Source organism: Struthio camelus, chromosome W, assembly GCF_040807025.1.
Source record: "Struthio camelus isolate bStrCam1 chromosome W, bStrCam1.hap1, whole genome shotgun sequence".
Classification (NCBI taxonomy): Eukaryota; Metazoa; Chordata; class Aves; order Struthioniformes; family Struthionidae; genus Struthio; species Struthio camelus.
In genome coordinates this window covers 56303932-56580458 of record NC_090981.1, presented here as the reverse complement: position 1 = coordinate 56580458, position 276527 = coordinate 56303932, and the positions used below count along the sequence as shown (strand labels likewise).

The window sequence follows — 276527 nt, the reverse complement described above, 5'->3', positions numbered from 1 at the left end:
AGTTTAAACTGCTCATGCTTAATAAGTAGTTAACGAATGTATGTGCTGATTTTCTTTTTAGTATAATAAATTCAAGTGTCGGATCCTGAATGAGAAAGTCAATACTCCAACTACAACAGTGTACAGGTAATAATACATGCATAATAATACTACTAGATGTAACTTTCTAGGATGAAGTATACTAAATTAGTGTTTCCTTTTCTTAGGTGTGGCCCTTTGATAGATCTGTGCAGAGGGCCTCACGTCAGACATACTGGCAAGATAAAGACCATAAAAATTCATAAGGTAAGTGCTGAAACTGTGTGAGACAAACGTGTCACTGAAAACACGTTGCTGTTTTGGAGCAGTACGTTTGTGGGATATCCAGGAGCGTTATGCAAGGTGGATAACCTGGCCATAAACTCATTTTAACCAGCTGAGAGGGGGTTGTGTGCTCTGAAAACTATCTTAAGTGGTATGAAGCCTGATTAGGTGGCCAGGACCTGCACTGTCAGCAGCGGATAGGTAAGTGAGCAGGGCATTAGGGAAGGGCCTGGCTTAAACTGTATCAGTTGGAGCTTGTAATTTTTGCTCATCTGATTGGGTATAGGTGAGTGTGAATAAGAACAGTTGGAAGAGGATGGCTACAGAGAGAGTAAGTGGGGATTTAAAAAAAAGACAAAGGAGAGTTTGAAACCCTTCTTACAGAACCTGTTCACCTGTCCTTTGTACATTTTTTCTCTACAGGCAGTTTGGTTCTTTTTAATGTTTTGACATACATTTAGTTTCATCAGTGTTTCAAATCTGAAATTAAAGCTCTCCTTGTGCCCTAGTGTGCTACATTAAATATAGTGATTGTTAATAATTTCATGCCTTTTAATAGGAGGCAGTAATAGTAAAATATGGAGTCTCCTCTTTGTCCTTATTGTATCATCTCATTTTTGCACACAGAATTCCTCTACCTATTGGGAAGGCAAGGCTGACATGGAATCCCTTCAGCGGATATATGGAATTTCATTCCCAGATGCAAAAATGCTGAAGGAATGGGAGAAATTCCAGGAGGAGGCTAAAAACAGAGATCACAGAAAGATTGGGCGGGTGAGACAGCTTTTCTGGTAGTGTATTTCACAAATACCATGTGGATTTAACCTCGTAACTAGAAGCATCTCAAAGAGTGCATATACTTGCTGGAACAACTAAAATGGACACAGTTGTATTTTCAGTAGTCTTGCGAAGCCAGGCACTTTTCTCTTAACAACTGAGCATCAAAACTCTTAAAGCAAACAGAAGTCCTGTTTAGAGCTTTTGCTGTTTAACATACTACTGTATCCTTGTTCCACAGATGAAACGTAACAAAACATGAACACTTCAATCTGCAGGAAAAGTTCATTCCTATATGAGTTGCAGCAGCTTGTTCACTCACAGTTCTTTCCTCTGTGTGCTATTAGAATCAATAATACGTTTCTACGTTTTTCTCCTTGCCTACTCCTGACATGCATTTAGTGCTGACAGTTCTTGCTAGCTTTTTCTCTTCCAATACTTTCTGCTTATTTTGTTGGGGTTTTTTTTAGATGGAAACCCCAGTCAGATAATTGATAGTCCTGACACATTTGTGCAAAGTCTGCTGCTTGGGCATTAGGAAAATATACAGCAGAATTTCACTATATGCTATCCTGAAGTATGTGCCCAGTTTGTCACAAAACTAGCTGAACACAGTTCACACTTCTAATACATATGCAAACTACTAATATGCTGCAGCATCAGACCTATTACTTGTTAATGGACCAAGGGAATTTTGAAGGCAACAGTTGGTAGTTATGCCTAAACACAGGAATAAGGGAAAATTTGGAGCATCAGTAATGAAACAGGAAACTGGACAATCTTCTTTGACAGTCAAATAGAAGATATAAATACCAATGGAAAAGTATCTGTCTATTGCTATTGATTTTTTTCTTTTTTCTTTTTTTTTGCTTTTGTATTTTTTTTTTTTTTTTACTTTGAGTAGCGATGCTCAGTCAGTAGTAGCTCACCTATGAATGTCAGTGAAAGAACTGGCTGTACAAATAATTTTTTTCAAATATTATTTTTCTGCAGGACCAAGAACTGTTTTTCTTTCATGAGCTCAGCCCTGGTAGCTGTTTTTTCTTGCCAAAAGGAGCTTATATTTATAACACGTTAATTGAATTCATCCGGGTAAGTAATGTCTTTCAGAAATCTTGTTACAGAAGAAATTTCTCCATTTTAGAAGAACTGTAACAGTATAAATGGGATTGATTTAAAGTGAAGGGCTGTTTTAAAATCTACTAATTCTGTAAGCAATGAATTAAAAAAAATTGGTTTTTGAATTGGTCATGTCAAATTCTCTGCTAAGTTAAGTTGTTTTTATCAGCGCTTTACCAGCGCATTTATGTATGATGCTCTGTGTTATGGATTCTTTGAGGTTTAACAGTACAGTTGAGCTTACACTACAGCTGTTCCCCTGATGCATATTTATTTGATTTATTTGGCCTCGTAGAGCTATCTGTTATAAAATGATGCGTAAGAAAAAATATCCTGACCTTCCTGTTGTGATAGTTAAAACGTCTGTGTCTTATTGTCATATATTTCGGCTGCAGGGTAATACCAAGTTTCATTGAATAATTAGAGACTGCTGCTTTGTTCACAAGAAGGAAACTTGTTCTTCTTGCTTAGCACAGATGAAAAGTTTGGAGGGAGGGCGGTGCTAGTAGAATGGAAGTAGCCTAGCATGTCCAGCTTGAATCTTTACTGCCTTACAGATAAAAGGGAATAGAAAGGCCAGATTTTCTTGGGGTTTTTCATTGTTTTTATTTTTACTGAGTCATAGACTTTTGGAGGACAGCATTTGCATATTCTGTGGCTGCAGATGTATTTGTTTTTTTATAAACTATTTTATGTACCTGATCTATTGTTACAGAGTGAGTATCGAAAACGTGGATTCCAGGAGGTTGTCACTCCAAATATTTTCAACAGCAAATTATGGATGACATCAGGACACTGGCAGCATTACAGTGACAACATGTTCTCCTTTGAAGTGGAGAAAGAAATCTTTGCTCTGAAACCTATGAACTGTCCAGGACACTGGTAAGTACATAGCAAATTCATTTTTATCAGAAATGCTGCTGCTTCAAAAAACGCTCAGTTTGTTTTCCCTGCTTCATTGTAAAGATACCTATCTGTAGGCACCCTGATTTGATGTGCTGTCAGGAGTGATGTAATTCTGAGTGTATGAGCTCTCTGTTCATTGAGACACTGAAGAATGCCATTTATTCCATTGTTACAGTGGCTGTGTTTTCAGAACTAACAGCTTATCTTGGTACTACAAAACTTGGATATCCAAAATTGATACCTGAGCATTGTTCATTTTATGGCAATTTAGCCCTCCGGGTCTTAGTGTTCGGTTTTAGGAGCTATTGTACCCTCTCTGTGTGTGGTGGGGGAAGCCTATCAGCTGTAAACAGTATCTGAATTTTTTTTCCCCAAAGAAAATAGATATGAGTGCTCACTGTATTCAGATCTCAAGGCTGGAGTTAGGGACGTCTGCTTAGGTACCGGCTGGTCTTTGCAGAACTTTGATTCTGGATGAATTTCAAGTAATAAACTTTTCCCTCAGCCTTATGTTTGATCATCGTCCGAGATCGTGGCGTGAGCTGCCGTTACGGTTGGCTGATTTTGGCGTTCTGCATCGTAATGAACTGTCCGGAGCTCTTACAGGACTCACTCGAGTACGCCGGTTCCAACAGGATGATGCTCACATATTCTGTGCTATGGAGCAGGTATGGGCTGCTGTTAAATGAAATCGCCTGTTAAAATCCAAGTCAGTCAGTTTCCCATAGCTGACACTTTATTTCCATTCTCATAAAGATTGAAGAGGAGATAAAGAGTTGTCTGCAGTTCTTGCGTACTGTGTATGATGTTTTTGGATTTTCCTTCAAACTGAATCTCTCCACTCGTCCTGAAAAGTATCTTGGAGATATTGAAGTATGGAATCAAGCTGAGAAGGTAAACAGTAACTTTAATGACTTTTTATATGAAAACTAGGCTGCAGCTGGAACACCTGAAAGAACAAATCCTCTTCTGGGGGGAAGAGAGACAGCTGGGCATGAGAAATATAACTCAATAAGTCTTTAATTATGTCTGGCTGCTAGAAATGGCTTTTATTGTATGTTGTCCTTCTATATGGAGATTACACTCTCCATGCAGTCTGCATGTCAGAAACAATTTACTTATCTTTTTTTTTGTTATTGGCCAAAAAATATACTACGAGGAGAAAGAAAACCAGTCTTACCAGCCACTGTAATAAGTCATAGAGCCATCTTCCAAAAGCCAGATTGCTTTCATGACTAAAGGGACAAGATTAGCCCTTGCAGCTGCAAGGCTGACCTGATGCTGCAACATGGAAACACAGTAAACGAAAACGATGGGGAAAAATGCTGAGTGTGGGTGTCCTTTATCTCTAGCAACTTGAAAACAGCCTCAATGAATTTGGTGAGAAGTGGGAATTAAACCCTGGCGACGGAGCTTTCTACGGACCTAAGGTTAGTATGTTAGAATCAGCCTCTAGTTGGGTTAAGCTTTTAATTTTGTTTGGATGAGGTAGAAAAAAAAGCTATACAGTTCCTTGTTTTCTGTTGTTACTGCCCTAATCTTGACAATAGGGATAGCGTGCAAGTGCAGTTTTCCACAGTATAGTGGATGAGCAGGAAAAAAAAAACACAGCAGTCCTCACGTGTAGCTTAGACGTTACATTGGTTTTAGTCTCTATAAAGTCTTGTAATGTATGGATTCCCCAGAAGGACAACTATTAGGCATCTTTCTGTGCAGATTGTTTACCAGATGTCTTCAAATACATACCTGAGCAAGACAAAGGCTGCATCTAGTACATGTTCTGCTTTAAGTTAATTAAACCAGTACAAATGGACACTAAATGCTGTTAATACATAAATAACACTTTTCATATATTATTGTGAGAAAAGGGGGAGTAAATGTGGTGATGCTCTTATTTGTTTGTTTATTTTTAATTCCTGATCTGGGGTAAAGACAACTCCTCTTTTCACTCATCATCCTGCAAATTCCCTTGCAATGTAACGTTATAAATGACTTTTTTCAGTGTGAGTACACGATTCATTAAAGCATTGGTGCTTTTTATTTTTGGGTGGAGGGTGCAGAACAAAACTAATTCCTAAACTGACAGGTTGGTCCATGTTGAGATTGTTAAAGGCTGAGATTAAGAAGGAAGGGTTTTGGTTTTTTTTAATAGTCATCTGACTCAAGATGCTGTCAGACTGAAATCATGTATTTTACCAGCTACATAAGCTTTTACTTTCATGGGCGAGAGAAAAATATTCTGTGTTCCTGGTTTCCACATAGCTCTAACATTCTTTTCATTAATTAAACCCAATTTATATGTACAAACTGATCAGCTCTGTTTAAGCAGCAGCCAAATAATTTAGTGAGCTATATGAACAGAAGGTGGCGCTGTCAGATTTGTATTACCAGAGCAATAGCTACATTAGAAATACTATTTTTTCCAGTGAACAGTGAAGCCTAACCTATATAAATAAACTCGTACTGCTATATAAAACAAGCAATGAGAAATCCTAACTCTATGTTCCTATATAAAACAAGCAATGAGGGGAAAAAAAAAACCCCTTCATTTTATTGATTAAACAAATTTTTGAAAAATTCCTTTTACTGGCACAGTTTTATAGCTAAGGTGAGTTGCTAGTGGGTTTTGGTATTTAAAAAAAAAAAAAAACCTTCCATTGATTTTATATTTTTAAAAGACGTCTCCTCAGTCTGCACAGATTAAGTAAGGGTCTGTAGAAATGTACTTGCATCTCTGTACATAAGGACACAGAGCATTACAAAATTACTTTTCAATCTTTCTCTAATAAACCTAGCCTACATTTATGTCTACATTAATTCGTTTAGTAAACTGATTCTGAATTCTTTGTATGTTAATTGACTCAATTTCATTTTATAGGTTGTACATGGAATGTATTATAGCAGCTAATCATTCACAAGATGAAATGCAAACAGGATTTAGCAATTTCCTCAGCTGATTTGAAAGGAGGCAAATATCTGCAGGAACATTTAACTTTGTTAACCTCAGTTAACCTTGTACTTAGTTCTAGTACACTCCAGCTAAAGTGAAGTGAGCAGACACGTAGCCTGTTGCACTTGGCTTTGGTTAAAGTTACATGTTAAGTGAAGCTCCACATCTAGGGTACCTTTAAACTAACTTAGACTTTTTTTTCTACTCTTTACCAAGATGATTTGAAATTAATAGAGGGTTATAAATAGTGTATTTTGATAGGTCAGTTACTCATCAGAAAAAGCTTCTATGATAAACTCTGGCTTCTGAATGAAATTTTTTTTAACAGTTCATATTTAGCACAATTTCTTTTGAAATACATTTAGAACTTAAGTGACTGAAACACTGATCTGTTTATTTGATATATAAAGTAAAATAAGGAACACAGCCCCAACATATAGCCATACTGGTAAAATCGAGAGTAAGAAAGCAATTTGCTAAATAAGTAAGGTCCAGATAGTATAACTTCTCACGTTGGCTAGCTGTGGGCTTGTGCAACTTTTTATCACAAGTATGCTCAGCTTTAAAGCTTATAAGATACAACAGAAAGAATAGGCTTGATGGTAGATAGTCACATAGACAAAATGAGTGTCACTAATTAATACAATGCCTATTAGAAGGGGGTTTATTTAACACAAGGCTTCTCATCCCTGTGCCTGTACTCTGAATTTGTAATATAAGCTATCAAATATTCCAATGTTGCATAACAATCAAGCACAAATTTTCCAGTTTCAGGTTGAAGAAGTCTTATTTTCAGTGACAAGTGTTCAGTTCTGATCCAGTGTACGTGCACTCTTCCCTTGATGTGCTGCTGAATTTACTCAGTAAAAAGGCCCATGAAAGTCACAAGTCCCAAGAAAAGCAAAGCAGATTGAAACTCACACAAACAGTGTGATGTATTAAATGCGGTTCCCTCCAAAGTAATGCCACTCTACTGGCTCGCCTCGTTTTTCATTCTGACAGGTATCTGCATCAGAGCCTGCACATCATTTAAATCCTAAAGTAGGCCAAAGTGAAAGAATGTTCTGTAAAATCATATATAGTTCCTGGGTACTGCCCTGAGTGAAAGCCTCTATCTGAAAATGCATTTGCTTACAGAGGGAAATGCTTTTTTTTCTTAAACTCCAGTAAAAGTTTCTCTTTTGTTTCTAAGATTGATATTCAGATTAAAGATGCCATTGGTCGCTACCACCAGTGTGCTACAATCCAGCTGGATTTCCAGCTGCCAGTCAGATTTAACCTTACCTTTGTCAGGTGAGTAGAGCAGCTGATGTTTTTTAATTGCTGTAGAATGTAGCTTGCCTGTCACTTACAGGCATAAGTTTATAAAAAGAAACAGCCTTATTAAAAAAAAAAAAAAAACAACCTTATTCACAGCCATGATGGTAATGACAAGACAAGACCAGTTATCATTCACCGGGCCATCCTGGGATCTGTGGAAAGAATGATCGCCATTCTAACTGAAAACTATGGAGGCAAATGGTAATGTTGAAAAGTAGATTTATTATTCCCATTTGAGCAAACATTTTATGTAGTGGAAGATAAATTGGCCCCCAAGTATACAAGAGTTAGCAGGATTCATTCTACTTGCTTGCTACAGAGTTGTGCTGTAGATATATACCACAAGGTAATTCCTGCTGAATCACATTCCCTAGATGTTAAGTAATCCTAGATATACTAGCCAGTACATGATATCACTCTTGCAGGTGCAGCATACAGCTTAGCTATATAAGCCATGCATCTCTCATCTTGTTCTGGCAGCTGGGCTGCTTTGGAGAGTCATTTATGTAGGTAACATCCTTAACCTGCTGCCATTTGATACCTGACAGGGATGATCTCTCTGACTGCTAGGGAGGCTCAAAAGTAAACATTTTTCCATGATTAGTTAATAACGAGTGTAACAGCTCAGTTGTGAGTGTTTCTGTCGTAAAACACGACTTGACACTTCAGCTAAGTACTTTTGCCCATGCTGCAATTTTCCTTTAGACGGTCAGGTTTGTGCGGAGATAAACTGTTACTCGAGGGCTGTCATCCCCTCTGAAACCAACCTAAGCAAGTGGTTTAATGAACCTGTAGTGTAGATTTTAGTCCCATCTATTCATAGGCTGTTTCATAGTGAAAAATACTAAAAGCTGTACAACTTGTTTTTTGTTTTCTGAAGGCCGCTCTGGCTCTCCCCGCAGCAGGTAATGGTGGTACCAGTGGGACCAACGTGTGATGAATATGCTCAAAAGGTGAAGTAGCATGGGTTTTAGGTGATTTTTGTTTAAGTCCAAGAAATACTGTATTTAAGAAGTGGGATACTCTGTTATTAATGATTAATACTACTTATCTGAAATAAATAGGATAGGTGTTTGCATATTATGTTGTATCCTTTATATATTACAAGGATGACAAATTAAGCTGCTGAAATTGTAGATGGAGTTTAAAGAGGACCTGAAACAGATTTTTGGGTATCCATGCAACAAATGCTGATTGTGGTGATGCTTTTATTATTGGAAAGGTTAGCTTTTCAACTAGAGGGGGAAAAACTCTTTGCCCTTCAGGTTCCAGTCTCCCATGGCCGTGCGCATCTTGCAGAGTAATAAGAAAGATGAAGCAGGGTCTTTGCATCTTTGGCATCCAGTTGGTGGTCTTCTGTATTTCTTTCAAGCACGTAATACATTTAAAAAAAAAAAAAAAAAAAAAGCCTGCAGAATAAAATCTTCTAATCAGAAAGCTCCATCATTCTGCTGCCTTTCTCAATACCAAATTCAAGTCACTATTCGGCCCAAAGGTATTCATAGCACTGCTTAGTGATTTAGTGTGTATGAGCTTATGATAGCTGACATGTTTTTAAATTCTTGAACTGTGCTCATCTCCAAGGCCTGAGCCAACAATGGTGTGTTTGGCTTGGGGCGGGGGCAGGGGTTAGACAAGTTTGACTGGCTTGCTAAGCCTACAAGTCACATAGTTCATCATCATGAAATACTGTATCCGTCTTCAACGACAGTTTAAATACTTTTTCTTCTAGGTCAGACAGCAGTTCCATGATGCTGGATTAATGGCAGATGTTGATGTAGATCCTGGGTGCACACTGAACAAGAAGATTAGAAACGCTCAGCTTGCACAGTATAACTTCATTCTGGGTAATGCATAGGGCATGTCTTATTTTATGTTGGCTGACTTTCTTGACTAGGACTAGGATTTGATTTAGCTCTTCTGTGAGCAAGGCAGAGACTGGTAGTCAGTGTTTTAGTCAGTGTTTTCTGCGTGATGGGCATTCCTTGCTTGTGCAGCTGTTAGTGGAAGGAGATCACTGTTGAGTGGCCTAAGGCATTACTACTGCTTTAGTAAAAGTACGTTACGCTCTTCTTGTCAGTAGTATGGAGACACGTGTGGACGTTCTCTTAATTTGTCAGGCAGATTAAGTGATTTTTTTTTTTCAGTATTTTGCTCTTCTATTGCTCTTCTTTTGCGTGGCAAAAGAAGTGCCATATTTTCACTGCATTCACCTGTCATGCAGTTCTGAACTATGTGTGCATGTCTAAGATCAGAGTCTAGCAAGAGAAGGTGATGCAGGAACAATTAGAAACTGACCCTCAAGTATGTGATGTGTCTTAGTCATACGGACTACTTCCATAGCTACCTCCGAGTATATCCTATAAAATTTATATTTGTAATGAGACAGGTATTATCTTGGTGTCTATATTTTATTTGTTTAAAATCAACAAATAATTTATTGGAAAAGCTTAGAGTTACCCTGCTGGCTCTATAAAGTTTAAAAAAAAAAAAAAAAAGAACTTTTGGTTATTTATGATAAAATTGTCTTTCTAACCTTTGTCCATGGGGCTCTCCTAGACTAGGTTTCCTCTCTTTAATAGGAAATAAGCCAAGCTGAGAACTTACTCAGTTTACTTTTCCCCTTGTTCGTATTTTACTAAGCTGCTATTTATAATATACTAAAACCTTTTTAAAAAGATGTGATTAAGAAAGAAGACTAGTGGCTGCTACGGTTCTAAGTTTGGCTGGGTTGGAGGAGGACAAAGGACTTGATTTGTTGGTTGTTAAGACTTTTAGAATTTCTGTTTAATATATTTGTGTTCTATGGGAATGAAAAAAATGCTCAAGGAATATTAAGTTAACCTCTTTGCATCTTGGTTATTTTTAGTTGTTGGTGAAAAGGAGAAGGCAAGTGGAACAGTTAATATTCGCACTAGAGATAACAAGGTGCATGGCGAGCGTACAATTGCTGACACGGTGGAGAGACTGCTGGAACTGAAACGAACCCGTTGCAAACAAGCCGAAGAAGAATTTTAACACCGTCTAATCTACCTGGCATTAAGAAGATTCTGGCTTTTCTTACTCAGTTAACCATAGAGCTGTTTGTGCTGAACCAGATTTGACATATATTTCACATTGGACTTCTCACTTATTTTAGCAGAGATCTTTCTTAGTCAAACATATCTCTTTGTAAAATCAATTTTTCACAAACCATGAAGTAAAATTTCTTGGCTGCTGATCAATAATAGATGAAGCTAGGTAAAATGACCCCTTCTGCAACTGCAAGAAAAAATGGAAATGTTCATCAGGGATACCTACAACATTCTAACTACCCAATTAAGAATAAAATTCACTTTGATAACAAATGTTTTTCATGAAAGTTAAACAAGAGACTTTGTGCTTAAGAAACCACACAGGAACCATGCCCTGCAGCAGCTTTTGGAGAATCTCCTGTAGCAGGTTAAGTGATACTTTGCAGTCTGAGCTGCAGAGTATCCCTACCCTAATTAAATGTATCGATTCTGAACAGTTCCTCTTCACATAAGCAAGGAAAGGAGCAGAGGTCTCCTGCTTCAGTAGGTGTTGGTGCCTCTGGGAATGGTCCAGCTCTCTACACATGGCATTCCTGAAGTGAGACTGTCTGCTACCTAGCACTGAGCTGCTAAACAGGGGCAAACCATACTGTTTCTCAAAGGCAGCATCTGAAATATATTCACCCTGAGGAGATGTTCATTGTAGCTTGGGATAGGGATAAGACTGTCTTGAAGAGGAGGGAATAATAGGGCTAAACAAGCAGATAGGGAAGTTAGGATCCTTGGGAACAGGTAGAATGTTTCTGTTCTTTGACCTGTCCTTTCAGTAAGGCTTAATGTGTCATGGGAAAAACTAGGGTGTACTGAACTAGCTAGGACAAATGATTTTTTTTTTTCTTTAGACAATGCAATTTTTCAATTTAATATGGTACAGTACATGTCAATGGGACATCTCTGTGCCAAGCTACAAACCCAGGGCATGAGGTATCAAATTAGAAGCCTTCCTGGCTGACATTTGAAGGACCTCATCAACTGTTTGTGCCCCCCCCCCCCAATCTACTGGCTGAGAAGAAGGAAATGCCAAATGCCTGTCATTGACAAAAAAAAATAAAACCAGAGTTTCTTTTTGTTGATTTTTAACTGATCTGAACAACTTCCAAAGGCTGTTGGTTACTGTTCTTTGGGAAGGGGCAGGGGAAGGAGCTGTTACTGCTACAGCCCTAGCAAAGATCACAGTTCTCACACAACTCAGACGACAGGTTTGAATCAGCCTGTCTTTTAAAAGCCTCCGTTCCGCTAACATCTGAGCAGAAACATTTCATCTACCTTTTTCTCACCTACCTTTCTCAGCTGTGGGGATAACATTACATCAGGAGTTGAACCCATCTTAGATTCAGTCTTACCCTGTCCCCCAGCAGATTTTTAGCAAAAAAGCTATTTCCTGCCTCTTTAGCTCATCCGGGCTAATGACATTCCATCTAAGTGCTGTGATAAAAGAGGAAATTTATTTTCCACGGCCTTGCTGCTTTTAAAATTATTTCAGTGGGGGCAGGGGGCGAATTAGGTTTCAAATGCCTCAACCTGATTTTTTTTTTTTAATTAGTATTTTTGCACCTGCTTTATTTTACTCTGATGTAACCATTGCTAGTGCAAAACAGAGTAGAAGCATATGTCAGCTGTCCCTGGGGCAGGAGGACTTAAATGTAGATGCTGAAGCAAAAATGGGGCAGATACCAGTCCCAGACCAAAAAAGGGGCCGCTAGTTCCATTTTGCTTTCTGTGAAACATGCTTTAGACCACCTTCTAACTAAGTTGGCATGTTTGCTGAGTTTTACAGTGCTCTGCCTTTCGTGTTTGTTGTAGGGATCTGTATGTGCACTTCATGTTAGAAGTACTAACTTGTCATATTCCTGTAAAGAGATACTCTCAAACAGTGCTGTAAAATGCTAGCCACTACTGTGTATAAATCACTAGATGTCAGTCTTGTACAGTTTACCCTGCTATAGAGCCCTTATTTAACTAGATTATGCTTTCAAAACTAATAATGATATAAATGCCTCTATTATTAGAAACAACACCTAAGGGTACAATCCAGTAAAATACATAAAATACATGGGCATCTTGAGCAGGATATGAACAGAACTGAGGTGTCTACACCTAAATCATGATTGAACCCACTCAAGTGCCATCTAAACTCATTGCTCTCTGCTTCTCTGACTGTAGAAGTTCTCTGGCTACCTAGTGTTATGGCCATATGCAGAAGCAGAATTTGGCCTGTCCTGAGTAGCATGTCGTCTCTCTCTCTCTCTCTCAGTTCAAGCAGAAGTCCCTTGAAGAGTAGGCTTAGGGCACTGCTGATCATCTCTGTCAGGACCGAGCTCCTGACAAAACACCATGGCCATCTCTTAGGGCAGGAGGACACCATGCAGCTGTTGTATAATAGTTTAGTGGCTTGAGCACTTGCCAAGAAATGTCATTGAATAAGTCTTTCCAAGGTCTGAAAGCCACCAATTCCACTTTTCCAGAGCATGCTTTGATACCTTAAAGCAAATTTAAATGCAAACTGCTGAAAGATGAAGACAGATACCTAACCTGATAGCTCATCCAAGTACGTAACTGGACAATAGGGTCTAGCAGGAACGTCCACATGGATAGGTCACTACATGGGCCTTCAGTTTTCTGTGCACTCTTCAGTTGTGCAACCTTCCCTGAAGGAGTTTCATGTGGACGCTGCCATGACCGAGGGTAATTCCACGAAGAGTCTTGAGATTCCCACACGGTGGCCAATATTACTTCATGTCTTAGATCATTGGAATAAACTGATAAAAGTTTCAATATTCAGTCAGCCTCAGTAACTCAGCCAACTCCCTCCACAACCAATGAATTGCCTTTAGGGAGAATCCATCTGTAGGATAAATTGTTGATTATTATTTTAAGCACCTTTACAAAGTCAGTCCTGACCTGACTATATTTTTCCATTACATCCAGACCCAGTCCACTCCAGTTCCCCCAGAAAAGCAAACAAATCCCTGTGGTAAAATAAATACTAATTTGCCAAGTCTGTCTTCTCCCCAGTTAGAGTAGACCAAAATTAAGACCTTCAGCTTATGCCCTATGTAGTTACAAGATTGCCTTAGCTTTCACTACAATTTCTTACCTGCACAGTAAGTTTTTGGCAAAGATATAAGCAATTGGCAGTGGAATCAAATAACGGTAAACTGATAACATGAAAATTATGTATCGCTAGAGGCTATATTTATAAAAACAAAGACAGCATATGATGCTTGGTACTTACGAGAATTTCCAAAACACTTCTCCTTTCTACACACCAGGGTTTTCCAGCTGCTTTGGACAGGAACATTCCTTCATACTTGCCTGGTTATGCTGGATGCCTTGCTAGCCACTGTGATAGAGTATGCTACATTTGGACTTTCTATCAATCAAAGTTAATTTTTGCATAGACAGGAGTAGGAGAACCTCTGGAGCAAAATATGCATTAATAGTCTTATGAGACAGTGCCCAGATGAACAGGGGCAATCAAAGTCCTTTCATAATGTTTTCAAATTTCAAGGTAAATCATCTGGGCTACATAATTAGCATCAATAAATAAGATTTCTGCATCCCACTCAAAAGAATTCCCTTCAACTGCATCACAGAGTTCTCCTGAAACCATGAAAGTCTTCCATGATGCCGAGTGCATGCATGAAAATTAAAAAAAAAAAAAAAAAAGCCAAAGGGTTGAGTATCTGGAAAGAGGAGACTATTCATGCCAATTAAACATGACAGAGCTTCCACAAGTCAGCTGTGTATATCTAGCTGTAATAAAAGATAAAGGAGTACAGACCACAGAAATGGAGAGCACAACGTATCACCAGACAGCCTTTGCTTTCCTAAACCCTCTGGAACTACCTCTTTTTGGGATCCTCATTACAATGACAACCCCTATGGCCAGCACAGACTGCCATGGGGTAGTGAGGAGCTGGCTGTGCCCCAGGCAAGACCCTCTCATGTTAAACCTTCCAGAAGCACCGAGAACCTGCTGCTGGACTGGCTCAGTGGTGAGCCAGCAAGCAGCCCAGATGATGCCCGCTCTGCTGCAGTAAAGCTCTCTGACTTACAGTGGGCACTAGGTAGGGGAGTGGGCACAGTAGGGAAGAACATGAAGAGAAAGATTTAAGGTTAGATGACCATCCTGGCCTGGTGCAAAGCCAACACCTTCTTCAGGTAGTTAGAGTAGGTCTCAAGGAAAGAGAAGCAGAAACAGGGACAAGAGGGCTGGCAGATGGGCAGCAGTGATTAGGCAGGAAAGCCTGGAACAAAGACATTAAGTGCTGTCTTGGGCTATGTCCACGTGCAAAGTACAATTAAGCTCCTTCAAGTTTCAAGCATCCTGTCCTATGACAGGTTTATCTCACTAGATTGAAAGAAAATATATTCATTCCATGCCAATGTGGGACTGGCATTTAAAGTATCTTTTGCTATACATCACAGGAATCAGCAGGCTTACAAAACAGGCATTCATCAATTTGTTACCCTCCTGAAACATCATTCTTCATTTTGGGAATACTCACAACTAACCTTTGTACATGGATGTGTATGCCAACATCACGACAAGTTAACTTAATAATCTGCAAGAGTTTAAATGCACAATGGCATTAATCTAATCATGTCTGATATGTGATTTCTCAATTGCACACTTAAGGCACAAACTGTAACCTGTCTACAGTACATCTATAGCAACAGAGGGAGAATTTATCTTTATTTTTGTGTAATGGAATGAAGTCCCAGAAGGATGTGAAATTTCTACACTTCCATATCTGCAGGCATGTCAGGCTGCACACTGGAACAGCTCTGAATAAACTGAATAAACATAAACATGCATATGTGTGTGTGTATATATATATATATGTGTATATGTATGTATGCCAATGGAAGACACCTTTTATTGGTGCAACCACTGAATTGTCAAAATTACAAAGCAAACCTTTCCAATAAGCCATTACCAGATGAGAGCTAATAACCATACAATGACATTGACTCATAAATACTCCACCAAGATACAGAAAATTAAATCATATTGTATTGTATGAGAGTCCTGGCTTCCACATCAAGTTAGATGGTGTCCACAGAGGGATCAGGTGGAGTCCAGATACCCTTAGATCATACCAAGACGACAAAGGGAAGCTGCATACACATGATCAAATGGAGACTGTCTTTAGGAGCAGGTTGTTTGGGGATTTTTAAACCACTATAACACAACCTTGAGCAGGGTGTTCCTGGACAGACTACAAATCCAAACGAGGAAATTTCTAATGTGGCCAGCTGGAACTTTACTACCTAGCTTCCCCCTTCTCACATTAAAAAGGTAGACGTTCCTACACTCCTTCGCATCTGATAGCTGAGATGTTATTATCTTTTATTGCCAGAGATGTTTTTTAGATTATGATTAACAATTAACAATTTCAAAATGTTTAGCTTTAGCTTCCAATGATAAGTTTTATTTTTTAATAAGAGACTTTATGCACAGATGGAGGCTGCCAAGCTCTGACCAGAAATGACCAAACAACCAAACTTAATTTCCTCATATGATAAATGCTCATTTTTCATCCTCGGTTTGTAGATGGGGAACTCAGACTTCAGGAGAAACAAGGAGCAATTTTTGTTAGAAATTCAGAGCTGGTTTTTTTTCAGGGTTCAGATCCATCCCTCAAATCAGAGCTCAATAATTCCTTTTGGTTTCATGTACAGACTTGTACATGACATGTACAGAGGAATCCAGTATTTAGCTTGGCTGATCTGGATATGCCAACCACTCAGTGACCTGGAAAGCAGCCAAAATGAGCTGTTTAAAAAAACTAGCTCTTGGAGCTGAACTCAAGAAAGGTCTTAGCATCGGGAGTGGGACTCAAGCAGAAACTAGAGCCCAGTCTCAGTCCATAACTGATTCTGCATCCAGCCGCTGCCTGGCCCTGAAGTATCCAAATCACAGAGGCAATTTCGTATTTATGTTGAAGTCCCCCACATGTCTAGTGCTGGTGCAGTGTTGTGGTATACGACTGTGTCCTCAGCAAAAGAATACTCTGCAAGGCAGTGCTTTGTTTACAAGATAGTCTGTATCTTCCAAATTACAACCTCACCAAAAGAGGCATCATAAACTGTTGGTAGGGTCATTTCCATCATACCTATGTATAGAAGACAGCATGGGGTGATTATGGTAAGCTGTCACTCTCTTTCTAGCAGTGCTTCCAAATGAATGGAAGAGAGTGATATCTATAGAGACATCAATCTTCATATCGATTAAGATACACTAAATGATGCAATTTGCCTTGTGCTTCAATGAAGAAAAACATTGCATTGCTTATAAACATTTAACCCAGCACAACCCATTAAAAATTAAGATGGAGAGAGGTATCAGCATTTATCCCATACACACTGCTAGTCTCATCACATTGCAAGTGTAAATGAAGAACTTGCTGAAGGTCCTAACATTGATGCTCGGTGTTCTTATTCCATCCCACTTTAACTGTGGGATAAAGTGCTGCCACTGTGGGGATATTGTAACAAAGAGCCTTTGAGCTGTATTTTCCAGAACAATAAACAAGAGGCAAACATGGCATTTAAGTCATGGCTTGAGCTGAGATCATGAGAAGAGGAAAGGGACGCATGAAATGTGTAAGAGAAGGCAGACAAATGGAGGAGACAACAGGATGGAGAAAAGGGCAAAGTGTCTTTACTCAGAACTTGAAAGGGGAAAGGACAGATGTTACCTGCCTGTTTACATTGACATGCCGTTTTGCTGTCAGCCCAACCAAAGATGCCATGTCCAAACTGCCTTTTAATAGCAGTGTCTTCCAGGTGCCTTATCCTGAACCATGCCCAGCCACTATCTGAGAAGGCCCAAAGAATATGCCAACCTTTAAACATTGGAGCCAGTCATGAACCAGTGCCCGAGCCCATGTCCTGAGCATGTTTCAATCACAATACATCCACAGCTAATCATGCTTGTTCAGACAGGTTTTGGGGGGTTTGCTATATTAGGGGGTCGCTAGGAAAGCACAGGTGTCTGCATGAGGGCTCATGCGGTGGATATTTGCTGTCCCCATTCTTTTAACACTGATGATGTTATCTCAGCTGACAAAGGAAATGACCGTCGGAAGTTCAGCTGCACATGTCAGCCCACAGTAGAGGTAGTGAAATCTCTGTTCTCATATCTGCAAAGAGCTGCCAAGGGATCCTCACTGGAACTCACTTGCCTTCCTTAGGCTGGCCAGCCCGACTCCATATTCACAGATTCAAACCTCTGGAAGAATACCATTTGCTAAGAATAATAATTTTATTGGCTTTGTTAGGTAGCCTCTTTTCGAATATTATAACATGACCTTAAATGGATTATCTGTGTCACAACCAGACATAAGTGAAATAACAAGAGCAATGGAGTGATCTAAAGAGAATTTCTACAAAACTTACTCCACTAGGAGTCCTGATGGGTCACCTGGCAAGCCAGGGTTTTATGCCAGTTGAAAGAATATATGATCAGCTCCAAATTATAACAGAAATATGGGACTAGAATTTTTAACTTCTCATCCTCAGCTCTGTGCCTTCATTATAGGATCATTCTTCTTTAAAACTATCTTTGTGATGTGCCAGTAAATCATATAATATGATTAATATAATGGTATTAATGCAGTGCCGAGGGACCTCAAACGAGATCAAAACCTCATTGTTCAAAGCTGTACACAGGCAGCCTCCGTGTTGATGAGCCTACGATTCAATTAGGGAGGGCACCAGGAGTGCAGAGCACCGAGATGACTTACCCAGTGCTCTCTGCAAACTACGGGAAGAGCAAGGAATGGGACCTTCAGGCTTACAAAACCAGTGCTCTCTGCTCACTGAACCACGCTGCCTCCTGTGTTGGCTTTGCCACGTAGCGATTTCAATTAGAACGCATTCGTTAGAAGAAAGAGAGACTGTGCACGTGTGTACACATTTAGGTGCCTAATCTTTCCGCACCACTGCAAACAAGCAGGACAAAAAGGGATTCTGTTTCTTGCACCACTGATTTTTACCAGCTGTCAATATTCAACGACACGTCTTTCACATCAGAGCAATGAGTGAACCACATCATCAGTCACAGAAAAGGAAAAAGAAACGTGGTCAAAAGTTTAAGATTTTTACCTTGAGAAGGACAGAGCCTTCCTGCTGTTTAAACTGCCCCTGTGAAAAGCCCTGCTCTGAGTCGCTGTATCAAAGCTCTGTGCTAGCATTTGGTCAGAAGACTGAGATACTGACTCTCCATCCTCAGTGTGACCACCTTCATCTCAAATTTTTAATGCCGTTTTCCTGAGTCTGGCCCAGCAGCTGCACAGTATTCACAGATACTCACAGGATCCCTTCGTTCTTTGTGGCCCGATTCAGCAAAGCGCTGGGCCCCTGCAGAAGGGTAGAGGTACCTCTGCTATTGCTGCTTGCAGGACCAGGGTCTTTGCCTCTTGCGGAGCAAGGTCGACACTTGCTAAATAGGCCTTTGCTGTTAGGTCTCGCATGTGTCAGGCCGTGGTACAGCCCTGCACGACTGACAGGTATCATGAAGGCGACTGTCACCCACACCAGGTCCTGCTGTTTGTAATGGTTCTCTCTCAGAGTCTGCAGGACAGAGCAATCTCTGGCAACGGCAGCACTGCCCAAATGGCAAGAGGAGTCCCTGGGAGCCCAAACAGATGCTGCTTCAAAACTGGCTGAAAAAAAAAAAAAGCAATTAATCCTTCTCTTCTGCCAATCTTGGCCCATGCAGCATACGGTATTTCAGGCTCACTATTTATTCAGTGCTCAAAATATCACCAGTGCTTTGAAACTGTTATTACCTATGAAGAATCTTCAGCTCCTCAGAAGACAATATTCTTTATAAACTGTCACAGCCAACAATGTTCAGAAAAACACAGACAAAAAAATCTTAGCCTGTTTACTTTTGCCCCACCATTCATCAGGAGGGGTCTGCAGAGCTGGTAGACCCAGCAGACAGGTCGTTTTCCTTGCATATCACGACCAAACTTAATCCTAGAGTCTGATGAATGTGGCTGAGGCTTTGCAGTCTGATTTGGAAGCCTGGGGCCATTAGCGTAGATAATTCTGTGCTGTGTTTAGCATACCAACCTGGGAGCTGGGAAGATACCTCTGAGCCACTGATGGTTTTTTCATTCTCCCCAGTAATTTATCAGCACCTCTTTTCCTCCTTTCTCTGCCCGGTTCCATAAGAACAGCTTCAGACCTTGGGTGAGCAACAAATACGCCCCTGCACAGCTTTAGAGTGCACAGGAAGACCTGTATTATCCACTTGAAAAGGCAAAAACATCAAAATCCTGATTGCTTGCAATTTACTTTTTCCCTCCACAGAAGTCTGAGAAATCACCTCAAATAGTTTTCAGTCTTCACAGCCAAGGTGGAGAGATTTTTCTCTCCATAGCACTTTACTATTTTTGGATTTCTGTAGCATCATAAGAATTACATTTATAGTTGACAAGAAACTGCAGTGCTCAAGAAACAGCAATTGCTGGTGGCCAGGGTGCCCTGGACAGGAAGGGCAGCAGCATCAAGGACTACCTGGTGTAATAGCAGCACACAAGAGCTTCGTAAAATCAAATCTCATTAAAGGACTGCAACCCAATAGTTTTCATCCACAGATACAAGGCACGGCAAGGCAGGCCTGTTTTTTTTCTCCATCTCAGCTGCAAACCACATTTGTCTCTCAGTTACACTTTTGTAAATCTGGGGTGAGAAAACTGAGGAGGGAATTTCCTCAAGAAAGACAAGAAAGTGCTTGTTTCAGTTACCTACACATGTTCTCTCTGTAAATGGCTGAGTTTGCTTAAAAAGTTTCTAGTTTGTACTGTTTGTGACAGCCCTTTTTGCTTCAGGTTGCAAACTTAGGCACTGCCAGCCGAGAGAGGTGAGCACACCTTAAACTGCCGCAGGCAATGTCTGCGGATTTAGCCTTAGTCAAAAAAATCAGTGTTTTGAATTAACCTACCTCAATTTTCCAGATGATGAATAGGGAGAGCTCACACACATTGTTTTAGACGTGGCGGAAATCAGCAGCAGGTGGCTACATGAGTTTCAGCTGGTTGAGCTGGAGACTGAAAAGGATATTGTAAAAGGATGAGTACACAGATGTTTGTCAGATGAAAGAGCTGCATTGTCATCAGAGCGCTTTCCAGGTCAGGAACTTAGAGTCATGCAAATCTCATCCAAGGGGCACTCAGGTGAACACCTGAAGCTTCCGTCATGTTCATCCAAAGCTTTGCAAAACTTTTTTGTGAACACAGATTGAATGTCAAGAAAAAACAAGTTGAGAAGAAATTATGTTTTTGCTTCTGATTTCAAAAATGGGAGAAAGGTAAACTTCTGTAAATGACAATCCTTAGGAACTGCTGTTCAGTTTTAGCAGCCCTGCCTTCAAAATAGCTGGACTTGCTATTTGAGGAAGAAATCATGTTCAGCTTATCATTTTAGGGCTCTCTCTAGATCTCAGTGACAGCAATCTCATATGAATCATGATTAGAAGTTGTATATGTTAATAAATAACAATCAGTGCTATGAACATATAGCATATAAAGGCTATTTAAAAATGAACAATAACGAATGACAGCATAGCTCATCAGTGACCATGCAGTATTCCTCCAGTCTTTATGGGGGGAAACGCAGTCACAGAAAGGAAATTAGACAGAACACCAGAGCTAACACTGTCCTTTCAGAATAATGTTAAGTATTATTTCTCTCCAGTTGCTAGGACCAGACATAAAGGGTCAAACAAATCCACACAGGTCAAGTTTTTTGATTCCTTGTCAGCTTTCCACTAAAAAACACAGCTTCATCAAGACTTCAGCTTTAAAGGAAAACGTTAGCTATGATAGTATTTCTTTTTTTTCCATGGGAAAAAAATGACTTTGTATAATGTCACTTATCCCAAAATATAACGTCATTTTTAAATGAATTCGGAGCTTCCCACAGGAGCTAAACCAAACATCTTCAATGAAGTCTTTTTTCTATCTGTTCAAAATCTCCCGACCAGCTCCAGTCCTGAACTGTCTAGAGATGTCACAGTCCAGGCCATTATTTTATAAGCTAGAAACCATTGACATTTGAAATAATATCTGATATTATTTCATACAGAAGGCGGCATTTTCTGTCATAAAATGGCTAAGCAGAGAGTGAGCTCAGATCATCAAGATAAGTAATCCCAAACTGTGAATTCAGAGGCAAATACTTCCACAAGTTTATACAGTGGTTGGCACAAGAGGGAAAGTGGTAAGCCCTTCATTGAATCAGTCAAATTCCTCCTCTAATGTACATCACACAGTTTGACTTCATTTTCAGAAACCAATAGCTATCACTGTTTTGAGGTCCCCTGGAGCCATTTTGCCTGGCTACGGCCTGTGGCTACACTTTTGTGATCGGGACAGATCTCAGCACTGCCCCACACCAAGCGTGTCCAAAGAGCATCTGGATTTGTAACAAGGTCACTGCTACCTGCCTCCTCTCAAAAATTCCCAGTACTCTAGGTTGACCTCTTCTTTCACCCCTAAACTAGCAGTAGTTGGATCCGCTTGTAAAATAATATACTTTCCCTTTTAAGCTGTTACTGAAGCTAGAGTAGTCTCCCACGATCACAAGTAGCTCTGTTCTTGGTTTCAGCCATAACGGTCTTCAGGACTGAAGGTGCGTGAGGCTCTGATTGGGACAGCCAGCACCCTTGCAGCCTCCCTTCCTCAACCTGGTCTTATTCTGTAGGAGCCACAGCCAACTAACGGTCCCTGGGGAAGCCTGGGAAGGCTCTGGCTTAAACCATGCATGCCTCAAGGTAGGAGCCTGAAGTTGGGGGGTACCTTCCTTTTCAAACATGAGACTGAAGCAAGCATCTCCCACTGCATGCTCACCTGCTGATCGGATCTTCAGGTTCATCAAACTACTGGCGCAGGAGGACTTTCAAAACCAGGTTCTTCCACATCGTAACGCCCTCGGATGTGCTGAGACTGCTCAGCCTGAGCTCTGCAAGGGAACAGTGCTCCTGCCTATCTCCAGAAGACCTGCAGGCAAAGACAACTCTCTAGCCTGGTTCTGTGAGGCTTTATCTAGCTGCAAATGCTGGGCCTGCAGGTTGCTGGCAGACAGCTTCAGGGGTGCCCCAGGAACATCTAAGAGTTGAAGATTTACAGTCAGCCTATCAGTCATTAGTGTGGAGAGAAGCCAGATGAAATTTTTCCTCTATTGTAACGAATTACAGGAGTCTCACTGTTCCCATGCAGCAATTTGTAGCTGTTCGGAACAGCAGCTGCATAGTTTTCAAGATTGATTTCTGTGATTTCAGATGCATGATTAGGAGTCTCAAAAGGCAATACAGAAGCATGTCATGCAAAAGATCTCAGAGTGCTGGAGTGGGAAGTCACAGATGTTTCAACTGGTCAATAACAAAGACGCTACGACTCTCATTTTGCTTTCTTCTAATCTTGAATGTTTAAGAGGGCAATTAGCCAGCTGACCCAAAGATGTCTCACTGGTTACGCTAATAGGAAGCCTTGACCAAAGAGATTTCAAAGCTGTTGGGCATGTTTTGAATGCGCTTTGAAGTTAGGACTACAACAAGACAGAGGTTAGAGCTGTGTTTTCTACTAGGTTGGTCCTTGTCAAATCAACTTGACATAGTTTCCCCCCATGAGACAACAACCTTGATTGGACTGGACACAAGATATCTGTGAAATGTTTCATCTAGTCCCATGCAATATTTTGACTGCAAAAACTACCACTGTTACAAATAAACACATTCAGAACTGACAATAAAAATAACAATAAAAGGGGAACATCAGCCAAACACTTTCATTCCTTTAGAGATATATTCTTGCCATTAAATATCTTTATCAGTGATCTGGAAGAAAAGAGAAAATCAGCACTGAGAAAATTGGCAGATGACACAAAACTTGGTGGGACAGTAGATGAGAGAGATTGGTTTGACAGGGTGAAGTGGGTCACTTACTAAAGTCAGTGGAATTTAAAGATCTGTTTTCATAAAGCAAGAGGAACTAAAAGGAAAGATGACAGCTCATATATAATACGGGGGCTGTATGCTGGAAGCCCATGACATTGGAAAATGGCAGCACAGTCACAGCAAACTAACAACTAAGCTTACGATCTAATGCTACCACTGTAATAAGTAAAACTTGATCCTGAAAAATAGGAGTAGAAGTAATACCAATGCTGCATGCAGTGACAAGACACTGTAGCAAGTTTAGGTGCCCATACTTCAAAGTGGAAATTTTGAGGGTTCAAAAACAAAACAGGAAAAAACGAATCCCATGACATATGCCTTGGAAAAACAGAAGAAACTCAGTATATTTACCTCATTCAAGAGAAGGCAGAGAGGTGATCTGAGCAGTTTGCAAGCACCTAGGTTCTATGTGAAACAGATTTCTAATGGAGGCTTCCTAGTACAGAGAGATCAGCACAGGCCCAGAGTTTGGAAGCAGAAGGTAGAAAAATTTCAGCTGGCAAAAGGCTTGAACAGGAGCGACAGTGAACCTCGTGGTCCATCGGGAGTTTCAGGAGCCTAGCAGCCCACTTCATAAGAAAACAGGACACCTTGATTTCACTGGGATACAACCTCAGCATAGTTCAAATTAAGCACATACTTTTCCACTGACTGGAACAGGTACTGTTAAAGATGCAGTAGTCCTCTAATTAGCGACCGTAGCTCATTAATCTAGGGGGCAGATATATACATATTTTCCACCAAACATAAAGGGACCCAATGAATAAAGATGATGAAAGACAAGAAGGAAACCAGTCGTCCCTGCAGCTCTTGTCTACAGCAGATTTTGTGCTCCAAACACGGCATGTTTTCATCTCAGAAGACAACTCCCTTTCTGCGAGGGAGAGGTGGTATGGGCTGCTACACGGGATACACAACGTTCTTTCCTCAGAGATTTATCTTACCGTTTCCCCTATAAAAGCTCCTGAGACTTAATCCCATGATTACTCTGTGCATGTGGAGCAACGGGAGGCACTGAGACATACTCTATAAATCTGTTTGCGGACTGCTGGCAATTGCTTACTCCTCAAATTCAGCTCTAACTTGCCTTGGCTGTCAGCAAGTAAAACGCACCCTTTCAGGGCCCTTTGAAATCAACAACTTTCAGCTTTGCGCTCAGCAGATTTCCTACATAAAATCAGCACAACTCATTCTGACAACCAGAAAAGAAAAGGCTTCTCTGAGTAACTCTTTCTTCCTCAGGTGACTGATTGTTTATTAAAAAATAGAGATCATCTTGGGTCAGCACAAAACTGAGATGTTCCCCTGGTTCACTGGAGGGGGGACCGCTCCTTTCTCAGCTGAGAGCCTTAAAGATCACATTATACTATATCTCTCTTATTGCATAATTGTCACTACATAGTGGAAAAACTCTTTCAACAGGAAAGATTGGAAAGGGACCACGCTGGCATCCCACACAGACCTACACTTAAGGCATTCATACCAAGTCGCAGCTATGAACCATATGGGTACATGATCTAAATGCAAACTCCACGCAAGCAGCTGTTGGGAGAAATACCCAATGCACTTTCGGTCTTGTGAATGGTATCTACCTACAATCCCCAACCAAAAGATTTCATTTCAGAAATACCAAAATTAACAGTTTTGACATTCATGATTTTTCCAGTCAGTTATTCACTGAATCTAACTTAATGGGCAAAAGGTTTCAAACGCTCCACTACTCCACTTTTCAGCAAATAAACTTGCCGTCATAGCTCATCTCCGTTGCTGTTTAACACAAACTTCACATTTACACAGATGAACCCATTCTGCACCAACCGCAATGCCTACTGACTGGAGCTGATGGAAAATTTTTAACATCAATCTTTCTCATCTCTCTACAGCTTCACACCAGCGCTGCCTGCAGGGTGCTGGAGCTGCCCCCGCAACGCCGGCTCACCTGCATTGCGAAGCACCGGCTTCCAGGGAGCGCTGGGGAGCACGGCACCAGTATGTCGGCTTCCAGCAGCCCATCTTTAAACTCCCACCTGCACCAGTGGGCAAAATCCTGCTGCTTTATCAGTGCATTAGTTATTCCAGTAACCTGCTTTTACTGGCAGGCCCAGGGCTGCTTCCCATAAAGTCCAGGAGGACTAGGGCCAGGGATGCATGGTAATGAATTTGCAGTTTTCCTTTGGAGAAGAACGGCATTCAATTAGTGTTCAGATCGTAGAATTTGCAGCAAAGGACAGTAATCTTGGAAGTCAGCAATCTCGTAAGCCAGTATTGTCCATTATGAGTCTAATTCAGGCTCCCCCTATATTATAACATGACAATAAATTTCTAGTTCCAGAGCCACGCAACCAAATAATACAGTTCCAAGTGAACACAGTGGATAAGCGGTAATTTAATCTCAAGCTTCATTAGTTCAGCTATTGCATGAAACAGCAGATGCCAGAAAACATAGTCCCTCCATGCCTGCCACCTGGTTAAATAACTCTATGGGGAGTCTGAAAATTCATGGTGGTCCAGTTTACAGAGAGTCATCATGAGTTTGCAATAAAGCATTCTCTCTATGCTAGTTGATTAGAATAATCAACTTCCATCACTCTGGACTTTTCCTTCTGGTAGGTTTTCCTTCCCTCCTATTAATGCCACTTTTGCCATCATTCTAGCATGCCCTGTGGGAATTTGCCCTAATACCAAGACTGCAGGAAACAGCACTGCCCTTTGCCAAAGTGGCCTGCTAAGCAGAAGCACAGATGTGGCATGATGAGAAGGCAGCCCCAGGCAACTGTTCATATCTCAAGGATTATTGCTGAAGGAAACCTGGATTCCATGAGCTGCCTTGAAATACTCATACATCCAGTGCCTTGGTCGGCCTGGGACTCCTCTCTCATTCGCAGTGAAAGCCTTTTCTTGCTTTCAGCTTCCCTCAGCCTCCACACACAGACCCTCTTCTCCTTTTGCTACCTGAGAGTATTTAGTCAAATCCAAGACAACCCCTAAGGGTTTAAAATCCAAGGTTCACCCCCTCTTTCATTTATTGAGCCTTCAAGGACTGCTACCTTGATGTTGGCTCTCGTTGGCAAGCTAAACAAGAGGGAAGTTGGGATTTGTTTCACCTTTACTGCATGGTAAGAGCTGACTCTTGCTAACACTTGAGCGTAATTCACATGCACTCAGTGCTCTGTGTACTCCTGAGCTCGAGCACAGGAGGACGGGGCTGGATGGTGCTGCAGCCCCTCCTGCTCCAGGCTCCACACCCAGCAGTGCCGCAAAGCAGCCTGAAACTCCCCCAGAAGCTTGCACAACCGGGGCTCAACAAACTAGGGAACAGCACATCCAGCACTGCGTTTGCACATTAACATGTCTTAGTCCTTAGGAAAGGCTTAAGTGGGCTTCCTGCATTTATTTAACATTAACCATGCCCTATCTGCATCACCCTGCTACATGACCTGTTGATGCACTGGAATTGCTTCCAGGCTCCATGGCTCACTGGTTGCCCCGGAGAGTTGTCCTTTCAGGGAGCATGCGATTGTCACATCCTTCCTAAAGGCCATAAAGTCATATGGGAAAGCCTCGTATTGTGACCATATATGGTTATCTCCCTATTTCCTGGGGTGAGCTATGTAATAGCATTTTGTTGCCAAAATCCTTGTGGTAGGCTCTCCCATTAATTCATTTTAGGACTGCGGTCACTCCTTAAGACTTTCTGCACTGTTCATCAGAATTCAGCCTGTCACTTGTCTGGTCACCCTGACATTAATTTTATACTGCTTGAGTGGGATTTTCAGAAGCACTTCAGTGCTCAGGTTCACTTTTAAGGGTAGGGTCAGGGGGTGAAGTGGAGGGATAATGGGCTTTTAAGCCCTGCCCATCACCATCAGCAGCTGCGGGATGGGTGTTTGTGTACCACATGCCCTTCTACAAAGCACTCCAAACTACAGTCCGTATGTGATATTACGCATCAACGCTAATGTGCCGTATAACAAGGCAACAAAAGAGTAAGAAATAAAAAGGTTATTTCTTAGAGGCAAGGAGTACGTTTGTTTTTGAAGAGCGTGCAACGGCCCTGAAAGGAAGAAAATTACATCCCATTCACAGCTGTCACATTTCCAGCAAAGCCCAGAGTGATTTTCAAAGAGGTACATCAGCAATTTTATTGTGATTAAGTCCAAAGGCTAAATTAGCAAATACTACAGTTCTACAGTTTTAGGTATACCTTCCAGTACAAGCATCAACTTCCAAAGAGGACATTATTAGACTTTGCATGCTACTGCTACTCTATTTTAGCATAGTTATCAGGCTGAATTAATAGCTTGTTTAGACACCGGTATCTCTCCTCACTGTTCAGTTTTGCTTTGTGAGCCAGAAGATGCCAACAATTCACTGTCACTGACCAGCTTAGATTTATCTTTCATGTTTTAGTTTTACAGCCCCTAACTCTTAGTGATTGCTGGTGAACGCTGAGTCGCTCTTCTGCTCCAGCTAAGGATTTATTACAGGCATCAAACATCCCTACCCTTTTGTCAGTACTTTTCCTTGCTTTTATAATCTATTGTGTTACAGGCCATCAAACACAGAGCGCAAGAACAGAGCAGCAACACAGATGTTTACTTTAAAAAAACATCGTTATCAAACGCCATACTTCTAAACCTTGTCCTAGCTTTGGATTGAATAGCAGTTTCTTACCTGCAGCCAAAGCTTCTCCAAGCAGTTTTTCTTCTGTGCTCCCTTTTAATGCAGGATTTTCCAGAAAGGCAGTTTCTTTGCAGCTTCAGGGCTCAGCTCCCTCTTGCCCTGTGCCTGGCGGATCAGGAACACCCCTGCAATGGCAGATGCTGGCAGAGGAGCCTGGGCAGCCTGGGTTTTCCCTAGGAGACCGCTGGATCCCCTGAGCCGGGCAGCACCAGGAGAGGTTGCCACTGCTGCACAGCTCCTTTTCCCCCAAAAGAGGAGGTTCCTTTCTGGGCTATGTCCACTTGCTGCTTCACTTACCTGAGAAGCCTCTGATCTCTCCACAGGCCAAGTTAAAGCAGTAGAACAACAAAAAAACTAACAAAGCCACAAAAAAACAGTTCTTTTTCTGCTGGATTAGTGAACCGAATCAGCTCAAAAATGACACCAGAGGGAGGGGTGGGATGGTCCATGTGGGCATGGGGTGAGGGCAGAGAGGTCTTTTCATGACGGAGAGCTCCTTCCATGTTGGAGAGATGTTGGAGAGATGTTAGAGAGGTACAGCTGCCTGTGGAACTGGACCTAGCATTTCTACCATGTTTCTGAAACACCTAGGACTGAGATTGCTTGTACTTGAGCTTACGTAGAAGCCTTTCCATCTTGACATCCACAAGCAGTTTGACGATGCTATTTACAACGTACTGCGTTTCTGTGTCTACAAAATTTATCCACCAAAGCTGCTACTTTAAGCTCTTCTGTCTGGAACGTCAGTCCTCAAATCCTTGCTTCTCTCTCACTTCATCCTATCATCATGGAGGTATGCTCCTGCCGGCAGAGACCTTGCACACTAGAAATCTCTTTTCAAATAGGTCTCGTTGTGCTTATGCCTTGATAACCCAAGGTAACTATTTTCACATTTAGGGACTAATAAGATTTACAGCTACATGTTCCCCTTTCTGGTCCGCTAGCATTACAATACTCTAGATCAGATCCTATGTGAAACGTAACTGAAAAAAATTATTCTTTTCCCCACAGTTTGATGGTAAGGACGCTCATCTGGCCCTTGGCTTACCCAGAGTTAGGTGAAAGCAAGGCTGCTGGACTGGTAGGTGTAAAGAGTCGCTAGGTGCTGCAAACCACAGTCACCCTTGCAGTCAGCAGCCTTAGAAAAGGCTTAGAGAAGGAAGAGGCCCCACAGCCTGCTGCCAGTGTGTGGTGAGTCAGATACCTGACATTTCAAGGCACGTATGATGTAGAGTTGTGTCACTATGTGTGAGAGTTAGGGTCTTCCTGAGCTGTGCCCTCAAATCTCAGAGAGTCCTAAAACAGCTGATCCAATGGACAGATGGAGACTGCATATGTAACAATTAGCAGATGATCGGTCGGCAATTACTTATGAAATGCAAATAAATTCCTGCTGTAGCTATCCTTTCATGCCTACCTCTCTTGCTGGGTACACCTAATTCTAGTTTAGTCCAGGCAATACCAAGCACTTCGGATGTATTTTCAGAAAACACCAGTTACCAGTACAGCACCTACTGACAACTACTTTTCTACAGAGGTCATGGGGAAAAATGGGTAACTGATTGCCCAAATCTACTCACGCTCCTGGGACCTTATTGCTATTAATATCATAGAGGGATTCACCAGAGCCATAAACACAATGTTCTTCCTGCATGCTGGTTTCATTACAGGCTAGGCAGCCAAAAGGCAGCTCCTTTGCTGGGTGCTGCATGCTTGGCCAGACCAAGGAGCGCAGTGAGCCAAACTACCTCTTCTCCCCACGCACTGAAACAGACAGCGGAAGCCGCTTGTAAGGTTGTGTGTTATGCAGCATGTCAGCCCGCAAACGCTGAATGAACTCATGCGAAATGGAAGAGCTTCAACTCATTCCTCATTTCATTCAGTTCAATCCTCTCCCTGGACCAGGATGCCGCACCTGTGGGCTGGACATCCCTACGTCATTTGTGACCACACGAAGGAGCAAATTCCTGGTGTGCACAGGGTGTTAGGAGGCTGAATCCATGGATGTGTGCGTGGAGTTCAGTAACTGAGTATAAACCGATCACGCTCTCCACCTCTCCACCCAAGCAGATCAGCCTAGCAGCGATGCTTGTGTCCCTAGGCTGCATGTCAAGGAACCGAGTTAGCTGATTAAACTGCTAGGCAGCGCAGCATGAGCAGGGAAGAGTATCTGTAAAACCTGAATATTGAAAACAGTTTTTTTTTTAGCAGGGGAGGGAGGGAGGGAATATTTTATATAGCTGTTTGGGAAAACAAATACTCTCCATAATAAGCACACATACCCCTGGTGCCAAAGAGCTAAGGCACATCTAGTTGGACTGGAAGTGGTAAGACAGCATCTGTTTCATATGAAATAACTAAGCTTAGCAATGCTTTGCATTTTTACTCAGCACCAAGTTTTATTGCACTACATTTTCCCACTCCCTTTTTAATATCCCTTTTGTGTTGGAATATCAAGCATTAAAATACCTCAATGATAAGGTTTCTCCTTGAACAATTAGACAAAAATACAGAAGGATACTTCCTGAGCTTTTTTTCCTCATTAATCCATCTTACGAATCTTCTTGCACCATAAACATAAAATACCAGAGACCATCAGACATAAGCAATGCCATTTATTGAAGCTTTAACAAAGAAGTCGTCATAGTTTCATTTTAAAATTTGAAATGCTAGAAGAAGCGGTGAATGTGCCAAATAAACATTTTCCCTGAGACACCTGAAGAAGCTGATATGTCTCAGGCTAATACGATAATACAATGAAATTATGCTGCTGGACTTAAATCTCTACTCACTTCTGAGAACAGTGACCATCTCGGTTAGGATCATACATCCACCTTTACTTGAGAAGAGTAATGTCAAGGAAGGGAATCTTGCTAAATGGACGGGAGACATGACTGCAATTAATATTGGCACAGAGGAGATAATTAGGCTGATGAGTGTAATGTAAAAACCTATGTAAAATACTGCAGTGACATCGCTTTGTTAAAACAGTTCCTGCTATTGCCACAGTCTTTTCCCTAAAGTTTTAAACTGAGCAACAGTGATGACTGTACTTCCCTGGGTAGAAAGATCATTTTGATTAATGTTCATGATATCACTTATTCACTTTTCTCAATTTCAAATGAAATCGCAGCTCCCTGAAGAAAACAATGAAGCCAGAAATGGTTTTACTCCACACTAGCTATAAGGAGCACTGGAAGGAACCCCCCCCCTGCCCCTCCAAGGCACTTTTCCTTCCACCTGCACTAAATTCACTCAGTCAACTCCTTCCTCATTAACCTACATGCCTGATGGCCCACTTTTATTGTTCTCTGTGGATAAATGTTGCAGGGCCCTCTGAGCACAGAAGATGCTCACTCCAAAGTGAATCTAACACTGTCCTGCCCAAATCCTAAGAGACACCTCTGGGCACATCAGCTGCATTTGCACTGTCCACCAGCTTAGGTCATTTGGCCACCAGAGAACAGCTTCAGTCTTAGCTGTTCAGGCTCTGCTCAACACATTGGAGCCTGAAGCCAAACCATGGCCAGATGCTTCCTGAATCGCAGATGGGACGCCTCCACCCCACAACTAATTCAATATTGCTACGGCCAGCAGAGTAAGAACTGGCCTGGTTTCTATTGCTCAGAGGGTTACTAACCATTCAGGGCTTCAGAAGGACAAAAACATACTGTAATACTTAAGAAGTAGTATGTCTGGCATTGGCCAGCAACACCATAGATATGTATTATGTTCTATGTGCATATAGGCTATGTACGCACACATGCATGCACACGCACCACTGTAAGTCACCCTCCATGTCTATTATACTAGCACCATATTTTTAGCAGTGGATTTTAAGTTTTATCAGCACCTATAACTGAGGTTACATTGCCATTCCAGAGGTTAATAAGTCTAACCTTACCATATTGCATATCCCCAACTCCCAGAGACTTCAAGTGAAGAAGTGAACCCTTAGCCAAAGGTCTCAAACCTGTCTTATGAAAAAGGACAGTTAGACTTGTGGCCTCCACTAGATTAATACATTATAGCCAGACCTAAACATTTCTATTAACTTTCATAAAGGTCTGTTTAGAAATAGAACTATTGCTAATCATAGCTCTGTATCCATAGCGACACTTACATTCATGGCTATGTGCTTCATTCTACATTGCATAAAATGTGTCATTTCCCTGTATTACAACCTCAAATTGCCAGGCAGCTAGGGAGTAAATCAGAGATTTTCAAAAGAGCACAAAGGACTGATGTGTCCAACTCCTATTGAATTTCAATGGAATCTAAATGTCAGACTCAGTCCAGCTCTTTTGAAATGCCCAGCTACACTTCAGAAGGTCCAGTCTGGTCTCCCTAAAGGTTATTCTGCTATTTTCTTCAATAGCAAAACAGATCTACTCTCTGGCTAATATTCTCCTAATGATTGAGGCCCAGAGCTATAGAGATGCTCCAGGTCTCAAAATCCTATCCGAGGTGCCCTCACCCTCACTGAGGTCAAACATTTGCACTGGGGGAAAAGTTTGCTGGGAGTGAAGCAGTTGAGTAAGGCTGTAGATGTGACCTTATGCTCTACTAGCAGATACTGGATTAAATAATAGCGCCATCATGGAATATCAGTGTGAATTACAACCCATGCGGTAATGGGGTAGATGCAAACAGCTTTGCTTTTATGGTACCATGACATGCTGCTTCACGACCACTTAAAATGTATTTGGAACTTAACGTTCCAGATTTGGTGGGGCTTTTAAACTGGAGTAAGACATTTACAGCAGGAGAAAACTGGTCAGGACAGGATATTTCTGAGGTATCCTTTAGAGGTTCAGTCAAGCATTAAGGGAAAAATTTTCCTTTTAAGAAACGCAATGTTTAAATTTGGCCTACATATTCACGATCAGTCATAAAATTCCACTTGTAAATTCAGATTATGAGGATGGAAGTGAGCAAACAGTTTAGAGAAGAAACACTGCCACTTCACCTTGATTCCTTTTAAAAAAAAAAAAAAAAAAGTGAGCGAGCCCATAGGAACCCGGCCCAGAGTGCAGAACACACTGGGCAGCCCTGGGCCCGCTCAGCCGGCCACCTTCGCTGAGTGCTCTTCGGTACACAATGCTGCCGTTTCAAGGAGGTTTCAGATAAGAGATGGAAGAAAGCACAAATTACACATTCATTTAGAAACAACAATTCTTGCAAGCTTGTCTCTAGCCTCTATGCATGCCTAAGAAGTACTAACTGCTGGTACATTGCAAATTATGTTACAAATTCTGGAGCATTAAAGGAAAAATTTGGAGGAGTAAATTAGGATTGATAACCCTAAGGGATGTGTTTGGATCACAGGCATTGGATGGTTCGAAAGAAAAAGAAACCTAAAACTTGTAAACAGAAGCCCCGTTTAAATTAACTAGATAAAAAACAGCTAGTGCTGGACAGGTTGGTTGTTAGTTTCTTGGCTTTGAGGCGATTTTCTTCTAGATTTAGAGTAATTCTGTTGTTTGAGGCCTCGCTGACTCCAGCGTCTTGCTTTGTTATGAATTCGGGGATGGCTACATGTAGAGCAGCACTGAGTCTGTATTGACGGCACCAAACATTTGCCAATGCTTTTCAGCCTCTGGCAGAAATGAACCGACAGCTGGTCTTTGCTGCAGGATAGGCCTATGGCGGAGAAGATGAGAAGAATTAGCTGTATTTTGCAGAAAAGTGCATTTCTAGTGTATTTCTAGAATCTTCAACTGCTTTATTCTGGACAGTCACGTCTGCTAAGGCTCATCTTTGTGATGGCTTTCCCTTCCTTTGCATTAGTTTTCAGCTTGAGCCTCCTGAAGTTTTGGCACTCCTAAGTGAAAAGATCCTATTAAACTTCACATGACCTTCTGCCTTGGAAAATACAGCACTTTTTATTATTGTTCAGCGAGGGTTTACTTTTGCAGCAGATGTAGCTGATCTGCCTTTTTCACTTTAATGTTTCTGCTTTTAAGAACTGCCAGAAGGATTCCAGTAACAATGATCTGTGTGTCTGGTACTCTGCCATTCTCGTACCCGTGCACTGGAGATAAGCCCACGGGGGCTGCCTGTGGGCTGCAGAGCACCGCAGGGCAAGCAGAGAGGGCATAAACGGCATGAGCAACTACGTGTTGAGCTTGACTCCACTTCACTGCAGCACCAGAACAGGCCAGGGACCAGTAATGTCTGTATTATGGTGCTGATAGGTCTGTAGTAGCTTTATGAAAGTGAGGTGCATCAGATTTAGTCAGGCATAAAAATATCAGGGGTCCTCAGCTGGCAGAAGAGGTAGCCGAGAAGGGACATGATCGAGGTTTGCAAAAGCAGGAAGGTGACGGGTGAGCTGAATGCAGGGCCGTTGTTCAGCAAATCCCTCCACAATAGAAATACGGAAATTTAATGAAACTAGGAGAAAGGTGGTTTAAAATAGATAAAAACACTTCACACAGCAGGCTGTGAACTTCTGGAACTTGCAGCCAGAGGAGGTAATGGAAGCAGAAGAATTGCAGGGTCAAAAAGAGTCACATGCAACAAATTCACATAAAAAGTTCCATAAATGTAAACTGAAAGAACTGGGCTGGGGTGCCTCTAACAGCCCTATTCCGACAGTTGGGGATGCTGGAGGAACACAAGGGAAATCAATCACAGAAAGTGACTAGGCTCCTGCGTCCTCCCTAAGCAGCATCTCCTAACGCCATTGCTAGAGACAGAATACTGGGCTGCATGGACCACTGGTCTGCCCAGTGGACGTTTCTTATGTTTTACTAGCCTCTTGAGCTTTTTATTCACAGAAGCAGCTATTAACAAATCCGTGTAGGTGCTATTTATCTGAGTGTGTGTTGTCCTGAGCATGAGATGGACAGGAGATAAACACAGCAATTCAACTGTAGGGCAAAACATGTGCTAAAGATCTTTGAACAGCAGGACAGGTGACTCATAGCACTCTCAAGCGTATGCCAGATCTGCGCTGCTCTCAGGAGTCAACCTCCCGTCTTATCACCCTACTGCACCCACACTGCTGACCTGCTAGGAGGGAAGAATCCTCCTCCAAAAGGCCTTTGAAGGCTCTTCCAGAAAGTCTCTGAGCTGGTGTTGTGCTTACCATAGGTACCTGGGTTGGATACTGCACTACACGGATAGCAGAGCTTCAGGTTTTACTCTACTTTATAGCCATCATGAACAGGGATAAAGATATTCATGTACAAACTTTTTCTCCTTCTCTGGAAAATTACCATCTATACAACTGCACCCCTCGTTCCTTAAAGGAAAGAGTAGCAGGACACCCAGGGTCGTAAGAGGAGCTTTCTTTACTCCACCTCTTCATTTTGGGGACAGTCTCACTCTGTAGGACACTTGAATTCATAGTGCCGTGACACAGACTGTATCTGGGTTCACTGCTAGCCACATTTTTTCTTACAGTGTATTTCCCACTTTGCTTGCTTGTGCTCTCAGTTCAGAATACGTAGTTACTAGAGGGGGATCTGTCTTAAGAAACAGCATCTGTTTGGACTTAGCCTCCATCACTGCACAGTCCTATTCCATGGTTACTGGGTTTCTGCTTCCAAACAGTTGCCTCCCCTCTTCCAAGGGAAAAACAGCCTCTGAGATAACTTGCCACTGCCTTCTAACAGCAATATTTGCAGACACACTTTGGGCCCTCCATTGCCTCTGCCAAATCAAGCAGTCTGCTGACTTGAGCACTTATAGCTTCAAGGACACAGCTGCATACAAGCATAGCCACTCTGCCCTGCCAATAAATGAGTTTCCAAGCTTACAGCATGCCGTTTTGCCACCCTTTCTTTACAGCTTAAAGCAGCCTGTGAGTTACCTAATATGTCTACCAAATATGTTACCTAACATGTTCTAACAAATAGAAACATCCATTTAGTTGCAGCATCAGAAATTTAGGTTCAGAGAACTGTATTCTCCATCATGACAACGCAACGCTGATGGGGAGGGAGAACATGGCAACATGACCCTGCCAATAGCAGAGCTGAGCTGCAGCGGGTTAGGCTAACCTGTAATTTCTGAGCCTGTAGCATTCCCAGTAAGCTGACAGACTAGGTCAGCACCAGTGCAGGCCCTCAGCGCAAACAACGAGCTCTTTGGAAACTGCCTGCCCCAGGTGGATCATCATACCTGTACTTTTCCCACAGTCCTGTGGATTGCATTTCTGATACTCCACTGGCTTGGGCTTATCCGCGCACATACTGTGATCCTCAGTTTCATTGCTTTCCGTATTCACACACTTCACTGTTCTTTGCTGAACGCCTCCTCCACAAGAAACACTGCACTGAAAGAGAGTCATTTTAACATATATAAAAACCATTTCAACTGGAATTGTTTAATACGCCAACTTTTGAGCTGTAAAGCAATGCCACATGACGCACAACCAAAGACACGAAACTACTGTGTGCGCTGCTTTCTCGGCCAGACACCTCCACGGCGTATCGTGGCCAGGCTTGGGCAAATAAAGCGGAGAGGTAAACGGTATAAACACAGCATCTTGGCATGTGTAGCCAGGGTGGGAGAACTGCTTTCTCCAGAGGAGAAGGCGGATCTGAAATGCAAACCCTACCAAGTAAGAGAGCAATTCTCCAGATCAGTATTCCAAGCAGGCATTTTTTGTTCCCTGCATTTTTTCACTGTCTGTATTAAACATATTTTAAAAAGGCTCAGTGAGATGATGTTTTTTCTTTGGTGATATTTACACTGCAGTTATCCTTTCCTTATGACAGAGAAACAACTGCCAGCTGCTTGTTCTGGCTACACACAGATGGCCACAAAGAGAATATTTTCACAACAAGATTCTTTACTGTTTTGAAAATTTACTTAATTCCTCATACATCACAGAGTTTAGGAGAATTCCAGTGAATTTCACATTCTCGTTTTCTTCAAATACATAGTAGTAGCCAGCGAGAGAAACAAACAAACATAGAATATCAGCTAATGAAGTGCAAGGAAAGACAGGATTGGTACCTCTTTATTTTTTCCTCATATCATCCTTTCTCTAGTGTGTGCCTCTGTGCATTAGGCATAATGTTATTGGCATGAAGTATGTATAGCTAAGATCTTAGGTTTTATTGCTGCAACTTCAGATTAATGTTTAAATATGTTTTTTATAAAATAAATGAGACTAATCAATCAGTAAAATAGTAGCTATACATTTGGGTATTCAGTTGCTTATTTTATCCATTTCCCAACATTTTCGCTTTCATAGTCAAATATTAGAGTTTAATCCTTTACACTATACTGATATTCCACCTAATGTCTTTCTGTCAAAAACAACTCAAATTTTCCAGGCTAAACGACTCTATGCTATTTACTTCTTTGTGAAGTAAATATTTATTAGATACACCATTTTCTTTACAGTTGAAGATGTATTGCAGATACTAGAAGGTTTCCCACACGCACTTCCCATATTTTTCAGTTAGATTTCCAGAAGCCAAGGTAGAGGGCTGCTGGTCAAAACTCAGGATGTCTGGTTGTGTGGACAACTCCACAAAGTTTCTTTTGGAGTTACTGAAAAAAAAAAAGTCTGGAAGAGTAAAATGTTCGACTGTTTGGAGATGCTCTGAAAGCACACAGAAATCAAAAAGCCTGATTGTACTTGGAGCGACTCAGCCAGGTTTGCCCTTAAAAATTTAGGCATTTTCCCTCTCTCTCTAAAGATGCTTTGTCCTGTTATCCTCTTGAAACGTTACCTGGCTCCATATCTAACAGCACATGGCTGAATTTACTATCCAGGTAGCCTGCTTCAGTGGAAAATTTCAAACGAATAAGGAAAGAATGTCAACGGCAATTTCTCCTTTTGCATTAAAAGAGTAAAATAACCCAACTCTCCCTCCAGTACTATACTATATAATACTATATAATGCAGCAACTAAAAAGCTATAATGTCTACCACCTGAAGGAACTGAGACGGGCTGTCTCTGAAATGTTTGGCTAATATTTTTAAAGCATATCCCAGCACAGCTCCAGTTGTGCACTAGAAACTAAACTTACCAGAGGCACTGAAGCTCACAAACAAATGGGTAATTAACTGTCTGACTGATCCCTCCTCACTTTGACTTGTCCTTTACTCTTTAAATAACAGCAACAATTTAAATATGATCAAATACGGCCAATTCATGATGTAATATAACAACGGATTTAGCTCTCTACAGCTTTTGAGACCTGCAGATATGCTAGCTGAACGCCAACGGGTGGTTATTCCGATCAGTGCTGGTTTGTTTTCAGCTCATTAAAAAAAAAACAAAAAAACTCCAAAACACCCCAAAAAACTGGATCCTACAGAGCCCCACACCTGGTTAATCCACTGTGTACAAGGTTGTGTGCTGCACGACGCAGTGGCATTAGGTCTTCTGTCCAGTCACAGCAGCCACCTTCTGGGCAGTCGATGTGTCACTTTTGCTGGCCACCACCCCAAGTTCTCGAACACTAACAAAGGAGGAGCACAAACCCAAGGGAGGCAGGTTGGAATGAGCGACACAACCCAGAAGCAGACAGTAAAGACGGCAGGAAATGCTCTTCATTTAGAAATGTGGAACCACAGGTCAAAAGAAGCATGCCACTCATTCATGTGATTTAGAAGCTGTACAGGCTAGCTTGCACACCAGGTCTAACAGCCCAGATGTGAGGATAAGCCCTGCACTGACACATTTTTCCATCGTTTGCTTGGATAAAGACAAGAAAGAGGCTGTCTTAAGTACAAAATACTATGGAGAAAACTGTTCCTGACTTCTGTTAATGAAAATAATATGGGACAGCACAGAATTGGCAACGGCAGCCGATGCAACACCACTGGCAGCAATGACTTCTCCAACAAAAATGAGTATGCAGGTCACATGTCTGCAAGTTCAATCTGCAATATTTATGGAAGACAGTACAAGTTCATGAGATGCAACATCTCATTCTTTATGAGACAGTTGGGGACATTAATATTCACTCAATGCATCCAATACATTATCCACAGTATGGCAAAAAAGCATCACACAAAGACAGTGACCTAGATTCTTTTTAAGCATTCTTTTGTCCCTATTTTATTATTATTGCTCAACTGAATACTATTATTCACTAGGTCTGCAGAACAGCCTGCTTGAAATACACAAAAGGTTTGGTACACTCGTATGCAGTAAGGGCCAGATATACTCTGGGTAACGCACTGCTCCTGTCCTACACGGAATTGCAACCCTATGGACAGACACAGGATCAGAGCTGCTGTCTGATAAACACTCCTTTTCGATCCAATTGTATCCAATATCCTCAACACGAGGACAACTGCCAAGGACGGCCAGGAGCTTTTAGAAGATATTTTAAGTGGCAAAAGACCAAATAGTGGAATCATTTGGCCAGTCTTTTATTATTCAACTTTCACTGACTGATCTGGCAGCAAACTTGCATCCCGCGCTCAGGATGAGGTCTCCTGTTTCTTAAGTGTGATTTGTCAGGGGCCTGTAAGGAAGCAATGCCATCACCTTCCATTGAAATCTATAAGCATCAGGTCCACAATGCAGCAAGTGGCGTGGCACCTTTTCCAGACCTCCTCTTAGTGTGATCAAACATTAAAAGGTAATCATCATACCACGTACTCTAGCTGAAACAAATATGGGCCTGGATGCCGATGAAAGTTTGCCGGTCCAGATTTGTATCCAAAGTGACCCACAAATCAGGTTTATCTTATGTCTGATCTCATTCTCTGGCCCCATGAAATTCCAGCCAAAAAATGTAGAGGAAAATTCTAAACGGGTCATAAGAAGAAAGTAATGTAAAAACTGGCAGCAAAAGGGTACGGTCTGAACAAATCTCATTTACTGAGCCAGTAGGATAACTCGGACAAATTCACTTAATACTCGAGGCCTTTTGCTACTCTGTTTCAGGGTATGGTCATTTACAGCCCTGGCTGTATATCACATGCAATCCTAGGAATAATCCTGGCAGGTCTTTATCTATAGTAAATTTTGCTCTAACCACACAGACGGATTGCAGAGCCTACGATTAGTAATAGCTGTGCGTCTTCCTTTGAGGGACAGTAAAAGACATAACAGTCACTGCTATTCGACAGCTAATAGCTCATTCCAAAAGCTTCTTTTAAAGGACAATACCTCTTTCCAGGGCTCCACTTGCCACTGCAAGCAAGGCTCCACATTACAGATAGTGCTGAGCTGTGGTTTATATCCAAGTAACTGGCAATGAAAAGGCCTGAGAACTCGCTTCTCACGAACATCCACGCAGTGAACATCTCTGGTCTTGAAACCGCCACTGCAGTTAGCAGAGCACTGTACATGAAACAAAAAGGGGCACATATTTAGCAGTAGTCCTCTGACAGACTGTCCCTTCCCCAGTCTCAGGGGAGGACGATGGGCATGAGATTTTAGCATCGTGATTCACAGGTGTAACTTCCAGTTTGCCATAACAGCAATTTGTTATTAGGCTTAAAAATTTGGTTTTCGTCACAGCAAATCAGAACACACCGTATAAATATTTCTCTTTCTTCACTGGAACATCCACTAATAATACAAATGCAGATTTAATTAGGAAACCTTGCCAGCTATTTCCAAATATGTCATAGTAGAAAAAAGTCATAATGCAATAAATATTAAAAAAAACAAATCCCACGTATGTGAACAAAGAGTCAGTTCTTCAGCTGTTCCTGCTGCAAGCTCGAAGCAAAGAAAGAGGCACAGCTATGCGAGTAACTGACTTCCAGCTCAGCCGTGGAAGAGGCAAACCACGGCAGGAGACTGCTCAGGCTGGCAAAACTGCTTCTCTTTGCGTATGAAGCAGAGTTAGAGGGTGCACTCACACGCAGCAGCAGTTGCCACCCTCATCTTCCTCGTACCTCCACAGCAGCGGGAGCAGCAAGTTTGGCTCTTCATCCCTGTCTTGCCTCCTTTTTCACCTGCTTGACCTTCCACTCCCTATCTCTCGGCACAGCAGGAGCCACAAGGATCTGACACCCAGCAGCTGTCTAGGGTCCAGGGGCTGCAGGAAGACATGTCTCTTGTCTTTGTGCAGAAAGGAGCAGAAGCAACCCCAGGAGGGTACCAGGAGGGTACGGGGAGCTGGGATGCAGCACGGTGATGGGGGTCGCAGTCCTCTACCTCAGGAGTGGAAGCAGGGTGGGTAAAAGGGATCCACACCTTGAGAGCAGGCTGGGGTGAGAGAACAGTGGAGGAGAGATGGGGAGAGACCCTGAACCTCACTCGCAGCCTGAGACATCATTTCTCCGCTTGGAGCACTGCTGGCTCCATTTCCTACCCGGCTCCCGCCTACGCAAGTGAGACTTTCCAGGCTCCCGCCTCTTCCTAGAGTTTGCTCCAGTGCCTCATCCAGCAGTACTATCTTCTGTCCCTAAATACCAGGTCCATAGGACCTATCCTGCTGTTGAAGATCTGAATTTGCTACCCAAGGACAAGGATAAACATACTTTGAATTAATTATTTTGTCTTCATCCAGAATTAAGTCCAGTTCTGCCTACATCACCGATTAACCTCAACCAACTCTGCTCTTTATGGTCATGTTGCAGGACAACAACTGCTCCTGCTCTCCTCTACATAAATAATCATTCTTCAGTTGAGCAAGGAAACTGAATACATTACTTGTTCTGGGCACTGAAGGATGGACAAAAGAGGAATCGGTGTTCTTGCACACAGAAGTTTCTATCCCAATATTCAGAAACAACGGACAGAATTGACTGTGCAAGAAACAGTACACATAACCCCAAAACGACTGCAAATTATATTTGGCATTAAACTCAGATTGTAAGGTCCAGTCTAAAAGCAATGAAGAATCTTTCTTTGCAGGAGAAGATTTTGACTAGAGTAAAGGAACATCGAAAGAAATCTTCACTATGCTGGCAGTGGCTTATAACAATATTGCTGTGACAAAGGTGCATGACAAACATTTGAAACAAGCAATGAGAATAACAATTGCCACTTGTAAAAAGCAACAAAAAATAGCCATTTTTATATATGTGATTGTAATTAGGTTTGTATAGCTAAATTGCTGGAAAACAAGGGCGGCTAACACAAGAGAAATCTGTTACAGAAGGACTTTTGCCACAAATTGGCCTCCAAATTGGACTGACACTCTAAAATACCCGCTTCCTATAGCATTTTATCATTAAATTTGACATCTCGTTACTTTCTGCGACACAACTACCATTCACTAGTTGCAAGAGCGGTAACATTTATGAAGAAAAAGTAAAGGTGAAATGCACCCCAGTGCAAAGGGACTGCAGAACGTCTATGCACCATTTAAAATGAATTTTGAAAGCTTAAATGTGGTTATGTGATGCCTTGGCCTTGCCTGGACTTTCTACATGGGCATGTATTTCATGTACAAATCTTTTCTGTGACAAAGGGCTCAGTAACATAATGGGGGTTTTGTAACTATAACCTTTTCTGCAGAGTCTTTTGTGCATGAATCTATGCTCTAGTCCAATGGCAACAACACTGTCCACAAAAAAACAACATGTTTAGAAAGAGTTTCAGAGATCTTCCTTTCTCTTTATTAAATCTACATTATTTCAATTGGAATTTTGTATTTTTTTTTTTCCTTCTGAGTATTGAAAAATAGCCCAGTGAAAAAAAGCCCCAATTCTGGATAGCCTGAAGACAAAACATAACAAGATTCAAAAAGTTTCACCAAAGTCCTTCCAGGTGTTCATCCTACATCTTACAGTACCAAAAAAGAACTGAAATCCAATTCCTCAGGTTACACTTACCGTCTTGGACACTCTTACTTCTCTTGACCGGCCTGCGTACGTAACTGGGACAAAAAAAGACCCTAGCAACAGTAGGCATTCTCCCCACCACATTTTTCTTCACTTTCTGCAAAGTGAAATTTGTAAGTTGCAAGACAAATTCTCACTTGTTTATTAAAATTAGGATATGCCTCTAGAGGCAGAGGTTAAGAAGATACACATGCAAATATGTACAGTTTCGCCTTAGGATCTTCATAAAACACGGACAGCGAGCTCTGCTTCAGCTCTAGGGGCAAGGTTTAATGAGCATGACCCCCTCACAGGAAGAATGGAATTTAGAGCAGATGCATTTCCATAAATAACTTAGCCAGGAAATTAGTAAATTAGAGCTGAATGGTCAACTGGGAATTATGTATGCTTTCAGTGCAGTGAATGAATAATTATTTTAAATATGAAGTATTTACAGCTCCCTAGTCTTTGAAGCCACTGAGCTTACTGCTCACGCACAGCTCTGAATGAGATTACCTTGCTCCAATTTCCTGTTTTCCAGCTCGCGCAAGGGCGGAGATAACATCTTCTTGCAGGATCAGGCTTCTTGGTGTGCTGGCAGTCAGATGCATCCCTGCTGCTACACTCCACATGTCTCCAGAACGCCCCCAGCCCACAGGTGGTAGAACACTGCACAGCGGGAGACGAAAGTCCGGTAGCAAATCTTAGTCAGTCTTTCCGGAAACAAGTTAGGTGCCTAAACATAAATATCTAGAGCCTTTTTAGATGTCCTAGGCTATCCAAGATGCTTGCGCAGACTCTCCGAAGAAGATTTCACATTTACCCTTGATCGTCTTAGTTAAGATTATGAAGGAGAATTTTTGTTGCTTAGTTAGGAAAATACCAGTTCTGATTTACACCACGCACTGCTCTTCATTGGCAAACTTCTATTTATTGAGACATTCTAAGTCTGTATCAGCTGCCCTGTTGCTTCCTTTGGTGATCTTTGATGCTTTAATTTTCATTTGTTAGGGCAAAATGTCAGTGCATCTAACCTTCATCAGTTTTCCTCCTCCATTCCTAATACTGCTAATGACATAATCAGTGAAAGGAGTGCATGATATTGAAAACCTCAAATACACTGTGCGAGACTCTAGGCAAAATTGGGCAGAAAAAGAAATTTTAAAAAAGATGAATTCAGAGCACAGCTAAGTGCTTCCAAGAGTTGGGAAGCTTTTAACGTCTAACGTGAGAGGAGATTGATTATCTCGGTGCAGTTCCCAGAAGTGCACACTATTCACCAAAAATGTCATTGTCATTATATTCTGAAGCAGGAAGATGTGAAGAGTAGCAGTGGCTGGAGACTCCCTTTTCAAGGGGACAGTGTACTATTTGCAAAGTGTGAAATCCAACACATTCCAAGCAGCCTGCAGCTGGCATGAGAAACAGCATAAGTAATCGAGGATTAAACCAACAAAATAATGGAGAGTAATTGCTACTGTGCGGTTTGGACTCCCTATGCAAAGAGGGAGAGTTAATCAGGGAGAGTTAAGCCAAGTGTCCTCGGAAAGATAAGGAAAGTTAAGTTGAAGCTCGGGCAGGAAAAGAAACCACTGAAGACAGCGGGCATGACACCAGATTCAAGCAGAGAAGTGGAAAAATTGTAAAGGGTCACAATAAAGAATTTGTGAAAAATTGCAACTTGTGAACAGCTGGAATCTGCAAGGACCGCTGCAGCATGCCATCTCCAGGTTTCCAAGGCTCCTGGGACATCTGGCCAAGAGGAGAGAAAGATCTTGTTAATGGGGAGGGTGTATCACAGTTCAGTTCCGCAGAGTCACAGATCTATCCAGGACAACTTGCCTGCAAGAGAGGATGGATTGTCTTTGTCTGGGTTGCTGACAATTCAAAGACTTCCACCAGCTCTGTTCTATCAGACCAAGACCCTACTGAAGGGTTGCTGATGCTCAGCTCAGTTTTTGAGCAAAGCCACTTCCTCCTTATTCACAAGGACAGCACTGATACTGCCAGGGACGATGCCGAGCAGACCAGACAAGAAAATAAGGCTCTGTGAGTATGAGAGCGCTGGGACACAGCAGGAGTCTTTCAGAAAATTGCTGCTTGTGGGTACAGCCAGGAGATAAATGTATGATGCTGTAAATAAATATTGGTAGAAAGTTTTGGCTTCCTTGACCATGGTTTCGTGTTCTGCAAAGGAAGACCACTGGAGGACATATACTTGCTCTGAGTTTCAGGAAGAGCCAAGAGTCTGGTTTGTTGCTTTTCCCTTTTGTCATTCAGGAACCAAAACTTCCTCATGTCTCAGCAGATGTCTGTTACAGACCAAGGAGGCGGAGGAGACTTTTCATAAGCAGCAACAGGAGTACAGAATGAACAGATCCAGTAGTAATGGGGTTATCTTCGGTACTCAGAAAGCTCTTAGAAAAGGAAAATGACAGCCCAGAACGTCCTGGGAATGTGACAGGAAAGAAGTTAGAAATAACAGAGAGAGGCACTGGTGTCAACGTGAAAGCTAAAAATAAGTCAGGTTGAAGCGATCACAGAACAATATAGCTGTTTAAAGAAAAAAAAAATGTGAGCACCAGAAAAGCGATAATACCTGGTTTTCAAACCCTCAGGAGTGAAGATTAGCTCTCTTGGGAAGATATGTTTTCCTTTTTCTACACTAGTAAGTTGAGCTGTGCCCCAAAATGTTCTCAGACACTGGAACATGATGGTCTATATAATTAAACCATTCCATTGGCAAATTGCATGCTTTTGCCCTATGTTAAATAGTGTTCTCCCTTTGGGGGATAAGTGTCAACAGTGGTATCAGGGCATGTGACAGCATTTCAAACAAATAGATTTTTACAATTGGAAGGACATTAAATAAAACTTTCTAAAATTTAAAAAGGCTCTTGCTGACTATATTCTCTTATTATCATTGTTAGGAGGAGATGGCTGCCCCCAGTCAGCTCTGACCCCAGAGTAATTACCATCCCTGAACGCAGCAAGACGGCTACACAGAAACCTACTTGTCAAAAAGCATGATTCCTGGGGATCAAAAAAGAAGAATCAATAGCAATATACAAAATGCTGCAACCATATTTCAGAGGCCATAGAAAATTTGGCAATCTGTACTGCTCCTGCACAGAAAGCAGAAGTTATCCAAGCATTATGATCATTCAGTAACGGTCAGGGAACGGAGATATCCGGTCAGGGAAGCACGCTTCTCCACCTGCTCTGTTTAGCATGCGGCGTCTTGCAAGGTAACAGTTATGTTCAACAAAGCCATTCTTTTCAAAGCCTCTGTTGTGTGACAAGCTGGGAAATTGGGACAAATCATCACTTTTCAGACCAGGTATCTTCCAAACGCTGCTTGTTCACTCTTTAGCACATTTCAAAAGAGTTTCTAAATTCCCTGTGAGCTGTAACTTGTTTCATGCAATCTCTTGCCATTTTTATGAATCACAGAAGACTCAAACAAGACAGGGCTTTCATAAGAAATAAGAGAATACCGCAGGATAGTAACACCTCTTTTGATTCACTTTCATTAATGTGAGAGATAAAAATGTTCATTTTGGCACAACCATTAGTGCAGATAAGATAACTGCTCACTCTCAAATAGCAAGAAAGTAATCTTAACGCTGTAACTATCAGCTGCTGTATCCAAAGATATTGTCATAGCCACAGCCATTGGCCTGACAATTTTTACTTCTATTCCAGCCAGGTAAAATGCTTTTGGTTTACTACTACTATCCAGTTCCAGTACCTGATCCCCTAAAACCCTCCAGTGGCACAAAACTCTCATCTCTCTCTCTTTCTCTTACGATATCTCTCCACAGACATATTGGACAAATTAAGTTCGCCAAGTGCACCAGTTAAACTTTGGACTAATATCCTTGTCTTGACTTTATAGATTCAAACTGGTTTTACCAGGTTGGATGCTGCTCTGAGACAGGAGCAATTTGCTTAATGGTGGATACAAACGTTCGTGGTAGTATGAGGTAGAAAAGCACCACAAAAATCTGTTAATAGCCAAATGAAAAATACGTTTAAGTAACCAAAGTATTACTGCGCTCTATCCAGTTAAAAATAACTTACCTCACTCCAGTTCCCTACTATCCAGTAGGCCTTAGCATGCAAATTGTTGGATGTTATTAGGTGGCCGTTTTCTGTGACATTTGGCAGAACCCCCTCAGATGTTGCAGCCTGGTTCCTGGGAGCACGCTCGAGAGGTGGAGATTGCGTGCTGTTAGTTACATCATCAGGTCGCTTTATTTCTGCTCTATTGTCAATCTGGTCTCTCAGTGGATTACCAAACACTGTGGGCATTACTGTAACAGATGATTCTTGGGTGATTACTTCCACGACAGGCACATCAACTTGCAGACTGAAAGAGTTTGCTGTTGTTGGAAATGCCAGTCCTCGTGGTGTTTCGCTAACAGGAAGGAGCGTAGAAGTTTCTTGGTGATGAGGGGCTGGGGAGAGCCGAGAAGTCACACCGTCACGCTCAAGGACATGAGACCTGGTATTTAGCATCATGCTCCTGGTTCTGATTTCAAGATCAAGTTCGGTGCTGTAAAGGAGCTCAGTCGGTTTCTCACTGCTTCCTACTGACACATCGATGTCATCAGATTCTTCAGTTAAGTAATCATAGCTGGGAGTTACTTCCGGACTTTTGGTAAATGAGGATACACGACTGTCCTCACTTTTTGTTGCTTCACTCTTTACAGTGAAAACTGGCTCACTCTCAGAAACACTCTCAGCACGCCTTGTATGTTCAGTACTTGAGCTATTAGGAAAAGGCCACGAAGCAGTATTTTGTTGTGAACTAGTTTCAGTAAAAGCACCAGAATAATTGTAAACATTACTTGATCCAGCAGAATTGTTATGTAATGTTTTGTTGGCTGCTCCTTCTTCTTTTAAAACATTACCCACACCAGAGGACGTAGGCAAAAAGGGAGTTACGTTTTCAGACTTGGGTATTTTTGTAGTTGTACGGAACCTCGGGCTTGGTATGGGTATAGGTATTCTGCTAGGAGAAGCCCGTTTGGGATTAACGGCTGTTTTTCTGATTACGATCTTTCCTCTTCTGGGTGCCAGCGGTGGTGTCAGAAACCTTCCAGCAGAAGGACATTGCTGCAGACCACACAGGGCCTTAGAGTTTGGTTTTTTGGAACTATCACATGGCTCATCATTATTTTTGGCACAAGTGACATTACGAGTCCTTATTCCACCACCACAAGTAACTGTGCACTGCAAGAGAAACAAAATTAATACATCTCCCCTCTTCGTTCTGCCCTGCATATTAATAAGTATCAAATGGTATCTGTTTACAGATACAATAACAAAAGCATCCTTATAAACCATCAATAACAAAACTTTTCCTGAGGACTAGGCCTTTATTTTTTTTGTCGTTTTCTGCTAGCATGGAGCTTTTAGACGAGTAAATGTCTCATTGAATATACAGCACTGATAAAAGACTGCACGAGAAAGACAAAACATGGAAGAATATGCTAGAATTTGATTTCTGCAATGACACAATCCCAGTCATTTCAGCCAGTACCTCTCCCATTAGAGTAATAAAAAACAGACTAAAAAGCTGCCATCAAAAACATATCTGACTGGCTCTGTTCTAGCTACTCACGATGCCCCAAACCTGCTGAGATGCTTTGTGCAGCTCACAGATTCTTACTAAATTTGGCTATAAATGGCTATACTACTGCATCCTCGTTATCTGCCTAATTCAGTACGTTCATTTCACAAGATACAGGATGATTTTCTAAGGGCCAGGTAAGTTCAGAGCAGAGGGAAGTTTGCCTGTAAAAAATCTTTCACCTTCACCAGCAAAGACTGTTCTGCAGACACAAGTCTATTGACAACACTGTCATTTGTGCAGGAGAAGTAGTCTACCTTATGCTCCTTCCCCAATTTCTGCGGAAATTTCTGGTGGAAATTTATTTTTGCCAGCAATACGCAAATATAACTCATCAACACACAAGCACTTGCTCTACTTAGTATCAGCATGCCACTTCTGTATAATTATTCTGCTGGCCACGAACTCACGGGCTACTTTTTCACAGGCAGTTAAAACATGCTGGCTTCCCAATTTACAAAACAATGAACATTCAGTGATGATGGCTTGTGAGCAGCATAAGCTGAATTAAAACTGTCACAAAATTCAATTAGCTCGTTATCAAACTGGCTAAGCCCATTAGTGAATAATCGAGTGCAGAAATTCTGAGAGAGAAGAGAGAAGAGGCATGAAAAAGGAAAGTTTTGTAAGTTTTGAAAAACTCAGTAAACTTCATTTCCACTCAGGATGGCACCTGAAAATGAAAATGAAGATGGACTTTGTTGTGCATTTGCTGTCATGATTATTAGAATTACATTTTTCTTCTCTCAAGATATATAACAAAACTACCTGTTTGTGAGCTGAACCGTGAGCAAGCCCTACTTTGGCAAAATCATAATAAAATAGTTTTAAAATTGCACATCACGTGAGACCTCTTTCTCTCCCCTAAAAGAACAAATATTTTAGCGCATCTTTAGATTTCATGGAGAAGTGGGCTGTTTAAAGTGTGGGGAACCTGAACTCTCTTTGGCCTCAATGGAAAGCAAAGTTGTGAAGCATCTGCTGATATCAGGCCCATAATCTAAAGAAAGCTAAGTAGTATGAGGTCCTGCCACATCAAAGCACATCAGATGAGTACTCCCTATTAGCACTACCATACACAGCAGAATATGTTGCACTCTATTTAAACACATTTAGTATACTGCAGTCACCATTTTGATGGCCTTACATTCTGCGGTTTATCAGCTGCCAGGGAAATAACTGCATAATATTTATTTAACACTTTCAGGAGGCACAGATATCCCAATGTTTGTTAGGGGTTCAGACCAATACTAGAAGTAAAGAGCTTGCACGCTACTGTAAAACCAGCAGAGATATGAATGAAAAAGAGATATGAATGTAAAAAATGTGAATGTAAAAATGTTTCTTTGCATGCCTATATACACAATACACAGCCTCTCCCATCCAGTTGACAGCAGTAATAATGTCCGAGAATTGCATGGAAGTTTTGAGCGTGCAAACAGGCTCTCTTCTACAGTACAAAAAGCCCAGCAACCCAAACTTAGAAACTCAGGAACTTTTAACAATCAACACATGTTGAGGTATTTAACATGCAGTGTGTTTTTTTTCCCTCTGCACAAAGGGCTCAGGAACACACGTTAAAGAAAAAAGAGAATGGGGGAAAAAATGCAGGTCATCGGTCCTTTTGATTGACTATAATGGACCATTCTGAAAAAAATACTTAATTCTACAGCTGACCTGAATTTACCTCTGTCCAGTTGCTCACTGTCCAGTCAGAAGGGCACAAGACATCCCTATTGCATGAAAGATGGGTCTTCGGCTTAAGCAGATGCTGGCATTCTGTGACAGCCAACGCCTGCTCATCAGATCCCACCGTTTGGATGCAAAGTACGGTTCGCTTCTTCTGTCCTGTTGGGCCACATGTAGTTGAGCATTTTTGCCATTCTCCTGCCCACCATCTGAAACCCACAGGGGGAAGAAATATTAGAGGAAAATAATTCATCACAAACACATTAAAGAAAGGGTCAGACAACCCAACCCAGAACTTTATTACTGGTGCTTTTTTCTTGTAGTATAGTACTTAAAGTTCTGGGTTCAGACACCTGCTCCGTGCTCAGGTACTGGCCAGGCACTGATTTCCAAACAGCAGTAGGCGCTGAGGATTATGTTTCGAGAATAAATAAGAACCCACTGAGTGACAGTCTTTCAAACCTAAATTTGATGAACAGCTAGGAAGCTTAGTAATCAATTTACTCTATCCTATTGTTTATCTGCTTATTGTTTCCCGAGTACAGAAAGAGCTAACAAATGAGAATCACAAGATGGTCTGTAATCAGAGCATGGAAGCAGAAAATCATTTCACACGTGTCCGTACAACTTATACAGCACAAGTGCTCCAACTGGCAGAATCCCATGTTACCTCCATAACGGGAAGGAACCAGGCGAATAACCTCCAGAAGACCAGCCTACAAGCAGAGCTATGCTCTGTTTGCACCCAGGCAGGATCTCTGCACAGCAGCCTTATTTTCTTTGGACCTAGCTAGGTGGTCAGTACTAGGCTGGGTGTTTTCGTAACACTTTTTCTCCGTGAAGTCCCTTATGTTTCTCTCTGTTGATTAAAAATAGCCCTCTGCAGCATACTATGCACTGGTTCACTGAACTGAAGATAGCTTTACTCCAGTGCAGTATCTTCCAAGGTAGTACAGCTTACCAGCATGACCTGTCCCCTTTATATTCAGTTTACCTTAGCCTTTCCCCAGCCTCATCCACCTGTTTCTTGTCATACTGAATAGAGGGGACCAAATGCCTGCGTGCCTGTTGTCTGTGATGAGAAAGGAGGGCAAAGATTTCTGAGTTTCTACTGTTTGAGACAAACTGACATGAACTGCGAATTGTGCCACTCGCCTAAAGATGTATCTCTGTATTTTTGAGCCAAAAAAACCTTCCCGTTTACAGTGTCCCCAGCAAAAACACAGCCCCAAGTTGCTGAAGGAGAATTCTGGCTCAGTTGTGAACTCTAAGCCACAAAAGCTCCTAGACAATATTACTTGTCCCTTGGTTTTAAGGCAGATCATGACAGAGCCTTATGTTGGAAAAAAAAGGAGGGATAAATTCAGAAAACGCCTTTCTAGACAGAAAAACACAAGAATTTGTTTCTGGCTTATAACAAACACTATTCTATCCCGATTTTCCTTTATAGGCCAATGACCCTAGAGCAAGGTAATCGTATTCTGATAAATACATGAAAATTCAGTGTAAGGTTTTATTCCTGTTTCTGGCACACATCCTACTCTGTCACAATCTCCTGCTTGGCCCCACCACCTTACTGCAGTTCTGGCTTCTTCAATTTGCTCACTGTTCCTCTGCCCCAAATAATTTAATCTTAAATTGCAAATGAGCTGTCACTGATGTGCAGGACACTAATTTCTATTCATAATTATTAAAAAGAAAGGCTTCGGAGCTATCAAGCTATGCACACAGCTCATCTGTGCAACCCCCTGGTCTCCCCCTGAGGTACACACCTTCCCTCATTCGCTTTAGATATGTATATTTATAACATTTCTTTTTAAATTACCCTATAAGCCCTTTGGGGCACAGGCTGTTTGCTACGCACTGTAGAAGGCTAGCACATTGCCACCCCAACCCTGCATCAGGCCTCTGGATAGTGCTGTAATAAAAGAACAACTATTTCTCTCCTGCCTCTCTTTGGATGGTCTCTTGCTCTTTCACGCTTCTGCAAAACTAACACGTGGTTGAAAAGCCAGCTCGCCCCTGTGGAAACTGGCAATAAAGAAGCAACAAATAAATTCTGGCAACCTGAAACAAGCCATTTCAGGGTTGTTTTCATATCTTGCATCTGCTTTCCAATTCTCTTTACTGTCTCTAGTACCTTGTAAATTGCTGACACTTCGTCACAAAAGTAACTTCAAGAATGTGAATTGCTCTATTAATTTTAATGGCACCAGACCACATATTTCAAGTCACAGACACGGTAGGCTGACACCCTCTCTGCCACCATTTTTGAATTACTCGGAGCAAGGGTTCAGGAGTTTGCAGGTTTAAGTTCTGAACTGTTAGCACTAAATCATCTGAGTTTACTGAACGACTTACCTTGACCAGCTGAAACGGTGCATGATTAATAAGTTATTGCATGCAGAACATTTTTAAAATGTCTTGAAGGAAAGTTAAGTACTCCAAAGTTAGGAAATTCTTGAATTAAGATTTTTTTTTTTGGTCCGGTCCATTATGAAGGCCCCAAAGAAGGTCCTAGACTGCACAGAAAGGAGCAACACCTGAGGGACTGCTTTGCAAAACACTATTTATCTACGAGCTTCTGTAGAGGCATGACTCCCACTGTGGTGGCATGGCTGGAACTGGAGGGGACTGCTGAGCAGACACCCAGCTGCGACACAGCAGTCTGAGATCCAAACATGCAACTGCAGAGTTGACGTGGCCTAGCATTTGGACCTCCCAGGTGTCTGGCAAAGAGGGGGGGCACTGTCAGACAGACTTAGCTTTGTGCAGGTTACAAACAGGGCTTTCATCAGATCACACACAGAGGTGCTTAGCAAAGAAAGGGATTTGGGGAAAACTAGTAGGTAGCTGTGCCGATTGTGATGAGAGACTGTGACGATTTGGCAGAAACTGAACCCGATGGGAGTCCAGTAGGGCAGGGAGCCACAAAGTGACAGTGCATGGGGTAGCACGAAATGAGGTGCACTGAACACTGGTAGCAGAGCAGGTGTCTGAGTACCCAGGATAAAACACTGTCAGGGAGCTGGGTTTATATTTGCTGGGACTCATGAAGAGATGCCTCCCAAGCAATTTAGCACTAAGTGCTAAAGAACGAGAGACTCCCTGGAACTGGGCATTGGAGCTACAGCTGTAGCACACAGCTCCTCTGAGCCTCCAAGATGTGAGGCTTACAAAACGATGAAAGGCAAACACCAGCTCTCTGAAACCTCGGACGAGGACCTGTTTCGGAAAAAGCAGTCAACACCAGACTCCTCTGTCGTCATGGCATGGATGGACTCCTCAGAATCCTTCCTGGAGCTCTGTGAGGGTTTGCACCCAGTTTTGGTATTTTAGACAACATCTGCTCAGAGCAGAACACAAGGAATCTCTTCAGGAGAACTGCTTGTTCCCACCTCCGGTTTCCCATGGCATTTACAACTAAAGCAATCGTTCTTGAATATTTCTTAATATTTAAATAGTTATTAAATATTAATGCATCACTATGTCCCTGTGAAGCTACAGGACTGTCTTATCTCCACAGACAGGCATGGCATGGAGAGACTGTGGTAACAAATAAACAAAAAAAGTGCCCGACTTGTGTAAATAATTTGCTTGAGCACTGGTCTTCCTAAGCCTATCGAACTGGAGAGCAGTCTGTAGGGTGAAAGCATCACTTCAGTTGATTCCAGCAGGACTATAGAGTAACAGCAGATAAATTTGGAAATGGCAGATCTCAAGTACTTTTAAAATAATCTATTTATGGTTTTTCTGTTCAAGTGGATAGTCAGGTTGAAAAGGCTCCAAGCAATCTTCTTTTGAGGGGAGAGTAAGAGTTCTATTCACAACAGTACAAGCAGTTAAAATTCATCTCTCTGTCTTCAAACAGTATTTGTTGATTTTTATTATGAACACCTATGGAGCTAAATACCTGCTCACCAAAGAAACATATAATTAGAAACAGCATTCCATAACTAGAGTCTGATTGCTAGAGTCTGACTGCACTCCTGCATAGCAACATTATTCTAGCTTCATATAAGCAGTAGTATCACATTCTAACTTTCAACTGCGTTAAGGTAAACAGTCCAGCCACTGTTAGTTTGTTCTAAGCCAAGATGTGGCACACGTGTATTCACAGAATCACAGAACGGTTGAGGATGGAAGGACCTCTGGAGATCACCTAGTCCTCTAGTCTCCTGCTCAAACAGGGTCATCTAGAGCACGTTGCCCAGGATTATGTCCAGGTGGCTTTTGAATATCTTCACGGAGACTCCGCAACCTCTCTTGGCAACCCGTTCCAGCGCTCACCAACCCTCACAGTTTTTCCTCATGTATTGCAACATTAAAAACGTTTCATTTGTCTTGCTCCAGATTCTTTTAGTAGAAAGTGTGGGAAAAATAAACTTCGTCCAAATCAGCTAACAAACAAGACTGTTAAGACTTGGTACTTCTCAGGACCCTACTCATTAACCCGTTTATAATTAACTCCTTGAAATGGATTAGCAAGATAAGATCTGGTTTGTGTGTTATAATCATTTTAGTAATGTTATTTTTGGCCTATAGCTACTGTCCGATATGTTATCTCATTTTGACTTAGTACTCACTCCAGTAGCTAGACTACTAGACTTCTGTGGTAGTTTGTTTTCCATCAATGGGATCTAGCAGATCATATGAGGTTTATGCAAGAGATCATTCTTGTTCTTTTAAATAGCATGTTCCCACATAGCAACTAGTTCACTGTTGGGAAGCATGAGGCCACCCAGCAATTCCAGGCCTGTTGCTAAAGCAGCACTGACTCAAGGTCCCGACCAGTGCTGTGTTTGATGGCACCGTCCTCACCTCTAGCACCGAGCTTAGTCACCTCTCTCTGAGCTTCACATGAATTCTCAGCTATGCCAGACTATTCAGACACTCATACCTTTCTCTAACAGTCAGATCTTCTCTAGAACCAACAAACCACCAAATCTCACCATCCGTACGCTTTAAGCACCTTCTTGCTTTTCAGACAGAGATGTGCAATTGTCTGTCTGGTTAATATTCAAGTATCACTTCCTCCAGACTCAAGATCGGTGCATCCCTCTGAGTAAGAAGCCCAACAAAGCGGGCAGGAGACCCGCATGGATGAGCAAGGAACTCCTGACAAAACTCCAGCAGAAGAAGGAAGTCTACAGAATGTGGAAAAGGGGACAGGACACTTGGGAGGAATATAGGGATATTGTCAGGGTATGCAGGGATGCGACAAGGAAGGCTAAGGCCCATTTGGAATTAAATCTGGCCAGAGTTGTCAAGGCCAACAAGAAGGGCTTCTTCAAATACATCAATAGCAAAAGGAAGACTAGGGAAAACGTGGGCCCGCTGCTGAATGGGGTGGGCGCCCTAGTGACGAAGGATACAGAGAAGGCAGAGTTGCTGAACGCCTTCTTTGCTGCTTCTTAACAGTCTTTACTGCTAAGGCCAGTCCTGAGGAATTCCAGACCCTGGAGATAAGATAGAAAGCCTGGAGAAAGGAAGACTCTCCCTTGGTGAAGGAGGATTGGGTTAGAGATCATTTGTCCAAACTTGACATCCACAAATCCATGGGCCCTGATGGGATGCACCCACGAGTGCTGAGGGAGCTGGCGGATGTTATTGCTAGGCCACTCTCCATCATCTTGGAAAGGTCCTGGAGAACAGGAGAGGTGTCTGAGGACTGGAAGAAAGTCAATACCACTCCAGTCTTCAAAGAGGGCAAGAAGGAGGACTCGGGAAACTACAGGCCTGTCAGCCCCACCTCCATCCCTGGAAAGGTGATGGAACAGCTGCACATGGGTCCTGCACCTGGGAAAGAATAACCCCATGCAGCAGGACAGGCTGAGGGTTAACCTGCTGGAAAGCAACTCTGCAGAGAAGGATCTGGGAGTCCTGGTGGACAACAAGGTGACCATGAGGCAGCAGTGTGCCCTTGTGGCCAAGAAGGCCAATGGTCTCCTGGGGTGCATTAGGCAGAGTGTTGCCAGCAGGTGGAGGGAGGTGATCCTGCCCCTCTACTACTCAGCCCTGGGGAGGCCTCACCTGGAGTACTGGGTCCAGTTCTGGGCTCCCCAGGACAAGAGAGACATGGCACTCCTGGAGAGAGTCCAGCGGAGGGCTACAAAAGATGATTAAAGGACTGGAGCATCTCTCCTATGAGGAAAGGCTGAGAGAGCTGGGCCTGTTCAGCCTGGAGAAGAGAAGACTGAGAGGGGATCTCATCAACGTGTACAAGTATCTGACGGGAGGGTGTCAAGAGGATGGGGCCAGCCTCTTCTCCGTGGTGCCCAGCGACAGGACAAGAGGCAACGGGCAGAAACTAAAACACAGGAAGTTCCATCTGAACATGAGGGAATTCTTTCCTGTGCGGGGGTGACAGAGCACTGGCACAGGTTGCGCAGAGAGGTAGTGGAGTCTCCTTCCCTGGAGATATTCAAAACTCGTCTGGATGCGATCCTGGGTAATGCGCTCTAGATGACCCTGCTTGAGCAGGGGGGTTGGACTAGATGATCTCCAGAGGTCCCTTCCAATCTCAACCATTCTGTGATTCTGTGTGGATTAGAGACGACACATGCCACAAAAAAAGTAGATATCAACTAAATCCCATGCTAAGATAACAGCCTGAAAGAGAGACCAAATCTACAAAATGAAGAGCAGGGGAAGGGCTGCGTGGGAATCCACTCTTCATCATCTCTTCCGAAAGAAGAACTAAGGGCCACCAACTGAAGCTAGTGAAAGCAAGGTTCAAAATAAATGAAATGAGATGTTTTTTCACCTATTAGGCAATAAGCCTGTGGAACTTCTTGCGTAGGAATTTGTACATGAAAGAAGTCTTACATCGCTGCAGGGGGAAGCTGGACAAGTACGGAAAGAGCCATTGGCGGCTGCTGATTAGACAAGCCATAAAAGGCTCTGGAAATGCCTTGAGCTGAAAACAGTTGGAACTTGTAAGAGTATTAGAAAGAGGCATGATTTATGTTTGCCTTGTCCTTATTCTTCCTAGGCATGCATTTATGGCCCTGTTGGAAGCAGAATACTGGTTTAGGTAGACTCTACCTTGATCAAACTCCATGGTCAGTGTTCTTTCAATAATAAGAAGAAAATAAATACACAACTTCACTCCTGAAGTATATAATTATGTGTTCTCTGTATTCCATTTTGTCAATATTTTGCTACTCTCATTTACCTCAGAAGGATAACTAGTCCTTTCCTCTGCAATGAAAAATGATCTTGAGAAAGATCTATGTTATAAATATTGCTATTGCTATAAATACAAAGCACTCCCATGCGCGTGGATATCTTCAGCTCTTAAAAAGTCAACTAGTTAGTAAGTTTGATTTACTCTCTGTTGATTTCCTGGGAATCTATACAGAATTATGAAAAGCTGATGGTTTATTCCTTTAACAGCTATTTATATATGCTGCAACAGCAAAGACATAACTCCCAAAGGAGGTATCATATACTGTTGTGAACACACTTGGAAAGAATTAAAACCAACAGCTGTGCAGTATTCCTTACATTAAAACTTCATGAAATTCACTGCTGGCAAATGTAACAAGATATACTTAAATAAAATAATTATAATGAGTAAGATTTGATTCCAAACTAACTAGAATTACTAAGGGAAGACCAGTGTACCCCTGTGTTACACAGCATGTCAGAACAGCATGACAAAAGGTTTCCAAAGAAAATGAAAGACAAAAGTAAGACGTTCCAGTATCTAACGCGTGAAATAAAAAAACAATACTGTACTGTAGCAACAAATACAGGGGCTGTCATGTCACTTCGCCTGCACCTCTGATCCCCTCCAACAAATCACTGCCTGTCTTACAAGCCCACGAGCTCCTCTCAGCTGGAATGCTTGCAGTGGTTAGACTTCCTTACCTTACTCCCTAAAATAGTAGAACAGAAAAAAAAAAAAGTGATGAACAGGAATTAAAATAATGTTATGGAAAAAAAGAACAGGGAAAGAAAAAAGCTGCACTTCATGGAAGGGAACAAACACTAAAGGACATGATAAAAAGATGTCAAATAATAAGAGTTATGAAAAAGGTGTAATAATTAGTTATAAAGATTCCACCCATCCTCTCTTACAAAAAGACAGAGGCGTATCCAAAAATAGAAATAAAATGAAAAACAGCATGAAAAGTTTAAGAAAGACCTCTCAGTAAATAAGCTTTTGGAACACAAAGTAATATCGTATCACTTATGCTAAGAGGGGAATAGGATTTTTTCAATGATTATGAACTTTGTATGGCTTGCATGCACATCTGCAGCTAATCGTGACAGGACAGAGTATCTATACAAATGAGACATGACAACAACCTCTGCTGTTCACAGCACAGACCATTCAGTAACTCATATCGGAAACTTCTTAGGGCAGCTCGCTCCTTTGTCCATTACTGGGTTTCTGACACCTTCCTCTGAAATATTTGGGAGTCGTCACTGTAGCTGGCCACAGACTGCACGCTGGTCTGGTATCAGAACCAACATGCTCTTTCAAATAAGGCCTGTTACCTGGGCGGACAGTCCTTTTCATAGCAGTTCTTTTGTCGTCCATTTGGCTGTGTTGCTGGGTCGCAGAAAGAGTTTTTGATTGCTCCACTTCCCTTCCGCATGCAGTGGGAAACCTGGCGCTGCACCCCTGGAAGAGAGACAAAAAAGCAAAGAGTCTCCCTCAGAGGTAGCGGACGAACCGCAGAAACCCTCCAGCGTGGGGAGCGCACATAGATTCTGCTCCACATCCGAGAACGCAATAACAGCTGTGGGACAAAAAGATGCACCGATATGATAATACATAAATTGCAGCACGCACGCAGGGCAAACACAGATGCACATACTTCATCAGGAGCAAAAGTCAGCTCTGCTGAACGCCTGAGCTAAGACAGGCGTGAGTATCCTTTAATCAAGCTGAAACGGATGCTTCTTGGGTTACTCAGGGATAAGAGGCAACACAGAGCAGCATGAGGCTATTCACAGCAAGGATGTTTTTGTTGATCTTCATGTTGTACTTATAGGAAGATCAATTAAGCAGAAAAAGAAAAAAAAGGAGCGTTTCACTAAAAAGCTAACTCTGTGACCATTAATGCTGCACTGCACTTTTAAAAAGTGTTGGTCCAGAACTTCACCGGAAATGACGCTATAACACGAGGAAGAAAATTTTCTGTTTTCTATATGACCGATACGTAGCACTGATTATTTGAGACAAACGACACTAATGCAGAGAGACAAAGACACATCCCAGACATACAGTTTGGGTTATTTACTAACAGTTCCACCCTCAAAAACTCCCACTCATCAAACAGAAAGAAACGTGAACCAGAATACTGCATCACTCGAACGAGTATCAGAAGAAAGCCAGTCTCCAGGGGCCTGCCTTCCCCAGGCAGTTTTGCAATAATTTGAGGTAGGTTCTCTGCTGCAAATCTAGTGTAAAAATCATCGCAGTACTACAGTTTACAAGGTTGTAGCTGATACAACTGCAGTGCTGGCATTAAACTCAAACAAATCCCAAGGACTCTAAAAAGACAGAAGAATTCTTGTTTATTAACTCCCATTAAATCAACTGTGCTGCTAACTCACAGCAATTAATATGCAGAGTTTAGGTCACCGTATCTCTGTGACTTTTATCCTTCTCCAGGGAAGAAATGGCCCCAATAGCAACTACTAGTATGGTGTCAGGGATAAGCGCTATCATATTTTGCCGCATGTTTAGGAATGAAGCTTTTCTTTTAATGACTAGAATGGGAAACTACCTGAAAAACAAGAGTAGCAATCCCCAGATAATAGTACTTGGGAAAGACGAAAACTCTCCTCTGTATGACATACACGTATGTTTCTCTATATGACAATATGCCCATATATAGCAATTAAAACATATTTCCTAAAATTTCGTGCTCTTGTACTTGGAACCGTGATGCCTCTCTTGGCTCCCCTGCACAGTCATGCAAAGAACTCCACAGTCTGGCTTGAAACGTGTCATTTGTACGGATATAAAGAACAAGCCCATGAGCACAAGACATGCTGATTAAGAGACCAAAGATGGTAAATGGAGGAAGTCATTTATTAAATAAAAATTGAAAAATAAAATATATCCAGCAGCCTTCTATATAAGTAATCCAGGCGGCAGTTAGAAATCAAAGCCAAGTCACAGTTCTTTAGCCAGAAGGTAGTATACAGAACTGTAATTTTCTTAGTGAGAAACACTTTTAGGAAAAGTGCAGCTAACGTCAAAGAAAACAAAATAAGCAGTCTAATAACACTTTTTTTCTCTTTTTGTTGTCATGCCCGTCGTTAAATTAAACATTATCTACCACAAGGTAACAGGGCTAAACTTATAATGTACCATTAAGCAAAAGACTTGTTTTGGTAATGTACTTAAAGATGGATTTTTTTCTGCTAACCAGGAAGCATACAGCACTTTGTGCTGAAATTTTTCTTCAGAAAATACATATATATTTATATACATACACACACACATACATATATATATTCACACACACACGTATGTTTAATTTAGGAATATGTAATTGGGGTGGGGTAATTTACTCCGTTCTTCTAAAATTATTATTTTAATCTTTTAAAGTTAAGACCATACAATGCCCTTTGATCAAACCACTGAAAATACATTCTTACAGTGTCTTCCCTGATAGGAAGGCTTTAAAATTGTTACTTATGTAACCATTACTACTACAATATTCTAGAGTTCCCTCTCAACTTGGTTTGTCACAATCTGGAAAGCAGATTTTCTTTCCTTCTGGAAAGCAGTTAAAGAAAGTAATAATTATCAAAAAAACACTTATAAAACCCAAGCATTAGAAAGAAAAAAGTCCTATTTCATGTCATTTGTCCCCTGGCTGTAACACAGATACTCTACTGCTCTGCATAACTTGCACATACATGTCTCAACGAACAAGGTTCCCATCTCATCTCCAGGTCTTTTCTCTTGTCCAGTCAAACTCAGTAACCAACTCAGACCACAAACAACATCAGGATCCAATCCAATAAATCACAGAAGGCTGCAGTTTCCTGCCCCCCCACGCAGACTTCCTTCCACACACAACATTTTTCTTTTCTTTAAAAAAAACATTCCTACAAAGGATAGTTTTAAAATCTTTGCTTATGCAAAAAAAGCCTTCAGGCCTTTTCTCATTAGCATGTTGGCTTACTGCTAGCATTAAGTTAATCTCATTGATCTGTTATGTTAAAAAGTTGCCCCGTTAATGTTTTTGGTGTGTGTTACCAAAGGCAAACTTCCAAAAACTAACCAAACTTCTAAAAAAGTCCTGGTTTTGGATCTCTTCCAAGTTGTCATTCTACTTGTCTGGTTTAACATGCTGCATGGAACTATGATACAAGTAAAAGTGTTCGCAAGCCATTGTGTTGAGGGTGGAAAGATGTACAAACACTCGAGATTGATTTAAATCATCTATTGATTGAGAAATGCACAAAAGGCACTGTGGCTTATTAAGGTGATACAGAAATGAAGATTATTTTTGGTAGTTAACATGTTGGAAAGACTAAGTAGAGAAAAAAAAGCAGGTTGTAAATTAAGTGTTCCTGGGAAGAGGATTAGTGCAAACAATACTAGCAACAAATTATAAAGAAAAGAAAACCAGTTTTTCATTTTGGTTCATCGAAGTTTTTAATTTCGCAGCAAACGTTACAGAAATGTATTTGCCTTAAACCATTAAAATAACGTATTTGGACTTAAAAAAAAAAAAAAAAGTTATTATAACCACCTGATCTGCTTTCCCACAGAACGCAGATTAAAAAACCTCACCTCTTTGAGAAACAGAATGCTGCCAGGATAATTGAAAGCAAAGATGAAACTTGCCAGTAACGAAGACAAACAGTAACAGAAAAAAAGAAGTGAGGAATTACCTCTTCCACATGTAACACTGCAGGGTGTCCAGTCTCCATACTGCCAAAAATACTCTGGCTCTCCAATCTCATTCTCATGATTTTCTTCTTTACGTACAGTATATTCATACATTATCCCAGGATTAGTCTCTTGAAAAAGCAGCTGGAAAAAAGTATGGTTTTTTTAATTACTTATAATAATTTCCTAGTCCAAAGCTCTTAAAGCGTGAAAGCAGAAGAATTAGCAACCTCTAAGGCAGCTCTCCCATTTTGGAGCCTGCTACCAGTTCAGGAATGAAGACTGGCAAACCTTTCGTTTGTGCGCTGGCAGTGGCGCAAATGCCTCTCTCTCTAAGGCACAGTTGTTTGCCAAGCAATTCTGCAAGCGCAGCTGGGAAGAAGTGGGTCAGCATAATTGGTATCCTACTGACTGTAAGAAAAGATAATGCAAAGTCCATACAAGACTGCCAGAAGTGCCCTTGATTAAGGGCTATTGCCTATCCTCACTGCAAATGTGATTTCCCTACCCACATGAAATAGCTGCTATAAAATATCCAGCAGGTCAGCAAATAACAGACTTTATTCAGATACTGCTTCAGTATTATTTTTTCAGTGTGTCTGTCATTCAGAAGGAAAACTCTAATTGAGGAGAGCCACTCAAGAAATTTATCACTGGCCGACGCGAGAGAGGAAAGGAGAACATCTTCAAGGGATAAAACAGTGAAGCAATGAACTTCTACTGTTCCTTCTATTTCCTTTACCTTTTTCCTGACAGTGAAGGAGAAGCACACCCTTCTCTCCAGACATTCAAGGTGCAAGAGCGGCCTCCTCCTTCACACCTTTAATTATGATTTTATGTGCTCACTGGCTACCCAGGGACACAAACCAGGAAAAATTCATTCAGGGAACAAAAGGGCAATTTAAAAACATCTTTGCAAAATTTACAGAAGCTAGTTACATTTAAGTTAAAACTGATAAAGCAACGTTAAAAAAAAAAGGGGACGAGTAATGTTACTCGGTAGATGTTAAGTGGATCCATTTCACTTACCATAAGCTATCTGCTGTATTTCATGCTCAGCATAAGCTGACGCTATTACCACCCTTCCCTAGCTGCCACTGCTGGTTGACATCGGCTCCTTCTGCGTGATAAAGGGTTACTTTTCACCTGGGTGCGGTGCACATCACAGCCACGCGTGCTGGTCTAGGCTGGCACATGGGACAGGGAAGCTTGGGCAAAGGACTGACCAACCAGAGGCATAAACTCACTACTCCATGGGACTGCAGTCGATTATACTAGTTTTTAATAATCATGAAACCATGACACCTAACAGTGATTTTGAGGTAGGGTGAACTGCCCTCTCAAGCAAGAGATCTCCTTCTCCCAAAAATATATCAACTGATTTTTGCGAGACTGCTAATAGCATGGCTTATAACAAAATACATGTATTTTTCCAGCCTCATTCGCATTCTGCTACCACCTAAACTCAGCAAGTTCTGCTAGTGGTCTCCTATTTACCTGTATCCATACTGATTCATTGGTGGGTCCAGGAGCAGTCAGATTTTCCAGATCACCTGTTCTGTCATACTGGAATACCGTTCCTGCCACTTTGTATTCACCATTCCACTGGATGATAAAACCTCCATTCAGGTAATATTTTTCTGGGTCTTCACTCCGCACAGCAAGGAAGTTTCCTGCTTCTGCCACTTCGGTGACTCTGATACCCCTTGCGCCTTTTGGAATTAGCCCAATGTCAACGTATCCTATGAGATAATAAAAGTTCATGGAAATGAACAAAAAAAAAGGCATTGCAGGTTACTTACTTACTTGTAACTTCATATCCCTTCTCTTAAGTCATTTAACTTCTCCCTGCCTGTTTCCCATCTATAGACTTGCTACTGCAAACTCAAAGCCATTCAAATGCCTCATTTTACTAAGAATAGTTGAACAGATTATATAAACTACTGAGTTTCATACGGAAGTTCAGCAGCTCTTCATTTACAAAGCTGTCTCTAAAAGGAGATGAGATTATTGGTATGTGTGTCAAGAACGAAACCAGAGCATTTATCACAGTTTTGTTTGTGTCACAGACAACGTGACGTGAAGCTCAGTGTTTCTCACCTTACAGGGAACTGCTATTGCTACTGAATGAAAACTGTAAAAACAGGACGTTTACATACAAATTTTACGAGGAACTAAAATAGCTTTCTTGCTATTGCTCCTGGCTGGGCTTTAGATCCATTGGATGGATGACAGCTCTATGAGCAGGAGCTCTGGAGCGCAAGCTGAAGTTCACAGTGGTTTATTTCAAGACTGGCTACTGAGTGTGAACATGGTTCCTTACCATACATGGCTGAGGTTACAAATTAAATCCTAAGAACTACATCCTGTTCACCTTCTTAGTCTAAATCGGCTTATCACCTTTGACTACTCACTCATGTGAGTCAGACAAACCGCGCTGGGCATATTAACTCATCTTCACTATCTTCAGGAGCCTATGAGAAATATCTATAAGCAGTACAGTAATTCACTGCAGTAAACAGCAGTATCTCCGTAGCCTTTTACATCCAAATTTTTCTTGCAGCTCCTTTGTGAAGCGATAAATACTGTTTCCGATGTCATATATTGCTTATGTTACAAAAAAGGATCTACCTCCACCCCTCATAATGAAATTCCATATATTTTTCCTGTGAATAACGTTCAATAGAGAGAGTTTTCTGGATGCCATCTTTTGCAAGCTTCCTACTTTGACCGTGGAGATTCAAACTTTTAAGTCTTTCGTAAGTAAGGGGCCTAACAAAATCTGTAAGATTACTGAATAACTTCTATTGTAAGAAACCAGAGACAAGGTCCAATGACTCTCCCAAAAATTATACTCTTTCAGTGCAGTGGAGATCTATCAAACACAGTGCGTGATAATGTAAGTAAAGATTTGATTAGAAGGCATGCTCACAAATGGGTCAAATTAAGACAGCATAGAAAATTTCAATAGTGTCTCTTCCCGAGAGCTTGGCTTTGTAACATTGGTGCCCTCTTCCAGTAGTTTTTTGGATGTAATTAGAATAACATTTTGTTCAAATCACAAGTATAGCAACAATGAAATATAATTTTCTTTCTGTTAGAACATAAAAGTCTGTGTCCTCTCAAGTTTTTGCATAATTATTTTTGTCTGAATCACTTCCTGTTGCTCATAAAGCTGATTTTAAATGCATTTCAAATGCCTGGTGGTAAGATTTTTCCATGTGGTCTGTGCATCATATTCCCCCCTTTTTTTTGACTAACTAGATTATCTCCTGGTTTCCCAGAATCTCACACTAATTCCTATACGCTCCTAATCACCAATGAGAATGCAATATGAAGAATAAATGCAAGCAACTCCTGTTTAGTTACAATTCCATTGGGATTGAAGGACTTGCTTCTCTTTTCCCACTGCTGGGAGACAGGAGTAATCCCACAGAGGTGGTTAGCACACTATTGCAGATCAGATGATAATTAGATCCAGCTGTTTCTCCTTATCACATCAGCTCCTACACTACTCTCCAGTTTGCCTTATCTGTGAGCTTCTAGGTGTTACGAAATACAACTTCTCTGAGGCTTGATTTCCCCCTGTATTTCACACGGCTTGATCAGCAGGCTGTAGGTACTACCGCGTGAATACTGGCACGGAAAACAGCACAGGCTCCCAGTGGGATATTGGGTTTGCAAGTCAAGGCATGGTTGCATTCAGCCTTTCCATCAAATACTGCAGGGAATACTGCAGTGTGTGATGGTAATGGGAAAAAACTACAGCCCAGAGACACTCTCTAAAGTGAGGATCCAAGAGAGCTTCCAGATTCTGGGATCCGTATTTGCATCATGGCTATGTCCAGGCTCCATTTCAGGGCTAGTCTCAGGCACAAAGAACACCTCTGCCTGCACTTTGGTTTACATGAAGCGGAAAACGTGGGTAAGTGTACCATCTTACCAGCAACCAGTCCTGATCAGGTTGCTCAGGAGGTTAGGGTTGCAGGATAAACCTCCAGGTTAGCCTGAGTGCAGCCACCGTTCCTCATTTCTCCATCGCTTTACTAAAATTCAGCTTCTCAAAGGAGTGACAGCCACCTAATTTTGCTTTCTGACTTGCAGTTATTACACCTGCACTCCTATGTTCAATCCCTCGTTTCCAGAGCTGTAAATGTGTTGTTGCCCTGCTACCTAAAGCTGAGAAATTCATTTCCCCTTCCATATATAGAAGAGTGATGTAGCACCCTCTCAGTTTCCTGCCCTCCTGACCACCATCCTTCTTATCCTAGTCACTCCTCTTCCACCTTCCAGGCAGTCTCTTTTGTCTGAGCCCCGCAGTCTTGTTCCCCTTTCATGTTATCAACTTACTCCACACCTTGTTCACTTGCCATGGTGTCAAACCACCTGTCCCTTCCACCTCAGTCCCTCTTCTACCCCAGTGCTTCTCCCCACCCAGCAGGACACTTTACTATCCTGCCAGCATAGTTGGCATGCCTTGTGACTGCTCAGCTGCACTCAGATAATACTCCCCTGTAGTCATCACAACAATGCAAATACAAATAGGGATTTCCCTCTCTTTTAAATATTCTACCTTAAAATAAAAGCAGACTTCTTCTACATTAATCACAGGAGAGCCCATGACTTCTTTGCCCAGGCCTACACCCTGCTTTTCACTGTCCCGCCCACATTGCAATCTTGATGGCCATAAGCAGCTGAAGTGACTTAAATGATTTTCAAATGAAGCTCCTGAGAAGGAAGGGCGGACTGGGTACTCGGCTAGCGTTAGTGTCAATAGTTGAGACCATCTGTGCAAATCTGATTTCATTTCCACCATAAAATACTAACAGAATCCATTGCACAGATGAAATATTCTCTCCTACAGCTGTGTTGGGAGCCCCTGGACCATTGCTCCCATTCTGCATCCACAGGAAAGCCAAAGCATTTTTAAGGAAACTCTAGTAACCACACAGATTTTAAAGCTTTTCTTTTTGAACATGAGCAGGTAAAGCCTTAAGTAAAACTGATTTGCCTGCCCTGCTGTGAAAAGCTGAATTCTTAAAGCTTAATATTTTATTAGTCTGATCTGATAACTGGTTGATTTACAGACAGCATAGAGGCTGCTACAGCACCAGAACCAAGAAAGGCCCTGCTGGGCGCTTAGGTTGTGAAGATAGCTTTAGATCATAGTATACTAGCTTTGCTTTTGTCTTTCTCTGTGCCAATAAACACAGGAAAAACCTCTCCAAAATTTTTTCCCAGCGAGTGGCAGCATGTACCTTGTCCAGCTCTGGTCCAGTTTTGTTAACTGTGCCAAGTTCACGAGCCTGAAGTCTTTCTGTTTACATAAACCATTTACTAGCCATTCTGCCATAAATTTGTATTGCAAGACAGAACTTCACAGTACTTGTCAGTCAGAGACAAAAAGGAGCCGGACAGTTTGAACAAAAAACCATTTTCCTATTCCCAATTTACTGCCTATGGAACATGAGCGCAGACCACACATACTCTCAAAAGCTTAACAGCCCGCAGGCCCCCGCCTTTCCTGACACTTTTCCTACTTTCTTCTGCAACGGAGTCAATTTTTGCAGGAGTAAGAGGATCTGCAGAAGCAGTCCATTTTTTATTGAATCTAAATGCAGCGATGAAATAATTTCACTTAATGCTCCAAGTCCCTCAGAGGTTTCTGTCAGCGAGGCTTATGGAACCCTGAGGCAAGGCAAAACTAAGCAAACATACAATACAGTATAAACTTAAATAAAATAAGAGATGTCATTTTATCCTCCCATGTATAACTGATTCAGTTAGCCTGGACCCTTTTAGAAATACTGTTCTTTGAGAATAAACTTCAGATCGTCTACACCCTTGGAAAACCTAAACACAACCATAGGCAGAGTGAGTTTTAGGCTAGCAGGAGTAAAAGATCAGGGGGTAGGGGATTACTGGGGGAGAGGGAGCTCCAAGGTAGGTTTTTCTTTGTAAGGCCCACATACATCTACAGCCTGCACTACTGCATGGTTGTAGGTGTCCTCAGAGTTCACCTGTGAGATACAGGTACAATAAAAATAAAACAAAAAGAAAAAAAGCAAACTCATGTTTGCAGTACAGAAGAAAGAAGAACTATTAAAAGTGTTTTCCCTCCAAACTTTGGAAAATCCGATTATCAAACCAGTTCTAATTTATTATTACATACCATATTTGCGCAAATCAGAATTCTTTCATTAAAAAAAAAAAAAAAAACGAAACCCAAAAGCCATATCCTCACAGCAATCCTCCCACCTCACTAACATGGTACCAGTCACTGCACTTGAGGCTTCTCATCTGCCTGCCAGTCTCTGCCTCCAGCCAGACCTCGCTCCGAGCAGGCTCTCCGGAGCCCCGAGCCTCACCTCTCACCTTCTGCCCAGGCTCCCCACTCAGAGCCGCTCATCCCAGCTGTCTCTTCCATCTCCAACTCCCTGTCATGCTCTCATCCAGTTTTAGTTTCCAGTGAGTGCACCGTTCTAGTCTCTGTACTCGGCTACATCCCATACTAGGCACCTTAAAGCCTAAGTGGCTTGCTGCCGTCAGCAGGGAAAGACTCAGATCTCTTAGTGCTGATACAGATCACATTAACCCTGCAGGGAGTTCACTTTTCTCCTCTTCTACCCACCCCAGAGAAATGGAATGGGGAAGTGACCCTGTAGTAAATAGTCACTGGAGCCACTGGTATCAGACAGGTATGACACCTAGAAATGAATCCCCAAGCCACTCACTCCCAGCATCTTGAAGCTTACACTGCCTACAGATTTGGTCCAGTTCTTTCCTCGGTGCTTAATTACATTAATTTTGTAAATGCACTTGCTATTTTGAGTTTTATTATCTGCATAACTTGAGTAGGGACCTGTTGGACTCTAACAACATTTTTATTAGACAAGGTGAGCTAATCTTTTCTGGCTCAAGCACGATTCTCTGTGAAGCATCCATACTTGCTACACGGACCGTACAGTCACTCAGTTTGCAATGAGAGTGCTTCTCGAGCCTTTTTATGTAGAGAAATGATTTCAGCAATGGAAGAATTTTAAAAAAGAACTCTTTTTTTTTTTTTTTTTTTTTTTTTTTTTTTTTTACCAAATCCTTCACTTTGATTAAACATCCTCTTCACTGTATGACAAGCAGAGCCATCTCCCAGGCAAACTCCACACTGGTCTTCAGTTGCATTGGAATTTATCTCATAATCACAGCCAACAGCCTAGAAGGAAAAACAGTCTCAGAATAAACGTGGCCTCCACAATGACATACTCCAAAACTCACATCTCACTGCCTTCAGCATACTCTGCTCTTCCAAGAAGGGAGAGAATCAGTTTCGTGGAATAGCACATAATCTATATACAGAAACTAAGAGTAGAGGTCATATCTAGCTCAAATTCACATATAATATATGAAGGTAAAGAAAATCACACCATTTCATGAAACTTACAATAGTGACCAGACACTGTTACCTGAGATGAAAACGTGCCTCACACATGGCTTGAACTGGCCAATATATCTGGGATTTGTCCCTGCTTTCCTATGATGCAGAAGCCACCACGGCTTCCCAGGAATACAGTGCACTTACAGAACTGAGAAACAGCAGCTCTCACCAGTGCCTCAGGAAAACCCCGCAGACCCTTGCAAATACTTCCCATCTCCAGGCCATCTTCCAACACGTCTAAAACACAAGCTCTGCACGGGAATGGATGTTTTAGACTTGGATTAGCACGGATACCTAGGGCAGGGAGCACGTGCCAGGGATTCAGTCACTGAACATGCTCCGTTTATACAACTGTACCCAGCTAAGGCCACAGAAAACTCAAGAAACGATGGATCGCTGTCTGATCTCCACGTCAGCTTTTTGTGCCAACCAGCCAGCGCAGGAGCACAACTGCAGATATTCGGTTCACGTAAAATGATTTTTTAAAGCCTTACTTGGAAACTTAGAAAAGGTTAAAGTACAAAACAAAAGCTAAAGCGCACTGTACTGTTCAACTTAGCGCTTCTATTTTTATAGACAATTGCTTCACAAATAGAGGGAGTACTGCCACCTAAACTACATAATAGCGTACTTGAGCTCCTTGATATCATAAAGTTATTTAAATGATATGTGTTTTAACTACTTTCGTCACAAGCAAATATTAAGAAAGTTTAAAATATATTAATAGTGGTTTGTGCCAGAGCCCAGCATCATTACAGAGGAGCTGGTCTCCCCGGTTCTGTCTTGATTCTTCTGGAACTCAATTTTCTGGTCTTCTCTTCATACAAAAAAACCCAGAAAATATTGATTTTTTTTCTTTCTATTTGAAGAACTGAAGTCAGGATTTAACCAAATTATGCTGTCTGCTTCCCTCCTCCTCGAATGCTGCATTTTTAACCTTTTAAAATTGTTTTCCCCCAAAATTCAGAATACATTTTTAGAGGAAATGTCAAAATGCTTTATTTTCAAAACCGCACAATAAAACATGTCAAGTTTTCTGACACTCTCCCTTCTCTGCCCCCTCCTTTCCATAATCTTTTTTTTTTTTTTTTTGGACTGAAACTACTTTCTGAATCTTTTTTTTTTTTTTTTTTTTGGACTGAAACTACTTTCTGATTTTGACATGAATTACTGAATAGTTTCAATCCCATTCATGTTACATTTCTTGGCTAACTGAGTATTTACTAAGAACCTAAAATCATGTTTAGGCCAGAGAGGAGAGCAGCAGTATCTAGGCATAACGCATCCTTCATATTCTAATATTTTTCTGACCATAAAAGCGCAAGAAACACCTGAATTTTTCCTCTGGGTACCAGTGATATAAAGAACAGGTAGAGAGGCTGCAAAAACGGAAGCAAGAGAAGGTCCCATGTTAATAACTGGGTTAAACCGTGTCACTTGCGTTTTGCAGATTATTCCCAAAAGACTCACATTATCACTTAATGCCAACACCCAGCCAACACCTTTCATATCTGCTATGGAAAACAAAACCTGCGTCAAAAAGTTCTGCACCGTTCTCAGTTTCTTTCTTTCTTTACAGAAGCCCACTTTCAAAAAAGGGAAAACAAATTTTGCACTGTTATTTGTAATGTCTTTCACACAGGCATAGCTCAGTACCAAAGGACTCCGTATACGAGCAGTGCAGAACGTTACAGAGACAAGCGCAGGCTAAGTAGGTTCACGACTACATTTCTGCCTCCAGGCATGTAGCTATTCTATTCAGGATGCATTTAATGAAAGATTCAAAGTACTTGGATACCACTGTGATAAGAGCAGGATGATCCCTTATCCTGCCAGGATTTCAGACTTGACTCTTCACCTGTTAGTCAAGGATGCACTGTAGTTCACACTTAGCACTGCCTGAGAATGTAAATAGGGGGGTATGCAGCCATTTTCTTTAAAAAAAAAAAAATGAATTCTGCATTATATTTACTGTACTATCAGTGCATTTGCTAACTGTCTACAAATGGTTAGCAAAGTCAGTGTTATCAGGCTTATTATTAGACCAGAGCAAGAACCAGGCTCTTGGTGTTTTGGGGAGTGCTGCATGTTAAAGTTTATTTTTTATCCTATGCATACATTCACTGCAAAACAGAAATTTGTCATTGTGTTTTCATTTTTCAGTTTGTATATTGTAATGCAGGCATTAAAAAAAAAAACTATGAAAAGGAAAACCTGGAAATGGAACCTTTCCACTTCATGCTTTTCTATTATATAATTTTACTGAGTGTTTTTGAACTTCTCTTTTGAATTTCTGAAAACATTACATGTCTTCAAATTGTATCACTTCAGGCAAATTAGCATTTTCTGGTAGAAAACACACCTTCCTGAAAAGGTTTCTGTTCAGCTGTATTTACTGTTCTTGTTTGTTTGAGCAGCTACACCCAGAAATAACTCGTCCAGCTCAGGCTGTCCATCAGATGTCTTGGGACAAACATCACTGAGCGGGTTTTCCTTGAGCAGCACTGCGTAGCGTGAAAATCCCCAGGTGCTGAACAACGCGGCCCTCGAACCGCTCTGCTGGCACCAGCAAACGAGCCCAGCAGCGACGCCCCAGTACCACAACTCCCCTGCCTCCGCGGGGTCAGGCAGTGTCTCCGCGCGGGGGGCTGCGCTGCCTATCAGTTCATCCAGAGTTGACTTGCAACTTTCTCACGTGGTTCTGTATTTCCCTTGGCAGCACACCCGCAGCATCAAAACATGAGATCACTGTGACCTGAAAGGAATCCCTCTGTCCCGTCCGGTTACAACCATAGACGCTCGTATTTCGGTTTTCCTCCAACTTCTAAACACTGCTTACATCTGATCAGATATCACCAGTCTTCTCTGTACGCGCACCAGAGCGTGCTGTGGGATCCCCACGCGTGAGGCACTCTGGGCAAGTGTCGCAGAGCGGGTATTTACTGCATTGCAGTAAATAAAGCCTTCCTTTTATTCCCTAGCCCTGGGGCCGCTGCTGCTGGTGCAGCGACATTTGTATCTGGCAACAGGTCTTCATGTTATAATGCCATTAATGACCATCACAAACGGTAGGACATATTTTCATGCGTCAGAGTAAACAGCTCCAGCAGTCATTCATTATAAATACATTTACATGAACTTTAATTTCCAGGCCCTGCTTTACCTCACCGCTCCAGTGAATATCACATTATTTTTGTCATTCATCAGACTTATTTCTAGATGCTTCCTCCTCCCTTTTAGTTGCTTTCGTCATTCTTCTACCCCAGACATGAAGCAGCTATGTTTTCTGTAACTGCTTTTAGTAGCGTGCCTAAAATTTCTGGCACACTATTGCCTCGTTCACCAAGAGCCTTTTTTACACACCGGAGACTAGTTTTTATTATTGGTCCCATCACACGGCAGACCTGAACTGCCTGACTGCATTTCTACAGGAAGGAGAAATGATTTATTTCCTGCTGCTTGGTGACTAAAAGAAAACTACCCTTTTGCCACTTCCAGAGGGAGACTTTTGTGTCAGATCGGCTGCCGGGCAGCAGATACAAAAAGTCCTTGCTGTCACAGAAGGGTATTGCCTGGACGCGCTGCCTGAATATCGCAGTTACAACAATGATACATCATGCTTTTAAGGTCTTCCTGCCATGTCCCACTGGTCTCCAAATAAAGAAATCATGATCTTGTCGTGCTGGCTATGACACTGCCTTGAATGGGGAGAGACATGTCCTGATGTGCCTGTTTCTCCTATAATTTGTCTAGAAAGGGCTGAAGCAGTGTCCTGTTGGGCCAGCAGTGGGAGGAGGAAATTGAAGCAATATTAAGAGATAGCTTAATAAACGTGCAGTCTGCTTTTCAGCAAGAGAAAAAAAACCCGCTTTCCTCCCTAGTACCCCACACAGTAGTGCAATTTCCAATACAACATTAATGATCTCTTAACAATTACGAATAACAATTGCGAATTACCACAGAGAACAGCTCACGGACTTGCATGACTGAAGGTCATTTGAGCCCTCAAACTCTGTATGGAGATATGGAGGCCTGTTACAAACAGAGGAGATGCCAGGCCCGTGACTGTCAGTGTCCACATACCCCCAGAGCATACACCACACTAGCTTTCACTTTTAGACAATGCTATAGTTCATATTTAACCAAACCCCTCAACCTGGAAAACTCATATCTGCACCACGGCTCAATATACATGCTACCACTGCAAGACCCTTGCTTATCAACACTGTGGGAACAACCAAAGCCTCCAGTAAGAATCAGAATCCACTTGTGATATGTAACTTAAAACACAGGAAGAGAGATTATATGCTTTAAAGATCATATAAACAAAGGGGAAAAAAGTGACACCCAAAGGATGAGTACATGATTAAATAGCAAACTATTCATGATATCTCTTGATGATTTTAGATGAAGTTACTGACACATCTTCCCGGTTCCCTCCAAACAAAGCTGTTTAAGTTGGGTGCCACGGCAAGAGCGGATCTGAGAAGATATCCGAAGGAAGATGTCCAGTTAGGTGCAAACATATAAAAGGGTAAGAGCACCTCTCATCCCTGGGGCAGCACCACATGGTTATAACTGGAGGCACAAGGATTTGCAGCTCCTCTGTGCAGCCACCGGTTCCAGCCTTGTGAGGGATAACGGCATTACTGGTGTTTAGGAACAGCACGCTCTGTGTGACGGACAGAGCCAAAGGCTCAGCTGCATTATATGACAGGCTCTTAAATGAGTTAACAATTTGAGTTTATCTTTGAATCGACAAGGTAAGCTCTAAAAGGCACATCATACTGACATCTAATAGAGAACGCCTTCCTTGCACTGTGATGCACTGACTGGTCTTCTGAAAAATTAGGCCCCATATATTGAACAAATTGCAAGAACCAAGAGAACCAGCAGTGGTCTCTGCCTCTACTTACTTCCCACTTGAAGATGCACATTTTCGCCTCGCCAAGGTGGCTAGGAAAGCACTCAGTACACATCATATAGCTAAAATGAAGCATCTCAATCCACATTTAGACCTATAGATAAGAACAATTTCCCGGGTTGCTCTATGCAAAACCATGCCAATCTGCAAAATCAGATTAAAATCAGCTAAATTTAGGAGAATAAATTCTTGACTGAACCTGGGTCTTCATGACTTGTTTTGACATACCTGCACAGAAAAGTCTGAACTACACTGTTAAACAAGAGCTACTCTGCATGCCAAACACATGTGAGCAATATGGACAGTGGGTCTAACATACAACATCTTACCGTTTGTTTTTTTTTTAATTCAATTTCAGGCTAAAGTGAGGTATTATTTTAGTACTTGGAACAAACGCGAAACACTTTTGTGAGATACAGTCCTGAAATCTTGAGAACCTGAAGAGGGCTTTATTAGTCACTACCATTATTTTTTTCTAAACTCCTTTTTCACGTTATTAGTGCATGTTGCTGTTAAGAGTACAAGAATGATGTACCAGACTAATTGCAGCAAACGCATTGCCAGGTTTTTTCACCATGATCCATAATCTACGTATCGTGTTTAACTAACTGGACAAAAATATTTGTAAATTATATTGAGAGAGACAAAGCTTCTCACTCATAGCTTCTCATAGCTTCTACTCAAGTGTTGTGCTGTGTACATATTTCAGATAAAAGCATGGTGTCTTTCAGAAATGTAAGCTATTTGGTTTACTTATTCATCACTTGGTCTAGGCAGTGGCAGTTGCTTGGTTTTGTTGTTCACTCCGTGACTCTGACTCCAATTAAACCTGGTTGTCAGATGGGAAGCAGTATTCCACATGTGAAATTGCTTACAAAACTGTATTTATGACAGCACCTGTGCTTCAGGGGAAATTTTTTTAAAAGGTTTTGAGTACCCAGAACTATTTATGATAAAGCATATCTAATATCTACAGACTGCATCTAAAACTGTTTCTGCTTTCAACTCTGATCTATCACTTCAGCTAAATTAAGTTTTGCTCTTGCTGAAATAGGTATAAATTTGAATTGTCACAAGCAGGGCTTACTACAGAAAGCATAAGAAAGCTAAAACGTAGTCACAGTGAGCCCAATCCATATGGGTTGGAAATCAAAAAAATAAAGCAAAACATCATGAAAAGAGCCTTCTGAGATCAGCACTTGGCCTCTTCTGAGTGAAGGTCAAAAGCAAAAGTATATAACATTTACCTCATACATGCTAGATATTTGTTTCCGGCTGGCTTGAACTGCTGATGTTCAGGTCAGCTCTTTCCCCATGACAATTAAAAGACTCATCCTAGCTCTCACCAAAGTCAAGTGGAATCTCTTCCATTGTGAATTTGAACAGGATCTCATTAACTCTCTATCACAAATGCATGTTGTGCAAGGAAAACTTAAATCTTTTACTGCTGCTCTCTGAGTCACTGGCATTCCAGTAGAATAGGAGGTCTCCAAAGAGGGCGTTCTAATTACCTAAGAAAACTGTAGGGTTTCCACCACTGGAAGTCTTTAAGTAAAGCAAGTATCTGTGAAGAATAACAAAAGTATACATGATTCTATGGAGAGATGAAATGGCTGATCTGAAGTCCATTCTGGCTGCATTTTTCTATTATTCATTGGCTCAGGGCATAGGATTATGAAGCTCCCTACAGTAAGCTAATATAATTTCGACAAAACGCCAAGTCCTGCTTTTATTTCCAAAGATGTTAAAAGCCAAACAACCATCAGGCTTCAAAGGGGTACAGGACTGAAATTCCCAATTTCAAGAAAGCAACCTGTAGTTGTAAATACATCCACTGCAAATAAATCATTTGATTTATTAGTCATAAATCATTTGATTTTTTTAGTATTTCAATAAAAGCAACACCATGCCTCTGGGTATTACAGTTACTTATAGAATACATCTTCAAACGTCACAGTCCGGTACGTTATTCTGGAAAACTGCTATTGACATGGAGAAAACCTTGTATTTATTCCTCACTAAACAGAACATCATTGAAACGTATACCATGTGATTGCCAGTTTTCCCATCGCATAGCATTATTCAGTTTACTGTAGTAAACTGTAAGAACTTTTATTGTCTTCCAGTGCAAGTGTCTGATCTTATCACAAGGCTCCAGTTCACAACTACTACATAACATGTAAAATCAGAGTGGTAACACCCAAAGCTATAACCTTTGGTGAAAACACTCAGCAGAAATAAACAGATTTTCTGAACTTCATGTTTTAAAATAAAGGAAGAAGAAAGAGGAGTTTGACGCTACCAAAATAATCAGTACTCAGGCTGATGGATTCATTAAAAAGAACGTAGGGGGGCTCTTATGTTTGCTTAGAAAAGCTGTTCCTGTGAATTTGTTCTGTGATCATTAAAAAGACCATAAAATGGAGTTAGGAGTGCCTTTTGCTGGCATCCCTTTTGCACGGAGGATCGCAGGATCCTCCCAAGACATGTGTTAAATATTTTCCTATAAATTTATGAAGTAAATTGTAGAGAAAGAAACATGCAAACATACCCAATACCTTACACATGCCATTAATACAGATATCTCGGCTGTGGCTTCCGTCAAAGCAAGGAGTACCATCGGTGACCGCATCAAGCATCTTCTCTGAAAAATGGCCGTCTATCGGGCGACAGTGGAGCTCACAGGGGTTAGCTGAAGGGAAACAAAGATACCTTCTTAGAAGATACTTCAGCAGGGTCATCAAACTGCAACAGGCAGGGAATAACAGTATACCTTTACTGCACCACCCGCTCACTTTCCCTGGCATTTTCTGTCAGAAACGGTCTAATCCGAAGCACAAAACAAAGCCACGGTAGTATTGCTAACAGAATGGCCCAGGCCTGATAAACGTCACTAGACTACTTCTAGGAAGCAGCCGGTGTTTGGCACCCTTGTACCTCCTTGCTTGCCCATCATCGATATGCGAACATCCAGCCGGGTGAGCTGAAACAGCAGCGGCTCTGCAGTCTGCTGGGATGGCAGAGGGGACGGGAAACTAGCAAAAATACTTGCCCTCCATGAGCGGAAAGGAAGAGTTTCAGGATGAGATTACCAGGGACACTGATAAGCAAAAGTCAGCTGTGACTGACTGGGTTTTGAGATAATTTGTAACTCCTGATTAGTGCTGCCAGCCTCTCTTGGTGAGCAGTGAAGCAGTTGCTTCTGATCTCCTGTCTGTCAGTAGAGAGTCACATAACTGCTAATTTTCAGCTACTTGCTGGCACTTAACAATTTATTTCAAACACTTCAGGCATGGTAGTTTTTTTTTTTTTTCCCCTGCTTGGCAATTTATGAAATGGGAGATGATGTTAGTGTGTCTGAGAGATCTAAGCTGTTCTTGGGTAACAGCATGGAAGCACGAGGGAAGGGAAAAGTGCTGCACAAGCACTGGCAAAGTTCTCTACAATGGACCACTCTTAGTCTAGCCCATGCATGACAAGGCAGGTGATGCACAAACCTGCCCTGCCCCACAAATGCTGGCCTTAGGGAACAGGAAGCTTCAAAATTCAGGCTTAGGAGGGTCAAAGGGCCCAAGTTTGAAAAATAAGTTGTATAAATTGAAGGCAGCGTTAGAACTGAAACCAGGCTCAAAGCAAACAAAAACATAATCTATGACCTTATGCCATTCCTCTAGAGGCTCTCCAGCAAAGCCAGAGCTATCTAATTGAAAGAAAAATCAGTCAGTGTCATAGACACGACTGATGATAGCTGAGGAGCTGTCTTAGCTTTCTGGTCTGTTCCAAGATATCAGTTTAGCCAGTTGCTGGAGCAATTAATTTATGCTCAGCCAGCTGAAATGCTTTGCTGAAGCAGGGCTTAAATCTGCTCCAGATTTGACCACAAGGAGCCAGTCAGGAGGTCTTCAAGGCACTCTCATTAAGCTATTTTAACAAAATCTTCCAGTGTGCTGCAGAGGTGCCTCTGCTGAGTGATAATTTCACCCTGTGCCTGACTGAGCCAACAAACGCCCCTCCGTTGGTCTCAGCAGGATGGAGAACTACTGTAAATCTTCTGTGTCCCGACTAATGAATTTCTCTCTCTTTCTTCCTCCCTTTTCTCCTTTGTTTCTCTTCTGTCATAAGAAGAACTGCATTTAAAATTGGAGGCATTTCTAGTAATGAGAAACTCATTTTTTTAACTCTTTTTTTTTTTCCTCTGCATTAGCATAAAAGGGCTTCTGCCTTTGAAGGAGGAAATTCAGTTTTGTTGCTTTGGTTTGTAGAGCGCCATCAGATGTACAGCAGCATACAGTGCACTAAAGTCACAGCAGCTCCTGCCCCAAATGCTTGCAACTCAATGACTGAATCCTACACAGCCTAAGTTTTAATATTAATAACCTCCTTCACACAAGCACTATTTTTGCAGGATTGGAATCTAAAAGAACATTAAAAAAAGGGACGCTCCAGGAAATCCTAAACCTTAAGAGGGGCAAGGGGGTTATGTTTTCCCTCTTGTGGGCAGAGGTAATGAGAAACTGAAAATAATGAAGCACTTGTGGCTTCTCAAATAAAGGCAGAGGAGCGCTTTCCACCTTTGCAAAGGGCAGTAGAAGCGTTAGAGGCTGAGGACGTGTATGGATTGAAGTTATGAAACCAGTGGAATTCAAGGTGATGTCGGTCATGTTCAAGAATAGTGACAAAGGTGGAGTTACAAAAGACTTCGAAGCAAGAACATAAAATTGGCAATCCTTATCAGTCCTGAGCTACTCTGTGAAGACTGCCAGGCATTACATCCATCAGTTGTTTTGGTAAGAACTGTCATGATAAGAGATAAAATTTATTTCACTTTTATCTGGAGAAATGTTTTCTGGCCATGTGGCTAATTTCACGACTTTAGCGCTCTCTATTTTGTTCCGCCTTGTTTACCCTCTCACTGCACTGTTTTTCAACACAAAGCACAACGGAAAGGAGAAACCCAGAACTGCTGCTAGCCTGTTTCCTGCTCTGCCTGACACAGACTTTGCACAACGCCATTTCAGCTTTCACGTAGTTCATAATGAAATACGTCCAGCAGCAGTTTGATATCGGCACCTTCTTCCCTACCTGTGTGTTGACATAAAAAAAGCAAGATGAAATCCAATTTCATTTGAGAAATCACTGAGCAAGAAAAAACAGGCAGTGCTGTCTGCTGACACATTCCTGTCATGACAATGATGGTCGACACATATAACTCAGCAAAAGTTTGCAGGGAAAGATAATCTCCCACACTACGCCAACTGATAAGATAAAAATAAATAACAAGCAAACTTTCAGACCAGTAAGGCCTCATGATTCAAAGAAGGGCTTTCTAGACCTTAAAGCTTTCCCGTTTTTCCTAATTGTAGAAACTGGCCTAAATAGAGATCCTAACCTCTCACCAGGGATCTTCTTTTAGTTTTCTTCCTATCAGTTTTCTGCTGAACCCAACTGAAAATGAGAGCATTTCTGCTCCCTCCCCAGAGACTCAATCATATCCAGTATTTTATACTCTTGTCATCATTCCTAAAGCTATTTTGGTATTTCATCTGCACAGAAAACTGATTAAGGCACCACTGAGGAAATTATCCAAGCGTATTAGCCACTCATTTTCTAAAATTGTTTATTTATCTATTACTATTTCTGACAGAAGAATCCAGGGACCTGACCAAAGATCAGGGCTCCATTACTCTTGGACTATAAATAAAAATTGGTCACTGTCCTCCAAAAGTTTAACATTTTTAAACATGAGACATATACAGATGTAGAAAGTTCTTTTATCCCCTTTTTTCAGAGAGAGAACTGACATATGAGGAGAATAAGTACACTGCCTGAAACGACGGGAAAACTCCAAGGCAAAGACTGGCACTGAATTCAGATTTTCGCAATCTTATTTCACTTCTGAAAAACCAAAAAGACTAAATTGGGATCAGTATGAACATTAGCGTTTCTGTTTTAGTTTTTGTTGCTTCAGCAAATTCAATTAATTCACGATGAGACTTTATTAAAGACGTTGCCATCTTAGTTATTTTTAGATCAAAATTTACAGAAATTCTTGCAACTCAGCATACACATGAAATACTAGGTCCAATCCGTAAGCACTCAGTAAGGGCCAGATTCCCACAATCCTTGCTCAGAGAGAGGAAAAAAAAAAAAAAAAAAAGCCCTTTGAATTCTAGTTTAAACAGAGCTTGATTTCAGCCTGGGTAAAGCCTACAGAGTTTTAGTTCATCCCTCCACAAAAGAGTAGCATCAAGTACACTTAGTCTATCCCTACCTAGCTTGTCTTTAAATCAACAACGATAACTCAAACTCCCTAGATTACCTGCTCTACTGTTTAACTATGGATACATCAATAAAGAATTCCTAATTTGTAACCTAAAGGCCCCCTGTACCATTTTGCCTATAACTTACTAACCTGCACCTCTACCAGCTTAGGGATATGCATGCAATATACCCTTAGAAATGCACTTACAGTATCTGGCCTTTAACTCACTTAATCTTCTCTTTTCTAGGACAAAACCTGCTTTTTTCAGCCTTTCTTATAACATATGTTTTTTAAATCATTTATCTTTTATGTCATTCTTCTTCAAACTTCCTCCTATTTGTCTTCATCCTTCTTGCAGTGCATTGCCCATAGCTGGACATAAGACTTTAGCTGAAGTGCCACCAACATTCAGCGTACCAGAAAAGTTACATCCTCCATTTATGTATCCTGCCTTCATCCTGCACCAAGATTACACTGCTGATCTGAACAGGGACCAGATCAATCCTTTGATACACAGGAGAAAAAAAAACAAAAAAAAACCCCATACAGATGTAATGGGATACCCAGCAACAGAGCGCCCATAAACACCCAATGATTTACGTGGGATCAGAATGGGATCAAGAAAACAAGCAAGCAAAGTTGAGTAAAGTGCCTAATGTTAAAAGGTATGTGATTTTTTTTTCCTGAGTATATTACGACAGACTTCCGATTCAGCAAGTGCAAACAGAACAACATGTCCCAGAAAGGGACACACTCCCTTCCCAGAGCAGAAATACAGACTTTAAATTTCTTCCTTCACAGCTGAATCCCATGAGTTTGCACGCAGGAAGGATCCACCTTAACCTGACTGAGAAGGATGTGACTAATGTGTATGCCTGGAGGAGATAAGGCCTTGGTATTTTTTCCTCTATTACACAAGGAATAAAAGAGGTGAGCCTATTTTCTTGAAGCCCTCACCTCTGCGCATTTGGGAGAACTCCGAATTGAAGAAATTCGGAACAAAGAAAATCAGAAGAGACAACTACCAAACACAGACAAAAAGGAAAAAAAAAAAGAAGCTGAGAGAAAGCTACTTTATCACATTAACCAAACTTGGAACTTTAACATAAAGTTTAATTTCAAAGTAGTGGTAGCAGAAACGTTACCTTGTGCTTTTAGCTCAGACCTTGCAGCTGTATCATTATAGATCTTACTTGATACACAGATACATTTCAGAAGAAATACGAAAGCTACAACATTTCAGTTACACAACCCCTATCCCCAAGTATATGAGATGAATGCATAGGTAATCCTGGCAGTGACTGAGGGAAAAAAAGGTATTTATATGATTACTGCCCTTTGCTTGGAAGTAAGGCTCACGCTGACTACATGGACATTAAGTTCTGAGAAGGTATCAGATTCAGACAAACGTTACCTGCCACAAGGCATGAAATAAATTAAGTAGGTGTGGGGTCTGCCTGATGACAAAGCAGTAGATCAGCACCAGTGTCCAACCAAAGCGTCAAAGTAGGGGATTAAGTTTAAAAGAAAAAAAAAAAGAAAAAAGAAAAAAGAAAAAAGAAAAAAAAAAAGCACTCAGAAAATGCACTCACCAGAATGGCTGGCTGCTTTAAACTACCCTTAAACCTGAAAGTCTCCTTTCTGCTGAGACTCCCAGGGATACTCAGAAGACTCCAGCTCGAGTCCAGCGGTTTCTATGCTCTAGAGCAATTCCACGGCAGGTAAGGAGGCATCAGCAGGCTGTGCAAGTTCCTCAAGAACGGGGAACAGGAGGGAAACAAGGATTTGAAATAGGAAGGAAATAACTCAACAGATTTGGAACCTGAAAGGTAGTTAGCCTAGGTAACAGTGAGATATCATTCACTGCTCTCCTTCTTGGTTGGTTGTTAGAGCTACTTCTTGCATTTCACCTTATATTAGATCATAAACTCTTTAAAGGAGAGTCTTTGTCCTCCTATGAACGTACAATTTACACAGCAGAAAAGGACATTATGACAGTCTTTAATTATGTGTCAATCATTAGAACTGGCTTATGGAAGCTATGAAATTAAAGCCAGGAGAGAGAATTGTGATCATCTAGGTTTCTTTTACCATTTACTATTTTTCCAGAAGGATGAAGGAACACTGAAAAGATTAGCAGCACCTGGAAAGCTTCTAGCTCAGAGTTTCAACTCCTTGACTAAGGACTTCCACACAAAACTATTATGTGCAGTCAGGGTTTGGGAAAGCCTCAGGATATTTTCTTTTCACCTATATCACATGCGCAGTAGGGGAGGTTTGAAGATGCCTGCTAATAAAACATAAGCCAAAACCCATCTTGGCAGCTAGTTAACATAGTAACAGAGTACTCTGAAAAGTCTTTGAAATTGGATGGCATTAGTTACGCGAGGTGAAGCAAGGCAAGCTGATATACACTGACGAAGGTTGGTGGACATACGGTGGACGTGCTGACTCAGTCTCCAGAGCCCTGTAGTGTCAGCTTTTTTCCATGTGGGATTTACAAGCGGCTGTTGCTTTGCTTTTGTTTAACATCTTGGTTTGCTCAAGACAAACAAGAAAGACTCAACTGCTTTATCGCACAGCGAGAGCACTGTCCTGTGAGCCTGCTTGAAGTTATTCTGCCCAGAGGTAACACAGAGGTGGAAACACAGACTCGTTGCTGCAGAACATTGGAGGGTTGAGGAAGCTCCTTCTCTCTCACATAAAACGCGTGGTGTTTCTTGAATACTCCTGCTATTCCTGGCTTATAGCTGTAGCTTTCTCCAAGTTTTACTTTCCTAGCTACCTTTAAGTACTTCTGCTCTCTGTCACGTTGTTCCATCAGAACTCCCTGCGCCATTTGTAAGCAGAAAAAGAGAAGACAGAATTTCATTTCCCTCAGATCTCTTTAGCAACTGACTGGAAGGTGAAAGAAAACCGGAATCTGAGATGGCTGGAAAACTGCCAGTTGTAGCTCAGTGCAGTAGCTAATGCCACGTCTGGACAAAGCTGGAAGCCGGAGCCCACGATAGCCACCCACCCTCATAAACACCCATACAGTGATGCCGGCAGAGGGAGGATTAAGCACAGGACCTCGTCAAGCCTCTGCCCAGATGACTGCTCCCAGGAGAGCCTGCCTGTCTGCGCCAGGCTTCTAAGTTAGAGTTTCGCAGCAAGAAAACACTTCAGATATTCTTAATGGAACATAAGAATAAAGTTGCAAATGCTACAGACCTCACAGATCCTGAGGGAGCAAGGTAACTCCGGACTGAAATCCTGGCTGCTAAGAAAACAGGTAAGAAGAGATGAAAAGTTTTTTTTTAAGTCACAGAAGAAATAACTGTGTGGTATTTGAAGGATTTGGCAAAAGGTCACCAAACCCAGGATGTTCCAAGTGAAATATTTCAAGCTCAACAAATGAGCATTTTTAATGCAACTGTTTTGGTCAGTAAAGCTATAACCAGGTCTGCTGGAAATATGGTAAAGACATCATCACAGGCCTGTCTTTCAGTCTGCTGGAAGCATTTGATTCATGAGCTATAGCGCTTTTTAAAAGCGGACCTTCAATAACAAATGCACACACCAGCTCTGTTAGCACTGCCCTGGAGAGGACACTAACTGAATCAAGCCTGTACCCAGCAGAAGTACTCATACGAGTAACAGAAAGGAGTGGAAGCCCCATTTCAGTGACAGGGGACTGCAGAAAATAATCTATGAGTTTGGCTTTGGATTAAGCCGTAGGCTTTTTTTTTTTTTTTTTAAAAGCATTTACCATGGTTTGTTTTACTGAATGGCCTTCTGAAAGAGTCTTTGATCAGATTTTCTTTGATCAGAAATTCTCCTGGAATGCTGTATGCTCCAGGGCTATCTTCAATGGTGTGTTTATTATAAGGCACTGAGGCAGTAGCAGGAATTTAGGAGACCTATTTAGTGAGGTCAATAACTATGAAAATGCAATAAATATGCTGAAAAATACTACTGGCAAATGAAATTGAAAGCGGAATCTTGAGCTTCACTTCCCTAACTGGTTTATATTTTCTTAAAAAAATTATATCTATAGCTTCTACTGGACAATCCACTCCTCACATTTATGCATTCACCATGAATTAAGCTTCATGGTAATAACTATTACCCCTGTATTTAGTAACTAGATGTTACAAGTCAAGTTATAAGGCAGACATATCAGTCCTGTCTCTACAATAAAAGGGGAGTACTTTACAGAGCCTGGTGAGGTATTATTTACCCAGCATCGTGCTAGGCACGCTTACCGGGCGGGTCTGAGTTCGGAAGTAGTAAAGCCACATTTGTGCAGCTGAAGAGCCCCGCTTATTAGGTGTAGCGATGCCTTCAGGCGCAGGTGCACAGCTCCGCACCACAATACTGCACTTCTCGTTCTGGGGGTGATACCGGGAATGGCAGTTCAGGTCTATCCAGACCAATTAGCATAGATGGGCCGTCACTAGCTTTTACTAGCATAATATCCTGGCAGGTGATGGACCAGTTAAACTCATAGCAACTATTACTAGAGCTTTCTGAAAACATCAATGTGTAACGCAAAGCCAGTGTCTTCACGTATACGCATCAGGCACATGAGAGTACGATCCCATCTGATTTTCTCTCTAGTTAATTAAAGACTTGTAACTCAGTGACTTGTCTTCCTCATAGAGCTTTCCCATAGGTCTGTAAATCTGACTTCTAAGACAAGATACTCAAGAATTCATAGCTTTGTACCTGTGTTATAAACTGGAATCCAGTGGTAGAATTCATTCTGGTACGGAACCGTATCAAACTCACTGCACTGCATCTGACGAAAGGTTGGCATGTTCTTGTGACAGGGGCTAATGTTACACACGCGATAGCGTTTCCTTTCTCCAGTGCAGTAGTCTCCTCCGAACTGGGGTCTAGAAAGGAAACATTGAGATCGCGGATGTGAGATTCTCAGTAAAATATAGTTTTAACTTTTGCATTTTCCATTAGTATCAATTAGACAACGTCTTTCCAACGGCTTAATAAGGTGAATCTGAATCCTTGACAAGGTAGAGACACTCTTCACATGTCCAGGTATCCAAACATGGTGCTCCAGGTATGGAGCACCTCGCATCTCACAGAGCTGCTTGGCACATTGCCTGGCAATGACAAACTACCTTACCGAAGAACTCCAAAAAAACAAAACAAAACAAAAAACAAAAAACAGAACATTTGACAGTCCTGACAGAGGAGTCAAATAATTTCAACTGTTAAGCATCCACGTAGTGATTTTTGAAAATGTGATATATAGACCTTTTGTGCTCAGGTATATATCAGACAATTCTGCCCTTTTTTGTACCTATCGACCCCTGTATCTGAAGCTCCAAACAAAACTGATGTTTCGAATAAACTATGAAAGATGGTTCCTTGATTCCCCTCAGGAACATACCACTAGCCATTATTTCCACCCAGCATTCAAGGACACTGTATTATTTCAAGATAGTATTATTAAAGCAACATTTCTAGTATTTACACAAATCTTGCTGGCCAAATATCAGGATTTTTCCACTGTACGTAGAAATAAGCTCCATGGAAGATAATGAAGACGACGAAGATTATAAAAATTGAGCCATGTGAATTTCACACAGATGCGTTTAACTAGGGAGAAGAGGTGTTCAATAACTGTCTTGCTCTAGCACCTGCTGATAAAGCTGTATCATAAAAAAGTCCCTCCAGTCTCTTCAGTATCTCAAAGATCTTGAATAAAAGGCATGGAAAGATTGTACACTCAACTTACTCCGGGTTATTGCACGGTCGCTCTGCACTCTGAACTCCTGCCCCACACGTCCTTGTGCAATGGGACCAGGACGACCAAACACCCCATCCACCATGAACTGCCTCTGGAGTCTTGCCCACTGTAATGCACTCACCAGAGAAGCACCACTTAGAGAGAAGAGAAAGGGCAAACAGCTCAAGATTAGCATCACACGAAACTGTTACTGCAAATTTTAACCTTCAGGGGAGTTCATTGAAGTGGAGCTTTAAATGCAGATGTCACAGGACGCTCCCTCTTTTATCCTTAACAACCGCAGAACTATTCACGGTTCTCCCGCTGCCCCTTCATAGCATGGAAGCTCACAGTCACCTTGTTTTCTCCACATCGAGTGCCATCCGCGGCAGCATCCAGTTTGGAGCGGCAGGAGCCTTTCACTGAGCACCAGAGCGTTTGGCAAAGATTCTGGAAAAGAAAAAACTGCAGCAATCCCAAGCAGAGCTGAATGCCTAAGGCCAACATTTTCAGAAGTCACCCATGGTTTTGTACATCTATTTACAAAGATTTATAAGGGCTATATTTCCAGAGATGGATGTTTAGAGTTTTCCACAAGTTAGGACCCTTCAAGGGTTCAAATTCAGGTACTGCTCATTAGTGTACAACTAGGGACTATTTAATAAATACAAAACGGTAAGTACTTTGAATCAAGTGGATTAACTGAACCATACTTGCAAGTTTAAATGTTCCCCTCATTGGCTGCTCAGCTCCCAGCTACACACAGGAAAAATGACTTTACAAAGTCTGGGCACTACTGTTTATAGTGAAGGCAGATGGAGTCTGTATTATTTTCATTTGATGACTACTAATGAGCACAATGCTCAATTTTGCATTGTTACGAGCTGGTAAGCAAAACCAATGCCATGTCTCCAAGTATGACAACCAGGTTAATGCCCTTCAACTCCCAAAATCGGATGATGAGAAAGAGATCAAAACACAGCTCTCTCAAAAAATCAGCCCAGCAGACACAGGAGGGAATGATCTAAAAAGAAGCTGTCCAGAATAGCTGGTAGAAGAAAAAAAGCCTAGTAGCCTAAGAAGAGCAGTGGCTCTGGGTGATGAAGGCTGGCATAGCCTACACAAACTTGGCACTTGTGAAAATCCAGCCCCAATAAGCTAGCAGCAACATTCGGCCGAGTTTGAAATCCAAAATTTGGCTGCTGGTTTCTGGCCTACTTCTATTTAAAACAGCTAGGCTCTGGCACAGAGTGTGCCACCTCAGGTACCCTGCGCTTCAAGTCGGAACACGGTGTCTGGAGCTTTGCATCTCCGCTCGTTTAGCTGCTTTCTGGTGACGTATACATGTCAGAGGTTGTTTTGCAGGTCCCTATTTATAGTTCAAGAGCAGCACTACTTAGCGACTCTCTGTGGAGCCACCATTGTCAGGATGTAAAGGCAGAGCTACCCAAACGTTCTTACTGATGAATTTGCTTTCATGGGGAACTTCATGCTTATTTTTAGCTATTGTGTACAACATACGCTTGTGCTTTTTAGGGCATGAATTGCGTCCTCCACTGTGTTTCAAATGCCCAGAGAAAGGCACAGTTGAGCACCACAATGTGGATTTAAACTGAATGCAGCTTTCCACTGGCAGTTACATGTTTACGCTGTGGAAACACTTGGATTCCAAAACCAACTGTTTATGGAGTAAACTCATTAGCTTTAAACTCATTAGCTTTTTTTCCCATTCTAATCCCCATGCACCAGGGCTTTTCTTCATATTTAAGAATACTGGAATAACAGTAGTGCAAGAAAAAGCTTTATTTACTGCATACTTTCTGGAAGTAATAATCAGGAATTCATGACTAACATGGAGTCACTGCAAGGCAAGTGATTTTATCATCACCAATACAGTATACACCCAACCTGTGAGATCAGGATCTGTGCCTTAGAAAGAGACCACTGTAAATAATCCCAGTCCTACTGAACCGAGTGAACCTTTTGGAGATAAGGAAAGGGCAACTGAGATGAGGATTCTGAAATCCTATAGCTGGTAGGGAGCTACGGATCCATCCACCATTTGGAATATTTATCCTCCAAATTTTGCTTTGCTCCTTATTAGGAGGACAGTATTTATGTGCATGGTGCTTAGAGGACTAACTACCTAAATGGTTTGTGAAAATCACCATACGAATTCGAAATCTCTATCTTTGTTCAATGTAATCACTGAACCCTTGGGCATCTTCAGCTAAATGCAGATTCCTCTCTCAAAAAGAACCTGTGGGTAAAATTCAACCATACATGCAACATTAAAACACGTATGTAATTAAAACATTAAAAGTTATACAACAAATGTAGCTTAGTCAGTCAGAGAGCGTTAGGTAAATAGTGACGAGGCAAAGAACAGTCAGACTTCTTAGACAAAATGACTATACTAATTGTCCAATACGCCAGGCAGACTAAGCACAATTCACTGCCAGTGCAGTTACCTGCAAAACACAGGCCTCGCAGTAAAAGACTAAAATAAAATGATACCAATTAATTTACTGACGTTTATCCAGCTGTAAAGTTGGTTAATCAGGAGATGCTGAATGTAAAGGCCTACTAGGTTCACGCTCAAGGAGAGATGGAACAAACCAATATTGCAAAATTACACTTTAATTTTCTATCTGTACCAACAGACAAATTACAGCATCTGAGAAAAATGGAACAGCAGGTAATGAAAGCAATCTTTCAATACATGCTTCAGATTCAGTAGGTGCAGTTCAACATTGCTAACCCTTACAGCTGAGGAGATTAGTCATAAATAATTCCTCTAATAAGAGGGTAGATAAGGATACACATAACTATCACAACGGAATAAACAATCAAGATCTGCAGTCCCCAGTCCACAGCTGTACCCAATACCTTGCCTAAAACACGCTCCAGCATCGCAGATAACCACAAGGCACTACTACTGCCACGGTCCTATCTAACAGGGAGAACAAATAGGGATGCTGCCTTGCAGCATTTGCTGAATAGTGTTGCCCAAGAGTCAGTAAAACTTAGTGATCTCTTATTTAGATCAGCGTTTGAAAGCACAGTTTCTGAAGTGTTCTTCCACGTAGAATAACGCTGCAGAGCTAAATAGCTCTAAACAAGGTAGGTACAGCTACAATAGCATAGCACTACACCTTAGCTAATTTAACTTTTTACTCTACAGCGCTTCCTGGGTCTTGTAGGGAGCTGTGCTGATGGTGACTGATGTGCTGATGTGACTATACTGTTCCCATGCATCTCTGCACAGCACTGTCTTGCTGTGCTGCGAAGATGAACCCTAGGGAACCAATATTAGACTAGATTATCTACATTACCCACTGCCACATAAAAATCTTATGTTATCTGAGGTTGGATATAAAGATATCTATATAAATCTATATTTAGATATATTTAATCTATATAAAGATTCTTACGATTATTTATCTATATTCAATTCACATAAAGATTCTTTGAGGTACAAAGACTGAAATTTCTTTTCATTAGTTAGACCATCGAAAGTGCGAAAAATCAGGTTGCATAGGAAAAGAGCAAAGCCCTGGGTTTTTTTTCCAGACAACTCTTCCTGGAACTGAAGATTTGTTCCTAATGAAATCATTGGTCAGTTGAGAGCTATAATATTAAAGTGTGTCTCATTTTGGAAGATGGGACTTAATCTCTGTTGATAACATACTTAAGATAACACCAAAATTACTTCACTACTGAAGGGCAAGGATCTAACAACGGGTATGAGGCCAAATCCCCTAAAGGACAAGGAATATATGAGGCAAATAGTGCAACATCTCGCTTCCAGGATCTCCCGACTGAAATCAAAACACGCTGTTAGGATATGTTCGCACTGCACGTCTAGTCTATTAGACTCTGGACATGGTGCATTTGTACTTAGCAGCTGAGGTTCACAACTGCACTTCCACACTGTTCAAGAGGCTTAAGCTCTCATTAGCGCAATGAAGAAAAACATACAGCACTTACATCCACATCTTCACAGAAAGTAGCATTGGAACCATACTGAAGCTGGCACTGGTGATGTACATCATAAATCACTCCAGGAGCAATGACTGGAGACCTCAGAACTTTTTTTTGAGGTACATCATCCAAACAGAATCCCCACCCTCGGCTAAAAGATGAAAATTGCAAATTAAAAAAAAACACAACCACACCTTTTTGACACCTTTTTTATACTGACTTTCCATAATTGATAGTAATAACTTTCAATAATCGATCAATTGTTGGTGATAATTTTTGATATGGCCTTTGGTAATAATGCTTCCAGATTCCAGCTAAGCTATGCTGAAGTGCCGCTAACAAACAGTACTCATTTCTCATAGTTCATGGAACCTTAGAGAATAGCAAAATACTTGAAAATCCACAACAAACTGCCTGCTCAGGAGTAGCCCAGGTATCAGTAACAATTAGACCAGTGTCCAAATTCCACACTTTGAAGAGGGACCACTGAAGTCTGCAAAAGCAAAGGAACATATGTGGCTCTTGTAAGTGCTGATGGCCCTGATGCTGAGCAGCTCTCAGCTGCTATCCCCTCCTCCTATACCCGATGGATGAAGTTCTTCTAACAGCTCTCCACCTGGCAGGCAGTTTTTATGGAGGCAAAATCTATCCTGCCAAATTGGAAATATCATGAAGTCATTATGGTTTGCAGAGCGACTTCAAAGCGTCCTGCAGCCTCTGGCCAAAGTTATATCATAGCACTGCTTTTGATAAGAACATGAATTCGGACAAGTCACTGAAATCAAGTACGTATTATTGTGGCCAACAAAGGGAATGTCTTTGACGCCCCATCCAAGTCCTTGACAGAAAGGTTTCTTTCTTCCTGGTAACTACAAGAAGCTGCAGGTTGCACCAAACCTAAGCTAACATGACAAGACTGCAGTTCACTTTTAGAAACTTAAGATATAATGGAGCTTTTCCCAGTTACTAAGAGAGCAATAAGCTTGGGGCATGCCCTGCGTGGGAATTAACTCAAGTACTCTACAAAAAAAGCAAATCTAGTAAACTCCACTTAGATGTCTCATATACAGTTGTACTCATTCAAGGGAGGTGCTACACACTGATCACTCACTCCAGGAAACGTGTGATGTATTCCTTGCTGCACTGAGACCAGGTGAGGGGAGTGGGATCATACTGCAACTGCCGGGACATAATATACGGACGCTTTCCAATAGGCTCACAATCGTTCTCTTTTCCATCGTGCTGGATGCCAAAACTGGAGATAGAAAACAAGAGTTAATAATTCCAACTGGCTGGTTATATCACAACACTCATCTGTGAGTTCAACAACGTGTGTAAACAGATACTAGGGTTGTTTCCTCTTGTGGTTAGCTGTAGATACATTTTTGCCAAAAAGTGCACAGAAGACCTGATCCAAGACCCATAAAAAATTCTAGACTCCAACAGGCTGTCAAACAGATTTGTTATGCAAAGCAATGTTATCAGGCAGAAGACAAAGAACACTGTCAGAGACCATCTCTGCGGTATTTTTTTTAAGGGAGTCAGAACACTATTGCATGATTTAGCTGCATTTAAGGAGGTAGTTTAAACCTCAAAGTTATGTCAAAGCTGTTAGCACTAAGAGCACTTCCTAGCTCTTCAGTCCAAGAGCCAGGAAGTGCTCTTAGTTCTAGTAGGTGCTTAGTTCTATCTAGGAGATAGGCATCTCACGCCACCTGCTCTTCTTTCCCTTCTTTGCATCCCTTCATAGAGGAGGAATCTCAGCTTCAGTGCCTTTTAGGTCTCTGATCCCTTTCTTCGCCTGCTCTACAGGTCGTACGTAGCTGTAATCTGGCAATCAGATTTTTAACCACCAGATAGTCATGCTTTATATCTAAGGCAACATCTTTTAATAACCTGCTGCAATGTAAATTTGGTAACTAATCAAAGGGAAAGGTCACCATTAGTTATTAAGCCTCAGTTCCTCCAGCACTCTAACCTACCCCCGGCTGGGTTAAAAGCAGCTTAGCATGGGATATCTGATGAAATCGTTGTATAGACAGGGGACGCTGGTAGTGAGATACTAGCAGAGGTCAGATAAGATGCTGAGGCAAAAATCAAAAGCGAAACCTGTTCCTAAAATTCCCAGCTAAATTTTATTCTTTGTTCCTTTGGCTAAGGACAAAGCGATTGTATTGACTAGCATAGTTATCTCAGACTCCTACTACTTATAGCTAAGATCAGGCTTTCTTACACTCTCTCTTATACTGTCTTACAATCATGCCTCCAATGCTTGTTTCTTTTCTAATCTCTTTTGCTGGATTTAGACAGAGACACTGTTTTCCACACTGCTGAATGCAGTGAATTAGCTGCCAGCCTCCACTCCTCCTTACTATTTAACTTCCTCCTTACAGACAAGGAGATAGTCCTCCACAGCAGGTCTTCCCAACACGGTGTTCTCTGACTTCTGTGACTTATTGAAGAGATTTCCTTATTCAACAGCTTGTAGAAGTCAGAAACATAACAAATCCTGAGCGGGATTCACCCAACTAAACGTAGATGTCTCCAGCTCATCTCATCCTAAATTAGATCATGTGAATTAAGTCAGGAAAACCGCATCCTAAAAGCACCTGCTTCTCACCACCTACTGTAAAGGCAACAGATCTACAAAGAAGTTGACATCTGTACTTTTCACATCTGGAGTTTCACCTCATGACTTAATTGAGGATCACACAAAGACCTTCTAGTGAGTTCAAACCACTAAGACTTTGTTTCTGGAAAACATAATTGTATGTATTTGGATCCTAATGATCCAAAAGCAGGGCACGGCTTCAGCATGGCCCAGCTGAAAAACGCAGGCATGGCACCCAAACTGGAGTACCCATGAGACAATATGCTACTCGGGAAAAACAGTTCAGTGTCAAAATAGATTTGAAATCATAGTGTTTCAGGTGAGTTTAATAAGCCCACTAGCCAACCAAAACACCTCCATCAGTTTCAAAATACTGAGGAATCAAGCTTCCAGCAAAAAAAAAAATCCAAGCCTCCAAAACAAGTTTAGCCATGTCTAAAACTAAATGCATAGGAACTTTAGTTGACTTGACATAAAGTGAATCCACTGTGGGAATATTAATACATAGAAGCTGTCCAGTTATTAAGAAAAACCCAAAGCGACTTAGTTAGAAAGGAGATAAAAGACTTGATGCCTCTGCAAACTTTTAGTGCTCGGAGTCAGAAACGAATAGGTGAGAAAAGTTAAGGCATGGAAAGCATGCTTAAGTGATGGCTTTTTGTAGCTTGATTATTTCATCCTGAGGTACTGCCTGGACGGAGAACCCTGTAAAGGGGTGAAAAGGGGCAAACTAAATAGCTGTAATTATAAACAAACGTCAAAGGCTGAAGAATGTCTCTCTCACTCCTCTGCTTAGAAACAATAGACACAGTTCTGATTTTAATAATAAAGAGACAGCAACTTACCCCTTGCTTTGCTTCTGTTTGGCAGAAAGGCAATTTTGTGGTGAGAATTACAGAGTAGCTGCTCATTTGGGCAGCATTTGTAAAGTAGCAAATATTCAATTGGTTTCTAACTAATCTCAGTCTAATGTACCAGCCAATAGTTATTATTACAAAAAATACCTCTCCAAGGATAAGTGAGATGTAAAAATTCTCTTCATTAAGAGGCTAAAATAAAACTCACAAGCTGTTGTTTTTCTCAGGCATGCAGACTGACTAATGGCATAAATCTTAGAAAAAAATAAACTGAATATTAATATACAATGAACAAATTAAACCCAGCTGAGTTCCTCCTCACTTTCAACTATACCTGTGTCCAAGTTCATGAGCGATAGTGAACGCCAACGGAAGGCCAGAATCTTCATTAATGTTACAGCTTCTGTGAGGTTGACACATGCCCGACAGATGAGACAAACCTAAGGTTTCACACGGACGATTCATGCCAGCACAAATGTCCTTCCTAGGAGTGCAACAAAGACTCGCCATTAAAAGAACTTAAAAGTAATTGTAGAACGTCCCTTAAGCTGGACGGTTAGTCTCTGTCTCATAAGGTATCGGTACGCTTCGCGTTATAAGCGAAATATAGGTTTCTTTAACGTTTTTACAAACTTACCTGTAACAATATGCACTGGTACTGCTATCACAGTACTACGCAGCTGTCGTTTAATGGACAATATTTATGTTGTGATAGTGCTTCAATATAAATGTTTATTCTCAACTCACCCAAGAAAACGCTTTAAAACCTCCACCTCTGACAGCTTTTTGATTATAGCACATTTGAAGTTTGCTAGTACGTGCCTGATGGTGAATGACATGAAGAATTTCCTTTCTTCTAATTGTACACAAGGATTTATGGGAATCGGGAGGCTAGTTTTACCTCTAACAATCCTTTCTCAGCCTCTTTCATTTGCCATTAACTCTCCGAGCAGAATTTCCCCAAGCCTCCTGTTGCCTGTCTTCAGAAAACGCTTTTAAGAAAACTCTGCCTTCGTTTTCTCAGTCTGAGCAAGCCTCGCTTTGGGCATGGGACCCACAGGCAACTGATGTGCTGCTGCAGACACAGCCCCGGGCTACTGTAGCGCCAAAATCCCTGTAAGCTGTTTACACCAACAGCTTCCTTCCTCCAGCAGCGGCCGTCTCCCTGAGGAAACCGGCGAATTCTGCTGCCTCGTTGCCAGGATTAAGCGACTGAGCTCAGGCAGAAACTAGGCCCTCTAGTCCAAAAAGATGTAGCTGCATGCCTTCTCGTCTGCTGCAGAGAAATGAAAGGAGCAGTACGCGTTTCGCCCCCCCCAGCAGGAAAAACCCTAACATCAACCCCAACATCCATAAGCTACCAAGGAGGAAACGAGGCCCTGTGAGGGTTAGGTCGGTTTTCCTCCTCCCAGTTCAGCTGGAGCAGGCCCAGGGGAGCAGAGCCTAATCCCAGGCGCTTCAGCTGGGGAACAGCCTACCGTGACAGAGTTTTCTCTTAGGGTAAATGGCTGATTTATTAAGCAAAGCAAGGATTTATAGCCTGCATACGAGCACTGCCAGGTGCAATGCATGTGCAGCCACTCAGGGGATGATGGACTGGCTATGTAATCTATCCGGGACCACTTAGCCAACCACACCTCACCTTTGCTCAAATTAATCGTTTGAAATTATTTATTTGGAGAGATAAACCACTCATCATTTTGAGATTTCTTTTTCTCATTCTCATTTTAATACTTGCTGACTCTCTTCTCTACTGTACCACTTTGGATTTTTTTTTTTTTGGCCTGGTAGACTTTTTTAGCTGAAGACTTTTTTTGTGTGTGTTTGTTTAAAGGCCACAGACCTAGTCTTTTCTACTAGTTGGACTGGATCAATTTTTATGAACTCGTAAAACTTCTGTTTCATGCTCTGCCATAAACTCCTTGTGTAACCTCAGCCAACACCTTTAAGTTTTCTGTGCCTCAGGTCCTTACGCTAATTAAAAAGTATTTTGCCTCAGTTTAAATATAAGATCATGCAATATCTTCAAGTACCATTCATATCTAAAAATCATACAATTTAAAGCTTAAAAATAAACTGCAGTGTCTTCACAAAGTATACTTCCACTTTGAAGTGCACCTCAATATTATTGCAGGGTTTGTCATTATGGAACTAGTCACGTACATGCTAGATTGCTTTGGTATATTACCTCTATGATGAAGAAAGAAGTGACTAAACACTAAATGAGACAGGATCAAATGGGAAAAATGAGCTGAGGTCCTCAAATTGCTACTCCCTGGGGACATACAGATCTCAACTTCCTGACTAAGACACATCGCCAATAAAACACCCACATCCATACATAAAGCATGACATGTACTCTGAAACCAAATGAAAACCAGCCTTTTTAGAAGGTATAGCAGATCTAACCTTAACTACTTGCTTTTATATTGTAGCTCATGTACTCTGCCTGTTTTGAGTGCCATGCACACTAACAGTAGGTTATTTTTGTATTAACACTGCATTTCAGAAACAGCACGTCTTCATCAGGTAGGTCTCTTTACAGGGTTCAGTGCAGGATGAACTAAAAGATGATATGAGCCTATAAACAAAAAACATCAGCAAAAGGAACGCAATTGAACAAGAGTCAGCTACTCATCTGCCGAACTGCTATCACACCTGGTTAGGAGGACGGCCACGTCATGGTGTGCAGGGTTGACATCACTCTTGGGGTTGACGCTCTTTTGCCATTTGCAGAAGCTGGCTAACGTCTTATCAGCATGGTGAACTATCTTCAAGCCTCGCTAATGGGAAATGAAGGAAAATATTATTGTAAATACCACGCTGCATTGCAATAACATGTCAGTGACGTTAGCTGTGAAGCTGGGTAAAGTCACTGAAATGCAATTGATTACAGTTCTGCCTGAAGCTAGAGCCATCACTAGGAGCAATGACATCTATTTATCTAATATCTTTAATAATAAATTAAAAATTTGTTATCTTTGTAACTGGTGTTGCTAAAGAAAAAAAAAAGGCAGAAATTCGTATTTTTTTGGTAAGCGAGCTTCATAAAACCCAAAACTGAACTGAAAATGTCCAACAAAAATATTTTCTCTTTAAAGCAAGTTTTCCTCTTGGTGTAAAGAAGGTAAAAATGAATTAGCGTTTGACTTCATGTTCACGTTTGTCACTCAGTGCTGAACAAAATCTCAGAGGGAACAATTTACACGTTTAAGGGTGTACTTCTTCCACATTATTTCTCAAATGCAAAAAGAAACAATGCAGTCACAGATGTTTCTTCCCCATCTTACGATTATATAGTATACATTCAAGTTACAGAAATGTCTTCTGCAATACAAAGTATGCAAAATAAATTCATCCAAAAGCATATTTTCTTACTTCTGGCTCTGACATCCATTACATCTTCCCTCGGTTTATTTAAGTAAAGTAAAATTTTAACAAAGCATCTAAATAACATAGATACCAGATATTCATTTTCAGAAGCATCTTAAAACCAGATTTTTAAAGACGCCACCACTGTTGCTTCCAACACTGCCACGCTCAGCTCCTCAGGAATCCATTGTTCATTTTCAAGACTGCTACAGAAACTTAGCAACTACATTTTATTAAAGGACGCCGTGAACTTAAGATCCTAATTGTCCTGTTAGAAAACAAACTACATTTTTTTGCCTGCATATCCTTACATAGAGGGCTAAGTCTGTAAATTAGGCTCTGTTCTAATAATTATTCCACAAGGCATAGCTTGCCTCCATAGCTTGGTTCACTGCCTTCAATAGCTTTGGGTCCATTTGGCTTGTGATCTTAAACCATGAGCCACTGAGAACAATCCCCTTTTTGTGCTTCTGCAGTTAAAGGAGGCTACGTAAGGCACAGTATTTTTAAAATTACTAGTAAAACGACAACAATCTGTACGTATTTAAGCATGAAGCACAATATTTGAGAGTGAAAGACATAGCAAATCACTAATACGTGGTTAGTTTAGAGCAATTAGCGTCCACTTAGTCCTTGTTTCGGAGTTCTGAAAAAGATCTGCAGAGGAAAACGCGTGCTGCAGCTGCACAATAATAGATTTACTTCTTCAGAGACCTGTGCACACCCTAGCATTATACTTTATAAACACAATTCAGGTAGTGCTGGGTGATTAAACTGTGAGTGACGACACATTAACTTCTGTTTCTCATCTAGTCTTCCTCATCAGCCCATGTTCTTTTGACACTGGGGAGATTCCATTTCCCCATTCCTAATCATCGTATTTTAATTGCATTTTCCTTGGGGATTTTATGTAGAAATATCTAAAGTCATGAGCTAAATGTTATGCTATCCAAGGTAGCATTTATCCTAAAAACAGACATGCTAAAGTCAACAGATTAATAGAAGAGTCAAATGAACAAATTATTTCAAGCAAATAAACCCTCCTCACCCTAATTATACCTCAATGCACTGAAATCCCAAGTTTCTTCACTGACATTTTGAGGAAAACAAAAACCTTACCTCTTCCTCCTCAAAGAGGATGAGCCGGACCAGCACAATGTGAATTGCATTGCCAATGCTTGGATCATGGAACAGCCCTGTGACCTGTGCCAGAGCCAGGAGGTATGAGATTAACTGAATCCTCTAGAGTAGAACAGAACTTCAGAGAGAAAATATGAGATTTACTTGAAGCTCACTGTCCACCTTTGAGTGTCGGGGTTTTCTTTGTTTGGTTTTATCCTCAACACACTTCACTGAACGTTTACTGAAATGCAACAAATGTTACAAGCTATTGCAATAGGCAGCTCTGCCAAATGAGTGAAGATACAGGATTTGGCAGAAGTTGCTAATTTAAGGAGCAAAAGCAGAGACTTCCACATCCAAGATTATTTTACGTCCACTTCTCTGGTAGAAGAACTCAATACCTTTGGGTCTGCATTCCTGACTGTCACTTCAGAGTTCTTGACTAATATCAGCAGAAAAGAAAGCAACATCTACCATCACTCAACACTAACGGAGAGGTCCACTCAGGGTGCAAAAGAGCAGCATATCAAATCTTCATGTTTTGACTTGATAAGCAGCAGCTTCTGCCACAGCAAAGCAAAAGGAAGTCAGTATTAGGCAAAAGGTTATCAGTTAAATGATGGATACAGTCGTGTTCTCACAGCACAGAAGAGGATGCAAAGAGGAAAAGGAAAGATAATGAATCCACACAAAAAAAGAGCAAAACATTAAGACAAGAATTGAACTCAACAAAAGCTTATCTCAAATGAAATACAGTAATATTGTAGCGATGTCAAACTAGGCAGGAAAAAGGGAAACCAGAAAAGGAGATAGCCAGAATCTCGCTGTATGAAATAGCTCACACATCACAAGAAATACGAACAGATAAAATAGACTGTGTTTGTGTTTTGGAGAAGACCATTAAAGGAAGCATTACCGAGACAAAGTGGAAATTCTGCTTTTGAGTCCCACGGTCTGACTTAGATATGAGCCTTTTTCACTTAGATATGGGTTTTTTCATGGTATTAGACTGGAAATTGAATCACTGTGGGTAACCTTAACATCTCGGGTACAGATTGCAGAGAAAATGGTAATACCTGTTCCTGACTCTGAGAATGATAAGGTTTTATTCCACGTACTGTCCCGGCATGGACAAAACCTTACGCAGTCAAATCAGCCTGGTGTTTGTTTGCTAAGGCTCATTGCCTCACTAGCTAGCCAGATGACTCAGCACATAGCCAGGCATATATTGTATAAACACGAGGGACAGATCAAATATCATGGCTAGAATTTACATTGTCATTTATTTCATAGATATAACATATGAGTAAGATGAGAAGGACATAGGAGAAGATATCCTCAGCAGACTCTGCAAGGCTAATGCCTACTATGATATAAATAATAACATAAAACATGAGCTGTAGACAGCACCATGAAACGCTATTATTTTTCTTGGGTCAATATATTTTGGGACTTGCCACACAAGGACACATTAAAAATTAAACTTTTTTCTTTTAATGTGGACTTTATTAGAGGCAGGATACTGTACTGCTTGTCTGGGAAAAAAAGTAATTTTTCAAGTCTGCAATGGAAGTGACAGAAAGAAAATAATCATTTGAAAAAACCTGAGTATCAGTTATACAAGTAATCAAATCATTTTTGTTAGGTACCAAACTACATACTAATTGTCCTGGCTGAACTGTAATAAAAGCATATCTCTCTAAACTGAACTACCTTCATAATGCTAGAACAGAACTCAAAATTACTACAATTTCCAGGGGGCTCTGGGGTGCCTCTCATTTGCAGACAGGCAAAAGAATTCCTATGCTTAAAATCATAGCACTTCTCTACTATTACAACTGCTAAACCTAAATCATCAACGAGAGCAGGCTGCAAGGGAGGCAGGAGATTCAAAAACAGTAATTTCAGTGGAATGAAAATTAGCGCTGGAATTTATAGCTATGTAATACAGTCCTCATGACTAAGAATTGTAAAAGCTACTCTCACACTTAAAATCCACAGAGGAAAATCATATTCATGCAAAATAAAAAGAAAAATAAAGAGGCTTAAAAGATAGTTTTAATGAAAATATATGAAAGATATTCTATTTCTTTCAGTGAACCAGCGTCACAGAACCAATGTCACAGATGTTTCAGGGTGATTAGTAACATAAATTAAAGTTAGCTTCACTCATCTAACAAAAAAAAAAGAAAACACTGTATATACCATATTCATTATGGTGAGGATATACGATTCCACATGGTCACTTCCATGATATTCAACCATCTTACTGTCTGCAACTACAAGCGTCTCCACCCATCGTTCCTTGCTGACAGAGCGCCGAGAAACCTTTCTGACAGCCATGTGATTTCGTTCCCATCTCTCCCTCTGACGCTCTTGGTTTTGGAAAAAGCTGAAGGTATCTGGAAAGGTAACAAGCAACATAGATTTCAAAACATTTTCAAGCCTGATTTATGTTCTAAGTTTATGGCTGTACTAATTGTAGATAGAATGGCAGCATTGCAAAATCATGGGACAGTTGAGTTCGCTGGACCACGAGCTGGAAGGGACTTCTGGCTGACACCTACCTGATCTGCTCAAAGCAGGACCAACTACAAAGTGCTATCAGCAGGCGGAGGGCTCTCCCCAGTAAAGTGCTGAGCATCTCCAAGGATGGACTAAACAGGGCTCTAAAATATGTATCCAAGAGCTACCCTCACTCAAAAGACCAGAGATTAAGATGCTAGACACAGAACTAAGCTAAACAAAAACAACAACAAAAACAAACAACGATAACAAATTGAGGATGCCTTTTTCAAGGAATTTCTGCTCTGCTTTGGTTCAGAACTTTCTAACGAAACTAGTTCATAGTTTCAGATAAGGGATACACTTTTTCCACATGCCACTCTTATTCTCAATGGTACAGTAAATTAAGCTAAGTACATGCCATTTGTTCTGTGCATGGAAAATATCACCACAGAATCCCCGAAGAGCAACAACGCTTCACCAGCAGATGTCATCTAAATACCAAGGAGGCATACGGCTACAGGTTCCTCAGCCATGTGTGTCATGTTGTCTGACTGACAGGTGAGAAACTTCCTGCTTCCACTGTAGTTTTGGGATCTATGCATCTAAATCCTTTCAGAAAGTGCTCTTTGCTCCCTAAAATTGCTAGCAACCGTGTACTACGCTCAGTGGGGCTAATTACTCTCCCTTCACTCTAGCTTTGAGTGCCTGCTGGCTGTGTTAATAGGAAAATACTGGGAATGTAAATACACCTAGGCCTGAAAAGGAGGTGAGAGATGCTGTTCAACAGCAACTAGTTGCATTTTTCCAGCCAGGAAGCCAGAGAAATACTTATGTGGGTACCGGGATTCCCCGAGTCTTAGGAAGGAACGGGAATGCTTGCTATTTTGACAGATATTGCAGAAGTCCTTTGGCATCTCCTTTGCTGAATAGGATGTCTTTACTGTAGACTGCACATCTGTTGGCTGGGAGGTTGGCTCCTGCCTCAAAGTGCTCACAGCCTGTTCAGCATCACCTGCACCTCCCAACACTACAGAGCAGCAGGGTACAGTTATCCAGCATCACCTCCATCTTCCAGCACCAGTGAGCGCTGAGGGACCGTTACCCAGACCACTCTTCCCTTGATGGATGGATGACTTGGCAGCTAGATTTCAAACTCCTGGGTTCACACCAGCAGATGATGTTACACTTGTGTCATGAATGCACTGTTTGCACTTTAGAAGACCTAACTACGTTCAGCCAGAAGGTATCACGAGGGATTAAGCATCTACAACATGTGGCACCATTTGACTATTAATGATGTGTACAACACATCTGTTAGCATAAAAGGTGCTTGGTATCTTGGCTTATAGTACACATCCAGCAGGGGATGCACAGGTCTTTAGAAATGGGCTTTCTGAGGTCATTCTGAAAGTTGCCTAGAAAAATAAATGCTGGTACTGATAATACATCATAAAATTGGAATATGCCATTTTAATAATCAAAACTGCAGCAGCTACATCACTCCCATTTAGAACTGAGCTGCAATACACAAGTGTGCATTACACAACCGCTCCATTAGTTAACACACATTATTACCAGTTAGCATTGCCCTGCAGCACCATTTAAAGACTTCAGATAGCACCAGGCACCTAGCACTGAGAAGCACACAAACATACAGTTACCCCAACCTGGTTCATTCTAGTAAACGGAAATCTCTACCTCCTTAGATAGCCTTTCAAAGTATACTGTACCAAGCTGAATTAATATACTATGCAGGATGTCAGTGTTCCATATTGTGGATCCAGAATATAATAAATTAATAAATAATAGCTGTAAGTAAATTTCCTTTTTTTGTGTAAACCGGTGTTTGCATTTTAAAAGATGATTAATGTTCTACTTGGACAAAAACAGTAAGATTTTTGACCTTCTTGAGAAGGCAAACAGTATAAAAATTGACTGAATGTAAGAGAAGTCTGAATAACATAAACATTCAAATAAACCCGTAAGCTTCTATTTTTACTATCTATACACTGTAACAATAAAAGCATAACTATATTGATTTCCCTTGTGATTACCAACCCAAATCATTTGTCATTGTCAACCGATGCACTAACACAGACTGTATCTGTAGATACGTCAACTAGTAAAGAAGTTAGTCGATGAAGAAAGTTCCCTTCCCACCAAGCCAAGGAACACAACGAGAGGCTTGCATCTTTGTATCTTAATCCTGAAGAATGAGCTGCATGGAAAACTAGCTCCTTTTACATATAGGACATATTTTGCTGTATAAGAAAAAAAATTCTTTTTTTTTTCATTTTTGTTTTTTCAAGGGTAGAAGAATGGTCTACCACTGCTATAACTCCCAAGGCAACCCCACAAAGCCAGGCTGCAGCAACACTCCTGCTGTCACCCCCAAGCTTCTCCAGTTATCTTAATAGTTGCCTCTATCAGGCATTCATTGCTGCATTCATTGCTCCGTTTTGTATGTTCGTGTGGCTTTCAACCTTTTTTTTTTTTTTTTAAATGAAGTGCAGTTTTCAGTATCTAAGTATAAAACACCTTGAAAAAACCAAAGAAAAACCTTCTATACAGCTACCTGAACAGAAGATTTCGGTCAGGCTGCTAGCTAAGTGATTTGTTTCCAGCCAAAGGAAACATCACATCGGCTGTCGAGCTTGTATTTGCATCTAACAAGGAGTTTTGCTTATTGTTGGGACAGGTGATAGCTCTGTACCCACCCAAGGGAGATAAAAATATTTAAAGCCAGTCAGACTGCAGCAGTGAACAACCCTCAGGGAAAAGCGTGGAGAAGTAACATCCCAGTTAAGTATGAGGCTATGAATTGCTGCAAAACCTCAGAAGCTCTAGACCTGAGTTGTGAAAATGAACGCCAGGGAACAAGAGGGTGCCTCAGACAAAACTCTCTCCTCAGTGATGATCCCTTCCAGTGCAGGCACTACCCACAACAAGGGACTCACCTAAGGACTGAATTGCAGCCATTATAAAGTGTGGTTCTATTTCTGCTGTTACTCCTCCACAAATGATAGGTGCTTTATTAAGCTTTTCATTCTGAAGCAAAATAAACTCACTTTCTTTTAACCTTAAATTAGTGAAGCGTTGCAAATGATTTCTGCTTAGCTGATAAGTTACAGGCTCTCTGTTCTCCAGGAACGGAAACCCTGACCTGAAGCCTGGACCTGAAGTCCAGGACTAGCCAAGAGAGAAAGACTTCTTCCCCACATCCTTCCATGATAAATGCTGACCAGAGAATATTCCACAAGAAGAAGAGAGAAAATACCTGAACCCTGAGGGTTTCTGTGAATGTCTGAAAAAGAGATAAACTATAGGTATAGTTTTGGAATCAGTAGCAACAGAAACAAAGGTGGTGCTGAAAGGATACACAGGATAGTCCAAGACCAAGTAAAAAGTAGGTTGGTAAGGGACTCAGCTAATAAACTGCATGAAATTCAAGCAGAAGTATTCCATCTATTGTCAAAAAAAATTTTGCAGATATCAGGCTTTTTATTAAAAAATCTGATCCAGGCAAATAGGTCACATACAGTGTTACACAGGTCATATGTGATATCCAGCCATATCACTGAGTATCCAGCAGAAGTTGGAGTAGATGAAAAGATTTCATCAACTTCCAGTTAGAATTGGTTGAAAAATTTCAGCCAACAGTTTTGTTTTCTTAATAACCCAAAGTCCAAATTTTTTTTTTTTTTTTTACTGAAAAATAAAGAATGTCCCTGACACTATTCATAAAAATGCCATCTCTCTAACTCAACATACAGTACCCTTAACTCTTGGTTACAAAGAAGGATTTTTGTTATCTGTAAGCCAAAACTGTGTGTGAAAAATAGTAGCATAACAACTTCTACAGCACAGGTTAATGATGCATAGCTTTTATGTAGGAAAGTTACATCCTCTCTTTTAGTAAATCAACTTAATTTGTCATTAGATGACAACAGAATTATATCATTATTTTATTAGCTCCTCTAAAGAAAGAGCTTTCTAATCTTTAAACAGCAACATTGATAGCCTCACTATAAAAAACACTTAAATTCTTCCATTTGAACACTACATCTGCTCAGAATTTTGCTTGATTGGAGGTTTTTTGTACAATTGGAGTATTTTTTTTTTTCCCCCTCCAAAGCCCCTTAAAGAACAGGTATGTCTAACCTCACTTAAAGGCACTCTATAGAATCTCCCTTTCAAAGCTCTTTTTCACCTCTATTTCCTGCAGGTATTGCTCATAGAATAATGCAAGCAGCATACAGTGCAAGGCAAGGAGACCTCAAGGTGATAACTTCACAGAGCCACTTTCAATACCTTTGAAGAAACAGAGGGCACTTTAAAGAGGCAAGGTAAAAATGTCTGTAAATTCCCAGGAGGAGAGAGTGAAGCCTATGTCTGAAGACTGTCAGACATAATACAATAGCATGGATTTATATCTTCGCTTTCTATCCCCATCTCCTTTCTCCTTGTGCAAGAGCTCTTTCATTTTTACCACTCCATATTATTCACAGTCAAAATGCTAGCTCTCCAGATGCGAGTTATGAAAAATGCTAGGGATACTAGAATAATAAATCCCACACTGTTCAGGAGCTTTTGCATCATGGTTATTCTCATAACCCTCACTCCTTGGATTTTTTCCTAAAAATCCATAAACATGCAGATCATAGTTTTGGAGAAGTAGCGAGTTATTCAAAGAGTCAGTAAGCATTGCAACCCAGTCACTGTATAATGGGACAGGAATAAACATGAAATCATCACTAATAACAGAGATTAACCTAGCGCTAAAAGGAATACAGAAGACAGTCCAGCTGTAGACTAAATAAAGGAAAGGCTGAGGAGTGACTCAGCTAATAAAAATTATGACAAAAGAAATCAGCACAGTTTTATGAAAAGTGAACATTATCCAATAACCTTTGAGTTAGATCTAATAAAGGTCTTGGGAACGTCCAAGGAAAGTGCTCTAGCCACCACGCTTCTGGACAAAGAAGGCAGCTGTTGTTCTCCTCCTTCACTCATGTTTTGTGAAAGACAGCACGTTTGGCTCTAGGGTCTGCATCTCCATTTCTGACAGGGGTGATCCAAGGCAAGGTGCCTGTATCTTTGAAAGAGGTACAGGGTGAGACGGTAGAGGGTGAGACATACACCTGGTCAGCATTTTTCAGTGGCTAACTGAGGTAGCTCCCCAAATGGCACACTGTTTTTTTGTGGTTTTAACCCATAAACAGTAACCTTCCCCATCTCTACAGGGAGAAGAGGTGCCTACGTCAGCACAGGCTTCTGCCCAGCCCTTCCAGTCTGGTAAGCCCTGTACCAAAATGCCACTAAGGCCAGGAGCCACGTACCCTGAAAGCACAGGGCTGCAGGAGCTGGTGGCAGACAGATGACACCAGGTCCCCCTCAGTGCTCCAACAGCCAGGGCTGGGAAGACCACGCATCTCGTTCCTGACAGGGCTAGTAAGGAGAGCCTCTATGGCCACGGCTGCCTCTCCTCGTCCCATGGCCAACAACAATTCAGATTGCTGCTGGTCTATGCAGCCAGCAGCCTGCACAGACTCTTGCCCACGCTGAGCCAGCAGGCACAGCATGGGATTTGGGTTGAACTGTCCAAGACTCCGTGCAGCTCCAACATCAGAGGTCTGTCTCCTGCCTTCTAGGCAGGAAGGCAGCAATATTTATAAAAACCTACCCTTTCCTATGACCATCTGCAATACTGGTGAGCTGGTATATTTGGTCAACAAATTCCTAGCTTGCTCTGTTCTAAAATGCAGCAGACTGGTAGCTAGCAACGTATGTTGTCTTGAGCTGCACCGTATCACTGCTCTAACATCTGAGTTACTGTAAGAACTTCCTACTAATCTACAAACTCAGAAAAGCAAGTAAAATAAGTGAACTCTTTCGCCTTTTCTAGCTCTCTGCTGAAAAAAATAAGGCAGAATAAAGGCAAGTTTGAATGCTAATAGTATAAGAGTAAGGACTCATACAGTACACAGAAAAGCTGTTGTAAAACAAGGAAGAAAGAATGTAAATTTAAAAACAGAACAGGTATCCAAATCAGCTCCTTTTGAACATTTCTGAACGGACTAAGCTAAATCACACAAATGCTTTCTGAACATCAAACAACAGTGTTCACACAGGGAACTATTACAGCTATTTAATCACATATTTCCCCATGTTGACAAGCCCCAAGACCAACAAAGACCACTCCATGAAGACTCAACAAAACCCCATGAAGACTCAACAGAAATAAACACAGAGAAAGAAAACTTGCATCTCTGCAAGCTTTGTTTAACATCAACATTCCTGCTGTCAAAAATATGAAGTATCAAGCAGTGGAGTCACTCTATGTAGAATGAAGCTAAAATTGGATCTTTGATGACTGATGCACTGAATCAGATGCTGCTGACAAGCATCTGCTGCTCATTACGACATAGGCTGGAAGGACAGAACTATAAATGTCCTGAGCCACTGGCATCAGGAGGTGTACAGAGAACAACGTAGTGGGAAACATCTATATCTAGAGCTGCCTGCGTATGTTTTACAACTAAGATTTTCCTTCTGTCTGAATCTTCTACTTTTTTTTTTCCCCCCCTCGGTGGTGAACTCAAGGCAAAACAATTCCAAATTCAAATTTTCTTGATGGAAAAAGCTTTCTCCCTCCTTCTTAACTCTAGCATTTTTTCTTGCCATAGTACCACACTATATATATATATATATATATATATATATTTATATATATTTATATATATACTGCCCACATGAATACAAGACAGCCAGGATAGTTAAAAATGAAAAAGAATAGAAGCTGCAGGGTAAAATAATCTTACCTTTTCCTATCAGGAAAAGTAATGCTTTAAAAAAAAAAACAAACTTCTAACTAGTAAAAAGTAGTTGCTAATTAACAGGACATATGCAGCAGCTATAAAACCCAAAGACTTTGAAACTCCCTCCAAGCTGCAGTAGAGTATTACTGTAATAATTATGTGATAAGTATAGCTAGAAATAATCTGTGAATAAAAACAGCATGAAACATCAGATTGCCATCTTTCAGTTCAACAGAACTTCACTAATCCTGATGGAACTGGTCGTATTTATGCACATACTTAAGTCTCCGTAAGATTAGAGTTTCTCCACTAAGCATCTGGAGGACAAGAAGGTGATCAGGAGTAGTCAGCATGGATTCACCAAAGGGAAATCATGCTTGACCAATCTGATAGCCTTCTATGACGGAATGACTGGCTGGGTAGATGAGGGCAGAGCAGTGGATGTTGTCTTTCTGGACTTCAGCAAGGCTTTTGACACTGTCTCCCATCACATCCTCCTAGGTAAGCTCAGGAAGTGTGGGCTAGATGAGTGGACGGTGAGGTGGCTTGAGAACTGGCTGGATGGCCGAGCTCAGAGGGTTGTGGTGAATGGCGCAGAGTCGAGTTGGAGGCCTGTGGCTAGTGGTGTCCCCCAGGGGTCAGTCCTGGGCCCAGTCTTGTTCAATATATTCATCAATGACCTGGAGGAAGGGACAGAGTGCACCCTCAGCAAGTTTGCTGATGATACTAAACTGGGGGGAGAGGCTAACACACCAGAAGGCTGTGCTGCCATTCAGAAGGACCTGGACAGGCTGGAGAGGTGGGCGGAGAGGAACCTCCTGAAGTTCAACAAAGGCAAGTGCAAGGTCCTGCACCTAGGCAGGAATAATCCCATGCACCAGGACAGGCTGGGGACTGACCTGTTGGAAAGTAGCTCTGCCGAGAAGGACCTGGGAGTCCTGGTGGACAACAAGTTAAACATGAGCCAGCAGTGTGCCTTTGTGGCCAAGAAGGCCAATGGGATCCTAGGGTGCATTAGGCAGAGTGTTGCCAGCAGGTCGAGGGAGGTGATCCTGCCCCTCTATTCAGCCCTGGTGAGGCCTCACCTGGAGTACTGTGTCCAGTTCTGGGCTCCCCAGTACAAGAGAGACATGGCACTCCTGGAGAGAGTCCAGCGGAGGGCTACCAAGATGATTAGAGGGCTGGAGCATCTCTCCTAGGAAGAAAGACTGCAAGAGCTGGGCCTGTTCAGCCTGGAGAAGAGAAGATTGAGAGGCGATCTCATCAACGTGTACAAGTATCTGAAGGGGGAGTGTCAAGAGGATGAGGCCAGCCTCTTCTCCGTGGTGCCCAGCAACAGGACAAGAGGCAATGGGCAGAAACTGAAGCACAGGAAGTTCCATCTGAACCTGAGGAAAAACTTCTTCACTGTGAGGGTGACAGAGCATTGGAACAGGTTGCCCAGAGAGGTAGTGGAGTCTCCTTCGCTGGAGATATTCAAAAGCCGTCTGGATGTGATCCTGGGCAATATGCTCTAGGTGACCCTGCTTGAGCAGGGAGGTTGGACTAGATGATCTCCAGAGGTCCCTTCCAACCTAAACGATTCTGTGATTCTGTGATCCATAACGTTAGCGTTTAATGTTTATTTTAGTGAACTCCTAAACTGCCTGTTTTGTGTCTGACTTCCCCTAGATATTAACATTTACAAGATGGTGAAGTATCTAGAAGCGGTGGATTAATTATTCCCTTCACATTTAGCGACCACACTTTGGTCAAGGCTGCACATAAGAGCAAAACACTTCAGGGACAACAAAAAACTATAGCTGCATAAGATGCGGCTTTATGACCACGTTATTCAATGTGGCTTGAACTTTCCATGTTCACTCACTTAGTAACTTTAGTGGCTGGCCCCTCTTGTTTTGCTGATAATATTAATGTGATGGATTAGAAAAACAAGGCGACTTTTTCATGAATTCAATCCAGTACTTAGTAAATCAGCATTTGGAAATAATTTAATGTGCAGTACAACTCAGTTTTCACTTGATGGGAGAAGACAAGTATCTTCTAGAAAAGTATATTTCAATGCAAAGCAATCTTGTAAATTAAAAACTCCCAATAAATTATGTCAATGCCTTAATGTCTGTAACTATATAATTAAAGAATCATTGAAAGAAAAATTTAGATTGGGAGCTAATAGGATACAAATGAGAATTTAATCATATGGCCTTTATTAATATTTTGCTTCTTTTTATGCATCTGTAGGAAAATTCACTTGCATGAAATGAAGGCAAAAACTAAAAGCGACATCTTCATGTAGATGGCTCCACGTTGTCAGGGCTGATCTGCTTTCCAATGGAAGTTAACCGAACAGCATCCACAAGTTCTTGAATCAGACCCCAAAAATTTCTACTAACGTTCCTTACGTTTCAGTTGCGTTATAATGAATAAAAACAAACTGCTTATATGTGGTTGATTAGGCATCATTATGCTTGCTTAAGTCAGGAATAAGACTAACACTAAAAGGCTACAAGAAGAATCTTATTCTTGCAGCGTTCCTTAGGCTGGTACGCCGCAGCTAAGTATGTGTAGACGTTGCAGCATTCAGTGGTGGAAGAAAAGGTTGAAACTCTGGAAGGATGCATATTTTGCGGAATATCTTAGAGGCATAAACGGGAGGACAGTAATGAACTAGCTGTATCCAGAAATTGGGAGCATAGGTCTCTATTGTGCTCATTAGCTCTCTGAAGATACCCGAGTAGCAACCCAGGCATTTGCTACAGGGGTGCAAGAGGCATTTCAGAGGGGACTCTGCTTCCTGGGCTGCGATGAGCTTGTGTACTTAGAGGGGGGCTGGATGCTGTGCCACAGGGATAGAGGAGAGTTGCTCCTCTTGGAGAAAAGCCATTCGTCAGCTTATGCACATACGCTTACATTATATATAATTAAATTAACAACATTAACTAAATCTAAAACTCTGATGCACATTTGCAATCCTCTCTTTAAAAGAGTCACTGAACATAATCACAGCTGATTCAGGGATTTTAAGTAAACTGGTGCATTTCCCTCTGTAAACATTTTATTTCAGAAGCATTATGCGACTCCTCTTCCTCAGACACTGAATTCTGCATGAGACAGATATCTATCAAACTCCCAACAAGCATTTTGCTCTGCTCCCCAGCCAAAACATGAGCCGAGAGAGAAGAGAGGTGTCATAGTAGCATATCGCTGCCCTGAGGGCTTAAGCACGTGCTTCCCTCTGTACTGGTCCGTGCTCTAGCCAAGGTGCAAGCTTGCTGGGGTCTGACAAGGGACACAGCTGCAGAGCAGAACAGGAGGGTTTGGGATTCCCCTGGAGGGAAACCAGGAGACCTCCCTCCCACTTCTACTCTTGCTCAACTCTCTGCAAACAGCTTCAGCTTTCCCTGCCTGCCTTGGAGGACTGCCTGCTTCTCCATACATCCAGCGTTCCCACACTGTTTTCTTCAAACTTGCAACCACTGAGTAAGGACTTCCTCCACACCAAAACACCCTCCCTGCACACACAGATTCTTCACAAAATCCTGCACAAAATCCTGGTTTTATGGCACAAAATTGCCATAAAACCAACATGCCCAGCACTGACGTTTTTGCTTATTTATATTCCCCTGTACAGGAGAATCGGAACAAACATGGGGGGATTTGAAAGCCTCCCTTTTTTGCTCCTCTAGGATGCCAAGATTCAACCCACACTTCACACAGGAACTCCTATCTGACTCATTATCATTTCCCTTCAGTAAATATAGCAAAAATAGCCACTTGCTTCCCTCTGCACTTAGAAACGGTACAGAAGCAGCTGGGATCAGCTGCTCCTGCCTCCTCTGGCAGAGGGATGGGAAGTGAGAGGCAAGCACAGACCGGCAGCACGGCAGCAGGGAAGCGCCACTGCTGCTGCAGTTACCCAGCCTGCCGGGTGGTCCCAAAAGAGGACGCAGCCTCCCTGTGGGCTGCGACCTTGCTCCAGCTCATACTTTCAGCCTCATAAAGAAACCTCCAAGATAGCAACTAATGAATCTCAGCAGTTTGGTTTGCAACTGTTCGTGAAAAGCCTGGCTGTCGAACTAAAGCTATTTCACATCACCCACCTTTGCCTGCCTGCTTGGCCAAATCTCTGCATTCCTCTTCCCCAGCTTCCCCTCCTGAAGACCCGAACCGCACCCTTCACTGAGTGTGACTCAGCTGCAGCTCCCGTGAGAGACCTGATGAGTCCCTAACCTCTCACACCATTTTTATGGCCTACTCTTGCTCTCAGCTGTTGGCACGTGCCCTCTTGACTCCCTCCATCCTGCTTTGCTCTGGGTCAAAGACAGCTCACAAAGTGCTCCTCAGCTAATCTCCCAGGAAGCTCCACATCTTCAAAGCATTCAAAAACCAGAAAACAGACAGTTGTGCCTTTCAGACCTTCTTTGACCTTGCAAATTAATAAGCTACTTAGCTAGAAAGTTAAATCATGCAGAGATTTTTTTCAGCTGTGAGCCAGCATTTGCATTGCTTTATAGGTGGTAAATTTTGTCAGTTTTATTTGTGACATGAACATTACAAAACACAAGACTCAAGGTTATGACTCTGGGTTAAAAGCTTGAGCCGGTATCTACCAGGTCTTCGGGGAACCATGCAATGAATCACTTCAGTGCACATAATGGAACAGGATACACTTCCATATACATGGACAGGCTGAGGACAGAACAGACTCCAGGAATATTTAGTGACCCAAACATGTTCTCTAAGTTGCATCAAAACTGCTTAGGTCACCAATGAGTACATGAGCTCTATCTCCCTCAACTGTCCCAAATGCATGGGGGACATCCCAGTGGGTACTCTGTATGAATGCATCTCTATATATTGAGTCTCTATAGGAAAACTAACAGCTACTGAGTCATTGCTTTGAGGAAGCCTCTCATAGTTAACTAAGCAGTTTCATTTCTCAGTATAAATTTTGCTGTCATGAGGAGGCCTCCCAGTCTATACAGGCTCTGTAAAGAAACAGAAATTTAAATAGTATTCTGTATTAACTGACTCTCACTAGCTTCTCCATCACCTTATCTGTTTAAAAGACTGAGCAAATTTGTTCTTCCCTTTTCATTATTTCCCTTGACTTCTGGAAGTTGAAGTCAAGTCTTCCCTTCTCCGCTGTAATTACTAGGAAGAGTAATTTTGCACAGTTCTTTGCACTTGGGTAATATTACCAGAGCACTGGACATCCGTTTTATGACTGCTTATCCCATTGCTTTGTATACATGCCGATTATTTTCAAGAGCACCTTAAAAGACATTACTTTTGACTTCTCTTTATAATTCCAGTACTTGCTTCATTCACTCAGACAAAAGAGAACAAACACTGACGGCATTTGTGTGTTAGCAGAACGCAAACAACGTGGCAAGAGGTTAAACTCAGCAGTGACGTCCACTATGGTCTTAACTACTCATGTTGATCCCCTTCAGTTCAAGCATTTCTGAAGTCTTCTACAGTATTTTTTTTTTTTAAACCACTGATGATCCATGAGGTAGCTACAAAACAGTCCAAAAAACCTAACATTTCTACACGTGAGCAAGCCAATAACATAAGAACATGATCACTCGAAGCTTAGCCTACTTTTTATATGGATATCATTTATTTGATATGTACAAAACAGTCAACATTTTCTTACCCAAACCAATTGATCCTGCAACTAAAAAAAGGCTCAAAAACACTATTAGCAGTTAGTAACGGCTAGCACTCTTGATTTGCTATGTATTAGCATGGAGAGTTTTTGTCAAAATATTATTACAGTGTTCATTTCTGATATTACTACAATGTTTAATTGGTTGTCTTTCCTGTTGTAGAGCCAAATGACAAAGAAAATGCTACTCTTGCTTATGGATAACATCCAGAATTGCATGACATTTTTCAGTTTGCTACTTTTGTCACCAACAATAAAGATCCAGGTCAATGAAAACTATTCACAAATTAGTGGTGATTCCATAAAACTGATTCAAAGACGCACCATAAAAACCAAATGTTTCACTTCAACATTTTCAAAATGAGACTTTTTGATTTTTCTTAAATTATGTAACCATCTTCAGACTGAATACAGTTCATAAAGAACATAAAATACGTTTTATGTTCATATAGAACATAAAAACTATGTTTCATTTAAGCCTAAGAATTGAAAATGGTTCATTTGAGCCTGAACAAAACACTTTTAAACCTGAAACAATTTTCCAATTGTGCTTGTGTTTTTCGCCACAAAATATCATGTTTCAGAGTGCCTCCCAACATACCTGTCATTTCCCCCTTATACTCAAATCCCTCTTGGTTTCCAGTTTGACCAATGAGCCGAACTTTTTTTTTTTTTTTTAAATAAAAACAACCCCCTGGTCAAACCTCAGTAGCTGCAAGCAAAAATCACTGCAGAAAGCTTGCTTCTGCATTTCAATCACGGAGAGACAGTCCTTATTCACTCCGACCTTTTATATTTTGGAATAGCGAAGAACTCCGCCACTCCGACAGAGTGGCCCTATTCCCACCTGAACCTCAGCTAGGAAACACCAACACCTTTGGCTTTCTGTGAATGGTATCTTTACCCTTCTAAGCCATCTCTGTCAGCAGATCTCAGCAGCCTCACTGCCCCAGGTGAGATGCTCCTGCCAGGGCACAGAACATGTACCACTGACTTGGTTCCTCTCCGGATGACCTGCTCTTTCTGTATCAAGGATATATAAAGCCGCTCCTGCAGCTTCATGGCACAAAACAGCACTCCATACTCTTAAGCCTACTCCTTCTCACCGAAAAAAGGATAAAATGAGAGCTTGCCCTATCAGGCTGTAAACTGTACAGCTCTGCCTACCTCCAGCAAATTAAGCAGGGCAGGGAACGCGCCCAGGCGCTGGAAGTTGTTTGCCCACCCTATTAACAGGGACAGTCCCTGCCACGGCTTCAGCTGGGGCCGACAAGCACGCTCTCAAACAGTTCCCAAGCATGGTACAGGAGGGGACACAGGCCAGGAATCCTTCTCTGTAGTCGGGATGTGGCCACTCTGTTTTGGAGGCTTTAGGAGCGAATTTAACACATGGACACAGACTGTTCTGTGCCACTTGGCTGCAAAGCCAAAGAACGCAGACATACTTCATTTATTAGCACAACTGTGGTCTCACTGTGTAACAACAGCAGTTGGCACAATTATCTGCAGAGCTGCAGTACAAGAGTAAAAGCCAGCTCAGCGCTTACCTGACGGATAAAGAGAGATACCATAAAACACACTACCAAGTATTTGGAATCCCACTGGCATCTCTTAAAAAAAAAAAAAAAAAAAAAAAAAAAAGCTTGCCTTTGTGGCTCTCCTATATATTTGAAATGTAAGGTTTTAGCAACACATTTTGGCACTGCGTAACATTTCTAGCGTAATTTTATCGTTCAGGTACTCAAGTTTGTTTACATTTCTAAGAAATAACAGTTTATTTCAGCTTTCAAAATGTCTTGCTTTAACCGGGCCACGCTTCAACTTTTCTTCTTCAAGATGTTCAACGGAGAGGTTACTAGATACCTCACATGCATGGGAATTAGGGAACTTAACTGAAATCAACCCAACCGGCACCTCTGTGCTCTGCCAGTGCCACCACGTAAGCCTTTGCTGGACTGCAACAGGACAGATCCACCTACCTTAACTTTTCCAGATGTGAAAGTCATCCAAGCGTTAGGCTAAAAATATCTTTTCAAGACTGGATTTCAGAGACTTCTCCAGCTGTAACATGACAGTCACTTTATAAAACATTAGACAGGAACCGAATTCCTGTCCAAGGATGAAACAGGTCAGAATTTTAAAACAACAACAAACAAAAATCGGCTCTAGACAGATGTTTGGCTCAGTATTGGAGAACTGACTGATTCAGGAAATAATTTGACCCCTGTGTTCCAAGTAACTAAGTAAAAATGTATGAGAATGCATTTATTTATATAAATTAATGAAGTATCTGCTAAAATACACATGAGATCGTTCCACTGAGCACTGACAACAAGGATTTCCTGGTTTTATAACTAATAGTTTTTAAACTGAGCCTTAGCTGCCTTGAAATCCTGATTTTTAGTATGACAGAACAGGAGAATACTAACAAAATATTCTGTACTACATTTCCCTTTTTTCTACATCTTAGCTTAACTCCCTGCTAAAGAAGAAGAGAGAATCACATTTTTTCAAAAATTCCCAGAAAATATCCCCAAATTTTAAATCAGCAGTAGAATTACTGCAAGCAGTACTCACAAAGACAATGCACCATTCAAAATGTTAGCAAAACACCCAGGGAGGAAAAAGAAAAAATTCAAAAATACTCTAAAACCCAACATCAAGTGTTTGGATTATCACTGCTAACTTTTAAAGACAACTTTTTCAATCACCCAATGAATTCAATAGAAGGTCTGTAAGCCTTCCGTACCTCAATTGCCAGGCTTTGTTGTAAGGTTTGAGCGCTACATTTTGACATTGCATTTAGCCCATGCAGGTAAATGCATTCCTTTTCTCCCCCCACCCCCCTCCCAGAAACAATTTCTCACAGTTAAGAGACAGCATGCGCTAACAGGACTGGAAAAGACTTTCAGATCTTAAAAAGCAAGGCAGCATAGCAGTCCTTTCCAAATGCTCCACAACCCTGTTAGCAAACAGCAGGTCTCCACAGCTAGCAATGTTCCAGTCTTTGGGCGAGGGACTGACTAGGGCCCTTGGCTGTTAGCAAAACAGAGGTGAAACTCCAATCCAGTATTTACATTAGCTGTTTTACGTGTTATCTCCGTTACTGGGAACTCTTCAGTGCTCCCATTCTACAAACTTTTTTTTTTTTTTTCTTCTAATTCAGCTACAGGTAGGTTTACACTGAACAGAACAGAAATTACTGCAACATGCTATAGATGTGAATTGCTTGTAGCAGACTGGTTGAGACACCACAAAATTCAAATCATGCTGCCAATCCTGCTTGAGAGTCAAGGGAAAACTAGACTACGCTCAGAGACTACAGCTCAGCAGGGCCCCCAAAGCCATTCATTCACCGTAGCTTATGCATCCCCAGGCAGCCACTTCCACATCAGGGAAACTCAGCTCTGCCTCTGTCTTCTGGCATCAAGCAGGGAGCTAAAAACTACTTTAAGTCCTGCAGCCCCAGCAGGAACTACTGCCTCAGTTCCTCTCCTCCTCCCAGGGGGTATAAAACCTACAGTAACAGATCACATGGCATGATTAGAGAGTAAATAAAGCCGACTTGCGCTTCCAAAATGAAGTGTATCCTAACACCCTCCCAGCAAATAACGTCTCAGCTGACACGGATGGCTTCACTTCTTCTCTGCCACTGCTCTTCCTTTCCCATTCTCCTCTCTGACAGGCTCAGATCGCCTAGAAATATGGCAGTAATGAAGTTGTTTCTCTAGCAAAAACCAACCCTTCGAGAAAATTTAGAAGCATCTCTAACACAGTGGTACCATTTCCCTTACTACAGTTCAGTTTTACTCTATAAAAATGTAGAAATGACAGATCAGCCTGAAGATGCCAATAGAGAATCACAGTCAGAAAGCACTTATCTGGACTAACAGAACAATAGGTAACTTTATTAACTTTATAATAGAACTAATTAGCCATTGTAACGGACCGCACAAATCCTGCTGTTTGTCTTCTAATGTTACTTTCGGGGGATTTAATTTTCAATCACTTTTTCCTTCCTTTCTCCAGTTTCACAAATTATGGGTAAACAGTGTTTTTTTCCAGACATCACTCAAAGCCACGATGACTGATTTCGATCATGAAGGGACAGTGAGGAGCAGGATGAGCAGTGAGCTATTATGGGGAAGCAAGGGTCAAAGCAGGAGAGAATGAGTAGATCCTATTCCTTTGCTCACTGGCCATTCTAGAAATATCCCAAATAGACAGATTCTTCCCTAAAATAATATAGCCTTTTGAATCTTTTTGGCACCATTGTAGGATGTGAGATTTGGAGGCAGAACAGAGGAGCGGACAGCCTTCGGTGACAGTTATCAAGTCAGTTAATTTCTGCACCTCATTTTTCCCATCTCTCAGTCTTCACGGACCTGTTTAAAGACCCTCATGCTGCAGACCTGCCACAGACACATAAACCCAGTTCTCATGAATTTGCCATCCGTCAGTAAGTGAACATTTCTGGCACAGCAATGTGCTACGCATTCAAAATAGCCCCAACAGTACATAAATAATTCCAGAAACTTGAATGGTTAAAAAAACAACAAAAAAACACCCCTCAGTTTTAAATGTTTCCAAGATGCTCTGAGAAATGTAAACTACCACAACTACATTGATGTATGATGTCTTTCTTTTGAAAGAGAAATGGCTACTCACGGAATAGATCTTTGAAGTGGTAATTAGACTATCCCTTTTAATTAGTTTGGTTTAAGTTCAAATTCCAAAGGAGAACAAGAGAAAGAACATCTGAAATTAATCTTGAAATGAACAGTTATTATTTCAAAGCTTGATAGGATACCTTTTAGAAATGCTGCATATGCTGTAACTTCCCTGTCTCCGGGTTTTATACAAATGAGGTAATTTGGCCTCCTTCTGGACCAGCTGTTGTTTTTTCTCATTCCAGTTCTCAGTGAGGCTGCACTTCTGAGAAAACTCTACGTAACATTTAGCAGTCCCACCAGCGTGCTCAGAGGAAAAAACACAAGCCAGCACTTTCGAGAGGCCTCCTTGCTCTTGGCTGAGGCACAAGAACTTGTATTTCAGATAATGCTACTAGAGTAATAGAGCCTTCAAAACCTCAGCCCCAACCCTGCTATGCCAACAGCATGAGACCAGCTGTCCCAGGTGAGGACTCTCCTCTAAGCCTAGGCCTAATAAGGAGCTGCTAATGCAACGTTTTGCAAATCTCTGGCACATGCTGCTTTTAATATTTTCTCATCTTAAAAGCAGGTACCGATATCAAAAGTTTTCAATTTCATAACCTTTCCAAAAAAGACCATGGAGGCTTTCCTGCTCCGGTGCAGCACGCAAACTTTTCATTTTGCCTGATGAAGCCCCCAGGAGCAGAGGCACCCATGCACAGACACAAACGAACGCTCCCAACAACAGAGCGGGGACAGCCCGTCACCCAGAAACTCAGTTCTGCTAATGGGAAGCACTTAAAGGCCTTTGTGAACTGTAAGAAGGACCGAGCTGGGGAAAAACGGGTATGAAACTGAGGGGGCCAGGGCAGGTGGCTGACAGGGTCCTGACACCCCGCACAAACGACCCTATTACAATATAACGGTCACGCGGGTGACTGCTGCCATTCTGAACCCTTCTTGAGTACCACCACACTCGCAAAGGATGTTTTTGGTTTTAGCCAGAGTTTTGAAAGTGACTTTTCCTTTTGAGCCCTGTTTCCTATCACTTGGGTTGTCAGAGGCATTATAACCTGTTTGATGTCATAATCAGGTTAATTTGCTTCCATTTTTCTCATGGATGGGATGGAGGTTCATCAGTGACAACAGAACAGGGCTATAATTAACTGGACTCCCTGGGGTTTGCTGCCTATAGAAAACTAGTCCAGAATCCTTCAGAGATGGGAGTCGGGGCTTCAACAGTAGAACGTCAGGGCATTTTAAAGAGTTTGCTTAGAAATGGATTCGAGCTGCGAAATCTGCACTCCGGTGCAAAGAAAATAAAGTCAAGTCATGTTAACAGACTCAGCCTTTGTTATCTTGTAAATGACAATCTCAGCTCTCATCTGCAGAAAGTCCCTGGTTCTTCTTCTTTCCCAATAGCCTTGAAATTACAAAGGTATATAATGAATGGGACCAGACAGAGAAAAAAACAGGTGGGTTTCCATGAAAGAAACATCCAGTTCAAACACATCATAAAGCAGTAAGAGTAATTCTAGTTTAAAGAGAGAAAAATATCCCAAAAAAATCATTTCACTAGGAGTATCTGAGAGTGGAGATACCTCACTGCAGAGATAATGACGGATAGAAACGGGCTCTATTTATCAGTTGGGGACAGAGGAGAAGAGGCTGCTCAGTAATCACCTCCTTAGCATTAAAGCTCTCTCTGCTTGGGAAACTTTCAGGTGCCTGTCGATGCTACTGGTGCTGGGTTTGCAGGAAACTCTTGTACTTCTCTTCCCCATTGCCTCCCAGCAGGTGAAATTTCATTCCTCTCATGCCAGGTATCTCCTCCAAGGAATACTTGACTGACAGAGTTACCTCACAACGGACAGGAGAAGCAGCTGGGGAAACTGAAAAGAAAATATCATATTGCAGACAGAGGTTCAGTGAGTATTTCACCTAGTGAATGTCAGGTAAATAATACAGAAAATGCCAGGAATGATCCCCTGTTAAAACTTCTCCAGCATCTGACAGAAGACTTTGATCCAAATCCAAATCTCCACAGGCTGGAGAGGCATCTAGACTTGTGCCTCAACTGACAAGAGCGAAGCTCAGAGGAGAAAGAACTTGATCCAGCTTGTTCTAGAGATCAGGCAGACAAGAAACATGCTTCTAATTCTAACTTTGGCAGAGTGGTAAGAATCAGACCAAGGCTATATTTTAATTGCCTTAAAAATGATTTAAAATGCAGAAATCATTTTATCTGCAGCTTCAACCCAAACATAATGTTTTGCAGCTGAACAAAATATTAGACAGTACGTTTCCAAAAACAAGTACAAAACAAACAGCAAAATATTAGAGGTTTTTTGAAGAAATGAATAAAGGACATCAAAGTTTTTGACTTTCCATTTTGTACTAGATTCATTTTTCTGGCAGAACATTCCCCAAGACAGACAAGAGCTGTTGAGAAGAAACTTTCTCTAATTCAACAGTCTAATTTATGCACACAGAGACTTCATCTCTAGTTCTTTAAAAAGGGTAGAAATATGTATTTGATTCAGCTCAGCACAAGCACTTGATCACGTACTGTTTGCTGAAGTAAATTTAAGTTGAACATTTGCATAAGAAAGCAAGCAGAAATTAAGTACAGAAGAGGTTACGGCAAAAATCAATATTCTCTTTTATGTTCTTGCATACAGAAGCCTTTACTGGACATGCAACAAATGGTTCCACCGAGCCTTCCAGCAATATTCAAGGGCAATGCCTAACAATATTTGCTGTACCTTCTAGCACAGCAGTCTTCCAGCCACTTTTCTTTGCATTCCTTTGGATCCTTACCTCTGTTGGACAATTCCTTTTTCTGTTCAACACAGTGGTTCCAGCTACTCATATACTGCCAGAGCCATGATGGGAACGGTCCCCCACAAGTCACCAACACTGTGGAGCTGGAAACTCCACCCTACACTCATCAGATAACCAGGAGTGGAGAATAGGATCTGTGCACTCAGGAACATGCTCCCAAGTAATTAGGTGAGGAGTAGGGTAAGTCTGGATGTGACCCTACTTCTCCCTAAAAGAGGCAGAAATTACAGATCGCTCTACGAGAAGACTGTAGTAGTGGTGGATGAAGAAAAATTGTGTAGCTTCCTAAGCTATGCAGTGCCCCTTCTTCCCAGTAAATCATAAAGTTATAACCTATCCTGGGAAGAGTATTACGATCTCCTTCTAACTACAAGCCATCCTGAGAACTCCCTTCAATTACACAGAAGGCATCCAAATGCAAGTAGATGATGGGAGCATGGAGTGAAGAACAGCAGACCAAAGCAGGGAGTGGACAAGTTGCAAGGACATCATGTTTCAGGCAGAATAAACAGGTGTCTGAATACTGCAAGTCTTTCACAGTTTAAGTGGGTCACAGATGATAGGAGGCTGCCAGAGGCTCATTAGGGATATGCAGACTTGGGAGAAACTAATTGTGAACACCGAGCCCATATCAGTGCGTTAGCCCCATAACACAGGTCCAGCACTTCTCAGATGAATTAGAAATCTATGTGATCTGCTCAGGAATAATAAGGTCATTGTAGTTTCTTTTTATAAAGTTCACAGAGAGTTCAGTATGACTGAGAAATTTGGCATTGCCCAAATTGAAGCCTGAATGGCTCTGCCAATACGACTCTGTTAACAGGACAAACGAACAGAAAAAATACAGAGTAGTTGAGATTGGAAGCGACCTCTGGGGATCGTCTAATCCAACTTCCCAGCTCAGACCAGGGTTGACTACAGCAGGTTGCCCAGGACCCTATCCAGATGGCTTTTGAATATCTCCAAGAATAGAGGCTCCGCAACCTCTCTGGGCAACCTGTTCCAATGTTCAGCTACCCTCACAGTAAAAAAGTGGTTTTTTATACGTTCAGATGAAATTTCCTGCGTTTCAAGTGGTGCCCATTGCCTCCCATCAGTGGTGTCACTAGGCACCACTGAGAAGAGTCTGGCTCTGTCTTCTTTACTCCTTCCCATCAGGTATTTATAGACATTGATGAGGTTCCCCCCAAGCCTTCTCCTCTCCAGGCTGAACAGCCCCAGATCTTTCAGCCTCACCTTGTTTGTCAGATGCTCCAGTCCCTTAATCATAATTGTGGTCCTTTGCTGGACTTGTTCTAGTAGGTCTCTGTCTCTCTTGCACTAGAAAGCCCAGCACTGGATGTGCCCAGCACTCCAGATGTGGCCTCACCAGGGCTGAGTAGCGGGGGGAGAATCACCTCCATCAGCCTGCTGGCAATGCTCTTCCTTAACACTCCCCAGGATACCATTGGCCTTCCTTGCCAAAAGGGCACACTACTGGCTCATGGTCAGTTTGTCTACCTGGACCCTCAGGTCCTTTTCTGCAAAGCTGCTTTCCAGCCAGTTGGCCCCCAGCCTGTACTGGTGCAAGGGGTTACTCCTCCTCGGGTGCAGGGAAGGTGTTCTGAGCAAATTTTCAAACTCCTGTTACAAATGTATCTCCCAAATGCAGATATGTGGATTTTTTTTTAAGCCTTATTTCTACTACTGGAGTAAAATTGTTCAAGGCTTCTTTCTTCTACAAAAGAGAAATGGCAGGTGACATGTTAAAGCTTAATTTTGAAGCACACTATTGCTTTCAAAATAAATACTGCAGCAATTTAACATTTACACTAACAAAGCACTTGCTCAACAAATGACTTTCAATACTAAAAAAGCAAAATGGCATTTCACACAGCTTGGCAAGGGAAGCTGCAGGCATAAAGCAAGAGCAGAATATATTCCTGTACCACAGAACATGGTTAAAAATATCAAATATAAGTTCAGTTTGGACCCAGACTGAGACTCCTCAGTCTGGTGAACGTTAAGCAAACGGCTTCATTGAAGACATGGGAAGAGAGCGCAATCTATCCTTTAAAGCACATGAAAGCAAGCACCATGTAGCAAATGCTATTTCTTTTCAGGAGCACAGGACTGAACAGAAGGAATCTACTGAAAGTCTGTGAAGGTGATTTTTTTCCCCTTATGGCTTTGACTTGCATTATTTGGAAAATGGTCTGTCGTAGAACCTCAAAATTTGCTCAGTCTTGAGGGAGGAAACGTATCATGTGTCTGATGCCTTCCGGTAGCAACATGTGACTATCACCAAGTTATAACAGTGATCTGATGGTTCTATTTTTCTTCTCCTTACTCCCAACACAATACATGTACTTAGAGAAAGCAGCTTGTTACGGTTGGTAGAAACTGATCAAATACTGGAGATCAGTTCCAGAGGAAAAGGGAAGATGAGAAAACAATCAAGGACTGGGAAACCAAGAAAATTCTGCCAGCATTGAAGCCTTCTCTGGCCACTGTTCAGCGCAGATCTTGGGATCCATTCGAAGAAGGTTCTAGTTCCAGTTCTACGCTTGTTCAACTGGAGAAGAGGAAACCTGTAAAATACTCTATTTTATTCCTTTCTCCTCTCTACCAGTATTTCTACTACCTCTAACTACAGCCGAGGCACTTCCCAAGGACAAATAATCTCAGAGAGGACATCTTTGGACAGGATGAACCACCTTTTGACGATGACCATCTTTCTCCGAGAAGTGTGAAAGGAGCTCGCTTGTAACACCACTAGCTTAAACTCAGCGTTTAACTTCCAGGCTACTGAAGTTAAGGGATATCAATTTATCCTGTGTCTTTAATCCCTGAAGTCCAAGTAATATTTTAAACAGATCCATGAACTACGCTACATAGGAACACGGAAGTATGGTAATGAAACCCTGAATCCTTTTTATTGCTTAGCAAGAAGACTAAGTATTTGTGCCTGTTTGTTTTTCAGAAGGTGCACTTCTAGCAATAGAATTTCTGATAGCAAAGTGAAGAGAACATCGAAGTCTTCCTAAATTCATGTCAGACATGTCAAAAACTCTAAGTTGAAGGATTCTTAGCCCCCTTGCACAGGATCCAGAAGTTCTACAAACAGAGAAAGACTCTTCCTCTTTCTAGGGAAGGAAAGTAAAAGACACTGGAAAAAAAAGTCCATCTTATTTCTGATGAGCTTCTAACAATCTCCAAAGAGCAACTTAAAAAAAAACCACCCCTTCCTGAAACCTGAAAGAATATTAGAATCTTCTACCTTAATCTTATAAGCTCTTTGGGAAATTTTTTCTGTTGATATTAAACAGTTAGGAGCAACTGTTTCATACACTATTACAAACAAATCAGCTATGATGTCTCTGTTTCCCAGGTACCGCAGCCTTGAACTTGCCCTGGGCATAAGCAGGCGCTCTCAAGGTCTCCAGTTCAGTGCAAACTGTTGTAGAAATGAGAGGTACTCTACGTGCTTCTGGAGGCTGTTTGTTTTGTTGTTCCTACTTTAATATAAAGGTCACTCTGACTGAATGTATCCATTTGCGCTTTTTTCATGATTTAGAGATGAGATTAACAGATCCTATAAACGGAAAGCTGAGGGATGCTGGGAGAAAGCTACTCTTTCCTCTACGTTTTAATTCATTTCAGTTACTACAATTCGTGAACTTATAATACTGAGAAAAATAGTCCTTGTGTTTTGGAGAAACTAAGCAAATAAAGATGAATAGCAATTGATGTGGTTTAACATAGAACAAACAAATAGTGGGAAGACGTCAGCATCATACCTTTAGAAGATATGCAAGCTACATAGCCTGCATCAGGGGTTCTGCCAGCCAGCAAGACTGCTTACACTGGCCACAAGGTTCTTCCAACACAAGACAGGCCGTCCTTTGAGAGTAAAATAGTGTTCTGAGCCTTCCCCCCCACTCACCTCCCCTTCCAAGTAGTCAAACAAAGGACTTCACTGTCAAAAGCCAAGACAAATAGTTTATGCTCAGCACTCAAAAACAGAAAATGTGAAGAGAATCCTCTGGCAGTAGCAAGTTAATCATCAGAAAGCAAGACCATTATTCAATAAAATCCTGCACTCAGGCATACCCCTTTAGGAAGGGCAACAGATAACTATTGTCTGAAACAGCTTACTGGCATTCTGGTCGCCCATTAAATGAATGACGCTACAAAGCCATTGTTCAAAAAGACTTTTAAAACTGTTTTTGCACAGACGGTGTTGCTCCGCTCCTTTAATTCCCCCCACCCCTCCACTCGCTTCACACAGCACCAGGCCCCTAGAGCCAGCTGTATTCTAGCAGGTCTCCTCCCTCCTACCCCAGACTTACTCCATCACAGCTCCCGGGAACTGACAAAAACCTTCAACATCATGGAGAATTTTGTGTTTATAAGACTCATAATGCCACTGCAGACAAGGAGCTGGAAGTCCATGGACAACCATGCAAACTAACCCTAAATTCTGATATGCATGAAACCCACTTATCAACTGCTTTCAATGACAAAATGAGGGCAACAGATACGGCAGCCATGTACAACCTAAAGCTCCAATGAAAACTATTCTCAGACCTCTAGTTCAATACTCTAAATCGCTTGCCTTAGTTATGTTACTGCCTATTGCAGCAATCACCGAGTTACAGTCTGAATAAAACCCAAATATCCTACTTCCAAACCACAGCAATTTGACCACCTAACCAGTTGCAGTGCTGTAATCTCCTATTACTGCAGAGCCAGAAAGGGGCCTATTGTATCACACCACAATGTTTCATCCACAAACTTCACAAAGCTTCTCTGTTTTGCAGTTCATAAACATACCATTACCTCATGGCAGAGTGCATTGAAACAAAACAGGAAAAAAAAGAGGAGGATGCCTTTCTATAATCCTGTAAAAGGGAGGATAATTTCTCATCTATTACATTATATTTTCGACTACTGGAAAGTTTTAAAGATAACTTATTTAAGGACACAAAACAAACGCTCAAACCCTCTGCTTTCCTCTCCTATAAGCACAAATGAGTAAAATCATTGTAATTTGTAAAGGTCAGGGCCACTTTTCATTTACGATTTTTGCCACTTCTCACACAGATTTCCAATTACATTGTAAGCTAGCAGCTTGCAATGTACAATATCATAATACTATTTTCAAGATTAGCACTCGGTTTTGCATGCAACTAATGAGTGAGTCATCTGGCAATTGCCTAAGCAGCAGTGGAAGTGTACAGCACATACCAAAGTTTTAATTTATATCATTTATCACATCCTTGATTTCTAGCAGCATAATGATTTTTCTCCAAATATATAAATCTGTTGAGGATACCACAAATCATAAACTAATTAACACAATCATTGCAAGAGCACAGGAATGTAACTGATGCCAATGTATTACTGTAGGTAGATTAGAGACAAGGAAATCTTTCAGTCCCCCTTCTCTCTACATACATCGTGCAAGTGCTACAGACTTTTGCTCTACAGGAAGTATCTATATCACAGAATGCGGAGAGCTTAGGAGAAACAGCAATTATGCTGTGAAAATGAACACATTTCAAAAATTGTCCAGTGCTAAATGCTATGGAAATGCGGATGATGATATGCAACTGCCTAAAATGATTCTGAAACAGACCCTTTTGTCCTGGGCTTCTACTGCATACAGGAGACCAAAGAGCATCCCATTTTGGGGGCTCTGGACAGAAAATGGCTGTTGTAGGTAAAAAGCCTTAAAAGCAAAGAGGCCACTAACCAGAAGAACAAACTAAGAGGACCAAAAGACCATACATGACAATTTGGAGGAGGGTAGGTTCTGTAAGAAGAGGGAAGAGGAAGGAAGATAGAGGAGATAGAGGTGACTGCAAGAATAAATAGATGCAGAAGTCACATAAGCTTCATGTTGAACTTATCACTTAGTACTAGAATTGCATTAGAGGCAAACAGGACAGGAGGAACAGGTAAAAGGCAGATATACAAACTCAGGCACTGGATGGCAGAAAGCACAGCAACAACAAAACTGCCAGATGTGACAGTTCATGCATTACACCTTGAAGAAGGAATTATAAGAAACAGTCAAAGGCTTTGTAGCCATATAAAACAAAGTCAAGAAAGACGACCGTGATGTAGGGCAGAGGGGCTGAGACAATCAAGTCAGGGCTGAAACTCAGCCGAATATTTCAATTGCATTTTCAATAAGAAAAATGATCCTGAGGGGGAGACGAGCCAAAAAATGGCTGCAGAACACAAGCAGGTCAGTGTGCCATGCTCGGATGGTCTCACTAACCTCAAACCAGGAGACAAAAGAACCAGTACACAAAATCACAACGCTCAGAGCAAGGATTTTCAAAAAATTAGATTCTTCTGAATGACCTTATGTTTTGATGTACCCTCTCAAAATGATATTTAGTGACCTGCAGTTCAACCCAAAGAGGAAGAAATATTTTCATTCTCGATGAAAACTCTAATTTTCCATTTCAGCCAGATAGATGAAATTTTATTCATGCAATTCTCACATACCACTTCATTTTTCTGAACAGCTCCCTTTCAGAAGAGTTGCTCTTGTAAGCGTCCAACGCTTCTTCAGACATCAAGCTGAGAGTCTTAAGCTGGAAGTCCAGAAAAGGCGGCAAAATCAATTAGTAGGCACTGGAAGAAGCTTGGTTTGAATAACTTGACCAGCCTCAACACAGTGTGCCTGAAGCAATGATAGAAGCCAGCACGATTCAAGTGAGTATCTAAAAGTCTTAGCAACAAGATCTTCTTTAGTCCTCTTCCATTTTTCTCCCTTGCTCGCTGCTTAGCATATGAGGAAGGGTCTATGAACATGTTCTCCACTGCACAATCCCAGAAAGTCCTGGGTACCAAAGGACGCAAAGGTCCTGTGCAAAATGAGTATGCAATCATTTAGTTTAAAACTATATTATACTGTATTCACAAAAAGCAGCGAGATTAAGCTTATGTGACATTTATTAGTTGTTAGCTTTACAGTCTTCGAGTGATTGCATGACAGTGTGTGACTTCCTGAGGTCTTGATAAAGCAAACTAAAAAATGGCTAGCAAAGGCATCATGTTAACATACTCGTGAACGATGAGTAGGGTTGGAACTTCAAAAGCCACCACCAAGCTATTGGCTGGCAGCGGCAAAAGATTAGGGAATGTTTGGGGCGGGTCTGCTCTGATTAAATGGGTGTCTCTATAGTTGGTCAAGGCTTCTGTAAAGTCACCAGAGATCTGGTCAATATAGTTAATGGAGTTTAGGGCAAGATTCATCCAATTCAAAACAGATAATTAATTTCTTCAGATGAACTGAACCCTAAACTCCAAGGGGAGATTGCACAGCTGACTTAGATGTAGATCTCCACAGGGCACACAATTCTGTGTAGCTGAGATGAATCCTACCCTTGGTTCTGGAGGAGAACGTGGAAGAGAACATACTTCTCACTCTGCAGTCCATGGACATCTAAAGCTATCAGGAGATACTCTATGAATTGAAATACTTGTTTTTTTCCCTTTTAAAACATGTACAAACCCACTTCCAAGTCAGCATACAGATAGACAAAACTTGTGGAAATATAAAAGACTAAATAAGGATCAAAAAGTTTAGCTGAATTTTGTATCTGGTTGTTGCCAAAGTAAAAAGCACTATCACACTGCATAGAGCTTCTTCCGAAAGGTGACATGACTCTTGGATTAAAAAAGTCTTGAGAAGGACTGCAGAGAAGGTCACAGTCCCTTACCTCCTCCCTCCCACACTCAACTCTGTCTGCTGATTCTGCTCATACAACTATTTTTATAATTAGGTTACTTCTGACTGAAAGATCACTATTTTCACCACTCAGTTTTGTGGGCTGACTTCAAAGCACCCAGGTAGCTCAGCTTTTCCAAGCAAAAATCATCACTACATTTTAACCTCATTACAAAGTGTTTCCCTAGTATAATTCCTGGAAATGGCTCAATTGTCTTGGTTTAAGCGTAAAAAACAAACACAATTAGAGCTCATATAAACAAAAGCAGACACTCCATATGATAAATCTCAGCCTACAAGGTTAAAATATTTGATTCCAAAAAACAGGTCCCATAAGAGATATAGACAGCAGTTCTTCAGCCTTATTGCCCAACCAAATGGAAGCAAGCTGGGTCGTGTGAATATATAAGAATGACCATGATATTAAAAGCTATTAGACAGAATTTGTTTCTAAAATTCAATGCAAATTTTAAATTAAAATTGTTTTGCTTTAAAGTGATCTCAAAAGGCGTTAATCTGGGCCACGTGTGATACCCGTGGGCATATCAGATTTTTGACATCAAACTGAATAGCAAGAAATGCTTGTGATTTTAAAAAGGAGGAAGAGACAACTTACCACCTTTAAAAACAATTTATGCACAAAAGAGTCCCCAAAAGCCTGTGCAGCAATGATATTTACCACAGAACACAAGAATTAACTCACTTTCTTTTTTTTGTTCTGTATTCCACCTTTAACAAGAGCAACTGCTCTTTTAACGACAAATAACGTAAACAGAAAATGATGCTGACTTATTTCTTACATTTTCTACACTTTTTGAGTCGGCTACAATAGAAGCGAAGCAACAAAACATACAAGAGCTAAGGCCGTTACAGAAATCCATGACTGTTGCATCCTATCACACAAAGGGCAAGAAACCTGCGAGATAGCAGACAAGGGCATTTCCTCATTCATCTCATGCAAATCTAGACTGATTCCTCTTATTTATCCCAGCAATCAGCAGGGGAAAAAAAAAATAATTAATAAATTATTAATAATAAAAAACAGAGAGCTATTTTAGATTTAAGATGAAATAGGATGCCAATGGTAGATGCTGATGGTTTGTCAATTTTAGGCTTCGTTGTCAAGCAAGTAGACATATTTTGTAGTTGATAAAAGATAACAGAGAACATTCATTCATTCTTACGGCATCCTCTTACCCTGGCCTAGCCAACATCACTGAAGATTTAATAGCTCCCCCCTACCCATCAACTTTTTAGCTTCACCCAACTATCAGTTCACACTACTTTTTGCCAGCAAGCCGTAAGCGCACCAGGTCTATGACTAGAATGTAGTGGGAGTTGAACAGTTGCTTGCTTCTTTTACTCATCAGTTAGCATTTATGCAGCAGTAAAAGTTCAGCAGCAACCACGACTGAGCATTAAAATTTCCTATATAGCCTCCTTTTTTAACCCCTGGAAAAGGACCAACTTTTTTTAACCATTAACTTGTGAAACAGACACACACCCCTTAACATTCTGCAGCTCCTTTTGTACATAACTTCAGCTCTTATGTTATTTATTCATTTTCCCTACCAATACAGTACCTTTACTAATGTTTTGTGCAAACGCAGTTTGAAGGCTCAAGTATCAGAGAACCAAAGTAGTATTTGTAAGTTTTTGTTATGAAATCAAATACATGATTTAACTAATGAATTAAAGGAATTTTCTAATTAGGAGATGCTAACTACCCTCCAGACACGTTCCTCATTCTAGGATGGTCTAATAGTTTGTTTGCTCAAACGACATATTGGTGCAGTAACACTCAGCATCATGTAAATCATTTTTACTTACGCTTCTACAAAAAACACTTTGCTATTTGTGTCTTTGGTATGACAGCGTACCCCACTTTCAGAACAACCAGCTAAAAGTCTTCAAATATTCTGGTAACAATCACAGAGAAAGTTGAAACCCTAAAACTAAACCATAGATTAGAGTTGGGCAATTTTATGTTGAGGAGTGCATTTGTACAGAGTGAGAATACTTTATTAAAAATAATGACGACTGCAGTTCTTGTCATCCCAGAGTTATTCAAGAATTCAAGTCAAAAATCACTGAATAGTTTTGGCCGGAAGAAAAAAAAAACGAGGAGTAGAAAGCATCAGTGGTGTCAAGGCCACGGAAGACCATATTCCAGTGACGATAAGGGAGACTCAGGTTCATGTTCTCAGAAAGGAACACAGGTGGCCACAGAGGTGTTTTAACCAAGATACTCCTGTTTTCCATAATTTCTATTCCCAGAATTTAAACAAGTCTAGCAGAAGGAAAAGCACAGACAACTGGAAAATTAAAAGCTGCTTGAAAAGATGCAGAAAGCAAATAGGCAAAAATTCAGAAATATTTATACCATTCAATCCACATGCTTGTTCTTTCTCCATGGGGATCGCTCGTCTTCTCCTTAAAGCATTTCGAAGGATATTCGCCCCATAGATAACATGGGGATGAGGTGTTCCCTCTTTCTGTGGATGCTTTTTAATGGGCTCGATGAAGTAATCCCCATGGGGCAGACGGAAATATCCAGTCTGAAAAGAAGCATAAAATAGTTAATCTCTACTGTTCAGTACTGGAAGTCAAAAAGAACAGAGACTCTGAGCTTTTCTCTTAAGGCAGTCATTACACTGCAGCATCAAAATATGAAAACAACATGTTTTCAGCATTTATTTTGCTGCACACATCGAGGTTGCTTTGTACCTCACAAAAGCATAACAGGCTAAAGGGGAATGTAAAAAATGTCTTTTCTCTAATAACCTGAAATTCTGTTTATTGAGGCAAAGGTTCTGTATTTGCACAAAGCTGCTGAAAGGTCAAAAGTTAATTAGTCAGACTTTATGAACTGCGTGGTCCACTCTCGTCTCAAGAGGGCAAAAACATTCAGGCCCCAGACTTCCACAGGAACAAGTAAGCAGCTGTTCACACATTTTAACAAGCTCTTGTGATCATACAATAGACCTGCAAAACAAGGCTGTAAAATTTCTCATGCTCCAAGTTCGGTACCAAACTCCTGACTTTAACTGAGCAACAGGGCCTTTGATGTCCGTCTGGACTACACAAGACTCATTTATATCTCCCTTTCCTGTTACCTAAGGGATGGTCTGGGCAGCTAGACAATCGTCTTGGTCCCTTGTATCCTTGTTAGCATTTTGTACAGGGATTACTAGCATTGCAAGAGCACTGTACAAGCTTCCACTTTGACATGCACAATATATACAGAACAGTACTAAATCTAAAGCAAAGGCTCTACTAAAAACCCTGCCTAACCCACACTGGGGAGCTGATGGGAGATCTAGGCATCTCCCTCTTAAGGCTTTCTTTCCCCTCTTCAGCTTCTCTCTTGTCAGTACAACCTTCCTGACTTGCTCTGGGGCAGGAAAAGAGAGCAGCAACGCTGCTCCTGCAGCTGCTATATTCTAACTTAGGATAGAAACAAGGATAGAAACAAGAAACCCCTTTTGAAACCCTGCAAGCTTTACAGTTTCCCTAGATAGCTGGGAGAGCCGGTAGGTGAGTGAGGGGAACAGGGAGATCATGGGAATGGAGGAAAAGCAATGCTTAAAGAATAAGCAACCATGGGCTATGTATTATCAGCCCATAGGTAGCTCAGCAAGAACTCCACATAACCTGCTTCAAAGTCCCCTCCAACAGATGCCTTTTACCTCCCACTGGTTGCCACAGGCCCATTATGTCCCATAACAAATTTGTCCAAATATGCAATTTTGACTGTCTTCTCACAGAGTCTCTATCAGTTCCTAAAAGCAGAAAGTCTTTCCTGCCAGGTTTCCCTTGCAAGTGAAAGTTTAAAAGTCAGAGGTTGTCCTTGGTTTGAAGCCTTGGTTAAATCCATGCTGTTTCACCGGTTCAGGACTCAAAGTCATAAAGGTTTGCTCATCTGGGATTGCTGTTACTGCTTTTATGTTTTCTTCCTTTTCTTCTTCTTCTTTTTTTTTTTTTTTTTTTTTTTTTTAAGAAAAAGGAATCAAGCCTTCTAAATCTTAAACACGAAACCAAAAATATTCATGTTTCTTTTTAAATTATAAAGCAAGGCTTCTTGAGTCTGAGGTGCACTACAAAAGCAATAGATCCCCTGTTCAGAATGGATAAAAATGTCAAGCAAGCACGAAATCTATAGCGTGAGAATGCCTACAAGGAGGCTAGAGCAGGAGTTCAGTAGATGTGGCTTTCCTCCTGCTGCTCAAGGAATCAAAGTATTGGCACAAATCCTTGGTCAATTCTTTTCATTCCACAGGAACTCAATCTTTCTTTGATACTCTGAAAGTCTGGGTCACTCTGACCTTCTTTTTCTGTTGTATTTTTCTGTGTTTTTCTGTTTTAACTCAGATTCTGGAGGAACTAGCTATCTTTACTGCAGACCCTGACTTTGTAAGGCAGGTTGATGAGTCACTGGGCTACTGTGTCAAAGTTGCATCTGTAAGAAGAAAGGCAATCATATAAAAAAGGTTTATACGAGTAGTGACTTCATTTCCACAACTTCTCCCTGCCAATGCTTGCACGTAAAAATTCAGCTCTCCATCCACACTTTATGGGGCAAGACAAACATACATTTATCGTATTTCACGTTGTGCACACATACAGAAAAACAGCAATAAAGGTTGTTCAGTAAGCCACCAAACAGTTAATACAGAACCTGACCTCAGACATCCCCATTATTTTTTTTTTTAAACAGTACTGTTTTTCAGCATAGAACATGTTTTCTCAGTCTTACAGCTTTTTGCCCTAGCAACTCTATCCCATGTTATCTCTGTTCCAATACAACAAAGACACCCCAAACCAGCCGAGATTTTGCGGACATCATTTGTTAAGTTCAGCAGCATGACCTTACTGGCATTTATTTTCTCATTGCCTAGCTGTTTAAAGTAAAATTTAAAAACACAAAGACTACCTGCTACTAAAACCTCTCCACAAACAGACCATAAAGTCTTGAAGGATGCGCCGGGTCATCTTTCTTTTTCATTAGCCAGACACATCAATCTGGTAAGAATACCCAAGAAGCTTGGAGCATGCTGACGCCACAAGTCCTGAGAGCTACTGGAGACGCAACATGCTGCCTGGCATCTGTGCACTGCCAGAGATCTCTACAGATGCATGACAAGTCATTATAATAATTGATAGGAAAGAAGGTAGCATTTCATATCCATGCACTTAAAACATCTTAAGCCCAAATACCTTGAAGCGGCTTAGGAAAGCTGTAGAAATTTCTTTCTTTTTTTGTACAACACTGACTGCCTGGGCTGGCTATATTTTGTCAGTATTTGTCAGCTAAATAAAAAATTGTTTTTGGCTTAACATTGCCAGCCATGTAGAAACACGGGCAATAAGAAATATCATATAGGTACAAATTTAGCACGCTTCAAGACGGAAAGCAAGCTCAGGAGTTGTAAATCTTTCTGCATAGACATATCCATTGGTAGTATGCCTGTGACTGCAGAGGTAACTTAAGAGCAATTCTAAAAATGTGTATTACTCCTTATCTTCTAAAAAACCTGTAAAAAATTTTCACGCGTTCCACTTTCATCATCTACAGATGGCTGCATGGCATGCAGGAGCCCATTAGGAAGAGGAAAAGATGCAATGTTTAGCTCATGTAAAGGAGCATTGGATAAATCAGTTCGGTAACCTCAAAACTTTCCCTTATTTCTAGTATAATGTAATGCTTAAATGTATAAAAATGTTTGCCAGTTCCACTTTCAAGCTGCAACAAGAATAGGAGAAGATACCCTCCAGGAGAACAGCTCTTCTCAGGACTGCTCCTAGAAGTGATGGGAGAGAAGTACGGGAAATCTTGCAAGAGAGGTCACTTATATTTCTTGCCTAATAGTGCAGATTTAAAGTCTGCTTATTGCAATTAACAAACGAACTTTATCCAACTCTAACTCAGCTGTCACACATGACTGGGCATCATTTTATAATTTACAAGTTGTGGGAGAAGATTTCCTCTGTCTTCAAGTCAGAAGTTCACTGATCTGAACGACTACAAGAGCAGTTCGATCACACGGCTTCTTAAATTGTTCATCTTCCATAAAGGCTTTCTGTAGCAAGAAATGCTTTGCCCATGCCAAAGAGGCATCTGTAGGTCTTCTAAAACAAGACCTTCAATCTTTGTTTTGCATATCCTGGAAATTACTTTATTCTTGACAGATTGAGCGTCATGTAGAAACAATGATTTTCGTTCCTGCCCAGAAGTATAAAGAACAGCATATGCAGGCTACACACTTAGTCATACATAAGTAGTTTATCAATTACGTAATATACCAGCTGGAAATATAAAGACCCTATACATCAGCAATAATGAATAACATTATCACAGCTTTAACTGTGAGAAACGTGGATGGGTTAGAAATAGCCTATTATTGTAAAAAAGATGAATACTTTGTATTTCAAATGCTAATCTTCCCAGGGAAATATTTTTTATGATTTTAATTTCCTGCTCCATCTTAAATTTACACAAGTATCGTATTTCTAATTATGGGCAAACCAAATAAGGAAATCACAGTGGTAAACACTGCACTTATCAATGCTGCTCGGGAGGAAGCAATTGTAAAAGTCTGCTTTCAGCATGCAGATGTGCTTTCAAATCGCTTCCATAACACTTCCGTTACTTACTGAACTAGCACTTTGCACTTGCCCTTGGGTTCCTCATAGGCTAGACGCTCTGAAAGGAAATAACGAGACCAAATGGAAGAAAATACCAACAATCTCTGCATTAAATCTACTTCATAGACTCAGAACTGGCATAATTCCCTTTGCTGTTTAAGTACTTCCTTAAATTTGCTCTTTATATTTGTTCTTTCCCAAGCTGCAAATACAACAGCAAACATTTTTCATTTTGAAGTCCATCAGATTTCAAGCTCTGCATACACATAACATATGCATTTTTTAGGACATCCATGTTTGATGATGATACTGCTTCTGAGTGCATTCACGCCACCTCATCAAAATAAATGAGCCTCATTATGAAAGCCTCATCATAAATAAACAACCTTTATTTATGCTCATTGCAAAATCCAGATTGTAATATTTAGTTTTTACCATAAAAAAAAAATGCTTGCAGCCAAGTTTCCATCATTTAAACTTCTTAACGAAAAACTACTGTATAAAATGGTAATAAAAATGGCCAGAAAATGGGGTTTTCCTCAATGCCTACAAGTAAAAGTCTACTACAGAAATTTCTTTTCTTTTTTTTCCCCCTTCAGAAAACCTCCTACAAATGCTGACATATTTTTGCCAAAAGTGTCTCCCAGAGTGTATTTGGAAGAGCTGCCTCATTGTTTCATAAATTTTTAGTCCAAGCGTCTCTTCCCCCCACCCCGGCTGCCTGGACAGATTGCACCTCCCACAAAGCATGGCTCTCATCACAAGGCAGTACTAACACATTGCTGACTCAAGATTTTCAGCCAACTTTTTTGATTTTCAGCAGAAATTTGAGTTTTCCAGTAGAGAGCAGATATTTTTCACAAAAATATTTATTTTCCTCAATGAAAAGGGTTTTGTTTTTGTTTTTTTTTTTAATCAAAAATATATTTTCTGGCAGAATTTCCTCAAGCCACCCCACACAGGAAACTGAAGTAGAGTCTTGTGGGAAGGGAAAAAGCAGCTTTAAACCTTGGCTAAGTTTTGCAGTGCTATCCCAGAAAGGAGGGGCTGGAATTAGTGAGAGTATGGGGCGGAAGGGGGAAGGTTCCCAAGCCACTATGTGCAAGACTCAAACTTCCAATCTAAATCCCTATGACTGAGTACATTGACAATAATACCAAAAAAAAAAAAGCCAAAAAAACAAACAAAACCCCCCACATCTGTTGCAAGAACAGTGCATTTCCCACCCAAACAGACTGCAGTATTTCTGACAACAGGACAGCCGCAGACTTTGAAAACATGAAGAGCTTTCAGAAATAAAGTGAAACGAAAAGAAAAAGAAAAGAAAAAGGAAGAGATGCTGGGCTTACCTTTAATACTTTGCTCCAGTTGCTTATCACAACTGTAAGGCATGCTAACAGAATTTCAGTTTGAGTAAAAGAACTTTCTCATCAAAGGAAAATTTGTGCTGTAGGAAACAGACGTGTTCCCACTGTCTTTACTAGAGAGTTTCAGCCTTAAATAATCAAAATCAAACTGGTGAAATAAATTATCTGTAAACATTACAACACTATACATGTTGAGTTTATTTTCCTTTTTCAGCCTCTGATTTAATTGCTTTCTATGTGTGGTTATTTTTTTTTCCTAGGGATATTTCTGCTTTTGTCATCACCTGATGCTTCCTCAGCCAGAACCCAAACCCCGTAACACAAGGATGCAGGCTAAGTTTTCCACCAACTTCCTCATGTTCAGCTAGAGCCACAAAGAAACAGTTCTGCCACTCTGCTGCTCAGGCAGAAGTGAGGACGTTGAAATGTTGATTATCTTTTAGATGTCAAGAAATTTGTCAAGAGTCTTTTGTGCACATCGTCCACAGAGAAGGCCAACATCCTAGCTCTTAGAGTCTTACAGAAAGAAATGAGGCTTTCAGCAGGCTTTGGTGAAAAAGGTGCTAAGGGCACATAGCCTTATAATTTTAGGCCAAACCTATATTAAACTAAAACAGCTTATTTTTAAAATGACATGTGAGTGGAAGACGAGGATCCTATCTCAGCAAAACATTTTATGCTCTTTTGTCATGCTTGTTGGCTTGTACATTTTAGAGCAAAGCAGAAATTAGGCAGAAATATGCAGCCCTACACAATGTGGGCTCAGAGAGTTCAATCAGAAAAGGAGGAAAACAAACAAACAAAAAAATCAGTGCAAACCCAACTTTAGAGCACATTTGCAAGATGGACTTTTCTAACAGAAAATAAGGTATTAGAGTTCTCCAGTTCTTAGGTTCTTAAGAGTCAGACCTCAGTCCTAGATACGTCAGAGACGAGTCTTCCTGGCCGGTGACACCACCTGAGCAAAAGAGAAGTCAGCATGGGTGTTTATACAGCCATATCTGTCAGCTACCATACAACCATTTACAAGACGCAAACCGCCCAGCTGAGAGACCTCACGGAGAATAATTTCAAGAGCACTTCACTCCACTGTGAGAAATCCAAAGAAGTGAGGGCGATGAGGAGGCCCTTATCTTCACCAAGTCCCCTACCCTCATTAGGCGTCTCCTCCAGCATGTTCTCAACAGGACTCACAGGAGGAGACAGGAGTACTTGGGGTTACAGCATCAGCTTGCTGGAGACCACACTCAACCTCATCTCTTCTTTTCACTGGATTTGAGCAGAACAGGTTCTCTTCTCTTCCCACACTTGAGGGGAGATAAGAACTTGAACAAAAGTTATCTAGGAGACAATTAATGTGGTGCCATCTCGGCTCCTTTAAAATTCCACCATTTATATAAACAAGTAAGAAAGGCAGACAGCCCAAATCCTGTTTTCATCCGTTCTTTTGCAGTGTCCCAGGAACAGCTCACCAAGGAATACTGATAGCCAAGAATGATTTTGATAGCAGATCTCTAATTCACTGTGAGCTTTGTATTTCTTATAGAATCTAAAGTACCCAGAAATATTACGGGAAATTCCTTGTAAAACTGCAGTGTTCTTTGGGAAGCCGAGCGCGCACACACGAAAATGTAGAACTCAGAACATACAATTTTAAAAGATATCTTTGTTCACAGTTCAAGTCATCACTTCTTCTATTATCAGTTTTCATTGTCTATCCTACCGTCCTCATTTGTATTGACTCTATGCTGGTTGCATTTAGAAGAGTCAGTCTGTAATCTCATTTATGCATGCACTTGTTAATACTCTGTTGGCCACTGCTGCATTTGCATCGCAGAAATATTTTGTCTTCTCTCTCATGATAGAAGATCCATAAATGAGAGATGACAATTATTATCTGGCTGTGAAATTGCTTAGAACCTCATTAGTTTCTGTACAGGCTTCTGCTTAGACATCTCCAGTATTTCATGGGGAATATGAAAAATAGGTGTTTTCACAGCTTCTACATCTCTATCAGTATCACAGAGCCCCAGTAGCTGTCACTTCATGTTGTGCAGTTCCCAGAGCTCCCATCTGCTTCCTTTCACATTCTCATCCTCTGCTTTTTGAAATATAACCCATTTGATCTGCTTAAGCCAGAACTGTTCTTCTTTGCTCCATCTTTGCTCAGACACACCATTAAACTCCAACAGGGAAAAAGTTTACTGTCCTTTAGCAGAGATATAATAACCGTCCATTTTTATGGTCTTAAACTACAGCAAAGATGACATTTAATAAATCTTACACAACTTTGAGTGCTGCCTGAATTGAAACAAGCCTGTGTTCGCCACAGGCTAAGAGCACCCAGCAGAGAGATGGTGTGGCAGAGCTGGCTTGTAATCCATTAACTCGATGACAGTTTGAACCCTTTTTCTATTTGCCATTGTGAATTCCACGCTGCAGCTGACAGTTCGGCTCCCAAGGGCTCTCTGAAGCCCCGAGCACTCCTGAGAGCTGGGACACCTTTTGTCAGCGTTTCCCTTGTTGTTCGATTACTGACAAGTCCACTCTACCTTTGGAGAGGGCAACGTTGCAGCCCTTGAGGCTGCCTAGTCTGCCCAGAGTCAGTGAGGTGACATCCCCACCAGGTTGAGCGGGTGGCACCTTGCTTGTGCCCGTACCTGTCCACACAGCAAGTTAGCTCCTCCTCGAGCATAAGCCACATGCAAAAGTTACTCCCTGGAAATATCCGCTAGGTCACACTGGAGCACGCCATCAGGCAAGGAATATGAAAAAATAGCTGATACAGCCTCAAGCTCTAATTCACAGTGAACCTAATAGCAGTTCAGATTCAAATTACAAACTCAATCAGCTTTGCTCTCCAGCCTGCTCTCCTCCTTTGCAAAGCATTTGCATACTGGAAGATCAAGAAGTTGTAATGGTAACTTGTGCTAAAAAAATATGACTTTTTTTCTCCAGATGCAGGAGGCTTATTTTGATTATAGTTGCAAGAGAGTGAGATTCTTGCAAGCGTTGTCTTCATTTGGGATCCAAAAACAACTTGGCAGGTATCACTGTTCTAAGAGAAAACAAAAAGTTTGCTCAATTCCTCCAAAAACAACCTTCAATTTGGAAGGGTAGGAAAGAGCAGCAGCTGCTTTATTCTACAAAAATACTCCTGGAACATCAAATTCATATCTTTCTAATTAAGCTTGTTCAGAAAGTACTGTATCCACAGGGCTCATATTGTCTAAACCCTTTTTTCCTCCCCTCAGTCTCAGAACAGCCTCTTGTGAAAATGGAAATAAACATTTAAAAAATGGTTTGCCCTTCCCATCCTGTTATCGAAAGTCTCAAAGGGAATTTCAAAAGCTGGCAAGTTGTAAAGCTCTGAGTTAGAGGACAGTAAACATTTACCATTTGCAAAGCAGATCAAGTTTGAATGTTTATAACTTATATAACACTGAAGAGTAAAGACCTAAGCACCAGAGAGGTAAGAGCTTCCTCATCTAAACTTTGCTTTCTAGTAACAGTGCAAAGGCAAACAATATCCATAGAACGGATGTGATCCCTAATCCTAGCGACAGGAAGTACCATGACTGTTTTGGCTTCCTCTTCACTTATGTTCCAAAACTAATTTCAAGCTGGCGAGCATGACAATACAATAATATTGTAGAGCCCGAACTTTATTAGGGAAAATAACTAAATGGGGAATTTCATCAAATGACAAGCGGCATTTTGCAAGTATTGTTGGTATTACTGTGGCCCACAGGAACCCTAGTCAACAGCCAGGAAACCAGAGATAAAAATGCTGAACCAAAGAGACAGCTGCTACAACACATGCAGACAGATGGAAGAGAGCGCAATCATCCCACGATGCTCTTCCCCTTTGCTGGTGAACGAAAGCCTAGCAGAAGCTGTGCTCTCGTGAAGAGCAGAGCGAGGGAAGGTCACGGCCCACGTTCCTCCTCCCCAGGAGCAACTTTGCTTGAATTAAGCACAAGTCCAAGGGGCAAAGCAGCTTCCGACTGGGCTACGCTTACCTATCTGGAGAGGCTCTTCTCTAGCGTCATGCTATCCCGCTCCATCACACAAGCGGGCAGAGCTGTCATGAGTAGACAGTATATTTTAGGTTTGCAGCTGCAATCATAGCTTAGATCCAGTATGGCAGGGGACAAAATTTTGCCTCTGTGACAAACTTGTGACGCCTCCAGCTGTGCACCACAGATGTGATTGATGAATGAAGTTCAGCACTCCAAAGAAGGGTGGTGTCACTGTTTTCCATGAAAACATCACACCAATGTAAAAAGGCAGCCAGTACTGATGCCCTCAGTCTCTTCTTCATTTATCATTTATGCTTCCAATGCCTTTTTGAAAGGTCACTTCCCCATATTGAAGGATAACCTCAGAGCAGCACGGTGACGTTGACAGCTTCAGTCCAGTGCACACAAGAGGAACGATGGCTTCTGCTCAGTAACTGCAGCTTGAAGCACACTCCCCTTGGTGGCATGAGGAAACAGCTGCTCCCATTGCTCTGCACTGCACTGCGGCAGGCTGCAAGCCATGCCAGGGCTGCAGCGGGTTGCGCTGCCTGTCACTGGGGAGGAACGACGGAGGAGGGAGCTTTATCACAACCAAATACCTTACAGAAGAGGAGAATTCAGTCCCCAGTTGAGGGCAGCTGTGGCATGTTCAGATGTTTGTGTCAAGTGAGTGGTACTATACGCTAAAAAGGTTATTTTGCACCACAGCTGACGGCTGTATTGAAAGAGGATGGAGAGTAAGACATGGGAGTAAGGGAAAAAAGGAGAGAAGAAATTAAATGAAATGGTAAGAAGAAAGGTTCAAATGTGGTCCTGGAATTCACAGAACTAAGTACAATCTCTAGTACGCAGACAACACTTAGCACTTGGCAATGTGGGACCCGGCACGATGGTAACTGGCAATTACAACAGAAGGGCTGAACTTCCGCCAGCCTGAAGCAAATCACATGTCACTCATTTGACACTCCCTGTTATTTCCATCCGCCTGAGAAAGAAGAGCTAGTTGACTTTACCACTGCATCTGCCACACCACCTTAACACTTTCCACACCACCACCTTCAGTGTAGCATGAGCTCCAGGAGCCACAGCAGAAGGCTGATCATATTCAGCACTGGGTTCAGGTCATTTTAAAGGCATAGAGCACTTAAAAGTTAGCTCCAGATCTCATTTAACCCACCTTGAAGCTTGAATTCTCATTGATTTCAATTTCTATTGACACAACAGGTACACTGTATGCTCCACTATATCATCAACGTTATTTATATGTGTGAGAGACTACAGCTGACAGTTAGCAGAATATTAAACTTCCTCAAAGAAAGAGAGAAAGATAGCCCATGCTTCCAGATTTAAGTAGTGCAAAAAGCCCACCACCACCGAAAGCCTGCAAAACAAACCAAAAACCTCAATCCACTCACGCTCAAGTCTCAGCTCTAAACTTGGCAGGATTTATATTCAGTAAGAACCAAATCAAAGGAAAAGTTGGTACAAAACCAATAACTAAGTAAGCCACTTTTGCTAAGACTAGCATAAAGTCTCTACTATTAATTCCAAGTCCCTTTTGGTAAGGAAGAGCTCGATCTGATGAAACACCAACTACTTCCCATGAGGTGCGGCACACTTTCAGCTCCTACTGGAGACGGGGAATTTGGCACGTTCAAATGTTTTCTAGAATAAGGCCTAGAGAGAATTTTATGTCCCTCCAGGCTCAGTCTACTCAGAAAGGGATATGCGCCCATGTAGCTGTACTGGCCTCCTGGGGAAGGATGACCAGTAGCCCTTCTAAACAGTGGTTCTAATGGCACACACAGAACAATAATACCAGATCAAGGGATTCTCCTGTAACATGCAGAACTGTCCGGGGGAGAAAATGATACAGTGTGCTGACAGTGGCATAGGGTAAGCACAAAAACAGCCTGTTCCTCTGTGATTCTGCTGTTACAAGCATATTTGTAGCAGGAAAATTTATGTCTGTGCTAAGCCAAAAAAAAAAAAATCTAACCAAGCATCTGTGGTACACACATTACATGAACACTTTTTCTTTTTTTTTTTTTTTTTTTTAATTAAAATATGAGGTGAAATTCCCAAGGGATCAGTGCTCTAGAGACACACCAAAAAAGTGAACTCTGAACAGGTCATTGGGCCAAGCAATCACACAGCATATGATGGCGTGGCTGTACTGAAACAGATGACCAGCTGCACTAACGCAATGTCCTCAGGGAGGTTAGCTGGCAGGCCTCTCCTTACACAAGAAATACCGAGCACAGCTTAGGGCATGAAGGGGCAGCCCCTCTTTCATACCACTGCCTTGACTTTCTGGAGGGCAGGTTTGACTCAAAAGATTTGCCTAGCTCTCAAGGACTCGGCAGAATCAGAGATTGTGGTAAGGGAGGAATAGGAGAACATCCTTTCCCATCTCTTCCCATCCACATTGACATCCAGGTTATAGTCGTAGCAATAAGCCTCCTATTTCAGGCTGTATCTGTCACTTCCCACTGAAATCAGTTAGAGCCTTTACAGTAGCTACAGACAGCACTGTAGCAAGCCCCTATGTCCAAATCCAGCAAATATGCAATTTGCATATATTTAGCTCTACTACGCAATATCCAACAAAAATGCAGGTCAACAAGACTGGGGCTTTCTTTTTTGTTTAAAAATTGTATGAAAAATTCTATAAACCCACTGGTAAGAATGAGGTAAAATTACTGTATATTTGAAAAAATATAGAGAGAACATGGACAACAGGAAGTCAGAGCAAACCAGAGAACTTGACAACACAATTTATAAATATTTTTATAAATCCACGGCATGCCTACACATTGCACACTTCATACAAGTTTTTGTCCTGATTCCAAAAACAGTGCAATGGAATTAGAAAAAGTACACAAAACCGTGATAAGGCTAAACAAGGGAACAGAGTAGCTTCTGTACAATGAGCAATTGAAAAGGCTGAGGAGAAGAGAGAAGGAAGGAAGCAAGCAAGTAGTACAGAGAAACTGGAGAGAGAAATATTTTTTGCTGGCTCTTCTAGCACACAAGCTAGGGAGCTTTCAATAAAGCTAGCAGGCAACAAAAGAAGATTCTTTTTCAACCAAAACACTTAAGCTGAGGGAGCATTTGCCACACAAAGCTGCAAACGGGAAATTAATTTAGAGGGGTTCCAGAAGTGGCTGGACAAATCCATGAAGGGAATAGTAATCTAAGGCTGTTAAACAGAAAAATATCACCTACAGCTCAGAGACAGACAGCATGCCAAGGAAGCGTCTCTATGTTCTAACCCTATTCCTAGGTCTCCCCAAGCACCTGATGGTGACCACTATTTCCTTTTGAAAGTCAGTCGTTACTCCAAGCCGAGCGTCTGGCAAATTAACACTTTCCACCAACTCCAGGAGCAGAAACCACAATCTTCTCCTTAGGCACTTCCTTTGTAGGAGTTTTTTCAGTAGAAAAAGCAGCTTTTTTAGGTGTGTGCTCAGCCTTCTTGGTTTCCTTCGCAGCCCAAGAATCTCACTCCTATTGTGCCTTTCATGCTCTGGGTTCCTGTTTTCTTATAGCTGTAACAGCAGCTCAAGATGACAAGAATTAACCTTCTGAGACTTCACAGCAGAGCATGAGCACTCCTTTATTTCTTTAGGCTAGCTGTTCTTTCCTGAGGCAGAATATGGAGCAGGCTGGACTTCCGGGCTGACCTGGTGCAGCCATATGTCTTGCATCTTTATGCAAGCAGCAACCACTTCTCAGAGATACGCTTCTGTCTCCTTGCACAAAGGAAATACCTTAGCTGTGCAGCTCACCCATGGAGATCACAGGGATAGATTTCAGGCTAAAAATGATGAACTTGGGATTCTCCTTTTTAAGCATTTTGATATACATATGTTTCTTTCTTCTATAGGATAGTTCTGTAAAAAAAATTAGGTTTTGTCCACTGAAAAAGCTTTATTTTGGTTCGAAACTGACAGAGGAATTAGACTGTTCATGAAAATCACTTTTGTTTGACTGCCGAGAGATTACTTCTGCTATTTGCAAAACACAGCATTTTTTGAAATAAGTGTTTCATTTTGTCTTGTTTAAAAGCAGCAGCCAGCCTCTTCAGTTTGCATGTGGTATCTCTCAGCACATTGTGTTAGTTAAAAAAAAAGAGACAGACAATCTAGAAAAAAAAATTGGGCTGTTTATCTGCAATTTTTCTTCTTCTTCTTCAGTAAAACATTCTTGGGAACCAGGCAGGTGAGGAAATGTATTTTGCTATAGTAAAAGGATTAATTTTCTCTCTGTTAGCGTCCTTTGAGGAAAAGAAAAGGTGACAAGTCCTCAGAACTGGCATGTTTTGAAATCCTCAGAATGTATCTTCCAGAGGTTCTAGAATGATGCAAATCCTTTTTTAAGTAAAGGAAAAGCATAGACTTAAAAATTCAGCACTTTGCCTCTTTAGGATGTATAATACTTTTTATAAGAAACAGATTCAGTAATAGAAAGTATGCAAAAGAAAATGACTTTTTTTTTTTTTTTTTTTAAAACAGACCAGATGTTGTACACAGATTAAAAACATTCCCAAAGACATGCTACATGCTTGTAGAATAAAATGCTGTTCTGCTGAACAAGTGAAAATTTGCAGGATTCAAACTGAAAAGATACTAAGCAACTTCAGTTTCCTACTCAGAATGATTCTTGCTAGCTTAGGAATAGAGATAAACCAAAGGCTTGATAACAATGGAAAGAAAAGATAGTAAAGAATAGATTGTATGCAGTCCTGAGACAATTCCAATGAACTTAAAGAGCTCTTAAAATAAAGGTTTATTTAATGCTAAAACTCTAAAAGCCATTTGATCACCACAGGATTGTTTCTAAATAAAAATAATTTGGGAAGGAAGCCAGGACTGAATCAAAAATAATTCATAATTTAACCCCTCACAAAGGTGAGCTCACAGAAATACTATCTACAATGAACAAATTATTCTGTTCTCACTATTAATAAAGAGCTGAATCGCTACCTTGGAGTGAAGTCTGTGAACTAGAATTTTACTGCAGAAACCTTTACAGCTGAGATGAGATTGTAACTTATCGAGAAATATGGTATTTTCAAAACTGGGATTTTCCTACAGGATGATGCCATACCATGACGAAGGCACTGAAAAATTAGCAACTGAAATGTTATCAGTGAAAAAACAATGCTTTTGCACTAGCCAGGGAAAAGCTATTTTTGCTCCCTCTTCCCCAAAACAAATCAATGAAGATTTCCTCAAGCTGATGTATTTCCCTGTTAAAGCTATGTCTTTTTTCCTTCTTCCCTTGAACAATGAAAAACAGAAAAACAAACACTGAACCAAGTTCATCCCTGGCTGAATTTCACTGAGTTATTTGCAGCAGGGACAGATCTGACTGCCTACAGCCTAACAAACTACGTGCATCTTTCAAAGGCAATGAATAATCAGTCGCCTCTAGGCTCACGTGGGAAACACGTGCATTGCTCTCCTCCCTTCTGCTCTTTTAAAATATGCTTGATTTTACTCTAAGATCAATCATCAGCACATGGCTGCACTTAGAGATCCCTAATACACATTTTGGATGGGAATACTTTCAAGGTAGGTTCTGCCAGAGCTGAGCTGGAGACACAGAGGTAAGTTAGTAGAACTGGCTGCAGCAGTTCTATCACCTGCAGCAGGCTTTTTCTCCCATCACGGCTGGCTGTTTTCCACAAGTTGTGCCACCTACCCCTAGCTCAGGGCACAGGTTCTCCTCCCCTTCCATGCTCTGGTTCATTCCCAGCAAAATAGTTGTTACTTGGCAGCACATTTCTGGATTCTGCTCATCCCCTTCAGGACACCAAGGCTCATCACCTTAGGCGTCAGACTCTGTTATGAAGTCAACACCCAAACTCCACTCCTGTGTTTAGTGTCCAAATCTAACCTGATTCGATTGATTTGACACTGCCTTTTGACTACCTTTGGTTGTGAAGCATATGGGACTATCTGGAGATAGGAGCTGTGTGCAGCCACTGAACAGGCTCTGATTTCATCTTCAGTCTCCTTAGCAGTCAGAGAGCCTTTTCAGAATGGCTCTTTCTGTAGTGCAGCTTCAAGTCTTACCAATTATGCTGTGAGGCCGTGGGGAAGCTGTTGGGATTTTCTTGTCTGCTGTTTTTAAACAGTAATTCTGCTGATTCAGGAAGAATGCAACCCAGGCACAGAAACGAGAAATAATCAGCTCTAGCTCCAGCATTTGAAAAGATGTCCAACTCTCAGCCACGGCAGTGTAAAACGCAGAAAGCAAACAAAGTGAAGGGTGCAGTCACACAAACAGCATAAAATCAGGCACATGTGAAACACAAGAATTATAATAAAAATCTCAGTTGGCTAACTGAAATTAGAGGGGAGAAAAGAGCTGAGCTATTGTGCACCCCAGCTAGACTAGACCTGAGAAGAGAACTCCTAGCACAGTAATCTTTAATTAATCATTGACTTTCAACAATCCAGCTGACTTTTGCTTGTCTCCTTCTACTGTCAATGCATAAACACAAACAAGCGAGCTTAACTGAAATTTGCAGCCCTCCAGATGGATATGTTTTACATTCCTCCCAATTTTAGCCTTTTTCAATCTGTAGATAGCTAAATATTTTCCCATACAACCCTAAGTCCTTCAGAAATGTCATACGCCAGCTTGCAGTAAGCACGTGCGCCTTTATATGAGAGAGACAGACAGACACAGAGAAAGAAGTTCAAGGCACATGAGTCCATTTTTATTAATCATCTGTCATAGATCCTTTCAGGCTTAAGGGAACCATAAGGATTTGTGGACAACGGACTGTAAGCCACAACTCTGAATTACCTGTAGGACTAACAGGGCCAACAAGGTTAACAAGAGGAAGATACTGACCTGCTGACACTAATATCCAACAGCAAACGTGTTTCACTGGTGACACACGCTCCCTGTACTTTTTAGGATTACTCACAGAATTGCTGGTGTTCATCACTGGCTTTCTGAATTGAAAGATGAAAAAAATTCAGAATCAAATAGAAAACTCAAGTTTCTTTTTTTGAAAGGAAAGTTAGAAGACAAAAATTTGTCAAACATATCATTTCCCAAGGAAAAATCATCCCCTTCTAGCATGCGTTCATCCTACTGCCTTTTGTTCTACAATAAGGTCTCAAAGGAATGACTGAATTTTTAGTGATGCTTATACAGAAGCTAGCGCATCACCTATGACTCGGGCACCCAACATTACTCATGGCAATAGTAAACATGAGTAATACTCAACAGCAACAGCATTTTCTTTACTGCTTGGGCTCCCTGTAGAGATACTGGGATTGGCTTGGAAAATGTCTCACAAAATATGAAGTACACCCATTTGTCTTAACAGGATGCGTGTGTGTGTGTGCTATAGACCTCCCTCTGAGTCTCAGCTGTTCACAAAATGCCTATGTAACAGCCAAAACTACAAGATGGCACAGGTCTTACTTTTATCTCGAGGTCCCCAGTAAACCCTCTGTTTGGTGGCCAAGACAGTGTTCACCCAGGCACACTTCTTACCAATCTCTACAACCAGCTACCACTTAAGTGAGTTTCTCTATGCCAGGTAGACTTCAGGATCCATTAAACGTACTAAATATAGAGGGCTCAGAAGCACATCAGAAAGCCAATCTGTAACTGACAGACAAACTGCAAGCATTTTGTATCTATGTAACCATGCATCTACAGGCACGCTCACTGAGGCCACCACTGGCCCTTCAGAAAACATCAGTGTATTAGTTTTTCTTCTTTCAAATTTCAAAAAGTCCTGGAAGGTTAAGTGTATAACTTACATTGCTTTACTTGGCAATATTTGCCACTTTTCAAATGTATTGTATTTTCTTTTCAAATACTGTGTTTTCACATTTCCTGAAACGCTTCCTAATCCCCATATTGTAAACTGAACACAATGTTTTCCTGGGTAATTAACATCAGGCATCTCTGCAAATACTGAAGAGATAAGGATTTCTTTGCAGTCCTCTGCTGCCACAGCATGATTTCTAACAGGAAAGCCCAAACGGAAACAGAAATCTGCAAGCAGAAGTATGAAATGCAGATCTACAAGCACGTGAGAAGTACATTTGAAGTCATTCCTATCAGATCTCTATTCAAAATCAAACCCGTCCACTCAGACCACAGCACGATCCTGCCAACAAGTGCAGTTTGAAAAGCATAACCATTCAGCAAGTGAACAGCTCGAAATGTAATTTGCAATTACAAAGAACATCATCATATGTTTTACAATACATTTGGAAGCCCATAGAAAACTTTACCTTGGTCAAAGATTTTGCAGCAAAAAAAGGCCCATAATATTTCTGTTCCTCTCTTCAGATGAGGCCTGCTTTCATCCCTTCTAGATAAAAATTAGATCCTCATGATTCAATTACCCTCCTGCCAGCCCTTCCACAGGCACTGGTTGTCTCAGTCATCCATCTGTTAATGGTCAAACAAGTAATAAGACGAGGGCAAAGCCAACATTCCCGCTATCATGTCATATTTCTGCCTATATCCACAGGATATAGCAGAAATAAAGTAACAAAGTTTGGGATTCTGCTCAAAGGTCTACAAAGCCAAATTCTACCTCTGAGACAGCTGTGCAAGCATCAGCTTTAAAACATCTACTTGGCTCGTTCTCAACCAAGGTATTTCTGGGACAAATTTTGGAAGGACATGGACAAAGAACGAACAGAGGCAGAAGGCTGACAGCCTGATGTGATGGAGCTGTGAAAGCCTTCAGATAAGCCCCAGTTATATCACAAAGGTCAGTATCTAGGAAGAGGAAGGCATCTGGGCATCAGTGTGAGCTCAGGTGATATTTGGCCACCTCATGACAAAGATCTGATGGGGGACCTGGACTCTTTAGTGGGACACACTTCTCCGCAGAGGCACTGCTGGGCACTTCACTGCTCAGGCAGATATTCTGGACCATCTCATGTCCCATGTGAACTCTCAAATGCTTTTTGGAGTCACTTTTGTATGTAGGATATCAGACTGTACCCTGTATTGTACAGGGATCAACACTGCTCCTGAAGTGTTAGCATTGTCTAATTTATTCTGTATTTATAACTAGTCTGTGCTGAGCTCTTTCAGCAAGGTCAATATGATATGTAATTAAGTCTCATGTGGCTACTGCTGTCCTGCAGTTAAATATGGAGGGACACTGCTGGAAACTCAAGTAGGGGATTTAAGTAGGCAGAAAGCCTGACAGTAAAGAGCTAAGGTTTGGGTTTTTTTTTTTTTTTTCTTTTTAATCTTGCAAAATTAGAGCCTCACAAGTTTAATTTTCTCAAGCCTTTTGAGCTGGACAACGCAATTTAAGAGACATTCGTATATTTTGAGATTCAATGATTATTCAAGACAGAAAAACAGTTCAGCTTGCTAGAAAAAAATAATTTAGCTACCTAGAAAACATTCTAGGAAAATTAAAAGTTTATTTTCAATGCTGGCCTTAGTCAATAGGTATGAGGAAAAATAGTTTCAGTCTCTTTGCCCGTAGCTTGATGCAGCATTACCCAGTCACTTGCAACTACGTGGAGCACTAAATTTGGAGAAAGTTTGCACAAAGTTTGGAGAAACGGACAATCTTTTTCTGTTTGAAATAGAAAGGAGCAATCTTCCTCTCCAGACAATGACAGCTTGGCCAGTTTGCCTGTGGGTGGTTTAACTAAGGATCTGCAATCTCCTGGCGCTTGGTTGAAAGGCCACATCTCCCCCCAGCCCTATTCTTCGCTGTTATCGTGTGTTACCATCAAGACCAGAAGCATCTGTTCTCTGCCTGAGGGAAAATGCTATTCGCTTTTAATTGACAATATCCAGAATGCAATATTGTAAGTGCCTTTCTTTATTCCGAGAGAGACAAGTTGGGCTGACTTGTGCTGTGATGCAATACGTGCAGTAATGAGTAACAATAAGGGGGGGGGGGAAGGGGGATTATAAATTGCTCATAAGCTGCATTACCCAGCTTCAAGTAACGATATGAAAAAGAAGGGAAGCCAAAAAGCAAGTGCAGCATGAAAAGACAATATATGTAGCACTGCCTCAAGAGAAGCAAGTATATTTCCCAGTTCTAGCTGGCCACCAGTTTAAATCCCGATCAAAGACACTTACGTGTCTATTGCACAGTAACAATCTTGTTTATGCTCTGCTTCCTGTAAGTTTAATTTAAATCTGGTTTAATACAAAAAGTTCCTCACTGGAAACTTTATCTAACTAACTTCTAGTGATAGAGAAGATTGCTGAAAAGACTCAGAGGGTCAGTGATCGCAAGCTGAAATACACAGTGACAAGCAGGAATTTAAAAAGGAAGAGAGAAATCAAATTGTTACTTGTGAAAGGAAAAAAATTCATGCTGCTGCCACCCCACGTTATTGCAGCAAGATGACTTCAGGGCCTTGAATGGCACTGCAGAAGTAACTCGGAAGATGCTACTCAGCAGATTCTATGAACAATTACATATTTTGTGGATACTTATTAATTGCTTACAGAACAGAACTACTACTAATGAAATCCGTTACTTTAATCATGTAAACCACTGTTTACTTGAGTAGCATATTAGGAGGCAGCCCACATATTATCCTACTTTTAGGTAAACTTTTTATTATTGTTTTTATCCCCTTAGATTTTTCTTCCTCCGTCCATTTCTAGTCTTGTATCTGGCATCAAATAACTAACTGGCAAAGCTGGTTAAAATTAACCCCAGATGTTTTTTTTCCTTTTACCACAAGCTGAAACAAAGAAATTACCCTCGCAGTGCCAGCCAAACTGAGCCCAGTAAATGCTATGCATAATTTAGTATTTTCCAAGCCTGAAAAAAAAAAATAAAAAAATAAAAAAATCAAACTCCAGATGCAGCATTTGTCTGACCAAATGTAAATCTCTGCCTCTGAGCTTGTGTCCTCAGGATCTCTTTCATAACCAGTGAAGAAAAATAGACAATGTCTGACCTATTTGAGGCATCAGTCTTAGGATGAGTCAAATTTCACCCTAGAAAGTATCTGCTTCTCTTCATTGAGCAAGAAGAAGGTCCAGACAAGCTCAGATATGGACTTCTCCACAAAAGATTTATATTTGGTCAGATAAATCTCATTTACGGTGACTTAGGTTAATGTTAGAAGAACGTCCACTTAACTGTCTTCTCTCCATGAACACAGGCAACACTGATATAAATATACGCAGCTATAAAAATAGATGCTTCTAAATCTGTATTTTTCTGTGAAGTTCAGACACTTGGGAAGTACATCTCCATCTGTAACAGGTAAAATTCAGAGTGGGTAAATAACACTGCAGCCCAGAAAAAGCAGCTAGCTAGTAACAAAGCAGTTTGTTTCAGGAGTAACGTCTTTCAGTGTCTATGGGATGTCATTTTTACAATGTCATTTAGTCAGTATTAACTCCTATAGAAGATGCTTATTACACATTCACGTTTGGCTCTCTGCTCTATATAGTCATGGGAAAGCTAGTTTAGAGCACAGACCGTACATATACTGCATCAATTCCCAAACCACAAGGGGCAGGATCCCATAGAGTAGATGAAGCTAGCAAACACTGCAAACTTAACCACAGACTCACTCTACTACCATTCCAAATAATTTAGCTTTCTTTAAAGATGGATTCTTCCTGTTACAGAAGTGAAATACACACAAACGCAACCAGAGTATGAACCAATATTTGCTCGAGTTTGCCGAAAGCCTGAAACAAGAGCTCTGAAGTATGTCCTATTCTTTCAAAGGATGCTACCTTATTAAATCTGTCCTCACTCAAAGCACATACAAACGCAGAGGAATTAAGCCACAAAACTCTGCCAGCGCTTTCCAAGCAAGTGTAATCCTGAGTGCAGAACAGGGTGCAAGGAGGAAAGCCCTTGTCAGTTGGGCCCAAGACAGGTGCATTACAAAGGGTCAGCCTAAATTTAATTACACACAGGTAGAAAACACAAGGAGAGTCTTCCCCCAGTATAATGCCAAAAATGCTGTTATACTATGTGACATAAAAATCATTCTGACATAGTTGCTTCTGCAGCACTGTGAAAAGATATTTTGGACCATTTTCCTGAAACTTTGCTTTCAGCTCCTTAGTGTCCTGCAGAAATCCTTCCTAGACAGCAGCAGCAGCCAGAAATGCTTGGCTGTATGTGCATAATGCTTGGCCCCTTTGGACCCCTCTCCCTCACCCTTTCATCTCCCCTTTGCTACAGCTCTAAACCTTGTTCGCACTAACTGTGAGCTAGACTTAGCAAGCAGCAGCTAAACTGGCATTAGCCTAGTGCCTCACGTACTACTGTGTTTTCCTTGAGTTTAACCACTTCTGGAACTGAGGTGCTAATTAGACAAATGGGACCCTTGCTAGCTATTTAGGAAACCTTAACGGGTGACCTCAGACCTGCGTTCCCAATGGTGATGCGGGTAAAACTCTGTATGTATATTGTAAAGCGGTCTTCGCTACCAGCTCTCTGTAACAGACAACTTAAATACCTCCACTCAATTCCATTACCTATTAATGAAGATAGTTAGCCTTCATTTGAAAATAGCATTAGTTTTAATCCAAATTATTATAGCTTTGCTCAGTCTTTGTGAGCACTTTACATACTGGTGCTGCAAGATACTAGGAGAGTGTTAAAACCTGAGTTGTAACGAAACGTGGTTTGCCCAAAACAATTTGCCCATAACAATTAAACGTTAACTAACCATTAGAATGACATTTGTGCGCTTATAACCATGTTCATATTCCAAATTCCTATCTCCATGTGTAATCATTCTAATAAAGTTGTAACCGATTGCAGTTATACCCAATATGGTATTAAGTTCAAGATTTTGCTCCATAGCAGTATGCTATGGGCTATTTCTAAATAAAATGTGTCTAATCAGCCAAGTTCTAAAACCAACAGAACGAGAAGCTGCACGTTCCGCTTCAGTTTATGTGCCGACTCTGATTTTTCCCCCCCCCCAAACAAAATCAGTTTCTCGAGAACTGTGCGCATGTTTTACTAATATTTTTTAGCTATCATTATACAATTGGTAGGTAACAGACAATGCACAGAGCTAGATTCTCCAATCCGTTTGCATTGCTTTACCTTATTGTATTAACTTACCATATTTTAGAGAGGGAAAGAAAAAGGTTACGTGATGGACTCCTGCTTATCTACATCTGTGAGCAAACGCTGGAAGAGAATGGAGGACCTATTATTAAAGCAGTCTTTGATAATTCTACCCCTGCAAATGTTGCAGCATTCTTATTTGATGCTGAGCTCATCACAGACATTCATAAGTGACCCTGATAATGCGTTATCCTTTTTTGGATAGCTAACCTTACTGAAAGCTGGTGGGAACTGAACAAACAAAAGTGCGTAACTTTAATTCCTAGGGAAAAAAATAAAGCCTCTGATACTTTTCAGAGAGTATCTCAAAGCAGTACACACTTCTGATTTTAATCTCTCCGAGTTCATTATATGTAAAACAGGATAATACTAGCACCTTACCACTTTACCTCTGTGAACATACCTACGTGTTTGTGAAAACCACACAGGCGAGCACACAAAAACAGAGCAGGGATTGAACTGTGTGCAATCAAGTAAAACGTGGGTCCACGCAGTGAGCAATGAAAAAAGTTGAAGCAACAAAAATTAAGTGTTGTTAGGAACATTTGTAAGGAAAAAAAATAAAAAAAAATAAAAAAGAATATATGATTGAATCATTTAAAGATGGTCTCATGCACCGTGGATGCCCGACTTGAGGTTATAACAGCAACATTGTTGCACTCATTTTTCAACCTTAATGCTGTTATAGTAGGGTTTTTGTTTTTTTTTTTTTTAAATGTCAAACATAAAATAACTCATTTTGCTGTAGATCTTCCTACATATGGCACCTTTTTGCAGGAGTGATATGAGTACATTTGAAAAGGCACTATGTTTACTGCTCCAAAGTACCACACACCAACATGGCCATCAATAAAAAAACCAGCATACAGCGGCATCTATATTATGTCAGGTGGCATGGGATGACAACTGGAGGCAGGGGGGAGAAAGAAAAGGCAATTCTTTAGTGCAACTGTTTTTACTTCTCCATTAACAGAATTACTGAACTGTAGGAAAGTGAGACTGTACATGTAGCTTGCAAGTATTCCCACACAAAAATCAAAAAAAAAAAAATCTCATTTTTGAAAGCTAAAAGGATGCAGGAGACAAAGTCTGTCCATTTCCTAGAGACTGAATCTTACTTTGAATGAACATCCAGACGTAACTAGGGATACATGTTCTTGAACAAACTTCAAGATTACAGTAATCCTCTGGGAGAAAAAATATTTTTGCTGCTTTTTATATCAGCCCTTCCTTGAATTCCTTTTGCATGTAATCAAAAGTCTAGTCCTAGAGCCCAAGGAGTTGTTGGTTTTTTTTTTTTTTTTAAATGAAGTTCTTCTAGCGTAATTAACATCTTTCAATACATATTCTACAATGTAACTATGCATAAATGCAAGTCCTGGTCCAAGACAGCTTCTTCCTTTCCCAGTATTGCTAATGACTTGCTGTGAGGCTCAGACAAGCCACTTCGGTATAAATCTAAAACTTATTAAAAAATAATAAAAAATAATAAAATGGGCACTTCTATACCTCACGCTAATAGAAAATTAAGAGGAATAAACAGTGGACCATGGCAAAATGTGCTTAGTGAAAGAAAAACTAAGTATCTTCAAATTTCAGACCAAATAATAAACTCAAACCAGCTTCATCTGACTGCTGATGATGTGGATGATGAGTCAGATGCAAATGAATCCCATCTTAAGGATGGGGGAAAAGCATTTGTTTACATCCTTCAGCAACAGTCTGACAAAATTTTTAGCTGCACATAGCTCTGAAATAAGCCTAGAGAAACTGCCTTCAATTGACATTTGTCTTCGATGAAGAAAAACAAAAATTCGGGGCGGGGGGGGGGGGGGGGAGATTCAAACCCAAATAGGTCACTCCTTTAAATACTGCAGAAGCACAAGGAATGTTTGTACAAACCTACCACCTTGTACATAGATCAATGAGCAAATTACAAAGCCCATTGAAAATATACAACATTATTCACTTTGTAATGGTCTTTCTAGAGAATAAGTGGTTACCTTTTTCATCAGCAGACATTCCTCCTCAAACCTAACCATGGGAAAGGAGAGAAGAGATTTCCTCTACCACACAATCATCCAACAGATTGTTATTCCCAGCTGTCATACATACAGAAACCCCAGGCTTGCCAGATGTAACAGGGAAATGATAGATCTTACACACTTTGGAGCTTCTGAGGTCTGCTTACAGCGTGCAATATGTGCATATTTGGGATTCTGAATGTCTATTTAGAACTAACACAGCTCTCTGAAGAGGAAAAGAACGTGAATATAATTTGCGCCAATAAACATTGTTCCTACATGTCTAGCTGAAGCCTTGGAAATTAAATGAATCCCCAGATGCGGGATAATGATGGTTTCCCCTCAAATCCCACTGCTGGGGACTCCAAGAAAGGAGGTGGTACCACCTTGTGCAGTGTGGCACCAATTACTCACTACAACTCCCTGGACAAGTCAGCAGTTAGTTTCCTGTCACTGATGGGACTTTAGGCATTTACGGTGCCTTGGTTTCCCCTCTGCTTTGTTAACAACATGCTAAAGTTTAGTTCCCTAATGTTAAATATGGCCAAAACAAGGGTAACTGGATTAAATTTAAGATGAGCAGTTTGATGTCTCAATTCAAATAAATAAGAGGTGTTCTGTGCTGTTATCTTTCTAGGCCACTTCAGTTAATTGCCATCACTTGGAGACAAAAAAAAAAATCTTCTCCACTATTGCTGCTTCACTACCATTTTAATAAATAATTTTATGGCATGTTTCATGCTCCGGCTTGAAAATCGTAATTCTAAAATTCCTGAACCTGAAGCTTGGATTCATCCATCTAGGGCCTAAATTCAGTCTGAGCTCTTCAATTTCATTTTCTGCATTAAGGCAAGCTGGCTGCCTTACAGAAGGGGCACACTAGGGACTGTTCCGTTTTCATGACTGCACAGTCATACATGCCTGCTGGCAAATCCAATAAAGTATACAGGCACATCTCTAACAAGGCATGATATCCTTTCCTGTAAATAGGGGGAGGATTTACTCAAACCAACAAAAGAACCCAGAAGAATAGTCAAGTCTGTCTGCTTAACACACTTGAACTTTAGGATTCATCTAGAAGCACCGCTTAGATTTTACAGGCTTAAAATACAATCCATAATTCAAACATAAAATACCTGAATTATAAATAAAACAGGAAGCTAGTATTTATGCTAGTTTGCTTAAAAAGCTTCAGATGAGAACGAAAACACTGATAAAAAAGATTTGTTTCAATCATACACTAAAATTACTGAGTATGATAGCAATACCAACAATGTTATCTTTCGCAAAAATGGTAGAAAACAAACACCTTTGACTCAAAATTGGATAATACAAAAGCACTTCTATCTCTACTAGAAAAGGGCAACATCTGTATGCATATTCTATACCAGACTCACCAGCACAGCATTAAATGCTATTCAGTCCCCAGAACAGACTGGACAGATTTTCAGCGACAGAAGTACCAGCTAGAGCTGTCAGGTGTTTGCTTTCAAATGGGATTTGGATTTCTAACTACCATTCACGCACGTCACAAGTCTTTCTCAAGTCTACTCAGGTTTAGCAAACTAGGTGCTGAATGCATTAACACAAATCAAATACACAACAGGTTGCACATCATCCACCAGACTCTCTACTGTTGTACTGACTTGCACTGCTTTTCCTCAGCACACAGCACCAGCTTTCTCTTTTTTTTTTTAAACTAACTCTTTCCTTCATTTCTGTAGGGGGAGAGGGTGCCTTCACCACCCCCCAGCCCCTCCTCCCCCCCCCCCAAAAAAAAAAAGAAAAAGAACAGGACTGAACTCTATCTTGTCTATAAGCAACGCAGATAAAGGAAGATGCAAGAACTATGTTCCTCCCCTTGCTCTGGTTGCCCATCCCCTGCAAAGCTTAAGGACCAGTCACAACATAGTCCTAAGGAACCTACAGGTACTACTAGAAAAAAGTCTCCCTTCCCAATTACGTTATGGCCAAACAGCTCGTAGATTTTGTAGGTTCAATAAGCTCCAGGGAACAAAAAAAACAAAAAAAAAAAAAGGAGCTGAAGGCTGAAACATCAAGTTCTTTACTCCAGGGATATTAACAACAGGTTTACATTCAGAAAGCTTAGAGATTCTTCTTTGAAGAGCAAACACAGGATTAAGGTTAAGAGCTGTGTGGGCTATCCCAGGAAAGGGCTGCACAAATGAAGTTCTTCTGTCAGCTCTGCAGTGTTGAATGCTTCAAGTGAAATTCATGTAGCAGATTTAGTCACCTAGTACGCACGGAGGGACAAGTCTTAGGCACATAACCTTAGATGGTAGAGATCCAAGGCCGCTGCAATTCCTAGATGCGGCAGGGAGATATTTAAATTTTTTTAGCCGAGTCTTGAAATGGGTCTCCCATCTATGAGGGAAACATTATCACTAGCAGGCTGTAACACAAAAGATGGAACGCCAAAATCATAGCCAGGATCACAACCAATATTACTGATCACAACTAATACTACCTTCAGGAGAATCACAGTTTGTATCACCAGAGAGCTTTAGGCGAGAGAGAAGTGCTTTCGGGGGGAAACAAAGCACTTCTGGTACAGATGCACACACGACTAATTTCAGGCATCTGCTGAACTCCCAGGCCCTTTCAAGATCACATCAGGCTGGACCCCTTTTAAAGAAGCGTAGGAGCTTTCAGGGTTAGACAGTCCCAGAAAGTAAGTAGACTGAATCCTTTTTATAGGACTGAGGTAAGGTTTTAGACACTCATCTTACAAATAGATAGGATTTAGCCAGACCGGATTCTGTCTTCAGATACCTGGTCTCCCTCTCTACACATTGTAATATCTTTTACCAGAATGCCATGGAGTTTTTTTTTTTCCCCCCCTTTTTAAATAGTCACTACTTCAAAAAGTAGAAATCCTCTGGAAATTGCTGAATGGTCAATATTAATTTTACTGTGCATTAGAAATATCTTTGAAATAAATTTTGTGGAGTATTGTTTAAAATTGCTTATGTTTAAAATAGTGTGAGTATTTTTTAAAAATAAGCATTAGCTAGCAGCCTGAAGTACATGTCATTTGAAAGCAGTAGGTATTGTACAGACTAAGATCGTGACCACCCAAAACATGTATTTTTCAATTACTTATTGTCACATGAGAAAGGAAGGTCTGCACCCAGGCTGGGTTTGGAGCAGCCATGTCAAAGAAAGGGACAGTCTTTGCTCCTGCAGACAAATTCTTCAGGGAAAAGATACTTGAAAGTTGAGATCTGACAGGTTATAGTGATTAAAAAAAAAAACACACACACCCCACCAACCACACACACATACACGTTTGCAATGAATTTCAAGCATGAATCAGGCGGAAAATTCACTCTTCCCATACCATCTCCATTCAAGTTAAAGAGCACTTCACTGAACAGCCCTCTGAACCTCATATAAGAGGACTGTGATGAGGAAAAAAAGAATTTGATTCCATGAGGTGTAATCTGTAAAATCGTTTGAAGGATCAGGATTTCTTCAACTTCATTTGTACTTGACTTTTGTTATCCTTGACAACAGGAAAAATAAAAGGGTTATGATTTGTTTGAAAAACCATACAGAAAGACTAGCTGTGTCAGTCATGCACATCTCCGCTTTTTCTACAAGAGCGGCTATGCTTTCAGACACTTCTTTTCCTCTCCAGACAGTACCTCCTGCTGTTAAAAACCCTATAGCCCAGAACCAAATTGAAAAGGCCTTTCCTATTTCATTTATCACTTGCATACATCAGAGCTCCCAAACACGTAAATGACAATGCATGGAAGGGCTCTGGACTTTGTTATTTAAGTTTTTAAACAGAAATGCTTAAACAAATCAGCCTCACATTGAATTAAAGGTCCGTAGTACCTTTAAAATTCAGGGCAGAGGTAGCATTTAAGCAACCAGAAAGTTAACCAAGTGATGACTTGGCAGCTGTTGGAAATAAGAACAAACCTTAATATCCAACTTTTTAATACGCTTTGACAGTTCAGTAAGCTTCTTTCATTTAATGAGGCCTGTATATGGTTATGGTGCAGCGCAAAACAGCTTTGGGATGAAACAATATAGGCAAGTTTGAACAGCTTGTTCAAGATTAAAGAGATGTGTTTGGGTTATTTTCAGGATCTGGAGTTCACCGGAGCTAGATGGTTCTGGCACCTGAGCTGGTTTGATTCTTGCTGGTATATCTTCACGTTTCACTGTGTTATAAAGCATAGACTTACCCAAAGGCAGCCAGATATTTCTTTTGCAATACCACTTAACTTTGGTTTTCTCTCCTCCTTTACAACTCAGATCCCCTAGAAAGAACATTCAGGAGACTGCTGAAAGATCAAAACCACAGAGGAATACACAGCATCCACCTCTGATAATTTAAGATGAGGCACAACAGGTTCATGTAACAATTAATAGGAGAACAGAGGGGAGCGAGGGACAACAGTGTTCCAAAATTAACTCTCATTTCCACTGTTAGCTATTGCTGAATTTGATTGCCACAGGTCATTAACAAGTTCTTAGATGAAATGGAGAACAGTCAGAAATAAGAAAAAAAAACACCCTGGGGTTATATTTGAAATGAGAATAATGCACATACTTTTAACCAGATAGTTTTCCTTCTGAGTTATAAGCGCTAATAATATGAAATAGTTACTCTGCATAACAAATATTTTCATTCTCTTGCTTACACGCATTTTTAAATTCTAAAGAAAATGTAACGCTGCTGCATCAAAGTGGAGATTTTAATTAAACGTTAAAAATCAGAGTACCGATCACTTCAGGATCAACTTGTTTGTTTATTAGTACCACAAAGCTGAAAATGCAACCAACTGTGCCATGGACATACTCAAACCAAGTAGTCAAATATTTGGGAAGTTGACTTTCTCTGCTTTGTGTGGAGTTTTAAAAAAAAAAAAAAAAAAAAAAAAGGAAAATTGCCAGTCTCAGGAAGGAGGCCAAAGGCCACCATTTTTTTCTGAGAAGATGTTAGATTAGAGCCTTGCCGTAGATAAAAAGTCCCATTAAACCAGTCAATGGGCACAGGGACTCATGATACCATTTTAAAAAGCCTCCAGATCTGACATAAACGTGAAGTAAGATTGGACTAGAATATGTAAAATACTGGTTGTAGTAACTTCATTCCTTTTTGAACCTGTAGATTTAACCCCTGAATAAGTCAGGGACAAGATTCACTCCATCCAGCTTCAGGCACCTAAATGAAGTACCTACCAAAGTCATCAATGAAAAGTAAACATTAACAGTGCTAGACAAGACTTTTGCAATACTATGAAGTGCCAACAATCTGAATTAAGAGCTCAGTCACTGTAGGTCCCTTTTGGAGAAAGCAGAGAGAAATTCTTCCAAAGAACAGTGCTGATCCTTAGCAGGCTCACCTGCCCTCTGAAGCAACACAGCTCCTCCCTCAAGGTCCTTAGATCCTTGAATCCAGCTCTAAGAGCAACAGCAAACATGAACAAACCTAGAATTGGTGCTCCACAGATTTCGCGCAAAAGCATCTATTTCTGCTCAAAACCTCTTCCAAATGCTGCCTATCAAACAGGCATGTAAAACCCCCAGTTACCCAACCTACTTAAACAGTCCATAGGAAAGCAGAGTAACATCTGTGCCTTGACTTCTTTCAAAACAAAGGCAGGACATCAATCCTCATCAAAATATCATACGGTGGTGCCAACCCGCATTTCATATCTTTCTGTACAACTGGTTTCTCAGAAACAGAGGAGCACAAGTGTTTGGCCTTCTAATTCACAGCAAAGAATTATTTTATGAGACCTCTCAGCAAACGAGGGTAGCACATCAAATAATGTTTCTAAAAACTACAAGAGCAAGTTGTTATGTATTTTTCAGCAATAATTAACTGACCATCAACTTTGCACAAAATGCCACTTTTTCCTTCTTTCATGTGACAACTGTTTTATCTCCAGTTCCAATATGCAACAGCCTAACAGAAGATTACAGCAAACAGCTTTCCGGATCACTGTCCTTCAACCTGAATGCAAGCTGTATTGATGTTCTTATTCCCAGTGTTAATGTTTTTGATAGCTAGGAGAAAGACTCCACAGTGAAAGAGCGAGTTGCTAGATGAGGGCATCCCACTGTGGGTTGTATTTGGCACTTCTGCCCTGAAACAGGAAAGCATGACATCCATTAGTATAATTGGGATTTACAAGCCTGCACAATGAGACAAAACTTACGAAAGACCCAAGAGAGCGAACATAAGCTATCATCAACAGGGGTGAATTTGATGTGTATGCTGTAATGCTACTTCTGGAGCACTTCCGGTTTTCATTAAAAACAATATTCTTAGTATTGTTTGACTGATGCTTATACTTCTTCTATTTTGTCTTCTCATAGTCTCACACTAATTCTTAGAAATAGTAATGAAAAGCCAAAATAGACTATGTAATTCTAAAACTTTTAACAGCCACATAATTTAAAAAAAAAAAAAAAAAAACAACGCACCCCCACCTTTGGAAGTATAGCAACAAACTATTTTTTTTTTTTTTACACTGATAAATTGAAGGAATAAAACCTGTTGGGAGACAGATATACCAGTCTTAATTTCTTCAGCTTCCTTGGCTTTGCCAGGGTATTCAGAAACATTTAAGTTAAATAATTTATCTAACCTCTCCTGCCAATTGTAATTTGAACTGCAATTCCTCTCGTGTTCTAAGAAACTGATTTGCATCTTTTAATACCTGCTAAGGTCATAGTCACATTTCATGGAAAGCAAAGGGGTCCTTCTGAGCTAACACAGACATCATACCTCATTTAAGGCAAGTTAGCTATATTAAAGGATCACCCTTACCTGGATGGTGCAGTTCAAATACAGATTTTCTCTGAACAATACTAGTGAAAAGATATTTTAAAGACTCTATTTCCTTTTAATGCTGCTCAAACTGCAACCTAAAGCTGGTTAAAACAAAAATAAACAAAAAAAAAACGAACAGCTATGCCGTGGCCCTGCATTTGTCTACTGCAGCTTAACTTTTCTGATGTCCAAACTGAGAACACAACTGCTTATCTGCCTGAAGACCAGTGCACACACTGCAAGGCCAGTGTACATTAAAATAACATAGCAATCTCATCTTAATAGACCGTATCCACTACACGCCCATTTATATTCATGAGCAAGTCATGCTACCAGAATCAAAGGCAATAATAGGTATTAACAAGTTTCCCTCAGAAGTAACCTCGAATCAGCTTTAGTCTTAAGCAAAATATGCAGATGCCTGAGTCAGCAGAGAAGAAGGATCAGCAAATTCGGTTGAGGAAGACAGGATCCCCTCGGACAGCGATTAGAAAGCCCTTACTAAACGGAGATGATAGAATTTTTGATAGATAGAAGACAAAACCAATAGAATTGTTCAGCAAAGTACTCGTTTTGTATGTGGAAGGACAGTCATGCAACGTAGTCATACCATTCCTACTTCAACAGTAACTAAGGAAGATATTAAAGGGCACCTACTAAAGCTAGACCTTTTTAGGGTCAGGAGTAACTTGGTAACTTTGGTACCTGGTTTGGTACCTTGTTTGGTTACTTTGGTAACTTGTCTCCAAGAGTTGTAAAAGATAAGATCAAGGAACTGTGTGGAAATCTGTCCTTCAGCGTGGAAAATATCACTCTTCAATAAACACCGGAGCAAGGCAAACGTTCTCAAGAACTGACAAGAGTCAGTGCTGTGACCGTATTTATTGAGGACATACAGCACAAGGTACGTTATCACAGTCATGTGAACTCAACATGATTCAGGGTGGGCAGGGGAGGGAAGGGAAGGACAACTGATATTAACCAGACTAGAAAGAATTAACAGCGGGAAATATGGCTAAAGCCAACTTTAATCTCATTAGACAGGATCTGTTGTTTATAGAATTTTACATTTTCTAATTACATCTCCTAATGAGATTACAAGTTTGACTGGTTAATGATGTAGCATGCGTATGACACATTTAGGATTCATAAGGCATATATCTCGGCACATTTTGAGGAAGACTGATTTAAATCGATGCTATATACATTCCATCGATTCAAAAACTGGCTAAATGAGAGAGCTTAAGATACGACTGAAAAAGAGCAGCCGTTATCAAGCAGGTGCATTTTTACTTAAATCCTCTGGCCGTATGAATTTTTTTTCCTCCTGTCACCGAACAGCTTTATATGGATGTGAAAAAAGGCATAAATACATTCCTGGCGAGTTCTGTAGCTAATACAAAGATTGTGGGGAACGCTTATTTTCCGGGAAGACAGGGGACGGACACACAGAAGAGTCATTTGTAATCCGGGCTCCAGGAAAAAGCGCACATTTCTATCAAGTCAAATGAAAAGTTGTACAACACAGAAACTAAGCCTCACAAAATGGGGCTGTACTCACGGAAGCAGCGATTTTGAGGAGAGTTTAGGGACACCTCAGCTTGGTTGGACACCAGCTCCTAACAGACCTGTGCAGTTAAAAGGGCTAATGCAATCCTGGGATACAAGCAAGGGGCTCTCAGAGTCTCTGTGGCATTACCAGCTATTGCTGCAGGCGCCTGCTTGCATCTCTGCAAGTTGTCCTTCGCCTACCTGGTAACTGTTACTCTACTTTCATCAATATGTAGGCTGTCAGCACAGAAAAGTTTTTCTAGAAAGCAGGTAATAGGCTAGTTACTGCTTTCTTTGTGTACAAAGCTGCCACAAGTTACGTGAGGTAAAACACATGCTTTAAAATTGCATGTTACTACCTACCGTCATACGTTAAGTAGTATGACACTCCATATTTTCTCCACGGTCTTTTCTCTTCAGCTGCCTGCACACAGTTAGGCCTTTACCTACGCGCACTATACTTACTACGCCTTGCTATTCTTTCATCTGCCAGCGCTGATTCGCTCACCCCTGACTGCAGCAGGCTAGCTTCTGCTTCTTCAGAAGCAAAAGAAAAATAAAACTTCTCTGTGCCGCAGAGACAGCCATATTTTACCCTTCCCTCCAATTCTTGTCATTAGGCAAATCCAGTGCAGTACTTATCCTTCTTAGAACAGGGTAAAAAAGTCTCAGAGCTGCACTGTACCTTTGTACAGGCACATACCATCTCCTGGCAATGAATGAGCCAAACCGTTTAAAGCTGTTCCCAGTATCACCCCTTCAATTATTATTCATTGATAAGCGCTAAGTGACACACGTGGAGCATTTCAGGACAACGCTTCAGCATGACTTGCTCTGTCCACTGTCAGACTTGCACATGAGAAATACAAGCAAAGGAGAACATCCTTCGAGTTTCACATCAGGCTCAAAAGTCAGCACAGCCCAAGAGACCTGTACTTCCCAGTAAGCTCAAAAGCATTACCATGCCTACAGAAGTGGTCTACACAAACGAAACTGTCTGAAAATTAACTTTAGTTACACACCCAATGGATTCTTACCAGCTACCTGCTGCCTTTCTTCTGGGCTTTACTTATTTCAATAAATAGCAGCTGTGGCCTGCTATACTTTTCTGTACACAAAGAGCTATTGTTTTCCATCACAGACTGAAAGATATATATTAGATTAAACAAAACAAAAATTATTTTGTGGATGCAGCTCCCTGTTCTGGACAGAATGCAGTAATTACAAAACGCCTGCTGACTGATTAGAGCAGTTGTGAGTGTGTTGGCCCTGCATCCTTAAGTCAACATCCAGTTTCCACAGCTGCACATGTCACGAAAGCCCCAGCAACAGGAGACCATCCAAACGGCAGCAAGCAAACAGCCAATGCTTGCAGGTGCCTTCTCCACTGATACCCAGCATTCCTCCACTACCCACTATGGCCTTGGGATACTCCTCCTGAACATCCCTCTGTTTCTGCTCCAGCCCATCCCCAGCTTCGCTTCCCCTTGCCATCTCTTCTGGCTCCTTACAGAGCTTACTAGATACACTTTCTGGTTTCTTTCAAAGGGTTTGTAAGACTTTACAGTCGCCTTACCTCTATCATAAGTAGTTACATGGACAAGTAGTTTAGTTCATATTTTCTACTAAGCACCAGTTCTGGTTTCAAAAGGTAATGCACTACATTTAACAGGGCCAGCTAGATATCAACATTTCTTCCTCTGCACATAGTTCTTGACAAGACCATGCAAATGCCATGAATGCCATTTAAAATGATCAAAGTTGAACCCTTTTGCAAAATACTTAATCAAGTTGCAAACTCTACCTTCTAGCATGCCTGAGGTGTCAGGCATAAGAAATACTGATTTTTATACTACAGATTACATGCATAACAGCTATGTTGACTAATAATGCTATGAAAATGGAAAAATAATTTAGTAGCACTATGTTCTTGCTTCAGGAGACACAAGAAAACTACTATCAGCATACAGTCAAGAATCTAGAATTTCTTAGCGATAACATTCAACATCACAATCAGGTGTTTGCTCTTCTCTTAGCTATGTTTCTATCTTATCACCTCCTCTATTTCTTTACCAGCTTTTCCTATTTTTACTTCTGCTTTTGTTGGTTCTGCTTTCTCTTAGTCTAACCATTCCCTTATCACCCTGGGTCCCACTCTTCTTAAAACATCAACTTCTTCAATGATAAGTAGAACTTAACATCTCTTTTAAAGGTGAAAACCATGTTAAGTTCTGTGAAATCACTGCATCTTCAATTGCTCCTGATTTCAGCTTTAGAAAGGCAATGAGACTATATGAAGCCATAGAACAGAAAGAGATTAGGTTGCAAGTTTGGGATGGAAAACAGGGAAACGATGAAGTAAGAGTGGGTAAACAAGACAGGGATGGCTAGAAAAATGAAGAGGTAAAATAGAGAAGATTGCAAGGAAAAGTCTTCAAAACACAGAATGGATTTGCAAAAAGCTACAAGAAACACTCATAAATCCAAGCAGAGTACGCAGTGAAGAAATGAACTTGTAAAAAACTTTTCATTACATTAAAGGACTCAGCTGTTGATTTGAATACCAAAGCTTTTACAATGTGCAAGTTGGATACCGATATGAAAATCATCATGGTATCATAAGCCTAACTGTATAAGAACTGTAAGTCAAAATCCTTTGACCTGGAAGTAAGTGACCCTTAGTGGGAAGTCACTCTTGGTGTGTCAGAGCTAGATGTGAAGGTACATCAAACACTTGGAAAGCCAAGGTCTGCAGTCACCTCAGGAAATGAAATATCTTCTCCCACTGCTAGGGTTCATTTGTGCTTTAGAGATATCAGTCTGAGCTCTGTCATCTAAGGAACGAGCCCATTAACTCCAACATCCCTTCAGCAGCTTCCCCACCCTCCAGCCAGCTCCAACGCATGGCAGCAGGTAGTAGCCAAAGATCCAGAGATAACGCTCTAATATTGTGGAGCGCTTACTTCACGCGGCCTTCGAAAGACTGTAGCTCTTACACAACTGATAGAGGACTAAACAGAAATGGAAAATGAGACAGACGGAAGCATTTTGCATGAGAGGACTTTCACAGACCACTAGAATCTCACTAATCCTCACCCTTCCTGCTTACAAGGCATTTCCCCTCCCCACATCTTTTTTGCCACCTGTGAAACAAATACTGACTGCCCTTTTCAGCATTTTCCCCACCTTTTCAATGCTTTCATTTAAAGCATAAGACATCATATTGAGTCTCTGCCCTTAAACTGTGTTTCTCTATGAAAGCTTACCTCCTCTCTTAGGGGATGTTTCTCTTCATTTTTAATGGCACTGTTCTTAAAGTCCTAAAAGTAAGTTTTATTATGCAAAAATACAAGAAAAGAGTACGCTCTGAAACCAACAGGGCAATAGGAAAATACATGCAAAGATAGTGAGGAAGAAGGGAGGCAGAGGTTCTCTAATTCCATGTTGCACAAGTCAAGTGAGACATACCAGCCTTTCCCAGTCTTCCTTTACCAGAAACAAGATAATGCTGGGAAGGGGAAAGTGAAAAGGAACAGATCCAAAAACTTCAAGATCCTTTTTAGCATTTTTACTACAGGTTTAAGTCCAGCAGACATCTAGATGCTCACGATATCTGTGCCAAACACCCAAATATCCTGCTTTGGCTATGCCCATAGGAGAAAAGGATAGATCTCAAGAACATGTCTCATAGTGAAAAGTCAGACTTTTACTTACAGTACTGCATGAATGCTACATAATTACCGGTAACAACACAGCAAAGCCTGAACATTTCTTTCTGTTAATTCCTTTGGAATCTAAAGACTTAGGTGTTTGTTACTGTCATTATCCTTTTCAGATGATAATTAAATATCAAATTCTTTTCCAGAGATTACTCCTATATTTAAAGTGCCTTTCTGAAATACATCATTCCTCTCAAGTCATCATAGTTCAAAAGAGGAACAGAGAAAAAATTCCAGACTTGAAAAGTGTTTTTTCCTCTGTCTCACTTTGCTGTCAAGATTAAACTCCTATTTACAGCCTCTTCCATCTAAAGAGATGGCCCATCAGTGAAAGCACACCAATAACTACGTCAGACAAATTTAAAAGTTAAATTCTCATTTTCAGAAGCAAGATACTGGACATTTTTTACTCTAGATCATTCAGCAATGACCATGAAGTAATTCTCCAAAATACACTATTATAATGTGCAGCAAATACAGTATGCTCATTCCAGATGTTTATGTTCTGTTGTGCGCCAGTCACATGATGCATCCAGTCGTTCGAAAGAAGAGGAAAATGAAGGTTGCAGCCAGACATCCATATTTAATTTCTTGCACCTGCACCATTACAGGCTTTTTGTCTGACCTCTGGCAATCCACCAAGCTTCTCGGCACCTCCATTCTCAGTCTGTGAACCAGAGTTAAAACTTCCTAACAACTCAGTAAGGTACAGAAGACAAATGCTGTGAGATACCCAGCTGCTCCAATCAACAGGACTACATAAACACCTAAGGCAGATTAGAAATCAATCTTTCACTTCAAGCATCCTAGCTTGAATTTAGCCTGCTAAGAACTGATGCTACCAAATGGATGCTTAGCAGTGAAGGATGCACAAAACAGCACAACTGCAAGGCAGGCTGTGCTGCCCTTCCTCTCTCTGAGGACCACTCTGTTCCCCAGAAAGTCAAACTGACAGACTGATCTGGCAGTTGCGGGGAAAGCTGGTCTCTCAGGCCGAGCTGAAGGTTGACTAGAAACCTCCCTGGGACCTAACCATCTCATGAAACATTTCAATCTCAGCATACTAGTATTCTCCAGCGGAGGAAAAAAAACAAACAAACAAAAACCAAAAAAACAAACACACTCCCTCTAAGACTTCCTAACCAGTTCAGTCAGTCTGGGACTGGCCCTTACGAGCAGCACTGGCAGAATTTGGTCCTTAGCTGTGAATGCCTTTTGCAAATACTCTTGTTGGCTTTTGTTACTCAGAAAATGCTAAACTGTTTTGCTTACAAAAAAAAAAAAAAAAAAAAATTCTATTCTCCTCATACTCCAAAACCCAGTGGGGATACTATGCCAAACTGCTGCTGTACTACCATTTAACTAGCACATGTACAGAGTAAATTCATGTGCAAAACCAAGTACTTTGCATTTAAACAGTACTTTTAATTTTTTAATCATAACTACCCATTTTAAACAAGCTTCACAACACGTCTAACCATCTGGGGCAGTAATTATCAAACGAGGGGACATAAAGGGAGGAAGGCACATTCCCTGGAAGGCACCGAGAGCAGAGGGAGCAATGCCACTGGATCGGGCAGGCAGTGGCCTGGCAAGGAGCCAGTCTATTCTGGGAGCTAGAAAGCCTGCCTAAGACTACCAAGACTCAAACCCCCACCCTCAGCCCCACTGTCTGCTGTCCATGGAAGTACGCTGAGAGAAAGCAGCAAGGTCCTCGGCAACTGCGGACATCCACTACTCCTGCTCACTCTGCTGTCCAGCTGGAGCTACCACCGCTCCGCTCCTAGCCCTGAACCCAGCATCTCTTCTCAGCTCTCCAGCAACACACTTGTTTCCCCTCAGTCCCATTCCACAGGGGTAACGCTTCCCAGTGAGTAAATGCTTTTCAGGTAGGGAACCCAGGGAAAAAGCTTGAAATGTTTGGAGAGAAGAGAAGAAGAATAAAATTAAGATGTCTGAGAGCTGCTAGGAGCAGTTCTGCCCGTTTTACAGATAAAAAGAATTTTGCTCAGTTAATGAGTCAAGAGCAGCTGGGTAAATTACCTGGATTACTGTCTCTTTTGCTACTGTAACCAGAGCATAAAACTGCCTCTCTGGAAAAAAAATCTTTGCTCTGATAGCATATAAAAGAACATGAAGAACTGTATTACAAGTCACCCATTAAGTTTAAGTTGCTGCAGAAGAGAGAGAATGCATTTCATTCTTTGACGTTATAGTAATACAGAAAACCAGAGATGTTCTTTGTCTCAGCCTTCTGTACAAGACACGTCTGGAAGCACTACAAGAGTATTTTCTGTGATGTTGTCCAACGCTCATGCAGAGTAAAACAATTAGAATTTCTTGACATCAGCATAGAGTTCACCTCTCTCTCTCACCACAGTCCCTGGAGCAGGATCTGCCTTTCAAAGATTAAAAAAAGCAGAGCCTACAGAGTAAGCATCGTGTCGGCTGTCTGACTAAAAACAATGCAAGTCTATACAGAAAGAATCCAAGCCAGAAAATAAATAGTTTGATGCCTGACATACTTTCCCAGTAACTTCTTAAAGCAGAAGGTAACACAGAGAGCCTTCCCAGCCCTGACAGAGTCTTCAGAAAATAATTCCCTAAAGAGTTAATCAGGCTCTTATATTACAGAATTTAGCACGTGAGTCCAGGATGCCCAGGCTTCTCTCCTATTGGCAATTCCAACACACTGTGATCATATAAAGGCATAACATAGAGTCACTATCCTGTTTCAGCAACAGAAAGCAGTGTATTCGAACACTTCATGAAACCAAAAGATATGTGTTATTACTAAAAACTATAGTACCCTTAGGCCTTTTGGACAAAGGGTTAGTGAGTTTTAGGGGATTCTGGGCAACACCATATGTTCCCCAGTTACTCTGCTCTTGCTGAGAAGCAAGGATGCGTCCCTGGGAGATACCAGCAAAAGCCAGAGACTGTAATTAGAGTAACTCTTTTCTCCCTGCCATCCCTTCATTACCACAATGTATGGGACCTCTGCTCTGAACCTGCCCCTCCTAGTACTGACCCTTTCTGAAACCACACAAAGGCTCTGCAACAAGCCACCACTGCATCCCAGACCCTGGAGACCATGAAGAAAGCCTGGAGAAAGGAAGACTCTCCCTTGGTCGAGGAGGATTGGGTTAGAGATCATTTAGGCAAATATGACACCCGTGAGTACATGGGCCCTGACGGGATGCGCTCACAAGTGCCGAGGGAGCCAGCAGATGTTATTGCTAAGCCACTCCCCATCATCTTGGAAAGGTCCTGGAGATCAGGAGAGGTGCCTGAGGACTGGAAGAAAGCCAATGTCACCCCAGTCTTCCAAAAGGGCAAGAAGGAGGAGCCAGGAAACTACAGGACTGTCAACCTCACCTCCATCCCTGGAAAGGTGATGGAACAGCTCATCCTGGAGGCCATCTCTAAGCATGTGGAGGACAAAAAGGTGATCAGGAGTAGTCAGCATGGATTCACCAAAGAGAAATCATGCTTGACCAACCTGCTAGCCTTCTATGACGGAATGACTGGCTGGGTAGATGAAGGCAGAGCAGTGGATGTTGTCTGCCTGGACTTCAGCAAGGCTTTGGACACTGTCTCCCATCACATCCTCCGAGGTAAGCTCAGGAAGTGTGGGCTAGATGAGTGGACGGTGAGGTAGCTTGAGAACTGGCTGGATGGCCGAGCTCAGAGGGTTGTGGTGAATGGCGCAGAGTCAAGTTGGAGGCCTGTGGCTAGTGGTGTCCCCCAGGGGTCAGTCCTGGGCCCAGTCTTGTTCAATATATTCATCAATGACCTGGAGGAAGGGACAGAGTGCACCCTCAGCAAGTTTGCTGATGATACTAAACTGGGAGGAGAGGCTGACACACCAGACGGCTGTGCTGCCATTCAGAGGAACCTCAGTAGGGTGGAGAAATGGGCAGCGAAGAACCTCCTGAAGTTCAACAAAGGCAAGTGCAGCATTCCTCTGCTGCACCTGGGGAGGAACAGCCCCATGCAGCAGGACAGGCTGGGGGTTAACCTGCTGGAAAGCAGCTCTGCAGAGAAGGATCTGGGAGTCCTGGTGGACAACAAGGTGACCATGAGGCAGCAGTGTGCCCTTGTGGCCAAGAAGGCCAATGGTCTCCTGGGGTGCATTAGGCAGAGTGTTGCCAGCAGGTGGAGGGAGGTGATCCTGCCCTGTCTCCTCAGCCCTGGTGAGGCCTCCCCTGGAGTACTGTGTCCAGTTCTGGGCTCCCCAGGACAAGAGAGACATGGCACTCCTGGAGAGAGTCCAGCGGAGGGCTACCAAGATGATTAGAGGGCTGGAGCACCTCTCCTAGGAAGAAAGGCTGCAAGAGCTGGGCCTGTTCAGCCTGGGGAAGAGAAGATTGAGAGGCGATCTCATAAATGTGTACAAGTATCTGAAGGGGGAGTGTCAAGAGGATGGGGCCAGACTTCTCTGTGGTGCCCAGCAACAGGACAAGAGGCAACAGGCAGAAACTAAAACACAGGCAGTTCTGTGTGAATATGAGGAAAAACTTCTTTCCTGTGCAGGGGTGACAGAGCACTGGCACAGGTTGTGCAGAGAGGTAGTGGAGTCTCCTTCCCTGGAGATATTCAAAACCCGTCTGGATGCAATCCTGGGAAATGTGCTCTAGATGACCCTGCTTGAGCAGGGGGATTGGACTAGATGATCTCCAGAGGTCCCTTCCAACCTCGGCCCTTCTGTGATTCTGCTTAAAAGAGAAAAGGATGTCACCTAAAGTGGGGAGAGAAGGAGATACATAACCTGCCTCCACACTCTTTACCCTCCTCGGTCTTGGATTGGAGAGGACATGCAAGCAGTCAGCTCCAGGTGCAAGCAGTGCTCAGAGGGAATAACAAAAGTCAGAGCAGCAAAGGACAAGTCTGAGCCGTACCACACAGATCATGGTAAGACAGATGACAGTCACATCTAACAATGCTGGTGTAACTAGGCACTGTACATAATTACCCTCACAATGCAGGGCCACATCAGTATGTCATCCACCCAGGGACAAAAGGGGCTTTTTGTCAAAGCTACATTAAGATAGAATTGTTCATTTGTTTAGACATCATATTTTCTAAGATTTGGCTAACTGATACAGAACAAGTACAGTACGATCAGAACAAAGGGGAAATTTCAAAAGAACCTTTTTCTTGCTTGTTATTCTTAAAATTACTGTGGACTTGTACTCTTTAGTGCACCCTGCCGGAACGACCTAGCAACCCTCGCTATTCTGTTCAAAAATTGTTCTTTTCATGAAAATTAGCCAGGAAGATGTGATTGGAAGGGGGGGGGGGGGAAAATAGCCACTCTAGAATACTGATGCTCATAGACATCGCTTTTATCAGGCATTGCCTGGTCAAAGCACACCACACAATCACAGCTCCCCAAGGTTCACTGTCTAAAGCATACAGGTGTGAAAATGCATTTGTGTCAGTTGTCGGTATTGTTAGTTCATCTCAAAACGGGACAAAAGAAAAAGGTTATTTAAAAAATAAGCAAACACACACACACCCCTTCTGAAGCCCTGTCTCAAACTCATGCTTGCCTCCTCTTCCCAATATCCGTTTTGTCATGATAGTGTTTCCTCCCTTTTTCCACACAAATCACCAATACACATGCTGTTGTGGGTACTGCACCCTCCACAGACTTGAGGTACTGATATGCTCTCTCTCACTTTTCTGATGAGCAGAAGCCTGATGAGGACAGGACGGTATCTGATCAGGCCCAGAATGATCTGGCAGAGAAGCTCCACACGCAAACCCTGTTTTCAGGATCCACTTTGTTTTTCCTTGCTGTCTACCAGTGATCAGTGGAGAAACACTTACTACTAGGAAACAGAATCTCCCCCAGTAGACACGATAGCCAATTTGCAAATACACTTTCTGATTGGAACAAAGTTTTCCACCATGAGCAGAGAGATTCCAGACACACAAGTGCAATATTGGGGCATTCATACCCTCCTGCCTATACCTGGAAGGACCTGAGATTTGTGCCAAAACACTCTGAAAAGCAGGGTACATTTCAGGTATTTTGGTATTCCTTCAAAAGCTCTTAAGCAGCTTAAGATTCTGCTGCAGTCTCCCTAAACAGCTGCATTCCCAAATAAAGCCACTTGCGAGTAGATTCTCCTGTTGCATACCACTGCTAAGCAGTCCCTACAAACCCTACAGGAGTACTGCTGTGCTCAGAGGCCTTTAGACATATACACACTGCAGTGGCTCCGTTTCTGTATACAACGGATCCCAGACAACTGAACTGTACAGCTGCCAAGATCTTTCCTCTGCAATCAGAGTTACATAAGCAATCCAACTTTCCAACTTCTATCTTAAGTTCTGTCTCTCCTTTACCTCTTCTCTCCTCCATCTCCCTGTGCTATCCATTAATGGGTTAATTCAGCTCATTTGTGAGATGTCACTTCAGTTTTGAAATTTTGGGGGTATTTTCTGTTGGCTGGGGAGGAGGGGAGAGGTCTAGTTTTTTTTGTTCGTGTGGTTTTTTGGACTCATACGATAGAGGCTCACCGCGCTCTCAAGAAGTGCGGTCACTTTAGCCTTTATATCCTTTAAAAAAAAAAAAAAGGATAAAAGCTAAGGCCACTTGTGAATGAGATAAGATGTTTATCAATCAGATTTCAGAGAAGTAGGGCAAAAAGAGAATTTCTTGACTGTTTCAAATCCTACCCTCAGATAGGCTAGGTATGCCCAAATCATCTCCTGGAGTTATCTAATCTCTTATGCTCCAATTTCAAAGCTTTCTCCCTGCCCCATCTCTTCTCCCTCCTCCAAAGTTTTCCCAGGAATGTAAGCCCATTTGTTTCAGGAAGAGTCTGAGAGTCCTCACAAATGACTGATTTGAGAATCCAGACCAGTACTCAGGCAGCTACAAACCCGACCGGAAGGTAAAAGCCTCTAGCAGCAAACCCAGGAGCCAGACATCACTTAAGAACACCAGAATTGGCTCAGGCCGATATCTCTCAACCTCTATCTCGTTGTCAAAAACGGCCAAATACAGACACCTCAAGAAGAGAATAAGTAGGACGTGACACTTCCCACTAATGCTTTCCCTGCCTTTTTCAGACTGAATTATGAGAAACATCCGCTGTATTTTAAGTGACCCTTCAGCCACATCTTCACTTTATTTTTCTTTCATCTCTGCTCAATCCTAGGATCATGTTTGATTGTTTCATGACAACATCCCACAAGTAATAAGCCCATCTTGGCACCAGCTAATATATCTAGTTTTGGTCTTATACTTCCAGCAAATAAGTTTCTAAAAGCAGACTTCACAACTCCCATCTATGACACTCCATTTTCTTCTCTCCTGTTACTCCAACCTTGACATTATCTGTTTTAGCAATACAACATCCCAGATCTCTGTACAGATGATACTTCCCAACTTTGGGTCTTAAACAAATTTCATTATCCATTTCTCAATTTTGTCCCATGATCATTAATTAAAATTTTAAATAAAAGCAGCCCCAATACAGAGCCTTAAGGGACTACGTCAAAAGGCTTACTTCTCCCAGTAATTTCCCTTTCCTTGATATTCTCCAGATATATGAAGCCATGCAATTCAATAGACTTGTTTAAAATCTTTGTTGTAGTATTTGCAATATTATGGGCTTCTTTCTCCAGTACTCTGGAATGGAGACTACAGTCTTGTCCAGGGCCTCTGGCACATTTTTCTCCCCCCACACTGCCACTACTCCTGCGAGAAAGTATCTAATGCAACAGCAGCTTTCTGCTATCTGCTGAGTGCTGCAGTCCATCACACTCCCTGGCACACACTGGAAATCTCTGCAGTCACAGATAATTACATGCCTAGGCCCTTTGGGTTGCATCCAGGTTCCTACTTACTGCTGCCAAATTAGACCAATTGGTCAACTACTCAGCTATCAGTCAGGTATCTTGCATTCAAGAGAGCAACAAGCAACTCAGGCCACCCAAGTCAGCCAAGCAGGCTCCATCTCTAGCAGACAGAGAAGAGCAGTGCCTAAAAAAGCAGAACTGAACATGGCTCATGTCTTGACCATCAGATAGGGGAAAGGCAGGTTACACTGACCTGTGTTTATATCCTGAATCCCAAATAAGATCATGCTGTAAAAGACAGAGCTATCATTAAACTTGATCTGTGCCAAACACTGGAGAGTAAATGCTACATACAGGTACATACACACACATCTTGCCATATATATATTGTCAGTCTGCTTAGTTGTCCACAACCGTGTGGGTAGAAAGGATGAAATACAGTTCCCAAATGCCTAACCAAATTCCTTCCAGTCAGTAACAATTGCTCCATGGGGCAGCAGTGCTTCACAAACTGCAAAATGCCCATGTGCACATATGAATCAGAGTCCCAACTTAATTCTACAGTGGATGTAAAGGATGGCAAGAAATACTACCAAGTTCTCTGTAGCACTGCTACAAATCACTGCTCAGTCTACTGTTATGGTCAGGTTACATACCTGAACAGCCCTTATCCTGTAATCAGGATTACAAAGGATAGGTCCTGAGCACATTTCTCTCTTGTTCTCTGTTATTATTTTCATTTTCTTTTTACAACTGTGTAAAGGTAGGCAGGAACGGCGCTACATTTGGATCTCCTGACTCGGACAGAAATGGGACCCAAGTGACTTGCTCAGTCACAAAAACAGCCTGTAGGGAGGGGGCAGGGATCAGAAATGCCAACAGCAAACTGACAATTCACAAATTCCTACACTTCAGAAACGCATGAGGCACAGTAGCTCAGACTCACAAAGAGGATGTGTTTTTCCGATTCAGACTTTTAACTCCCAAGACTAATCCATTTACAGGATTTGTACGTCACTGCGTCTGTATTATGCCTCTTAGGTCTTTATACTGCAGCGTCCAGATAAAGAATAACTTCCCCCAAAACGTTAGATGTGACTTCACAATTCACAGAACAGAGAGACTCCTAGCAAGGGGGAAACGCGTTGTCAAAAAATGAAAAATGCAGTTCAATTAGGTTAACTTCAGTCTCCATAAAGAAGCTGGACATAAATACTAAAATATAAACCAGCCAAGTTGCTTAACAGTCTTTCAAGGTCTTTACAGAACACGTTTCTTGAGAGCGTAAGAAGCTTTCAGTGATAAACTCAACTAGAAAAAGAGCCATATAAAGCAACATTTGCAGGCATAACATGAAAAGACCAAGCCAAAACCTGCTCTGCTATCTTGCTGGAAGATGTCCTGTCTGAAGTGCAAGAAAACAGCCAAAAAGATAAAGGAACTGGCTTGGAGATCCTGTTGCGTTCTGACCTCCAGCAAAGCAATTCACATCACCGCTACAAAACAAGTTTGATAGCCCAGAACCTCATCAGTATAGTTGAGGATCTGGCACTGTGCGTTCAGTCTGTTTTTTAATACATCCTCACCCCTTTTTCCTGGAAAGCAATGATAATTGCTGCAAGCAGGGCCTTTGCACTTAGTCATAGTTAATTTATGCTCTCCAGTTTCATTCTTCCTTCATTGGCTCCTTTGGGAGCTGTAACAGTCAATTACCTTTATATCCCTCCTTGGCATCTTTCTTCTAAATTGCTCCTACGCTCAGTTTTGGAGTAGAATTCAAAAGTCTAAGTGAAGCCTATTTCCTCTTTTGAAACAAAACAATGTTTAATTGGATAAACAAGGGGCATGTTGTCCCTGTAGCTTAGCTAGCATTAAAAGAAGAAACATGCATTTCTCTGTGCAAGGAGAAACCTGCACTATTTTAATTTCTCCCTCTGACTTACGAGCATAATTATTATGACGTACTATCATAACAGCCGAGCTGGCTAAAGAAACTTAGCTAGAGCAGAGTGTATCTGAACTACAGCCACAAGGGTGGTTATACTTAGGCAGCTGGTAGATTATGCCATGATGCACAGCAGGCAAGGGAAGGGGGGAGGAGGGAAAAAAAAAAAAAAAAAAAAAGTCAGTGATGCTGCAAGGAGCAGTTTTATTTCATTCATGTTTCCCTGCTCCATGTAAGATGCTCGAGTACACAGCCACTAAGCAGGAAGTGAGGGTACTACAGCAGCTGTACTTGCCAAGGTAAAACTGGGACTACACATCAGGTGTCTACTCCAGAGGGTTGTGTGGGCAGGATTCACTATGGTTATTCATGAATCACCAAGGTTGGACATCTTTTCTTTCAAGACATAACTTTATCCCACTTCCTGCTGTTCCTTCAGATTGGAAACCGACAGGCTTACCCCAGAGAGATCTCTAAATGCCTTTTGCCTCCTGCGGTCTCTCTGCGAGGCAGGCTGGCTGAGGATCATTGGTTTTATTTTGTATACTGCTTCATATTACATCACCCTACTCCAGTTAGGGTGTCAGCAACCTACCGGTACATTGCGCTGTGTCAGAAGCACTTCTTTTTATGCCAATTCTGCTAAAGAAAAGTTTAAAAAAAAATCCATCACAAGAGGAGACCTCCCCCCGCCCCCATACACTCATGGGATTCAGACCTCAGTCCTATTTCTACTAAATAATATCCTTTTAAATGTCATAATATAGGATAAGTTATGATACACAGGCTAACACCTGGAAGCCTTAACTCTATCCCATCCATCGTTCAATTACGCAGCGCTAAAAGAGACAGCGGAGACAAGAGCGCATTAGAGACTGCAAACTAGAACCGAGTGCAAGAAAAATTACTTAATGAGAACCGCTGGGCAATGCTTTGACAGATGAAAAATGGAAATGGCAAGCAAGTCTCTAGAGTCATATCCAAATACATGGGAGAAAAGTATAAGATGAGATGAAACTTCAAACAACAGAGGTAGGCTCTGCTTCACTTGGCATGGTCCATACCAAGGGCTCTCGTCTGTATTGCCCGTGTGGGCTGCCTACTATGGCAATAGCTTATTTCTTATTTGCAAGCTGAGCTACTACAGCAATACATTGCAACCTACTTCAGAAAGGAGATAAGAAACAGCAAAAAACAGACCAAAAGTTGGAAGGTATTTGCAGAGCCTGATTTCCTACCACTCAGTTGCAAGCTGCCCACACAGGGCTACCCTGCCAATCTGCAATGCAGTCCGGAGCAAGAGGCACGGGTTGCATTACCTCCAGATAGAGGCAGAGACCCAAGGCTTGACGTTTTGCCTCCTTGCTTCTCCTGGAGGAAAGATGTTCTGAAAACGCTGCAGCACGTGTTTGCAGGGCAAGCTGTCGCGGCCGCTCCGTGCTGCCAAATCTTGCCTGCCTCCTGCCCCTTCATCCCACGCAGGAGAAGCAGCAGTAGCACAACCCGGCACCAGCACGAGAGCACAGGGAGCATTACGGTCCTTGCTGCGCCACTCTGCTGCCCAACAGAGCCAGTGACTAAAGTGGCTTCGTGCAGCCCTCAGGTACGTCTGTGCACTGCAAGAACCCAGCACGCAACGTCGGCGGCTGCTCGCTCAACCCTCCGTCTTCATACCCGCTCCTTACCTGCTCTTTCCAGCCCCTCAATTATTATTCCAAAACTTAAGCCCAGCAGCGCGTTCAGGCCCTGAGCAGGAAGGGCCCCGTGCCATGAAACATCACGCAAAGGTACAGCGAGGGGCAGGCCTAGTTCACATGTACCAGGCTTTAATTTATGCTCCTTCTCCATTTAACTGTTTGCACGTGGGCAGAATTGTGAGGGGTCAGAGCAGTCACAGCACTGAGATGACGTCAGCTCACCAGCACCAAACTGAATTTTAACCTAAAACCATTTATTTCTGCAACCTCCCCATATCTTATTATAATTTACCCCTCAAAGCATAACCTCTAAGTGATACTTGGCAATACTGACAGCTAATGAAAATGCTGCTTTTTAAAACGCGCTACTAGGAAGAGGGGGGAACCACAGCATACATAACTCCTTGAAAGAGAGTGAGGATTTCTGGCTTATTAAAATAAGTTACAGAGAACTGCAGTAACAACTCTCTTTCATATATAGGATCCAAGAGAAGAAATCTTTATTAGCATAAATTTAGGAAACTACATCCCAGGTCTGTTCGCTTTTAATTCAAGAAGTTTCCGACTCTAAATAATCACAGACAACAATATATCCCCTGCCAATCATCCAAATACCAATTTAATCTACTGTAGAAGACAAAATGATTTTCAAAGAATTGACTATCACCCTCAAAACATCAAAGACACTATAAACATTTGCATGGGTGCAATACAGTATCATTTCTATCCTTCCATATTGATGGGAATACATCGTAAAGCAAAATTCCACTAATTTTGCTTTCCCCCTCAAAAATAACAGGCATCTAATTGGAGACTAGTTAACAGCATTTTGGAGAAGGGAATAACTGTTAGGGGTTTATTGTTAAAGTACCTGGCATTCAGGAAAATAAAGCTGAAGATTTTTTTTCCTGCCAATTTGCTAGCATTTTTCCAAAACTGCATATTGAGATCAAGTAAAATAATTTAACAAACAAACTGGGGGAGAAAATCCAGCATTTTTGCAATTCCAAAATAAAAATGTTTTTCTAACATTCATTTTAAAAAGTTATCCAAGCTTTTAAAGTATGTATCTAGAGGTAAACCCCACCTAAAAATTTAGTTTTGGATCTAAACAAAAAAATTACACAACCTAGGTATGTAGAGAAAAGGAGGAGAATTTAAAAAAAAAAAAAAGAGGTTTTGTTCAGTGGTAAAACTCTCCAAATTAAAATGCAGTTGTTCTGAAATGAATTTGTAGTTGATCTGAAATCACCAAAAGTAATTATTCATAGTCTATCTCTGGCAGAGATGCTTGTCTCAAATGCTACCTGCAAACCATCATGTAATGGAGTTCAGTAAGGGTGAAACACTACCTACACTGTCATTTCAGCTCCATGAATCCCCTTGGTGGATGCTTACAGTAATAAATTCGTTCATATTTCTCTTGCCAACACAGAACCATGTTAATTCCCAGCAGAAGAGGTTCTGCAAAAGGAAAATAAATTATTTAGCAATTGTTCTTGCCAAAACCAAACATGTCTTGTTCCCCAATACTCAATATGCTACTTGCTTGATCTGATTTAATCACAAAGACAGTGGACCTGATGAGATCTCAATTCATCCATTTAATAAACATCAAACTCAGAAGAAAAGTTGGGGGAATAGCAAATGAAGGTGCAAACTAAAGGTAACAAAAATGAAGAAAACATTTGCTTCAACTATTAAGTTCCATTAAGCTCCAGAGCTACGGCCACATAATGATGTTGCAAAGGAACCTTAGGTGGACATTTTCTTCATGGAAACTTCCTTTGTGTTTGTATTTTGGATTAAAAACTAGTTTAGAGTCTGTTATACAGGACATATAACTACACGTCTTTTTTTCTTCATTTCATCGTCTCCTGTGATAAGGAAGTTCTTTCCAATGTGCTACACTAACAAGAGGCAATCTATACTAAAACCTCAGACAAGCTGAACGGAGCGAGACAGTCTATATAAAGACAACCCAGATTTAAGTCTCCAAAAAGTCCTATAATCACAAATAACCAGTCGCAGATACAGCTGTGTGGGAGATAATGCACATCTGTGACAATTCATTGAAAGGGCTGAGCACAAAAGTAAGAAAATCCGTTAGTGATATAAAGTTATTCAGGAGAGTAAAGGAGAAGGAAAGACTCATGAACTTCAGGAAGATGCAACTCAGTGAAGGTTAATGAAAACAGACGCACGATGGCAAGAGAAGGGTGGAAGACAGAGAAATAATCCTGATCTCTGTATATTAAATGATGGGCTCTGACCTAACGGTTACTGTGCAGAAATAAGAACTTAGCGAGTTGACATTTTCATGGGGGAAAAAAAAAATTGAACTATAGAAGCCCATTTCAGCAGCTATCAAAAAGGCATATCAAGTGTTAGGAATTATCAGGAAACAAAGAGATAACACAGAATACACTCGGTCACTGAGTAATCCACCTCAAAAACTGTGATCGATGTTTGACTATTCATTTTCTCTGCCTCGACAATACTTTAGGGAGGCATCAAATGACGCTGATAGGAAGTGAGCTTAAAAAAAAAAAACAAAAAACAAAAAATATAGACGGTCTAAATCCACTTTCAAGTGTAGAAATTCACAGTAAGGATTCATGTTTCTTGCACCACAGTGACTCAGGAGAGACCAAGCAAGTACATGAAAGGCAAATTCATTAATAGATACTCAAAGAGAAACCATACCCGTATCAAGAATTCTGATTGGAGCTGAAAACAGAAGCAGACAAGGACACAGGGGAGAGGTCCTACATGCCTGCCCTGTTCTTATTCTTCCCTAGATATTTTCCTGTCTCTATCATTGTTGGAGATAAGACACTGCACAAGACAGAGCCTTTTTCCTATGGTCTTAGCCAGATTTGGTCCATCACTGTTCTAGATAAGGAAACAGATCAAGTTAACATATTGCTTACGAATAAACATACTCAAATTCTGACTCACCATTTAGAACCTGTTCTGTTTTAAATATATGCATTTAAAAAATAACAAAGAGCAGACTCTGAACAAAGCATTTAAACAAAAAACAGTGTCTGCACGAGCCTCGAGTGTGAATTAAAACACCCGAAATGGGTTTAGATCTTTGGATTTCCATGTACCAACAAGCCTGAGTGGCTTTACTAGGGACTTGCTGTTTGCCATCAGAACTATATGGAATACACAATGGATGTGTTCAAACACAACAACTGCTCAGCCAGAGTGAGCAGCTTGCTTTATTTTAAAGCTTGCAACTTCGTATTAGTCTTTTTCCAGAGCTACTAGACTCTGGCATACCTTTGTGCAACTGGTGTTCATACTGCAAAACATGCCCTGGAGACAGTGAGAGTAAATCACTGATGTATCCCAGCCTAAATTACAGAATACTTAAACTCTGCTGCAACTAACAAATGGGTAGGGAAAGTCTTGTATTAAGCTCCGGTTTCTGGAGGAACCCAGTATATCTGGCATGGCTCGATAATACTCAACACATATGATAGCACTGAAGTCTTCCCAACACACAGCATAAATCTGAATCCACAAAAAATTGCCTTTGTTACAAGTCTAACCTGTCCGTAAGGAGAGCGCTATCTACGCACAAAAGTGCAAGGCTCAAGAGGATCAGACACAAAATAAGCGAGAGCGCCTGACGCTGGCGAAGCAAACCTTCAGTTCTGCCTCTCTCCCGCTTCTCTACTTCTACAGCCTCCGATGCTTACCCCACACAGGGACTGACGCTGCTCTTCTTTGACCAACAAAGAAAACTGAAAAAATAGGATCTCATTTCCCAGCTGCCGGTTTTCAGCTGCAGCCAGAAGCCATGCCCACAGAGCTGCTGTGAAGATGCCATCAGCCCATGCTTCCTCTACTTGCAAGCAGCAAAACCAGGATCTTTTGGTCTTTTGTTTGCATCACCCGCTGTCATTCACCCCTTAATATCTTGCAATTGTACATCTGCTGAGAACAGGAGAAGGACAGGCTTTTTTAAAACAGCTAGGAAATAAGGCATGTAATCAGTGAGATTTGTCCCTATTAATGTCACATTATATGCATCATTGACTGGGAATATAGAAAGCTTCAGTTCTTCCCCTCTCTTGCTTATCATTAATGACTACATACAAAGCACATGCTGCAGTGGGCAGCAGGTACAGCAGATAATGTCAACCAGGGAAAGCAATTCTAACTGTTAACTCCCACAATCCCTAAAATGGATTAAAGAATAAGAGAGTTCTAAGAACAGCAGAACGACGTGGAACCAGGCTTTGCTAGATTTGCTTCCCACAGAAGCTCCATCTCCTCACTGAAAGAAGTTCTCTAACATCCCTTGAACCTCCTCCTCCAGGACTCCTCACTGCCAGGTGGGCTGGGGCAGCTTGGCACCCTACTCAGTACCAAGTTACAGCTGTGCTGTTCCGCAGACCAACTGGCATGTGTTGATCAGTCATTTGATTGATCAGAAGTGCTCTCCTTTACCTGCAAAATTTGTAAGAATTTAAATTTGATATCTCTGTTTCTTTCAGATTTGGTTGAATTCCATCAATAAACTCCAAAGATACCAGAAGGAACTGAAACAGATCATCTTAAAAGCCTCACATTCTTATGCAATCAACATGAAAAAGATGTTATGAATATTTTCATTTAACTCCTGGCTTGTAAACTTCTACGGAATTGTGGCCCCACTCTAGTTTTCCCTCAATCAATGAGAAGCTTTTTCTTTTCTTTTTTTTTTTTTTAAATAAAGAGATGAGATTCCCAAAACACTTGTCGTAAGTATAAGCTTTCAGAAAAAACATATTCAAAGATTCATTTTAAAGACTCATAAAAGCTTGAAATATGATGAATAGCTCTGTTTCATAACAGTATTCCAAAGTAAGTAGCGAATAAGTAGATACAGATTTAAACAAGAGAATAACATTTCTTAAAACTCTGTGAAACATCTGCCTCCTGTACCTCCCAAAAAAATAAAGTTATCTTGAAAGAGCAGGACAGTCTAATTCTAGGCACTCCATTCAAATTGGTAACTACTTTAACCGTTATTTTAACCTCTCCCATCAATAACAGTTTCACTGAAACGTACCAACTCGTAATAAAAACCTGTGTCGATATCCAACTGCTGGGCTAACAGCTTCACATTGGTCAAAGGTGACAAGGCCAAGACCAGGAGCAACAGACACAGCCAGATTCTCACGGACTGAGATCACTCATGAGATTCATTTGACCTGTCAATTAGCGTATTCTGCAGACAAAAGGTTGGGGGAAGGGAGCTGGCAGATGGATGAAGCTGGAGTTCAAACAAAAAGGGATGGATTTTGAAGTAAAGTATTGCAGCAAATACTGATCAGAGTTTGAATGATAAATCTGCAAAAGTCTAACTTCAGATGTCTTCAAGAGAATTAAAAACACAGCACTAGTCAAGCAAGGAGAATATCCAGATAGTCATTGTTATATAGAGAAAACTCACAAAACATGACAAAAAATAGATATACAGGATGGCAGAGTGCATTGGTTTTACTTTCAGTGTAAATTTTTCTGCTTACAGCATTTTCTATGCTACTACCTAGAAGCAGCAACGTACAGCAGTAACATAGAGTTAGTAACAGTTCTTTCAAAACTTCTTTACTCATTACAGAAAAAGCCAAATCACAACATTTAGACTTTGAAGGCTCTATTATATCCAAGCATTGAGGAAACCCCCAGCCCCAAAGAGAAGACAAGCAGTCTCCTTGACGTTCCACAGGCTCCTTATTCCCTACACTTTGATTCCAGCAGATTTTCGCCGACTGGCCATACCAAAGGACTTTGCTCTGCCAATGTCACTAACATCTAAACAGAGAGGTCCACTGGCAGACGGACCAGTCAGCTGCAGGCAGGATCAACCAACTACTACAAGGTAAGGGAACAGCAAATGAAGTGAGAAACTCACTTGAAGTCAGTAAGGAGAGATGAGATAATTTCTCCACGTTTTTACCCATTAAGAAAAAGCACAGTATCCTCAAAAAAGAAAAAAGAAAAATTTGTTTCCAAGCAGCAAAATAGTCAAGGGAAAAAAAAAAAAAAAAAAAAACTTTCCTTCTTACGTTTCAGTAAGAGAAAGTACTGAATCCCATCCTCACAGTTATTAACAAAATAACTTTTTTAAGCAAAGTTGCAAAACACAGGATTCAAAAAAAAAAAAGCATAAAATTGTTCCAAATGGGAGCTTTCAGGAGAAGCATTTAGAAAACGTGGTCTAGAGTTATTTTTGTTATCTCCTTGAGAGTAAACAAAACTGATAGAGGAAGAGACCTCTGGAGAAAGACTTATGCATGTATCTCTGCATACACTTGATCCCAGAATACAGTTCATTTATTCAGGTAGCGCAATAGCGATACGCTTCATTACTTTGCCATCAGCATCTCTTAAAATAACGGCCATCAAAACAAAACATTTTTCTAAATGTATTCTGGGGCTGTAAGGTTCCACATCAGGGCGAAGAGCTGAATTCAATTTCAGGTGGTCATAACAGCAACTTAAGAAAAAGGGAAATGTAACCTTTACTTAAGTGCATTTCTTCACTGCCAAATCCTTACCCACTCGTGATAATAGAAAACCACTTGTATTTGAAGAGAAATAATTTTGTTAGCCTCACAGATTTCAAGAACACTGCAAAGATGCCTAAGCTTAGGCTTACGATAGAGACTTTTTTTAAAAGGCGAGAAACTGTTAAGTTTCAGGAGAGATATAAAATGTCTCATTACCAAATTATCACAGATAACTTACTTCACGAGACTGTAACAACAATCCTGAAAGCTTCCTTCAAATTATCGGATTACAGGTCAGTCAATCCAGATGCTCCATTACTTAATTTCATTTTCTGTTTACATTTGAATATTATGTTTATAGAGCAAGTTGATTTCAGTAACATTGTAACATGTGACTAAATTAAGGCACGTGATACTATGCCTTACTAGACTCGAAACAAGGGAAAAAAAATAGGTTAAAGCTGGAGCCTGAAAATGCTAATTTAGATATGCAACAGAAGTGTTATTCAAGAAATCGTGAGGATGGAAAGGGAAGGAAGTCCTCATCATCACATGAACTAAAATCAATCACAAGGATTAAAGCACAGGTAACCCATCAGGGAATAGAGAGGGAAAGTCATTTCTCTGGGCTACAGCAGTGAAGCATGCAGAATAGAAGTTCTGCAGGGCTCTGGTAGCTACCTTTTACTAACAAACAGTTTGTTAACCTGTTGTTAGTAACAAACCAGCCTCACCAAATGGAAGATGCAGAAGCAGACAAGAATCCCTGTTACTGAATATAAGCTTAGTATGTGTTTTATCTTTCCATTGTTTCGCTTCCTTATTATAAAATCGTTTAAAAATAAACAATTCTTCATCCCTAAACCTCGTCTAAGGAAAACACCGACCCTGAGTAGTCTGACATGCTGACATAGGCTTTCCACACCCACAAGGGGGGAAGTAATATTAGATCACTCTCGCACAGCACACTACTCCATACCTGCACAGAGAGGTTTCACTGGGGACAGATCCCAAGATGATAAAATGAGGGTTAGTACAGAAAAGACATTTCATGCTAACTAGAAATGCCTCTTCATAATGCACCGGAGCAGAGAGAATACCGAATTCCTCAAAACCGAAGCAAGTTTGCAAGATAGAGTGATACTGGTGGATTTTGCACTACATTGTTAAGTGGACAAGATTAAGAATATAGGTGGTACTGCGTAAGTACCAGAGATCATTCTTCATTTTCATATAATGGTGATATCCTGCAATAGGGCAAACTGTTACACTGGAGAGTAATTCAGCACTGCCCTTCAGTGACAGCTTGTTGCATGCCTTAGGGCAGGCACTGATCTGCCCAGAGAAGACCCACTCAGTGCATCTCCCACCAGCTGCTAAAGTAACACCATCACGCAGCCACCAAAGTGGTCAGAGGGGGCTGCCCTGACTGTGGCCGGGCACAGAAGGAAGAACTGAGGTGGGGGCAGTCTTTTAAAAAACCTTGGCACAGGCAGCAGACTTCATCCAGTTTTCTACAGAGCGCCAAGGCATGAAGCAGCCAACAGGTTTGATGAGCCCATCACAGCTGAGGAGAAACACCGCAGCATTCCACAGCAGCTGGATTTTGGGGGAAGAAACAGATGGTTTCATGACTCTGTATTTCATTGCTGTTGTCCAGACTGCAGAGAACAACAGCACATACAGCAAATGCTAGGCTAACAGTCATCAGGACAGAGGCAACTAGCTACAGGCAGTCAACGCATGCCTTGCTCACACTGCTATGCAAGGCCAAGTAGGGAGTTTGAGAGCTCTACCAGGTTATAAGCATAAAGGCTGATCTCAACTTTCTTCTTCTGTTTCTATGCTAATGTTTAAGTCCCCTTTGAAAATAAAAAGATAATCAGAAGTTCAACAGCAACTGTCTATTGACTGTTTTGCATTTTAAATACATGTCAAGGAAAAAGTTCTAATGATGCCTTCTCGTCTAAAAATACTATAAAAAATGTCTACGCTACTGATGAATGAAGGAGAGCCTTCCTTCTTCCTAATGAAGAGACCACATTATTGGAGAAAAATTTACCTTCCATCTCTATAGGACTCAGTGGGTAATACCTTAGGGTATTATTCAACTTTCCTGAGCTTTGTTCCCTTCCCAACTCCATTTTCAGGATGACTGACATTACTGCTGCTATACAAGGGATCGCAGGGCTAACACACAACTGAGTATTAACACACTAGTGTTTGTAAACTTTCACCACAATCTTCTGCTGAAAGGCACTGTAGAAATATAAAGCGCTATTAGAAGCTTGCCCTAAACAAACTGCCAAGACAAATCCAAATATTTCCATTGAGAAAGACAAAAACTAAAACATTTCCTCCATTTACTTCCACTTGGAAGAGTCGATGTCTGCTCTCCTCCCAAGTGCCACTTTTGATTCATTTCTAGCGTTCCAGTGGTAACCTTTTCTTCGGAGTTTCCTCCTCCATTTGTGCCCCCACCATAAACACCAAGGTCTGCAACAACATGAGAAGCCTGGGTCAGTCTTATCTCAAGACGAGTAGGGCAATCTCTTCTACTTGACCCACAAGCGCAAAGGGCTTAACTAGACAACTGATCCAGAGAAGGGACAGAGTTCTTCCATTCGTTAAGAACATAATGACCTCCTTAGCATGAAAGGGAGAAAAGGATATCACAAGGAGATAGGACAAAAACGCATTTGGAAACTACAGCTCAGTTCCTCCAGATCTCTGCTAGCTTTTCCTCTTTATCATCTTGTCTGTTTCTGCCCAAAGCCCTTTATGAACCTAGCCATTTGTTTCCAAATATGTTTCTGAAAATAAAGACAAATTTTAATCAAAAAGGAAAATCTCATACAATGACTTCTGTTTCTTCCACATACAGGCCATTTGGGAAATATATGAATACATAAGAAATCAAATTTGTAAAGTATCTGGGGTTTTTTTTCCTCCAAACCACCTAAAAAGAAGTGCTGCAGATTTCAAGTACGATGGCTTTCTAGCTAAAAAAGCAATACATTGTCAACCTGGAGAAACGCTGACAGCAATCAGGCGGAAAGTTGTTTCCCACATTTTACAAGTGCTGCTTCTCTTTTTCAATCATCTGTAAATATCATTCAGTCAAACATACGCCCCCTGGAAATTACATCTCCTCAGCAAGAGCTGTTTTATCTCTGTCCACTTGATTTATGGAGGAGAAAAACTGATTCCAAAAAATATCATGAATAAAAACGAATAGTAAGAGCTATACCATTGTTGCATGAAAAAGTGATGTCCGTAATAGTAATGTCAATGGAAGCAGGAGTGTACTTCAAAGTAAAAACACAAGGGAGATGAAAGTCCATTTCTATGATTTCCAATCAGTGCGGTGTTTGATCTTTACAACAGGACATAAACCTACACCACACATCTTTGTTCTGCTCTTATACTATGCTATTATCCAGGAAAATCAGGAACTTTTAAATGTCAACAATAGTTCAAATAGAGATCATAAAAGAGAAAGTCATTCCAGGAAGAGGATTAAAACTAAGATTCCCCTACCACAGTCAGCTGTAGGATTTTATTCTGTCTCAGTTCCAGATGGAAGGTTTCTAGGGGCTTTTTTGTTTGTTCGTTTGGGTTTTAGTGCACAACTTGAAACATTCTTTAGCACATCACTTTGACACAACTACAAGACACCACTTCAAACATTTCCACTAAGAAGTTCAACAGGTTGCCCAGAGAGGCTGTGGAGTCTCCTTCCTTGGAGATATTCAAAACCTGTCATGTGCAAAGTGCTCTAGAGGACCCTGCTCGAGCAGGGGGATTGGACTAGATGATCTCCAGAGGTCCCTTCCAACCTCAACCATTCTGAGAGTCTGTGAAAAGGGACGTTCTAGTGAAACATACCGATTCAGTCAGATTGGAGTTTTCTTCCAGTATTATACTATTTTTGACCAGTCCATTAAGAAAGCCAAAAATTAGTAGTTCAGAGATAACACACTTTCCTGCCACTCATTACCACAGTATATTGGTGCCTCACTTCATTTATTAAAGACCATCTCAACTAAAGAGCCTACATTGTAAGATGATAAACGTAGTAGCTAAGCTGTCGAGCCAAAACACTGCCAGGAAGGGAACATCACTAGTATTACTGTTTCATGTACTTGAATGCCAAGATATTAGTTCCTACCTGCTTAGTTATCTGCTCAGGAGGCTTGAACACCACCATTTCAACTTGGCCAACTCGCAATGGCTGCAGTTTACTGGGACCTGCTTGCCGAAGCGAACACACAAGAAGTCCAGTCCTGATCCAGGCACTCACAGGTAAGGGCCCATGCAGTGGTCACTGCTGCCTAACTGTATTCTGGGAAGCTGATACCTTTGAACCATGCTGCTTTGTTGTCTTTCTCTTCTTTCCATCTCAGTCCCGAAGATCCTTATCAAGTCATCCTATGCAATGCACTATTTCATACACCGTTTTACCACAGAGTTTAGAATTCATCTCCTACAGTAAACAGTCTTATAACTTCTCCCCATGAGATAGTTCTTTTGTATCTCAAATAATTTTTGCTAATCCTATAGTGTTACCTGTTCTCAGTTCTCCTTCCCTGTTTATTCTCATGAGGCAGGAAATGTATTTTTATAGAGAAATATAATACAGCCTAGGAAAAAGACACAAAAACAGACATGGTACTGAAGAGCAAAAAAACGGGCATTTCCAGGATGGCAGCAAATAACCATTACCTCAGGACACAGCAGACCACCACAAATTGGTTCAGAGCATCTGGATTCCATTTCTCAACGCTGCCAAAACCCTATTAGGCATTAATAAATGTTTTCATGACACAGTGGATCTTTGAAGAACTTCTAGAGGAAAGGCAAGCTGAGACACCTTCCCCAGCCTGTGGCACTCACAGCAATTAAGAGATTCAAATCCATCTCCTACTGTGTAGTCTTCAGAGCAGAGGACTCTGAAAGAGTCTATCTTCATCTCCTCTCTACCACTTTTGGACTTGAAAAATCATCCCCATCAACCATCATGTTTTCCCCCAAGGTCAGTTGCAAGCTAAATTAAGCCATGAGTCTGTTTTCCAAGTTTCAGTTTTGGGGAAAAAAAATCCATATTTTTCTGATAAAAGCATTCTGTCAAAAACAAAAAAACCCACAGCTCTGTCTTCAAGTAAACAATGTTTCAAAGATCTCCAAATCAAACTAAACTTCAAAGGGTTTGTGACCCAAACGAAAGGGTCACTTTTGAAGCATTTTACCAGGCTGAATTTATAACAATTTGGTGATTTTTGTAAATTCTTCTTGCAGACTATTTCAGAAGGCATAATGATGATCAAGCATTTCATTTTCAAGTTCTCACTTCACGCATACTAACAAAGGTGCTTTGGGGAAGCACATGACAAATCAACAAAAGGAACTACTCGTATCATCACATCACCTTTTTCTTACTGCCCACTTATGACTATAAAGCATGTCAGAGAAGCTTTAATAAATTGGCCCGCTAGAAAAATTAGTTAGCAAATCTCTAATCTTCAAAGTGCCAGTTCCACAGCAGTTATCGCAATAAATGGTTCGTTTCCCCAGGCAATATGCCAAAAGGGTTTTCAGCACTCATGCATGATATTCCAAAGGTTCCCATTTCATCTACATCAGACCTGTCTTCATGTTACTTTTCACACATCGTCAGGATACTGCAAAACCCCACAGATTTCTAAAGCTTCCAAATGCTTTATACTTCTCTACAGCAAGGAACCCCTTTATACATTGATAGGCCGACAGGGAAACAATATAGATATTCAGCGTGATGTTGAGTTCAGGCTCAAGAGCGAACTCTCATTCCCTAGCCTGTGCAGAGGGAGATGCGTTAGCCAAAAGGGGTCAGTGCACTGGTCTATGCATTTTCAAAGGCTATCATTTGTCACTCTAAAATCATGGTACCAAAGCAAATGTCTACCTTACGCATTTTATCACCTCTGCAGGCACTCACAAGCTCCTTGCATTTTGCCTCCCACAGATTGTGTGTGCCATACTACAAGGCTTCCTAAGATGTCTCCTACTCCACACCCACGGTTGTCACCTCCTCTTCCCTCCCTCCCAAGGTAGGTCCAGCCTTATTCTCTAGAACTAGAAACCTCCTTACTAGTGTTCACAACATTTCAGGTTCATCTGAGCTACAGTTGCTAAAACCAAAGCACAGCAAAAATAAGGTTTCTACCTCCTCATCCTAGTCTGAACCACAGGCTTTTGAGAAATGCAGGAATTCAAGCTCCAGCCTTGGAAGTACTTCTTTGAAAGAAGCCTAGCACTGGTTCAGGTTCGAGTTTAAAGCTCTAAGCTTCCATCTACACGAACATTTACCTCTGAAGCTGCAGTGCACTTCTGAAGTGAATTCCCCAGTTGTCCCCACTTAGCACCTACTACTTTGGTTTGCAGAGTAGTTTTGGTGCACCTGAGCTGAATTCCTTTCTCAGGAAACTGAAATAGAAGCTCCCATCCTGATGCATAGCTAATCCACTCTGACTACTAATGGGTTCAAAGCAATGACTGAAGCTTTGGATGGCTTAACGCCATCCAAACAATAGAGATGTTCAGTTCAGGTCACCATTAAAAAAAAAGAAATCTAATCAAAATTAAACCCCAAAAGGCCTTAGCACCAACTCTTTTGGAAGAGAGGATTGGCAGGTCAAAGATCTAGATCATATCCATAGACTTAACTTGACACTCTCAGAGTTATATCAGTAAGACATCAGATTGGCTCATCCAGTTTCTTAATGCACATATTCATATACAAGTGCTCTACCTCAATTCTAATAAGACCAGTATTAGCCCAGAACCCCAGGAAAAGGTTACAGTCACTTACCAGACCATTGCAAGTGCTGATTGCTGCTGTCCCGCTCCCAGAATCTGGCTGCAATACTGTGCCAATGAAATGGCAAGGAACTCCAGAGCGAGTTGCGATCTTTGCACTAGTGTGGTTACCACGTCTCCTTTCTACTATGTAGTTACGGGAAAGAAATCCCACATGGACAGTCAAGTTAAAAAACAGATTCTTCTCCTCGTGGTTAATTTTATAATACACCACATTTTCCTTTTTGCTGAGGTCTCTCTTCTTCCTCGTGTTTGAGATGTGATGGCGTAAATTAAAAGAAAGAAAATGCCCACTTGCATCTACTCTTGCTGGATCAACCACGTGGTATTCTTGCAATGTCTTGATAAAGTGCTCTGAGAGGAGGGGAGAAAAAAAAAGAAGCAAAGCTAGGGTAAGTTCTAGCCTGTTTAGAGTTCGTTTAGTTTAAAGGGAAGCTTGTGAGTGAGGAAAATTCACCACACCAGCCTACAGGCACAATGGTGGGGCAGTACACAGACCGCTGTACAACAGATAACACCACTCACTTTAAAAGATAAACATGCTTCTTCCCAAATATTTTGTCACCTTCCAAATGAAGCATCGACTCTCACCTCCCTCCCTCCATTTCCATCCCTGCAAGAACTATGACCGCCTCCGTCCTTGGTCCCCAATACCCTGGGGTAGGTTCTGATCAAGGAAAAAACTGCCCCCCTGAAGTAGGAAACAAAGCCTTACATATACACACAGGAGAGCAAGAGAAAAAAAATTACTGGCTGGCACGGCAGGCAGTAGCTACTGCACAATTGGTAGCAACCAGCTTTAGCAGACATTGCAACAGAGGAGGGGATTTTAAAGAAAGGTTTGAATGAGAAGAATGAAGTAATTGTACCATTTTGTATAAGGAGCTCCCATTAGGATTAGATTGGATACTTTATCACTTATTAGAATCCAGCAGGGGAAGAAAGCATCATTGGCATTGTCTCTTAATACGATATCAAACAAAAAAAAAAATAGCTTTTTTCTTTTTTAAGCTCAGTGTAAAACTCAAAAGCTCCACGTAAATAAGATAAATCCAGAGAGCTCATTCCCCAAGAACCAGATCTTCAACTGGCATGTTTGATTTTAGTCAGAGAAATTACAGTCTGAACATTTTTCATCAGAAGGAAATCGTGCGGATACGTGTCATTCCAGTCTGTCCTTCCCCTGGGGTGTTCGTCCTTCCCAAAGTCCCAGCCACTTACCCATGAAGGGATTACACCTCATTCATTAACTGAGCTGGTTAACTAAGCAATTAACCCACTTCATGAACTTCCACAACAATTTCTCCCTCCCCGGGACTGGTGAAACAATCCTTCCTCTGGAGACGTCTCACTCCTCACTGCCTACATCTTCAAAGCCACAGGGGTTAAATCACGCCCAGACAGATATGTGTCTCGACTCATCCCCTTCGGGAAGGGGCACAGCTCCTTTGCGCCCATTAGCTGCAGTAGGAGACACAGGTGCTCATATTCCTTAAGGCCATGGACACTTGAGACACGTTCACTGAAATACTCCCAATCCAAAAAAGCTTCTCAGTACATATAACATAATTACATAAGCAACTTGGCCTTGTCTCAGTGGCACCTTTATCCCAGAAGCAAGCTTGCTGCATTCTCATACAACAGGTTTGTATGCAAACCTTCCTGTCAGTCTACAGTGACTTTGTGCCTTTATGCCTCAATTCCTAAGCGTCTGCTGTTAACAGCACTATCAAAAGGAGAGAAGTTTAACATCTCCCATCCACACTTTAAGTATTCATTTCTGAATGCCAGTCACTGGAGAGGGGAATTATGCTGGAATATAATAGACAGTAATACAACTGCAGAAATGAATTATTAAAAACTCTGCAAAAGACAGGGGGAATAAGGTAACAATACAACAAAGTTTAACAAGATGAGGCTAAAGATATTTCTGCAACTAATCAGTAGCACTGATGTCCAGACTGTTGCATAGAGGTTAGCAAAGGCAATCCTATCAATATTAAAACAACTTACTAGGCTTTGTGTTAAGCCTAACATAATCTCATCTTTCCAGCTGCAGAAGGGAGAGGCTAAAACAAAGACAGGAGGCATAGTTTGGATGATATCCTATTGCTCTTCTAGGAAAGAAAAACATTCATCAAACCCTTAAAACAGAGAAGCAACTTAATACATGCAATCCACAACAAGGGCAGTATTCTTCAACACTGACGCCTTCAAGTTTTCTAAAGTAGAAATTAGTTCATATTCAAACACTATGGGTTCCCATAAAACTTACCATTTCTCCTGCCCCACCCCTATTAATGCCCTGTGTGCCAGCAAATGCTAAATGCAGGGAAACTGTTCCGGTGCCCTTGACAAGTCTCAGGGCTGACATGTCACGTGTTACCCTAACATGCACTGCTGTACATCCTTACAACATAAGGAGGCAGTTCAGTATAGCTAAGTATTTGGAAAGGAGCAGTTGCTGCCTGATTAGCACTTAAACTAATAAGAACAATGTAATTAGAATACCAATAATAACAATACTATTGCAAATAGACTTTTAGCATAATCTTTAAATGCCATCATAGATGCCCCTTTTGAAAAGGCCCACCATCTTTTGTGTTTGTGTTGGCATTCCCTTGGAGTTGGGCCTTAACCACATGCAAGGACAGACTGTGAAGATAAGCAGTAGAGTAGAAGACAGAAACAGCCAGGAGGAGCTACAAAACTACTTTGCTGAAGTGGCTGAAGTTTATCCTCCTCCTCTGACGACCCTGGCTCGCCTGTCTACTCTTCTGAACAGTATTATTACTCAGAGATTGTGTTTGGATCTAAAGTCAGCCAACATGGTGAAGGTGAGCTAGGACTTGCTCCTCCCACCTCTCCCCATGCAAGTGTCCCTAGCAGCACCACTGTTCTTCCCCTTGGCTGTTTATAGCCCTCTCCACTCCAAGGAAGTCCTAAGCAGAGCCTGCCAGGTGGCACTACTTAGCAGCGTAGGGCAGGAAAGGGAAGACTTGCATAGTGCCTGTTCTGGGAATGCTTTATCTTTCCACAACTACAGCCTGAACGCTGGCTTGCATCAGTGTTGCGAGCAGGACCAAAGTAATGAATTAAGCAGGGCACATTCAGGGCAGTACTTTGCCCTGGAATAATGGTGTTTGCACTGGCCCTTCTGAGCACACAAGGCTAGCAAGGTTCATGAGCAAGGAGCAGGCTCTTAGGGCTTACTCGAGGAATCTAAGAGTTGCCTAGGTCATTCGAGAAACTTTCTCTGGAGAACCTGCTAATTCTGTATCATGACAGACATCTGATAAAACAGAACACTGTTCTGCACCTATGTGGATTCAAACTCCAACAAATGACAGAGTCATTAATATTCATACTTTATACACAAAGTGAAAAAACTAGAATAAAGAGAGAGACATTCATGGTCTGTCACATGTACCAGGAAATGAACAATTTCTTTTAGACAGAAGACATGTGTTTTCTCTGTAGACAAAGTTCCTTTAAAACACGACACCATCATTTGCCATTGTTTGAAGTCTCCTCCATCTGCCTTTCAGACCCTCTGGCTTCTTTTAAAATGATTCCTTGGGAGAACAAGTAGCAATGCTTATCTCTGGAAGAAGCGTCTTCCTGAACCAGAGAAAGGCTCTGTTCCCAGGCCTTCCACCTACTCAGCACCCCCAAGCTGAGGAGACCTGTCCTAGGAAACTGTCATTCCAACAGGCCTCAAACACGTAGCAAGAGTATCCTTAACTGTCTGATCAGCCACACTCTGTGTAGATGCTGAGCGAGTACACTTAAAAGTCACTTGAGCTATGCAAGGCACAAGGTTTAGCTCTGAGTGTTGCACACTTCATACTTACCAGTACATTCAACCAGCCTTCATACTGTTACAAAAAAAAAAAAAAGGAGCCAAATTTTGAACTGTTACTTTACACAAAGCTTTCTGCAGGCTCCTGGAAAACCCTAGATTTGATGCCTAGAAAATGAAATTCATTCTACATCCATTTCTACATCCATAGCACATAAACAGTGACTACTTGCTAACACAGCTATCCTTGTCCTGCTCCTCTTAAGAGTCACAGAAGGGCAATCACTCTTTTCACTCACTTCAAGCGAAGCTAGTAGAAACTAACTTCCAGATAACTGTTGTTCACTCTTCAGGCAGCTTATTTAACCACTTTACCTCTTCATGAGCTCCGAGGTGCTCAGGAGATTGTTCTTCTGTGCTCAAGCCATCCCTCTGACAGCACGACAGTTAATTACATCTGGAAGGTCTTCAGCAAAAATTTCCTCCTACACTTTCAGGTTTTCTACCACTAGGCAGAGCCTCCCCAATAACCTTATTTTTTCTCTCCTGAGGGCTGCTTTTCTGATTTTCCATAAATAAGCAGCAGTACTTAATTCATTAATTACACCACCCCAGCTAGACGTTCAGCTGGCGCAAATTGCTGGAATGAAGTTAAGCCAGCTGGGGAAGCAGCCCGATATGCAGGGAGAGCTTGGCAGCAGAGTTTTCTTACAGATGAAGCCTCCATCCTAATTTGCTCTCCGCACTGCACATGAGCGACTCGCAATTGGTTTTATATCCTGACAACATCACCTCTTTTGCAGTTTGTGTTTCTGCAACAGAGATGTTATTAGCAAACAAAACAAAAAAAAAAAAAAAGAAAAACATTTTCAGGACACTAAACTTCTTCAGCTTTGCAGTCAGAAATGACACTGGCGTTTAAAGAGATAGCGTCTGAATGAGAAACGCGCAGAAAGCCGGATGTAGCAAGGCGTTCATCGCCACGGCGCAACTTTTCCCGACAAGCGCCAGGAAAGCACGGCCGCCGGAGCGGTCCGCGTTTGGGTTGTATCAGTACCAACGCTGAGCCGCCCGCGGCCAGCCCGGGGCAGCACCGCCCGGGCAGCCTGCCGCACAACACGGGCTCGTCCCGCAACGCAGCCGTCGGGGGCGGCGAGCCCGGCGCAGAGCCGCGCCGAGGACGCGGGAGGCGGCGGCGGCGGCTCCGCTCCCGCGGGCTCTCTCCGCGCCGAGCACCGAAGCGGGGAGGGGGACGGAGGCTGGGGAGGAGGGGGGAGGCACTGACCTTGCCGCTCGTCGGGGAAGACGCGGCGGCCGGGCGGAGGGCCGCTGCCCCCGCACAGCGCCTGGAGGTGGAGGAGGTGGAGGCAGACGCCGGCCGCCCAGCTCCGCGCCGCGCATGGCATGGTGCGGGCGCGGGGCGGCGCGGAACGGCGGGGCGACGGCGACGGCGACACCTAGCCGGGCCGCGGCATGGCGGGGGGGGCGGCAGCGGCGGCGGAGCGGCGCCTCTCCCCCGGCGAGGGCTGCGCGGCGCCGTCCCGGTGTCTGATTTCTGCCGGGGGGAGGGAGGGAGGGAGCCGCTCCTCGCCTCGGAGCCGCCGGGGTTAACGCCGGCGCGGACCGGCCGCGCGCGCGGCGGCGGCAGCCGGGGCGGGGCCGTGCGGCGGCCCGGCGGCTTCACGCGGGGCCCCGGCGCGCCCGTGGCGGCACGCGAAGCGCCCGGCGCCCGCGGGCGGGCGACGGCGAGGCCGCCCCGACGGAGCCCCTCGGCCCGGCCCGGCCCGGCTCGGTGCGGCCCCCCGGGGCGGCCTGGCCGGGGGCTCCCGGGCCGCGTGCGAGCTCCCGGTGTGTTTAACCGCGTATCTCTGAGCTACCGGGCTGGGCTCACTTCTGAATTTCACCTTCTGGGTCCTTTGGAGGGGAAGTTTTTGATCATCTTGTCACTTTTTTTTCCTTCTTTTCCTTCTTTTCCTTCTTTTCCTTCTTTTCCTTCTTTTCCTTCTTTTCCTTCTTTTCCTTCTTTTCCTTCTTTTCCTTCTTTTCCTTCTTTTCCTTCTTTTCCTTCTTTTCCTTCTTTTCCTTCTTTTCCTTCTTTTCCTTCTTTTCCTTCTTTTCCTTCTTTTCCTTCTTTTCCTTTTTTTTTCGTGGGTGCTGTGTAGTCCCGGCCATGCAGCACCGCCTGTGTCCAGGGTGCGCTCTGGCCTCTTGGCCCCCCAGGCAGTCACCGGCACTTTTACCTGAGCAGACTGTGCCGTGGGTTTTGCAAAATTGTTATATGGCAATCTCCGCTTAATTGCACTTCTTTTTTTTTTTTTTTCCCCTATTCAAACTTTCCCAAAGGTAAATAGCTGTCACAGTTCAGCTGTCTAACTATAAGAAGCATGAATTTCAAACTTCAGAGAATGAAGGTGCAGGAAAGAGTTAAAAAAATCTCAGCATTCCCGAGTAGGACAAAAATGTTTCTTCTCTCAGGCTTGAGACATGATAGAGCTCTGGAAACAAAACATATTTACAACAGTGTAGTGATATTTGATTTGTGAGTGGGCTCTTTCCTAGACACAGACTACACAAAAGAGGGTGATTTTATATAACATATGCTATCCGATAACGCTCCTGAGGATTTGGTCATGCATGGTATTTATTTTCATATAGCTGTCTGCATATTTTGCATATGAATAATGTTGTCTTGCATGCTACAGCGACAAATGTCCTGATATCCTTGCCATCGGGACTGTTCTTTGAATAGTTTAGTCACATATTTGGCACTAGACTGTTCTGTGAGATTGGATATTGTAACATCTCTAGATCTTTATCAGTATGTCCCTAAAATGAATGAAGAGCTAAGTGTGACCTGAAATTGCTGTAACAGCTACAGTACTTAGCATTTTAAAAACATTTGACAGTTGTTGCTTAGGACAGCCTAGACAAATTGCCACGAATGTTTTAAAATAATTAAATTGGAGAAGGAAGTATCTACAGCAAACGGTATAAAATGGAAAAGGGCAGTAAAATGAGCAGAAAAAGCTAGGAGCATTGGAAAGACGAGGTGAAAAAGTTCTAGCTAGGTAGGGGCCTATGTGTACAAAGTATTAATTTGGCAAGCTTCTTGAAGGCCATCAAAAAAACAGGCCTTCCACGTGAGGCACGTAGCTGCCCCAATTTCCTGTCTTCTCTTTGAGTAGGTGTTTGTTGTGTGTGTGTGGTGTGAGGCAAGTAATATGTCATGCAGGATTCCATCTGGAGTCCTTCCTCGGCAGGAAAAGTAGATTCCCGTTGCCCGTAATTCTCATGGAGTATGGTACGTTTTTCCGTCCGCCTTCTTCCGAGAGTGCAGAGTTCTCTTTCTGGACTAACACTCTCAACATGTTACTCCTGCTTATTTCCATCTCTGTTATCTCTTCTCCAGCAGGATCACATGAAAGAAGGAAAAAAAAATCAGGGCATGGAGGAGAAAAGGCTTGAGGAACTTGAGAGGTTTTGTGGGAATTTGGGGTTTTGTTTTGTTTTGATTTCTTTACAACCAAAAATTATAGATGCAAAAGCCATACAGAATGGAGAAAGAGAGCTGTGGGAATCTGATCCCAACCGTCTATAATTCCCTGGGCTTTGTGCCAACATCCACATATACAGCAGAAGTGAATCACTGGGTGTTGTGTCACAAAATACCCTGGGGGACAAGAGGATTCCTACTTAGGGGATGCTGTGACTCTGGCTGACACAGTCATGAAAATGTACAGGATGCCACAAGTAGAAATACTTTCATGCTGTGAGGACATACAGAGGCCAGCTATTTAGACAGACAGAATTTATGGCACTATGTCTTCCCAGTACAGACCTGACTTAAGAGAGCATTTGTGGGCTATTAAAACAAAATACCTATATATTAAAGCATTTTAGTCATATGCAAAGAACTGTGGAAAAACTTGTGATAAGGAATTAATTTAGTGATTTCTTGCTCTGAAGGAGATGTAACCTGATATTCTGGAGCTTTTTAATCATTCAACCCAAGGAAAAGGAATTTGCTGCCACTTTAGCTGTGTTCTAGCGACAGTAAAGGTATCGCAGTGCAGTTATTGCAACTCAAGACAGAAAACCTTGTATATGCATTGGAAGGAGATCAGAAGAGAACAGGAAACACGATCAAGAGATACGCTCAAGCCACCCATACGTGGATCTGTTTACATTTCTTTAAGGAGACCTCTGTGACGCACCAGTAGAGGGGCGGCCGGGATTCTTTCAGATTCCGGGGTTAGTTGCACTGAACTCGAGATCATCATTTGTCCGATGTAAGAATTTTGTTAGATCTAAGTGGTTCTACACATAGGACGGACACTGGACAACACTAAACAATTAACAGCAGACAATCTACAAGTATAACAAAGCTAAGAGGTGTACTAAAGAACTAAAAACAGACTACACGTGTCAGAGCTCTATGGTTAAGCCATAGGAAGCATGGTACAATGACTGTTTTCGGTCGCACGGTATAATGACCGCTCTCACCCTTTCCTTGTCCTTATGGGCCACCCCTCCGGTAGAGTTTTCCCTGGATTATTCTCACCACGCTCGAGCTGCGCCAAGAGGATTCAGGTTCTCTCTGGCAGTTGGCATCAGGGGCGTCCCTGCTGATCTGTGGGTTGTCAGGTCCGAGTCCACACAGAGGTATGTTGCTTACTTTCTTTTATCCTTCCCAGGCTTAGTTCATTATTCAATCAGTGCCAGACCGTAGTTGAACAACGGAACATATGGCCTCAGGTGATAACAGTATGGATGCCAACAGGATGGCCAACAGAATGCTTAGCAGTGCAGTCAACAGCTATCAGTGCGCACGTCCAACAGCTATCAGTGCGCACGCTCAGCGGCTATCCGTACGAAATTCCAAGGTGCCTAGATGCTTACAGTGTGAGTCTGCGGTGTCACTTCTCCTTTGCTGACTAGGTTTGCTCTGCACTCATGAGGCTACAGCAACCCCACAGTGTGGTGGCTCTGGCCATGGTGCACCCGGGGTTCCTAAACTCTTGGGGAGCACCCCAGAGCAAACCCCTCTTCTACGGGCTGCACCATCCTGAGTCCCACGCTTGCCTGTGTGGCGCCTATCAACCTCCAGTCAAGAGGTAAAAGAACTGTGTGTGTAGGGATTCATATGCTTATGTAAACATGTGCAGAGAGGCGGAAAGGGAGATGTTCTGAGCAATGAGAAATTACAACATAAATTGTATGATTTGACAGTGAGAAGTTGCTACAAAATGAGTCCCAACTTAAGATGGTCAAGATGGCTTCACTGGGAAGGAGATTCCCTGGCCAAAGTTTAGGGATCTAAAAGGCATCCACTGTGTACTTCCTTGGCTGCTCCTGCAGGTAGTAGAGAGAAAAGATACCTCTGGAAGGTTGTACATCCCCTTCTCTCACACATAAGGTGAAACACTCTCCAGATGTAAATCCCAGAGACTGCATGTAGGGTTTGCTGAGTAATTACTATTCATCTACTAATTTTTCTTTTCAGATGGGATTGTGTGAGTAAATTTTTTTTCTTATTCCCTCGTTCTCATTTAGAGAGCACGCATCTCTTAATCAACACCGCCAACTTCTGAGCAGTGTCAGAGGCACTGCTCGATCTCTCACTTTCCATTTCAATTCTGTTCTTTAATGGTGTTTGCAGGTTACTCGTGCAAAAAATATTTGCTCACGTTCCACTTATGGTATGTCCATGAGCAAATTCATGTAGCAACAGAATGAAGCCAGCTCTAAAAGGGTCAATGATTTCATTACATGAAATTTTTTGAAGGCTCACAGTCAGTTTTCTGCTAATTCCTGATCAGTGTTCAAACATGGATTTGTAATTGGTCAGCTAATTCAGAATGTTAATTTTATTCTCTGATTATATAAAATGTAAAGCCCATCTAGCCTTACTATTTATACAAAAAAATTTAAAGCGTGTTTCTGGAACAATAGGTCACTTTGAAATTAACTTTTCATGAAAATTTGTGCCTTGAAAATATGTTCTCACTGATGTACCTAGAAGGTGGATGAAGAGAGGACATGAAAATGGCTAAATCTGTATTCGAGTAATACTTTCTGGAGAATGTGTCTTGTGTTCCATGACGTTTACCAGTGATGTTTTTCTCATGGTAGGCTGCCTATGTTATTTAAGTGAGATTTTGTAACGAAAACCTACGTGTTTTTCCTTCTACACCTTAAAGAAAAGAGTAGGAGTGAAAATATTCCTATGGTGGATACGCACTAAGTCTCACCAAGCTTCTACTCTCAGGGTGGAGAAAGTGGAGTTGTAACATCCAGTTCAATGGTAAAATTTCACCATTGTTATCTGAGTACAGTAAAAAGTATGAGGTCATAGCCATGAGCTCATTAAAAAACAGGGGGAGACCGTATAGTTCCAGAAATTAGAACTGAGAAGGTAAATAAATATGAAATATCCTCCTTCCTATTTCCTTACCCCTTCCCCCCAAATTATTTTAATGAGAAGAAAATGCCATAAAAAGAATTATTCACAAAACAATATTCTATGGAGAAAAGGCAGCATTTGAGAATAATATCAAGCCCATCTAAGCTACCAGATATTAAATATTCTTGTCAATGAAGTCCATTCAAGACCTTTTCTATTATTCTTTTCTTCAGGAAGTTGAATAATAAATAAAAAAAAAGATAAAAAATCCTTTGCTACTACAAAAATGCATTTGGAATTAATCCTCTATTTGGAATATTTCTGTATTTAAAATAATGAAGTATTTAATATTTTAAAAATCTGCTTTAAGCTATAAAAATGGCTTTCTTATTGAAAACAGAGCCCCATCTCTCTTGCGAAAAAAAAAAAAAAAAGAAATCAGACAGCATACAGCTGGTTCAGTCACTGTTGTAATCAGTCTTTCATTTTTGGGAGAGGTCTGTAAAGGAAGTGAAAAATAATAGGGATTCTTCAGGGTAAATTGTAGAAAAATTACCATTTTCAGCAAACATTTATTTGATGTATATATCTGAAACATTTTTAAAGGCTCTTTTAGAAATCTATGTAAGAACAACATAGAATTTTTCAAAAGGATTAAGTCAATTATATACTTTGCAACAAAAGTGCCAGTGGGCAAGGGTGATTTAGACAAAGCCCCTATTCTGCCGATATTCTTTCATGAGAACCATTCTTCTAAAGTTCACTAGACTGACATATGTAATATTGAATTTCTTTGCAGGATTAGGGGCTTTTTGTAATAGAAAGGTTTCAGTAATCTTTAAAAAGAAGTGAGAAACATAATCTGATCTTCACCCAGCATGATAAACAAAAACTAGACAGACTTATATATGTGAAAGTTAATACTGGTTACATTGATGCTTTGATGAAGAGAAGACTCCAGAAAGTTAGGTGTTAGCAACCCATCTTTTGCTGCATTGCTGCACTTACAAGGTGCAAATAACCATCAAGTAATGTATGTGATGAACTTTGTAATGCTTTTTCCAAAAATCTGATAAATTTTGTAACATTTTTCCGGCTCTGGAAATATTCTGAAGATGTGATAAATTATTCAGTGAATATTTCTTCTACTTTTCATCTAGCTCTAGCAAATTCCTTTACCTACCTGCAGAACTTCGCTGAGGTGAAAAATGAGGAAAAAAGAAGACAAACTGCCAGAGACTGAACAGAAATCTATCTGGGGGGTCAGACTATAAGCACAAAACCAGGGAAAGCATTTCATACTTCCAGCCCTGAGTTCAAAATTCGCTGTCAGTATTCCCACAAGGCATTTCAGTTTATCCTGTTGCTTTATCTGGATGACTAATACACACACAGAAACCCAGCGTATCTTCAGACGTGATTTCCTTCCATGTCCCTGTTATGAATCTTCATCACTGTTCAGCCCCCAGTGTATCAACTAGATATACCAAGCAGAAAAGCATTGAAGCGGTAGCAATTTTTCCAGTAAAATATTTAAAATTGGGCTTGCAGGTGGTGATGTGATCAGAATAAGGCAGAATACAATTTGGAAAAACCCAGTTTGTGTTGTGTACATTGCTAATAATTTACCAAGTGATCTTGTCATTGTCTCCACGTGGCTCAATTATAGATGATGGCCGCTTGTGAGCAAATACTGGAACTAAGTAGAGGGGAAAAAAAAAAAATTGAACAAGAACTTTGTTGCAGATACCTTAGTCACCTTCATTTTGGTAAGCGCTGAAACAGGGTACCGCTGGTGCTAGGGCAGCCAGCACTGCTGCGGGGCAGAGCGCTTCACATCCTCTGCTTTTTCAGAACATCTGCACTGGTGTGGCGCCGATTAAAACTTTGCACTTTTACTTTGGTTATATTTCGAATGAAGGTTTCACCACTGTTGTGGAAAGATCCTTGGCTTTCTAGCCTGTACCTTCACAGTTCACTGTGCAACATTGCTGGGGCCCAATTAGGTTTTACTGCAAGGATGGCTTACTTCAATGGCTTGGAGGAAGTGGGGGAGAAATATCAGGGGGGTATTTGTCAAGGCCGGCTGCAGTCAGCCTTTTGGAAGCCCATTATTTCAATTTTTTATTTCATTTTAATACTAATTTATTTACTGTAGCAACTTATCTGGAGGCTAAGCCTTCCGAGAGCATTATGCTGCTCAATTCCAATAAGTTGCTCCCTCATTATAAGCAATATCGATGATCTATAAAACCACTCAATTACTCTTCTTCACCTTTAGCATTCCTATTAGCTGACTGATACTTTTACAGGATCATTGCAGATACCAAACTGAGTGAAGAACAGTCCAAACGGCACAGACAAAGAGGAATTTCAATGAGGTAAATCAGCTTAAAGACTCTGGAGAAATATTTCAAGTGTTAAATCTGTCCTTCAGTTCTCCAGATGTTTGATTGACACTGGTTTATTTAGACATTTGAACCCATTCAGATTTAGAAATGTAGATTTCTTCTGATTTACTTAAAAACAGAACAGGAGAATAAAAGTCTTGCTTCCTATTTCCAGCAATTGCTTTAGGTTTCTGTCGCAAGTTTGCTGGAAAATGTGTTCAGCGCATGCAGCTGTGCAGGGGTGCTGCCCGCAGCCGGGATTTCCAGGGCTGCACTTGTTTTCACCGCTTTTCTTGCCCTCTTTCGTCCTCAGGCAAGTACTGCACATTACTGGTTTTATTACTTCTCTGTCACATCATTCCTTTTCAAACTAAGGAGAGCCACCATCTTCTGATTTCCCCAGGGCAGAAAAAGATGCAGTCAGTCAGTCTCTGTCCTGACCATCACTTTCGTGATGGAGAAACACTCCCAGGGTTACTGCGGAGGTCTCCTGCTTCTCAAGCGGGAGAGAGCAGGTTGCTTCGGACTCACTCTGAAGCCGAGCAAAATGCAATGCCACGGGCACCTCCCGGCGCCGGGGCAAGGCTGGGACACGGCTTCTGTATAAGCGGAATTGCTGGCTGGACTTTTTAGGAGAGTGCATTGCCTGGGATCAGGCGGTTTTTGGACCAAGCCCCTGTCAACTTGATGATTGGTTCGTACACATACATACATACATACACACACACTCACACACACACACACACATACACACATAAATACATATATATATATATAAACGCACACATACATAAAATGCATGTAAGTGGAGATTATACGTATGTTTCCAAGAAGAGCAAAGCAGCATGCAAACAAGCAATAAGAATAAAGTCGGGATTTTCTTAGGGGTGACGATTCAAAAGAAAAAGCGGGGATTTGGGAGAGTTTCGGGGCTCGGCTCGGCAGAGCTGCTGCGGCGGGGTGTCGCCGCCCGGGGCCGGGGCGGAGCGGGGTCGCCAGGCAGCGCCCCGCCGTCCGCGCCGCCGCCGCGCATGCCCCGCCGCCGCCGCGCCGGCCCCCGGCCCGCGGGGGCGGATATAACCGCGCAGCGGGGCCGGGCTCGGCGCCAGCCGCGCCGACCCGCCGAGCCGGAGGGAGCCGCAGTCCGAGTCCCCGCGCCGCCGCCGCCGCCGCCGCCGCCGCCGCCGCCGCCGCTCCGCGCACCCGGCGCTCGCCCTGGCGCGGGATGGCGGAGCGCTGCGAGCCCGACCCCTGCTCGCTCCAGGGGGGAGCGGACGGTAACCTCTGGGACATGTCGCTGAGCTTCCTGGAGGACGCCCCGACGGGCAACCGGAGCAACGTGTCCTTCCTGCAGCTCCTCAGGAACATCAACCTGGAGCGAGCCGACGGGATGCAGGGGGACAGCTCCAGCGTGGTGCGGATCATCATCTCCCTGGTGTACTCTGTGGTGTGTGCCTTGGGGCTGGTGGGCAACCTGTTGGTGCTCTACCTGATGAAAAGCAAGCAAGGCTGGAGAAAGTCCTCCATCAACCTCTTTGTGACCAGCCTGGCAGTGACTGACTTTCAGTTTGTGCTGACTTTGCCTTTCTGGGCAGTGGAGAATGCACTGGACTTCAACTGGCTCTTCGGCAAGGCCATGTGCAAGATCGTTTCATATGTGACGGCCATGAACATGTACGCCAGCGTCTTCTTCCTCACTGCCATGAGCGTGGCTCGCTACCGCTCTGTGGCTTCAGCCTTGAAGAACCAGCGGCGAGGTGACCCGCTGGGTGGTTGCTGCTCTGCCAAGTGGCTTTGCGCACTCATCTGGGTGTCAGCTATCCTGGCTTCCCTGCCCCATGCCATTTTTTCCACCACTGCCACCGTCTTTGATGACGTGCTCTGCCTCTTGAAGTTCCCTGAGGGCCGCAGCAGCAATGCCCAGTTCTGGCTGGGGCTGTACCACATCCAGAAGGTGCTGCTGGGCTTCGTGGTGCCACTGGCTATCATCAGCCTGTGCTATTTGCTCCTGGTGCGTTTCATCAGTGACAAGCATGTCGGCAGCACCTGCAGCGGCCCCAGCACCAAGCGCCGCTCCAAGGTGACCAAGTCAGTGTCGATTGTGGTGTTGTCTTTCTTCTTGTGCTGGCTGCCCAACCAAGCACTCACACTGTGGGGCGTCCTCATCAAACTCAATGTGGTGCACTTCAGCACTGAGTACTTCCTCTCCCAAGTGTACCTCTTCCCCATCAGTGTGTGCCTGGCGCACTCCAACAGCTGCCTCAACCCCATCCTCTACTGCCTCATGCGCCGGGAGTTTCGCAAGGCACTGAAGAGCCTCCTCTGGAGAATCACCTCGCCCTCCCTCACCACCATGCGTCCTTTCACCGACACTACCAAGCCCGAGCAGGAGGAGCAGGCCCTGCACGCCTTGGTGCCTATCCACCCCATCGCTCCTTCCTCACCTGCTGAGGCTGTCCAGCCTGAGCTGGCCTACTACCCGCCCGGGGTGGTAGTGTACAGCGGCCGCTATGACATGCTGCCCATCGGCTCCTCCGAGCAGCGCTGCTGAGATGCGCAGCGGGCTCGGGGGGGGGGGGGGGTAGAGGGGGGAAGGAGTCTATGAAGAATGTGGCCCCAGGACATTGACTGCCTTGGAGGGACAAGTGGAGGGAGGGACATGGGTAAGGAGGACTTCGGTAACGGTGGGAGATGCTCTTTGGGGATCGTGTCTGCTCTCGAAGGCTTGTTAATGGAAATTGTTCTCTCAAAAGTGTCTAGAGAACAAGAGTAGGAGATGGTGGTGGTGCTCTGGGGATAGGGGTGTCTCTAGGAGATGTTATTGAGCGCTCCTCTTCCCCATCCCAGGGAAGAGGAGCGGGGAGGGCAATAGGACCCAAGCTGCCAGCTCCAGGGAGGATGCAGGATGTGCAGGGCACTGAGGGAGAGAGCGGCTGAGGCTGGGAAGCCTCGGCTGTGTCCCCAACCTGCGCCCCAGCCTGGGGGGTGCAGGCAGTGAGGGGCCAGCAGCCCCCTGAGGTGTGTGTATGTTTTGGGGGGAGGGAGCTGGGTGCTTTTTTGCTGCCGCAGAGTGGCACAGCAAGCAGCGCTAGCCTGGCTGTGGTCACTGCTCCGTGGGCTCCAGCGAGGACAGGGATAGGGCAGCCTGCGTCCCACTGCACAGCTACCCTGATGGGAACAGCTGGGACAAGCAGATCTGAGGCTCCTGCTTGCTCGGGCTTGGTCCCTTTCCCCTCTCTTAGGGTCCTGGGAAAGTGCTGCTGGCCTTTGGCAGAGGAAAAGAGGGGACAAGGAGTGCTCTGCTCCCCGTTCCCCTCCATCTGCTTTTCCAGCTTCCCCCATCCCCTCTGGCAGGATACAGAGCAAACCAGATAGCGAAGGAGAAACCTGAGGACTGGACTTCCAGCTGCACGGAGAGGTGTTGCGTTGCCTTGATTGGGAGGGGACAATATGAGGCCCCCCTGGCATCGTGGTCCCCAGCCTCCTCCCCGGCTGCAGAGGGGAAACCCAGCACCCAAACCGCGTGTGACAAAGCAGATGTCTCTCCTGGGGCGATGAAGCAGCAGGGTTTCTTCTTGCTGTGCTTCAGACTGGTAATTCACTCCAGGTAATCAGCACAATTGTAAATAAAAAAGGGGGATCGGGGGTGGGGGAAGCAGCCACTTCAAATCATTTGCTCCAGGATATTTCTGGGCTCAGCTAAAACCGAGCCATGAAGGTTTGTGTTCTGCAAAAATGCTTGTAAAGGGTCTGCATTGATACTTGCCAGTGTTTCAATTAATGCAAGTTCAAATCCTCTGGTGTGAGTAGCCTTGGAGCTCGCGGGTCACTGCTCTCACGTGCAGGAGAAGGGCAGGGACAGGGGATTGTCCCATTGACTGTTCCAAAGAAAAAATGGGGAAATAATTTGAGGTTGATCTGAAGTGAGCTTTTAAGGGCATGACAAAAAGTATCATTTCAAGCTGTGAAACTTCTTATGGCAAGGTTAGACATTTCTTTTTAAAATGTTTTAACAAATTAAGACACTAACATTAATTATTAAATTATGAACGTTAATTTTAAATGGAAAGGTCAAAATACTTCCTTTAGAAGATGCAGAAATTAAACAGTTCTGGTTTTTCTGCCAAAATGCAAATTCATTAATACCTCAAAACTGTGTATGGGATGCATATATGAACACAACATTTGTAACCCCTCACTATTCCCTCTCCCTGCTCCCATAGCCAAATTTCAACATTTGTCCAGAATGCTGGGAGTCCATTTCAACTCTGCTAAAAAGCATTTCTGCAGAGGGCTGTTTGTCACCTCTAAGTTCAGATACAGAGCAAACTTGCTATTTCTGTCCAGGCAAAATTGCATTGCCATTAGCGGCAATTACGCTTTGCAGACTCCTTTAGGTTTACTGCACATCAGTAATTCCTGTTGTAGAGTTCAGGTTTGGGTTGGAAGCAGCCAGCTCTGCTGCTTGCAATGAGAAGCCGCTGTTTCTTTTTCAAGGCAGCAGAGACTTTTACTACAGCCTTGGACGCTTGCTACCTGGGCAGATGCTGAGATTTTGCAAGGTACCTGGAGAGGAACCACAGAAGTGAGCCGGCAGCTCATGGACATATTTATAGAAATGCAAAGACTCTGAAAATCATTGTGTGAAGATATATCCACAGAACTTGGGGACCTAAGCACTGTACAACTGTCCCTCTGGGTTCCTAAATCCTGACCAGCTGCTGGTTGAGATCTGTAGGTACCTAACAGCTTTTCTTCAGTAAAATTTCTTGTGCTTGGAAGTCTGCTCCTGAGCATGCCTAAATCTGCTTAAGTCTGTAGCATCCGCCTGCGTGTGTTTCCCTGGGACCGCTCTGGCAGGGCTGGTTGCAGGGCATATCCCAAGTGAGGGAGGCAGCCTTGCACCCTGACTCATGGAGCACTCCCCCCTATCAGGCCCTGCTGTTAGGAGGGACTGTAAACTTAGTTTAATTCCTCCCATCCCCTTGCACCTATGTCTAGCCACTTTTCTGCTGTCCTGCCTTCAGCGCGTGTGCAGCCTGCGCTCTCTTCTTTTCCCTTTTCAAATGCTACATTAGTGATCCGAGCTCACGCTCACAACCTGGAAGACTAAACTTTCCTCCTTCCACATCCCTGGGAAATTACTGAACCTCTGGGCTACCATGTGTTTCCAGACTGCAGACTGGCTCGAATCTTTTGGCTTGAAATCGTTTCATGTTGCATGAATTGCTCACCATTGCTGGATCAGAAAGGGAAAGAAAATCACTGGACATTGCTTCACAGCCTAGTGGTTAAGGTGTGAGCCCTAGAGAGGAAGCACCAGGATATGTTTTTCCTTGTACAAGTAAATTGCTATAAAATGTAGAAACATAAATTGGATCCAGGTCTGGATACTAGGTTTCCTGTTTCCAAGGATAATGATTAACCACCTGACTCTATAAGTGGACTACAAAACACCTGACTTGTTCTTGCTCCCAGGCCCTGGTTCAGTTAAAATTTCAATATGCCATGCAATGTGAGATGGCTTTCACAGCCTGAGAGCTTTCCAGCTCCCCACTCTAGCAGCCTAACGTGTCAAAGGATTTGCAAGGGATGCCTCTGGGTCTTACACATTCTGGGAGAAAGCCTTAATGCTCGTACTAACAGATAAAGGACAGCTGCATGGTGCCATTATGTGAGACCAGGAGATCATGAACACCTAACTCCAGTACCCAGACAGACCTAAATTAAGGAGGGACGAAGGATGTTAAGGCCACATTTGTTTCTTAGTGTTTGCTCTTGATCATCAAAGTTTCTGCTTGGCTTGCTGGACACTTAACTTAAGCATGTGAGGATAGGAATTATCTTGTGCATTTCATAAAAAGTATCTGGGTATCCAAATCATAGCTTGAATCTCACTGGATAGCAAATTGCCTAAAGGCTATTCTCTGCAGTGTTCAGCATAACAAAATCTTTGTCCTTCTGTGGATATCAATCTGCACATAATTTTAAGTGAGCAACACAACACTATAAAACTGGTGATACTCAAAACAATCCATGGTTAGCTCAGAACACCAGCAAGATACCATGACCAAAGGAAACTCCAGATATCTGATCACTAAAGATATAAAAACCTTACATATGGCAAATCACCCTAAGAGGGCAGGGAAATATCCTGTGTGTGTAGAGAGGGGCTAGAATCCAGACTTAGAGGAACACTGTCTCAAGCCACTGATCCACCAGATCTAGGTCATGGATCTGCCCTTTGAAAGAGGCACAACCCATCCACAACTGGTCAAATGCTGGTTTATGCCTGACCTGCAGTTGAGGCTGTGTGGCTGATCTATGTGTGTCCAGCACTGCTCTGGTTGTGTGTGTGCAGGGATCGTGTATGTGTGGAGCTTTTGCTTCATGTGTGCAGCAAGTCCCAGCTCTCGCTGCATGAAACCTGGGCCCGGTATTGCAGAGGCAGTAGGACCAGCCTGTGCGTTCCATGCCTGGGGCCATCTCCCTGCAGGTGCACACCTACCTGGCAGAGGGTCTTCCCAACTCCAGCTTTGAGGTTACCTGTAAAGAACAACAAATCCTAGGGAGTGGCAGGGAGTTTCCTAAGTAATTAATACAACACTCTCCAAAAATACTCCTGTCTCCTCCAAGTGTTCAGGTTTTCATTTGTAACCATCAACTTTTCACAGACTGTAATAAACACTGCTGAAGGATTGAAAACAATATTTAGAGTTCTTAGGGGATTTTCGTGACCTGCCTTGTTCTATTGGGGAATCCTCGGGGGTGCTAGTAGAGAGGTCCAAATTGCGAAGGAAGAGCAGGAACCCAACGGTGCAGACTGACCTCTAGTGACAACCCAGAGGAACCTTTACAGCTGCAATATTCTGATTAGGCACTGGCTTCACTTTGGGTGCCTAAGGCCTTTTAAATAGCTACCTCCAAATAACTAACCAAACTCTTAATGTGATAACAACCTCCAACTACATTTCCAGATTGTCCTTTGAAATACCTCTTCTGTGGAGGAATTATATGACCTTCTCTTTTAATTATTTTGGCACTCGCTTTAGCAGGAAAGAAATCCAGTACCCTTCATTCCCTTTCACTGCTTTCTACTTTGATTATTCAGTTGAGTGCCTATACAGAAAACTCTGATTTAATAGGTAGCCATAAGCTTGAACAGGGATATATATGGGTGCAGTTCAGTTCAAGGATGCTAGATTGGAAGCTTGGCTCTGCAATTTCTAGTAAGAGTTATTTCTCTTGTGCTTCAGAAGAGAATTCTGACTAATCCATTTGGAGGGGGCTATTGAAAATATCTTTTTATTACGATTATTCAGTTACAAGAGTCTCTTCTAGTAACATTTCTCTGCATCAGTCAGTGCAGTAGCTATTGAGACAAGGTCTCCAGGAAAAGGTTGCACAGTCAGTTAACTCATTCCTTTGCCAAAGTGTAGTTGGTAACATGCCTTAAACATGTTCCCTAATTGTAAGGAGTTGTTTTCCTTACAGTAGGCTCTTTCTGATCCATATGCATTTTCATATCTATGCAGGTTTCTCAGCCTATGTTCATGAGTTGCCTCAGAGTCATTTCCAAAAGTTAAACTATAAAACACAGACTCTTACAGGTTGCCAGAGCAAATAGGGCAAAACACCAGCTGGAGATAGAAACCATTTATTTAGTTGTGTAAGTTTTTCTGGAGCCTTGACCTATTTGCGTAGGGAGCGCTAATAGAAAGTTAAGGTGACCCACTGCAGGCTACTCACTGTGGGAAATAACAAAATAAAGGTAGCTCACTCAAATATCCCTTACAAATCCATTTCTAGTGACAATGAGGTACTATTTCTCCATGAGAGCCTGTGTCATTCCTTGCACAGTCCCACTGAATCAATACATTCATTGCACAATGATTGAACAGCACATTAGCTATTCAATACTGACTTCTAGTTTTGTTGTTCAATTAACCTTTCCATGCTCTTGTTTCAAAACCACATCAAATCTCATGCTGGATAAAACTGAAGTCTTGTGGGAGAAGGACTTTTCTCTATATTTGTGAACAAGGATCTGATCAGCTCAGATGAGAAACCTGAAAATCAAATACCTTCAATTTTCCTTTCAGGCTAAATCCTAAAGCTGAGAAGTTGCTAACAATTTATAGTTACCAAGCTAGCCCAGGGTTAACATGATGAGAAAAATCATGTCAGACTAAGCTGATAGCCTTTTACGATGAGATGGCTGGCTTGGTGGATGAGGGGAGAGCAGTGGATGGTGTTTATCTCAACTTTAGTAAGACTTCTGACACTGTCTCCCGTAACATCCTCATTGATCAACTAATAAAGTATGGGCTAGATAAGTGGACAGTGAGGTGGATTAAAAACTGGCTGAACTGCTGGTCTCAGAGGGCTATGATCAGCAGCATGAAGTTCAGCTGGAGGCCACTGACCAGCCATGTGTCCCAGGGGTCAACCCTGGGGCCAGTAGTGTTTAACAGTACTTTGTTAATGACCTGGACAGTGGGACAGAGTGCAGCCTCACCAAGTTTGCAGGTGATGCAAAATTGGGAGGAGTACCTGATACACCAGAGGGTTGTGCTGCCATTCAGAGGGAACTTAATAGGGTGGAGAAACGGGCCAACAGGAATCTCATGACGTTCAACAAAGGGAAATGCAAAGTCCTGCACCCAGGAATAGCCCCATGCATCAATACAGGCTGGGGGCCAACTGGCTGGAAAGTAGCTTTGCAGAAAAGGATCTGCAGGTCCTGGTGGACACTAAGTTGACCATGAGCCAGCAATGTGCCCTTGTGGCCAAGAAGGCCAATGGTATCCTGGGGTGTGTTAAGGAAGAGCATTGCCAGCAGGCTGAGCAGGCTTCCCCTCTACTTAGCCCTGGTGAGGTCACATCTGAAGTGCTGGGTCCAGTGCTGATACGGACCTACTAGAACAAGTCCAGCAAAGGACCACAATTATGATTAAGGGACTGGAGCATCTGACAAACAAGGTGAGGCTGAAAGATCTGGGGCTGTTCAGCCTGGAGAGGAGAAGGCTTGGGGGGAACCTCATCAATGTCTATAAATACCTGATGGGAAGGAGTAAAGAAGACAGAGCCAGACTCTTCTCAGTGGTGCCTAGTGACACCACTGATGGGAGGCAATGGGCACCACTTGAAACGCAGGAAATTTCATCTGAACGTATAAAAAACCACTTTTTTACTGTGAGGGTAGCTGAACATTGGAACAGGTTGCCCAGAGAGGTTGCGGAGCCTCTATTCTTGGAGATATTCAAAAGCCATCTGGATAGGGTCCTGGGCAACCTGCTGTAGTCAACCCTGGTCTGAGCTGGGAAGCTGGACTAGACGATCGCCAGAGGTCCCTTCCAACCCCAACTATTCTGTGATTCTGTGATTCCATTGACGGCAAATAAAATTCCATGAATATATCTTTATTCCAGTACAAGAGAGATGGCATATGTCTGCATTGTTTGACATTTATTCTGAAAAACCTCCAAAAATTTTAGTTTTTCTCTTCAAATCATCTTCTATTATATTTATGGTCATAAACACTTAAATTTGAAAACTATTTTACTGCTTTTTACCCTTCCTTGTGCCTCATCATAAGGCATTTCCTACTAAACTCCCCTCCTGTATTTACAGGCAAATTCAGTGATGCATATGGGGTAGAGAGCTACCAATGAGTTCTTGAACTGAAGGGGACAGGGATCCCACAGCTCTCAGGACATACTTGCTGTACTGAATAATTGCTGAACCTGTACAGCTGATCATTAATAATGACAAAAAGAAAAATCTAGTTTGAATTTCAGATTTGGGATTATATTTTCAGGGATGTAGAATAAAATCTTGCATTTTGAGCACACTTGATATAAAGTCATTCCAAATCAAATATTACAAAAGGAATTTATAAGCACATGATTCAGAACAGGAACACTGTTTGATAAGGTGCTGTCTCTCTCAGAGATAAATATAGATTTAATAACTCTTTTGTTGTAAAGTTTTGCAATGCTATGTCAGTCTAGTAGTATTTGGGAAATAATTCTTAAAGGTCTAGCTATTGGGATTAAGTGTTACAATCTCAGCATTTATTTAAAAAATCTTGCATATTTTTTAATGCAAAATTAAAAGAAAACATATTGCAAGGTAGTACTTCTTATATTAAAAGGTTTCAGATCAGAACATTGAAACGGAAAGCAAACCATCTGGGATATGTTTGCACTTGCATGGCACTCTGCCTATCACGGACTTCAGGCTAGCGCTCTCAGCCTTTAAAAAAAGGCATCACTGCCATCAGCTTCTCCTTTCTCTCATGTCACTACGTAGACCCCAAGCTCTTGTTATTTTCCCCTTTTCCTCTCAGCACTAATGGACAGAGGGACCTGAAAACAGAGGTGCTCAAGAAGTTGATGCCACCTCCTCTCCTCACTACCACTGGTCCTGCCTCCCGATGCACCTTACCTGTTGGGAGCCAAAGCAACAAAAATTCCTGCGCAGAACAAATGAGGGGCAGCTGCACCACAGGTTTGTATCTCCACTTTAGCTGCGATCCACTTTGCGTGGCTGCCACTAGTGCCAAAGGCTTTGGAGGCCAGATGCCAGCAGGGTCTTCGGTGGACTCCAACGGCCGCATTACAGACAGCAACATCTCCATCGGCATCGTGTAGCTGCGTTAGAGGTAACTGCAAGCAAACCTGGACTTGTTGTTTAGATACAGACCATGAGAGGAACTGAACTGCAACACAGCATCATTATAAGGAAACGTCAAAGTAAGGTGAGAGAGGGACAGTACTCACGTTAGAAAGTCATCAAAAAGGCAGCTACGAGGCTCTGGATAAGTGTTATAATGTCATTGAACACTGGGGGGCAAACAAGCACCTGGCCTTTAGGGAAGAAATTACTTGATCCTTGCTAACAGAGAGACCTCATTCCCTCTCTCCCTTCAACTACAGTCTTAGTCTTAGACAACTATCCCTTCAAAAAGCTGCCCTTTTTTTTTTTTTTTTTTTTTTTTTTTTAGAAAAGGCAACATATATCTGTTTAAAAGTGACAGGCAGAATCTGCTTTTCTCAGGCAATCAAGAGTAGAGAGCACTGAACTTTTATTTTCCTTCTTCCGTAAGTCGTTACACAGAGCACACACAAGGCAATACTCTAGTTTGATGTCTCTGCAGGATGTGAAAGCATTATCATTAATACACAGGTAAAATATTAATATACAGGGAGGTAATAAATTAATTTTCAAAAGAGAACATTACAGAAATACAATATACCCTGCATAACTAAACAAGCAACGTATGAAATTGAGCACACTGTGGAAGGTACCAGAATTAAGAAGAGTTTTTGACAGTTTAGTCTTGACAAGTGGCCCCAAGTGTTCGCTGCTTAAATGAACAAAGCAGCAGCAGCTAGGAAATGAGAAATGAATGCTGGAAACTTAGAGGGAGATTGTTTATTTTGTAGATATATTCTTTTATGACCTTATGATGACAAACATTATTTGAAGAAATTTTACTGCAAATACTTCCAACTCTCTTCCTCCATGGAGCAAGCCATCTACAGTTCAGAAATATCAAATGCTGTCATTGGCACATCTCTTAGTTACACCGCTTTCTCCCTATCTTTTGACATGTTGCAGGGAATCGTAATGATTTGCAGGCACTAATGCTATAACTGAGAGTTCTGCCAAGGCAAGAGACATTTATGATTCATCTTGACTAATGTAGCTTTATCCTGAAGAAAGTGTCTCCCACAAACCATTTGAGTTGCTTGTTTTCAAGGAAGTTAAAGAAACCTAATGAGATCACTGAGAGAGATGGAATGAAAATTGGAAAAAAAAAACCAACCGTGACATTACTAATACGGCAAGTACTTTAAACAAGAGAACAAAAACTTCCTTGAATCTTTTACTTAAATGACAGGCCAGTTTGTTAGAGGGGAAGAAATTGATATGCGTTCCTAAGAAAAAAGAAAGTGTCAGGAAGGCAAGACAGCTGACTTGTTTCTTGCTTTGTTTCCTCCAGCTATTACTAGCTCTGTTAAAATGGGCGGGAGGGGGCCCTGATAATACCAAAATGTCTCCTCTTTTTCAGCTAAATGTATCCATTTGCCTAAATGCACCACCGATCTTCTATATATATGAAAGCAAAACTAGATGAGGAAGATCAGTGTCCTTCTAACTTTGACACTCACATCATCTTAATAAAAGCTCACAATAAGTGCAATAACTGATCATACTGATAATTTGATCCAAAGTCTAAACCCATTAACTTAGTACAGAAAAGAAAGAACTTTTTAAATTAGTAGAACTGCAGTGTAGTTCTTCAATGCTTATAACACATCTCTAGTGCTGTTTACTGTGAAATATTTACTTTCTCTTTTCTCAGGAATTAGTAACATTTTAAATAGCTTTCAGTGGCATACGAAATATATTTTTGGCCTCAGAATGAGCACCATCATAATTCTTGTTTTAAACTCTTTTTTTAAAATTGTGCTTACTTTTCTGGCTGTTTGCTATTTTTGAGAACGACCCATTAAGCTGGGCCTCATTTTGAAGTCTTAGAAACAAATATAGATAGCTTTTATAGGGAGATTTCCAAAGAAAAATGTAATCCATTCTGATCCTTATTCTATAGTGTGCAATTAATTTTAAAAGGAAGGATCATGAGAAAGATGACAAACTGATCCCTTGAAACAGCCTCCTCTGAACAGATTTCTAAATAGAACCATTGATATTTGATGCTTGCATCTCCCTTTTCTTTGCAGGTTCACACTTCTTGTCATGTTGCTACAGATCTACAGTGAGTCCACAGGTCTGGATCAATGCCAGCTTTCTCTGTGTGTAACAGAAGAGAGAGAATGCAGACCATCCAAATTTTCATGCTTTGATGGCATTAAACCTTAAAGAAAGTATTGACAAAGAGATAGGTAAACATTTCAAGGTTCCATTCCACAGCTTCACATTGGCATCAGAGTTTTACCCTTAGTTATCCTACAGTCCCCTTAAAAATTCCTCCTCCTGCAAGATATTTCTGAGCTACAGTAAGTTAGTGAGTTAATGATGGCAATATTTGAATCAAGATGATCGTCCTGCATTTTTTGGCCTTCTCCTATGCGTCCCAGTTGAGGCCCTTGTGCTCCAGGCCATCCCAGCATCTACAAAGTGGTTTGAGCACAGTCCAGGGTCTCACTCTTGCAAGCTTTTCACTTCTAGAGGTATGACAGGAGAGGAATTAACAAAAAGCCACAAAATGAAAGAAGCCATACAACATGCCTCTTTCACAGGGAAGGAGGAAGGAGCTGTGGAGAAAGGTAAGGTCTGCCGTGCACTGAGCCCTGTTTTGGGCATACAGAGAGACACAATCATCAACACGGAAACGTAGCTGAGGCTTCCATGGGCTTGTTATAACGAATAAGAGTTTACTCTAAGGGAGATATGTTTTTCCCTGCGAATAAATGACTCACCATACTCTTCAAAAACAAAAGAGGATGAAGTTGGTGCACCTGTGCAGAGACATCCTCATGCTCAAATTAACCATTTATATGTATAGTCGTATGTTCACACAGGGCTACTCTAGTGTCTGATCAACTCGACAGTGAGGAGGACTAAACGGCCTTGATTATACATGTGCAACATTTAGGGAAACATATCTGGCAACAATCTTTCTCTGTGTCACTGTTCATTAATAATACTGTATTAGCAGATGACTGCATGTGGCTTAGCACATAACACAGTAAATGGATTTGAAAATCTCCAGGAGAGAGGATGCACAGCATAAATATAGCATTTCACTTTCACAAACACAGGACCTTTGAAACTCTGGCAATATTATAAAAATAAGAATGAAGCTCCATACTCACTTAAATAAAAATAATTTGACTTCAGGATTTACTGTACTGGTTAGAGGTACATCTGTACAACAATTCATGATAGTGCTTTGCAGAGTGGAATTAATCTACAATATTCTGCAGAGACCAAAAAACATTTTACATAAAGCTAGAGACATGCAGGAATATAGAGAAAATAGAGATACTACATTAATTAAGGTAAATACTGTAATATCCAATATGAAAATTTGAGTGGCTTACAACCATTCACAAAATTCTTCTTCTGGTCTAGATTATACTTTTAATTGAGGTATTGAGGTCGAGTGGCTAGACTTTTTAAGAATGAAGAAACTGCAGCTGTGGACTTCCTGTGGACTGATTGTTTAGGTACCTAAACATGGATTTGCAGAGTATCTTTAGGCAGACTTTTATGACAAGCTCAGCTGGCATTTTCATTTCATTTCTATGTAAGCAGCAGAATATAGTATAAAAGAACTACTTTACTGTAAAGGGTTATGCTTTTAAGCAGTAGCCTTCAAACCTTTTTAAATTCCAATCACCTTTCATACCCAAATCTGCTTCTGATGGTAGCTGGAAGGTAACTGATCCCATTTAACAATACTGCTAATCATAACATCACAGCACTATGGCCTCTGACATTTGAACCTCTTCTCGCAGCTTTTGTCTACCAAAAAGAATAGCCCCATCTTAAAAGATATTTTGAAAATAAGATAAGCAACAGCTTTCATCTTAACTCTGTCCACTTTTATTACTTCTTCAATTTACCACATACTTCATTTATTAACTTCAGGATACCATGGGCATACAAGCCTTAATGTGTAATAGTGCGTTAATACACTGGGCTCAGTATGAAGGAATAAAGCAGTCAAAATAAAGAAGCTTTCAATTTGAGGCATTAGGCTGCCAGCTTTGCTAGGAGTCTCCACTTTGTGGATAAGAAATGCTCTGGAATTGCAACCATTCCAAGGAAGTAAAAGAAGAGGACATGCCAGCAATCTCAGTGTGGTAACAGCACCAGTGCTACTGACCCAGAAAGAAAATGCTCCCCTGTGATGATGTTCTACCCCACATATCGAACACAAAAAGCAACAAAGCAACAGCCAATCAGTGCCACAGTAGATGCTGAAATCACAGTGACCGCACTGCCAGCAACACTAACCAAGAGCCCAAGGCCCACGCCAAGAATGATCTGGGCCAGCTGGACCATGCAGGTGAGAGCAGCACAGTCAATACCCTTTCCTCGCCCGAGCTCTCTGGCTTGGTCTCCATCCTGCAGCTTCAGGTTCTGCAAATAAACACAAAACACAACCCAGTGAAATAAGAACGCTGCTAACTGGCAGCTCTCAGCCAGTGCTTGCAGGCAGCACTCCTGTCACGACCCCCAGATGCAGCAAACAGGTCAATAGGTCCCTGTTTCCCATCTTGGTTTTTCTGCCAGTCCCTCAGAGGTTATATTCAGAGCCTTTACAAGTGATAATGAGCTTTCCAAGTTCCCCTCAAATTGTCCCATTTCTCTCACCAACCATGTTTCCCTCTGTCCTTTCTCTCAGGGGAAGGAAAGAAACTTGGTGAGAAAAATGTGGCTTTTTCTTGAAGTTCAGGTCTATTTGTGCTCTGACACAGGGAGCGAGTTTCACAGTACAGAATACCATGTTAAGAATACTTTAGCTCCAACTCTCACATGCTTAAAGGAGAGCCCCAAGGGATGTTAGGATAAGAAGAGCCCATACACGCACATCCCACACACAAACAGATCTGAATTGCTTGTCATGGAGCGCTGCGCTCTGAAGTCATGCTTCAAAGCTCAAAAAAACAGTTCATTACTAACATCTTAACATAATGCTGAAAAAAATATTTGAAAGCAAAGCCCTGAGCAGGAGTCTACATTACAGAAATCCATGATCAACTAGCGACTAGATCAACAACTATTCAAGTGATATACGTAGCAGAGCAACAGGCTTTATTTATAGTATATGAGCATCTCCTCCAGGAAAGAATTATTCTGGTTTAGTTTCGAAATTATTTGATAGTTTACATATTTATAGCTCTTCTTGCACAGGTTGTTGAATGTGTTGCAAGAGACAGAACTTCCGTGCTGTGTGGTAGGTGAGCTGCTGTCTCCTGGTATCCAAATGCTCCTGATCATTAGGATGCTTTTTGCTTTTCCCAAGACCTCATTACATTGCATTTGAGTTGTTATGCACAAAGTTCAAAAGTACTACAGAAAAACAGTCTCTTCCAAATCCAGTACACAAAACTGAATTTGGATCCTAGGGAACAGCAGCACACAAAGGAACTGAGAGGCCAGTATTTTAAAACCCAGCACATGATTTTGGTAGAATGTATACTGGTGGAAAATACTCTTTGTCTACTCTTTGTTTGGGAATAATATGGTCTAACAACGTCGTTTCATCTGAGGTATTTCAAACTTTAAATGCACTTTTTTTTTTTTAATTATAACTATTTTGCTGGGCTCTGCCCAGTGTCCCCATGTGCCTGTAGTTCTAAGCGCAATCGTATGAATGTGCAAATGAATGCAATCTTGCACCTGGTGTTTCCCCTTTATTTTTTCTATCTTGGATATTATAGAAGGTTTGGGATGAACCTAATTTTGTTAATATCAGATCTAACACAGAACTATATATCATTTAACATCTGGCATAGTACCATACCTCAAATCTTACTTGGAAGAGAGCTAATTGTTTCTTCTTTGAAGATATTAGCCTATTAAAGTCCATGTACACTTCACTTCAGCATATTTTATTTCACTGCTGTCTTGGAACAGCTCTGAATCAGAGCTAGACTACGATTTGGCCTTTACTTCCTCTCTCTAAGATGACTGACCCAAGGTTCAGACTGATCTCACCCTAAACTGGGCTCAGTCCCTGTGCTTTGTTAAATCTTTTTAAAATCCTTCATCATGATTGTTCTCTGTTGGAAGGAACAGAGAAATAACTGAAGAATTAGGAATCAATTCTATGAAATATTTTATTACCTTGAAACATCCTAAAACTCAGGAGAATAATTAAAGAGCTTTCTCCTTCACCATTCCAATGACGATGCTTAGAAGTTGTACAGAACAGCAGGATGTATTCTCAAGAATTTAATCTAGCCCTGTGCTAGGCTCAGCTATATATTTTTTTTAATGTTTTGACTGTTCAGCATTTCCTTTATTAATTTCTTCCAATATCACTGGATATAATGATAACTTTTCCTAAATCTTCAAATTCTCCTTCTTTTCAGCTCTCTCACAAACTAAGAGACTTGAGACAACTTTTCCAGTGAAGAACTCAACACTTTACATGACATGAAGATCCTGTTGTGCTTAGTAACATGACATAAGGAACGCAGGTTCTTCCAGATTTTCGTTGGAAGCAGGATTTCATGCTGAGGAGGACCAAAAACCAACTCCAGACGTTAGAGAGATAACGAGAACATGGAACGGCTTCAACAAAGGGAACAAACATGTCTGAAAAGGGGTAAATACTTATTTTGAGGCATGAGGCTACAGGAAAGAAACCTCCCTCAGCTTGGGTAGGAGAAAAGGCCTTGATGGTCCCCTCATGCCCTAGGCTGGGGCAGTCCTTATACCTTCCTCTACAGTATGTCACTAGAGGCAGAGGAACAAACCACAGAACTGAGACAACCAAATACTCTGTTCCAACCAGGTACATTTTCTTAAAATATGGCCGTTCTAGTATAAGAAAGTACTATATTCTTGTAGGCATCTGATTTGATACTAAACTACATAAAATTGTTTGTACTTGAATTGTGTTCTTTTATTAGCAAACAGTTTTTGTAACACTTCGCAGTCAACTAAAATTTCCGTCATCCTTTACAGTGTGGTTATTAACTCCAGGGACTCAGAAGTCAAGCCCTCAGCTGATATGAACAGGTTAAGCCTCCCTGAAGTAACCCGAGTTTAGTGGCGTAATTCAATCTGAGCCCCAGCCCTCCCCTTTATTTTTAAAAGTAAATACATGCATGCACATGACTGTGTACAAAACAGTGGTGTGGTGGTTTTGATACCCAGGATGGCAGCACTTACAGCCCGAACTGGAGCCCTGTTGCCTGTGTACTGCCTGAACACATACTGGGATCAGCTGTTTCAGCTGTGATGATAAATAATTGTTTGTTTCAACACATGACTGAATTTGGAGAATTTGAAAAGGGACCTTAGCAAAAAAAAGTAGTATATAGCTACAACACAGCTTATAATGTTAGTATGGTTAATTAAAGCCCTGAAACTCTCTCTGTCAGAAACTTTCTGTTCATAGCATCTGTGTCACCATAAGTAGTTTGAAATTAATACTAAAAATCTCTCCTCCAGTTCTGTCCAATTTTTCTCCCCAAACAGAGTTAAACAGACCTTTCCAGATATAAATTTACCCTTTCTTAGGCCTTGAACTCACCTCTTCTTCCCTGTGATACTCTGCAATGAGGTGGAATGGCACTGTGTACAGTGTGCTGGACATGACACCGAAGAGGGAGCATAGAGCCAGAGTGGAGTAGACATTGGGAAACAAGCCAATTAATCCAGTACCTAAGCCAAAAAGCAGGTATCCAATGAAATAAAGTCCCTTTAGTCCTATGTATGGCAGAAGGGCTTTCTGCAGGTCTGAAAAAAAAAAAAAAAGGGAAAATGGTGATGAGACTTATAAGAGGTTTCCTTTTACAAGATACAATGAAGGGAAAAATCTTATTGATTTTGGCATGCGCTTCAAATTATTGTGGGTATGAACTTGCCGCAGAATACTTCTTCCTGACATTCCTCTCCCTGGGAATACTCTTATTCTAGCTTAAGCAAGTCCAGAGAAGAATTAGTTAAGAGGTATACTGTAAGAACTGCCCTTGCTAGCAACCCTGACAATTCACTGCTTGATTATAACACAAGCGTTTGACAATAACCTCTCACTGAGCTGAGAGGGGTGCTGCACAAATGCCTGTATTTAAGATCCAAAGGGGAAAAGATTTCCATCAGGCCTCTTTTAGATGCTGAATTCATCCCCCAAAATGCTACTAATTTGATTTTTTGGATAACAAGTAATTTTGGGTAAGAACTATGGTAAGAACTATGGTAAGATCTATCTGAGGAACTGGGCTAACCTTTTTACATGCGATTCTGCAGAGCAAGGTTCATGTTTTTGGCCAGAACTTCTACTGCATTGTGAAAGTTATTTTGTGAGGAAAGCAGACAGGAAGAAGCATTAGAGGGACCTTCTGAGAACCTACAGCTATGTGACTGCTACGTAAAGAGCAACTTAGAATGATGCTCATGGCATCCATTTTACTCCAGCATTTAACTTTAGGACAATTTTCAATGCTCAGGGTCAGTCCACATGTAGAGCAATGCCTTACTCCCAAAGTGATCCCACATCTTGAGGTCTGGTCAGAAATTGCTCACATGAAGAGACAGGTTTCTAACAACACTGAGAATGCAACATTTCAAAGTTTTAATGTGAAAAAACAGTTAATTGGGGATCACTCGGTTTCTTTGAAACAATTGCAAACACATTAAACACTGTTTCAAAGTACAGTGTTGGAGTAAATTGCTGGGTACTTACAAGAATAGAGTGATGAAGAAATTGCATTAATGCACAGTCCCCAACATCCAACTTCTACTCCTCTTTCATAGGCAAGGTAAAGCGTGGAGTTACGAGGCGCATAAGGACTTCCCTGGTATACAATCTGAAAGAGACCACAGAGATCACAGAAGGTAAAAATGTGCTGCATGTATATAATACCTCCTTATTAGGGGTACATGGGACCCCAACACAGGGTCTCATCCTCAGGCCATTCTTCTCACTCTACTCCTACTTTCTTGTCCTAGCCCCTCTCTCTCTCTCTCCTTTTTTTTTTTTTTAATCTGCAATTGCTTTCTTTTTTTTCTGTTTTCTCTTTCAAGCTTACCCACACACACTCATTTTTCCACCCAGTCTCTCTGAGAGTCATTTTCTTATGCAGTTCCTTACCCAGGCAAGCAATTTTTTTTCTTTAAAACATATACTGCAGAAAATAAAAACTCCCTCTCACCTAGAGAGAAAAAAAAAAAAGGCAAGGAAATATGGGATACTAGGTGGAAAGCACAGAAAAAAGGAACTGGCAGTGACAGGATTGGTGCTAGGACTCTGGAAGGAAGGAAGCAAAGGGGATCAAGTAAGGGAGCATCAGTGGGAAAAGGCATACAGTTTCACTGCCTGGGAACAGCCAGGAAGAGAGGACTTGAGTATTGTGAAGGCAAATCACTGGCAGAAGGGACTCATCCAGGGAAGGGTTTAAAGAGATATGGCAGGGAGAGTCAAAATAATCAAGGGAACAAGAGCCTTGGGCTACAGAGCCAAGTAGCCCACTGAGTGTAAAATGCTGCAGAGGCTCAGGCCAGTGAGGCTATCGTGCTTCTACCTTTGGATGAATGGCCTTGCATGGGCTGGGGGACAAAGAGGGCAGGGCGTAGCTCCAAAATGGGGGGGGGGGGAGGGTGGAGATCAAGCAACATCTGTGCTTCTTCAGTCAGGAAACCTGTCCATTTCTGAAGCCAGAGCAGAGAACAGATGTTTTTGGAACCACTCTGAGAGCTTCAATCTGAACAGTGAAATAGGTACAAATACCCTTACAAAAGCAGGAAGGTTTTCACCTGATACCCAAAAGAGTCCAGTTTAGAATGGGGGCTGGAGAGCAATCAGCTCCTGTACAAAACTCTTGCTTGGGCACTCCAGATATTACTGGCTCTACCACCACTGTCGTTTCTTCAAGTTTATAACACATTCCAATTTTTTTCCTGTGGAAAATGAAATGCTATGAGGAAAGAAAAGCAAAAGGCATTTATTCTTTTACCTGTCCCATAAAATCTGTGAAGAAGAGCATGTTGGACAGGAAAGCCATCCATCCAAAGAGGTGGCTCACGCACAGATTGCGATAGTGGGATGGCATGCTTAAAAGTGTCTTCAGGAGTGATTTAAGGGTCACCCGCCGCTGAGTCTGAAAACGAGTATTTTACAATTGTTAACAACAAACTATTTAACAATACTACTGTACTACTGCCCGGACGGCTAATAAAATAGCTGACAGCAAATGGAGAAGGCCTCATCATCTTTTAAATACCAAACTTCCTAAGTTTTCTATTTGTTTTTGCTAGAAAGGGTTGCTTGGTACTGAATGTCCTTCCATATATTTTCTATTTGTCAGAGCAATGCCTAATAAAGTCATCTGAAAGACTCACAGAGATTTTAGGAAAGCTGCGGTACATCACTAAGGATAAAAATACTTCCTGCTGTTACAAGCAATCAGTAGGATTCTTATTTACTTGTAGAATCAACTGAAAATTTTCTGCCAAAACAGATTCTCAGTAGAAAACTGGAGCGTCAAAAAAAAAAAAAAAAAAAAAAGAATTTCTTCATGAAGACAATCAGCTTTCCATTGAAAATTTGAAGTTACCATAGAAAAAAATTTCCTGAGAATTAAGAATACTGCAGTTCTGAGACCTGGCTCCCATTCCTTTTTATGTGTTAAGCTCCCTAGAAAGCATCACCTTTTCAGGTGCATCATTACCATGAGATCCACTACGTACCATCTACCCTGCCCCGTCAAGCACGGAGAGACTGATAGATCACAGGAGATGCAGCACCACCCAAAATCCTAGTGTCCAGAGAATGTGAGCCCCAGCACCTGAACACCTCGTCCCATGGGAGAAAGGGCTCGGCTCAAAATCAAATATTAGAGGTACTGGTTAATACAATTTCACTGATGGAAAAATTAAATTTCTTACTATCTTCAATACCCCACCTTATCTCCCTCCTCCTCAGCCTCAGCCCTGGACCCAAAGACTCTCTCCCAGTTTCTTTTCTAGTTACATTTATCATATCAGTTGTATGTTCAGTATGATGAGCTTGCATTTTTTAATATGGTAGGTGTGTTCACTGTCACACATTGGTGACATACAAGTCTTACCACTTTAAAGCTCCTGCATTTTAAAGCACCTCCTTTGCTTTTAAAGAAAGATTTTGTTGTTTTATCATTGAGTGATGGAACATTTCCAATTTTCTCTAGTAATGTTTGGTAGCAACAGTGTTAGGAGAGATGGTAAGGGGAGTTATACGGTCATTAGATACGGAAGAACCATAAAAGTTATGTTCATTACTGGAAAGCAGAATTTTACCTTAAATTTGCTGTAAGCTGATGATATTGTTTCCTGTCTTCGATGTTCTAGTTACTTTTCACAGTTCTGCTGTCCTTTGAACTAGGTTATGCTGCTAGCTGCTCTACGAATAACAACCATGTAAAAGGTTGGAAAAGACTTTGCTCCAGTAAGAGGTTTTTAATCCTTATAGGAATGCCAAAATGCAAGTTGCTGACTTTTACCTTGAGCTGCATATTGTCCAAATCCATCGGAATTTGTCTTGGCATCACTGTCACTTTTAACGGCATTTAAATAAGGCAAGCTTTCTATTATACTACAGTAACACAAAAAACCCCAACCAAAACACATTAACTCATCAGTCAAACCTAATTAACTCATTATTTCAAGGATAATTACTATTATTTGATCTAGCATATATAATTTGTTCAACTCTCCCACATTGTTCTTTAAAACAGCCTTTCCAATCAAGGTATTAACAAAGGGTCAGAGAGGGAACTAGAGAGAACACTACCGTAATTACAAATGATCAGTTGAGAACCAGCCAGAAATGGTTGTTTTCTATTCAGATATTTTAAAAAGTGGAAATGGAAACACAAATGTTTAATGCATATATTCAATACATACCAACACACAAATCCCACACTAATATTTCTAAACAAACAGCTGAAGGCTCTTAAATCGAGCTCAGGCCTCTGTTTCAGTGACTTACCCTCAATAGCCCAGAATACCCAGCCATTTTCTCTATAATCACTGTAACTCAAGGCCTAAGGAAGATTCATAGGGATACATGGGAATCAATATGACTTATGTTTTATGGCAGCAGGACCTGAGTAATTTGGCACTAAATTAAAGAAAAAAAGTTAGAATCACTTTGGATGCCTATTCCTACTGTAACAAGTCAAATCTCATTAAATAACTATGGGGACTATTAGCATGCAGGAGTATAGTCCTTAATTCAAAAGAAACAGGACCCTGAAGCCTGCAGCAAAAAAGAGAAAAAGAAAAGCAGAAAGCCAAATCATTTTTTCAAGGAAGCAATTATAGCAATGAATAAACTCAGAAAACATGCGCTACATGAGACAGACCATTTCTGCACTGAGAGAGTGTCTAGAATTTATCCAAGCCCAGGCACATCAAAGAAACATTAGATGAATCAAGGCACTCAGCCTCTGAAAGACTGTCTAGCTAACTACTTAGAAAGGAGGGCAATGGGACAAGCTGGAACCGAGCGGACAGCAGAGCTTTACACGGGGTGTCAGATGTTCCTGATTCAGTGGGAATAGCTCTTGCAAAGTAACAGATTACTCCGTTCCATAGTCTGCTTCCCTTGTTTTCACTGGATCTGCTTTCTCTTCCTAGTTTACCTTCCTTTCCTTTAGAGTCTCTGTTGGCCAAACAGTGCCACGGCATTCAGCACCTCTGGCAATCAGGAAGATGCTCAGAGTGAACAGTGCTGGCAAGGGCTGCTATCTGTTGTGGCTGGCCTAAGGTGAGGACACGGGGGAAGCGCTGCAGCGTGCTAGAGATATTCTGCTGACAAACTGTTGCTTTGCTGCCTGCCTCACATTGAATTTGCCTGCCTTTCTCATTAGGCGGTGTTCATCTTTTATTCCACCTGTGTGTACTACCTGGTGTAATAATATCATCGTTTTGGTCAGGAATACTAAGTGCTAGTAGAATGGAAATGATAAAGAGTAAAAGATAACAACTCTCTTTTATTTGTAGCTTAAACATGAGTTTAGGTTCCTAATTTTTGACCATCTGCACATCTCAATATTTTTCTAGCTGATTTCCCAAGACTTATTTCAGGGATACACATACATAATGCTAAGAGATCAAAAGTAAATTTAAAACAAGAGGCAACTGTTTTCTTATTTATTGTTATACTAGGAACCAAACGTATATTACAAGCCTTTGCTTACCTAGGACACCATGAAAGCGCAGCCAGGAATCCTAGCACTGCAAATCATCAACAAAACAGTAAACACCACTATCTGTTGCTAATGCTATTCTAGAAATGTAATCTCCAGGTATTTTTCAGGCAGATTCTCCTTTTCCTGGTTGCGTTGGACTGAAACAACACCTCACGAAAATATAGCAATGAATAAATGCCAGTGATGACTTGCAAGCGCTCACTACTCCCTCCCACTTGAAAGTTCTCCCAAAGACACAGCTACAACAACAGTTTAAAAGAAAACCAAAGCCCTGGAAGTGAGGTAGTGTTGTTGTAAAACTGAATAGCAGTTTTAACTGAATTAGCATTGCCAACAGGTACTTGCTGAAACGTTGAGTAGCAGTGTAACTGGAACATTTAACAGAGCAGAGAACATTTCATATATACTACATACGCTACGCTACACTACACAACACTACAGGTGTTGTTGACTTCAGCGAAAGCTACAAATTTATATCAAAGATTAATGGTATCTAGTTCTTGTCCACAGTATGTTGTGGATTCTATAGAGATTAAAGGACATATTATATCCTCTTGAGGAAATACACATGAGAAGAACATGAGGAGATTGATACAGAGCAGAAACTCCAATTTGGTTCTCCCTCATGCCTGCAAAATGTTCAAAGCCTAGTCTGTCTCTGTCCCTTCTTTGAAAGGGCTGTATAAATAATGAAATAGAGAGTAGGCCAAAGAGAGGCTGGCTCTGTATCTTGGTGGAGGACTTTTTCTCAGAAAGGGCTCCACTTCAAATAGTCAGCATTAGGTAATTAAAAAAGGGTAACTGATGGTCTCCAAGGATGAAATGATATGGGTTACAAAATCATCTCTGCACTTACCTCTGTATGTGATGGGCCAGAGGATTTCGCTGGTTGAGGTGCAGTCTTTATTTCAGTATATGGTGAATTTAAGTAACCGTTCTTGATTTTCTCTATGGAGTTATACTGACAGGGTTCATCCACTTCCAACAAGAACTTGGTCTCTTCAGTGTCATATCTGAGAGGGACTTCAGGGATACTGCACAAGTGTACAGTAAGGCAGATTAGGAAAACTAAGGCTGAGAAGAAGAACATCACCTGGAATTCCGATAACAACTGATGTCCCAGTAAGGTCTCACTCCAGTCCATAGCACCTGTCAGGTAACCCAGGGCTCCTCCCAAACCTACAGAGGCAGGGGGAAAAAAAAGAAAAAAAAAAGAAAAAAAAGAAAAAAAATTTACTGGCATTTATAAAATAAATGAACAATACACAATATGCTCAACACGTGATCTCCTCTAGAAATGACTGAATCATCACCCTTCAGATATCAGTATATGTGGGAAGAATCAAAAGAAATTAGAACACTGCACTAATCATACATGTGAACAGTTACCAAACACATCTTGAAAAACCACCCCAGCTCTGGCAGACAAAGCTTTCCATGAAATGGCTGAATATACAGCAACATGGGTCTCCATCCCTTTTCTAGCAAACATTCTCTGAGCCTGATTCAGAAACATTTCTCTGAGGTTTTCTTCTCTCTGAAGCAATGCCTAACACAAAACAAAACTTCATAGCAATTTGTTTTTAGTGCACCATGAATATAAAATACTCCACAGAACAGAATAAATAGAATTTTTGTATTGTATTAAGGCTATCTGTACTTTAGACCTTGTAAAACATATTTTATACAGCTGAATACAAACAGAAATACTGCCTCCATGTGAAATTTCCAAAAAGGAAATAAAATCAAAAGCATTTCTTTGTTTCATCACAATCCAAGTACCTCATCTCTAGAAAAAGAAAAAAAGAGCACATAGAAATGTGAATTTCCTTTTACTGATTTTCATCCTCTTGGGAAACAAATAAAAAACAAAATCAGAGTAAAAGTAAAATGAGAACACTATCTTGCCTCTTGAAGTTAATAAAATCAGAATTCAACTTTTTAATACAATTTTTTTTTGTTATTGGTGCACACACTGTTTCAGTAGCCCAGGAAAATGTGATTATGTACAGTATAGAGCTTTGGTACTGGAGGCAGCTTTGTACAGTCCTGACACCTTGTTAATCAGGTGGTTCTGCTGGATGTGGAAGTCAGCTAACATAGAAGAGTTTGAAGGAACTGCAATTATTTCTACTCTTCTGCCTAGGAGAACCGAGACAACGTATGGTAGAACCAGTCTGTCTAACAAAAAAGAAATGGAGGTAACAGGACCTTTGCCTGACCTAATAACCATGTGACTGTACTTTCATTCTGGCATTTCTGTATTTCTTTCCCTTTTGGGTCTCGTTATGGCCTTCCTTCACCATGTTCCACTCAATTTTAGAGAGACTATATCCTTGCTTGTTCTAATGAAAACCAACGAAGCTGGTAATACCTTCTTGAAGAACACCACCACTACATTTTTTTGCTCAGTGATGAATGTTTTATATTTGATATCTTCTTTATATACTCTTTTGATAAAAAGTAATGATATTGGAATGCACAGTCTGAGCATCGGACATTGGATATATGCAGTATTTCTTTTGCTTTTCTCAGTGATCTTAAGTCCTTAACTGCAAAATACCTGGATTCATGTTTGAACCTTAAAAATGATGAAGATAAATTGAAGAGCAAAATCTTGGGGAAATTTAGTCTAAAAAGAAGGAACTAAGCAGGAAGCTGAAACAACTCAGTATGTAAAACAAGCTAGAAAAGAGAGGCAAACGGAAAGATGCTTTCTGTGTCTACTCTGGATAGTACAAGGAGCAAAGAATCTAAGTTGTAGGGAATGGATATGAAGGTTAGATTTTAGGGAAAACTGTCGTAACAACAAGGCCAGTGAAGCGCCGGAATAGACTGCCTTATGGGGGCTGGAGAATCTCTATCATTGGAGGATTTTAAGAACAGGGAAAGTACCCATCAGGAAGGGTTTACATACAGATGATCTTGCACAAGGTGCTGGACCAAGTAACGGCAACATTTCAGAACACGTATAAGCGCAATCAAATGAAGCAAGAGGCTGGACTGAACTCCTCAATGTTGTTTTGTGGAAGTCATGAAGCTATGAATTTTACACAGGGCCTCTATCTCTGTACAAGAAACCAGCATATATTGAAGCACTGCTGATGAATGAAAACCAACTACACAGCTTTGTGCATCTCTTGCTCTGGGTCACATACTGAGTCAAAATGTTGTTTATTTTTAACCTTCTATGACAAGGAAACAAGTTGCATTCCTTAATTTTTGCTTCACCAAAAACTTACACGAAATCACAAGCTGAATAAACACTTTACCTTCTAAAACAATTAATTGCTCTTAATTTAACCATGGGTCTGCTGCTGTAAACATTTATGCCTGCAGCCGTATGCAGCAGAATCCCTGCAGCAACACTCACAAGCTGCTGTTCTTTGGAGCAGTGAAAACCCAGCAACAAAAGACTCGTGACTGAAGCGCAGGATCAGATGATCAGTTCATTCAAGATTAGAAACACAGTCAGAATAAAATCCATACAGTTGCCTTCCCCTTCCTCCAGAGGTAGGAAGGAAAAGAAACAATCTGAGTACCTGTAAGGAGGGCATGGTAATGCAGACCCTTCTCTTTTTCCTGGTGAGAGCAGACATCAAATAAATATGCCTTGATGGGGCCATCGATAAAGTCAGCTGCAAAATCAAAAAGCACCACTCCAAGCATGGTAGTGACTATTGCCCACGTCTGCTGCTTGTCTCTCTCAGTGATGAAAGCTACAATAAGAAAAAACAAACTCATTCTGACAACTTTCACCTCCCTTACAAGAATTTTTCTCTACACAACAGTGCCATGTTCTACAAAAATCACATTTTATCTTTCCTGGTACATCCAAATATAAAGACTTCTCAGCTACCTACGGGGGAGCAGTGACACAAGAGCTGGTTCCACCAGCACCAGCTGACATCCAAGAAGCAACACAGCTGAGTTTGTGCAGGGCTGAGCTGCGCTATGTTGACTTACTGCCTTGGGTCAGCACAAGCTCAGGGTACTCCGAGCTCCACAGTCAAGAGCATCCCTAACTTTTCCTTTTCTTTCCGTTACACCTGCATTGCAGGCTCTGGTAGCCTCAATCACATGTTTCATATCACTTTTTAATTTTATGTTGTTTGTCCCATCCTTCCATTATTTTAGATGATCACGAATTGACTATAGCATCTCTTTTTGGGCACACAGATACCAACATATACAACATGGATGATTCCCAGGAACAGAGGATAAATGAATCTATAAATTATAGACACACTCACCCCCCCACCGTCAAGTCACAATGACAACAACTTTCCATCAAGACTTTGAGAAAGTTGCATCTCAAACTGCATCTAGTACAACAGCATCTAGGGATGTCACTCCTATTTGATTTTGCACATTCTTATCACTACACAGTTTGCAGGGAGTTGCTTATTTCTATTATTTACGAACACAGCACGTTCCTGAGTCAAGTCAGTGCTGCAATAATTATAGTTACATATTTTGAATGTTAACACATCTCAAATATGGATTAATACATATTCAGTTTGGACGTGTACTGTATCATACAAGCAACATCTACTGTTAAATTTAATACGACACATTTTAGTTCTTAAAACCCTCTCTGAGTCCAAGCAGTGCTTTACTTTTATGAACTGGTGGGTGATCACATCAACATACAGTATACGGTAACCACATGCACAAATTACGGAACAGTCAGTACATAACAGGCAGTATCAAGACTGAACTGGCATAAAGATTGTACTGTTCCTCAGCTCCTCTGATGCAGCTAAAAAATGCAATACCCATTTTTAACAGGGAAAAATCAGAATCATTCTGATTCAGAAGGCTAGAATGAGTTTTTTTCTGTCAGCACAGCACATGCCCCTCACTCACCTGAGATCATCACGTCCCCATTGAGGTACAAAGCCATGCCTAACAGCATTATGATGCCCAGACCCAGAATGTAAGGTCGCCTCTTGCCCCAGCTAGAGGTGCAGTGATCACTGGCTGAACCTACCACGGGCTGCAGCACGAAGCCCAAGATAGGGCTGATGAGCCACACCAGGCTGTAGAGGTTCTTGGGCAGCCCTACAGTGAGCAGCACCGGCGTGACGAAGGCGGCCTCCACGGCGTAGCAGAACTCCCGGCCAAACATTGCCATGCTGTGCATGACCAGCCTTCCTGTCCCTTGCTTGCTTGGCTCCACTACTCCAGTCCTCACCGCAGACTGCGGCGCAGCCTCCTCCTCTTCCCTGGTGTTGTCCGCGTCGGCCTTGGCCACCTCAGAAGGGGGTGGAAGAGCCCCATGGAAACTCTCCTTTGTTAAGGTCATCGCTCTGGCTAAGTCCAGCACGCTGGCCAGCTGGTAGAGAAGTTAGTGCTGCCTGCTCTGGCTGACATGGAGCCCAGATCATATGCCAGGGGAAATCGGTCTGCGCTGGGGGAGGGACTCGCATACTTTCATGGCTCTGCGATCACAAGTTATGAAAGGAAGGGGGCAGGGAAGCATGTGTTAGCATTCGCAGATCTGCCCTCTTGGGCGTCTGCAAGGCTCTCAGCTACCCATGACTAAATAGTGATTGCTGAAATGGGAAACATGCAAATTCAGGGTACGTACACACCAGGTGGGTGAGGCGCAGGAGTAGCTGGACACAAGCTATTCTGCTCGTTTCTCTGAGATAACGATGATGCCCAGAATCTAAAGCCCTCCTCTGTCCGTTCAGCAAACGGCCTGAGCACCAGACAGTGTGCCGATTTCCTGTTAATCAGAAAGGATTAAAAAAAAGCAAAACAAAAAAAAAATCTAGAATCATATATTCAGCAAAAGAGTTCAATGCACTTTATGAAGATAAGTAAGTTAACTTACCTATTGCCCTAGAGTGTTAGTGACAGATAAAAAAGCTTGACAAAAGTCTGTCAAAAGGCAACTGGTGAATATTTATTTTGTGCTGGTTGTGTGCCATCCTCAATGCAACTGATTATTTGCTTCGTTTCTGAAAAAACAAAAGGGTGTCAGGATCACGTCATCTTTTGTAAACAGTCTTACCTGTCACTTTTAAAAAGCAGTATTTTTGGCAAGAAAATTGAAGGCTTTAACAGAAATCTGTAGTGACATACCAAAATCATACCTTTCAGGTCAGCCATTCGAGTAAGGCAGCTAATCCAATCTACGCTGAAGTTAACAGGAGTTTTAAAACCGGCCTCAGTGGTCGTAGGGTCAAAACCTAAAGGCACTGTAGATTACACCTCACCATGTTGATTGTTCTCTGATGCAATCAGATACATCTTGAGACAGAGAAAACTGTCATATTGCATTGGTATGTAACATTCAGTAACTCATTAGAGTAGTTATCAGCTAGAAATACCTTTTGCTAATTATTTATCTAATTTGTTAGGACCCACTAGATAATTCTAGCTCCCATGCAGGTGTTCAGGAGTAACATGTAAAAGGGTTTTTTTTTGTAGTAATAAGGCTGACACTTTGGTGTGACATAAGTCAAATATGTATATCTCAGCTTTGGAAGTTTTTGTAAGTAACTAATATTAAGCAAAGCAAACACTGTGAAATAAGAATTAAGCAAACCCTTTGTAACATAATTCCTGTCATATATGACTAAAGAAAACTGTATTAAGGCCACATAGTTATTGCTTTCTAAAAACATAATTATTTTTGAGTTGAAGGAACAAAGGCAGTTTAAAATAACTTAACTGTAAAGGAAAGGACAACCAGCATGGAATAACCCTTGTTTAAAACTTCTGCAGCTAAGCTTCCTTACCACTCCTCCAAAAAGAGGAGAAAGGATAAATTCTTGGCAGCTATTTTACAACAACAAATTTTACCCTGAAAAATGCAGTCAGGCTCTCAAATAGAACCATCATTAACAACTCTATAGCAGAGCATAAGGAAACAGCATTATTTGGACCACTGTTTTGGCATGACAATACAAATGAATCAGTATGATAGAGATAAAAAAACCCTTCAAATCTACAAACAACACAGTCACCCATTTATGAAGCATAAAACTGTATTTTATGAAAGGTATTGCCTTCAGGTAATTACAAAATATATTACAATGCAATAGTGCAACTAAGAATTAAAAGAAACAAACATTTCACAGGATATGCTATTTAAAAAAACATTATGAGCATTTACATCTGCTTAGGTAACAGTGTAGCTCTTCAGAACACAATTTCAATAACATTCTAGACTTATTAGGAACACAGTCTGTGTACTCCAGTGCAAGCCAACCAGGTATACAGGTACTTAACTCCCACTGTTTCCAATTACATTTAAAACTTCATTCATTTAAAAGCAATACCATACCAACATTTATTTGTCATGTAATTCAGTTTTAATGCGTTAAAATCTTACTGCATCAGCCTGAAATTCTTCTGATTTGCATAGCTACAGATTATAAATTAGCTTTTGGTTTACTGAATTCTATTACTTTATCAGAATGAAGCTTAGCAATCTCTTGCTTAGTAAATCCATATTCTAGAAGGATCTCTTCTGTGTGTTCTCCTATAAAAGGATCTCTTGCAAAAGATGGAACAGCAGGGGTCCGTGAAAGAACAGGAGCAGGTCTAGGACTTATCTCTTCCTGATCATTTTTGATAAAAGAACCTCTTTGTTTGTTATGCTGATGCGATGCAGCATCATCAAAGGATAAAACAGGGGTCACACAGGCATCAGTGCCATCAAATATGCTGCACCATTCAGTTTGTGTCTTCTGTGCAAATATGGATGCAAACATTTTCTTCATTTTGGGCCAGTCCGAGAAACTCAACTGACTAGGAAGTTTATTTGAATCTAGTCCAAGACCTGAAAAGAAAAAAGTAAAATTTAACAACAGCATAGCTTCGATAAACTAACGGGCTGCCCATAACTAAATAAGTTTCTCAAGAAACTAGTATTTTGCAGGCAGCCATTCTGCACAACATACTAAGAGTCACTTTAAACCTCATTACGATATGATGAAGGAAACGTGGAGAGGCAAGAAGAATGCCATGCTCTGTTATTTGCTCTTAAACTAAACTGCATCAGCTATGGCCTTTTAAGTAAGTATATACAATAAACACTTGTTCGCATAAACATCTTGTAAGAGCAGCAGCTGCCTAGAAAGAACATTTTGCCCTGAGAACATTTTCTGTAATAGGTATTGTATTACCTATCTGGCAGAAGCAACACATTTAGCACCAGCTGCTACAAACATCCGTTGAACAGGTCCAGGGCTACTGCAATATACTTAAGTCACAAAAGCCAGTAAATCTGCCTTACTTGGACATTCAGCAAGCTACAGTATTTGGAGCCCAACGCAATCAGATATTTCCACGCTAGAGAGGATAAGACAGTGTGGACATACTCCGGCTAGATGTGAACAAGGTAGCGTGGCTGCAGCTGCCTGCAGGCTAAGTGCAGTTGCCCAGAGACTGCTGCTCTCACCTCTCAGCATACTGCCTGGCTCAAACCGTCCTCCTGCTCCCCTTTGGGATCACTGAAACTCATAGCCCTTACACTCACTGACCGCTTACGAACTGTGCTTCCCAGATCAGACTTATGGACCAGCAGGTACACAGTACAGCTCTTCTCCACCTCTTACTCTGGAGTCATCTCGCTCCTGTGCGGCCAGTTTCCCAGGTCTGTTTCTGTTCCCTTCTCATGGATTCTGCTCTCTGAACTCCTCCGTTCTCCTACTTTAATTTCTCCTATGTTTGGAAACAGATCTGCTCTTTTACAGTCTTCAGCCTCCTTTGTCAGGGACTACTTTGGCACTCTGTGGATGACCACCACCACGCATGAACATTTGTTCAGTTGCCTCCTCAGGGAGCGCAGGCTTGGAAAAATGGGTGTCTTGTAGGTCCCACAACCACTCCAGCCAGCTATCTAGGAGTGGATTACTCTGGACCCTACCACAGGCATCTAGGAGAGGCACAAATTGTTAACATTTCTTGTAATATTTACCTCAAAAAGAAGATGAGAGACAAAAAATGGAAAAGGCAATCAAACCTCATGTTCAAAATGGAGGTACTACACACACAGGTGCAGAATCTATAATATCAAATAGAATTCCTAAGTGGTTTAATGAAGGCTGTCCAAACGGTCACAACTGTAGCAGCTTGAAAGAAGCAGGAAGAAAAAACAGAAAAAGCAGGGATGGGAAACATATACATCTGAAAAACTGAGAAGGGTATGAGAACAGCTATCATCAATCATAATGCTTAACAAACCAACCTAAAATGGGAACTTTTGAGAAAAAAAAGAGCTCTGTGCAAAATGCAGAGAAAATGTAGAGCTCTGCAAACACTTAATTTTTAACCTCCTTTCTTGTATCTGTTGCAATGACTGCTATCAGACTGATGGCTGGACTTCCAGTTTTTATAACAGGCTTGGCTACCACATGCCTGTTTGCATGTAGAATTTGCACAAACTCCTCTCATCTTCAGCTGCAGAAAGGCAGAAACAGCTTTCTATATCTTTTGCTATTTCCACAGTTTCCTCATCACTGAAAGGGGCAGAAAGATAACTACCAAAACATACAGGGGAGAAGTAAGATAATGAATGCCCTTTCTTCCACTCTTTAAGTTCATTCTTTTTCCTGATAATCTCTACTATATGTCCTGGGGGCCCAGTCTCTCCCAAATTATAAAGTTACCATAACATTTAATGGGTTTCAGTGTTCCTCGGTGAGACTCTAAATAGTACACTTGAAAATGAATATACTCTTTTAAATCTTACTTTGGTATTGCGAAGAAAAATATCACATAGGCTCAAATACAGTCTTCAAATACAGACTCAAATACAGCCAGGCAATAGTTCATATTTAGAAGAAAATCAACACAGCCAAAGGCAGAATAAACAGTTTCACATTTTATTAGAGGTTCCTAAGGATATCAAATTACGTACCACTAAAAGGTAAGCGTTATTCCTTACTTAGTTACCAAGTAACAGGTACCTTAAATCTCTAAGCTTAAAATCTGCTCTTCATAGCGATTCATACCATCCTAAGTAAAGATTAATTGAAGATTACTCATATTGGTTCAGCATCCGTAATTAAATTGAAGCCACTGATACTCACAGAATGAATTTGATTAAACTTCACTCAAAGTATGTTATTAAAGATGAATAGTGCTAGACAGTCTACTTAAAAACTAGGAGATGAGACAAATTTACATTTTACAACAAGTAAAGCTAAGTAATAACATACTATCTGTAATTCTGTCTCAATGCACAAAATCTCACCACCTGGAAACCCTTGTCTGATAAGCATTGATTTGCTTATTAATTGCGCTTTGGCTTCTAGGAGGCAGACTATCATGAATATAACTCTATCATTATCCCATTACACAATTATAGTTGAAGATCATGCCAGATGGAAAGCTGGCTACATGCTCTAGTAAAATAGAACGATATGCGGAATTTAATATTACGTGCTCTTTTTCCACTGACCACTGAAGACTTCAACTTTTAAATAGTATGAACTCACAGCATTTAAGCACTGAAGCTTCTCATTTTCTACCTTGTGCTAAACATTTGTGGTGCAGACAAACAGAATCACAGCAGGAGCAACTGAGTCAACAGGGAAACAATTACACAGCACAGAATTGCTCAGCAGACCACAGAATGACATATTTCACCAATATAATCAAAAGTAAAATATCTTTTACATAGAGTATCTGGTACAGCAATCAAGACCTGTTTCCAAGTTTTTCTTGTTCAAATTTTAATCTAGGGATTTTTCTTTAGAAAAGGCCAACAATTTACCCCACTACAGCTTTGAAATAGTGTTTTTTGAGGAAAAAAAAAAAAAAGAAGTCTCCCTTGTTGCATTAATAAATCAATTGCAGATATCTCTCTCAATATAGCTATAGCATACAAATAACAAATCTCTATTCCTGTAGAACTACTTAGATGAACTGCAGTGAAATTAGGCACCTATTTCAAGAGAGAAGACAGTAAAATTCAAAAGATAAATCAGCAATGTTGATTTGATAAAACAGAAATCAGCAGTTTCGATGCGTTTCAGCTACAATATTTTAACAGGATATTTAGGACCCCTAGAGGGATTTTGTTTGGGTCTACCCTGATGATTTTCTTTTGAAAGCTATATGCTCATAGCACAGTAGTTTTTAAATTATGTTGCCATGACATGACAACAGAATCATCTAACTATGGGTTTCCTTAATTTTGGCCCAAATCACAGCCATAAAAATGTATCCCATTGCTCTACATAAATACAATTCGTTCTCACAGGGAATTAAATTTTAGAATACTCCCAAACAGCAGTGAATTTTCATTAAAGCAACTATGTATTGTTTTTCCCCCCCTCCCAAAGTTTCTGGAAAAAAAAAAAATATATATATATATATTTTAAAAGTGATGGTTCATCAAAAGGGTGATTAGAACCAGACTGCTTACAGCGCAGCACTACAAATGCATCCATAGCTATACTTTAAGTTTGCATAGTAATTACCACAACTGTAAATGTTTCAGTGCAGCAAGAACCTGGGACTCTGGACTTTTAGTACAAAGTTTGAGGCCTACCATGATAAATAAATTCAAATAAAATTATGTGCAACTGAGGATCTCTAATGAGGAAACCATTCTTCTACCTTATGCATTTCCTAATAAAAAAGTTGTATCATATACAGTATACTAATATATTTTAAATAAAATACACGATATTTCATAATCACAAATTGACAGCCATGTGGAAATCCTTCACAATGATGTAAACTATGTTTTTTCAAGAACTTTCTAAATCTTTTTTCCTTCTTTTTAAATAGAAATCATACTATGTTGTAAAAGGAGTATCAAATTTATGTTCAGAGCTTTAGTGACTGTTTCTGCTTTTCATATCAGTGTAAGTTTATATTAAGTTCATCTTACGTAACCGAGTTTACACCACACGATGATGCAGAATCACACCTTTACCTTCTCCCCGACATGTGAAATTACCAACTTCTGCATGTTTCTTTTAGCCTGGCCACGGAATAACTAAGCAATTATTACTAAAAATCAAGAGAAACTTGCAGAAGCAGCACCAGTTAGAAGACATTCTGTCTCTTTTATCAAAATACTGAGACTTAGCCTCAGTAACATATTTCTTTCATCAGATTTCTTGTAAGATGTAAGGTTTTTCATTGTTTGTTGGCTGACTTTACTAGTAACAAAATTAATGTAAGCAAGAGGATTACAGCATGTTTGTGAACAGCAAATAGTCAATAACGAGCCCAGAGTATAATTCCCAATATTTGAGCTGTTAGGGCAATTTACCTTATCTATTTTATAAAGCTTCAGTTTCTCTCATAATTAAGGTCTTAAAAACTCGTGAATTTGTGGTAAGCAGAAATTTCATTCCACCTGGCGAGCACAATCACAGAATCACAGAATGGTTTAGGTTGGAAGGGACCTCTGGAGATCATCTAGTCCAACCTCCCTGCTCAAGCAGGGTCTCCTAGAGCATATTGCCCAGGATCACATCCAGACGGGTTCTGAAGATCTCCAGCGAAGGAGACTCCACTACCTCTCTGGGCAACCTGCTCCAATGCTTTGTCACCCTCACAGGAAAGAAGTTTTTTCTCAGGTTCAGATGGAACTTCCTGTGGTTCAGTTTCTGCCCGTTGCCTCTTGTCCTGTTGCTGGGCACCACGGAGAAGAGGCTGGCCTCATCCTCTTGACACTCCCCCTTCAGATACTTGTACACATTTATGAGATCGCCTCTCAATCTTCTCTTCCCCAGGCTGAACAGGCCCAGCTCTTGCAGCCTTTCTTCCTAGGAGAGGTGCTCCAGCCCCCTAATCATCTTTGTAGCCCTCCGCTGGACTCCCTCTAGGAGTGCCATGTCTCTCTTGTCCTGGGGAGCCCAGAACTGGACACAGTACTCCAGGTGAGGCCTCCCCAGGGCTGAGTAGAGGGGGAAGGATCACCTCCCTCCACCTGCTGGCAACACTCTGCCTAATGCACCCCAGGAGACCATTGGCCTTCTTGGCCACAAGGGCACACTGCTGGCTCATGTTTAACTTGTTATCCACCAGCACTCCCAGGTCCTTCTCTGCAGAGCTACTTTCCAGCAGGTCAACCCCCAGCCTGTCCTGGTGCATGGGATTATTCCTGCCTAGGTGCAGGACCTTGCACCTGCCTTTGTGGAACTTCACGAGGTTCCTCTCCACCCAGCTCTCCAGCCTGTCCAGGTCCCTCTGAATGGCAGCACAGTCTTCTGGTGTGTTAGCCTCTCCCCCCAGATCCATAAAGCCAACAATTTTCTCAAAATTAAGATGCAGTATTTTCGTAAACTTAACACTTTTTGTTCTGTAATCCCCTTAAGAACTTTTCTCTCTATTTTATTACTTGCACTCTCACCTAGCACTGGGTTCCTAATTCTACAGGGAAACACTGAAGTGAAGCAAAAGCAAAAGGAAATTAGTTTCACGCCTGCTAATCAGAGTTTTGTGCGCCGCTTACAACTGTTTCAGAAATCATGTTCCTTTTTCACATCTGCAGTCTTTAAATCTCTGTCCATTACTTCTGTAACACCCACAGCCTTGTATTCTCATTATACAGGAGTGGCAGAAGTAATACATTCTCTGAATATGAACAGCTGGACATAAAGTAAATTCTGAATATATTTTATCTGGAACAGCACCAAGTTGTTCACTAACAGAATTGACCAGAAGTACGGAAAAAAAGTATGAAATAAAATAATGGAAATTGTAACTGGAACACAGCATTTTTAAAACTACTTCAAAGCAGGGAATTAATGCCTTGAACAGACCACTCAGTCTAAGTCAAAGTTTCTCGGGTTTGTGGAAGAGCAATACAGTTCTCACAAGCAGCTTTTTTTCCCCCCTATAACATTCAAAGGCTTAAATTCTGAACTGGATTTCTGCAATGGATATCCCTGAAAGGGAAAAGATCTCTTAGGTACAAGAAGAATCAGCTGTTCTAGTTCAGTACGCTGCTGCTTCAGAAGCTTACCACCAGAACTACTGAAGGGGATAATTATTTCCTGTGTGAAAATCTGAACAATTCACAATGTGCACTTAAAATACAGTGAAGAAAGACCATTCATTTCATATGTAGCGTTGTGAAAAAAAATCTTGAGTTTATAGTCAGAAGCCTTCAATAACATTACTTTACAAAATAAAGAAAAATTATCGACTGGGAACAAAAATTGTGATACAATTAAAGGTAAAAAGCAGTTTTTACTTAGAAGACTGTAGTCTGTATGTTGAATTTTTGAAACACGACTGAAGCTGACAGACACACAGCCACAACTGTGATTACACTTGTCTTTCTACATACATGCAAATACACTGGTCTTTTACCGTGTGAAAAAACATTTCTGAAACTTCAGCTGTTAAAAATCAAGCCATTTCTGAGTGCTTTAAGCGTAGGAAATATTTTCAAACATGAAAGTAACGTTGCCAAGTGTGGGCACCCCAGTACAGCTTGATGGATTCATAGTTGCCGTTCTGATTTTATGCTCTAAATTTATGAGACCACCAAGAAGGAAACAGAATTTCAACATTTTCCTCAGTAAAGAGATACTTATGAGACAGAGACCAGTGATTGTATTATTTTGTCTGAATACTGGATTCAACCATCTTATGGTATCCTCCTAGACAGATTGGCTGGCTGACTGGAAAAGTCCTGAGTCTTTGCACTGTGGCCCTGCAACAGTGATCAATACAGGAAGGCTGGGGCATCTAGGAAAGGTTCGCTGAGAAAGAAGGGCAAAAAGCCTGAGCCCAGACTCCATTACGGAAGGTGTTTTCTTCCTGAATAAATATAGATTCTACCCCACTCTTGTAGCTTAAAAGCAAGTGCTATTCAGCTTAATCTCCAGAGAAGCATACAGTACTGCAGCCATGAACTTTAGGCCAAATATATGAGTATTTGAATAAGTAGATTTATTCTTTTTTTTTTCCCTTTGTATTTAATAAGGGCATTCTGCCTGAAGAAGTGGTACTGGAATTCCAAATTCCCTAACTTTCAGAGCAAAAGTTTACATTTTACTTTGAAACAGTTTTATATTCAATTATTTTGTTCTCCAGCTCTATTTACTGCAAGTAAAAAACCCCAGGGGATTAGATGAGAATAAAATTTCAAAGAATCAGGACTGTGGAAAAAACAACTACACTCTCTTTTTAAAGGAGTACCTCAGATCTGGAGCCTAACAGGCAAGGTATTCCCAGGACAATGAGAAAGAGGAGCGCTAGCTTCATCAGCCAAAAACACGCTTCTCCCAAACTTGGCATCTGATCTGGGTGCAGAAAATCATGCTGGACATGTCATGGATCAGTCCATAAGGCTGCTTTGTGCATTTCATGTATCAGTATATACCTGTTTGGATATTCTCTGCAATTGCGAAAGTTCTCTGCAATAAATTTTCTGCAATAAATAGCCCTTTGTGGCCATTTATAGAAGCAGCCATTTGCAGCCACAAATGTTCAAGGACTTGCTTTGTGAGCACGTAGCCTGCAAGAGAGCAATGTCAAAAGGAACAGATGATGTTCTCCCTCTTTAGGCCTGTGCCCACCAAAGGCACACCCCACACTGACTGTGCTCCTGAATTTCAAAAACTCCTGGAAGTGCAAGCCCTGGCACTGACTACGCTCTTCTTAGCGCAGTGGGGCTCATGGGGGCTGAGCTGACTGACGGTACCAGCCTGTGTACCGTTCCACCTGTAGGGTGGAAGGCATCCACCCTAAAATTCAAGTAACAATCTGTGGGGAAGATGCTGAGCAGGAGTCAAGGGCTGCTTCACTGCCACCTTCGCCCAGCCAAGAGTTACCACATTTAAGTCGTCCACGTCTCAAAGTGGTCATGTGACACAGTCTAGGAACATCCACTGTAGGCTTTTCCTATGTGGATGCTCTTCCTGCTCATTAAGAAGAACTAACATTAGATTAAAGGGGATTTCTTACATCGTTCACAGAAAATAAATACCAGGTTCTTTGTGGATTTTTAAAACTTTCATAAATTAAGTATGGAAAACACAGCAATCTATCAGAGGGGCATAACAGAGGAGATCTATTTTTAAATGAAGTAACCAGTAAGAAGCTAAAAGCACACCTGATCTAAAGCTGAAACTACATAACTGGTCAAAGGTAAAGGGGCACCTGCAAATTTAAGTGTTAACCTTACAAAATAATGACTTGGCATGACTCAGTCTAATTTTTCAAGACCTATAAATCATACTACATAAACACATGTTAAAACTCTTCAGTCAAATATAAAAGCCAGATCCATAGTTGTACTCTCAAAGCATTCTGAAGTTCTATGGTGAAAATTAATTTATAAAACTCACGTTTTATAAAAGGTCACCTTTATCAAAAAATATTATGGGATATTTCCAATGAAGATTCATTTCTGAAATAATATAGAGTTTATTTAAAATCTGTATATTAAAAATATCTGAAACTGCAAGAGATTTTGCTCTATCAGTCTTTTTTAAAGCAGATTCACATTCCTTTGAAAAAAGTCATTTCCAAAATAGTTATACAGTGCTTCAGCCACATCACTGACTAGCAATACCGTGACTTTAGAAGAAAAGCGATGAAAAAGAAAGAAATCAAATGCTAGAAGAAGGAAGTCAACTAAAAAGCTACAATACTATCCAACTGGTTTCAAAACGGTTTGGTTTTCATAAAGATATAAACATACCGAGTGTCATGAATCAAATTTTAGTTATAAAGAATTTATTCAATCCATGCTTTGCGGATGTGAAACAACTGCTCCAAGCTACTTACCCTTTATTAACTGCTCATAGAATTGAGGCTCAATGGCACCAACGGCCATGTATTTTCCATCGGAGGTCTTGTAGGTTTCATAAAAAGGAGCACCGCTATCTAGTAAGTTCTCACCTCGGGGTCTGTTCCAAAGTCCTATATTTTGTGATTTCCACAGAAAAGAACTTAGGTAGGCCACTCCTTCTACCTTCAAGATACATAAAAAAAACCCAACAGCTTCAGTAAATTAGCTGACACGTTACCTTAATTTGACATGAAACAAGACTGCAAAAACTTATTAGCAAGTCTGGCCTGTGTTAAGATTTTTAACCACAAAATTTCTGTTCAGCAGTTTAATTTCTTATACTTGTGAAGTACAGGATATGTGAAATTTTCTACTACTAAATAACAAGGAGCATAAATGTAATAATACAGCTTCAGTTTCCTAGTTCAGCAACTTTATAATTGCTAGTTGATAGAGTTCACATTTTGGGTGATGGGACAAGCTTCCTTGCTCTCTAGAACACCGAGTAGCTGTTAGCTTTCAAACTTTCTACCTGTAGAAAACAGGATGCCTGTATTAGTCTTGTAATTACCAATTTATAGATCAATAGTAAGTTGTCTTGAACTTACCTGACTATAATAAGACTGCTATTTTTAGAAGCAGAAAACTGGAAAGCAAAAGTTAAAGCTCTTTCATACTGTGGGCATGGGGAAGTTCATCTGGAACACTAAGTTAGAACAAAAAATTATTCTCCCACTCTTCCCGCTGGCAAGCTGCTCAATTTTTGAAGTAGAAATACCTATTAGTTTCTACCTTTTAAATAACGAATTTAAAAAGATGTAAATCTCAAGTATGCAGAGTCATGAAGGTTTCTTGATGTAAAGTAAATTGTTTGTCTTCTTCCTCCGAAATTCTTGTCACAAGGACAGAAATACTTTTGCCCTACTTGTCATATGGTAAAGTCAGTTAAAGTACTTTCATGTGAGAGAATACTGCATTTTGCATGCTTGGAAAATGACTGCAAGACTATCAAATTACTGTTTGCTTTACTAATGATTTTATCATGCACTGCTCACATCAGCAAAGAATTACATGAAAGACACTGGAAGTAAAGATAATAATAGGTAGGGATAATATTCAGAACAAGCTCTAACTGCAAATTAGGTTTTGGTGTCTAAATTTGACAGAACTATTCAGAACACCTACCTACACCGCTACCTTGGAGACAACGACAATAAAATAGCATCTCACCTTGCCTGATTTCAGAAGTAGCCCAGGCTCGGCAACTGGACAGCAACTGCGTGCCTAAGCCACTTCAGAATTCAGAGGTAAGTAAAAAGCTCTGCCCGAAATGCAAAAGGCAGGCACACCACTATGATCACTTTCCTCTTTAGCCCAACTGCACAATGATTACAGCAACTCTAGCTATGCATTTCACTTAAGAACTCCCTAGTGCTAAAAGCACCAGGAGCCTCTGAGGCAGGAACTAGCAACCCAAGGTATCAAACTGCTGGGTGACCTCTGCCCACGCCGCAACTCTTTTCCTGCGGCAGAGTGAAACAGTGCAGACAAAACAACTGAGAACGAACCAACCCCAATTTAACCTCTAGCCTCATGACTGAGGAGCTGTTCTAGGATGTGGGAGCTTTGGTTTTTTAATACCTCCAGGCTGAGAAAAACCTGGATTTCCAGTCTACAGTGAAATGCTCTTGCCATGAGGCTATTATACAAGAAGTGATTATCACCACCATCTTCTTCTGTGGCTCTTTTCACAAGGAGTGAGTCATGCTTGGTCAGATGCCTACTATCAGCAGAAGGCTTAGTGTTTTAATTCTGAGTGAACCTAAGGAGCGGTCTTAACTCACGTGCCCGCGTTCCTGCGTGGTGTGGGAGCAGAGACGCACCACTGCGCCGACTGTATCGTACCACAGTTTTCAGCCAGCACCCTACTCAGTGTGCAGGTGCAATCAGATGCATACATTTCCAGAGGGTCAATGAGAAGAGACACCAACTAATGTGAATTGGTTCAGACCAGAAGTTTAATTCTTCTGAGCTAAAGCGCAGGACCTACCATCTACTTTTCACACAGCGTGGCAACTACACTGCACAAATGTGAGAAGATGATGCAAATCTAGCCCTTGGCCTGATCATGTCTCTACCTTTTTTTTGTATTAGTTTAGCTTCGCTAACTAGAGGAGCTCCTCACATGTACGTTACAATAAAAAAAAAAAAGGGGGGGGGGTCAGTAAAACAATCCATGAAAGAAGATGAAAACTTATTACAAGTAATACTTGGGGACAAAAGGGAGCTAAAAAGAAGTCTCCGTTCCCTCTTTGACCATGGAAAACTCCCCCATATGTCCTTAGTGTATTCAGACTACCTAAACTGTACAGTAATATAGGTAATATGCTTAATAAATAAACCTTTAAAATGAAATGACAGCTCAAATATTTTAATGCTGCATTACTGTATCAAATGTTCCGGTCACACCGGACAAGCATTTCAGAAGATGCCTAGCATATCAGTAGGGAAAAACAAATTCCACAATTGATAATGAGACAAGAAAGAAAAATTGGGAGAGAGAGAAGTTTTCAGGGCTTTTTTAGAAAAATTGTCACATTCCTTACCCAAATAGCCAGAGATCTCATTAGGATATTAAGCGGACTTGCACTCCTTCTTCTTGTAACAAATTCTTGCAATGACTTAAAGCACAGGTAGAGAAGATAAGGAAATACTCCCAACTATTAGCCTTTTACATATTTGAAGACTTATCATATCTCTTCACAGCTTCCACTTCACAAATATGCAAACTCCTTCAATCTTCCCTTGTAGGTGGTGTTTTTTAGACCCACAGTCATTTGTGCTGTGTTCCTTGGGCCAGACAGTATTTTCCTGAGGCCTTATAAATGCTGAATAGATTAACTATTAGAAGAATTACTTCAGATATCTTGCTGGCTATATTTCCTGTTTATACATCCTAGTACAGTGTCTGTGTGTTTTACAACAGCATGATACTGTGGTGTTGTTGACTCATGTTCAGCTTGTGACTACTATAAACCCCCATGATTCCACTTTAGTCAATTGTTCTCATACTGTATTTGTGCAGCCAATTGTTTCTGTCTAAGAGGACTACTGAGCAGTGGTCTCCATGGATTTTCCATTTTTCTCCAATTTATAAAGGCCATTTTCAATTTTAATCTTGTCATCTAACATGCCTGTCATTATTCCCAGATTCACATCATTGCATTAGATGTATTTAATTAAATAGATTAATAAACGTTACATAGATAACACACTGGTCATTTGGCTGTACGGGAACAATATTTCATACAAAAAACACCTGAATGAAATAATGTTACATTAACACTTAGTGCATACTTTGAACCTCCCACATAAGAATTCAATAGGCATTGTGAGCAGGAGTTAAATCTCAAAAGAACCTCAGTAGATTTTTCTTCTTTGAATCTTTAAAGGTAAAAAAAAAAACAGATCTAGAGCCTTAGTAAGTTTACTAAACATATCCTCTAGTCCATCATTCAGGGTATCAGTGAAAAAACTGAAAGAAAAAGACACCCTATGAAACTCTACTTAATAATTTTTTCCATTTTGATAATTGACCACTAATAACTATCATCTGGGTAAAAAGATTAGACCAGATTTCACCTAGACCCATGCAGGTTTCACCTAGACCATAATTCCATGAGCTACTTTTGAGAATGTCCTGCAAATCTGTCAAAAACCTACTGAAGTCAAGACAGCTAATGTCTGTTGCTATTTCCCTAGTTCAAGACCTCTTATGATGAAGGGTTCTTTTTTTAAATTTATATTTAGAGTCCAAATGATAGCCTTCATTGTATTGCTGTATCTCTAGAGAGGTCAAATTTTAATTGCAATGTCCTTTCAAAAATAAAAATAAAAACTAAGAGAGAGTACAAGAGCAAACATAATTGTAGATAACTCTATCAATGGGTTTTAAAGATAAATGCAAATAGATATTTTTCCTCTATATACAAGTGAGTGGCCTTGCAGTGAAAAATTCCATAGCATTCATTATTAAACTACTACAAATTTGTATGCAGTCTTTCTTTCATTTGTTATACAGTGTATTAATGCAAAGTGTTTGTAGTAGTGACAGTGTAATTTTTTGGAGGGGTTGGGAGGGATGGAACAGTGCTTCTCAGAAGACACGATCTACCATAAGGTTAGAAGCAGATGAGTTTTGGATAGAGCTAATGCAACTTTTTTACTTTATCAGGATCATTGTTTTTGCTATTATGCGTTATGGTCGTTGTCTATAATACATCCTATTTGCATACAACAAACTTACTCATCAAATATATATAGCTAACACTTTCTGAAGAAGGCAGATTGTTAAAAGGAAATGGGGAATGGCTCAGGGAAAGATCTTCAATGTATGTACTATGCCATAAGGAAGTTATGGCAACAGTGACCATCTGTTTGTGGGTACAGGAAAAGCCATTTTATGAGATGACTTAGTTTACCTTTCCAAAGTTCCTAATACTAAACCTTACCAATAGGGCCAACGTTTCCCATGTTATAGACTTTGAGGAGAAGAGAAACAGCAACCCACCCTGCCCATGAGACAAAACTTACCATACTCGCATCAACGATCTGCCCTTTGCCAGATTTGGTACGTTCATATAGGGCTACAATAATACCCATTGCACACATGACACCTCCACCAGCAAAATCAGCCAGAAGGTTTACAGGTGCATAAGGATTTTCACCTTTTCTACCCAGCTTTGACAACACACCTGATAGTAGAGCAAACAAAGTAAACGTAATTATAAAATTAATTATAAACATTAGTTTCTACTTTTCTACAAGTAAAGTATCTTTCTCTATGTGAGCCAATTAGGGAGAAAGCAAACTTCTCCTGACACTGTTTTCTGACTCTGCTCCATCTCTGTTCTCATTCACAAAAGAATGGAATATCCAAAATCATATTAATGAAGATGTATCTAATTCAATAGATTAATAAAGGTCATAGAGATAAAGCACTGATCCTTTGGCTATATAGAAACAATATTTCATATAAAAATACTTGCGCAAAATAACATTATATTAACACTTTGTATATACTTTGAACCTCCCACATAGGAATTCAACAGGCATTATCAGCAAGAGTTAAATCTCAAAAGAACTTCAGTAGATTTTTCTTCTTTAAAAGGTAAAAAAAAAAAAAAAAAAGCAGATCTACAGCTTTTTGTGCACATTACCCTTGAATTAACAATCATAAAAAAGGACTTCATACCAACAATCCTACTTCAGTCCTACCCTCCCTCTTTAACTAGCTTTGAAAATAAGGTTGTATATATGAGGAACGGGCGAGTAATATAAAAAGGTTACCTCCTTTTGCATGCAACATAGATGCAGTGAAGCTGTGTCTTTGCCAGAAATCATGCAGAAAAGAAACAGAGAAAAAGGCTTGGCCACTCTCGTTATTTCAGACAGAGCTCTGAATCTGTTAGCGTTTCTTTACCATCCTGAACAGCCTCTTCACTATCACTTCACTCTTTGTAATTCCTTCATAACAATTCTCTTTGGGGAAGCAAGAAGCTCTCCAGTAAGATCATGTCTCACCTATGTCTACAGCCTAAGGTCTGAGACTTGCAGCATACATGGTCAAAATTTCCTGAAAACTGCATGATTCTGGTCCAGTGTTCAGTTAATGGTCTAATGCAATTTTTAAGTGCAAGCAGCTGCATGTACAGTATAAAGAAGTTTGCAGAGCTTGTAATGCATGTAGAAAGCCCTGTCAGTGACTAGAATTTGACTTTTAACAGTCTAATGGTTGTCACAGGTACCAGCAGATTAACATATTGACTTACATCTAGAATTTCTAATGCAAGTCATTTTGAAGCTTCAGAAAGGAAAGCCCATCAGGAAAATACCCAAGATGTGAGGTCACCTCAATTTTGAGTGCCAATACCTCCCAAATACCTCGTCCTATTTCCTTTAAATTGGTAGAAAAACTTGGCTATGTAAAATTTCAAGCAGATTTTATTCTATTTAAGTTAGAGTCCATTTTTTTAAAACCAGGCTTTTTTTTTTTTTTTTTGTTACCATGGGATGTCTGGCAAGAGAAACACTACCTGCAAAATAGTTAAGTAGTGCTGTGAAGGCTCTAACTCATTCATTTCTTTACCTGATCCTTTTTCAATCTGGAAATCTCATAGACTTTTATACTTTAAAGGTACTGATACATAATTCACATTTAAAATTTGAAATACCAAAATGTTTGTACTTCTGTCTGTTTGAAACTTCCTTCTTGCAGCAGGCCTTTCTCAATTATGGTAAGATAGCAATAACCAAAACTGTACTGATTAAAAAACTGTAAACAGAAAGGACTATCATCTAAGGTTGCAATGGATGACAACGTTTGAATCTTTCCCTAAGTTTGTACCAAATAAAACTGTGACAATTTTTTCAAATCAGGCAGACACAAAGCCAGAAGGGTTTCAAACAAGGTCTCTTCTTCTCTTTTTGATACCCTGACAACCTGATTCCATGAGAGAAGCCTGAATCCATCCCTGAAGAAACTCTATTCCCCAATACAGTGAATCCCCACAGACAGTGGGACTAGATCTCTATTTGCAGCAGTTCTGCTCCAGCACTTTCCTGGGGCTAAAAGTAATGCACCATCCAGTGGTAAGCCATAAGGTTTTGACTCACTTTCTCTCCTCCCTCATAGGTTTGAAAGATAGGCAGAGACAGCAACACACAAGGTCCAGGCAGTGTGAAGAGCAGTAAGTGGGGCTATGCATGAGAGTAGATTGATTGCTACCACAGTTGGGTAATTTTGTCATTGTTTGATATTGCATACCTGTAGAATCATTACGCTTTGTATGAACACACTGTCTTACAATCGCAGACAAAAACTACTTAATTTTAAATCTGCTTTCCTTTGGGATAGTATAATTGCAGAAGAAAAGCACAAGTGAATGCCTTGCAGGCTGTGCAGTTTTACTTTACTTCAAAGCAGCTGCTTACAAGGTAGGCAAAATAATCTGCAGCCCTTCTGGGATTATGATCATACTGATTTTCTACAAGAGAGGCCCCAAAGTAAAAGATAACTATATGTACAGACTTCAGTTCTCTCTTTAAAGAAACAACTTTGTTCAGATAGAACAGCACACAAAAGGAGGAAAATACGCTATGGTCTGAGAAGACATGCTGATCCAGAAGACATGCTGATCCAGACTAACAGCTCACTGCTGCTGCCAAAGTGAACAGTCCTGCTCAGCCCAAGTTTCCTCCTCTTTCTTGCGCCAATTTGTTTTTTTTAATGTCTGTCCAATCCCTTAGTAAACTGCTTCAACTCAACAACCTGGCAGGAAAATATTCCCATTTTTCCTAGGTCAGTTTTTGACATACATGCTCAGGAGCTGAGTCAGCTCACAGAGGGGTCAAACAAACACCAGAGACTGACTGGAGAGAAAGGAGCAGAGAGAAGCACAAGGAAGCAAGAGGAACCCTCCTTCATTGTCAGTGATGCTTTAGATCAGCTCAGCTGCTTCACGAAACTGTATCTCATGTAATTTGAGCTATCTGGAAAGAACTTTTCAATAAATTCTAAGTCTTGATTTAAGAAAAAATAAAAACTTCAACAGGAAATTTTCAGCCTACCTGATAATGCCAAATAATTGATGTCATGGCCTGCAGACTTGGCATATTTTCCCATCTGGCCAAATCCAGTGAGTCTAGCATAGACGAGTCTGGGATTCTCTTGCAAAAGGACTTCTGGACCAAGACCAAGTTTTTCCATGACACCTGGGAAGGAAGGAAAAAGAAAAAAAAAAAGCCACCAAATCCTAGTTCACATTCTTCTTCTTTTTTTTTTTTTAAATGAGACTCAAAATATACAGAATTCATAGTTAAAAGTAAGTGTAAATTACACTACAACAGAACTGAATTACAATTTATGAAATTATAAGTTACAATTCAGTATCCCTATTAAAACATTAATAGCTAGGATGTTATAAATTACCAGCATACTGTATGCATTCTGAATGTAAGCCAATTAAATGGAAATTAAGCTTTATGGTCCTTTCTTTTCATCAGCTTTTTTCTTCTCTTCCCTTCTTACTTCCCCAAAAGTCTGCCAGATTACTTCCATCTTTCATTGGAACATACTTCCTTTGCAAAACCCACATACCCCTCAGTATCCCACGTGTTCCTGTATCTTTAATTCACTGACGCAAATGGGCCGCACAACTATATATTCCACAAATGATTTGCAACAGCTACAAAAGAGCAAATTTTCTTTTGTGCAATGTAAAGAATAAGGAACTTTCAGAGATCTATAAAATAACAGTCTGGGTCAGCATAGTTTACAGTAACCAAGACTAAAATCTTGATGTTGCATTTCTAAAATAGTGGTTTCAAAGAAACATTCCATTTGCACAGAAATCATCGATTTTTATCTGCTTAGTGAATTTTGGTCAGACTATACCCTATAATCCGTACTGGGACTGCAGGGAGGCAGCTTCAAAGGCCTCTTCTACCCCAGAAGCTATTACTGATGCTTCTTTCACAAACTGGTCCATAAAAATCACTTCATCCTCAAATACCTTAAAATCTATCTCTACCACATTACTTAGTAGACAGCAGTAACTGATCAATGCTAAGGAGAAAGCAGTGACATTTGGTAACACATTCCTACCAATTCACAACCATTTTAAGAAGGCAGGTCTATCCAGCTGCCAACAAAAAATGAAAGAAAAAAGAAAACCCTTCTCAAAAGTAAAGTATTAGGACCCGCGGCCACTGCTTAAAATAGGAGCCGGGGGCAGCCAAGGGGCCCGGGGACAGTGAGGGACCGGCCGGCGCAGCTCCGGCGGCGGGGTGCGACGCTCCCGTGGCTTGGCGACCGCGAACTTCTTCCGACGGCAGCGTTGTTACAGACACGCCCAGCTCATAAATTAGCACGTATGATACGGCAAAGGGCTAGCACTGAAGGCTGATTTCTGCCGGCTCCCTCCCTCTTTTATCCTAAGATTTTCAAAAGCGCAAGGGGGAAGAGAACCGGGTGCCCAAAACCCGCTGGCGCACAACGTCACCATCTGACGGTTGAGGGAACGGGGGGCGTCTCATGAAATTCCCTCCTTGCGCCACGGGGGCCCAGTCTTCCCACTGCCCCCCCCTCCCACCCCACCCCCCGTGCCTCCCAGTACAGCGCCCAGGGCCTCCCAGTACGGCCCGCCGCCGCCTCACCGTGGCGGAAGGGCTCGACGAGCACGTCGGCCGCGCGGCAGAGCCGCCGCAGCGCCGCCGCCCCCGCCGGCCGCTTGAGGTCGAGGGCCAGCGAGCGCTTGCCGCGGCCCTGCACGTCGGCGGCCACGGCGGAGCGCGGCGCGCGGTCCACGCGCACCACGCGCGCCCCGAAGTCGGCCAGGATCATGCCGCAGAGCGGCGCCGGCGCCAGCCCCGCCAGCTCCAGCACCCGCACCCCGCTCAGCGCCATGGCGCCCGCCGCCTGCCGAGCGCCGAGACATCGATACCTCAACCTCCCCGCCCCTCCTCGCCGCTAACGGCCGCCGCTAACGGCCGCCCAGGCGCGGGCCGCGCTCGGGAGCGGTCGGCGATCTGCAAGTCGCTCACGGTTTATTCGGTTTATTACCTGAGGCCAAAAGACAACTTCTGTGTCCTCTGCTCTGCAGATACAGAGAATGCCTGCGTTTTCTCCTGTTCTTCCGCTGTTGCGCCTTGTGAGCACAAGCACTTTTCCCATGTCACGTAGAAGTTCGCCCCGGTTTCTACCCAGCAGTTCGGTTTTGCTCAGACTTGAGCCCTGCAGGTGTATTTTCCCTAGCAGCCCCTGGGTAAGACGGACAGGAAAGAGCACAAAAAGCAACACCCGCGTTTCCAAAGAGGCTCCCTGCCGAGCGGGCACACCTGCGGCTCAGGGCCGGTGGGGCGGGCGCGCGGGCCGTCGCCGAGGGCAAAAGAGAGCGGGAGCCCACGTGCCCCTCAGCCGCCCCACGGCGCGCTCCAGCGTGCTAGGCGACCTGCTGAAAAACTGCCTGCGCCACCACATCCGGCTTCACCTCGGGCCGCCTGGCCTGCTGCTCCTGCTGCAGAGGCCGTGCCCGCTCCTGAGGAGCCAGGGCGCATAGCTGGGCTGGCGACATCTTAAACCCGCGAAAGGTTTAATATGATATGTTTAATATCCCTCACTGGGATTTTAACAGCAGCGATCTAGGCCTTAGCGTTCGCAGCTCGCCGTCAGCTCAGCAGTGACGCAAAGGGGAGACCACCGTGTCGCCTGCCCTCGCCCCAACCTCCTGCCCACAGTGAGGGTTGAGCAGTTTTAGCCCAAAGCGGTCTGCCGTCTTCCTGATGCTTTGACCATTTCCCCTGCGCAGAGCACAGTAACTTGTGTTTGGTTAAATCATGCCGGATTCAGTAAAGCCTATATTTGTGCACAGTTGTGCTTATAAAGCCTTCTGGAAAAGCAGCCGCATTTGACTGGAGGCCTGGTAGTTTTGTTTTTGTTTAGGCTGCTCACAGGGATGGACATCCAGCCAGGATAAGGTAGTGAAACAGCGTTAGATTCACAAGGCTTTTCAAACTTACATCCTGCTCCCGGTATCTCCAGTTACCATGTAGGAGACAAAATGAAGAGGACGTTAATATCAATTCCATAGTCATTTTATTTTTTTATTAAGTTAAATGGACTACGAAAACGGGTAAAGGTTGCAAATAGGAATGCATGGTATTTGTCCTACCTCTGCAATAACAGACAGAAGAGCTCTATTTCCAGAACACCCTTTATTGTTCAAGTAGACAAACACCTGATTGCAATTCACTGATTATATCCATTGCTATGCCGCTGTCCACAAGAAATGGAGAGAAAAACATGCACATGTTTATTCAGATATAACTGGCTTATTTCCTTTATTATCCATCTCCCTTAGAGACGCTGTTCCGTATAAAGGTTTGTTTCCACAGTCACCATCGTGTTACTGGGACAAGGCATTTCTTTAAATGATTTTCAGTGTCATTTGTCACCTTTCACCTTAAGGCTCTTGGAGTTTATGTTGAATAGGAAGAGGCAAGTTCTGTTGTGTTGCCTTCTTACATTTCACCTGATGGTGTTTTATTTTATCGAATCCAGGTAACACCATAATCATAGACTGGATTCGGTCTGGATTGTGCAGCCCATAGGTAAGCCTATATGTTTGGGTTTGGGGGGGGGGGGAGCTGTCATCCACTGTTACAAAGGGTACTCCGTGGCAGAAACGTTCCAGCCATGACTTTGTTATAAATGATTCGGTTTCATCAGTGTGAGGCTGGCACTGTGAGCGTTAAATCCAATTTGAAAAACTTATCTTTTAACAAACTAAGAAATAAACAGGTGTGAGAGAGAAACAGAGAGATTCTGATTCACCAAGAGGTGGAGGCTAATGATCTGAATCCAGCAAACTCTCTTGAAGCAGCAAGTTGTCCGGCATAAATTGTATGTTAAAAGCAAGGAGCCTTCCCCTAGCATAGACTTGCAATAAGTACAGTCCAGTGCACATATATGTGATACTATTTAACATGTGTCATTAACATTACAGCAACAGATAGGAGTCTGTGTAAGTTCACCACCGGAGAGGCAGTGGCTATGGAAAAGGAGCCTGTTACAAGGTCAAAACGTGGGCCTGGGTGGCAGGACACTGCTTCTATTTGCATCTTGTCAGAATGCTTTTGTGAGCTTGATTACGTTACTTCAGTTAGTCAGTATCTGTAACATCCTGTGAAATATATACACTCCCTATAGTTAAGTCAGTGCATGCCACAGTGTTGAAAAAATGAAGTAATATATACTGTGGGTTACATCAATATTGCTAACAGAGGTACAGGCACTTCTGTGATGCAGGCTGGCTAGATTGTATGCCAGCTTTGCAGTTTACATCAGATCTGTTGTTTACAATTACTCTCACTTTTCACTCCATTGGAAAAATACCAGGGCAGGAAGGTGAGGTGAAGGTACAGCTATTAATGAAACCTTGATTCTTCCCTTTTGCCTGTATATTATTTATGCCTTAGTCGTATTGCATAAACACATAATAGTCCTTAGCAATGCAAAGTAATAAAGTATGTTCCTGTTAAAAATATGTGTAAATATATGATGTTTTCGATCAAGGGCATTTATTTGAACATGAAAAACATTGGCAACACTAGAAGTTGTTATAATACAGAAGTACAGGGCAACCAGTTCCCTGCTGTTTCAGACAAGTGTGTAACAGCAGGACCCATAGAACACTTGCTCAGCACATTCCCAGCCTCCCGTTTGATTGCCAAACACTTCCCAAAACTCTGTAAATAAATGGCTAGTGTAGAAAAACAAAAGCCACAAATGATAAGGAACCCCATGAAGAGAAAAGGGGAAATCAAAGGTATTACCCATATCCTTGGACCCTATGAGGAATTTAGTAGGTAAAACATTCGTATGATGTTACAAGCTGTGTAACATAAAATCACACCCCTTTTCTACTGCATTAATGTATTAGGTGCATGCACAGAGGTAAAAAGTCTGTCTTAATACATGGTTAAAGAGATACTGGTAACGGTTCAGTTTGTTTTGTTAAATGGAAAAGCAAGACTGCAAAAGAATTGCTCATGTCTGTTGTAATATTTCAAATGTTGGTAATTAGCATTGCCTAAAAATGTGAGTACTGGGACTCTACATAGTGTGAAACTTCCCTAGTTAATTCAAACGTATCCACATCAATCTTAAATTGAGAGCTGTCAGGTTTCTCACAAAGTTGATGGTGGTGTTTCTGTATCCTGAATTTATCAAAGCTTTCAAGCATGGGTGTTTTATCCTGATGTCTGCATTTATGCCTTGCCAAAATAGAAGCTGTGCTCTGTTCATGACACTTCTTGATATCTGCAAAGACAATGTAGATCATACTCCACATTTCTGGCCTTATATTCTGTGTTGTTATGACATGCTGTCCTTTGCACAGTACTCTGTCAAACACAGCAGCTTAATCTTTGAAATTTCAGTACATTCTTCAGCTTGCAGATGGAGCTTCTCTTTGCCTTTCTGTTTTTCTCTGCTTCTGTGCGAGTATGGACTCACACTTGCTTGCTCACTCTTTAAGTGTATATCCTGCCGCACATACAAAAAAAAAAAAAGCCCCAAAGTGAATTTATCGAGATCAATACATCCCTCCGGCGTAGCTGTGAATTCATGCTTCCAGACAGTCTGGTGCTATCTGTCGAAGTTTATGAATTTATATTTAGGAATGACAGCCTACTCTCATCCACAGAAAGTAATTGAACAAGCTGCCTTGTGCTGCTTCACTAAAATAGTCATATCTAGAGAAACTACTGTTTGTGAGTTTTTCAGTCCAGTCGGTCAGTGGGGTGAAGTTTTGGCCTTGCTGCAGTCAATGAGCTTTGCCATTAACTTCTGCAGTTGCTCAATTAAAGTAGAAGAGCCAATTACTAATGTCTGTGCCGGTGACTTCTGTACTGTGGACTTGTACTCCTGTAGCTGAACTAAAATGTTCATTTTTTTAGTTTTCTTTGAGTTATGACTTATGGTATTACTATGCTTTTTTGATTTAGATGAAGAGACTTTGGCCAATAACTTTATATAGCTAATCTTTATACTGACTAATCAGTAGAAAATAAATATTTTCCTGTAAATTTATTATTAACCACTATTGTAGGGACTGAAAACTCTAGACTAGGGGATTCTCAGATTTCGTTTGCTTGGATGCAGAGCTTCAGCTCTGTGCTGCACACCACGCATGTCCAGGGAGATGCATCTGACAATTTACCTGCCATTTTGAAATAATTGCAGTACCTCCATTCTACAGTTTGGCGATCTGGTGCTAATTTATTTTCAGTGAGCCATTCCTGCTGGACAATGTCATCTGCAGCATTCATCGTAGACAATCTTTCCAACATTGCTAGTGCAATTGGTTGATAGCCTTTGTTTTCATGAGCTGTTTCCATCATCCTACCAATGAGCAGTTTATTTGAGCCTTGGCTATAGCCATGAGATACTTAATGCATAACTAATTCACATTCTTGTTCATTTTGCGTCCCTTTGATAATTTGAGAAAGCGAACACTGACCTTTCTGAGAAGCACGTAATCTTGGAGGGAAAAAAGCGTTGACCTGAAATACACTGTCTGAAAGATTTTATTCAAAACAACAATAATTTAACTCTTTTGTAGCTTAAAAAGTGAACAGCAGACAAATTAGATTCCATCCAGCAATTTCTGCTACAGATCAAGACTTTTCCCATGATAGAATGGTACAAACTCTGAAGCCTCATCTCCTGGCCTGAAGTTGTAGTCCTCAAGGTGGAGCGCACAATTAATTCTCCTCAACTTTAGTATGCCGTGAGGGACTGGAGTATTTTTCTTTCATAGACTTGTTAAGAGTAGAAAATGAAGCTTTCAGAAGTTTAAAAATGCTGGAATTAAGGTTGTTGTTGCAAATTTAATTCTTCTGTCTTTCCTTACACATTATATGCTCCATTTTCTATAGTGGCTGTGTTTCATTAGCTATACATTTGGGTGAAGTCACTGAATGAAGCTGTTCTATATTTGTCTTCTGTTACCACATTCCAGGATGTGGTCCATGCCTTATTCAGCAAGCACCATCTTACTGCTGCAGGATGAGACTAAGAAATAGCATATGACTATATAATGGGAAGAACATATTGTGAGGCACATTCAGAAGAAACAGAAGCTAAGATGTCCAAGATGGTTTTAGCATGAGTATTCCAGTCTTGGCTTTGTAACAATGCGATTCTTTTAAAACACTGGTGTTTTTTGTGGAATTTGTCAAGCCTGCTGGATTTTTTCAGAAAAGCAGAAGGATAAAACTCCAGTTGTGCAATTCTTTGCCAATTAACACAAGAAATCTCTTCTGCACTACATGGGTTTTGTTAATCTGTGTGTGTGCTCATGGTCCTTTCCCTGTCTCATTTCAAATGCAGATGCACAATATGGAGCCTCTTCCGCTGTCAACTTTACAGTCTCCATGGCAGGATCAATGAGCTGGATTTTCTCGATCCAGGGGTAGAAAACAAGGACCTGGACAGCTGAAAATTCCCCCAAGAGGGAGGAATTTGCCATTGTCATGAAGCCAGCGTAGTCTCTTCGTGCACTGCCTGCCCCTCCTTGTTCAGGAGAGAAGGTACTGAAGGACAACGTACACACCAGTGAATTAAACAGCAGCACGAATTTCCAGATGTGGGAAATTGCTACGTTATAGCGCTACCTTGCCAAAATTGATGGGTTATACTGCTGCATTACCAGAACAATAAGAGACATTATCAGAACCGTGGTTTTGACCCATGACAAGAAGCTATCTCCCAAACTTTTCTTAGCACCACTCAGAAGTTAGCACAGGCCAGGGGTCAGTCCCAACAGACAGTTTTGCAAGCAGATACTCTACTTTGGAGGCTGAGAGAGTTTAATTAGCATTAATGTAGCCAGATGGTAACTTGGGGCCAGAGAACAGACTCGGGCACTGTTTTGTTTATTAGTATCGATGTAACCAGAGAGCAGAAGGATGAGACTTGGGGGATGAAGCTGTTCCCTGCTGCTACTCCTGTGCCCACAATTCCCTTGAGGAGTCTACCTGATAACGGTAATTAAAGTGGCACTGCAGATGCTTTCACTCATGCTAGGACCGTGTGGTTCTGCCCAAAGAGTAAAGGTGTTGTCACCCTTGGGTGCAAGGGTGGCTGTATGAACGGGGTGGTTTCAGAGAACAAAGCAGAAGCTGACCTCGACAATGCACGTTGTGTAGAGCTCTTTGCATTTATGAAGATAGTTTGTGGAGGTTTTGTCTTTCTTTGGTGTCTCAGTATGATACCCAGCCTGGAGCAGGCTGTGAGAGAACATGCATCTGCAACTGCTTTGCATGCTCCCTTCTCTTGCCTAAGATTTTGAAATCTGAACTGAATACTGTCATTGTTCATTTCCTCTTGGTTGCTGAAGAAGAGCTAACTGCGAAACAAAAGCATTTTGCTATTGATTCACCGTAGTTAAGAACCATGGGCCTTTTTACACACCATTTGGCAGCTGATACCCACTCCTTCTCCCTACATATTTTGTCCTTGTACTGACTTGATTCTGAGCACAAAATGTCTTTTTTAATAATACCAGTTTAGTATAAGAAAATCATTTTTAATAAAAAACACTTTTAACAAAAACTGCTTCAAAAAGCAGTAGGGTGGAACCTCAGTGCAAAATTCCGTGGGGAAGACAAAACATCTGAGGGAAGAGTGTATTCCTCATTTTTCCTTTAGAAAAGTGCTACTTGACTTAAAGATGTGCAGTAAAGAACTATTTATTTTAGATCTGTCATAAATTTACTGTTTTTTTGATTAAACTCAGTTTTTTTCACATGTATCTGCAGAGTGAATGAAAATGGCAACTTTAACCGGCCTTTCTGTGCAATGAACACATTTTCAGTTGAAGTGTATTTGGTCTTTGGTCCCATATCAAATAAAACTGACTTTTTTGAATGCTTTATACTGTTGTGGTAATTGCCAGTTTTTTATGAGCACTTCCTCCAGACATACGTTTGCTCTGCGTTGCCAGACCACTAGGGACCACGCCAACATATATTTGCCTTTTTCTTGTATTCATCTTCATGCTTCTCACTTGAAGTCTACGCTGCCCTTTGCTTTAGTTTTATAAATTCCCCTGCAAACTTCTTCCCACTGAATCTTCTTTTTTGGCAAGTTCAGAGTTTGTAGGTTTGATGTAAGAGACGATAAAAACGTAAGAACAAGAAGGGAGGACCAAGAGCAGGAGCTGATGTTTCATACAGAGCTGGGCTCATATGGGGTTGCTATGGGCTCGCGGCCACAGGCAATGGCAGCACCTGCCTCGGAGGCAGGTTGTCACCCTCCAAGCAGGAGGCTTGCTGCTCTCGCCTGGTCAGAGCCAGGAGTTCATGGGCTGGAGAGAGAGACATAGAGTCAGCTCAGCGAAGACAAGAAACCATTAAGTATGCCCTGTAATACAGCTTTAGAGTTTCTAGGAGGTTTTTCTACCTGCAACACAAATTCCTAAGGGTATGTCAGATGCCTACATCTGACCTTAAGTGTGTTTTTTGTTTTTTTCTTTAGACCAAATTGATCTCCTGAATTTAGGCCGTTCAGTTCCAATTTAATGACTTTTCAGGGACCTAAGGAGTTTGTTGCAAATGGTAGGCGGTGTTGATTCACATAAACCATACAAGATATCACCTATATCAAAACGGAGGACCAGAGTCTTTGAAAGAGAACGCATTTTTTTGAGCATCAGCTAAAGAAGTGGCTTCAGTTATGGACTGCAATGAAAAGACAACTATTATTCATAAATATTTCTGAGAAAAAATATGCATTTCACCTGATTTACTGAATATAAAATAATTTTGAGGGATAGGAATACACACAGGTATTTTTACATAACAGCTATATTTTGAAGGACCTTTAAAATTAATATCTAAGTTAACAATTTATTTGTAAGATATCACAACAATCAGCAGAGATTGCATGCAATAACTTTACGGAGAAAATATCATAGAAATGTCATATGAATACTGGGAAGGATGAACCTTGTTTATAAAAACCTCTTAGCTTTAACCTTGGAACCAAACCATGGTTTGTCAGAAACTTTCAGGCTGATTTTCAGTTGCCTTCCACCCTATCTTAGCAGGGCAAGGTGTACAAAACTTGCAAAAACAACATAAAATGAGAATGGCAAAAGTTGGTGTTCTTTTATGCCATGGTCATTTTCAGAGATAATGTAAAGGACCTTAAAGTGAACCATACGTGACCAGTTTGTAAGTGCTTTATTTTGACCAGAATGAATTAAGAGGCCATACCATAAAGGAAAATGAAGCTCCCAATGGAGATTTAATTTAAATCCCCCTTACAATATAAATTTAAATATACATATACATCCACACACACACACATATGCATGTGCCTGTGTGTGTGTGTGTGTGTGTGTGTATGTATGGGTGTATATACAAAATAAATACATTATTGACCCTTAGTAATGGCTTTCTCCAGTTCAGTAGCAAAATGAATGCTTAGGAAATACGTGTAAAGGACATATCCCCATAGTTTCCTAGTGGTAAAGGTCCTTGGCTGATCTCAGATATGTTGTAGTAAATATAGATGTGAACAAACCATTACAGTTTTACAACTATTAAACTTTATTGGGTAAATGTATGTTTTACACAGTAAGCAAACATTCCTAACACAACAAGAAATAATTTTTTTAAAGATTTTTCTTACCGTGAAAGTTAGCTCATTATGCTGTATATCATACAGGCTTTGTGCACTTAATTCCAAAAGAATAACATTATCTGATTACCTAGTGGGTGGATTTTAGTTTGAAGGCATGCCAAAATGTCACTAAAATGCGTATTGAAATAACATGGTCTCAGGTTTTGAAAGTCTGTGTGGTGCAAACCTACCCCAAATTCATAAAAAGAAAATGAAGTAAAATAAACTATCAGAGGATAGTTCATTAATATTTTCAGTGGTTGATGCATAAAATGAAAAAATAACAAGTCCTAATCATCAAGTACTAGCATGCATTTTTCATCACAAGATGTTGTTTACACAAACTAAGAATGTGTACAAGGACATACAGATCCTTAGGGCATATTTTGATTCTTTTACTCCGTTGTACTGGTAATGGTATCTTTATCCTATATAAAAGAAATTCAAATAAATATTGAACAGAGTTTGCATTTGTTCTAACCTCACCTGCTTGTTATGCATTAATGTCACGGAATGTCTGGTGCAAATCCCTGCTAAAATGTAATTTATCTTTCATCCGTTTTTGTGTGGAGAGCCAGAATATGCGGAAGATGCACACGTTCAAACCTCAGTATTTGTGTAGCCTATTTGGTGCTGATAGGATCATTCTTAAATAAAAAAGAGCAAGATAAGATTTCAGGTACCCAAACTCTGAAAAACTGGAGAGCAAATAATGCTGAAGAACGATCCAGTTTACTGTGATCAGAACTTCTAAGCTAGTCAATGTTTCCTTTTACCAGTTAAATATTGAACTGGGTTAGCTACTGCTTTGCCAGGCTGCAATTTCTTCTCCTGAAATACTGGCTCTTGGCAGGCTGGTAAGCAAACTGTATCAACAACTCCACTGTTAAGTAAATATGCAGTATAACAATGTATATCCTTCTAAAAGAGCTTCAAACTCCACAAAATACGTGTTTCTCTGTGTGTGCTGCCAACAAATTCGCAACCTCTCCAGCGTCTATGGCTCTGCCTTGACACCCTGCATTCAACTACATCAGGTTTCAAAAATCTAAAGGCTAGGAAGGAACATACGGTTCCTCTGTCTGACCACTGCACCCTGAAGGCTAAATTACCTTAGTTTTAAGCTGCTACTAAGGCAAGAATTACTACCACTCATTTTCTTTTTTTTGAGTAAATATGTACTAAAAATCTACAAAAAATGACACCAAATGCATCATCAGAGGTTTGAGATGGCAATGCAATAAACCTGAATTCTTGACATCTTTATTTTCACATTTTTTCTCCTATTTGTAAAGTTCTTTCTAGGCCTTCCTCCTGTAAATCTGCTCTCAGCTGAGCTTACTTATAACTCATTCAGGCCTGTTTCCATAATGCAAGCTTAAATGAACGTGTAAAAAGGACTGAATAAAGGAACAAAAAACCATGAATCCATTGTTCAATTCCTGACGTACAATTAAGTGTATTTACAGACAAAATTGACTTAACTGCGCAAACTGCTCTCTAAATCATGTTAAACTCCTTTGCCTTTCTTTTTCAGTTACGTTGGTGAAGAGAGCAATAGCAACATTTAATACTCCATTAGATGCAACCTAGATGACAATATATCTTCTGCGGATCTGTAATCGTGTCAACTACCCAATGTATTCAGCTCATCTCTGATACACAAATAGCAACGCGCTGCATCCAAACAAGCCTTCTTGATCTTTTTCACCATAATGCTATTCCGTAGTCCAGAGAAAAATGTTAGCTCAAAAAAGAAGCTTCCTCAGATGAATATCTTTTTGGTTGTTTCTTTTTTTACTTCGTTTCAAAAAGAAGAAACCCAGCAAAAGTGGAGAAGCGTTGGTGGTCCCCGTGGAGGGCTCCATTTCCCATTCGCAGCCAAACTTCATCTCCCTTGGCAAGTTTTAGCACCGCACTGTTTCCTGAAGTGTCTGCTTTCCCTTTTGATTCATAGCTAAGGATGAATATTTTACAACAGCTCAGCTCTTTCTTTATTGACAATGACCAAGCAAATAACTTGGAAAAAAAAAAACAAATCCAAGGAAGCACATTGCTATCCTGAGCAAAACTTCCCTCCAAGGTTTGCTAACATCTTTTATCTGCTTTACCTGAAAATTTGGGCATCTTTGTGCATCTGATCTACTAGTCAAATCGTGCACCTTATTTCAGTGCATTATTTCCTTCCTTTCTGAAATTCTGGAAGTTTAACTTACTCGGGTTTTATGTGGAGCACCAAAGCAAATTTATTGTTTAAAATAAAACTCTACTCATTCTTCACAGCGCTCTGGATTTCGCATTATGCTCTTTTCCCTTGGATTTATCTCAGCTAATTTTGCATGCCCGCCGGTCAGGAGTCTCATGTAAGCTGAGTACCTGCACTCCCTGCTGCCAGTAGACAGTTCACTCCGGCCTAAGGCCCTTTGCTTGAACTTAGATCTGTCCAACGTGGGCTAACCTGCTGACTTTGCATGTGTGTCGGTTTCCTTTCTTCCACCTGTTGTCTTTTCTGACATTAATGCTTCAGGAAAAATAGCTGAGTACTTTTTCTTTTGTAAGATCTTAGGGGGAACGAAACACCCGTTGGAGGTGCCTCGGCTACTGGCTGTTGAAGAAGCCTAGACAACTTAAATGAATCTGCTGTTTTCAAGGTGCCTAAAATACTGTGTGATGAGTCTAAACTTTTCTGTCTGTTTATGAAGGCTCAAGAAAAAGCTTGATTTTGGCATCCGGCTCATTGTTGGTATTAAGTGAATAATAATAAAGATACTTTTTTTTTTTCCCCAGGTATTAATCTGGCTACTAGCTCTTGACCTGTCCATTACACAAGTTGCTATGCTAAAAGTGTATCCTATTCTTCATTATTCTCAAGTAACACAAACAATTCAAAAACTTTTTAATCAAGATATGTTAACAATAAAGCCAGTAAATGGAGCTTTTGCTTTTTACTCCTTTGCTTCTTACTCCTGTAGTTACTTACTCCTTACTACTGTAGTACTACTGCTCTCTTCTAAAGTAACCTGCTTTCCTCTAATCTTTAACAAGACTATTATTAATTGCTGCATACTGCATTACTCCCCTTCTCTTACAGGTTGAACGAAGATGGAGGTATGTTTTTAACAGAGTAACAGCATGTTACCACAGGACTCAAACCCTGATTTGCAATGTTAATTCCTTTCCTCAAACTTTGAGGAACTTCTAATCAAGGCTAAATTTTAGGCACATGTTCTGTGGCAGATATGATCCAAATCTGCAAGTTGAGTAGGGCAAAATACAATACAATTTTTTTGTTGTTTATTTCACCCTACTGTTTTCCTTCCAAAAAGGAACAATTTCACATTTCTTGCAACGTAAGCAAGAATTCACATCTGTGCAAACATGTCTTCTGCAGTGAAAATGGCCTGGCTCTCCACTTACCTATATAAGCTGAAAACAGTATTGCCATTATGCATTAGGTACACGTACACTTCCTCCACATCTTCATGTTTCATCATATTGAAGGTAAAGAAATACACCCCTGAAAAGGTTAAACATTTATAACGTGTTTGCTTCATAGAATGAGGTAGTCATGCTACAGGCTGGTGCTTCTTGCTTAGAAATCCTAACAGCTGAAGCCAAATTCACCTTTCAGTCGTCAATGGGTATTTCACTTCCACTTACAGTGTGCCAAAATCTGACTAATTTTTGTTCTGTGAATGACAGGGGTTCAGCCACATGCCATTCCAGAGAAGTGATGGCCCTTGGGCACATGCAGGACCGCTCATCCCTTCCGTCTCTCCAAAACGGAAGTTTCCCGGAGGCTGAGCCTAGTAACCCCTCTTTCACCTTTTCCTCCTTGCTCTCCCGCTCCCACCTATTCCCGAAAGGGCAGTCTCCAGGGCAGCTCCTGCTCAGCCCCAGAGGCCATCCCAGGTCGGACAGGGCACGAGCCTTGTAGCAGCACCTGCTGCTGCGTGCCTGCCACACTGCGTCCTGCATGACACGGACGCAGCCTTTGCTCTCTGCCCTTGCACAGGCCACCCCTTGCCCTCACCCTTTTCTATTCAGCTCTTCGAAAGGCACTGGCAATGCCATCAGTACAACCACGTTACATGTCACGAGGTCTATGAGGCTCCCATAGGACGGAGGAGAAGCTTCTGGATCCTCAGCAGCGAGGGCTGTAGCATTAACCCTGCAACGTTCTGGGTGCTGTGAGCTTAGCATTAGTATCAAAGTCATTAAATCGTTATGGGTGAAAGTTTAATGCCCACATATACCTTAATCTCAAAGGGAGGCAGATCTGTGAGGAAAATCACACATGCTCCTAATTGTCTGCAAGACAAGTGCCACAGCAAGCTTGGAGGCCTGACTTTCATTTATGCTAATGTCGCTTTTCACAGCGGGACGTAAATGAGTGGAAGGGTGAGAAAAGCCAGGTGAAGGACGGTGATCTCAGGCTTTGCTTAGACGTATTTTTGGTTAGGCATGTGGCCATCCATCCGCACCACAGCTGTGTGAATTGGGGGATTGACACAGATGAAAAATGACTCAGGAAAACCTGTAATGCCTCATTTCTAGCCACATCTGGCCCAGCTCATGGCGCAGGGGAAAGCAGGGACAGTGGGGGTGACAGGAGGCAGGAGAAGGCAACTGCAGAGCTGACGCTGTGATGTGAGGCCATGGCTTTCTCATCATGGCAGCAGAAGCGCTAAAGGTCTAAATGCAGGCTGTCCCGCTTCCTCCGCACCACTGGCCATGCATCCTCCTCCTGCCTTGAGGCCAGCACTAATGCCATTGGCGAGCCTTCTCCTGGTTTGCTGTGTTTCCAGTCTCATTTTTCCTGAAGGCAAGAGCTACACAGGCTATTCCCATGAGCCTCATCAGCGCCTTGTGCAAATGCACTACTATTTTCTCATCACTATTAGCCACACTTCTCCCCATAGCTCCCAGAATTATGTTATTTTGTTTTGCAAGCACTCACCGTTCACTGGAGCTCCAAATCTACCAGTCATGACATCAAAGAAATTGCCGACATTGGTTTCAACACTACTGAAGATGATGCCACTGTTCTGGTTACTGAAGTGTGTAGCCATGGAAGCCATGAATGCAACCTACACAAATGCAGTTCTTATTTAGTCCGTTATTCATAAAATGCGCAAATATAAGGAGTCAGCTACAGAATTTCATCTCGTATTTGCGGTCTGTTTATTTTCCTGACAGAGATGTTCTTCTAGGGTCTGATCCAAGGCCATTAAACTCTAGTAACAAATCTCCCATTGAATGAAATTGGAAGAGGACTAGCTTCCTTACGTTCAATTGGGCTATTCATAACTGTAAAAGTAAGTGTATGGGCAAGTGTTTGCAGGTCAGGACCTTAGTTTGGGATTTTATTTACCTTAAATTCTCTCTAGAATGATGCAATAGAAAAGTGGCACTGAAATATGTGGTGTTTTGCATAAAAATAATTTAATTAGTTTTTATATGTTCCCCAATGCATGTAAGCTGGATATTGCTTTTAACTGAAAGTGTGAAATAAATCGTGCATGATAAAAATCCATACACATTAGTATTTCTTGTTAACTACTTTCAGAGATGCATGAAGCATTTTTATTAGAGGTGTCCTAGAAGTAAAGTGACTGGGATTCAGCAGTCACTGCTTTTTCTCTCTTACCAGGTGCTCTGTATCCCTCAGTAATGACAGAGGGTGATGGAGATCAAAAGAGGAAACTAAGAACGTGAAAACTGTGCTTGAACTTCCTATTAACCTTCTTGCAGTGAGATGCATCAGTTGTGGAAAATATTTCATAGGAAGCAGTGCAAAACCATCTACCTAGGCAGGGAAAGGGGCCATCCCGTCTGCGAGGCTGAGGTCCCCCAGCTGACTGTCAGTGGAGGGGACACAAGCAGAGCCACTGCACCTGAATGCCAGAAGACTACGAAGGGACAAACATTTTATTTCTATCTCTCAACTTCTTAGATGAAAAGTGTTCAGTTACAGTTGTTACTGCTCACAAAAGTGATTTTTCATGAGATTTCAGCTACATAGGAATTAAAAAGAAAAAAAAATGCTCTTTTGATTTCAGATCCAAACGAGAATGAAATTGGAACAGACAAAATCAAATGCAAGTTCGGATCCGACACTGGAAATCGTAAGCTATCATCTGCTCAGAAATCTGAGGAGCACCAGATGTGAGCTCAAAGCCTGGGCTTATTTTCCTTATCCCTGCATGTATGCATTTACTATAACAGCAAACTGTTAACTTCTTGTTTCTTAGCCAGGATCATGTCAAAGTTCATCATGCGTTAAAGCAAAGCAGCTGCAATGGCAGCTTGATGGAATTTATTACTTTTTGTCTAGATTCCAATTCACATTCCCTTTGACCCCGAGCTACTTTTCTTGGGCTCACCAAAAGAGTTGAAAAAGGTGTCTTTTCTCCCTATGTCCCATTTTGAAGTAGCAGATCAACATGGACACAGCTATCTTTCAAAATAATCCTGCGCTTAATGGCATTGTATTCAAAAGTGTTTTCTCCTCTCCCTATCCCCTCTCTAAAAGCACGATGTTGACGAGAAACTATGTGCTTACTGGGTCAAGATTTTTTAAGCATGTCTGTTAAATACAGTGAAGAGATTTACTTTAAAGCAAGTATTGCAATATGAGCCTTTATTTTGATCATTTTTAACTGTTCAGTATTTAACTTACTTATTATTACTGCCACTACCTTAATATTAGGAGAAATACTTGATAGCTCATTTTAGAATTGCAAGAGTATTGCAAAACCCATTAATTTTGGAAATCATTTTCAGGCTGAATTTTATTCCATGCAGTTATCCCATCTCCATGCAACCTAGGGCTGAGCTTTCAAATATATACAATGCCAAGAAATCCAAAGCTATTTTCCCCCATTGCACACATGTTGGTTTACTAGTGACTAGTTAATTTTCATGTTTTTTCTGAAGATATGAAGAAGCTCTAATCCAAAAGCCATGCACAACTTAGCTAGGTTGACACAGCAGCGAGCCCAAACAAATATACCTCATCCCTCAGCAGAGCTGACAGCTCAACTCTGAACCCACGTCATGCTCGCCTGGCTTTTGGATAGCTGAATCATAGGCAGAACCTACCTGCTTCTCCCTCATGGCAGCTGTACGGAAATAACCCACGTAATGCAGAGCAACATTTTTAAGGTGCTGGGATACTTTAAATAAACACAGATAGTTGCTGGGCAGCATTTTTCAAAACCTAAAAACTCTGGACTTCACGCAAAGGTTTTGACCCAATACTTTTGAGGATTTGGATATATATGCCGCTGCAAATCTCATAGGGCCTGGCAGACCTCAAAAGCGTGGGCCTGAGTGACGCCTTTACTATTCTCGTATGGCCTAGGAAGTGCGGAGTTAGGTATGTGATCTAGCCTAATGGGAAAACAATGGTGCCATTTACTCTTCGTTAATGATCCAGATATTGGCTTTCTGCCCTGAAAGGGAACGGTATATGCTTCTTCCTGCTCATTTTGCAGCTGGATTCTTACTCTGAAGAAAGGCTAAGCCCTGGTGTCTTTCTTTTCCAGGAAGATCTGGCAGAGCACATTTCTCAGTCCTGACAAGTGCTATATATGTCACTCTATAGTGTATTCTGTTACAGATGGATTTGCTTCGCAAGTATCCTATGGTAATTAGGCACAGCTTTGCAGAGGAGAAAGCTTCATAACCTCCCTAACCCAAACACTGCTGCAGACAGCACGAGCCAGAGATTTTGTACCTGCAGCTCTGGGGGAATCCCAGGGTAACCCTTCTCGCCTTTGGGTCCGTGATGGCCACGCTCTCCCCTCGGTCCCATATCTCCTTTGTCTCCTTTCTCACCTTTGGCTCCTTCCTGGCCTGTTGCTCCATTATTTCCATTGTTTCCATGATTTCCTTAAAAGAAACAGCTTTCTGTTTGACTTAAAGAACTTTATATAATGTATTCTAACAGATACCCGTGACGGGTTTCTTTTCCACCAGTTCACTACACACACGCTTTTCAGTGTCATAAGACCCATAGTGAGCTGCCAACGGACAAGCTGTGTGGTTAAGGTGAAGGTTAAGGTTTCGACGAGCAAATTTCCAAAAGGAGATGCGATTATGTTTAAGAGTTAACCCTCATGCGACCTTGGTGTTGCTGTACGAACTGCAGATGCCTCAGGTCCCTGAGCTGCTAGCTGTAGGACCGGGCAGTTGCACAGGAAGAAACCTTGGCGGATGCAAGGCTCAGGGAAAGCGAAGGCCACTGCCCGGTGGGGACATACCAGATGGTCCATGTGGGCGCTTCTGCTTTTCCTTGTGTGCAAAATCTTGTTTCTTGTTGCTTTCATAGGATAATTTGGAGGAACATTTTGCTATCTTTAAAATTCATGTTGCAAATGGAGAATGGTGGTAACCTTAAACTAGCTAAAAGATATTTGAGGGTCTCCATTCTCAGGGTGCAGGTCACCTCGAAGGGGTTGACTGGTCATTCCTAAACTTAAAGAAAGACAAAAGTCCTATAATGAAGCTTTTCTGAGGTGGTTTCATATAAAGGGAGTCATTGTAGAAAGGTGTTTCTGCATCTGTAGTATTACTTACTTTCTGATGTTTATTGAGGAAATTACTGAGCAAATGTCTGCGACTGACAAAATTTTAAAGCTGGCTAGAATAACTGAATAATTCTTATGCTTACCTGAAGCAAGATCCTGGCCTTTAAATTAATTACTAAGGGGTTTAGTTAATGTAATCATTGATCTAATTCTACCTGAATTGAAACGAGATCCTTCACAGCTCTTCTTGTTCTTTAATGAAAAGCGATTAGTGACTCTAATTGTGAATTTGCAAGAAGAACGGTATTGTTTGAGGTCAAATCTAATGAGTAAGTGATTCTTCAAAGTTTTTGTATGGAGAAAAAAATTGACATCAAACAAGGAAGCTAAATGGTAGATGTAAATAAGCACATTTTTTGTTTGAATGGAGAAATCGATAGCCTTTAAAAATTAAAAGAAAGATCTTTCATATAAAACAAGAACCACTTCTCTGTTTAGAACAGAAGTGTGAAAGTGGTATTTGAATCAATCAATCAAGTGAACTGCAGCTGTTGTCATTTCCTTTAGGTGTGTAACGATACAAAATGCAGCAGATGAAGGAGACAGAAATTCTCGGCTGCAGAAGGATGCCGTGGAGCAAGCGTTTGTGGTGTCTTTTGGCAGCATGAGGGTGCGACTGAGTCACGTTCTCGCATGAGGGAAGGGCAAAGCTGGGTCTCCACCGTGCCTAGATGCAGCCACAGCAGCGTACTGACTGGCAGCCCTGAAAGTCTGGGCATAACACAAAGTCTTGTCCCACTTCCAAGAAGGCAACTCTTTAATACATACAGCAGTATTTCAGCATGAGAGGCCTCACTGTTACATTTCTCCTACATTTGCAATGATCAATACTATTCTTACAAAGCATTGATGCATGAAATAAATTCTAGCTCGTAGCAGGCTAATACCAAATACACCTAATACCTAATTATGCCTAATACCAAAATATGTCAAAGTAACAATTTATTTTCGTATTTTTGCAATCTGAAGCTAATTCTTTAAACACTTCATTTAGAATAGTAAGTCAGATGTACCTATTACTGGAAAATGTTCCTCTCATAGTACCTAAAATCACCTTAAGGAAAGGCTGCTTCAATTTTTTGTGTATTGTTATCTATTATTTCTTAACTGTCAGTAAATTTGTGAGACAGAAGGATAACGAAATAATATTTTTATTGTAGTAACAGAAGAGAAAAGGTTAGGAAGATGAGACAAATCTATCAGTCAGTAACATGTTAATTTACTTTACATATCTGCTTTAGAAACGACCATTTCATGAAGGTAGCCACCATAACAAGCTTACACCAAGGTACAACTGTCTTTTTGCCTTCTACAGGTTTATCTTTTTCCATACCAATTACTAGATCAAATTACACCCTTTTCTTATGTATCCTGTTATTCTGTGTGTGTTTTTAATAAATAAATTATTTTGTGTTAGGGAAGACAACATGAAAAGAGTAGAAGAAGAAATTTCCATGAGAGAATAGAGCGTATGTGTCTCTGTAAAAATTTGGTTTGCAGTACACTAGATAAAAAAAACTCCTAAATGCAGCATAATTTAGCATTGCTGGATATTCAATGGTGAAAGCAATAATCAACTCCAGGGAACAAGTTCTCCCAGCTTTAATGGAAGTTTCATGCAGCTTTAAGAAGAGAGAGCAATTTGGCCTAGAAATGCAAGAAGACTACTTTCAGTATGAATTTCTGAAAGCTGAATTTTATTAACAAATTGTTTTTCACTGGAGTAGACTTCAGGGTCTAACTTTTCAGTTAGACTATCTTCCCTATCTTCCCCTATCTTCCCTGAAATTACAGAAAAACCCGTTTCCACATCTCTCCCCAAATTCTGATGTTTAGACCATTCTCATAGAATATCCTGTAATGTGTAGCCTGTAAATATATGCTGATCAAGAATCAATTAAACATCTTTACCTGGCATCCCAGGGGGCCCGGGAGGTCCTGGGGGCCCTTGGTAGAGTCGAACACCAAAATCACCACGGCAGCAGGTACTGCAGTCTGGATTCTGCGGTCCCGTTTGTGGGGGCTAAGTGCACAAAAATAGGTATTAAGTAACTCATTCATGGAATGCATCAATCATATGCATGTTGGTTACAGGGTCTTCATTATATATCCTCAGTTTATATATTTGCGTAAGTTTTCAAAACACTTCTTATCTGAACTGAAATCTACCAAACTTGGATTCCCCCAAAGATGTTATTTTTGGAAGACTTAAGGAAAAAAGCTCTTCAAGTGTTCTAAGAGCTATATGAACGTAGAGAGGGAAAAAAAAAGCTGCTGTGTTAAAAAATGGGGGATTTGGAAATAAAATAATACTGAGTAACGAAAGTTAGATGGATATATCATTAGGTTCCTAACCTGCTTTTCACTGACACCAGATTTCAGCAAAGACCCTTTGCTGACAAACAAGCCTAAGTGCAACAAGTGGCAGGAAACAAAGGCCTTCCTTTGGCCTTCAGCAGTGAGCTGTCCTCTGCTAAACCTGGAGAAAACTGGGCTGGACTGCCAAAAGGAGATATACAAAATTGTCCATGCAGCAAATTCCTGTTAATGCCCCCAGAGTTGCATATTTACAGGTTATTAAAGTTAGAAGAACCTACAAAAGTGCCAAGATACGTGAGAAAAGTCAAACTGACCATGAATAAAGTGTTATGGACATTTGATTGATTATTTATAGCTGAGGTTGTGTAAGCATGAAAACCTGTTTATATGATGAAACACATAGCAACATAAATAACTAATGAGTTCATTATGCTACTGTAGTAATAGTTTAATAGAGTTTTATTTCACTGCTTTTCTTTCCCAAATTGCTATATTTAGACTAATGGATTCTCATTCAGTTCTGGTTAGATTTTATAACTAGGCTATCAAGTTGATTTAGCAGTTACAAAGCTTTCAGTGGGTCAGCTGAGGTAGAGGTCCAGGTCCTTCTACCTCCTTCTCATTTTTCCTTCTTTGTTGCTTTTTCCCTACAATTCTTTGCTATTAACCTGAAGTACAAATCTGCAGTGCTTAAGATCTGCTGGGGAATAGTCACACCAGTCTGACTGCTACTTTTTTTCTAATCATTCTCCTATTTGTCTTCCTTTCCTTTCTTTTCACTGCTGTTCTTCATCATCCTCAAACTACTTGCCTAAAGCAGACCTACTGGTTTAACTGCACCAAATGAGCCCCTGGTGAGCTGGGAACAGCCAAATAAACACATAGCTGCACTGTATTCCTACCCTTGAGGCCACCAGCTGGCTTGATCTGAAACATTGAAGCTTATTGCCCATCTTTTGGATGATGCCAAGCACACCCCCAAGAAGTCATTAATTTCAAAAGGCTCAGGAATTTAATTTTATGGAAATAGAAAACACCTTTTATGCCACCAAAATACTGCCGTGGCTCCGATGGATCAGACGCGTGCACTGTTGAGCTGGAAGTGCTGATGGCAAAGATGCCATGGGGAAAAAGGCCAGCTGGAGAGCTCAGAAAGTGGGCATTGTATTCAAAGAGGCACGGAAATTTTAACAATTGCCCGTGGCCAGAAGGGCTTTGGATTATGGGTTTTTGGTCAGTCCTATGCTGTTTACCCTCATTCTGATAACGGCTATACTGTATGAGAAAAAATGAGTTCTACCTGCTGGACTATATGTCCCTGGAGGACCCATCTGTATGCTTCTTGCTGTCTAATCTCTCCCAGTTGTTAGCAAGAACAAAACTGACAATCTCCAGATGTACTGGTCAAAGCTTTCCTAATATGAGATAAGAAGTAGCCCTGCTTTCAGCTAGTTTTCCATTCTTGAAGGGGAGCCAAATGCAAGAGGACTGGAGTTATGCAAATGTTTTGCACTCCC

General features: G+C 41.4%; 6 protein-coding genes across 8 annotated transcripts in view; 2 read left to right on the top strand and 4 right to left on the bottom strand.

Moving 5' to 3' along the window:
• Nucleotides 1–10722, top strand: part of TARS1 (threonyl-tRNA synthetase 1) — a 16063-nt gene extending 5341 nt beyond the window's left edge. The window contains exons 7-19 of the mRNA XM_068926057.1: nucleotides 62–126; nucleotides 207–285; nucleotides 931–1077; nucleotides 2074–2172; nucleotides 2915–3081; nucleotides 3611–3773; nucleotides 3862–3999; nucleotides 4458–4535; nucleotides 7248–7348; nucleotides 7472–7576; nucleotides 8256–8328; nucleotides 9108–9222; nucleotides 10245–10722. Coding sequence (XP_068782158.1) covers nucleotides 62–126; nucleotides 207–285; nucleotides 931–1077; nucleotides 2074–2172; nucleotides 2915–3081; nucleotides 3611–3773; nucleotides 3862–3999; nucleotides 4458–4535; nucleotides 7248–7348; nucleotides 7472–7576; nucleotides 8256–8328; nucleotides 9108–9222; nucleotides 10245–10393 — 1479 coding nt within the window. The 3' untranslated portion in view covers nucleotides 10394–10722. The remainder of the gene's footprint in view (nucleotides 1–61; nucleotides 127–206; nucleotides 286–930; nucleotides 1078–2073; nucleotides 2173–2914; nucleotides 3082–3610; nucleotides 3774–3861; nucleotides 4000–4457; nucleotides 4536–7247; nucleotides 7349–7471; nucleotides 7577–8255; nucleotides 8329–9107; nucleotides 9223–10244) is intronic.
• A 22550-nt stretch (nucleotides 10723–33272) lies between these two features.
• LOC138064250 (A disintegrin and metalloproteinase with thrombospondin motifs 12-like) lies at nucleotides 33273–198042 on the bottom strand. Of its 2 annotated transcripts, XM_068925954.1 has the most exons (23): nucleotides 197702–198042; nucleotides 192607–192968; nucleotides 130921–131095; nucleotides 100518–100714; nucleotides 98310–98393; nucleotides 96477–96601; nucleotides 94153–94302; nucleotides 91462–91605; nucleotides 90357–90501; nucleotides 86724–86816; nucleotides 86376–86521; nucleotides 85343–85512; nucleotides 76929–77062; nucleotides 69104–69224; nucleotides 63512–63756; nucleotides 62017–62158; nucleotides 58651–58777; nucleotides 50141–50351; nucleotides 46899–48053; nucleotides 43332–43484; nucleotides 40204–40377; nucleotides 36239–36392; nucleotides 33273–33751 (listed from the first exon to the last, which is right to left on the bottom strand). In XM_068925954.1, the coding sequence occupies exons 1-23, from the start codon at nucleotides 197820–197822 to the stop codon at nucleotides 33516–33518; spliced, it is 4764 nt and encodes a 1587-aa protein (XP_068782055.1). In that variant the 5' UTR covers nucleotides 197823–198042; the 3' UTR covers nucleotides 33273–33515. The 2 variants fall into 2 exon arrangements, with proteins under 2 accessions (XP_068782055.1, XP_068782056.1); XM_068925955.1 differs by lacking the exons at nucleotides 33273–33751; nucleotides 36239–36392 and adding an exon at nucleotides 36898–38539.
• An 8409-nt stretch (nucleotides 198043–206451) lies between these two features.
• On the top strand, nucleotides 206452–211539 carry LOC104147818 (relaxin-3 receptor 1-like). Its single transcript, XM_068924664.1, has one exon. The coding sequence runs from the start codon at nucleotides 206501–206503 to the stop codon at nucleotides 207758–207760; it is 1260 nt and encodes a 419-aa protein (XP_068780765.1). The 5' UTR covers nucleotides 206452–206500; the 3' UTR covers nucleotides 207761–211539.
• Nucleotides 211540–211658: 119 nt separating this feature from the next.
• LOC138064038 (membrane-associated transporter protein-like) lies at nucleotides 211659–235980 on the bottom strand. The gene is made up of 8 exons (XM_068924667.1): nucleotides 234958–235980; nucleotides 233985–234849; nucleotides 232658–232834; nucleotides 229972–230294; nucleotides 225879–226022; nucleotides 224609–224732; nucleotides 223457–223662; nucleotides 211659–220329 (listed from the first exon to the last, which is right to left on the bottom strand). The coding sequence occupies exons 2-8, from the start codon at nucleotides 234421–234423 to the stop codon at nucleotides 220105–220107; spliced, it is 1638 nt and encodes a 545-aa protein (XP_068780768.1). The 5' UTR covers nucleotides 234424–234849; nucleotides 234958–235980; the 3' UTR covers nucleotides 211659–220104.
• A 185-nt stretch (nucleotides 235981–236165) lies between these two features.
• Nucleotides 236166–255348, bottom strand: LOC138064037 (alpha-methylacyl-CoA racemase-like). The gene is made up of 5 exons (XM_068924666.1): nucleotides 255064–255348; nucleotides 253477–253620; nucleotides 250441–250601; nucleotides 245844–246030; nucleotides 236166–236913 (listed from the first exon to the last, which is right to left on the bottom strand). The coding sequence occupies exons 1-5, from the start codon at nucleotides 255311–255313 to the stop codon at nucleotides 236504–236506; spliced, it is 1152 nt and encodes a 383-aa protein (XP_068780767.1). The 5' UTR covers nucleotides 255314–255348; the 3' UTR covers nucleotides 236166–236503.
• Nucleotides 255349–264000: 8652 nt separating this feature from the next.
• Nucleotides 264001–276527, bottom strand: part of LOC104147778 (C1q and TNF related 3) — a 16263-nt gene continuing 3736 nt past the window's right edge. For both annotated transcript variants that reach the window (XM_009680613.2, XM_009680614.2), the window contains exons 2-6: nucleotides 274603–274714; nucleotides 271839–271993; nucleotides 269058–269187; nucleotides 267515–267614; nucleotides 264001–266054 (exon numbers count right to left, since the gene is read on the bottom strand). In XM_009680613.2, the coding sequence (XP_009678908.1) occupies nucleotides 265895–266054; nucleotides 267515–267614; nucleotides 269058–269187; nucleotides 271839–271993; nucleotides 274603–274714 (657 nt within the window). In that variant the 3' untranslated portion in view covers nucleotides 264001–265894. The remainder of the gene's footprint in view (nucleotides 266055–267514; nucleotides 267615–269057; nucleotides 269188–271838; nucleotides 271994–274602; nucleotides 274715–276527) is intronic.

What these genes read in the sequence shown, in the direction of transcription:
- LOC138064038 (XM_068924667.1), bottom strand. Translation starts at nt 234,423, where the DNA reads ATGACCTTAACAAAGGAGAGTTTCCATGGGGCTCTTCCACCCCCTTCT. An exon ending in TGGGGACGTGATGATCTCAG is followed by an intron (nt 232,835 to 233,984) that starts GTGAGTGAGGGG and finishes TTCTTATTGTAG; the next exon opens with CTTTCATCACTGAGAGAGAC. An exon ending in TTCTTCATCACTCTATTCTT is followed by an intron (nt 223,663 to 224,608) that starts GTAAGTACCCAG and finishes TTTTTTTTTCAG; the next exon opens with ACCTGCAGAAAGCCCTTCTG.
- LOC138064037 (XM_068924666.1), bottom strand. Translation starts at nt 255,313, where the DNA reads ATGGCGCTGAGCGGGGTGCGGGTGCTGGAGCTGGCGGGGCTGGCGCCG. An exon ending in CGTCGAGCCCTTCCGCCACG is followed by an intron (nt 253,621 to 255,063) that starts GTGAGGCGGCGG and finishes CTTCCTTCCCAG; the next exon opens with GTGTCATGGAAAAACTTGGT. An exon ending in CAATTATTTGGCATTATCAG is followed by an intron (nt 250,602 to 253,476) that starts GTAGGCTGAAAA and finishes CTCTACTATCAG; the next exon opens with GTGTGTTGTCAAAGCTGGGT.
- LOC104147818 (XM_068924664.1), top strand. Translation starts at nt 206,501, where the DNA reads ATGTCGCTGAGCTTCCTGGAGGACGCCCCGACGGGCAACCGGAGCAAC.
- LOC138064250 (XM_068925954.1), bottom strand. Translation starts at nt 197,822, where the DNA reads ATGCCATGCGCGGCGCGGAGCTGGGCGGCCGGCGTCTGCCTCCACCTC. An exon ending in GTGGCCGTCCTCCTAACCAG is followed by an intron (nt 94,303 to 96,476) that starts GTGTGATAGCAG and finishes TTGCACTCCTAG; the next exon opens with GAAGGACATTTGTGCTGGCA. An exon ending in ATGAATCAGTATGGATACAG is followed by an intron (nt 62,159 to 63,511) that starts GTAAATAGGAGA and finishes ACTTTTTTCCAG; the next exon opens with CTGCTTTTTCAAGAGACTAA.